The 226,754-nt window shown below is 39.7% G+C and overlaps 5 protein-coding genes across 5 annotated transcripts; 3 read left to right on the top strand and 2 right to left on the bottom strand.

The window, feature by feature from the left end:
* Positions 1 to 6,736: 6,736 nt before the first annotated feature.
* On the top strand, positions 6,737 to 114,338 carry PLEKHH2 (pleckstrin homology, MyTH4 and FERM domain containing H2). Its single transcript, XM_022573958.2, has 29 exons — positions 6,737 to 10,813; positions 38,258 to 38,320; positions 45,884 to 46,033; positions 47,142 to 47,225; positions 47,833 to 47,914; positions 50,998 to 51,183; positions 52,900 to 53,849; positions 56,623 to 56,698; positions 58,024 to 58,118; positions 58,737 to 58,881; positions 61,096 to 61,232; positions 61,331 to 61,441; positions 61,602 to 61,688; positions 63,044 to 63,202; positions 70,964 to 71,044; positions 75,026 to 75,205; positions 79,286 to 79,394; positions 80,343 to 80,455; positions 86,565 to 86,744; positions 88,629 to 88,726; positions 90,105 to 90,282; positions 91,163 to 91,318; positions 93,173 to 93,270; positions 99,528 to 99,669; positions 104,719 to 104,864; positions 105,908 to 106,037; positions 106,817 to 106,903; positions 108,973 to 109,110; positions 110,575 to 114,338. The coding sequence occupies exons 1-29, from the start codon at positions 10,691 to 10,693 to the stop codon at positions 110,752 to 110,754; spliced, it is 4,464 nt and encodes a 1,487-aa protein (XP_022429666.2). The 5' UTR covers positions 6,737 to 10,690; the 3' UTR covers positions 110,755 to 114,338.
* Positions 33,716 to 37,764, bottom strand: C1GALT1C1L (C1GALT1 specific chaperone 1 like). The gene is given in 5 exon segments (XM_089922364.1): positions 33,716 to 34,894; positions 34,896 to 35,040; positions 35,043 to 35,155; positions 35,157 to 35,504; positions 35,506 to 37,764. Coding segments are annotated over 5 exon segments (945 nt in total). The 5' UTR covers positions 35,607 to 37,764; the 3' UTR covers positions 33,716 to 34,656.
* Positions 114,339 to 115,996: 1,658 nt separating the features above from the next.
* DYNC2LI1 (dynein cytoplasmic 2 light intermediate chain 1) lies at positions 115,997 to 185,054 on the top strand. The gene is made up of 13 exons (XM_022573950.3): positions 115,997 to 116,121; positions 117,999 to 118,116; positions 137,730 to 137,764; positions 139,111 to 139,180; positions 141,311 to 141,399; positions 145,365 to 145,551; positions 146,476 to 146,544; positions 147,146 to 147,223; positions 150,868 to 150,944; positions 151,551 to 151,621; positions 156,811 to 156,908; positions 157,309 to 157,401; positions 160,194 to 185,054. The coding sequence occupies exons 1-13, from the start codon at positions 116,114 to 116,116 to the stop codon at positions 160,254 to 160,256; spliced, it is 1,056 nt and encodes a 351-aa protein (XP_022429658.1). The 5' UTR covers positions 115,997 to 116,113; the 3' UTR covers positions 160,257 to 185,054.
* Positions 169,202 to 204,755, bottom strand: ABCG5 (ATP binding cassette subfamily G member 5). Its single transcript, XM_022573951.3, is given in 14 exon segments — positions 169,202 to 170,721; positions 171,524 to 171,636; positions 181,388 to 181,573; positions 186,187 to 186,267; positions 186,269 to 186,323; positions 187,138 to 187,343; positions 187,426 to 187,639; positions 188,456 to 188,585; positions 189,341 to 189,480; positions 191,043 to 191,175; positions 195,310 to 195,408; positions 195,492 to 195,628; positions 202,873 to 202,994; positions 203,679 to 204,755. Coding segments are annotated over 14 exon segments (1,956 nt in total). The 5' UTR covers positions 203,825 to 204,755; the 3' UTR covers positions 169,202 to 170,527.
* On the top strand, positions 203,659 to 222,793 carry ABCG8 (ATP binding cassette subfamily G member 8). Its single transcript, XM_089922366.1, is given in 15 exon segments — positions 203,659 to 204,130; positions 204,133 to 204,174; positions 204,177 to 204,265; positions 208,847 to 208,948; positions 210,535 to 210,685; positions 214,249 to 214,487; positions 214,953 to 215,085; positions 215,176 to 215,445; positions 217,702 to 217,864; positions 217,953 to 218,036; positions 218,928 to 219,127; positions 219,554 to 219,630; positions 220,299 to 220,566; positions 221,543 to 221,670; positions 221,756 to 222,793. Coding segments are annotated over 15 exon segments (2,385 nt in total). The 5' UTR covers positions 203,659 to 203,829; the 3' UTR covers positions 221,894 to 222,793.
* The last annotated feature ends 3,961 nt before the right edge of the window (positions 222,794 to 226,754 follow it).

Genomic DNA, 226,754 nt, shown 5'->3' with positions numbered 1-226,754 from the left:
TGTCCCCCGCCCGCTCCGGGCTTGGTGTGAGGCGGGCGCAGGCTGAGAGCCGCAGGAAACCCGCACCCGACGCACCCAGGACAACGGGTGCTGCCCCCGGGGGCCAGCGCAGAGGTAGGCAGATGAGACTGGCCGGGAGCCGAAGGGCGACCCCAGAGACTCCGGTGCCCGGGGATCCCCGCCCCTTCTAGAGCGCGCCGTCCCGGGTGGGCGCGTCGCGCGGAGGATGGGGGCGGCGGGCTGATCCGGAGGGCCGGGACCCGGGGATGGAGCGGGCTGGCACCGGACTCAACTCCACGCCTCCCGCCGCAGCCTCCGCACTCCACGTCGCTCCCCTTGCTGCTAGCAGGACTGGGGTCTCGTCTGGGAGCGGTGGCCAGCGGCTCCTAGCCTACTGGTCTCCCGTGACATTTTGTTTGAAAAGTCGGGGCCCAGGTTTGTGGCGCGGCGCGGGCAGTCAGGGGGGCACACGGCGCTGCTGCGCGTCCCCGCGCTGAGTGGCCCACGCAGTTAGGGATGCTGCGGCTCGGCCTCCGCTTCTGGGAGCCCCACTGTGATCTCGGGGACGAAACTTCTCAAAACTTAAAAGAACCATTTTCTACACCTCGGGTTGCCAGAATGTCAAAGTGCCCTTAGGTGACCTACCATGAAACTGCGCTGTCCCTCAAGTTATTCGACCACTTTTTAAAAGATGGAACATTTCAGCCAAAATTTTTGACGTGCGAAACGCAGTGGAAAGAGAGGTTGAAACGTTAACGCTGGAAAAGTCCTAGTGCTGTGCTACCTGCAGGTCACTGCTTTCTTTGTGAAAATGCCAGTCGCAAGCCTCGACCACACAGCTGTGTGTGTCCCTGAGGAGCTCTGGAGTGAGGAGCACGGGTTCTGAGCAGTGCTACTGAAGGGCAGGCTTTGCCCAAGTGGTGCTGGGTGGTGGTCGGGAGGTTGCTTAAACAAGGCAAGCCTCAGTGTGGTCAAGAAAGACATCTTCTCTGCTTTAGAAACACACACACCTCTCTCTCTCTCTGTCTGTCTGTCTGTCTCTCTCTGTCTGTCTCTCTGTCTCTGTCTCTCTCTCTCTCACCGGGCCAAGTTAAGCTGTCCCTTAAGAGGAGAGAATTAAAGAATATGAGTGGCTACCTTGGGCTTCATCAGGGGAAGCCTAAGTAGATGAACTCTTTCTGTTCTTTTTCTTTCCCTTTAGGGATTTGGAAGAGAAACAGGAAGTCAAAGATTCAGAGAAAAGAGCATTCACTCCACAATCATAAACAGTTTATTTCGTGTCAGTAAATGTTTCCCAAAGTCACTGGGGTATTTGGGAAACCAAGACTTTTTCCTGTCCGCTGCAGTAAAATTAGATTACTTTCAGATTCAAAATGTAGAAATGATGTTTATTTAGCAAGTGGTATAGCTCCCAAAGCTATATCATTAGGCTCTATAAAATCAGTAGTAATGGAAAAGGATGGTGGATATTGTTCAAAATTAGAAGCTTTACTCAAGATGGTGCATTAACGCAGCAGTTACTTTATACTAACTGAAATTACAGAATGAAATGAGGAAATCAGGTGTCTAGACCTCAGGATAGACCATTAGCTAACCAACCTGTAGTTTTGAATTTTTAAAATTATGACTCTAGTAACTGGGAATGCAGACATTAAATGCCAATAATGTTCTTAAGGTTTTGCTACTTCACTGTAAAAATATGTAATTAGTATAACTATAGAAATGAATAGGTGTGTTTAACAGAATTTATTTGATGTGTCATTTTCATAGCACAGTACTCTTGGTAAAATGTATGTCTGATACTTGTCATATTTGAGATTAACAATTAACTCTAAATTGTTCGAGTTAATGGTGGAATTCTCAGCAGGGCTAACCACAAACAATAGATTATTAATATACATCCACTTAAACTGTTACTTTTTCTTCACTCATTTGTAAATATATGCTCTTTATAATTAAGGTATAATTCACAAATGAAAGTTACCTTTTTAAAGTGTACAGTGCAGTGGTTTTTGATATATTCACAAGATGGTGCAACCAACAGCACTAATTCTAGAATATCTTCATCACTTAAGAAAGAAACCCCAAACCCATTAGTAGTTGATCACCATTGCTCTCTCTTCACTGTTGTTGGCAACCACTAAGCTACTTTCTGTCTCTTGGGATTTGCCTGTTTTATATAAATGGAATCATACAGTATGTTGCCTTTTGTGTCTGGCTTCTTTCACTAGGCACTTAGGGTAATGTTTTCAAGGTTCATCCATTGTTGTAGCATGTATTAGTGCTTTATTCCTTTTTTTGTGGCTGAATAAGATTCCATTGTGTGGATATACCACATTTTGTTTATCCATTCATCTGATGATGGACACTTGGTTTGTTTCCACTTTTTGGCTGTTTGAATAATAATGCTGTTAACATTTGTGTACAAGTTTTGGTGTGGACTTAGGTATGCAGTTCTCTTGGGTATATACTTAACATTGGAGTTGCTGGGTCATATGGTAACTTTATGTTAAAACTTTTGAGGAGCTGTTAAACTACTTTCCAGAGCAGCTGTACTATTTTTACATTCTCAACAGCAGTGTATAAGAGTTCAGATTTCTCTACATCCTCACCAACGCTTGTTATTACATGTCGTTTTTGTTATAACCATCCTATTTAGTATGCAGTGGGAAGTCATTGTGGTTTTGATTTGCATTTTCCCTTATAGCTAATGATGTTGAGCATTTTTTCTTGTGCTTATTGTCCATTTGTATATCTTCTTTAAAGAAATATCTCTTTAGATCCTTTGCCTACTTTTTTTTTTTTGCGGGACGCGGGCCTCTCACTGTTGTGGCCTCTCCCGTTGCGGAGCACAGGCTCCGGACGCGCAGGCCCAGCGGCCATGGCTCACGGGCCCAGCCGCTCCGCGGCATGTGGGATCTTCCCGGACCGGGGCACGAACCCGCGTCCCCTGCATCGGCAGGCAGACTCCCAACCACTGCACCACCAGGGAAGCCCTCCTTTGCCTACTTTTTAACTGGATTTTTTATTGATGAGTTGTAAGAGTCCTTTATATAATCTGGATACAAGTCCCTTATCAGATAATGTGATTGGTTAATATTTCTTCCCATTCTGTGGGTTATCTTTTCACTTTCTTGATTGTGTCCTTTGAAGCACAAAAGTTTTTCTTTTTAGGTTAAATTTACCTATTTTTTCTTTGATTACTTATGCTTTAGATGTCATATCTAAGAAACTATTGTCTATTCAAGGTCACAAAGACTTATGCTGATTTAATCTACTATGAGTTTAGAGTTTAGGCTCTTACGTCTAGGTCTTTGATCCATTTGGGGTTAATTTTTGTATATGGTATGCAGCCAGGGTCCAAATTCATTCTTTTGCGTGTGGATATCTAGTTGTCTAGCACCATTTATTTAAAAAAAATATTCATTTCACCTTGTCAAAAATCAGTTCTCTCTAAATGTGAGGTTTTATTTCTGTACTTCTTTTAATGGATTGAATAGCTCCCCCACCCGCCACCAAAAAGGGTGTATTGCAGTCCTAACCCCTAGTATCTCAAAATATGATCTTATTTGGAAGTAGGGTTGTTACAGATTTTTTTTCCTTATTTTATTTATTTATTTATTTTTAACATCTTTATTGGGGTATAATTGCTTTACAATGGTGTGTTAGTTTCTACTTTATAACAAAGTGAATCAGTTATACATATACATATGTTCCCATATGTCTTCCCTCTTGCGTCTCCCTCCCTCCCACTCTCCCTATCCCACGCCTCCAGGCTGTCACAAAGCACTGAGCTAATATCCCTGTGCCATGCGGCTGCTTCCCACTAGCTATCTACCTTACTACGTTTGTTAGAGAGTCCATGACTCTCTCTCGCTCTGTCAAAGCTCACCCTTCCCCCTCCCCATATCCTCAAGTCCGTTCTCCAGTAGGTCTGCGTCTTTATTCCTGTCTTACCCCTAGGTTCTTCATGACATTTTTTTTTTCTTAAATTCCATATATATGTGTTAGCATACAGTATTTGTCTTTTTGTTTCGGACTTACTTCACTCTGTATGACAGACTCTAGGTCTATCCATCTCATTACAAATAGCTCAATTTCGTTTCTTTTTAAGGCTGAGTAATATTCCATTGTATATATGTGCCACATCTTCTTTATCCATTCATCCGATGATGGGCACTTAGGTTGTTTCCATCTCCGGGCTATTGTAAATAGAGCTGCAATGAACATTTTGGTACATGACTCTTTTTGAATTATGGTTTTCTCAGGGTATATGCCCAGTAGTGAGATTGCTGGGTCATATGGTACTTCTATTTGTAGTTTTTTAAGGAACCTCCATACTGTTCTCCATAGTGGCTGAACCAATTCACATTCCCACCAGCAGTGCAAGAGTGTTCCCTTTTCTCCATACCCTCTCCAGCATTTATTGTTTCTAGATTTTTTGATGATGGCCATTCTGACTGGTGTGAGATGATATCTCATTGTAGTTTTGATTTGCATTTCTCTAATGATTAATGATGTTGAGCATTCTTTCATGTGTTTGTTGGCATTCTGTATATCTTCTTTGGAGAAATGTTTATTTAGGTCTTCTGTCCATTTTTGGATTGGGTTGTTTGTCTTTTTGTTATTGAGCTGCATGAGCTGCTTGTAAATTTTGGAGATTAATCCTTTGTCATTTGCTTCATTTGCAAATATTTTCTCCCATTCTGAGGGTTGTCTTTTGGTCTTGTTGATGGTTTCCTTTGCTGTGCAAAAGCTTTGAAGTTTCATTAGGTCCCATTTGTTTATTTTTGTTTTTATTTCCATTACTCTAGGAGGTGGGTCAGAAAGGATCTTGCTGTGATTTATGTCATAGAGTGTTCTGCCTATGTTTTCCTCTAAGAGTTTGATAGTTTCTGGCCTTACATTTAGGTCTTTCATCCATTTTGAGCTTATTTTTGTGTATGGTGTTAGGGAGTGATCTAATCTCATACTTTTACATGTACCTGTCCAGTTTTCCCAGCACCATTTATTGAAGAGGCTGTCCTTTCTCCACTGTACTTTCCTGCCACCTTTATCAAAGATAAGGTGTCCATATGTGTGTGGGTTTATCTCTGGGCTTTCTATCCTGTTCCATTGATCTATCTTTCTGTTTTTGTGCCAGTACCATACTGTCTTGATTACTGTAGCTTTGTAGTATAGTCTGAAGTCAGGGAGCCTGATTCCTCCAGCTCCTTTTTTCGTTCTCAAGATTGCTTTGGCAGTTCGGGGTCTTTTGTGTTTCCATACAAATTGCGAAATTTTTTGTTCTAGTTCTGTGAAAAATGCCAGTGGTAGTTTGATAGGGATTGCATTGAATCTGTAGATTGCTTTGGGTAGTAGAGTCATTTTCACAATGTTGATTCTTCCCATCCAAGAACATGGTATATCTCTCCATCTATTTGTATCATCTTTAATTTCTTTCATCAGTGTCTTATAATTTTCTGCATACAGGTCTTTTGTCTCCTTAGGTAGGTTTATTCCTAGATATTTTATTCTTTTTGTTGCAATGGTAAATGGGAGTGTTTTCTTGATTTCACTTTCAGATTTTTCATCATTAGTATATAGGAATGCCAGAGATTTCTGTGCATTAATTTTGTATCCTGCTACTTTACCAAATTCATTGATTAGCTCTAGTAGTTTTCTGGTAGCATCTTTAGGATTCTCTATGTATAGTATCATGTCATCTGCAAACAGTGACAGCTTTACTTCTTCCTTTCCGATTTGGATTCCTTTTATTTCCTTTTCTTCTCTGATTGCTGTGGCTAAAACTTCCAAAACTATGTTGAATAAGAGTGGTGAGAGTGGGCAACCTTGTCTTGTTCCTGATCTTAGTGGAAATGCTTTCAGTTTTTCACCATTGAGGATGATGTTTGCTGTGGGCTTGTCATATATGGGCTTTATTATGTTGAGGAAAGTTCCCTCTATGCCTACTTTCTGCAGGGTTTTTATCATAAATGGGTGTTGAATTTTGTCGAAAGCTTTCTCTGCATCTATTGAGATGATCATATGGTTTTTCTCCTTCAATTTGTTAATATGGTTTATCACATTGATAGATTTGTGTATATTGAAGAATCCTTGCATTCCTGGAATAAACCCCACTTGATCATGGTGTATGATCCATTTAATGTGCTGTTGGATTCTGTTTGCTAGTATTTTGTTGAGGATTTTTGCATGTATGTTCATCAGTGATATTGGCCTGTAGTTTTCTTCCTTTGTGACATCCTTGTCTGGTTTTGGTATCAAGGTGATGGTGGCCTCGTAGAAGGAATTTGGGAGTGTTCCTGCCTCTGCTATATTTTGGAAGAGTTTGAGAAGGATAGGTGTTAGCTCTTCTCTAAACGTTTGATAGAATTCACCTGTGAAGCCATCTGGTCCTGGGCTTTTGTTTGTTGGAAGATTTTTAATCCCACTTTCAATTTCAGTGCTTGTGATTGGTCTGTTCATATTTTCTATTTCTTCCTGATTCAGTCTTGGCAGGTTGTGCATTTCTAAGAATTTGTCCATTTCTTCCAGATTGTCCATTTTATTGGCATAGAGTTGCTTGTAGTAATCTCTCATGATTTTTTTTATTTCTGCAGTGTCAGTTGTTACTTCTCCTTTTTCATTTCTAATTCTATTGATTTGAGTCTTCTCCCTTTTTTTCTTGATGAGTCTGGCTAGTGGTTTATCTATTTTGTTTATCTTCTCAAAGAACCAGCTTTTAGTTTTATTGATCTTTGCTATTGTTTCCTTCATTTCTTTTTCATTTATTTCTGATCTGATTTTTATGATTTCTTTCCTTCTGCTAGCTTTGGGGTTTTTTTGTTCTTCTTTCTCTAATTGCTTGAGGTGCAAGGTTAGGTTGTTTATTCGAGATGTTTCCTGCTTCTTAAGGTGGGCTTGTATTGCTATAAACTTCCCCCTTAGAACTGCTTTTGCTGGATCCCATAGGTTTTGGGTCGTCGTGTCTCCATTGTCATTTGTTTGTAGGTATTTTTTGATTTCCTCTTTGATTTCTTCAGTGATCACTTCATTATTAAGTAGTGTATTGTTTAGCCTCCATGTGTTTGTATTTTTTACAGATCTTTTCCTGTAATTGATATCTAGTCTCATGGCGTTGTGGTCAGAAAAGATACTTGATACAATTTCAGTTTTCTTAAATTTCCCAAGGCTTGATTTGTTACCCAAGATATGATCTATCCTGGAGAATGTTCCATGAGCACTTGAGAAAAATGTGTATTCTGTTGTTTTTGGATGGAGTGTCCTATAAATATCAATTAAGTCCATCTTGTTTAATGTATCATTTAAAGCTTGTGTTTCCTTATTTATTTTCATTTTGGATGATCTGTCCATGGGTGAAAGTGGAGTGTTAAAGTCCCCTACTATGGTTACAGATATTTTTAATTGAAATATAATTGATGTACAATGTTATGTTAATTTCAGGTATACTACATAATGATTTAATGTTTGCATACATTATGAAATGATCACCACGATAAGTCTAGTGACCATCTGTCCCCATACAAAATTAGTACATTGACCATATTCCTTATACTGTATATTACATCCCTGTGACTTATTTATTATATAATTAATATAAGAGGTTTGTACCACTGGATCCCCTTCACCTATTTTGCCCCCCATCCTTATTTCTTATTTCCTTATTTCTGTACTCGTAATTTTATTCCACTGATCTATATATATGTCTGTCTTTATGCCAGTACCACACAGTCTTGATTACTGTAGCTTCGTAGTAATTTTTGAAGTTGAGTGTGTGAGTCATAAAACTTTTTAAGATTGTTTTGGCTATTCTGGGTTCCCTGAATTTCCATATGAATTATAGGATCAGCTTGTCAGTTTCTGCAAAAAAATGCAGTTGGAATTTTGATAGGGATTGTATTAAATGTGTATATCCATTTGCAAGTGTTGCCATCCTCACAGTATTAAGTCTTTTCATCCATGAATGTGCGATATCTTCCATTTATTTAGGTCTTCTTTAAGTTCTTTCAATGATGTTTTGTAATTAATTTTTTTTCATCTTGATCAATGATGTTTTGTAGTTGTCAGAGTACAAATCTTATACTTCTTTTGTTAAATTTACTCCTAAGTATTTAATTCTTTTTGATGCTATTGTAAATGGAATATATTCTTGATTTCATTTCTGGAGTTTCCTTGCAAGTATAAAGTAAAACAATTGATTTTTGTATATTGATCTGGTTTCCTGAAACTTTGCTGAACTCAAATAGTTCTAATAGTTTTTTTTAATGGATTCCTTAGAATTTCCTATGAATAAGACCATGACATCTTAAAATAGAAATAGTTTTAGTTTTTCCTTTCCAATCTGTGCGCTTTCTATTTTATTTTCTGGCACTGGCCAGACCCTCCAGTATGACGTTGAATAGAAGTGGCGAGAGCAGACATCCTTATGTTGTTTCTGATCTTAGGCGGATCAGTCATTTACCATTAAGTGTGATATAAACTGTGGGCTTTCATGGATGCTCTTTATCAGGCTGAGGAAGTTCACTCCTATTGCTAGTTTGTTGAATGTTTTTATCATAAAAGGGTGTTAGATTTTGTTGAATGTTTTTTTCTGCGTCTGTTGAAATGATCATATGGTTTTTGTTTTTTATTCTGTTCATATGGTTCATTATATTGATTTTCATTTGTTGAAAAATATGTTTGTTATTTTTAAAACTGTAGAAATTTTACAGTAGAACATAAACAGGTTATTTTAAATGTAGTGCAAAAATTAACCAACATGAAATAGACTCTTCTTGTTGCTTAAGATAGAGGAGTGTCCCTATATTTCTGTGCAGTGATATGAATGGTTCAAGACTTAAGAATGTCCATTTCAGGACTGCTTTTTATTTTTAATATTTCATCTGTATTTTATTCCTTGTCCACTCTAAAGCTAATGAGGAAAGAAATGAAATAGCAGTAGAATTGAGAAAAAGTTTGTGACTGACAAACTACCTTATTTACTTCTAAATCATTAATAGAAAATGCTGATGTGAGTAATGAAAAAAAGGTCATTAACAAGGCTAATATCCTTAGGAAAAACTCATAAAACAGTGGGGTGGGGCTTCTGTGAAAACGAAGAAATGAAGAGAACAATTTCTAGCTCTACAATAAGTTTCCCTTAAATTATGGCTAGAATTTAGGAGCATGTGGAGGCTTTGAGATGGTTGGGGAACTCTTAATAAAGTTGTAGCCTTTGTAGAATAACTTTGCTTATATTTATTTCTAAATTATTGAGTGATAATATAAGTATTAATGTGAAAGCTGATCTAAGCACAAATCAATATTTATGCTAGGAAAATAATCTTTTGCAGATTTAAAAAACTGGTATAGATTTAAGAAGGGGTTATATTACACTAAATATTGGGAAAATAAACTTGCTTAATTTGTGAGACATGTTTTTGTAAAACAGAAGAACAGAATAATACGCTTCAACTGCAGTTCTATCCTGGGGTTCTGAGAGTTTGCTGTCACATATATTCTATGATTAGGACTTGGCTTCTCCTGAAGAGCCATTTCTAATGCAGATTTTGTCAGTTCATAGCAAGGGCAATTCAGAAATACATTATCAAGCCATTTATGAAGATGGTCTGATGAAACATTAACAGACATTTAAAACTACTTTTATGAATCCCAGAGCTAAAAATAATTGTGCTTCCAAAGCCAAGCAATAATTTTTTGCACTTTAGAATTTCAAAACCAGTTCCCCTGCCTCTTGGCTTCCCCTTAACCGTGCTTCTCCCTAGGATTAATCTCCTCCAAAAGGAAGGTTAGCATCATGGAAAACACTGATCCAGATTTACTTAATGTAGGTGATTCTAAATTTCATGTTTATATGTTTTCTCTTCTTACACCAAATAAAAGTTATCTAAACTTGTCTAGGGTCATAATACTTTGCCCAGTTAAATATGCCAAAGGATTTTTGGTTTGAAAGACAGCCTTAGGGAAGAGATATGGGGACATATGTATATGTATAACTGATTCACTTTGTTATAAAGCAGAAACTAACACACCATTGTAAAGCAATTGTACTCCGATAAAGATGAAAAAAAAAAAAAAAAGAAAGCCTGGACCTGGAAAAATATAGGGTGGTGGTAAGTAATAATTATAATATAAGTCTAAGCCATAATTGTAGCACTGATATGAAGTTTCTTTAGGTTATTCTATGATGCTACCAATTGAATCAAAACTGTCATAATTCTGTAAATTTAAGAACATGGTAAAATTATGAACTGACAGATTAAAAAAAATCTTACCTCAGCTCTTGGGCAGAGCTAAAATAATGACAATACCCTGTGTGGTGCTGTTATATTGTCCAAAGTGTTGTTAAGAACAGCAGTATTTAATTTGTTCCTTACAACCTACCCATGAGACGAATGGTTTGTTATTGCCACATTCCCCCTTTTTTCTAGATTGGATAAGCTGAAACATGGAAAGGTTAAGTTAAACAGAAAGTTTATGTAACCCAGTTGGGTCTCCAACCCTGGCCTCTTGTCTCCCCTAAGTTCTTTCCATGAGCTGTCACCAGTTCTGGAATTTATCTTAGAATTCAAAACTTACGTCTAGATATCGTTAGATGGTGATTAGAATATGTGTGTTCAATGATTTGATGAATTATCCTGAATGCTAATTGATATTATGCCATTTGAATGCTTTCTTTCCTAGAATAAATATGGCAGAGCTTTCTGAGACAGAAGGACCAGTAGATTGGAAAGAACGATGTGTAGCCCTGGAGTCCCAGCTCATGAAATTTAGAGTTCAAGCGAGCAAGATACGAGAGCTCTTAGCAGAGAAGGTAAGCTTTTCTCCCTCACCTTTGTTAGTAAACATCAGCTATTTGGGGCCAATTTCATTTATATTAAATAATCTCAGTACTTTAGGCTAGGGTAAGCATTTTAAAAATAATGAATATAATTTAATGTTTTGTCAGGGATCTGAAGCTATATTTGGCATATTCTTTTGCCGGTTTTATTTTATTTTTTTTAGATCTTTATTGAAGTATAATTGCTTCACAATACTGTTAGTTTCTGTTGTACACCAAAGTGAATCAGCCATGTGCATACATATGACCCATATCCCCTCCCTCTTGAGCCTCCCTCCCATCCTCCCTATGCCACCCCTCTAGGTCATCACAGAGCACCGAGCTGATCTCCCTGTGCTATGCAGCTGCTTCCCACTAGCTATCTATTTTACATTCGGTAGTGTATATATGTCCATGCTACTCTCACTTGGCCCCAGCTTCCACCTCCCACCCCATGTCCTCAAGCCCATTCTCTATGCCTGCATCTTTCTTCCTGCCCTGCAACTAGGTTCATCAGTACCATTTTTTTTTTTTTTTAGGATTCCATATACATACGTTAGCATACGGTATTTGTTTTTCTCTTTCTGACTTACTTCACTCTGTATGACAGACTCTAGGTCCATCCACCTCACTACAAATAACTCAATTTCGTTTCTTTTTATGGCTGAGTAATATTCCATTGTATATATGTGCCACATCTTCTTTATCCATTCATCTATTGATGGACATTTAGGTTGGTTCCATGTCCTGGCTATTGTAAATAGTGCTGCAATGAACATTGTGGTACACGCCTCTTTTTGAACTATGCTTTTCTCAGGGTATTTTGCCAGTTTTAGAATGGACTGGACATTAAGACAAAAAACACTTCTTTGCAAATAGTAGTGGGCTCTGTAAGAATTGTGTGTATTTGATGAATGTGGAGTTCATTCATTCCAGAGAGAACAGCTATAATTTACTTGATTTTACTAGAGTAGTGTGACAACATTTTGATCTACTAAATGTTTAGGAAAATCATCTTTAAAGTGATTATTGTTCATTCCCTGTTGATAGTAAAATGTGTTTATACTGTATTTGGAAGTATATACCTATTTAGGAATTTGTGTTGACTATGTATCATTAAACTATAGAATTGAATTAATATAATTCTATGCTTCTCTTAATAGTTCCAATCATGTAATTAAAATTTCATTTATGTCATAGGATTTAAAAAAAATATATGTGTATAAAACTGATAGATTAATTCATTTGTTTATTCATTCAACAAATATTCATTGAGGACTGATTTTGTGCCAGACACTGTTCTTAATGCTACAGTTACATCTGTGAATGAGACTATGCATGTTCCTATTTCCAGAGAACTTGGATTCTAGACCTGCACTGTCCAATGTGGCAGGCACTAGCCTCAAGTGGCTGGTGAACACTGGAAATTAGGCTAGTTCAAATTGAGATGTGTTGGAAATGGAAAATACACACCGGATTTCAAAGATTTAGTATGAAAAAAAGAATGCGAAATACCTAAGCAATAATTGTATATTGATTACATGTTGAAATGATAATATTTTGGATATTAGATTAAATGGAAAATAGTAAAATCAATTCTACCTTTTTTAAACTTTTAAAATATGTGTACTAGAAAATTTAAAATTATATATGCAACTCACATTATATTTCTGTTGGACAGTGCTGTCTGGATGGATGGATAAATGGTATTAATGGTCATTCAGAACTGATCAGAAGAATTTATAGGTGGTTTCTTAAACTCTAGTCTGTATAATCCTTTTACGGTGGAGAAAAATCCTTTTGGAGATTTTTAACATCTCCAAAAATTGTGTTAAATCTTACTTTCATTGCTAGCCAAGAGTCTCTTAGCACAGAAGAATTGTAATAAAATCCAGTAAAACATCATTCGGTTTAACCTTTCATATGTATCATCATAAATTTTTGTGTATTAACAGCTGTTAGATGGAAAGATTAAAGTTATCCTACTCACTTTGGGCCATAGGGTGACCCAGTAATAGCATTTGTGGAATGAATCCCCAATATCAATTTTCTTTATTTATCACTACTAGAATAAAAGTTATAACTTGAAAAAAAATCCCAGTTTGAATATCTCCAAGTTGTAGAAGCTTATCCTAACTCAAAGTTAGTGACTCATGCTTTGTCTTTTGCTCCTCTCTCTATGAAAATCATTTCCCACATCAAAACTACAATGAGGTATCACCTCACACCAGTGGGAATGGCCATCATCAAAAAATCTACAAACAATTAATGCTGGAGAGGGTGTGGAGAAAAGGGAACCCTCTTGCACTGTTGGTAGGAATGTAAATTGATATAACCACTATGGAGAACAGTATGGAGTTTCCATAAAAAATGAAAAATAGAACTACCATATGACCCAGCAATCCCACTACTGGGCATATACCCTGAGAAAACAATAATTCAAAAAGAGTCATGTACCACAATGCTCATTGCAGCACTATTTACAATAGCCAGGACATGGAAGCAACTTAAGTGTCCGTCGACAGACGAATGAATAAAAAAGATGTGGCACATATATACGATGGAATATTACTCAGCCATAAAAAGAAACGAAATTGAGTTATTTGTAGTGAGGTGGATGGACCTAGAGACTGTCATACAGAGTGAAGTAAGTCAGAAAGAGAAAAACAAATACCATATGCTGACACATATATATGGAATCTAAAAACAAAAAAGGTTCTGATGAACCTAGTGGCAGGACAGGAATAAAGCCACAGATGTAGAGTATGGACTTGAGGACATGGGGGGGGGAAGGGTAAGTTGGGATGAAGTGAGAGAGTGGCATGGACATATATACACTACCAAATGTAAAATAGATAGCTAGTGGGAAGCAGCCGCATAGCACAAGGAGATCAGCTCGGTGCTTTGTGACCACCTAGAGGGGTGGCATAGGGAGGGTGGGAGGGAGATGCAAGAGGGAGGAGATATGGGGATATATGTATATGTATAGCTGATTCACTCTGTTATAAAGCAGAAACTAAAACACCATTGTAAAGCAATTATACTCCAATAAAGATGTTAAAAAATATATATATAGATAGATAGGCACAAATCCTTAGGTTACATGATGCCTACCTCTCAATAAAGCTGTTTCATGATTTAAAAAAAAAAAAGAAGAGAAAAAAAATCATTTCCTGGGTTGTACTGTGATTTATCTGGTATTTTCCACAATCCCAATCCTGTATGCAATGATTTTGTCAATATCACCAATTATAACCTTGCCTCTAAACCTCACTGGACACTTCCTAGGTATCCCAGGTGCCTTAGCCTCTCAACAGTTGGCCCGCTGTTGACCACAGCCTCCTCAAAATTTTCTTGGTTCTGTTGACTACTTACTCTCTTGGTTTCATTATGGACATTATAAGAAGTTATGCCTATTTGGGTTCCAATTAATTGACTTTTAAATTCTTAATTTAATGCCAACATTTGTTTTGTTCTTCAGAAGGCTTATCGTAACAAATTTCTTTATGAGTGCCCATTTTGTAAATTTTAAAAGTGTCGTTTTCTTTGTGAGTAAAATTGTAAATAGTTTTTTGGTGATTAATTTATGTTATTAAATTTTCTTTTTTGTCAGTGAATGAATATTCACAGAGGAATTATAGAGGAATTCACAGGGGAATATTATTTCAGAATTGCTGTTTTATTTGTGGTTTCTTATTCTCCTTCTCCTTCTCCTCCTTCTTCTTCTTCTTTTTTGTCTTCCGTAATTTGTATCTGTCTTAAATCCTTTGACAGATCTCAGAGATGGAATGATTCAGATGTGTTTCATACAGTGGAAAGAGGATAAGCATGCCAAATTTACTCATGGTTTCCCAGTAAATAAAGTCAACACCAAAATGGGAATAACACTTTTCATGATATTTTCTGTTATTTTCCACTATGAAATATTTTTCTCTGGATTAAAAATTATTTTTTGTACCCACCCATGTTTTAATTAAAGTACCAAATATTGATTTATTATGTACTAAGCACTTTACAGATATGATTTATTTAGCTCTTATAACAATCTATGAATTAGTAAGTTTTATTGTTCCCATTTTACAGATTAGGAAAATGATGCTTACCATGTGCCAGGCAATGTTCTAAGTGCTTTATGTATATCAACTTTTTTTTTAAAATTATTTTTGGCTGTGTTGGGTTCGGTGCTGTCCGCAGGTTTTCTCTAGTTGCCTCTTCATTGCAGTGTGTGGGCTTCTCATTCTGGTGGCTTCTCTCATTGCGGAGCACAGGCTCTAGGCACGTGGGCTTCAGTAGTTGTGGCATGTGGTCTCAGTATTTGTGGCTTGGGCTCTAGAGTGCAGGCTCAGTAGGTGTGGCGCGCGGGCTTAGTTGGTCCACGGCATGTGGGATCTTCCTGGACCAGGGCTCGAACCTGTGTCCCCTGCATTGGCAGGTGGATTCTTAACCACTGCACCACCAGGGAAGCCCATATATTAACTTTTTAATCCTTATAACAACCCTATGAGGTAGCTATTAATATTATTCATATTTACACAGGAGGAAACTAAGGCACATAAAAGTTATTTATTTACCTTGCCTGAGTTCATGCTGAAATGTAAGTGGTGGAGCCAAGATTTGAAAATAGGCATTTTGTTTTTAGAGCTTGAATGCTTAGCTGTCACCCTATATGGCATCTCTAATATAGTTTTGTTACCACATTCTTTGCTTTCTCTGATATTCTTACCTACTCACCTATTCTGTCTTCTCTGTTCAGCCACACAGCATGTAACTCCATCTCTGCTTGGCAGCACACATCTGCATAAGTTAGGATGCATTTATGGATGTAGCAGTAACAGTTTACATAATATTACGTATTTTTCAAAGCAAACCCTCTTGCACTGCTTCTGCGTGCCAACACGACTTGAGTCACCTGTTGCGTTCTAGAGGATAGTCTGGTCCCATCTGTAACCTTTAGTTTTGTGTGAGAAACAGTCTGCCCCAAGGCTTCTTCCTAATAGTTCTCCTTACCTTCCCTCCAGATGGTTGCAGGCCTAAGTCTGAAGATTCTTGAGGGAATATTAATTTGATTCCTCAGCTCTTTGCCAGAAATTCTGTCCAACTTTTCCTTTCTGCTACAGTTCTTGTTCTTAGTTCTGTTTTCTTGGCACTGATTTGAGGCATCTAACACTAGGTGCTAACTATGGTTCCTAAGCCTTGACTACAACCATTAGCTAGTTTCAACCCTACAGTAACTCTATGACATAACTATTATTACCCACAATCTACAGATGCTGACATTAAGACTGAGAGCATTTGAGTAGTAGGCCCAATATTACACAGCTAGCAAATAGCAGAGTTGGCATGAAACCTTAGATCTTTCATGCTTTTTTTGTGATGCAGCTAAAAGAGTGCGTGGCACATAGAAGTAACTCATTATTATTTCCCTGTATCCTTCTGACTGGACACACTGGTTAAGTGTACAAGGAGATGACTTAAACTAATGTAATTATAGATTGGTGGGAGACATCTTTCTGAATTTTTTTAGGAAAAATGTATGAGAGGATCTCAGAGTGTTTTTATAATTCAAGATGGATTTCAATTGTATATACATTGTATAATTTTGGAGATGGATTAGGAGAATACATGGGATTTTTTTAAAACTATTTTTTTTACCTATTTGTTTTTTCCATTACAATTTCCAAGTAACTTCGAATATTGAAGCTTGTGAAGAAAAAGGCCTTATTGAAGTCTTGGGCAAGTCCTGCTGTAAGTGGGAGAGGTCTTTAGAGGAATTTAAGGAATGGTGTTGGAAATATCTCTAGTATGCCAAACATAAACTCTTTAGAGAAGCTGAGATTTAAGTAATTTTCCTACTTTGCCGTATTACTAGTTCATTTTCGGAGTCAGGGAGGGAAAGGGAAAGTTTCTTTTTCAGTTGAAGTGAATGTTATTTCCTACAGGTTAGATTTTCAGTGAAAAGGAAGAGGTGAAAAATATGAATTTTCCCTTTGGGCATCAGCATGGACCACATAGCCTAATGCTGCCTTTACCTGATACAGCATTTCTGTCTGGAAGTTCCTGCCACTTGACCTTCCTCTTGTGAATATGATTCGCCTGAGGTGGTCTAGGATTCTCGTCTAGGAATAAGGAGTATCTGGATAGCATTGTATTTGCTTTCATGTAACGGTCCAGTCACCACTGTGATTGCCCTATTTAAACCACACATGCCCTGTTACTCTTTTGCCCCACCTAATATTTCACAGTGCCCAGTGAAAATTGTACATATACTAATAATGAGATTTTTCAGGCTAATTTAAATTTCATTTTTGGGCTATTGACTGAGGATATTATTTTTAATAACAAAATTTTTAAATGGTGATAACGTCTTTCATGGGTTCTATGGGGGAAAGTCAAGAAGAGAGATACTTAATGAGGAATTTCTGTCCACATCAATGAGTTTGAAGGTTCTAAAGTATTCTGCCTGTAGTAACCAATTCATTAAATAAGTTTATCTGTATACAATGCATGGAACAATGAGATCACTGAGTGTTACATATGGTGGTGTTATGTATGTGTGTGTTTCTGTGTGTGTGTGTGTGTGTAAAATCTGGACCAGTGGCAGATTTCCCTCTGCCACTTGCTGCTGTGTTCACACTGGCTACAGAGGGCACTTTCACTGTGGTAAATCAAAGCACCAGGCTTAGAATTTGCTTCTTCATTTTATTATTGTATTAGTGGCCTGTTCATAAAAGACTTATTTTTGTCCAAAGCCTGATATGGATCATTTCAGGTTTCTTTTACTGACTTAGTATGGATTGGCTGTGGAATTGACCCAAGCTTTACATTACAGTCTACATTGTGAAAGTAAAAACTTAATGGGTATTTCCTGCATTGCTTTTTTTTCACTTTTAGTATTTTGCAAAGTTATTGCCCAATTTGAATGATTATAAAAACAATCACTCGAAAAACAAAGTATTGCTTTTCATCCTATGCTTATGTTTAAACTGATTTTTTTTAATTAATTTATTTTTGGCCGCATTGGGTTTTTGTTGCTGTGCACGGACTTTCTCGTTGCGGTGAGCGGGGGCTACTCTTTTGTTGCGGTGTGCGGGCTTCTCATTGTGGTGGCTTCTCTTGTTGTGGAGCACAGGCTCTAGGTGCGTGGGCTCAGTAGTTGTGGCTCGCAGGCTCTAGAGTGCAGGCTTAGTAGTTGTGGCACACGGGCTTAGTTGCTCTGCGGCATGTGGAATCTTCCTGGACCAGAGACTGAACCCATGGCCCCTGCATTGGCAGGCGGATTCTTAACCACTGTGCCACCAGGGAAGTCCCTAAAGTGTTCTAAACTTTATTGGATATACTTAATGTGTATTTACATTTATGCAGTGTGAAATGTTTGGTATTTATGATGTTTAACATAGATTGTGAAAATTTAGTGATTTTGTTTTATCAAAATGTATCTTTGCTTTTAAATAATTATTTGGAAAGAGTTGAAACCTTCATCCATTCATTCATTATTTTTTCCTTTCTTTTATTTGTTCAACACACATTTATTGAGTTTCTGTTATGGGGTATTCGTGATCCCTGCCACAACCAATGTTACGTAAGTAAATAATAAACCCCAAATCTGGGGAGAGACTACTTAGGTAGAATTTGGTTAGAATCTCAAATTCTAAATTTAGCCTCTCTTGGTCATACCTGTGTCCCTGTGTTTCCTTCTGCAATAGGTTTCTTGAGAACATGCAACTTAAAGTTGTTCCTATTATGAATGTTAATGATTTTAAGTTACCAATAAAAGATTCCTAGGCCAAAAGAATAGCATGCAAGGGACAAAAATAAAGACAAATGCTTTCCAGCCAAAGATTTTGTGTTTTCACGTATTTGGGACTGATCTTCATATGGTTCTGCAGAGCTATACACTGTGTGTGGAGTTTATAAATACCAAAGCTGCTGTGGTTCAACTAAAAGAGCAGTAGGGAATCTGAACGTGAAGACTCACATCCCAGCCATGTCACTGGCTGGGAGCATTAGCTTACACAAGGCAAACTCATTCGAAACACCGATTTCCCAATCTTTATAATGGGAATAATGATTTCTGTCTTATGACGTGACTGTGAAATAATGTATTTGAAAATTCCTGGTTCCTGAACACATTCTAATTTTTTAAAAGTTCTCTTCCCTGAATTATTTTTCTTTCCTCTGAGATTATTTTCCACTTTTATGTTTGTTTGTTTGTTTGTTTTCAGGTTGCAAGCTTCTCTCAAATGTCTGATGATCTTTGGTGGTCCCTTTATATTTAAGAATGAGATATCTGAAAAGCTGACCAACGATTGTGTGTAAATAGTCAGTGCTGGTCAGCCGTCAATGTTTGCTTTAGAATGAGGGGGTGGGAGGCTGCTCATTACACCATGAGCCCATAAATGCCACAGTTGTTGGACTAGAGCCCTCCAAGTAATTTATTCAGCATTATAAGAGAAGAACATTCCAGTTTTTTAACAGGAACTAAATGCTTAGCTGCTGCACATTCGGCACACGGGGATAAGTGAGAAGGTTTCAGGGAGTTAGTTGACTCTAAGGGCCACGTGTTTTCCATTAATACCCACTATTCCCAGCCCCACGCTCACTTCCCCCTGTAGGTCTTTACAGGGTTGTGCAGGGCATTCAGCTCCCAGGGGAGAAGTTCAGGACCCTCCAATCCTTATTCTAGGCTGTGGTTTCTGTCACTCTGCTTCACCAAAAACAAGAGAATTAAGTGAAATATGTATATTTAATGGTGAACTTGTCCTCCCGCTCCCAGCCTTCTTCTCCTACATGGTTCCTAAAATGCTGACAGCCAATTCTACAGGAGGAGATTGAAAGTCTCTGGGCAATCTTATCAGCCCAGGTGGAAAGAGGTAGTAATGCTGACATCAGTGGTTCTCCAACAGAAAGTCTAGCCAGATCACCTAATATTAAAGTTCATGATCAGCAAGCCCCATATATGTGTAAAAGCTTCTAGTCAGCTTTTTAGTTCCTTACCTTTAAACATCGGTGGGCACCTCATGAATGAACAGACATCTGATGAAGGCCTCTAACATGGAAGATAGAGAACAACCAATATCACCTATGCAGGGAAAAAAGAAACAAAACAAATAAAATCCTATCATTTAATATTCCCAGAGAGAAAAGGTATTGCATCCATGAAACAAGGAATATTTAGGAAATAAAAAGAACCCTCAAAAAATTAAAAATCATGATAGAAGAAATAGTCAATTTAATAAAGAGTTTGGGATATAAACTTAAGGTAAGTTCCTGGGAAGTAGAGAAAGATGTTGAAGAGATGGAACACAGGAGAGAAAAGAGAAATTTAGAGGACCAGTCCACTATGTCCAAGCTCTGGATAAAGGAAATCTAGAGGGGAGAATATCAGTGAAATGATGAATGGAGGTTTCCCAGGATTGAAGGATGCAAGATTTCAGATTGAGAGGGTCTACCAAGTGCCTTGCACAACAGATAAAAATAGTTCCACCCCAAGGCACATCATCATGAAAGTTCAGAATATATAGACCAAAGAAAAGATTCTGCAAGCTTTCCAGGAGAAAAAACATGTCACATACAAAGGATCAGGAATTAGAATGGCTTGGACTTTTCAAAAGCAACGCTAGAAGTTAGGAGATAATGAAAAAATGTATTCAAAATTCTGAAGGAAAGTGACATCAAACTCAGAATTCTGTACTGAGGCCAGTTATGAATTTTATCTGAAGGTAGAATAAAGAGATTTTTAAGACATGCAGGGTCTGGTAACCTTTCTGAGGAATCTCTGGAAGGATATGCTCCATTAAAAGGAAGAAGTAGACCAAAAAAGAGGAAGGCATAAGATATAGTAAATAGCAGATTCAATGTGGGAGGAAGTTGAAGGGCCTTCCCAAGAAGACAGCAGTGCCCAGGCAGAAAGAGGAGCCAGTCTGTATTGACACAGGTCAGAGGCTTTAGGAGCTGCTTCAGAAAGATGAAATTGGTGGAAAATTAGATGTGAATGAGCATCCTGAGAGATGATTTAGACAGTGGTGTGAATTTGGAGTTGAACTATTAAGTTCATAGAAATCTAAGTAAATAAAAGAACAAGACACTTTAGGGAAAAAAGTTATGTAGCAAAGGAAAAAGTAACCGTAGTGTACTACATGGTTCCTCTTTGACTATCATACATAGTCACAATAATACTAATGAAGAACAGCGATTTAACCAAAGGTAAGATATAAACGTATTGGAAGAACGGGAGTGTACCTGTGTTGATGGCAAGGAGATCAAAGAGCTAAATCTTCATTCTCCATGAAGGAAGTAAGTAGGAAATCACTAAACTGAAGAAGTCAACAGAAATAGAAGCCTGTTATTTAGAACACTTAAGGAAATAATAAGAGCATTGACCAAAAGAGTACAATTATTTTATTAAAAAATCTTATGAAACTGGTTGACACAATGTGTATTTATGGCTTTGATCAACATAAAAAAACAAAAATTAAATTGTGAAATAGATGGACTTATTCAGTCTTTTGGGAGGAGATCTTCTTAATAGGATGTTTCCATGGAAATCACTTTCTAAACAAAATAATTTATTTTGTGTTTTCAGAGTATATCAAAAAGAATCAAACCTTCTGGGTTATATACTTTGGGGTTTTTTTTGTTTTGTTTTGAAGTATAGTTGATTTACAATATTGTGTTAGTTGCAGGTGTACAGCAAAGTGCTTCTGTTATATATATGTGTGTGTCTGTGTATGTATATACAGAATCTATATATATATTCTTTTTCAGATTCTTTTGCATTATAGGTTATTACAAATATTGAATATTGTTCGCTGTGTCATACAGTAAATCCTTGTTGCTTATCTATTTTATATATAGTAGTGTCTATCTGTTAATCCCATAGTCCTGATTTATCTCCCCCCCATTCCCTTTCCCCTTTGGTAACCATAAGTTTGTTTTCTATGTCTGTGTGTCTGTTTCTGTTTTGTAAATAGATTCATTTGTATTATTTTTTAGATTCCACATATAAGTGATATCATAATATTTGTCTTTCTCTGACTTCACTTAGTATGATAATCTCTAGGTCCATCCATATTGCTGCAAATGGCAATATTTCATTCTTTTTTTATAGCTGAGTAATGTTCCTATATATGTGTGTGTGTGTGTATGTGTGTATACATACACACATACACACACACACACACAGCCCACATCTTCTTTATCCATTCATCTGTTGATGAACACTTAGGTTGCTTCCATATCTTGGCTATTGTAAATAGTGCTTCAGTGAACATTGGGATACATGTATCTTTTCAGATTAGAGTTTTCATCTTTTCCAGATATATGTCCAGGAGTGGGATTGCTGGATCATATGGTAGCTCTATTTTTAGTTTTTTAAGGAACCTCCATACTGTTTTCCATAGTGGTTGCACCAATTTACATTCCCATGAACAGTGTAGGAGGGTTCCCTCTTCTCTACACCCTCTCCAGCATTTATTTGTAGGGTTTTTGATGATAGCCGTTCTGACTGGTGATAACTCATTTTGGTTTTGATTTGCATTTCTCTAATAATTAGCAGTGTTGAGCATCTTTTCATGTGCCTGTTGGCCATCTGTATGTCTCCCTTGGAGAAATATCTATTTAGGTCTCTGCCCATTTTTTGATTGGGTGGTTCATTTTTTTTATATTGAATTGTATGAGCTGTGTATATTTTGGAAATTACTGGGTTATATATATATATTTTTTTTTTAACTTATTTATTTTTGGCTGCGTTGGGTCTTTGTTGCTGCATGCAGGCTCTTTCTAGCTGCAGCAAGCAAGGGTCACGCCGCGTTGTGGTGCACGTACTCTTCACTGCGGTGGCTTCTCCTGTTGTGGAGCATGGGCTTCAGGTGCGTGGGCTTCAGTAGTTGTGGCGCATGGGCTCAGTAGTTGTGGCTCGTGGGTCTAGAGGGCAGGCTCAGTAGTTATGGCACACGGGCTTAGTTGTTCTGCGGCACGTGGGATCTTCCCGGACCAGCACTCGAACCCGTGTCCCCTGCATTGGCAGGCAGACTCCCAACCACTGCACCACCAAGGAATTTCCATGATCATATGATTTTTATCCTTCATTTTGTTAATGTGGTGTATCACATGGACTGATTTGTGGATGTTGAATCATCCACGCATCCCTAGAATAAATCCCACTCGATCGTAGTGTATGATCCTTTTAATGTATTGTTGAATTTGGTTTGTTAATATTTTGTTCAGGAGTTTTGCATCTGTGTTCATCAGGGACATTGGCCTATAGTTTTCTTTTCTTGTGACATTCTTGTTTGGTTTTGGTATCAGGATAGTGCTGGCCTTGTAAAATGAGTTTGGAAGAGTTCCTTCCTCTTCTGTTTTTTAAGAGTTTGAGAAGGATTGGTATTAATTCTTTGAATGCTTGGTAGAATTCACCAGTGAAGCCACCTGGTCCTGGACTTTTGTTTGTTGGGAGAGTTTTGATTACTGATTCAGTCTCCTTACTAGTAATCCATCTGTTCAGATTTTCTTTTTCATCATAATTCAATTTTTGTAGGCTGTACGTTTCTACAAATTTATCCATTTCTTCTAGGTTGCTCTATTTTTTGGCATGTAATTTTTCAAAGTAGTTAGTCTCTTATGATTATTTGTATTTCTGTGGTATCAGTGGTAATATCTCCTCTTTCATTTCTGATTTTATTTGAGTCCTCTCTCTTGTTTTCTTGGTGAGTGTAGCTATAGGTTTGTCAGTTTTCTTTATCTTTTCAAAGAATCAACTCTTAGGTGTATTGATCTTTTCTACTGTCTTTTTAGTCTCCAATTTATTTCTCCTCTAATCTTTGTTCTTTCTTTCCTTTTATTAACTTTGGACTTTGTTTGTTCCTCTTTTTCTAGTTCCTTGAGGTGTAGGTTGTTTATTTGAGACTTTTCTTGTTTCTTGAAGTAGACATTTATTGCTGTGAACATCCCTTGTAGAATTGCTTTTGCAGCAGCCCATGGATTTTGGTATGTTACATGTCCATTTTCATTTACTCCAGGTATTTTTTTATTTCTCTTTTGATTTTTTTCTTTGGCCCATTTGGTTTTCAGTAGCATGTTGTTTAATCTCCACATATTTGTGAATTTTTTCAGTTTTCATGTAATCAATTTCTGTTTTCATATTATTGTGGTCAGAAAAGATGCTTGATGTGATTTCAACCCTCTTAAATTTATTAAGACTGATTTTCTCACCTAACATATGGCCTCTTTAAATGTATCTGAAGTCACAATAAATGTATTATTTCTATATATCATATTGATGAAGTTTTCATTATCTCCCTGTTCCCATGCTTTTTTTCCTCTCTGATGCTTTGGAAGCTATGGACTGAATTTCTGTTCTTTTAAGTGATTGTCCTTAACTCTTTTTTTAAAAAAAAGGCCAGTAAAAATACTTTATATTGTAACAATAAAACTTGAAACAGAATGTATCAAGGAAACATTAGGGAGTTGGTGATAATTACAAAAAAAAAAAACCTCTATATAAGGTGGCATTGTGGTAGGGGGTTGGTGAAGGAAAGGATGGAAACAAATAGCAATGGAGAGCTGAGCATCAAAACAGGAACTGCTGAAACTGTTAGGATGGCCAGCACTGATTTTTCTTTAGAGAGCACTCTTTAGAGAATAAGCATTTTCTAGAACTTAAAAAACAGCACTTTCAATTTAAGCTTTCAGTCAAGCTCTTGGTATTTAGGTAATTATTTAGCATTGAAGATGCTAGATGTTAAATGTGTAAGTCCAGTATAAACCATAAAATGGGAGAATGTCAGGCAACCAGAAAGACTTCAATTGCCCCATCTTTCCTAAAGAGAACTAGTGGTTTTTCCAACATAATCATGAAACTGCCTACTTTGAAAGCCTGAGGTGGTGTAGGGATACGTTGGGATAGGGTGTGATGGAATCACATTTTGGGTAGAAATATTAATACAACTGAAGGAAATCTTTCACCTTGGAGAATAATTTAGCCTAAACAACTCCTTAGTCTGCCATGGCTTTGCAACAGCAGCAGACTTTTAATTTGTAATATATATAAATGTGTTTTCATAAAAAGAAAAAATATAAGTATAAATATGTTTTAAAGGCTAGACCCAAAATGGCACAATGTCACTTCCACTGCATTCTGTGTGTTAAGGCAGGTCACAAAGCCATCACAGAGTCAAGAAAAGGGACAGGAGACCTCAGCTCTCAGTGAGAGAAGTGACATGTACTTACAGGGAGGAAAGGAATTGATGGTGGCCATTTTGGGTGGCTGTCTAACCCTAATCAGTCACTTTAATTCACTCAGACTCTTGCATTCCAACTTGTGTCCTTGCTTCCTCACATTACAGGTGAACTCACAAAAGTCACTAATGACCTCTTAACTAGCATATATTTACATATATTATTTAATCATACTACATTTCATTTACATGTGTCTTTCAGTATGTCATTTACATATTTTTAAAAACTTTTTATTAAAGAAGTTTTCAAACATACAAAAGTGAGCAGAATATTATAATGGACCCCAGGTACACATCACCCAGCTTTAATGGTTATTAACTCAGGACCAATCCTGTTTCACCTATACCCTGACCTACTTCTCCTCTCCTATGTTATGTTGAAGCAAAGCCTCAATATATTATTTAATCCATCTATGTATATTTTTAATGAATATATGGTATCTCTTTAAATATTTAGACAATCCCCTGTTTTGGGACATTCATGGCTTTTATTTTTATCATTCAAATTATAACACCACAACTGCTACCACGTATTTCTAATTAATGAAACACCAGCAGCTCTTTCACATCACTTTTACATTGTTTTTGTTTTTTATCCTCCTAACTTCCTGTTAGGTAGGTAGAATAGGTTATATTATCCCTATTTTAATAGGGAATTAAGAAGAATTTTAGAGCCCAATGCCAAATTGTTGGTAAATAGTAGAATTAGAACTAGAACCCAGTGTCTTAAATCTATAGTTAGTTCATTTTCAACTAAACCTTGCTAACTTAAAGTTATTCATAAAAGTAATACATGTGGTAGAAATACACAGCTTTAAATTTTTCTGTATAAATATTCATTGAACACCCATTAAGTATTAGATACTATGCTGGACACTTTCCTGTTTAATCGTCACATAAATAGTATGAGATAAGTGTTATCTCACTTTACAGGTAAGGAATGCAGACTCAGGAAGGTAAATGTCTTACCCAGCATTACACAGCTTAGAAGTAGTGAAATCTGGATTCTGATTTAGGCCTTCCTGCCTCCAAGTTCAGTGCTCTTTCCACTTTTCCCTATATTAATATTTCAAGGACTACCCCTTTTAAATTAAAAAAGCAAAAATACTTTTTAGACATATGCTTTTAATTAACTCACTGTATTCACATATCCATATAATTTTCACGTCCAGCAAATTCAGTTTATTTGTAACCTTATATACCAAGTCCTATGAAATGCTGTGTGTGTGTAATGCTTTTTATAATGGAAAAATCATTTTTTGTGTAAGGTTATTTCTTGCTGGCAAGCTTTTGGAATTTTACTGAGTGACTGGTATGTGCAAAGATATGGTGTTACGGAGGATATAAAGGGTACTCACACATGAAATATGTCTTCAAGCAACTTACAGTATAGTTGTGAAAATAGTACAAGGTAGAAAGTAAATGCCATAGGAACAGAAAAAAAAGTTATTTGACAGTGGTAAAAATAATGCTGCTATCCTTCATACAGGCATAGTGCTTTACAGATGTCATTTCATTCAATAATTTATAATATATTGAATACCTATTATGTATAAAGAGCTGTATTAGGGTATGTAACAGTGAGGCAGATAGACAAGGCTTCTGCCCTCACTGTTATCACTAAAAAGCAAACACTTCAGAAAGAGAAATCTGACAAGATATTTGTATAGTCCTTGTCTTAGTCCATTCAGGCTGCTATTTCAAAATGTCACAAACTGTGTGCTCATAAACAACAGAAATTTATTTCTCACAGTTCTGGAGGCTGGAAATCTGAGATCAGGGCACCAGCAACATTGGGTGAGGGTACTTTCCTGGGTTGCAGACTTATCATTATATCCTCACTTGGTAGAAGGACTCAGAGAGCTCTGTGGGATCTAGGGCACTAATCTCATTTGTGAGGGCCCCGCTCTCATGACCCAGTGACCTTCTAAAGGTCCCACCTTCTAACACCATCATTTTGGGTGTTAGAATTCCAACATGTGAAACTGGGGGGACACAAACAAAAAAAGTCTAAAGAATAAAATTTCATATAAATACCATATTTTTTAAAAATTGAAGTATAGTTGATTTATAATGTGTTAATTTCAGGTGTTACAGCAAAGTGATTCAGATATATATATATATATATACATGCACATACACAACACACACACACACACGCATATATATTCTTTTTCAGATTCTTTTCCACTATAGGTTATTACAAGATATTGAATATAGTTCCCTGTGCTATCCAGTGGGTCCTTGTTTTTTTATCTGTTTTATATATAGTAGTGTGCATCTGTTAATCTCAAACTCTTAATTCTAAATACCATCTTAATCAGATATGGGTGAGACTCAAAGTATGATTCATTCTAAGAAAATTCCCCCCTAGCTGTGATCCTGTGAAATCAAACAAATTATGTGCTTCCAAAATACAATGATGGGACAGGTATAGAACAGACATTTCATTCCAAAAGGGAGAAAGAAGGGGTAACAGGTTCCAAGCAAGTCCAAAACCCCAGAAGACAAACAACATTAAATCTTAAAGCTTGAGAACAATCTTCTTTAATTAGATGTTCTGCTCTGTGGGACAACGGTCTTACCTTCCAGACCCACCTGAGGCATGGTGTGGGGGTGGTCTTGCCCTCTGGACACACTGGGATATGCTCGCCTCCCATGGTTTTATTGGGTGTAGCCACACAGCAGCTCTCATGGGTTGCAATTGCATGCTGGTGGTTCTACCAGTCTGGGGCCCCAAGGGTGGCCTGATGGCTTCACTGGCACTGCCCTGGTAGTGGCTCCCTTCAGCGACCTTGCCCTCAAGTGACCCTCTGCTTGGGTTGTGGGCCCATGGCTCCAGGTTGCTTCATCTTTCTAAATCTAGGTGGAGGTAGCCGTGCCCCCATGGCTCTGCTGGGCAGGATAGAGCCCCCAGAGCTTTGGGCAGTACCACTTTGATTTAGGCAGAGGTCAGTCATCTGGCCTGTTGAAACCCAGGCAATAACCCCATCCATCTACCACGTTTTGAAACTGAGAAGGCCTAATGATCTCTCTCTCCTTTTTTTTTTTTTTAATTTTTATTGGAGTATAGTTGATTTATAATGCTGTGTTAGTTTCTGCTGTACAGCAAAGTGAATCAGTTATACATATACATATATCCACTCTTTTTTAGATTCTTTTCCCATATAGGTCATTACAGAGTATTGAGTAGAGTTCCCTGTGCTATACAATAGGTCCTTATTAGTTATCTATTTTATATATAGTAGTGTGTATATGTCAATCCCAATCTCCCAGTTTATCCCTCTCCCCTTTGCTCCCTGGTAACCATAAGTTTGTTTTCTACCTCTGTGACTCTTTATACTTTGTAAATTAGTTCGTTTGTACCTTTTTTAGATTCTACATATAAGTGACATCATGTGACATCATATGATATTTGTCTTTCTCTGACTTGCTTCACTTAGTATGATAATCTCTAGATCCATCCATGTTGCTGCAAATGGCATTATTTCATTCTTTTTATGGCTCGGTAATATTCCATTGTATGTACCACATCTTCTTTACCCATTCCTCTGTTGATGGACACTTTGGTTGCTTCCATGTCTTTCTTGGCTATCGTAAACAGTGCTGCAATGAACGTTGCGGTGCGTGTATCCTTTTGGATTATGGTTTTCTCCAGATGTATGCCCAATAGTGGGATTGCTGGATCATATGATAGTTCTATTTTTAGTTTTTTAAGGAACCTCCATACTGTTCTCCATAGTGGTTATATCAATTTACATTCCCACCAACAGTGCAAGAGGATTCCCTTTTCTCCACACCCTCTCCAGCATTTATTGTTTGTAGACTTTATGATGGTGGCTGTTCTGACCTATGTGAGGTGATACCTCATTGTAGTTTTGATTCGCATTTCTCTGATGATGAGTGATGTTGAGCATCTTTTAATGTGCTTTTTGGCCATCTGTATGTCTTCTTTGGAGAAATGTCTATTTAGATCTTCTGCCCATTTTTTGATTGTGGTGTTCGTTTTTTTGACATAGAGCTGCATGAGCTGTTTATATATTTTGGAGATTAATTCCTTGTCAGTTGCTTCCTTTGCAGATATTTTTTCCCATTGTATGGGTTGTCTTTTCATTTTGTTTATGGTTTCCTTTGCTGTGCAGAAGCTTTTAAGTTTACTTAGGTCGCATTTGTTTATTTTATTTTTTAAATTTATTTATTTTTGACTGTGTTGGGTCTTCATTGCTGCATGCGAGCTTTCTCTAGTTGCAGTGAGGGGAGCTACTCTTCGTTGCGGTGTGCGGGCTTCTTACTGCGGTGGCTTCTCTTGTTGCAGAGCACGGGCTCTAGGTGTGCAGGCTTCAGTAGTTGTGGCACGCGGGCTCAGTAGTTGTGGCTCACGGGCTCTAGAGCACAGGCTCAGTAGTTGTGGCACACAGGCTTAGTTGCTCCTCGGCATGTGGGATCTTCCTGGACCAGGGCTCAAAACTGTGTCCCCCGGGCTTCCCTGGTGGCACAGTGATTGAGAGTCCACCTGCCGATGCAGGGGACACGGGTTCGTGCCCCAGTCTGGGAAGATCCCACATGCCGCGGAGCGGCTAGGCCCGTGAGCCATGGCCGCTGAGCCTGCGTATCCGGAGCCTGTGCTCTGCAACGGGAGAGGCCACAACAGTGAGAGGCCTGCATACCGCAAAAACAAACAAATAACAACAACAAAAAACTGTGCATTGGCAGGTGGGTTCTTAACCACTGAGCCACCAGAGAAGTCCCTATTTTTGTTTTTATTTTCATTACTGTAGGAGGTGGATCAAAAAAGATATTGCTGTGATTAATGTCAAAGAGTGTTCTGCCTGTGTTTTCCTCTAAGAGTTTTATAGTGTCTGGCCTTACATTTAGGTCTTTGATCCATTTCGAGTTTACTTTTTCTTTTTAAATAATTAATTAATTTATTTATTTTTGGCTGCGTTGGGTCTTCATTGCTGCACTCGGGCTTTCTCTAGTTGCAGAGAGAGGGGGCTACTCTTTGTTGCGGTGCGTGGGCTTCTCATTGTGGTGGCTTCTCTTGTTACAGAGCATGGGCTCTAGGCATGTGGACTTCAGTAGTTGTAGCACGCGGGCTCAATAGTTGTGGCTCGCAGGCTCTAGAGCACAGGCTCGCAGGCTCTAGAGTGCAGGGTCAGTAATTGTGGCTCATTGAGTTTACTTTTGTGTGTGGTGTTAGAGAGTGTTCCTATTTCATTTTTTACATGTAGCTGTCCAGTTTTCCCAGCACCACTTATTGAAGAGACTGTTTTTTTCTCCATTGTACACTCTTGCTTCCTTTGTCAGAGATTAATTGACCATAGGTGCATGAGTTCATTTCTGGGCTTTCTGTCCTGTCCCATTGATCTATGTGTCTGTTTTTGTGCCAGTACCATACTGTTTTGATTACTGTAGCCTTGTAGTGTAGTCTGAAGTCAGGGAGTGTGATTCCTTCAGCTCTGTTTTTCTTTCTCAGGATTGCTTTGGCTATTCAGGGTTTTTTGTGTTTCTATATAAAGTTTAGAATTTTTGTCCTAGTTTTGTGAAAAATGCCATTGGTAATTTGATAAGGATTACATTGAATCTGTAGATTGCTTTGGGTAGTATGGTTATTTTGACAATATTGATTCTTCTAATCCAAGAACATGGCATATCCTTCCATCTGTTTGTGTCATCTCTGATTTCTTTCGTCAGCATCTTATAGTTTTCAGAGTAGAGGTCTTTTGTCTCCTTAGGTAGGTTTATTCCTAGGTATTTTATTCTTTATGATGTGATTTTCCTTGATTTCTCTTTCTGATCGTTCATTGTTAGTGTTTACAAATGCAAGAGATTTCTGTGTATTAATTTTATATCCTGCAACTTTACCGAATTCATTGATGAGCTCTGGTAGTTTTCTGGTAGCATATTTAGGATTTTTTATGTATAGTATCATGTCATCTGCAAACAGTGAAAGTTTTACTTCTTTTCCAATTTGGATTCGTTTTATTTGTTTTTCTTTTCTGATTGTCATGGCTAGGACTTCCAAAGCTATGTTGAATAAAAGTGGTGACAATGGGCATCCTTGCCTTGTTCCTGATCTTAGAGGGAATGCTTTCAGCTTTTCACCATTGAGAACGATGTTAGCTGTGGAGCCCTGATGATCTCTGAATTACGTTTATGGTCCTTCTTTCCTTGTCTTGAAGAATAGCCCATGTTCACAGCCATGTAGTCCTGTCCTGTAAAATCTAAGTCCAACAGCCTTCCTCATTCCTTCTTCAGTTCAAACGGACTGTTTTCCTGCTGGGGTGGCTGATTCATTCTGTGGTTCAAACCCATACTAATCTCTTAATCACAAGGTGGCTTGGCCACACCCTGTTCTCTCTGGAACAAGCTTTCTCATTTCTTTCAATATGGATAGGCCGAAAATTTTCCGTTTCTGCATCCTCTTTGGTTAACAATTCCATCGCTAAGTCATTCTCTCTTTTCACATTTTACTATAAGCATTCAAAAAGAACCAGGCCAATCCTGGTAGAAATTTCCTCAGCTATATATCCAATTTCATCACTCATAAGTTCTCCTTTCCACAAAACACTAGGACATGAACACAGTTCAGCAAAGCTCTTTACCACTTTATAACAAGGATCACTTTTCCTCCAGTTTCCAATGACATGTTCCTCATGTCCGTCTGAGACTTTAACAGAAGAGCCTTTACCATCTGTCATTTCTACCAACATTCTGTTCACAATCCTTAGGTACACTTTCCAAGAAGATTGAGGCTTTCTCTATAGCTTTCCTGTTCTCTTTCTGAGCTCTCACCAGAATTGCTTTTAATGGTTCGATCATGGCAATGTAGGTTTTTTCTACTATGCACCTTAGAATTCTCCCAGTCTCTATCTGTTACCCAGTTCCAAAGTTGCTTCTGCATTTTTAGATATTTGTTACAGAGGCACTGCACTCTCAGTACCAATTTTCTGTCTTAGTCTGTTCGGGTTGCTATAACAAAATACAACAGACTCTGTAGTTTACAAACAATAGAAATCTATTTTGCCCAGTTCTGGAGGCTGGAAGTCTGATACCAGGATTCCGGCAAGATCAGGTTAGGGCCCTCTTCTGAGTTGCAGACTTCCTGTATTTTCACCTGGCAGAAGGGGCTAGGAGCTCTGTGCGATCTCTATTATAAAAGCCCATTCATGAGCGGTCCACCCTCAGGATTTAATCACCATTACATTGGGCACTCCGATTCCAACGCGTGAATTTTGGAGGGACACAAACATTCAGGTCACAGTGGTCCTCTTGAGAAACTATTAAATCTTTCTAAAAATTATTATTATTAAAACTGTCTTTTTAGAGCAGCTTAGGGTTCACAGAAAAATTGGGTGGAAGATACAAATTTCTTATATAATCCCTGCCCCCACACATGTATAGCCTTCCCTATTATTAACATCCCCTACTAGAATGGTACATGTTACAAATTGTTGACCCTACATAGACACATCATTGTCTCCCCAAGTTCATAGTTTCACTCTTGCTGTTGTACATTGCATGGGCTTGGACAATGTATAATGACAGGTATCCATCACTATGGTATCATACTGAGCATTTCCACAGCCCTAAAAAGCTTCTGTGCTCTTTTTATTCATCCCTCCCCCACCCCAATCCCTGGCAACCACTGATCTCTTTATTGTCTCCATAGTTTTCCAGAATGTTATATAGTTGGAGTCATACTTTATGTAGCCTTTTTAGATTGGTTTCTTTCACTTAATAATATGTATTTAAGTTTCCTCCATGCCTTTTCATAGCTTAATAGCTTATTTCCTTTTAGCCCTAAATAATATTTCATTGTCTGGATATACAACAGTTTATCCAGTCATCTACTGAAGGAAGTCCATCTTGGTGGCTTCCAAGTTTTGGCAGTTATGAATAAAACTGCTATAAATATCTGTGTGCAAGTTTTTTTTAAAAGGTATTTTTTAAAATTAATTAATTATTTATTTTTGGCTGCATTGGGTCTCCATTGCTGCACGCGGGCTTTCTCTAGTTGAGGCAAGTGGGGGCTACTCTTCATTGGGGTGCGCGGGCTTCTCATTGCGGTGGCTTCTCTTGTTGTGGAGCATGGGCTCTAGGCGCATGGGCTTCAGTAGTTGTGGCACGTGGGCTCAGTAGTTGTGGCTTGTGGGCTCTAGAGCACAGGCTCTGTAGTTGTGGCACATGGGCTTAGTTGCTCCGTGGCATGTGGGATATTACGGACCAGGGGTCGAACCTGTGTCCCCTGTATTGGCAGGCGGATTCTTAACCACTGCACCACCAGGGATGTCCCTGTGTGCAAGTTTTTATGTGAACATAGGTTTTCAACTCCTTTGGGTAAATACCAAGGAGCACACTTGCTGGATAGTATGGTAAGAATATGTTTAATTTTATAAGAAACCATAAAAATGTCTTCCAAAGTGGCTATATCATTTTGCATTCCCATGAGCAATGAATGAGAGTTCCTGTTGCTCCACATTCTTGCTAGCATTTGGTGTTGTCAATGTCCTGGATTTTGGCCATTCTAATAGGTATGTCAGTCGTTTTTTTTTTACTAGCAAAATTTTACAGAACAGCAATCTGTTTGTGAATTTTCCTATTTTTCCTGACAATCTCAAAAATATTCAAAACTGAGGCTAAGGCTGCACAAGTGCAAAAGTTCGCCTGAAAACACAATGTAGTTGCTTTGCAGAGGTGATGATTATTAGCATATTGTCAGTAGTGAAAGAATGTGGTGTTGGCATGTGCATGCCAGCTAGTTTTTTGGATAAGGAATATCCTAGACAGGAGACACCATGCTTGTCCAACTGCTTGACATAATGCTGCAGTCTGTAACAATGGCTCAATAAAATGCTTTTAGACAGCAATATTTGCTTATTAAACATTTGAAATAGCTTCACAAAAATTAAAGGTGACATGATGTCCAGAGAATGCACTTGGGAAGTATGTATTTATATATCCAAATATTTGAAACCTCTTCCAGAATCTAGATCCCTACAGTAAACTTCCTTTTAAAAAATGCTGCCATGTGGACAGGAAGTTAAATTGACATATATGGTGATATTGGAATGTTTTACATTTTTATTATCCAATAGAAATATAAAGTAAGACACATGTAATTAACAAATTTCCTAAATAAATAAAATAAAGCTAAAAAGAAATCTTCCATTAAATAAAAGAAAGATAAAAAAAAAAATCTTCCATAGGGAATTCCCTGGCGGTCCAATGTTTAGGACTTGGCACTTTCACTGCCGGGTCCGGGTTCAATCCCTGGTCAAGGAACTAAGATCCCACAAGCCACACGGCACAGCCAAAATAAATAAATAAATAAAAGAATGCTAAAAATTTCTAATAACATGAATAAACTGTAAAAGAAACAGTTGACATTAATTTTAATGTTATATTTTATTTAATGCAACATACCCAAAATATTATCATTTCATTGTTGAGTCAGTATGAACAATTACTGAGATTTTTATACTTTTTATACTAGGTTTTCAAATAATATTATTGAATGGAGTGTGTATTTTATACTTACGCTACATGTCAATTTGGACTAGCCACATTTCAAGCACTCCTGGACAACACAGTCCTATTATTTCACAGCCCTCTGTCATTTTCTGAACCATTTGAAGGCAAGAAAATCAGTGTGTCATTGAAATAATGTCCAAATGCCCTGAGCTGGCACACACCATCCATCATTACTATCATCTTCTCGGGAGTCAGTCCATTAAAAGTAATAGCCATATCTGAACAGCAGGCTTCTGCTACTTGCTGAGGGTTACTAGACATTGTCTCTTGAATAAGACATGCAGTAGTTTTGTATTTATAGAGTTCTTCCTTCGGAATCCTCTGCATTTTCTGCAAGAACTCCTGCATATTTCAGGCAGACTGCCAGTTGCTTATCTTCAGATAACTTCCAAATCACACTTTGATCTGCACACTTTTCAGACTTATTCAGAAGTCTGTTAAGTCTTTTCATAGCTCTATACTTAAAACAATTTCTTCTCCCATAGTCACAAGTTCAAGGTCACCAGATGTTATAGTGTGGCCCAGATAGAAAGGTTGTGATGCATCCCTAGTAAACAGAAGGTACTTTATTTTCAATGACAGTAAATGTAGTGGGATGTGGAGGAAAGAACCAGTTGTCATTGTTGCCGTGCTTCCCAAAGACATATTTGTACCTTTTCCTTATCTGTGTCCACATGTCATTTTTTATCTTAAACAAACCGTCATTTTTAGTACTGTAGCGCTCTGTTTTGTCACAGTGTTTGGCCTAAGTCTCTTTCAGTACAGCCCAATAATACTCATCATTGGGTTCTACAAGGATGGTAGAGTAAATACAGATACTTTTACTGAGCTCCATGCGTTCCACTTCTGAAATGTTTAAGAAATCTTTTGTGTTAGGTGGGTGAAGGTGATGATGCTCATGGTCTTGAGTTTTATCTGTGTCGAATGGTAATTGGCCCAAACATAGTTATCAAAACAGCAAATTCTCCCAACCAATGTACCCTTAAAAAATGATACAGTACACTCATAACAGAAACCATCTTTCAGGCATTGAGAACAGAGCACACCTCAGTTGGGGTCCCTGTCACCCAGGCAGTCCAGAGAGGGCAGCTCCCTGCTGGGCCGTTGTAGCTGCAGGAGGCCGCTTCTCTGTGGTTTTCAAGAAGGGGACAGGTCTGGAGTGTCGGCTATGGGGGTGGTACCCAGGGTGCTGTGAGTTTGAGATGTTCTGGAAGTTCAGGGCTTCTGGGAATATCAGCCAACAATAAAATTGATAGAGTCTGAGCCACAGACGGCTCTAGTGTTGACCAGACTTCAATACTCAGCAAAAAATTTAGTTTTACATCCTGGTTGTGTATGATGTTAACTGCATTGGGTCCTATTTAATACTTTTGTTTATTTTACTTATAATATTCATTTTACTATTTAACTCTCCAAACTTTTTTAATTCCCCACCCTCTAAAATCTCCAAACTTTCTCTTCTCCACAGAACTTTAAAAAAATACCCAGATATTTTTCCATTCTCTGTGCTGTATGCTTTTGTGGACGTGTGTGTTTAATCAGAGTATCTTCTATACTCTTTCCATCATGATCTGTAAGAATTAAAACTCCTCAGTTGTGACATAAACATACCACCTATGGAGCTTATGAGAATACAGCACTTTCTGATATCACTGGGACTTTTTTTTTCTATATTAAGCCTGTGTCAATGTATCTTTTTTTTTTTTTTTTTTTTTTGCGGTACGCGGGGCTCTCACTGTTGTGACCCCTCCCGCTGTGGAGCACAGACTCCGGACGCGCAGGCTTAGCGGCCATGGCTCACGGGCCCAGCAGCTCCGCAGCATGTGGGATCTTCCCGGACCACGGCACGAACCCATGTCCCCTGCATTGGCAGGCGGACTCTCAACCACTGTGCCACCAGGGAAGCTCTTTTCTTCGTTTTAAAATTTTTTATTATTTATTTTTTATTGAAGTGTAGTTGGTTTACAATGTTGTGTTAGTTTCAGGTGTACAGCAAAGTGATTCCATATATATATTCTTTTTCAGATTCTTTTCCCATATAGGTTATTACAAAATATCGAGTGTAGTTCCCTGTGCTATACAGTAGGTCCTTGTTGTTTATTTTATATATAGGAATGTTTATATGCTACTCCCAAATTCCTAATTTATCCCTCCCCTGCTCACTGGGAATTTTTTTTTAGCATCTTTATTGGAGTATAATTGCTTTACAATGGTGTGTTAGTTTCTGCTTTATAACAAAGTGAATCAGCTATACATATACATATATCCCCATATCTCTTCCCTCTTGTGTCTCCCTCCCTCCCACCCTCCCTATCCCACCCCTCTAGGTGGTCACAAAGCACCGAGCTGATCTCCCTGTGCTATGCGGCTGCTTCCCACTAACTATCGGTTTTACATTTGGTAGTGTATATATGTCCATGCCACTCTCTCACTTTGTCCCAGCTTACCCTTCCCCCTCCCCATGTCCTCAAGTCCATTCTCTAGTAGGTCTGCATCTTTATTCCCATCCTGCGCCTAGGTTCTTCATGACCTTTTTTTAGATTCCATATATATGTGTTAACATACGGTATTTGTTTTTCTCTTTCTGACTTACTTTACTCTGTATGACAGACTCTAGGTCTATCCACTTCACTACAGATAACTCAATTTCGTTTCTTTTTATGGCTGAGTAATATTCCATTGTATATATGTGCCACATCTTTATCCATTTGTCTGTCGATGGGCACTTAGGTTGCTTCCATGTCCTGGCTATTGTAAATAGAGCTGCAATGAACATTGTGGTACATGACTCGTTTTGAATTATGGTTTTCTCAGGGTATATGCCCAGTAGTGGGATTGTTGGGTCGTATGGTAGTTGTGTTTTTAGTTAGTTTTTTTTCTTTGCGGTACGCGGGCCTCTCACTGTTGTGGCCTCTCCCGTTGCGGAGCACAGGCTCCGGATGCGCAGGCTCAGCGGCCATGGCTCACGGGCCCAGCCGCTCCACGGCATGTGGGATCTTCCCAGACCGGGGCACGAACACGTGTTCCCTGCATCGGCAGGCGGACTTTCAACCACTGTGCCACCAGGGAAGCCCTATTTTTAGTTTTTTAAGGAACCTCCGTACTGTTCTCCATAGTGGCTGTATCAATTTATATTCCCAGCAAGAGTGTTCCATTTTTTCCACACCCTCTCCAGCATTTATTGTTTGTAGATTTTTTGATGATGGCCATCATCTGACTGGTGTGAGATGATATCTCATTGTAGTTTTGATTTGCGCTTCTCTAATGATTAATGATGTTGAGCATTCTTTCATGTGTTTGTTGGCAATCTGTATATCTTCTTTGGAGAAATGTCTATTTTTGATCAACAAATCAAATATGACATTTGAGGTCTTACTATTCTCTTAGATTTAATTTATTGTTCTCAATATGTGCTAACCAGTGATTTCTAACATATAGTCCAATGAAGAAAATTCTATTGATGAATACTCATGTAGTATATATTACATTGTATTAAAAGTATCAAACCTTTGGTATTTAGTTTGATCCATTTTTAAATATACCCTGAAAGAGCTTTTAATGTGCTAAATTGTATGAAATCATATTCACTGAAGTACTTTAAATGTTCTTAAAGAATTCCAAAAGGGAAATATGAATTTTTCTATTTTTTTTATCTTTTCTCACTTTTCAGATGCAGCAGCTGGAGAGACAAGTTATTGATGCTGAACGTCAAGCAGAAAAAGCTTTTCAACAGGTAGGGTATAGTTTTAGTTAAAAAATTGTTTTCTGCCTCTACCAGTATAAACATTGTTTTGCCCAAAACAATCCTGAAAATAGTCTTCAGCTGTCCTCCTCATTTTATCATTTTTACTGTTCATGAGCTGGTTCCATAGAGAAAATGGAGAATCTAACTTTGTTTTGTCCCTTAATAAATTTTCAAAAGGACAAAAATGCTTCTATTTGGAAGTTTTATCTTACTTATGAAAAAAATCAAATATGACTTTTATGGTTATGCCTAACCATAATGACAGTTTATGTATAAATATGTTCATGGCAGCTTTATTTATAGTAATAAAGAGTTGGAGATAATATGAATGCCATTTTGTAGGAGAATGAATTAGAGAACTGTATCTATTCCATGAAATATTAAACAACAATTAAAAATAACTATTATGGGCTTCCCTGGTGGCGCAGTGGTTGAGAGTCCGCCTACCAATGCAGGGGACACAGGTTCGTGCCCTGGTCCGAGAAGATCCCACATGCTGCGGAGCGGCTGGGCCCGTGAGCCATGGCCGCTGAGCCTGCGCCTCCGGAGCCTGTGCTCCACAATGGGAGAGGCCACAATAGTGAGAGGCCCGCGTACAGCAAAAAAACAAAAAACTATTACGAAGAATATATGCAAATATGGAAAAATGCTTATTTATATTAGGAATAATATTTACAGATTTTTATATTTAACATGATGTTATATTTAATATTTTTATTTTTGTTTTATTTAACAACAACAACAAAAAATTTGTGTTTGTGGAATTATGGATGATTGGTTTTTTTATTCTGTATATTCATACTTTCTAGTTTTTGATTTTGGTACTACTTTTACTTTAAAAAATAATCTTTTGATAAATCACTTAACCCTTTCTGGGCCTTGACAACAGTAAAATGAGCGGTTTGGATGAGCCCACCAGCCTTAAAGTTTGTCTAAGGAGCCTAAATTGATAATTTCACATTTTATGAAAAGATCTCTGTCAGATTCAGTCAAGTCAAGAATTTCAGAAGTCTTAAATACAAAATTATTTCTTCCAAGGAGTGTATCTTCAATTTCTTATACTTGCTCTAAGTTTGTCATGTTTCTTCCTTCAGTTTGAGTATTACCAAATCTTGTTTTCACCTAAAAGATTTAATTTTACTCCGTAGATTGTTTTAGTGGCTTGACTAAGTTAACCCAATTTAACCTAATCCTTAATTTTCTTAAATTAATTATACTTGAAGATAAAATCTTAAAACTTTATTATGCAAAATTTCAACCACTACAGGAGCAGAGAACATAGTATAATGAAGCCCTGTCATCACCTTCAGCAGTTAGTTGATGCACAGCTAGTATATACCTCCACCCACTTCTTCCCTACCCCCACACTAGGTTATTTTGAAACAAGTCCCAGATATTATATCATTCCACCCAACAGTATTTCAGCAACTCATCTACAAACAAAGACTTAAAAATCATAGATACAGTACCATCACCCCACCGAAAAATTACCAATAATTTTTTAAAACCTCAAATGTAGATTTTGATACAAGTGCTAGTAGTAATGGTAAGGATGTATGATTTGCTTGTTTTTTTTTGTTTTTTTTTTGGCAGTACGCGGGCCTCTCACTGTTGTGGCCTCTCCCGTTGCGGAGCACAGGCTCCGGACGCGCAGGCCCAGCGGCCATGGCTCACGGGCCCAGCCGCTCCGCGGCATGTGGGATCTTCCCGGACCGGGGCACGAACCCGTGTCCCCTGCATCAGCAGGAGGACTCTCAACCACTGCGCCACCAGGGAAGCCCTGCTTGGTTTTTTTGTATTTTATATTCTTTAGTTGATGGGACCAAATAGTAATTACTCTACATATATCTATGAAAAGCCAATAATTAACAGTAGAGTCATTAAAGGTCACTTACATTCTAAAAGAAAGACTCTTGTGTTTATATCACTCTCTGTCACTCTACACCAAATGCCTTTTTCTGTGGTGGGCCATATATGTGCGTCCCTATTCAGCCTTCAGCCTTTTGCAGCATACGTTTGTCATTTTGTTGACCTCTCTGACTTTCATGTCTCCTTCCCTTTCTTTCCCTTTCTGACTTTGGCCTTTCCTGGTGACATCTCTCTTTATCTCTGTACCCATGGCTGTCTCTATACGTTTCTCTGTCTATTCTTTCCTAGCTTTCTTTTCCTTTCCCTTCCCTTCCCTTTTTCTCCTTTAACTGCTCGTATTATAGGAAAAAAAAAAAAGAAGGAAATTGAAGATGGTTTTGTTTTGCCTTAAGTTAAAAGTCTAAATTCATATATGCAGCAAATTTATTTAGCTCTGAAAATTAAACTAAATGAAGAACTTTTTAATTTGTGATTTTCATTCTTTTTACCCCTTTGGTTCACTGGATCTTGAAAGAAAAAAGGAATCCCCATTCTCAACTCAAGGGAAGCAAACCGTGGCAGTTTGTAGCCATCAGGGCCCAACCACTGATCTCAGTAAGCTAACAGGAAGAATATCTTATTTGAAGTTGTCCTTTGAGGATATCAAATATAAAGTTATTTAATTCTATGTGCCACATTTTTAAGCAAAATTATACAATGATTGGTTATTTTAGATATACTGCCTTAAATCAACACCCCCCCAAAAGAGTGAGAATTGAAGACCTCCCAGAGTTTCTTTATAATCTGTAGATATTTCTTTTTGTCATACACTTTAAATTTATACAGTACCTATTTTTGTTATGCTTCAGAAGAATTTTTTCTTAAATATGTCATAATGAATCTAAAAGTTAACAGGAAATATAAACAGAGCAGATGAATTCTAATGTACTGACTATATTACTTTTTTTTTTTTTGCCTTTGCAAGACTAAGTAAATATTATTAACTTAGAGTAACTGAATCCTTCACTGTCTTTAACAGTTTCCATGGGACTATGGCCTATCTGCTGTTCATGTTGCTTAAATTCATAATTTATCCTTTGTCATTGAGCCATATCCTAAGACTTAAACTGTATTTATACTAACCTAGAAAGAATGTTTCACCACTAAAAGCAGTAGTCAGCTGAAACAGCTCAGCTCTACACTTTAGCTTTGTACATTTTTCTCCTTGTTTATTAATGTGTGGGCATCACTTGTATAATCACTAAATAAGTTGCTGATAGAAAAAATAATTAAACATTCTTCCAGAGAAATCTTGGCAGTCTTTTTACTTGATGCTGTAGTACATCTTTATTGTTACTGTTCACAAATTTTGAAAGCAGTATGTGCAGTTCAACCCAGTACTACTTATGAGAACTCTTGTGAGGCAGAAAAGCAGCAAATAGCACATTTGGGAGACACTGATAAACAGGATTCCTTCTCAAGTATCTGATTAGTTAGGTATATAATACAATCTAATACACTAATTTATGCTAACCAAAGAGGGCTAGATAATTTCCCCTTAGGAGTTTGTCTTTTCAATTCTGTCCTTCTGGACTCAGTCGCTTGCGTGTATTTGATTCAGGCTTGGTAGGAGTTGGATTTAAATTTCCTTCTGACCATTCTAATATGTGGACTTATCTGCCTTTTATAAAGTTGGTTCTTAGTATCCAGGTTATTTTTGGTTCTTAGTAAATGATAACTACTCAGTCATCCTAACATCCAAGACCGTGTAATGATTTGCTTCATTACGTGGAAACCTACTTTATCCAGTGATGTTCCCTTTCACCTTCAGTGAGAATGGGCCTGGCCTTACTGCATAAATTTTGGAGCACTATGCTGAAATAACTATGTTTAAAATATGATTAGAATGATTAATTAATTTGCAATAAATTTTAATTAACTGGAAGATGGTCTGGGATTCAAAATACTCTTAACAGTTTCCTCATTGTATTTTGGAATGATTAAGTATCTTTGTCATGTCACTGCGATACTTATACAGGAATAGAAACTTACACCCCCCACTCAGAAATATAGTCACATCTTGATTACCCGTAGTGGGGGAGGGAGGGATGAAGTTAGAAATGAGAAGAAGGAAATATTGATATGGTTAGTTACAATGCGGAAAATATTTGCAGTTTCTGCTTTCTCCAGGATAGACAAGAAAATGGAAAATAGCATTGGAAGTTGTGTCAGGGTCCCCAAGACTACCCTCAGGTTTGATGATTCACCAGAAAGACTCATGAAATCCTGAAAAGCTGTTATACTCATGGTTATGGTTTATTACAGTGAAAGCATACAGATTAACATCAGCAAAGGAAAAATACACATAGGGCAGAGTCCAGGAGACACCAGGTACAAGCTTCCACTTGTCCTCTCACAGTGGAATTGCACAGGAATGCACTTGATTCTCCCATCAGTGATGTGGGACAACACATATGAAGTATTGCCAACCAAGGTTGTTCATCCGAGCCTAGGTGTCCAGGATTTTTATTGGTGGGCGGGGTGGGGAAGGGTCAGTCTTATAAGCACGAAATGCATGCATAACCCACCTTAGCTACTCAACTTCCAACCCCCCCAGAGGTCAAACTTGATACAGTGTGGCCCATGACCCAGGTAAGTAAACAAAAAAGGTATTCAGTATAAGTCACACTGTTAGCATAAACTATCTGGTGTGGCCCAGTGTATCAGCTATATAAAGACAGTCTTATCAGGCAGAATATTCCAGGGGCTCAGAGGTTATTTCCCAGCAGACAGTCAAAGGCTAGCTCTTTCTTTGGAATGTACAGGGTTTGAGCACCCCAAGTCTGCTGAATTAACCCTTCATTGCACAAAAGCTCAGAATCAACAAGACTTTCAGAAAATAGCTGAGCAGTGTGCTGAGGGGGTAGGTAGATGCAACCAGAGGCTCTCCTGGAAGTAAAGGAGAAAGGTAGCCTGAAAGTACAAAACATTCCTCACTAGAGGATATCCACATATTGGTAACTGCAAGAGTTTATCCAACAACTAATTTGAATTCATAGGTGTGTGTTACTGGCCAGTCTCCGAGTCGTTAAAATTGTATAATTCAAGTTAAATAAATGGTAAAAGATCTGACCTATGTTCTGTGTACTTGTGGTAAGATATTTTTAAAGGCTGCTTAGTTTTTCTGTAGGCCTCTTAACTTTTCTGCAGATTTCTTATTCATACTAATTGCCAAGGAAGGCTGGTGAATCCTGTGGAACTTGGTCCTAACAGGGCCAGCTGGAAGAAGGTTGCCTGTAACTGCTTTGTGATCTCTCTCCTGCAGGGATGTTGCCACCTTTGTCAATGTTTCTCTTGCCCAGGAAAGTTGTTTATCTAAAAGTAATAGTCGAATGAAACAGTTGCACAAGGCAAAGGTGCAGCCAAGGAGCTCTGACTCTAGCATTCATTCGTAAAATGAGAACACCTTTCAAGTTGAATGTGTTTTTCAGGGAAGAAGAAGGTCCTGGAAAAATAGTTTTCCAGGACCATAGGCCTTTTCTAAGCAATAATAGGACAATTTTATGTGGTAGCCCAATGTCCATAGGGTGGCTTGCTCCAGTTTAATAAAAGGAGACTGTCGATGTAGGTCCGGTAATATTTATTTTTATTAATTTTGTCTTTCTGGAGTATTATGATGTATTACTCCCTCCTTGATGGAGGACTACCATTTTGCACTTGGTCTCTGCTCTTCTTTCCCTGCTTCCACAGCTACAGAATACCCTGCATGGAACTGGCTGTACCATTTTAAGACTGACCTTTGGTATTTGCTGTCCAGCTCTCTGTCCTGCTCTGGCTTTTTTCATGACAGCATCTCTGATATAGGCCTTTGTCCTTGACCTCTTGGTCTGAAGTTCCTTCAGAAAGCCTGCTATATTATGTTTAAAAATCTAAATCTTAAAATAACTTAAAAGTATCATTTGGATAGTAGAATCTATTTTTTCTTCTATTTTTTGGATCTGCTTTTATTTTCATAGCTTCCAGCCATGTGGGTGGTATTTAAATAGGACAGTTTTGGCATTTGAGTTAAATTTACATTTATACAGTGAACCCACAGATGAAACTTTGTATTCATAGTTAAAAAAACAAAACCAAACTAACCTTAACACCCTCCTTCTAGAAACCCTCATTAATCAAGTATTTTTGAGCTTTAAGTAAGTTCCTTTTTGATTTTTCAGAGATGTTTTATAAGACTTTTCACTTTTCATCTTACCTATCATCTTTAATTTCTCAAATGCCTTTACATATTTTTCTTCTTTGCCCCCTATAATCTAAAACATTACTAAATCTAAAACATAAGATTACATTCTTACCTATTTGGAGTATATAGAATAAAAGTTTTAATATTGTATACAGTGCCCAGTACTTTATTTTCTTTCTTACTAACATTAACATCACACATATCTCTTCAAACATTTCATATGCCCAAATGTGTTTTGCAGAAGATCCAAGCAGAGCCAGTATATCTTAGATATTAAAATTGAGGCACCACAACCCCTAGCCGTACAGCGATCTATTTTATCTTGCTTTATTTTTCCTGTTACCCTTATTGCCATCTGTAACAAACTGTGTGATTTTTAGTCATTACAATATTTGTGATCTCTCTTACCCACTAGAATGTAATTTCTATGCAGGTAGAGATTTGGGGGTCTGCTTTATTCACTGATGTCTTCCCAGGACCTGGTATAAACCTGGCACTTGGCAGGTGTTCATTGAATATTTGTTGAAGTATTGAATCAATAAACCCTCACGGAATGTACTCTCCTACCTATATCTTGACTATCATACTTTTTTACTCTCTATGATTTCATCATTGGGGTTTTAAGTTTCTTTTTTGGTTTGTTTTTAATATTTATTTATTTATTTGGCTGCGGGTCTTAGTTGTGACACGCGGGATCTTCCCTGCGGCGCTTGGGTTCTTCATTGTGGAGAGCGGGCTTCTCTCTAGTTGTGGCGTGTGGGCTCCAGAGCACGTGGGCTCAGTAGTTGCAGTGCGTGGCCTCTCTATTTGTGGCACATGGGCTCCAGAGCGTGCGGGCTCAGTAGTTGCAGTGCGCAGGCTCAGTTGCCCCACGGCATGTGGGATCTTAGTTCCCCGACCAGGGATTGAACCAGCATCCCCTGCATTGGAAGGCAGATTCTTAACCACTGCACCACCAGGGAAGTCCCTTTAAGGTTCTTTTGTTTTACTTTTGCCTTCTGTTGTATATGTGTACCTTTTTCAGCTAAGTTCAGTTTTTTTTCCCAAGATGTGTTATTATACTAGGTCATCCAGTCTGAGTCTTATCTTACCACTCAATGTCTGTACTTGATATTCTTACTTTTTTATAAAATATGAAAAAATGAGAGCTGGAAGCTTTCTAATTCTATGCTCACATGAAATACTTTGCATATTATCATTGATCTAGTTAACATGTGCATTTCTTTACATGATAGCAATATTATGAGAATCTTTCATGTACCCTCAGGCACCTCAGGGGTAACATCACTTAGCAAAATAGCCTTCAGACTTTATAATTGTTAAATACATTAAAACTTGCTGTTCAGTGTTTTCCTTTTATGACGATACCTTTTAGGGATTTCATGTTAAAGTAAAATTCTGAATTTAATACTATGATAAATTAAGTACGTGCATAGTTTTAATATTTTATCCTCTGAATTTAGGTACAAGTTATGGAAGAAAAATTAAAAGCAGCTAATATTCAAACCAGTGAATCAGAGACGAGGTTGTATAAAAAGTGTCAAGATCTGGAAACCCTAATACAGGAAAAAGATGACATCATTCAAAACTTGGAACTGCAACTTGAGGAGCAGGTTAGGAAGAATTTGATCATCAAAGAGTCCTAAATATGTGCATTCATTTATGCATAATCGCAAAGATTAAAAAGAGAGTCAAAATTTCTAAATTTTGATCAGAAATCTTACTTGGTGACCCCCTAGGACTACATCACATTACTGGTGAAAGGTGCAAGTTAAATGCATTCACTTTAAATCCGGGGTGATTCCAAGGCAGTATCTACCACTTTTTGGATGTGACAATACTCCTTAAGTTGGAAACACTTGGTTATCAGCAGGTATTTATGTCTGTAAAATGTTTCCAATAAATTTTTGCTTTAGATTGTTAGGGTGTTGGAAATGTTTATAGAAGGTTAAATTTTAAACATGTGTTTGATTTGACTCTAATCCTTCTGCTTAGAAATGTGTATACTGTTTTTAAACCACTTCATTGAGATCAAGTATAGTATTTAGTTTATTTTTTTTTAATTTTTAGGAAAAAAATTGCACTAGGGTTATTTACTTAAAAGGTCATTTAGTGTCATTTAAACATGACCACTATAGAACTGTTCAATGTTTAATCATTTTTTTCATTTCTCTGGCGTCAGTGTTCCTTTAGGTCAGTGGCTTTCAGCCTCCACCCCCTAGGATTTATATGATAGTCACGCTCTCAGTAATTTTGTGACCATAACCAGATTTAAAATTTGGTGGATGTGAGCTAGAGTTTCTCAATCTCTATTTTTTCTGGACCTTCTAAAACTAGCACTTGAGGGGAAAATAAGCCATTCTCCAGAGGAGATTCTGATTCTCCTCTCCCCAACCTGGTTGAACTCTATTCCACTGTTCTAAACTTAGACTATTTCCAGAAATGGTTTATTTTGTGGATAAATTCAGTGGATTGATTTTGGTATATGATCTTTCAGAGAAAGGGAATAGCAGATGTTAAAGCTAGAAATATTTATGTACGCTTTTATTATTGTTCTGCTGGGCAGCCATTCTTATTTTTTCCTATGTTTGGTAATTTAAAGGCAGACGTCTTAACTTGGAAACAGGTTTTAAGTGGACTTACCTTTTATGTCTATGACTGTAACATTTCCAGACCAGTGAGCTTCTGTTTGAACTAAACAAACTGCTAATGTTATTTCAGAAACAAATAAGGATTCAAGAAGCTAAAATAATAGAAGAGAAAGCAGCTAAGATCAAAGAATGGGTAACAGTTAAGTTGAATGAGGTATTTATTGCCATATTTGTCTTTTCTTTACCTTTTACTTCTTTTGAATAGATAAGTCATCAGAATACCTGAATGAAACAAAATTCTGATCAGTTGGTGGTGCTGCTGGCTTTTGGCAAACGTGAGATAGGTAGCTTTCACTTTAATGACTAATGTAATTTTAAAATTAAAAATATTGATAGACCCATGGTAATCAGTGTTAAGTAGCCTCATTCTAATTAGTTGACTAGTTCTAATTAGTTAACTTTAAATAATTAGAGAATATATGTGCATATCTCATAAAATTAATATATTCAGTATCTGAGAAGTACACATTATTTAGTTTATATGGCAGATTAAATGCCAAAATAATTTGGTTTAAAATAACTTTACAGTGGAAAAGGCATGGGGTGAAAAACATTTAAAACTTTTAGCTCTGGAAACAAATATTAAAGCCATAATTATCTAGGCTGACAATCTGTGCTGATAAATTCATCTGATATTTACTTATTTCTTTTGTATTTTGCTTGTGTTTAATTAGATATTAACATTTTCTAAATGTTATAATTTACTAGTACATTTTAGAAATGTTATCCCTGTATAAAAGAAAACCATTATGTTCTTTTAGCTGGAATTGGAGAATCAGAATCTTCGTTTGATCAACCAAAACCAAACTGAAGAGATAAGAACAATACAGTCAAAATTACAAGGTATGTTCACTTTGACTAAGATAGCCTAGTTGGATTTATTTGCTAGAATTTTACTATTGAGCGCTTGAAATATGACTTGCACAGCTAAGGAACTGAATTTTACATTTTATCTAATTTGAATTCATTTAAATTTAAATAGCCACATGTCCATATTAGCACAGCTAGACAGTAGTGAATAACCCAAAGGGGGTAATTTGAACGTTTAATTTCAGGTATGTTTACTTTTAAAAAAATCAGTCTTGTTATTTTCTATTTTCATTTTGTAGCATTGTGCTCAATGGTGATTGAAATTCTTACAACCTGAATATTTTGAGCAGAATTTTATAATGCGAATAAACACTTTGCATTTTCTAATGCTTAGGGCTATTTCCTTTCTTTTTAACGTTAAAGCCAAAGGATGGGTGGTAGAGTTAATGATAGAGATTCACTTAATATGCTATTCGTATGATAGCCACTCAAGTGCACATTGAGCTGAAGAGGAGGTAAGTCAGCAGTGTATGGATAGCCTGTGCTTATTAGACCCATGGCCTAGTATCGTGCTTTTTAAACTTTTATTTAGCAGCAGAACCCTTTTTAAACAATTTTTTTTTTCCTATAGAATCTCAAGGGATAAAATAGGTAAAAAACCTGTACTGGGTGATGGGTCCAGAGTTCTGCAGACTTGGTCTCACCCATGACTCTTCTTTCATTTCTTGCATCCTCTGCAACATTTCCATAAAGCCGTGGGGTTTCCTAGAATGCATTGGAAAAATACTGGCATGGTAGAAAGAACCTGGACTTTGAAGTCAACTTTAATGCCCTATAATTTAATAGCTGTGTTTATATCTCCAATTTTTTTTTTTTTACATCAGTAAAATGGTGACTGTAATAGTGTCTTACTGGTTTCATGGGGGGTTGTTGATTATAGGACATGTGAAAGCACTTTGTCTACTGCATGTTAGTACCTATTGCTGTCCTTTTGTTAAGGGACAAAACTCCTGTTTTCCCTCTCTTAATATTTCTGACATGAGATGTGTGGACGTTTTTCCCACACCAAGCAATTCTCCAATTCTCAACAGACACCGACTGGATGTCCTATAAATTTAACTCAATTCTGACTTATCTACTTGGATAGCACCAGATCCCTCACTCCCACAAAACTACCCACCAGCACCTCCGAGCAGGCACTGGACACACACACAAACACACACTTCGGACAGAGTCACAAGTACAGGGTGGCATCCCTGCTTCTGTCCAACAGACTGTAAATCCAGGGTTCCCAAGATCCCTTCCTTGGGTTCAATAATTTGCTAGAGAGGCTCACAGAACTCAGTCAGACAGTCCACTTCCTAGATTACTGGTTTATTACAAAGGATGTAACTCAGGAACAGCCAGATGGAAGAGATGCATGGGGCAAGATACGGGAGAAGGGGCACAGAGCTTCCAGGCTCTCACTAAGTATACCTCCTTCCCAGCACCTCCACATGTTCACTATCCTGAACCCCATCCTTTTGAGTTTTTCTGGAGGTTTCACTATGTAGGCATGCATGATTGATGAAATAATTGGCCCTTGGTGATTAATTCAACCTCCAGCCCCTTTCTTCCTCACCTGAAGTCAGAGGTAGGAGGTGGAGGGTGAGGCTGAAATTTCCAACCCTCTTATGATTTGGTTGGTTCCCCTGGCAACCAGGCCCCATCCTGAGGCCATCTAGGGGCTTTCCAGAAATCACCTCATTAATACATACTCAGATGTGTTTAAAAGGGCTTGTTATGAAAACAAAAGACACTTTCATCGCTCTTAGGACATTCCAAGGGTTTTAGGAGCTGTGTGCCAGGAACCATGGATGAAGACCAAAATCTATTTCTTATATCACACATCACACATTTCCTCTACCTATATGATGAAAAAAATAGGTGTTCCTATAGTTGACCTGGAATTCCATGTTTATAATTAAAGTTTTAGGTCCTTGTGGTGTTCACCCTCTTTGAAATAGACTGGATGTATTAAGCCCCTTCACCAAATACTGTTTCCCTGATAATTCTTAACTTACAATTCTAGTCTTCACTGGCAGCCTTTTAGTCTCGGAGACTAAGGATTATTGATCCTTGGAACCTCGGATCAGAACAGACACAACATATGTAGATATAATATAATACTTTAAAAATATATATGTATATATGTGATTACTAAAATATCATGAATTAGTTCTGTGAGCAATGGCAACATGAAAATATTAAAAGATACATCTGAAGGAATACACTATATAAAGGTATTTTTCTATACTCAATTATCAGTTGCTATTTAACTTAACCCTTTGGTGCTCTCCCAGAGTTGAGAATTTAATTTCTTTGGAAACTTTTCTTACTATCACTGGGATCTCCATGCTTTTGATCTTACAAGCAGCAATGTTACAATTCCTAGAAGATGAATTAAACCCATGATTAGGTGCTCAATTAATCACTCACCTAGCTGTCTAAATTCTCAATCTAGAGACTGCCCCCTCCCCTTTTTGTTCTCTAAGGAAGTGATTAAGGCTCTCCATGCTGTGGTCACCATAGACCAAGTCCCGTCATCTGCTTTATTATGAGAAGCACACTAAAAACTAAGATAAGCAAAAGTTATTCCAGTGATCATGTGATATTTGCCCCAGTGATCATCTAAATTTTCCTGGGTTGTCTTGGCAACCAAGACCTCAGTCCCTTTTTTCTCACTATTAGTAGCAATACCAAACAATCAAATTTTACCAGTACTTGATTGGTATTTACCAATAGTTGACGTTGCAAGAAGCTATAACTTCCTAGTTGTTTATATCTGGATTTTGGTTTGTTTGTTTGAGAACTAACTACTTTTAAAGGGATTAGAAATGTTTCTCTTTGCAGTTAAAAAATAGTTTGTGCATTCAGAATATATAAACAGATTTTAAACACTGGCGTGTGATGCTAGACATTGAGGGGTCATTGTTCCTATACATAAATAAAGATGAACTTCAGGCTTTTTTTCTGGTACAAGGAGTGATTTGTCCACGTTTTTATATGCTTTAGTTCTCTGTTTAACAAATCGTTATAAAAAATTCAGATCTTCATTTTGATTAATGATCTTGCAGAAGTTCAAGGGAAGAAGTTGTCCACTGTCTCCACACCGAAGCTCACAGAAGGCCAGCGTCTGAGCAGTCTGACCTTTGGGTGCTTTTTATCCCGAGCAAGGAGTCCTCCTCAAGTTGTAAAATCTGAGGAAGCGAGCAAGATATCATCTAAAGAACCTGAGTTCACTGAAGGAAAAGACATAGAAGGTATTTATGGACTAGAGGAATTTACTTTGACATTTTTTTTAAAAAGGAAAAATGATTTGCTAAGATTAATGCAAAGATAGCTTAATTTTCCTTACTTTTTTCCTGACAACTTGATGTTTTATGAGACTATTTCTAAAGAGCAAAACAGCATTTAACTCTGTGTATCTAGTTTTCTTGTGTGTTTTTTGAGACTCTCTGCCAATGATTTATAGGAAAAACTGGTTTTCCCTTCTTGATACTTTTTCCTGCAATAGGTAGCAGTAATAGTTAAAATTTTAAAATGTACAGTCATACCTACTTGTTTTAACTGAGTTTTAGAAGTATGAACTTTCTATTCATTATTTATTTAAAATACAAAAATATTATCTAATATTCAATATGAAATTAAATGTGACACAGCAAACTTATAAAGAAAAAGAACACCAGGTGACAATTTAGTAACTGCTTTGATTTTCCCTTTATTGCCTCAAAGAGGAAAATATTTGCCAGATGTTTAAACTTTGGACCTGTGTGCAGATTTCTACCCTTCTTTTAGTCTTAAAGCCCCTCTAAATTTTGCTTAATTTTGCGGTTGCTGCTTTGCCACCACTAGTATGACTTTTCCCAAATATTTTTGAAAGACTTGAACTTGTATCTTCTCTATTTTCAGTTCCTGCTTCCTTCCTCCAAAGGAGAAAAATTATAGCCCTAAGAACTGTCTCTATGCTTGGTTATGAAACTCTGAAAACCATATAATGTTTTTCCATTCAGAAGGCTCCTTTGGTACTTGTTTTCATGCCATTACATGGATTTTTTTTTTCTTTTTTGAGAAGTCATTTTAGTTTTTTTCCCACTTTCTAATAGTTGAGTACAGCTCGGTTCAGCTGAGGTTGCCTGTACTGCGGTTCTTGCTCATTTGCAAATTTAACAAACTGCCTGATACCAAATTGTGGAGTTTATTTGTTCAGCCTCTGTATCCTTAATTATGAAGCTCCTATCTATATTTTCATGTTTTCAAAGTTTCTTTTGTATTCTTCAATCTAAATTTTTAGTTCACTGTTTATAAAGTCAATGGTTCGTTCTATTAATTATGTTATAAACAATAATAAGCCATATCTAAAGATATTTTTAAAGACTGTTATTTTTTATTGTAAAGACATATTTTGTATTTATGATTAAACCAAAAGTAGAGTGAATAAAGCTTTTCTTTGTGTATGTTTTCCTTACGGTTTTGCATATTTCATGTAGTGAAGCTTGGGAACAAAGTATTTTTTTTAAACTATAGCTTTATATTTATTATGTTTTAATTTATTTATGATAATTTTGAAGTTTAGTAGAAAGAGGGTGTCATTATCTTTGCCTCTAAAATATAATTAATGATGTTCATTTTTTTAGTGGCTGCTTTCCTTGATAGTCAGTGTTGCCTTATTTTTCATTTTGCTTCTTGTATTATCTCGCCCTAGACTATTGTCAGTTTTATTTTTCCTTCATGTTTCTTTGTAAAAAGCAGTTTCATTTTGATATTATTCTATTGAAGTGTAAGGGCTCAGTGTTTTATAGAAAGCTTGTAGTTTTCAAACTTGAGTTTAAAAAAGGCATATGACTAAAAAAGGATAATGTAAATTAATTTGACTCATGTGGAAATTCCAGTTTGTACAATGTAGTTATATAAAGCTAAACATACAAAAAGATTGTATGATTAAAGGCAGCATGCCAATATAATGTATGCTTTTCTAGAAATGGAAATATCAGAAAAGTCCGTCGATAACCAAATTCAAGAAAACAACCGAGGTCAGAGAACATTGCATCAAGTGCCTTGTGTCTCAGAGCAGAATCAGAAAACAAGGACAAGCTTTGTGACGGATGGTGGCATATCCCAGAATTCTGGGGCTCCTGGGAGTGACTGGAGTTCTGATGAGGATGACGGGGGCAAAGGAAGATCCAAGTCCAGGTATACATCCACCCTTTCGAGCCACACATCAGAGGAGGGGGTCCAGTGTAGCAGAATGGGCAGTGAGACGTATCTGACAGCCTCTGATGACAGCAGTTTTATATTTGAAGAAGAGACTTTTGGCATAAAGAGACCAGAACACAAGAAACTGTATTCTTGGCAACAGGAGGCACAGTGGAGTCCTCTCGGAAAGGGAAATTATGAATCAAGTAAAAAGGAGCACGATAGTTCCTCAGACGAACTGAATAAAAAATTTCAGTCTCAGAGACTGGATTATTCATCTTCATCGAGTGAAGCCAACACCCCAAGCCCTATTCTGACCCCAGCTTTGAGTCCAAGGCATCCTAACTCACTCACTGGAAAAGGCACAGAACTAGTGCCGCCCTCAAGCCTGCCACTTCCCAAATTAAGGGTTCCTAATGTTTTCAGCTTAAGTGTAGCTCTAGCCAAAAGACACCTAAGCCAGCCACAGTTAAGTTCCGACAGGATGTTTGGTACAAACAGAAATGCTATAAGCATGATCCGGCCACTGAGACCTCAGGAAACAGATCTTGATCTAGTTGATGGCGTCAGTACAGAAATTTTAGAGACTATGGACACTAGTTGTGATGATGGATTATTTTTCTACGGCTCCCTGGAGTCCCCGTGTTCAGACGACCAGGAAACCTGCAACTCAGCAAAGAAGGCGGCCTGTGGGAAACCTCCAACTCCTCCCCTGCACCGGTTTCCCTCTTGGGTAAATTATGTGTTGTGTGCAATGCACACACACTCGTTTTTGCTCAACGCTCATTTTCAGGTTTTACTCTACTTCTTCTTCTTTCTTTTCCAGTCCGGCTTTGTTCTGACAATTCCCAGTTTTTAGAATTCAATTTCCCCTTCTCTTTCCCGTGAACCAGTCGAGAAATAAGAGAAGGGTAAGACAAAGCAAGATCAAAATGTTACCTTTATTACTGATAAAACGGATTTTAGAGAATTGGTGGGCAAAGGAGCAAGTACTGCACCTGGGAAAAAGCTAGATTTATTCACCCAGGCCCAGGTAGCGCTTGACCAGCCACCACAGGCTGCCTCCAGTGAGGCCCAGCTTCTCTAAAGCTTACAGTCTAGAGAAAGAACAAATGGTTATTTCCTGCACACAGCTACTTCTCAATAGAAAGGAGAGGGGAAGGTGCCGGGCTTTGCATGTCCGGTTTCTCCTTCTAGGAATCACTGGCTAGAGATCAGGAATGTTCAATTTTTGGAGCTCCCTCCACATGGAAGGAAACATTGGGGTGGGGAAGAAGGGCTCTCTCTAACTGTATAATACTTGTGGGTAAATTCTGGATGAGGACATTTACTGGTCATCAAGTTCTGAACTTAAGTATTTACTTGATTGGCTTTAAGAGAAATTTAATTTTACTCTTCATGAAATTATAAATCTATTGCTTTAACCAAAAGCATCTTCCTGTATACCTAGAATAGATTGAAATTTCTTCCATTGAAACACTGACCATTAATATAATAATTAACCCATTAATTGAGTGATTCTTCTTAGGAATCTCTAGATTAAAAAAAAATTCTTCCTATATTTGAAACAAAGTGAAATTATCTGTTTTGTAGATTGAAGTTTTCCTTCACATATTGACATAATTTAACCTTTGGCCTCCAGAGAATCATCTGGGTTGTGGGATTTTTTGGTTTTCGGAGTCATGTTCTGTTATTATTTAGTGACCAATGCAATTTTAAGCAAATGAAGGCAACTGTGTTTTCCTAGTATAATTTCAGACCTTGAGATGTATCTGCTCTTATTTACTTTTAAAAGAACATTTCATTGCAAAGTCCACGTGAAACCGCCTGCAGTTTATTACTAAACTCTGGATAGCATAAAAAATGGACATTATTGGCATGTGAATCTCTGGAATTCCAACTATGTTACCCTTTAGGCAGTTAGGAGTTGAAATTTTGCTTCTTTCATTATGTTGAGATTGGCAGAGATTTAGGTTAGACGTTCACTTTCATTTTATTTGGCAAACCATTTTTACTACTTTTTTGCCTTTTTCTCTTCTTGCCTTCTGAAACTATCCAGTCCTGAAAAAGTAGTACCGCTTTGCAAAAGCCTTCTAGCAAACTGGCCAAGTTTGAGGTTTTATTTCTGCTTGTTGGGTATTTTCAAGTTTCAAGTTAAAGAGATACATTCTAGTCACCTCAATTTATGAGAGTTTAAGGATTTTTAAGAGTTTACTTTAAGGCATAGCCCATTCTTATTGAACTGGAATATCATTCCAAAATACAGTAGTCACTCTAGCAGGACGGCATGTAATGATTCAGGAGCACCTCTGATGGTCAACTCCTTAGAAAAACAGGTGATACTCACTGTCCCTGGTCCCATGGCTCAGCTTGTCCTCTCCTGTCTACAGTGACTGTCTGCTTCTCTCATGACTGCTTCTCTCATGACTGCTAACTTGTATCTCTCATGACTGCTCCTTCGCTCTCTCATGGCTTGTAAGTGCCTCACTTACCGCCTTATTTTTATGTGTCTTTTTGTTCTGTCCACTCTGTTGTTTGTCTCTCTCTGTGTATCTCACCATCACACTCTCAAAGAAGCTGTGAGAGTGATTCATTCAGTCAGCCACTCTTCAAAATAAAGTGTCTCAGATGGTTAGAGATCTCCTGCCCATTGCCTCACAGGCCCCTGTCTAGCGCAGTCCCAAAGAGGACTGCCTTAGTTGCCCACTGTGCCCCGATCTAGATAACTGTCCAGGCTAGGTGTGTTACAAAGTTCAGGACATGGTGATCTGTGCATTAGGAACAACCTAGAGTCCCTTTTCTCAGAGGGGGCAGGGCCAATAGCCTTCCAGTATCCATTTCAGAAATCTCTCTCAGAGAATAAGAGAAAGCAAAATAACAACCTACTTTTGGAACAAGATCCTATAAATTCCATTGCAGTTCTCAAATTCACTTATTATTTGATCTCAGGTATTTCTTCTACTTCATTGAAATGTACATTGAGATATGAAGGTGATAGCACTAAATGTTACTTTGTGTGTGCTTTCTGACTTCAAGTTTTGGCTTTCTCTTTTTCTTTAACCATATTCTAGAATGGTAGAATATTAAAGATAATATTTGTCTAGTCAATGATAATAAATGGTTTCTGGCTTCATGTTACAGCTATTCAGAGTTTTCCTTTTTTTTTTTTTGACCATGTTCTGAAGTGGTGGAATATTAATGGTGGTATTTATGAATAGTCAGTGATTGTGAATAAGCTTTCTCTTACTTTTTTCCTGTCTGTTCAAAAGAATTTAAAACACCAAGCAAAAATTTGGGAACAAAGATAAATAATGGAGTGACTAATGGATGGAAGAAAATTCTGCAGTGCTGTTCACAGTGGCATATTTTAGTTGGCACTGGTGACAGTTTTATAATAATTCTGTGCTCTGGTGACAGTTAAATGAAGCACAAATGAAAAACATGTGTATTGAAAGTAATTGTTTCTTTGCTTTGAATATCCAGCTTAAATCTCTCTTTTACATTAGGAAAGCAGAATTTATGCTGTAGCCAAATCAGGCATTCGAATGTCTGAGGCCTTCAATATGGAGAATGTTAATAAAAGTAAGTGATTTTGCATGCTGCAATGCAGGTGAACCTTGAGGACTTTATGCTAAGTGAAATAAGCAGTCACAAAGGACAAATACTGTATGAGTCCACTTATATGAGATATCTGACATAGTCAACCTGATAGAAACAAAGTAGAGTTGTGGTTACTAGGGGTTAGCGGGAGTAGGGGAAGCGGAGCAGTTGCTTAATGGCTATAGGGTTTCAGATTTTCAAGATAAAAAAGCTTTGGAGATCTGATTCACAACAATGTAAATATACTTAACACTAACTGAACTATGCACTTAAAAATGGTTAAGGTGGTAAATTTTATCTTATGTGTTTTTTACCACAATAAAAAATGTTTTAAAAAATAAGTGATTTTGTATTGCCATTTCATTAGCCAAGAACTTCCTAACTGTCTAAAGTCATTGGAAAAAATACAACTTTGCCAACTTCCAGAAAATGCTTTCTGAGGTTGCTGATTTATATTTTAAAATTGAAATTCATGTTATTCAGTATAGGGGCACATAGATGTTCAACTCTTATGTAGCAAGTACCTCATGTTTTTACCCAAAAGAGGCTAAAGCTAAGAAACTGGAGTTTCAGCTGTTTAAAATTGTAAAACTATTGATCTCTATGTCTTCTTTTTCCAGAGTTTAAAACACATTCCTCCTTTCTTTCTTTTTTCAAAATATTATTATAGAAACAATGCATGTTCATTATGAAAAATAAAACCAAACAACAGAGAACTGTCTGGAATAAAAAGAAAAATTTGTCTGTGGTTCCTTCTACTGGCCCCCTCCCTATCCTACCTCTGATCTGTATCTTAGAGGTGACTATTGTTGTTCTGTTCCTTTTCAGCTATCCTCTGTTCTTGCCACTCAGGAAATATATTCTAACCTTTCAATCTGAGGTTCACCTGATAAAGGTTTAAAAGTGACGATGTTTTAACACGTGTCAGTAATAGGTCTCTGAATAGTCAGAGAATATCTTCATAGGGTACTGCTCACTGAATCAGTCAGCAGGTGTTTGTACTCATTTCTGCCCATTGTGAGCTGGATGGAGATGCCAAAGAAATAAAAGCTAAGATCCTTGCTCTCAAAGAGCTTACAGTCTAGTTGGGGAACTAGCACACCTGAGGACATAATGAACCATGTAAGAGAGTGTATAATTAAAACTGTCATAAATGCCATAATTCTTCAGGTAGACTGTGTAATGAATATTGTATGTTCATCCAGTTTCTCTTTAATTGGAAGTTTTGCTAATTCACATTCATAAGAAATAGACATAAGCACTAGTTAGAAGGTTTGTTTTCTTAATCATTTTGTTTTCTGTTTCAGATTCTGTTGCAGTGCTTTCCTATACCACATCAGGACTTTATACATCACTGATATACAAGAATATGACAACCCCAGTGTACACAACTTTAAAAGGGGTAACTCATTATTGTTACTGTTAAACATGTGGGGCTCTTCATGATGAATCAGGGAAACTGTTTAGTCAAGCTCCAGATTCCATTCTTGACATTTTACATGGACTGTCCCTTTAAAGGGAGTTTTAGAAGTTCACACTAGCATATTATTAAAAGAGAAGAAATGGAAAGATCTAGAGAAGATATTTATTCTTATTGGAGTATTAGAGGTCTGATATGCTCCGTTTTTGTTATGCTACATGTGAGTCTCCACCCCCTCCATAGCTGTTAATTGTTTAAAGGAAATAGTATTAATGATGTAATGAAAACTCCTAATCTAGAAAGATCTTTGTATCACTGCCAGGGTTCCCCTCCTTTGTGTGAATTACCTAATTAAAATAAATATCAGAAAAAAAGTATCATCAGGTATTAACAGGCTTATGTTCTTAGGAATCTTTTATAATTGACAAATGCCTTGCTAATTGGAATTTGGGATTTAACAACGTGACTTTGATAATGGCAAAATATTTTCTTGTATTCCTTAAAAAATCTTATTCCATAACTTCTGGTAAAACATTCTATACCTAAAGAGAGTGGTGACTTTAAGGATGGACACAGGGAGGCTGTTTTGCTTTTCTTCAGAAGGCGACCCAGATAAGCAGCAACCCATTCCTGGATGACTCCTCTGGGTCAGAGGAAGAAAATAGTTCCAGATCCAGCTCCCGGACTTCAGAGTCAGACTCTCGCAGTCGGAGTGGGCCAGGCAGTCCCAGAGCAATGAAACGAGGTAAAGGAGAGTCTCAGGCATACAAGACAACTCCAAAAAATTCAGAATATTTAATGGGAATTTTATCTCTATAATAGGACTTAAAAAAAAAATCTGAGCTGCCTTCAACTCATAGTGAAAAGAGTATTCACCTAGGACTAAGGTGCTTATATTTTAGTCCTAATTCTCTTCTAAATTCTCTTTGTGATTCCAGACAAGACAGTGGTTTTGTTTGTTTTGTTTTGTTTTTTAACCTTATCTGTAAAAGAGAGATCACTTCGTTATAGGAATAAAGTGAGACACTTGGCTTAAATTAGGTTCTTCTTTTACAGTTACTGTGTGATTTTGGATAATTTATAGGATGGACTTATTTCAGCTAAATTTGTTGCACTGCTAAATGGCAGAAGAATATACCTAAAAATGTGGTGGTTAACCTGATATTAAGATGGAAACCAACAAAAACTTACTTCGGGCATGTCTACGAATTTTGTAGATTTTGAAGAAATTTTTGGCATACAGGTTACAGAGAGAGCCAGTCACATTAAATGACATCTGTATTTTACAAAAGCCTTTAATGCAACACAGTATGTTGGTTTTCAAACTGTGTTCCGTGGAACCCCTAGGTACTCCCAAACCCCTCAGCTTCAACAGGAGCTGTTCAGCTCTCATAGGTTTAATATTTTGGGCTTCCATCAGTCCCTTTGCTATATGACCTTGCCCCCTTGACAGCCAGAATCAGGTTATATCACACTTTTGCTCAAAACACTGCAAGGACCTCTTATAAAGACTATAACATGTTATGTGATTCTTTGATGTCTTCGACCTCAGCTCCTCCTTTCTTCTCTCTTACTCAGCTCTGGCCATCCAGACCCTTTAGCTGTTCCCGGAACATGCCATTCATTCCTTTAGTTCAGGACCCTGCACTGACCGTTTGCTCTACCTGGTATTCTTGCCCCAGATGTTCCTTTGCCTCCTCCAGTTGAGACACTGCCTTCTCAAGGAGATCTACCCAGAGCACACCATTCAAATGTAGTCCTTTGCCCTTCTCTAACTGCTAGCTCTTTTTATTCCCTTTAGTCCACTCTACATTTTATTTTTCCATGGCATTTGCTCCCTGGTTTTTGTCTGTCTCCCCCGACTAGAATCTGTATTCCATGAGGGCAGAAATTTCTTCGTTTTGTTCTCTGCTCTGTCCCTAGCACCCTGGGGCTAGGAGCCTGAGATTTGCACTCCAGCATTGCCTCTGCCTAGCTGTTTGACTTTGGACAAATCCTTTAATCTGTGGACCTTAGTCTCCTTAGAGAATGAGGGCATGAACCAGGATGATCTCTGAGGTCCTTTGTAGATCTAAATTTCTGTTACTCTTTGAAAAATAAAGATATTACTATTATCACAGCCATTACTTGTCTTAGTCAAATAAATAAGAGGAATAATATAGTGACATTGTCCTAATGTTTCCCTTAAATGTTAATAAACACTTAAAAAATTGCCACATACTGTAATGAATAATGACTTAAGTCCTTGATTTTATTTAATATTTTCAAAATCTCCAATTGTAGTGACTCTCCAAATGTGGCTTGCAACTTGTTTTCTAAAATGGCAAGTGAATTAGTGTGAAAAATGCTCCCTTGAATTTTACATTAGAGCTGCTGGCAAATGAAATAGCCTGTTTATATCTTTAAGTCTTATTGCATCTCTTTTATGAAAGATTTTTAAAATCTATAAACTAGTAGTATTGGACTTGTGTGTCTTTTTTAATGTGATGTTACTTTAAGAATGATTACATGTAAAGCAATTATACTCCAATAAAGATGTTAAAAAAATGATTACAAAAATTAAGTGCAGTAAAGTGTGATTGTACAAATCTTGATAAATTAAGGTTCAACATTTGTTTGCCTACATGCCAATATGTAAATACACATATTTTTAATCCTTAATAAAATATAATTGTTAGGCTACTGCATACATTTTATATATGTAAAAATAGCTGTGCTTATAATCATACTGAAATATTATTTATGTTCCTTTAACTTCCTTGGAGATTTGCATGATAGTCCTTACGCTTAAGTTCTGTTTTCTGCTTTAAAGGTACTTCATGGCCAAAGGTATGGACTACATCTAGTCTAGGAAGGTTTATGATTTGGGATTAGATGTATTTCTTGGGAAACCTGACAGTCAGCATTTGGACCACCCAATTATTAAATACTGACTTGATTTATTTCTTTTTTCATCTAGGTGTGTCTCTCTCTTCTGTGGCTTCTGAAAGTGATTATGCTATTCCCCCAGATGCTTACTCCACAGACGTAGAGTGCTCACAGCCAGAGCAGAAGCTCCCGAAAACTTGCTCATCTTCCAGTGATAATGGGAAAAATGTAAACACTGAATCAGTTTTTTTTTAAACATTAATGTATCTGTTAGTTTGAGCCTCCAAAGGGAAACTTAAATATTTTTTTAAAATCTCTTTAATTAGGAACCACTGGAAAAATCTGGCTACTTATTAAAAATGAGTGGTAAAGTCAAGACTTGGAAGCGGAGATGGTTTGTTCTTAAAGGTGGTGAATTACTTTACTACAAATCTCCGGTGAGTGGAAATTGCTTGTTATTTAGAACTGAATTCCTCAAACTATAAATCAGACTCCTGATTGATTTTCTTCCATGTAATGCAATTAATTAGACAAAGCATTTCTTATTATGACTATTATAGGTAATCACTTTGCATTGGTTTTCTTCCTTTCATACAGAGTGATGTAATCAGAAAACCCCAGGGCCATATTGAGCTTAGTGCATCCTGCAGCATTTTAAGAGGAGATAACAAACAAACAGTTCAGGTACTTTTTTTTTCTTTTTTTGTATCATGCAAAACTCAGTTCTCAATTATGTAAGCTAATAGAGTGGAAATTGGGTGTTCAATTGTTTGTTTATTACATTTTGGGGTCAGTCTGATGTCCCAAAAATGTGTGAAACCCTAGGACTTCTTAGTTAAAACTATAATATAACCTGACTTGAGTATATGTGAGTAACTCTCCTCTACACTTTCTTTGCCCTTGATCCTTTACACGGTTCTTTCCCCACACTAACCCTCCCAGCCATTTTCTGTTCTCAAACTGTCAAGCTATTTTAGGGGAGGGTTATTTGATAAATGAATTCCCAACAGGATATTCATAATTTAATGTACTATTAAATTCAGAAATGTTTGCAATTTAATAGAGAACCGGAAAATGGCAGTTCTATGAACTTCAGAGACTGTAAACCAAAGTGGGAAGGATATTGGTGAGCAGAGGGGCTGTCCTGGCTCCCACTGAGTCACATGGCAGAGGTAGCTGCTGACCATTTCACCCACACGTAATGCCAGTCTTGCTAGAAACCTTTGTTAAATTAAAACAAGCAAACAAAAAAAACAAGCTATCGAGACACTTTGGTATGTGTGATTTAAATTTCAGATGCTTTATTTCTGAAATGCCTTCAATAATCATTATTTTCTTATCTTGCTCCTTTGGAGGGTAGAATAGGATATTTTATCAGAAAGGTACATTATCAGTGGATAGTAGATGAGGACTGCCCAAAAATGTAGAAAGGAGAATCAGGGAAAACTTTGTCTTGGAGCATGGCAGATAAGAATCATTTGTAGGCTTCTGAAATATTTGGAATTTTTGAAATGTGGCTAATTTGAACTTGAGAAATTGTGAGTTCATAATATCTGATTACATGTTTAAGAATTCCTCTTCTGCTGTATAGGTTTTCTTATTTTATTTATAATTGATTTCTTCATTTCCATAACAAATAACTTCTCTTTTTTTGCTTAAAGTGTGTTATTTTATTACAGTCTGAAATCATTCTGCTCCTCATTTCAACAGCCAGGAACCTGTAGCACATTTAAGGGAGAAAAGGAAAATGTAATGAGTAAATGAGATAAAAAATCATGACTCCAAAGCTTAATATTATAAAGAGTTTTAAAGTAAGCAGAAGTGAAAAAAATTATTTCAGAAAAAGTTAATTGTCATTCTCACAAAGTGGTTAAAATATGCTACGTGATTTATGGAATCATTTATTTAGAACCTAGGATTCAAGGTTCAGCATGTTTGCTTCCATGTTAGGTAGTGATGTTTGAAGAATGGACAAGGAAGTGCTAATATCCTAAAATCTTCAGAGTTTCCTTTCCTATCTCTTTCTTATCCCATTCTAGTTGACCACTGAAAAACACACATACTATCTGACTGCAGATTCTCCCAATATATTGGAGGAATGGATTAAAGTGTTACAGAACGTTCTTCGGGTACAAGCTGCCAACCCGCTTTTCCTCCAACCTGAGGGCAAACCAACGGTGAAGGGATTGCTCACCAAGGTGGGAACTCTTATACATAGCAGTATCCCAGGCAACGATGGAATTAGCCCCCGATCATAAAAAGTGGGCATCAGAGAATATAAATATTGAGTATTTATGTTATCTTGGGGTGGGGAAGAGTGTTTTAAAGTATGATACCAAAGACAAAAACCATGAAGATGAAAAATGATAAATTTGACTACTCTACATAAAAAATGTAAATGTTCTTGGGAGTTCCCTGGCGTTCCAGTGGTTAGGACTCTGCTTTTCAGAACCTCTGCTGAGGGCCCAGGTTCAATCCCTGGTCGGGGAACTAAGATCCCACAAGCTGTGTGGCACAACCAAAAAAAAAAAAAGTAAATGTTCTTACCATCAGAATTTCTCTAAGCAGAATTTTTAAAAGACCGATGAGAAGCTTTGGAAAGGTATTTGAACATGAAAAACAAGCTTTTTCTAATCAGTAAGTAAAGGATAAATACCAGTGAGGGGAAGGAACAAAGGACACAATGAGAGAGAAGTAGAGATAGTAGAGAGAAGAAATACAAATGATCAATAAACATATGGGAAAACGTTCTACTATCAATAATAATTTTCTTAAAAAACAAGAAATAATGGATATTTTTAAAAAATCTGATCAAGGGAGGACCTCTTTTAAAAGTAGGAAATGCAGTATCGACACAAATTAAGAAATTTGCTAGTGAGTTTATTACTTCAGAAGGCAATTTGGCAATGTCTTGACTAAAGTGTTTACTCAATAAATATTTTTGAGTGAACAAATGAGTGAATGAATATTAAATGTTTTATGAACATATATACGTACCCTTTGATCCAGCAATCTCAGTCCAAGAAATTTATGCTTAGGAAATTATCTTAATTTGCATAAGATTTAAGTATGAGGATGTCCATCACAGCATGGTTTTTCCTTTCCTATTTAAAACAAATGAGATATAATTAACATACATTGAAGTGCAGAATTTGATGAGTTTTGACAGATATTTACTGTCACTCTCTCAAGATACAGAACATTTCCATTACTGCAGAAAGGTTACTTGCACATCATGGTTTATAATAAAGAAAAACTGGGATCAACTTAGATGTAGAGTAGAGCATAGTTTTAAATAAATATTTATGTAATCAGGTAATGCTTTACTATGCAGTCATTTTAAATGTTGTAAAAGAATGTTTAATGTTTTAGAAATAGGTTATGATGTATTGTTAGGTGATAAAATAGCGTATTACCATAAATACATAAAAATGGCTGTTATGCCATTTTTGGTAAACATGTTTGTAGAAAAATGTCTGACTAAGAAATATACTAAGGTATATTAGATATCTCTGGGTGGTTTTTACTTCATTTTTGCTTAGTTCTGCTTTCTAACATTTTTAGAATGAGGAAGTATTGATTTACGCTAAGATAAATATTATTTATAAATTTTTAAGAGTTCAATTGGTCACTTTTAGAACAATACAATAAGATATTTACATGCAAAATATTACCCACAAAAATAACCCCTACGTCATCACTCATCACTCATGTGCTTTATTTATGTAAGAGGTGAAAAATTTAGCTGTAGATGAGCTATGCTACCATGTAATTTATACTTAATATTAATGTGGGAATGTAGGTGGGTGCTCTTCAGTAATATTTACAAAGACTGGAGGAAAAAATTGGAGAAAAAAATTACCAATACATTCAACAAAGAGATGCACTATGTTTTTTTCCAAAACATTAACATTACCATGAAAATGTTTTTTCAGTTACTGATGGGCTTGAGAACTCCTTGGTATTGTGCTGATATATGTTTTCCAACGAACACAGTGCCACTTTACATCACATTCTTATTCTAATTCATAGTAACTAGGTGTCCTCCTGTTTCAAGGGCTATGTTTATCAAACCCTTAAGCTTTAATATGATCTCATGGCTAAGGGTTTGTTACTTCTTTCACAATTAGTGTTTTTGTTTTTTTGCCTATTTTTAATTGTTGGCATGGCTTGTCAATTTCCACTCCTGTTACATTTCTGCTGTTCCCTGCTTCCCATTTCACAATTGCATTTTAAATGAGTATAAGTTGATGTGATTATCAGATGACTAAACCATTAGAATTTATAGACAGGATGCTTATTAGGTTTTCTTCCTACCATTTGTGAAGGCTTGTCCACCCCCATATTTTCACCTGCAAAGCCTTATAAGAGAAAAACTCATTCTGAGTGACTTGTTCTGAGCTCACGTTCAGGCTACAATCCCAGATATGACAGAGCAGCATTTGAATACTTTGGAGGGGAGGAGGCTTTTCCAAGTTGTCACACTGTTATTATTAAGTACAGAAATATGTAGGTAGATATTAAGAACTTGATTAATTTGATTCTGGACAGTCACTCTTGCAACTTTTAATGCTTTGGAAGAACATTTCCTATATAAAAATTCATTTGTTTAAAAAAAAATGTATTGAGCAGTTACCACATGTCAGGCAATGAGCTGCAGGGTATTAAGATGAACAGGCCACTGCCCCATCCCTCAGAGAGCCTCATATCTATTGGGAAAGAAAAGGACATCTGCATATTTATAATGATATATATAAAATACTATTGTTGACATGCATCATAAGGTCACAGAGAAACCTAATTTAGACTGTGGGATCAGGAACAACTTCTCAGAGAAGATTTGCCTGTGCCAAGTCTCTAAGGAGGAATAGGAATTAATTTTGGAAACGGACAAGGAAAGGTATCCTGGGCTAGAAGACAGCACAAACAACAGACACAGTATCTCAAAGCAGTGCCACCTGTGTGAAGAGCAAGTCCTTTGGAGAAAAAATTGGAGGGTCCTGATCATGGAGGGCTTTTTTGTCTTGTTAAGGACTTTGTTCTTCATCCTGAGGGTGTTGTGGAACACTTCAGGGTTTGTAACAGGAACATGGCTATATTCATGCTGTTAACAGATTACTCTGCTGAGAGGAAGATGAATTTGTGGGAAGCAAACTGGAGGTTCTAAGAACAGTAAGTGGAAGTGGTTTTCCTCAAGAGGATGGGACTCTGAACTGGTCATGGGGAAAGACACCAGAGGGTGAACCTGAATAATGTTAGGAGGTAAAATCTTCCGTTAGACTGAATTCAGCGACCAGGAAGTGGGGGAGTTAAGGATGCTGGGTGAAAGACCGTGCCAGATAATAGAGAGCTCAGAAAACAGGAGCAGTTTAGGATGACTAAAAGGTTATTTTGGGAACTGTCAGCGTTTAGAGCTTGTGAAGACACCTGAGTTAAGAAGTCCAGCAGGCAGTGGCAACAGCAGTCTCCATCAGAGGAGAGGGCTAGGTTGGAGAGAAGGATTTGGGGAATTATCAGCATGGATATGATAGTTGAATCCACGACAGCAAGAGAAATCACCCAGGAAACTGTGTAGGGTGGGAAGAGCAGGGAACTGTTGATGGGACACTCGGGTTCCCAAAATTTGAGGGCACATAAAGGTGATGTATGAAGAGACCCTGGAGAGTGAGTCCTGGAGGCCAGGGGTGGAGTGGTTGACAGGGAGGGAGTGATCTGTAGTGTCAGATGCGGTCAAGTGCTAGGGCAGAAAGTGCCTTGTGGTATGTTGAACAGTAACCGGGTGATGAGTAAGTGCAGTATTGAGTGTGGAGGACTGTCCATACTTTCCGGCACATGAGAAAGAATCAAGCTGGGAGGGAACATGGTGTCAGGAGAGGCACTTTTTCAGATGGGAAAGGCATACCTTGAGTTTCCAAATTGAAGGGAGGAAGCTGGGAGAGAAAAGTGGGAGGTTAAGAACAAAGTCCAGGAAAAATGGGTGATTGGGCGTGGTGGGAGGGCACTGTGGAGGGGCTGGACTTGCAGAAAGGTGAGGAAGGATGAAAATCCAAGTTTGTGGGGCAATGAGTGAAATCATGTCTGATGTCCTCGGTTTTCTTTGATGAAGATTACTCCAGTGGACAGTTCCATGAGAGTGTAGGAAAGGATTGAGAATAAGGGAAGTAAGATATACCCAAGGACAGATAGAAGGATTGATTTACTGAGGGCCCACCTGACTTCAGTGATTTGAGTTCATATTGGTTATTCTTCTCTAAGATGCTCAGAAATAAGAGCAGAGGCTTTACATTGTAGTGATGTGAGGATAGTCATTTTTTTCTAACATTTTATTATGTGAATTTTCAAATACACAGAAAAGTTGGAAGAGTATTTTACAGTGAACACTCATATTCCCACCACCTAAATTCCACAACGAACATTTTACTTGCTTTATGCATATCAAGATGATGATTTTTAAATCAGTCTTTTATTATGGGCACTTTCAAACACATGTGAAAGTAGAAGGAATAGAAAGGACCTTCATATATTCATTACCCAGTTTCAACAGTTATTAACTATGGCTAATGTCATTTCTTAAGACCTCCCGTAACCTTCTTTCTCTTCCTACACGCTCCACTGGATTACTTAAAAACAAATGGAGGTGAAATTTTATTGTGTGGATTTGTTAGAAGCGTGGGAATGCAACATAATCACAGGTTTTAGAGCAAGAGTTGTTTTGTGATCAAATATCAAATCCAAGGTTGGTGGAGAAGGAAGAGAAGCCAGGAGGGAACTGATAAACTGGAATAAAATGGAAGGGTTGGAGGACTTAAAAGTTTTGAATGAGATCAAAGAATAGGAGTGGTGTGAGTCGGAGGGTGGGAGCTGGGGGAAGGTTGGGATCAGAGAGTAGAATGTAAATTTCAGAAGTGGAGCAGTTCCCAATGAAGGAAAAAGGACCAGGGTGTGGCCAAGCGGATGAATGGCAAAAATGGAAGGATAGCAAAGGTCTTTAGAAATGAAGAGAGCAAGGAACTGTGAGTTAAGATCGTAGGGAGGCAGTACAGCAAAGAGGCTAGGGCAAGAGTTCAGGGGCCAGACTGCATGGGTGCATGTCCTGCCTCTGACAGTTGCCACTTGTGTGACCTTGAATAGATTACTTAGAGACTCTGTGCCTTAGTGTCCTTTTCTGTAAAGTGGGAATAATAATAATGCCAACCTCACAGGTGCTGGGAAGATTAAATAAATTATTTAAGCATGTAAAGTGCTTTAGAACAGTGCCTGGCACATCATAAACATGCCAAAAGTGCTAGCTATTATTATCACAAGAGTTGTACCTAGATGCTGAAGTCAGCAAGACAGGTGTCAGGATTTGTGGTGGAAAAGGCTACAGGCATGAAAATATAGGAGAGGGGAGAAGACCATGGGAGCTTATGTTTTGTGTGATGACAAAGGCCAATCAGAATATGATATACTATTTGTCATCAGAGTTTCAGAGAGAACTGATATAAGTAACTTTGTCATGGATGCAAGGTAAAAAAATTTATTCTTTCAACTATTTAGTTCACCAAAGCCTTGAGGTTTGAGATTGTCTTTAAATCTTTGTGAGGATTCTTCTAGTGTAATTTGTTTCATTATGATTTTTTCAGAATAAGTCAGAATTGGAGGAAATCTTAACATAATCAGATGTACATAAAAAGATAGACTATGTTTTAAAACACAGCTTTTACTGTAAGTTGGCAGAAGTCTTCATTAATTTGTAGTTCCTCAAAGGCACACATTGTTCTCTTTAAAGATAAATCATTTCAAAAGTATACTCTCTATAGCCAGATGCATTATTCTTCAGTTTTGCTAAGACTCCTTTCTGGAGTTAGTTTAAAAGGAGAAAAAAAAAGCTGCATAACACAAGCTATTTAAAACTTCCAGGATATTTATCTGTAAATATATGTTTCTAAATTTAATTAAACCGAAACATGTCTTGCCAAATGCGACATTTTGTTTTGTTTTGTTTTTCCTCAAGCAACATTTAAATCCATCAAACTGTTAGATGGTGGAGTTATTTGTTTGCTTAAACCATAGTTTTGAAAGCCCAAAGGCTGGCTGCATTTGTGGGTTTAAACGAAACATGTGTTTTACTTCTCCTTATGCATAGTGAGGAAGGAAGCATTTATTGAGTAACTACTAGTATCCTTTATTTACATTTTCTCCTTTGGTCATCACAACAGCCCAATGAATGAGGTGTACAGTAATCCCATGTTAATGACAGAACTTGGGAGGTCAAGTCAGTTGCCTGAGGACATCATCCATCCAGTATGAGGTAGAACTGGAATTTAAGCCTTGGTCCATGTGACCTCAGAATTCAGGCCTTTTCTACTGTCGTGACTTGCTGACTGTAAAATCCGTTGTGGCAATAATTTATATTCTTCTCATTGTACAACTGTCAGAGCAGTCCGTTTAAATGTTATGTCATTACAAGGGCCCTGCAAAATATGTGTGCTCCCCACCCCTATATGCTGCCCCTTCCCCAGTGACCTCTCCCCTTCCTCGCTTAGTCTCAGACACATGGGCACACACCGTCTCAGGACCTTGGCGCTTGCTGCTTCCTTGCCCAGAGTGTTCTTCTCTCAGGTGACTGCATAGCTCATCTACCTCCTCCAAGGCTTGAATCAGTGTTGGTGATGCCTTCCTGACCGCCTTATTTTAAATTGTAAAACACGTCCCTCCTTCTCCAGGCACTTCCTTCTCCTTTCCTGCTGTAGTTTTCTCCTTCGTATTTATCACCATGGGCAAGCATGACAATGGAATGTTGGGCTTTCGTTTTACCGGCCAGCGTCTTGGTTTCCAGGTGGTGGGCCACTCCAAATTGAAGCCAACTCTAACTATTGCAGGAGAGGGTCAAGCCTCAAGGCAGAAGTTGGCAGGGCTGCCAGGGTAGTGGGATTATAGGGCAAACTCAACCAGGCTCACCACATTCTAGGTCTGGGGCAACAGAGCCTATTATCAATCTTACCCACTGATGGGAATGGGGTTCTTGGTGTTTTTCTAGGCTTGAGGGTGTAGCTGGGACTGCCTGGCAAAGATCTTCAATGCCTGTACCTGGGCAGAACTGGGGCAGAGAGGAACTCACAGTGAGGATCTTCATAAAGCTACCAAACTGTGAAAAACCTGTGGTATTCAGTACAAATTTTGGTAGAATGTCTTCCACCAGAAAAAAACCCCCAAAAAACTAGGCTTGTAAACTCCTTGTGTTCTTGATGAAGATATGTAGCACGCTGCTGGGTTAGTTGTCTGTCTTCCTCACAAGGCAGTGAGCTCCTTGAGGAAGGAGACTGTGTCTCATTCATATCCGTCCCCCCAGTATCTAGACCAGCCTCTGACTATTCAGAGTCAGGAATCAGATTCAGATTCCATCCCAATCACTTGACATAGTTCCTGACATATAGGAAGTACTCAATATGTAATAATAACTTTTAGTATTATTATTTTACAATTTTGTGTGTATCCTTCTGGAGAAGGTATCAAATGTGTTCAGTGTATTATTACTCTGGAGAAGGCATCAAATGTTTTGAATGATTGAATCTCTTACGTTTTGGAAATCACTAGAATTCTTAGGTTTCAATCTTGTTTCTAACATTAGAGTGTTAACCCAGAGAGCCCCACAGAGTTATTGGAAATCTATGTAATATAAAAACTATGAAATATACTTACTTGTGAAACTGCATCTTTGAATCCTTAGTCCTAGGCATAGTACTTGACATATAGTAAACATTCGTTAAATGTTGAATGGTGAGCACCAAAGCAAAACATACCGTGCTATTACTATAATGGGTAAATTTTAAATAGCATTTGGATAGTCTAGTTGGAATATCACTTATATCTCAAGCAAACTGGATAGCTGAAAACTTCAAATAAAGTGTATAAACTATACTTTAAGGTGTCAGAGTTCTGAGCTACATTTGTAATTCTTTGAAATATGATTTCAGGTAAAACATGGCTACTCCAAGAGAGTCTGGTGTACACTTATAGGAAAAACAGTATATTATTTTCGTAGTCAAGAAGATAAGGTATGTATGTATTTTTAATATGCTAATTAGAGGAATTTTTTGTTTGTTATGGCTTCAAGTTTTCCCTTTCACTGTTCTGTTGCTAGCTCAAACTTCAGAATTTTTGATAAGGTTGAAATTTTGCATAAAATTTATTACTAAGGTAATCATAGACCTACAGGTTTTTTTTTTTTTTTTTTTTTTTTTTGGCGGTACGCGGGCCTCTCACTGTTGTGGCCTCTCCCGTTGCGGAGCACCAGCTCAGTGGCCATGGCTCACGGGCCCAGCCGCTCCGCGGCATGTGGGATCTTCCCGGACCGGGGCACAAACCCATGTCCCCTGCATCGGCAGGCGGACTCTCAACCACTGCGCCACCAGGGAAGCCCCCTACAGGGGTTTTGATTCTTAATTATAAGCCTTAGTAACTTTTAATTAATTCTTCTTCTAAGACCTAGAAAAGTCTTCTTCTATCCCACTTTCAACCATCAATTTCTCATATTTTTCAGGTCTGACAGACTAGATAAGGTTGATTGAAGGGAACAGCAAGCTAGGAAAAAAGAGCTGGGAAGGGAAAAGAATGCAGCCCTGTCCCAGGCCCTCAAATCCCTAGATACCACTTATCTATCCATCCATCTGCATATCTATATCCCATTCGTTCATTTTTAACTAACCTCCTCCCCGCCAAAACTTGAGTTATTGCATTTTCAAAGTAAAAAGATGGGTATCTTCCAAACGTGAAATGTATACCTAATTATCATTGTGCATACCCCATGTCATCTTTGGATTACTGAAACTGTAAAAATTGAACTAACATGGACCAAGAGTATTTGCATAAAACAATGATGCCAGCTCCACAGAACAGCAGCCTGTGACTGATTACTGTGTTAATGAGACTAAACTTCTTGGTCCACTGACCATGTAGGTCAGTTAGTATTTCTCTGCTCTATTTTCATAGTCTGCACTCTCAGTTCTGACTGGCCATATTTTAAAATGCATGCCATTATTCTCAGTGTCGCTCACGGGTTGGTACTTAACACAGTACAGCCATTGAGAGTGATATCTCTGAAGTAATGTGGGAATATGCTCATAAAAATAATACAAGAATAAGCACAGTACAAAACTGCATATTCAGTATAACCCTAACTCAATTATCAGTCAGGAAAACAGAAGCCACTCTGTGTATTCCAGTTTTTAACAATTTTAATGCAGAATTAGGGACATACATAACTTTAGAAAAGTTGGGGGAGTAGAGGTCGGGGAAGCAGCTGCCACTGAAGATCTGAGAAGCCAGCACCAACGGTCTGAACACAAAGCACAGAGGCAACTGGTACTCAGCAGTTTACTGAGAAGCCTCTGTGATACATCAGCCCAGGCATCTGACTGCAGCTGTTTCAGGAGAATCATGACTCTTCTTTCACGCTTACCTTCCACAGGAAGTTTGGGATTCTGAGTTTATAATTCTCAGTCCAGCACATCTATGTAAAGATACACATAGCAGAAAAGTCAGAAAGAACTAGGCCAAAATGTTGAGTGGGAGTAGAATTATGGATGATTTTTTTCTTCCTTTTTTTTAAATAACTTTCTGTTTTTACCAAGTTTCTATATTCGTGTTTTATAAATAGAAAAATAATTTAAAATTTGCTGAGAGTAGAATTTAAATGTTCCTACTATTACTACTACTAATAATTTTGTTTTTTATTAAAAATGGATAACATTGATCACAGAAGGAACAAGTCAGAGGAATGTAGATAGCTGAACAGAAATCCATTATAATTACTGGAAAAGTGTTGAGAATGCTTGTGAATCGGTATTAGGCTTACTTCATTTTGTGCTATAGATGTTTCAGAAACAATTTGTCTTTATCTCAATCAGTGTCTTTTAAAAAATTCAGTCAAAATATTTAAAAGCACCCGGTCTATTCACTGTTTATAGAACCATGGTAAATCCTCTGGTAAAAGGAATAATCATCTTTAAATATTGGGGTGGATGGAACCTTGATTGTCATATGATTAGATATGCCTAAAGCACACAATTAGGATAGTATTGTCATGTATTATCATAGTAGAATTAGTTTTCTTTATCCTATTTTTTAAAGCTTGCTTTTTATTTATTAATGTGAATTTTCTGCCCTATTATTTTGCTTTTGTTTTACTGCCTTTTTCTGAAAGTATAGATAAGTTAATTTCACATTTTTCCTTCAGAAGTAAATTTTATTCACTCAGTCCCCAGAATGGTGCTTTGCACATAGTAACTATTTGGAAAATAACTGTAATTAATTTAATGGGAAAAAGCAACGTTTCTTGTAAAAGACAACACATTTAATCAAATGAGTTAATTTTTTACTATTAATCAGCTATTAGGCAGATAAGATATCTAGGTAAGACCTCACTGAGAAGCCGACATTTTAATTAGGTTTTGAAGGAAGTAAAAGAGGCAAGAGTATTCCAAGCCAAAGGAACAGCAAGTGCAGAGGCCTTGGCAGGAGCATGCCAGGTGTGTTTGAGGAATAGTGAGAAGGTCAGTGTGACTGGACTGGACTCCGTTAGGGAGAGGATAATAGGAGATGAGTTCAGGGAAGTAACGGGGACCAAATCGCAGGGGGCCTTATCACAGTAAGGACTTTAGCTTTTGCTCCAAGTAAGATGAGAAGCCATTTGAGGATTTTGAGCCGAGCAGTGACATGATCTGACCTGTGTCTAAAAGGAACACTCTAGCTACTGTCTGAAGGGAATTAGGAGGAGACTGGTTAGGAGACTCTTACAGTAATTCAGGTGAGAGCTGATTGTGGTTTAGTGTGGCAATGGAGGTGTGAGAAGAGACCAGATTCTGGGTATATTTTGAAAGATTTGCTGATAGGATTTGTTGACTAAAAGGGTATGGAATATGAGAGCAAGAAAAGGGGCAGTGACAATGCCAGTCTTTTTGGCCTGAACAGCTGGAAGGATCAAGTTGCGAACAACTGGGATGGGAGAGACTCAGGAGAGCAGGTGGTGGGGGAGGACTTACCAAGTGACGTTGAAATGCTATTAGACATCTAAGTAGAGTTAGTGTGAGTCAGGAGTTATAAATTTGGAAGTAGCTAATACATGCTGTTGCAAAAGCCATGAGCTTGGATGACATCACCCAGGGGAGTGAGTGTAGATGGGAAAAGAGAGTCCAAGCACTGAGCCCTGGGCCCGAGCATGGAAATGTAAGACGGTAAATGTCCTTGGAGTTACAATGAACTTTTTCAGGCTGCAATTCCAAACCTGACCGAATATTTTAGAAGTTGTACATCTGAAGCAGACTGTGTGTGTTCCTGGAATAAATGGACTTAATTAAAGAAAAGTTTTAAAACAAATATGCTAAATATTCTACACAGCAAATAATGGTTTTCATCAGTAAAAGAGTAGGTAAAATTTAATATAAATCATTTTTAGGATGTTTTTCTTACACTTAAATTAAGATGAAAGAAATCATGGCATTTTTTGTGATATATTACATGTGTAATAAATCATATATGTGTATATAGCCTCAAAACACTCCTCATTTATTGGGGTTTAGAGTGATAGTTAATCACACTTCTTCACACCAGCTGTTTAACTTTGTTACTTTTTCTATGAATAGTATTGAGACTATGTCTACCCTTGTCCTTTTGATCCAATAACTTAATCAAATTAATTCTGTGGGGAAAAAAGTCAAATGAATATTTTGACTGAATTGCTTGACTAGGTAATGTGTCATTTTGGTCCAAATGAATAATCCAGACCACTGTATGGAAGTGGCTTCTTGCTTTTTCCACAAAAGTTAAATGTCTAGTATTCAAATTGTTCTTCAGTATTACAGTTGGCATGTTGGTTGTGGTTACTACTTTTGTAACAATGTGGATAATCCAGTTAGCTTTAGGCATTCATTTTAAAAAAGGTATGCTTTATAAAGGTAAGAATGAAAAACACTATGAAAAATTTTAGCAGGAAAATATTTAGAAAGTTCCTTCCTTACAACTACTAATATTTACTTTAGTTTCCTTTAGGTCAGATCAGACTCTGGGAGGCTAAAGTTGAAGAGGTTGACAGATCCTGTGATTCAGATGAAGATTATGAAGCCAGTGGGCGAAGTCTTTTATCCACACATTACACTATTGTGATCCACCCCAAAGACCAAGGTCCGACTTACCTCCTGATTGGATCCAAGCATGAAAAGGTATGTATGGTCTAATTGGTTGATTTAGAATGGTTTAGACTAATATGATTAAGTATTGGTAATAATTTTCAAATGACCGTTAAGTACAATCAAAGATTTACGTATAGATTTGTTGGACATAGTATTTTTAAAATAATTTTATTTCTGATATATTTCAAACACAAAAAATACAACAGACACCCTTTTTTACTTAATAGATGTTAGATTTCATGGTATTTTTTTATCGGCGTGAAATTAATAACCATCTAAGGGTTCAACAATAGGAAATTGATTAAATAATGTCCATATGATAAAATATCCTGCAGCCTTATATCTTTTTTATATTAAAAATAGATAATTATAATTTCTGAATTTTACTAACATAGTATAAGCACGTCCTTAATATAATCTCAACTATGTGAAAATATAATGTACATATATATTTTAATAGAAAGAAAAAAGTCCAGTATATTTGGGGAGCAGAAAAATGGATTGTTTTCTTTCTTTCTTCCTTATATACATAATCAATGTATACAACTTGATGCTTTGGAAATAATTATGTGCTCATGAAACCATCACTGCAGTCTATGGCATAAACCTATCCATCACATCCAAAAGTTTCCTCTCAACCTCTTTTTTAATTATTATTTTTGTGTGTGTGTGATAAGAACTACATAACATAAGATCTTCCCTCTTAGTAAATTTTAAAGTATGTAATACAACATTGTTAACTATAGGCACCATGCTGTGTGATAGATCTCTAGGACTTATTCATCTTTTTTTTTTCTTTTTTTTTTCCCAGGACTTATTCATCTTGTATAACCACAACTTTGTACCCTTTGACTAATACCACCCTGTTTCCCCTTCCCCCTAGCCTCTGGCAACCACCATTCCCTCTCTGCTTCTATGAGTTTGACTATTTTAGATCCATCATATAAGTGGTATTATATGGTATTTGTCTTTCTGTGTCTGGTTTGTTAGCAGGCAACAAACCTGATTGCTAAGAAACCAGACACAGAAATGTCCTCCAGATTCATCTATGTTGTCACAAACGGCAGGATTTCCTCCTTTTTAAGGCTGAATAATATTGTATGTATATACCATATTTTCTTTACCCATTCATCCATCAATGGACATTTAGGTTGCTTCCATGTCTTTGCTATTGTAAATAGTGGTGTGATGAACATGGGGGTGCATATATCTTTTTGAGTTACTATTTTATATAAATTTATATTACAAAACTTCCTTCAGATAAATACCCAGAAGTAGAATTGCTGGATCATATAGTAGTTCTATTTTTAAATTTTTGAGGAAACTCCATACTGTTTTCCACAGTGCTGCACCAATTTACATCCCCACCAACAGTGTACAGGCTTCCTTTTCTCTACATCCTCACCAGTACTTGTTATTTCTTGTCTTTTTGGGGTTTTGTTCTGTTTTTGATAGTTGCCATTCTAAAAGGTGTAAGGTGATAACTCATTGTGGTTTTCAGTTGCATTTCCCTGATGATTAGTGATGTTGAGCTCCTTTTTGTGTACCTGTTGGCCATCTGTATGTCTTCTTGGGAAAAATGTTTTTCAGATCCTCTGCCCATTTTTTAATTGGATTGTTTGTCTTTTTGCTATTGGGTTGTATGAGTTTTATATGTATTTTAAATATTAACCCCTTATCAGAAATATGATTTGAAATATTTTCTCCCACTCAGTAGGTTATCTTTTCATTTTGTTGATGGTTTCCTTTGCTGTGCAGAAGCTTTTTAGTTTGATGTAATTCCACATGTCTATTTTTGCTTCTGTTGCCTGTGCTTTTGGTGTCATACCCAAGAAATCATTGCCAAGGCCAGTGTCCAGAAGCTTTTCCTCAATGTTTTCTTCTAGGAGTTTTATAGTTTCAGGTCTGATGTTTAAGCCTTTATTCCATTTTGAATTGACTTTGTGTACTGTGTGATATCAGGGTCCAATTTCATTTTTTTAAATATAAATTTATTTTATTTACTTATTTTTGGCTGTGTTGGGTCTTCGTTGCTGTGCATGGGCTTTCTCTAGTTGTGGCAAGCAGGGGCTACTCTCTGTTGCGGTGCATGGCCTTCTCATTGCGGTGGCTTCTCTTGTTGCGGAGCACAGGCTCTAGGGTGCATGGGCTTCAGTAATTGCAGCACGCGGGCTCAGTAGTTGTGGCTCACAGACTCTAGAGTGCAGGCTCAGTAGTTGTGGCATGCAAGCTTAGTTGCTCTGCAACATGTAGGATCTTCCGGGACCAGGTCTCAAACCTGTGTCCCCTGCATTGGCAGGCGGATTCTAAACCACTGCACCACCAGAGAAGCCCTCCAACTTCATTGTTTTGCCTATGGATATCCAGTTCTCCCAACACCATTAATTGAAGAGACAATCCTTTGCCCACTGTATTCTTGGCAACCTTGTCAAAAATCAGTTGACCATATATGCATGGTTTTACTTCTGGACTCTCTATTCTGTCCCATTGGCCTAATGAAGCAATCATTAGGCCCATTGATGGACCTAATGTCTGTTTTTATGCCAGTACCATACTATTTTGATTACTGTAGCTTTGTAATATATTTTGAATTAGGAAGTATGATCCCTCCACCTTTGTTCTTCTTGCTCAAAATTGCTTTGGTTATTTGGGGTCTGTTGTTGTTCCATGTGAATTTTAGGATTGTTTTTTCTATTCCTGTTTAAAAAAAATTGGGAATTTGATAGGGATTACTTTGAATCTCTATGGGTTGCTTTGGGTAGTATGGACATTTTAATAATATTAATTTTTCCAATCTATGACTGGATGTCTTTCCACTTATTTGTGTCTGCTTTAGTTTCTTTCATTAGTGCTTTATTGTTTTTGGTGTACAAATCTTTCACCTCCTCAGTTAAGTTTATTCCTAAGTACTTTATTCTTTTTTTTTTTTTGCTATTGTTTTGGGATTGTTTTCTTAATTTCCTTTTCGGATAATTCATTGTTAGTGTATACAAACACAACCGATTTTTAAAAATTAATTAGTTCATTTATTTTACTTTTTTTTTTGGCTGTGTTGGGTCTTCATTGCTGTGCGCGGGCTTTCTCTAGTTGTGGTGAGTGGGGGCTACTCTTCCTTGCAGTACACAGGCTTCTCCTTGAGGTGGCTTCTGTTGTTGCAGAGCACAGGCTCTAGGTGCACGGGCTTTAGTAGTTGTGGCATGTGGGCTCAGTAGTTGTGGCTCACAGACTCTCGAGCACAGGCTCAGTAGTTGTGGCGCACAGGCTTAGTTGCTCCGTGGCATATGGGATCTTCCCGGACCAGGGCTCGAACCCATGTCCCCTGCATTGGCAGGCAGATTCTTAACCACTGCACCACCAGGGAAGTCCCCATTTTTGTATGTTGATTTTGTATCCTGCAACTTTATTAAATGTATTAGTTCTAACAGTGTTTTTATGGAACCTTTAGGGTTTTCAACAAATAAGATAATGTCATCTGCAAACAGAGATAATTTTACTTCTACCTTTCCGATTTGGATGCCTTTTATTTCTTTTTCTTGCTCTGTTGCTCTGGCTAGGACTTCCAGTGGTATGGTGAATAGAAGTGGCAAGAGTGGGCATCCTTGCCTTGTTCCAGATCTTACAGGACAAGCTTTCACTTTTTCACCATTGAGTATGATATTAGCTGTGGGCTTTTCTTATAAGGCCTTTATTGTGTTGAGGTATGTTCCTTCTGGGTATTATTTCCTTCTTTAAATTTTCTGGATTTCCTAGGTATTTTATATATTCTATTTGTATGTACTAGGAGTCAGATTTTAAATTTGATAGAATTTGTTGTATTTCATAAAAGAATATTAATTGGTTGTATTTATTCTAGTCTCTTAATGTCACGTTACTTTCTTAATTTTCTTATGCTTTTCTAAATGTGAACAATGGGGAAAAGGTACTATGAGCACAATTCAAATAAGCTGGCTTCAGAACTCTTTAAGTGGCTTTTAGTTATTATTTAAAAATTAAGAGTGTTTTTTTTCCATTGTCAAAGTTTTCTACTGTTTATGCAAGTTGTTTTTTTCCTTAAGTCATCAGAAACTGTGTCTTGGTTAACATTTCTATTAATATGTTTTGATTTTTAAGGACACTTGGCTTTATCACCTGACTGTTGCAGCTGGAAGTAACAATGTAAATGTTGGATCTGAATTTGAACAACTCGTTTGCAAATTGCTAAATATAGAAGGGGAACCTTGTAAGTTTATAACGTACAAGGCTTTATGGTTTATGAAATGGGCCCTAACTCCCTTAGCCTAATAGAGTTTTCACTTTGCGAGCTCCTGTTTCCCTGAGATGTACCCATCTTCTCATAGGCTTTGCTTGTTACGGGCCAGGATTCTTATTGTGGTTCTTCGGCTCCAAGGACACCGTCATTCCTTGACATGTCCATATCCTGTCACACCTCTCTGCCTTTGCTCACATTACTCCCTCTGCCTGGAACACCCTTCTTCCTTCACATTCCCCACCAACTTGATGAAATCCTACCTACCTTAGGAGCTCCCCCAGCCAACCCATCCCAACTCAGCATCTGGCTCATAAAAGGTGCCTAATAAATGTTAAAATTATATCCCAATGCACTTTACCATTTAAAACTTTTATAGCATTTGTTACTTTGCACTGAAGTTTTTTTTATGGCTAAGGTTTCCCCATTGAGAGCCTAGATTCTAAGCTCTGCTTTACTTAGTAATAGAGATCACATTTTATTTGCAGTGTCTAGTATAGGAATTTAATAAATGTTGATTTTAGGAATGACTTCAAGTTCCTCTTTATCTTTCTGTCTCCTTCTGCTCTGGCTTCTCCTCTCTGTATCTTCCCCCAGCTCTCTCTCACGTACAGTCATCTCCCCACCTAGGTCACCAATCTTTAGCACATTTAAGCAACATGACAACGTCCTGGTAGACTTGTTTTGGCCTAGAATATTTGTACCAAACTCTTCTAGCTTTAATTTATCCAAAACAGAAATAGGAGAATCCCAATGGCCTGGAAACTGAAATAAAATAATGTTATCAGAGGTTTTTCATGACTTTTATGACTTAAATTGTGAGCCAAGCCAGAATGATGTAATTTCTAAAGGACTGATTTAATGTGAGGCCAAAATAAGTGATTCTTTCTGTTTCCTGTTCATATTTCATTCTGTGTTCAGCCTCTCAGATATGGAGACACCCTACTTTGTGTCACAGCAAAGAAGGACTCATTTCTCCTTTGACAACACTACCTTCGGAAGCTCTACAGACAGAAGCAATTAAATTATTTAAGGTAAGATTTTATATGAAGTTATATATTGTTAAAAAATTTAATAGGAAAAAATAAAACTTCAGATTATAAAGTTTCACTCTTTTCAAGAAAATTCCAAATGTGATGATGATTAAGAAAATCTACTGAAATAAAATTAGGTGAATTTAATATGCTTTCTGAGTGAGGATTTGAGACTTACTGCATTCAACTATCTATGATTTGGGCCATGTGAAACACTTAATATCAGAAGAATCATTTCCTCTTCAACCTCTCAAATGGAGAGATTTCTGACATCACTTGTACCTCAGTGTTGGGAGAGGGATCAATATCCTTCTTCTTCTCCAGTGCTACTCTCACATTCTTATTACTCAACCTCTATTAGAAATCCGTGGTGACTTGAAGCTTACCATTCAACTATGTCACTCTTAATCCTCCACCCCCATCATCTCTGTCATCAGTCACCTTCTGGTAACTCCTCAAATTTCATTAAGGATTTTGGCTCCCAACTCACATCTTTCTCTCTGCCTCAAATCTTGCCATTACCCTGAATTACTTTACTATCACTTCACTCACCAATGCCACGGCCTTAAGATTCCTGACCTTCTCAATGTCAGTAAGCTTCCTCTCTACCCTGCTTCACCTTCCAATTCTCCATGTCCACACCCTGACCTCAACATTCCTCATAAGTACACCACTTCTAAAAGCTTAAATTCTAATGTGTCTTTCATTAACCATAATCCCTTAGCCCATGAGCTCTCTAATTTTCTTTCTTCCATTTCTCATCCTCACTAAGACATTTTTTTGAGCCATTTATTTTCTTTGAGATCAAGAGAGAGCACGATAACTGCCTCTTGGCTTTTCTTCCTTCTTTATCTAGTCTGGATGACTTTCATTAATACTCATAGTTCCTTGGGACCTGTAGTTCCATGCAATCTTCAGCTGAACCCCAACCGAGATCAATGCTGCTGTCTTGCCTGCTTCCCTGTTAATCACATACATACTGCTAGAGAGCATCAAACAGCCGTATGGACTGGAGCCAATGTAAATCTGTGGTCTTCATTCCTTAGGGTCAACTGTCTCTCCTTTTGCTTGTCTTTGGTCACATCCCCTCAAATTCCCTACTTAGTAATGCTCCTCACAACAAAGTTACCTTCTAGTTCATTGGGAAAATTAGAGGGCATCAGAATTGATCACCTCGAATCTCTCTTCTCAACAGACTTTCTTTCATCTATTTTTTCCTCCATTACTCCAGTCTCAGAATATAATGTACCTTCTATGGATTCATGTCTTGACTCTGCACTGGGACCTTGGTACTTCATTTTCCCATAGTCTCTTAAAGTCTCAACTTTTGTCTCTCTTTTGGCTTTTTCTTGCCTACATTTCACCCATCTCAAAAAATTATATATTTACTAGATAATACTAAGGAATTGTTGTTAATTTGGGAAGGGGATAATGATGACATGATGGTTATGGGAAAAAAATCTTTATCAGTTGGAGAGCCCTACTGAAGTATTGGTAAAATAACATGATATACATTAGAATACTACAGAGAAAAAGTGGATGCAGGGGTTGAACGAAACAAGTGTGGCAAAATGCTTGTTGACAATTGTTGACACCAGGTGATGGGTACATTATACTGTTCTCTCTACTTTTGTTCATGTTTTTAAATTACCATAATTTTAACGTTTTTAAAAATCCACCTGTAGAATACACAAATACCCAAAGCAAGAAAGACTTTATACAAATATATTTGAAAATCTGGATGAAGTGATCAACTTTATAACAAAATATAAATGGTGAAATCCAGTTACAGAGGTGAATGAAAATTTAAACAGGGAAATTTACTAAACTTTATAAGTGTGGTTAATTTCAATGCTGTTTAAACTGTCCCAAAGCATAGGAAAGAAGGAAATTTTGCAAAATTTTTCTCTTTTACTTTTTTGGGGGTAAATCTCAAACATATATAAGAGTAGAGAGAATATTATGAAGTATAAGATACTCATCATCCAGCTCCACAGTTGTCAACATATGACCAATTTTGTTTTATTCTCCCCAACCCCACTGCTCCCCAAGATTGGATTATTTTGAAGCAATTCTCAGTCATCATGTCACCAGATTCTTTTTGTGAAGTGAGTATTACTTTGTTACCAAACCCCAGAAAATATTGTAGAAAACAGAGCATTTCATACAAAAACTAATAAAGTATTAGTAAACAGAATCCAACATCATACTAAAAGAATACTAATCATGACTAAGAGGGATTTGTTCCAGGAAATCAAGGATGGCTAAATATTAGGATGTCTATTAATATTATTGATTATTAAGTTGACAGTCATCTCTATAAATGGTGAACAGGCATTCATAAAATACTGATAGATATTTCCTTAACATGATAAAATATTCCTGCTTAGTAAAAACAAATGTCATGCTTTATGGGGAAATGCTTTAAACATTTTCATTAAAGTGAAGAACAAGACAATGATACTCACTCCCATTAATATTTTAAAAACTTCTTATTAAAGCATAATCTGTATAGAGTGTATCCCCATTATTATCAATATTATTATTATTTAGCATTCTATTAGTGGTACTAACCAGTTGCAATTAGGCAGTGAAAACAAATTAGAAGGGAACAAATTGGAAATGCAAATATTTACAGACTATATAATTGTATACCTGGGGAAAAAAACTTAAAAAACTACTACAAACAAAAAAGATAATTCAATCAGATAGTGAGGTACAAAATTAATAAGCAGAAATCAAAACTTTTTACACGTACAAACAACAACCAGTTAGAAGATAAAAGGAAGAACTTCTGCTTTTTGGCTGTGATGGAGCAACAGGAACTGGATTTACCCTACCAATGGTTTTCAGACTGTTGAATAACAGGCTGTGCAGGACAGTGATCCTCAGGAAAACAAATGAAGTAAGCTTTACAATCGTTGCAGCTTAATATCTTGGAGAGAGTTTCATGACCACAGTGCATGGAGGGACACCCAGATAGTGCTTGGCAGTCTTCCTGAGTTACCAAGACAGAGTTTAGAATTAGAGGAGGCCAAGATGGTTAGAATTCACAAAACTGAGAGGAGTGAGCAAAAGAGAGTGGGAAAGTGCTCCACAGATTCATAGAGGGTTCCTTTTGAGTTTTTAGCTGAGAACTGATAATCATGTGTGTGTGAGGAAACTACCTGAGGCTAGGGAAAGAACTACCAGAAAAGAATAGACAAAAAAAAAAAAAAATTCCTGGAGCTTACACATAGCTGAAAATAGTTTGTATTCCTATCATCCAGAATGGAAAGACCTCCTAATGCACTAAGCATCAAGTAGAGTACTCAAGACAGAAGTCACATTGATTTTTAATAACCTAACCTCAGAAATGGCATATCATCATTTCTGCCATATTCTACTGGTCACACAGACTAACTCTAGTACAATATGGAAGGGGATTGCCTCAGATATTGTCTGAATATCAAGAGATGGAGATCATTGGGGGCCATCTTGGAGACCAGCAGCCATACTTCATATATTCAAGAAGGTAGAGGACAGCATAAGCATTTTAAGAAGAGTAATGGAAGATATTTAAAAGATCCAGATTGAACTTTCAAAGATGAAAAATGTAGTGGCTAAAATGAAAAAAATACCCTGGATGAGATTAACAACAGGTAAGATAATGCAGTAGGCAAGACTAGTGAACTTAAAGACATAGCAAGAAAAATTATCCAAAATGAAACACAGAGTTTAAAAAAAATTGAATACAGTACAGTGAGCAATGGTATATTTTCAATCAGCCTAACATATATGGAATTGGAGGAAGAGGAAGGAGGGCAACAGAAAAATATTCAAGGAAATAATGGCTTAAATTTTCTTTTCCCAAATTTAATGAAAACTATAAAACTCTCAAATTTAAGAAGCTCAGTGAATCTCAAACGGAAGAAATGTGACAAAAACTGCTCTAATATACATCATAATCAATTGCTTTAGACAAGTTATAAAGAGGGTGGTGGTTTGGGAGGAATAACCTAACACATAGAGAACATAGATAAGAATGACAGCAGACTTCTTATTGAAAACTATACAAGTCATAAGATAGTGGAGTAACATCTTTAAAGTACTGCAGGGAAAAAAAATCTATCAACCTAGAATTCTATATCCAGTGAAAATATTTTTCAAAAACAAAGGTGACATAAAGGCTTTTTCAGATATATAAAACCTGAAAGAATTACTCCCCAGAAGACCAATACTACAAGAAATGTTCAGTGATGTCCTTTAGGCAGTCAGAAAATGATGCCAGATGGAAATCTGGATTTATGCAGAGGAATGAAGAGCACTAGAAATGGCAAATATGTGGGTAAATATATAAGAATTTTTCCTTATTATTTCAATCTCTCTAAAAGATAATTGACTGTTTAAAGGAAAGATAATAACATTGTATTGTGGGGTTTAAAATTATATGTAGAAATAAAATATATGACAATAATAGCACAAAGACTGAGAGAGGGGAAATGTAAGTATACTGTTATAAGGTTCTTATACTACAAGAAGTGGTATAATATTCCTTAAAGGTAGACTGTGATAAGATTAAAATATATGCTAAAACCCTAAAGCAACCACTTAACAAAAGTCAAAGAGGTTTAGCTGATAAGCCAATAAAGGACATAAAACAGAATCATAAAATATACTCTAGTAATTTTTTAAAAGGCCGAAAAAGAGGAAAACCAAAAAGAACATATGAGACAAATATAAAACAAATAGCAAGATAGAAGATTTATTCCTGATCATACTAATAATTACATTAAATTTAAATGGTCTAAACACTCCAATTACAAGGTTGAGATTGTCAGATTGTATAAAAAAGCAAGATCCAACTATATGCTGTCACAAGCAGTACTTCTTTTGTTTTCTGACATTTGTTGTAAGAAAAAAAGACTGACATTTTAAAATAGCCTGCTCAAAAGAAACTGATTTCGCTCTCAGAACTTCATTTTACTCCCAAATATCAATGTCATTAATAAGCGCAATATATTTAATTCATTGAAACAAATATATATTACACTATAACTACAAATTTATTTAATACATTATTACAATAATTTGGGGTTCAATTAGCATGCAAGTATTTTTAAGAATTCATAGATAGAACACTTTATGAGTATTGAAGTTGCTTCCCCTGCCTTTAGGCAATCCATCCTAAACTTTCTCAGGCAAGTGTACCTACTCCTCTAGTCAGGAACAAAACAAATTTTCACAGTTTTATTACAATGAACTGTTAAAATGAAGAATGATAAGTATTAATATCCTACTTTGGAAAATGTCTAGGAAAGATTATGCTATAACCTTTTACTAGTAACCTACTCCAAAATTTAATCTCTTTGGGGGAAAAAAGTATTTATCTGCATTCATTTTAAGTTATTTATTCTACTATTTCCCAAAATATTTTCCTCAGTAAACTAGTTTTTAAAGATGCCAATTGGTATTACTGGAAAAAAATAAAGATGGGAAGGGATTGTAGTCAAATAAGTTTAGAAATTCTGTGCTGTGTAGAGAATACAAAGATAAATAAGAAAGAGTCCCTGTCTTTATGAAGTTTATAGTCTGGTAGACCAGGGACTATTACTGTTCCATATGCCCTTAAAATGAATGCATATTCTGCTCTGAGGTGGAGTATTCTACAAATGAGTTCAAGTTGGTTGATAGTGTTATTCAGATTTTCTAAATCCATACTGATTTTTCTGCCTACTTGTTCTCTCAAATATTGACAGGGGATATTGAAATCTCTAACTTTAATTGTAAACTTTGTCTGTTTCTCCTTATAGTCCTATAGGTTGTTGCACCATGTATTTTGAAGCTATGTTTTTAAAACATTTAGGATTGTTATGTCCTCTAGATGAACTGACCCCTTTATCATTATAAAATGACCCTCTTTATCTCTGGCAGAATTCCTTGCCCTGAAATCTACTCTGTCTGATATTAACGTAGCCACTCTGGATTTCTTTTTATTAGTGTTATCACAATATATCCTTTTCCATCCTTTTAAACAAAAGCTATTGCTAAGAAGAGAATCAATATTTCATGCAGAATAAATCTGATCATTTCTCACCCTGAGTATATCTATTTTTTTCATTCAATTCAGACCTGCCAACTTTTTATAAATGCAGCAGTTGACTCTCCTGCAATTGATTACCACATATCTCTAGCCCAGAGTGCTTTGCAAATCTGTTTGACACATCCTGAGCTACAGAATGAAATTTGCTGTCAGCTCATTAAACAGACAAGACGGAGACAGCCACAGAATCAACCAGGACCACTGCAGGTATCTGTTGATACATATACATGCAATTTTAAATGATGTTGTTTTCCTGATTGTAAGAAAAATACATATTCAATACAGACATTTGGAAAATTACAAAAAGTATGAAATGGAAAAACAGCTATTAATATTTTTATGTATATCTTTTCAGTGTCTATATTTATATATAAATGTATATGTGTATGTCTTTATGCACTCACAGTTTTTCACATTACTAGAGCTACAGTGTACATACTACTTTTTAAAAACTATAGAACATAATCATTTCCCCTATAGCCTTCAATAGTCTACAGAACATTAATACTAGTTGTATTAATATCAATTACTATACATTTAGGTTTTTCCAATAATAAATACCACTACATTAGACATCTTTGAACCTAAATTTTGTGTGCAAGTCCAGTGAATTTCATTGAGTCCACTTCTAGAATTTTCCTATATCTTCAACAATGTTCAGTGTAATTCTTCTTTTAATTCCTTTCCAGGTAAAAAGTAGTATTTCACTATTGATTTTGGACGCATTTCCTTAATTATTAGTGCAGTTGAATTTATTTTCAGGGGGTTTTTGGTCACTTGTGTTTACTCTTCAGTGAATACCTCTTTTAATCTTTGCTTACTGACTCCCTGTCAACTACAGGATAAAATAGAAATTTCTTACCCTAGCCTGTAAGACTCTCAGGGGTGGATCCAGGTTTTGTGGGACTTGAAGCTTATGCAGCGAATACTCTCCAAGAAAAAGAGTACAAAATACATTACTTTTACACATTTTAAAAGAACGTATGACCATGTCATATGACTGGGACAGCTCATCGGGCCTGTCCCAGGGACTTGGAGGGGACCTGTGCATAGAGGGGTTCTGAAGCTTAATCTTTATGTGAATCAAGGGCCCTTCATAGTCTGGCTCCAGTGGCCTCCTCTTTCCCCACTTCATTTTATACTTCCTGCCTCCAGTGTACAGTGAATGAATAAACTCTCCCCATTCTTCAAACACACCCTGCCTTTGCATTATCCTTCACCTTGCACCTGGCATTATTCCTGTTACCTGGATCCCTCTGCTTTCTTCCTACCTGTGACTTCACCGTCCAGCCCAAGCAATATCTCTCCCATATATTCCTTCCTGACTTCCGCAACAGTAAGTCATTCCCTCCATTGGTTATACTTAAAAAATATTATTACAATGTATTAGCGATATTATATTATAAATTACTGTTTGAATATATAATGTCTTCTCCTGGACTGTAGGTTCTTCAAGGGCAGGGCCTTTCCCCCTTCTCCTTTTTTATATGACATTTAAAAAATTATTGAAGTTATACTTGCTTAATTAAAAAAATTAAGATAGAAAATAGAATATAGTCCAGAGCAAGAGAAGAATAAAAATCACATACAATTCTATTACCTAGACATACCTCTGTTAATATTTTTGTACTTGCCCCTTATTTAGGTATGTATCTATATATGGGTAGATAGTTTTTGCTTTTTGTATAAATAATTTTTTTGCTATTTTTCAATCTGCCCTTTCTCAGTGCCATTACTTATATTTCAATGAATGAGTTAATACATAAATGAACAAAAAGCAACAATTTCCCTGATCTTTGGGTGTGATATCAAAAAGGACTACCATATCACGTCTTCTGGTACCTCAGTTGTAGACAACGATATATACAACTAGATGGATTATGGTTCTGACCCAATAGGAAGCTTTTATGTTTTTATGTATTATAAACGCTCTAAGCAGATAATGTATATATGGAAAAAGCAAAAACATTGTGGGGTCAAGTAAGACTGTCATCATCCCCTTGCTCTCACAGCCTCTGTCAGTCATACTTGCCCTCACTTGGATCTCTGACGACCACATGGTGTCTGACCTGTGATGCTCTCTTTGCCCAGGGCTGGCAGCTCTTAGCGCTCTGTGTTGGGCTCTTCCTTCCCCATCATCCTTTCCTGTGGCTCCTCAGGCTCCACCTAAAGAGGAATGCAGATTCCAGGTACGCAGAATTCTAGCCAGCTAAACCATTTATGTGGCCTCTGAGTGTCTACAATAAATCAAAGGTATTTAGTAACCTGCCAGGTACATTTGTGGAAGAATGTGTGAAACAAATGTTGGTACAGGAAGCCTTTGGTTATTATTTATGTGGAGCTGGGAAAATATTTCCTTTGTTATGTTAAATCTCTTATGGAAGATTACAGTAAAAGCTTGAAAAACTGACAAAGAATATTTTAAGTGAAAAGTCTATTTCAAGTATGAATGTCTTATCATTAGTGGGTGTTCATTCAATAAAAGCAACTATTTTGTTTCCTTATTTTTCCTATTACTATTTTCTTCACATTGAATTCTTTTATGTAGAAGACTTCTCTGATGGTCTTCCCACCTTTTATAATTGTATGTATTTGAATTACTTCAGAATTTTTACTCCTTTGAAAAAGACTCATAAAATTCAGCTGTCAGAGTGGCTTTCTTACAGTGAGACCCAGGGCACCCAGCCAAGGGTTATCAGGATCATTTTGTCCAAGAGGTTCATATTAGGTTGTTTAAATAGACTCTGGGATTCAAACAAACAAACAAATGATGAATCAAAAAACAACTTGAAAGCAGTAGGAAAATATACTGCAGCTCATAATATATTTTGGAGACTCTGTCATCAAGGTCATGTGATTTCAATAGCAGTCACTGAGGACCCCCTACCCCCGCCAGACAAAGGTGACATTTTAAAGTCTAGCTAGAAGGCACTGGAATAAAGATATATTTAGAGATGTTATCAACCTGCTTTTATAAACAGAATAAAAATTATATATAACAAATGAGGGCAAATAAGACCTCTATCCAGCTTTTACTGGATTTATTTACTCCACTGGTTTTGTTTAACGTTTAACATTTTTAAAGAAGTGCATGTTTTGCAAAAAAGGAAAATATATTTTTGTTTGAAGATATTTTCTTACCTTGCTTAGCAGGAATGGCATTAACCTCTGTTCTTCAAAAGAGAACTCTCCTTATCATGCACTTCTTAAGTTATCCTGCACTAGTCTTTATACAGTTATTTTCTTCATATTTGTTAATATAATCATTGTATATTGACCATAAAATGTCTGGTAATTTTAAATTTATTTTGTGACTATAATAATACAATAACAATGAAGATTGTTTTGTGGGGAAGTCTGGTTTAGTCAGTGGCAAAAGTAAAGACACTAGAATTTGAGAAAAGTGACAGCAGTTAATATCACTCAAAAAGAAAAATTACTGTTAACGTTAGCATAATACATTGTAATATTGTACACCAAGGAAAGCTTTCGTAATGGTTTCATATATATAAAAGGTTGTCTTAATTAAATTTGTTCTTAGGCTTTATCTTAAGTTTTGTATTATAGGACAGAATTTGGAAAATATGCCATTTACTGCCAACGATGTGTAGAAAGAACGCAACAGAATGGAGATCGAGAAGCAAGACCCTCAAGAATGGAAATTCTTTCCACCCTTCTTCGAAACCCGTATCATCATTCTTTGCCCTTCAGTATCCCCGTACACTTCATGAATGGGATATATCAGGTAGATTAGACTTTCTACCCAATGAAAACATGCTTAGTCTAGAATTCTAAGTGCACTCTGTGGAACTGGGAAGTGAGACTGTCTCCCTATTTCTGTCAGCTCCTGGCAGTGATAAATATGCAAATGTATTAGACCTTCTGTCAGGACAGCTGAGTTGTGAAACAGTTTTGCTAAAAAGGATTCACACTAAAAAAATCCATAATTGAACCAAATAAGGGAGGAGTTTCACTGCCATTATAATTCTGATGGAGAAAAACAAAAAGGTTGAGGCCTTTCCCCACCTGGGTACCGGCTAGGTGAGGAAATAATTACTAACGTGTGGGATGTGTACAGGTTTAGTCTCTTTAAAGTCTCCAGATCTCAGGGATTATCTGGGAAAACTGTCCAAGCCCTCCCAACTCAGATCTAAATGCTTGCTTATTAACTCAAGCAAACATGTTCCAAAGCTAGCAATTAGTCTTTGTAGCTCTAAGCCTTTTATCACGGAATTCAGATACTTAACTGCATATTAAAGAAACAAAAATTAAATGTGTTTATTTTTTTTCCTTTGCTTAAAGATTACATATTGTACTGTAGTTCTTGGTTTGCTTCTAATGGGCAGGCATAATATCTCTGCAAGATGTTTGCAGCTGTCAAATGATCTTTCTATTTTGAATTCATGTCTGTTGGCTGAAGCCAAGATTTCTGAATTCTTACATCAAGCTAATGACTAAGATGACATTAAATTTCTCCAGCGGAGCTTTGGAAAAAAAGTGAAAACACCTAGATAAATATGTTATCATTAATCATGCATCAAGAATGCCCTGTTTCCCCCTTGAAATCTAAGTTTGAAATGTTTGTACCTTTTTATTAAGAGAACGACTTTGTTATTTCTGTTTAGGTAGTTGGATTTGATGCATCCACCACAGTGGAAGAATTTTTGAATACTTTGAACCAGGATACAGGGATGAGGAGGCCAGCACAGTCTGGATTTGCATTGTTCACAGATGATCCTTCTGGCAGGGATTTAGAGCATTGTCTTCAAGGAAACATCAAGGTAAAACCAACTCCTTTTAAGGAGGCAGACCCAGAAAACAGCAAAGAAGCTACTCTGCTATTTGCAAAAAGTTTAGCTCAAGAATTTTCCAAAAATTTAAGCAATCTAATTTTCATAATAAAAATAATATTGCAGGACTTTGTTGAAGCTGTAGAATTCTTAATACGATCTGCACACACACATACTCCATGTTAAAGAGAGGAAGAGGATTAATAATAGTAATAATACCCTAAATATTAGGGTAAAAAGAGTGGAGGTGTGGAAGGTCTAATAAAATGCCTTTCCATTTTATTCATTCACTCAGCAATATTCGTGGAACTGTTTATTGTGTCCCAGGAGCTGGTCCAGACCCTGTGGGTAATATAAAGAAGGTCGAGAAATTGTCCCTGCACACAGTGAACTTCTAATTTGCTTAGGAAAGAGTAGCCTTATACACTGATAACCTTCAATCTGAAAGTGATAAATATATAAAGAGTAAGGTGAACATTCTACAAAGGGAGAGATTAAGTTCAGATTGGAAATTAGGGAAGAGCTAAACTGGTCTTTGAGGGATTGGTAGAATATGGACCTGTGGAAATAAAGAAGAGATTCCAGACATAAGGAAAATCATGAGCAAAGACAGAGAATTGGAAGATTCTTTAAAAATGTTTTCTAGGTCATAGTAAAATAACTGTAATAAAGTTTCCATCTAGCAATGGCAACAATTAAAAATATAGAATATAGAACCATAAGGAACCTTAGAGAAATAACCCACTTATTTTGCAAATGAGGAAACTGAAGCCCAGAGTGAAAAATGATTTATGGCAAATCAAACGGCTAGAACCAGGTCTGGACCCTCTTACTTGATGTGGTCCTTGATTGCTCTTGGGAATAAGTACCTTGTTATGGAGTAAAGGTATTTCTATGATTTGGAGATTAAAGAATTGGGGCAAAGCCAGGGACACACCTATGAGTTTAGAACATATGAAATATCAGTACTTTCATCTAACTCCCAGAAGCCCAGCTCCACTTGCAGAACGATCTGTTGGGTGTCCATGGGGTTCCGCAGACTATGTTAAAGCTCATACTTAGTTCCTTAGGAGTACTGGTCAGAAGATAGGATTTCCACCTCACTCCACCCCACCCCTGCCTTATTTCTTCAGCTGCATTTTGAGACATCTAGATAAATGAATGTCTTTTTCTTCTCAGCTCCAAGTATATCCTGTTTAGATCAACAATTCCAAATGTAAATTTTTGAGACAGACATTCCTTGAGCACTGTTAATAATTAGTCAATAAGATAAGCTAGTATTTTTGGTTGGCTTGAACTGAGTAAATATTAGGGGCTTTGGTGAATAACTGCTTACTCCATAATTCTGAAAACTGTTATTTATAATTCTCAAATGACCAGTTTAAAAAAAACAAACAAACATTTATTTGGTTCCTGGAGAATTTTTGTTCTTTCCCAATCAAAAATCTTAACATTATATTTCAGATTTCTTTGGTATAACTTCAGTTATTCCAATCTTTATAAACTCAGAAGGTGGGAAGTTGCTTCTTCAGTGACTAAATCATGAAAAAATTCCTGGAATCTTCTTGTTTCCAGTCTCATGCAGTCCTTCATTAAGATTCCTTTTTGAGTAAAAAATTCATGGCCATAGTCCAAAGTTAATGTGTGTCCAAAAGGATAAGAGGACCAAAGAGTGATTTATAATTAAATTCTAAACTCAGAGCTGCAGAAGCTTAAAACAGAAAGCACCAGTCCATTTGGTTTGATCACATTAATTGAAAAATTTCAGTCTATAGACATGCTTGTCTTCAAAAAATACCCAATGTGAAAAATATTATGAATCTCCATTTTCCACTTCCCTTCTAGATTTGTGACATTATCTCTAAATGGGAACAGGCTTCCAAAGAACAGCATCCCGGGAAATGGGAAGGTACGAGAACTGTTCGTCTCACTTATAAAAACAGGTGTGTAATGCCATTGCCAAGTGCCAAAGTGGGAGTATGCGTCTATGTTCAAATCATGCACCTACAATTTAGTTTCCTATTGAATAGCCTTAAAAATTATATTCATTTATATGTTTTCTTATAAATGGTAACTGTTTCTGTAGGAAGAAGAAGAAACTGTCACATAAATTTTTTTCTCTAATTCTAGTTTGTTAATGTCATGAATAATTATATTTTATAAAAATATGCACTTGGACAAAGATTAGAAAAAAACTATAGGAAAATATAGCTGCTCTCTTAGGGTAGTTGATATAATTTTTCACTTTCAAAATTTCCTTTAACACTATTATTACATTTTTTCATAAGACTGAATACTCAAATACCCTACTGCAGACCTGTAGTAAGAAGTATTTGTTTACCCAAGTCTTTCAGAAGTGATATATTCATATCCATTCATTCTTATTCTTTCATATTCTCTCTTCCTCTGTATTTATTGAGCTTCAACTATAAGCCTGGCACTTAGATAGATGCTCTGGATAAAATGATAATAAAAACAGACACAATCCCTGATCTTTTGGAATTTACAGGCTAGTGAGGAAGACGGTTGCTAATTTTACAATGACTCTAATGAGTATATAATAACATATTAAGTTCTCTGAAAGAAAAGAGCATGGTTCTGTGAGAGCACATGGCAAGAATCCTGACCTAGCCTGGAGACTTCGGGAGGCTTCTTTAAGGAAATGATGCTTATGCCCACGTCAGAAGGGCGCTGAGAGTGGAAATGGATGGAAAAGGATGTTCAAAGCCTGTATAAGGAGGCTGTGCAGTGTTTCAGGAACTGGGAAAAAGCTGGTAGGGCTGGAGCACTCACTTTCTCAACTGATACAATTTTAAAAGACTTTGGCAAATGATCAGAAATCAGGTTTTCTTTCTTTCTTTTTTTTTTTAATATCTTCTTTTCTTCCATGTATTAGTAGAAGGTGGTATTTAATAAAGAGTGTTCACTGACCAGGTCATATTAACTGTACAACAACAGCAAAAAAACTAAAAAAAAGTATTTTCTTGTTTTATTTGACTCATATCCCATAAAGTAAGAAATCTAAAATATCAGACCAAGAGCCTGGTAGAATTATTGGTGAAGTGTTGACTTCTTTCAGAAGGCTACTTTTGGAATATGTTCATAGATCTGAAATTGGGATATGAGAAGTAAGGGTACTATGTAACATAAAGAATGTAACAGCCTTTGATCCAGTTCAGGATCTCTTTTTCTGATACTTTATTCCACAGAAATACCCGCATAAGTGGGCAAGAATATTCCAGTATGCTTTATAACAGTGAAAAATAAGTGTTGTAGGGGGTACTTAAGTTTATCAATAGGGAAACAGTTAAATAAATATTGTGCATTCGTATTGTGGATTCCTCTTACACACTCAGACATTGAAGGGTCACCACTGTTTGAACAGACTCCTTTGATCTGAATAAATGGTGGTTTTGAGCCACGAGAGCTTCTGTGTTCAGGGGTTCATGAGCTGAGGTGATTCGCAGGAGTTCTGGGTAACGAGAAGGTAACTGTCAAGCTTTGGTATCTAAGGTTTTAAAATCTCATATTCGTAGAGATAAGCAGGATTATTTAGATACTAGAAATATAATAGGCTGTACTCCCAGAGGAACCTGTCTCCACTGATGGCAGTCTTCATCTGTGGCCCTTTGGTGACTGGCAAGAACAGCAGCTGGAAGATGTGGACCTTCCAGATGATTGTTTTAGTTTTGTGATCGCTGGAGCAGTGGTTCTCAAAGTGTGGGCCCTGGATCTGCAGCTTCAGTATCACATGGAAACACGTTGAAATGCAAATTATTTGGCCGCATGTCAGGCCTACTAAGTCAGAATGTCCGGGGATAAGGCCCAGGAGTCTGTTTTAACAACTCTCCAGGTGATTCTTACTCATGCTAAGTTTTGAGAAGCACTGATCCAGAGGTCCGTGTTGCTGCCTGTGTCTTTTGTGGAAGGAAGCCAGCTCCTGGACCTGACCTGCCATATATCTTTATGCAGAAGAGGTTCAGGAATTTTCATTTGGTTTTGTTGGCACTAAGTGGAATTACGTCCATGTCTAAGACTATTCCTAACACTGCATAGCTTATGAATGCTGAATACATACTGATTTTGACTGTGATGGCCACAGTTGGAACCAAAATTAAATGGATGAAATGGAGAAAAGTGGTCTGAAAGACGTAAGAATACTGTGCCAAGTCTAGCAAACACCACCAGGGAGGACAAAGACAGTCGTGAATAACACAATGCCTTGTTAACAACAACAAAGCTTTATGACAGTATCTTTGACATCAGAGAAAAAGCAACTCGATCATAACGTTTAATTTTTAACAGAAATCTGAAATGGCTGGATAGCCACGTCTATGAGAAAGTACTGTTTCTAAATGTGGTCGTGATTTGCACATGTGTAAAATAGCTTAGACAACGAGCCCTAATTTCCAGGGACACAGTTAGGAGGGGAGCTGGCTGTGACCTACCATGCAGCTGCGGACTTGATTCTTCATCTGTCAGGCAGCGCTGTAATAAGCAAAACTAAAGCACCAGCTCTCTTTATCATGGAATTTTTGCCTATATTTAGTAAGTTATGAAATTTTAATTATTTAGATTTAGGGGTTAAGGATCTAATTAATAGGTTTTGAACTTGTTCTCATAGAAAACCATTTGGTAACCAACGTTTAAATTCTATTCATATTTAAGCCACTTATTTAATTTGGTTTCTTACTGTCTATTTGAAATTGCAAAATCAAAGCATGTTTTTAACAAAACAAAACTGGCAAGGGTCTTTCTCTACAGAGAACAACTCTTCCTTCTCCCCTCTTTGAAACGAAAGATTATTTTCAATAATTCTTTGTTATTGTTTTCTGGAACATAGTTTAACATTCCCATCTCTGCCACCTTTAGCTGACTGTAAGAGCACCTATATCCATTGGATCCTAAGCCAAGAAGCCTCTTAACAGGTCACCTAGGTTATCCCATTTCTTCCAGCTGTGTTCACACCAAAAAAAAAAAAAAAAATTCTAGTATGAAGAGACTCTTGTGATTCTAAAGACCTCCAGAGAAGGCTCATCATCATCATAATAGTAATAATAATAACTACCACCAATATTTATTGAGCACTTACCACATGCCAGGCCCTATGCTGAGCTGTTTATATGCGTCATCTCATTAAATCCTAACAACACCGCTAGGTAGGTGTTATCATTAATCTCCATCTTATAGATGAGGAAACTGAAGCTTTAGAGAGTTAACTCATTTACCCAAGGCTACAGAAGGGATTTTTCAGGGGTTTTTTTGGCAAATAGTTTCCATATGTAACAATTCTCACCACCATTCATTTATCCATTCATGCCGTAAACATGTATCCAGTGTCTGCCAGTGCCAGGCCTTGTTGAAGCCCTAGAGATTCAAAGGTGAATAGAATTTTCCTACCTTCTAGAAATCTTACAATTTATAGGGAGAGACAGACATGAATTCTTAGCAATGTGATTAATGCTGTAACAGTGACAGTATAGCAGAGTAGTGAAGAACATGGGCTCTGGAGAGAAACTGCCGGGTTAGAATCCTGGCTCCCCCACTCTGTGACCTTGAACAAGTCACTCACCATCTCTGTGCCTCAGGTCCCCTCTGCATGAAGTGGAGATGAAAACAGTACCTACCTTTAGGGTTGCCTGAGGGACTAAATGTTGGCAAATGTAAAGCACTTGGATCAGAGCCTAACACATAGTAGATACCCCAGTGATATTCGCTCTTATTGTGAATATAGCATGTCTGTTTACAAGCTGTTGTGTGAACAGAGAGGAAGGCTTCTCACAGTGGTGACTTCTGAGCACAGGACTTGTGGTAGCCATAGAGGCCGGAGGAGAACAGGGAAGGGGCGTCACAATTGCAGATTTCGTAGTGTTATTAGCAGACCATGGTGGACAGAGGAAGGAAGGAAGGTAAATGGAGAGTGAAGGCAGGCTGCTTCCTCAGTAAGTTTACATGGTGATGAGAAAGGCAACAGTAGGAAATAAATGCTCTGAGGACTGAAATATGGAGCCGGTTGGAGGCGAGCAAAAGGATTACCCAGCAGTGCCGAGAGCTCTGCTGAACTTGGAGCAGTGTGTTTGCTGATACTGGTCCACATAGTGATGTGATTTCCATCCCACAGTGTTCAGCTTCCTGGATGTCAAGTGAGGAGGTGGGCATTTGGGAATGCCCCGGCCTTCCAACGTGTGCCCTCCCTGCTGTGACAGAAGCCCCTTTCTCTGCTTCAGGCCCCTTTAGGATTGGAGAGCAGCTGGAAGCTGGTCATATTGGGAGAGACTCAAGATCATGTAACCCTGGCACCTTTCCTATTCAAGATCCGTGGATTTGATTTTCTGACTTCCTGATCATTTTTGTGACTCTTTAGTTCCTCTTCACATTCTCTCCAAATCCCTATAAAGCTGTTGGAGCCCAAACTGTTCCATTAGGGGCTTGAGCCTATGGTTCCTACAGGTTGTGTTCCTATATGTGTGTCTGGAATTGTTTTTCTCTTTTGTGCCTATAGTGCTTCATTTTCCCTTCCCAGGTGCAGTCTTATTGGCATGCCAGAAATGATAGAAAATGCACTTTAGCTCTTCTTGCCTGTAGCCATTTGAACTACAGGTTCTTTTTTCCCTCCTAGCTGTATTACTAATTCAAACTTTTACTAAGAACCTTCCAGTGGTTAACACTTAGCTAAAAAAACCCTAGTGCATTATAGTGATGAATAAGACATAGTTCTTAACTTCAAGTGGAGAAAATAAGCTAAGTACAAAAATGTTCACATGCCAGAAAGGGAGGGCTTTCATCTTAAACTTTATTCTCTTTATTTTATATCCCTTTGCTAACACCATTTTGAATTTAGAATCTATTTCTATTGCCCAGCCATATTCTCCTACCAGTTAACAATTTGCCATCATGCAGTCACAGATAATTATTTTATCAAGAAACCATTCTGGGGCTTCTCTGGTGGCGCAGTGGTTGAGAGTCTGCCTGCCGATGCAGGGGACATGGGTTCGTGCCCCGGTCCGGGAAGATCCCACGTGCCGCAGAGTGGCTGGGCCCGTGAGCCATGGCCGCTGAGCCTGCGCGTCCAGAGCCTGTGCTCTGCAGCGGGAGAGGCCACAGCAGTGAGAGGCCCGCGTACCGCAAAAAAAAAAAAAAAAAAGAAACCACTCTGAATGATGGCCCAGGCCAGTGATTCTTAAGCTGGCGTGAACGGAAAGAATAATCAGAACGTTGGGGAGGAAGAGCTTTTCAAAGTACACCCCCGCCCCCGTGCTTCCCCCAAGATTCTGACCTGCTGCCCTCTCATTCCTTGCTATTTGAGGTAATTACCACGAAAGACTCTGTGACTGATGATAGGGTGTCCTCTCCCTATCATCAAGTGGATAGGGGAAAAAAGGCTGGAAATCCAGTTATAGCTAATTGAGCACACACTTAACAAATGCCAGATCTAAATCTCTGTTTTCCTGCCACTGTGTTGTCATGACAATATTAAGGTATGTCACGGGGCTGCTTACCCACCCCACTGTCACGGCATTTACAGTGTTTACAGTGCTCTGTGCCTGCCCTGCAGCCTGGAATCAGAGCCCCGGAAGCCTCACATACCAAGAAACAGCACAGTGATTAAACACAGAGGGTCACTGAATTGAGGAAGACCTAGGCGAACAAAAGTCATGTCATGTTTCAACAAATAATAATGATAACATGTAAACTATTTTTGAGATCCTAAGGCTGTTTATCAGAATGTGGCATAAAAAAGTCAAAACATTTAAATGTGCAAATATTATCTTTTAGATTCCCAGAGAAAAGCCCCACTTGACCATTCGATGTTGATTTTGAATTGAAACCTTCATTTTCTATTCCCTGGTGTGTCCAAGGTGTTTAGGAAAGATCATGGGTGTTTTGAAAACTGGGTTTATACAGCCCACTGGTGTCTGAGGTCCTTCCTCAGTAACATCTAAGGTATTAAGGTATTTCAGGGCATAAAGGTAGCATAGAAGCATCCATCAGCCTCAACTTCAAAGCAGTTTTTCCTCAGTTTGCTGATAAATGTTATAAAGAACAGAAATAGAGGTCATTAACCGATAGTAATGGTCTAAGTTTGTATCATTGAGAGAACTATTGTTAGAGCAACCCCATATCAGTCCTCTGGATTTCTCTTTACTTTTTTCCTTTGTAAGTAGATCATTTAATGAAAAATTTCCTCTTTTTTTTACAGACTGTATTTCTCAATGCAAGCTCGTGGAGAGACTGATAGAGAAAAGCTGCTGTTAATGTATCAGACAAATGATCAAATAGTAAATGGACTTTTTCCTCTGAACAGGGACCTGGCGTTAGAAATGGCAGCTCTTTTAGCTCAGGTAACTTCCATGGTATATAGAGCGATGTTTTATAATGATAAAATACTAATTTCTCCACTGAATTAAATGTAGTAAAACAATATACCTTTCGTAATTCTTTAAATTCAGTTTGCTGTGATTAACACCTTAAAAATTACAGGCATTATAATTGCAGCCTGACTCCCATTGCTGACAATTGCGGTGATGTAGAATGAGACAATATTCCATAAAGGGAACCTAGTTTCTTAATCTCTTGAAAATATCCCACTAGGCTTTGCATTTAATAAAGGAGTTTGAGTGTCGAGCTGTGGGGTTGTGGTTGCCATGCTAAAATCGTTCAGTAGTCAAATAGGATCAGTCTTCTAAAAAGCTAAAGCACTTTCTTTTATTTACCTATTGGATCAGTTAAGTTCAGTTGGCTGTAAACCACACACGCATGCAAATTAATAATGACAGTTAAAATGGAAGTGTTATTTGTCTCTCATATGGAGAGTGTTGGGGCCCAGGGCAGTGTGCCCCCAAATATGCCTCAGTGGCATATTGATTATTTTTAATTAAAGTTACTTGAGAAACAGCTGGTGAAAAAAAATGATATATATTTAAAAAACACTCTGACCTCCCTCTTTTCCCTTAAAAGCAGGAAATAAATCTTCCCATGTGAATGTATCCTCCCTCTACCAGAAGGATAAAAAGCATCCTTGTCAACAGAGTTAGGGAATTCAAGGCTAAGAAAGCTGTATAAACAAACTTTGTTGCTTCTTCACTAATCTGCTATCCCAAGCACAAACCCCTTTGTTTTGTTAAATCTTCATAAATAATTGTTTCTTTGTCTAAAAATGATGTATAAACAGCCTGCTTTGGTCATTTCAGGGGTCCCATTTCTATGAGACCTCTGTGCGTTCAATTGGTTTTTTCTCTCCTGTTAATCTGTCTTGTGTCAGTTTCATTATTAGACCAGCTAAGAGAACTCTAGAGGGATGTGGGGTGGGGGGAATCTGCCCCTCCCCAGCGAGAGATAGGCATGCTGGCGCCTCTACAGGCATTAGGGGCATAGGCTTTATCCTGCCCTCCATTCTGCTGTCATCTTCACGGTCCTGGAGGTCTGCCAGAGCTCCAGCCATTACATCAATGTTCCAGGCATCATAATGGAGGAAGGACTGAAGAAGGGCATGCCCTCCTGCTTTTGAGAAACTTCCCAGCAGTTACACAGAACACTTCTATTTATGTTTCTCTGTCAAAACTTAAGTCACACAACCTTGCCAGCCTACAAGAGAGACTGGAGAATGTGGTCTTAGCTGGGCAGCAGTGAGCCCAGCTAAATTCAAGGTTTTTATTATTCAGAAAGAAGGAGAGAATGGTCATAAGAGACAACCCACGGTTTCTACCCCATCTGGGTCTTTGCACAGGTTAATTAAGGGAAAATGATGTGTCGTTGGCTTAGATTCCCCAGGGTTTTCAGCCTTCTCACTCTACATACCATCCCAGGACATCTTACTCGTTCTCTTAATTTTATCTACCACCTGTGCTGACGATTCCCAAATCTTTTCTCTCCAGCTCATATTTCTTTCAGGGGCTCCTTAAATTCGACATATCGGGAACTAATCATCTCCCCTTCTTTTCCTTCACATTTTGCGTATTCACTGCCTCCATTCAGTCCGCCAAGCAAGCTTCAAATCCAGGAATCATCACTGACTCTGCCCTCCCTCTCTCCCTTGCCCCCAGTTAAAATGTGCCCTGCCCATTTTAACTCTGTTCCCTCCTCTCCATGCTGACCACCATTGCTATGGTTCAGACCATCATCACATCCTGCCTGCTCTCCTGCATCAGGCTTCTAACGTGTTTTTCTCTGGTCTGGTCCCACACACACTTCTATCCTCCATGCAGAATCTAGAGAGATTGTTCCAATTACCTATTGCTGCATGGCAAATGACTCCAAGACTCGGTTCAAAAGGACAATTTGGGCAGGGATGTATAAGGGCAGCTTGTCTCTGCTTCATATGGCATCAACTGGCATAGCTTGTAGACTGGTTGTGACTCTACAGCTGAGGGCTGGAATCGTCTGAAGGCTCATTCACTCACACGTCTTGGGGCTGATGCCAGCTCTTCCTTGGAACTTCGGCTGGGGAATGTCAGCCGGAAGACCTACTCGTGGCCTCTTAAAGTGGTTGCTTGTGCTTCCTCACAGAATGGTGGTGGGGTGGCAAGAGCTGTCCTGGAAGAGACACGATGTGGAAGCTGCCATTTTCTAAGGTCTGGGCCTAGAAACTGCCGTGGTGGTTTGTCAGGCAGCAGTAATATACAGTAACTGGAATGGAGATACAGCAAAAATGTGAATCTAGCTGTGTCATTCTCTTTACACGGAGGGACTGTCATGATCTAAACTCTGCCTGCCTCTCCAGCCTTATCTTTTAATACTCTCTACCTTGAACTTTATGGTCCTGAGTTGTATATGATTCACTTATTCTCACCTCTTAAACTTTACTTGTCTCCTCTGCTTGGAACACCTCTACTCCCATGCCTCTACCTGTGAACTTCAGCTTACCCTTTAATTTTCATCTTAGGGGTCACTCATTCCAGGAAAACCTTCTTGAATTCTGCCTGGTTGGGTTAAATGTTCCTCTTGGGGCTTCTGTAATGCCCTGCACGTATCTATTACTGTCCTGACCCCAGTGGTTTATTATTAGTTATTTGTTTCTGCTTTGCACCACTGACTGGGGCCTTCCTGAGAGCAAGGGCTCTCTCTGTTCATGTTTGTATCTAGCACAGTGCCTTACACACAGTCCATTCTCCATAAATGTTCTTGGATGAATGACTAGTTGATAATTTAGTTTACTTTCATAACAATTTTATGGTCATCCAGACTTTAAAGCGTTCAGTGCTACACTGAGTGTTCCCTTTTTGCAAGTGATAAAAAGCTGAAGAAATGAGAACTAGGTCACATTTTTTCTTGGTGATAGAATTAGGAATGATTTCCTATCACATGCCATTCTAGGCTTTGGTTCTCTAAAGGCACAGATGCTCTGTTAAAATCACTCTTATTTTTGCTAAAATTTAAGTTCATCTTCTTTTTAATTTTCTGGGGAAAGCTTCTCCAAGAAAAATTATCATATCCTTTGGAGATACACACTTCTAATATTTTTTAGATGAATTTTCGGAAGGGGTAGAAAGGTAAAACCATACACCTATAAAATTCTGAGCATATTACTAACTAAAAAGTATAATTTCTCCATCTACAAAAGGAAAATTAAATAATACCTCTGGTCTCTTCCTCAGAGTATTTTTTGTGAAGATAAATGAAATATGCTAAGGTAATCTGAGGTCTGTAGAAGAAAATAGTCATTTCTGTTGTAGATTTGCATATCTATAGGTCCTTGTTGATATTCTCTGTCTTAATCAGGAAATTCTTGGAGCTGATGTTCTGATTGCTGTACATGGTGTCTGGTAAGGGGTCATGTTGATGTGAGGCATATTGGGGATTATCTGAGTTGATTCTTCAAACATTTATTGTGCTCATTCTGTGCCACACAGTATGCCAGGAGCCAGAGAGGGAGACCCTGAGCTTGAATATCCCACTACAGGGTTCCCTAACAGCCAAGCTTGCCTTAAGTGGCCTCTATGTTTGTAACTGTTGTTTGTCCAACTGCCATATCCTTAGAGGTTAAATCCTGGTCTAAGGCTTCACAGCTAGCTGTGCTGAGTACTGCCTGGTGATAGGTGGGGACAATGAAAAGCTTGCTCTGGGGGAAGGATTTCGATGTATTTGAAGAGCAGGTGGACAACTTTTATTTGGTGTGAGGAAATTAAGATGATACCTGACTAGATAGGAGATGAGGGTGAAAAAACTGAACAGCAAAGCCAAGCCAAGAAACCGTCAAGTAAGGGACCAGGTCAAGGAAACTAGAAAGTCATAAGAATAGACTGTAAGGGCAAAGCTCAGCTGAGGAATTTAGACAGTAGCTGGTCAGTTTAAGAACTAGATAAGGGAGGTCACAGGGGTCAGAATCTCAGAGGCTGGTTGTGCTAACAGCTTACTTGAAGGCAGAGGGCCCTTTTGAGATGGAGACCCAGGGCTTTCTGTAAGACCATCCCAGTCTTGATGGAACCCTCCATCTGCTTGCTGGGGAGTACTCTAGGTAAGGATGTGGATGTTCAGTATGTCCCCCACCCCATCTCACTTGTTGAGCCCTCTTTGGTACCCTATACAAAGCATTTAACACAGATTATCACAAGTATTTATTTATTCTTCAGTCTCCCCTACTAGACAGTAAACTCTTTGAGGATAGGAACTATGTTCAGCTTTTTTCTTTCTCATATAAATTAGCACAGTGCCTGGCATATAACAGGGACTCAGTATAGGTTTGGGTGAATGAATGAGTGGGAGAGTAGATGGAGAGATGGATGGGTGAGTGGTTGGATGGGTTGGTAGAGGATGGCATCTGTGTAGCCTGTTAATGGAAGTAAGGATTGAACATTGTTTCATTCAGGGAAAAGGGGGAATGAAGGGCTTTATTTCCAGAAATGACAGAATAATAGATTGAGGGGATGAATACAGTAACATTTATGGAGAAAATCTAGGAAGAAAGTAATGAGAAAATAGTACTTGCTCCCATGATGTTCGGTAGAGATCCTGAAAAAGTCCAAGTAATACTATTTAAAGATTTTTCATAGCTTTATAAGTTTTTAATTTTTCACTTCTAAGTTCTATTTTGCCTTACTATCATCAACCAAAATGGTACCTTAAACATGAAAACTTATCTGGTGCTGTTACAGGAATGGCAGAGTAAGTGACCTTTAGCAAAAACACTACCAGACATTAACCTAGAGTGATTAATGTAGAAATGAAACTGGAATGTTTAAATTATAGATTTTTTTCATAATTAGACTTCAAATGAAATTTAAATTTAAATAATAGTATTTATATATGATTATAAATTCCATAATCACACAATCATGACAAATAGATTTATATATTGTATGTTATAAAGAATGTTTAGAAAAAAGAAACTCATTTTCTTTCTTAAAATTCTTTTTTAATATCCTGTATTTTCTCTTTTTTGGGTTTCCACTTAGGTGGAGATTGGAGACTTTGAAAGACCTTTTTCTACTCCAGCAGGGCATGTTACTAATCAGTGCAAAGCAAATCAAACTATAAAACAACTCATAGAGAAATTTTATCCTAAAAGGTATAGAGATGGCTCTTCTGAAGAACAGTTAAGGTAAAGAACTATTTGTAACTCTTGAAAAGGCAGATGCACACTAGTTTTTCAGTGACATTTTTCTGTTCAAATTTTAAAGATGAAAAAAATTGTACATAACAATTTTCTCAGGATTTTTTAAGTACTGTTGAATACCAGGAGTTTATAGTTCTTTTTATTTAAGATGTGCCTAGAAACTGTAGTATCTAGATTTAAACTTTTTTTAATGAGAAAAAAATCTACCTTAATTTAGAAGATCTACTTTTCATTTGACCTTATTCATTCTTGTCCAAATTAATCGTGCTAATAAAGAAAAGGAAAAAATTGGCTAATAAGATGTTTAATTTTATTAAGTGTTTACCAAAAAATTTTTATCTCTTAGGGTATTCCATTATAAACAAAGTGGAATAAAAATAAACTATCTTCTTACAAAGATTTTTTATTATAATATAAAATTTTAATTAAACAACTAATTTGAATTTTTGATTTTTGAGACCATATAAAGAAAAGCTGTAGATTCAAAAATAGAGGCAAATCCAATTCACCATGAATTTTTCCAAAACAGAAACATTTGAGATCAGTCTGTTGTCTGTGTAGAATAAGTGGCTGCCTTCGTACTTTTGTTTAAGAGGTTTCCCCTGCAGCTAGCATCTCTCCAAACCAGGAGTGGTAGCACCTAAAATTCCACTGTTGGGGATTCATTCTTCAGTCTTGACTTCTTGTACTTTTCTTTAAAAATGAAAGTTATTCCCTTTTAAACTAATTTATGCGGTTTGATGTTAGCTTATCAGATTTTAAAATTTTACCTAAAGGGGGTGGGGAGCGGGGAACTTAGGTCATACATACTGAGAGCACTAACCGTACGAGACTTTGGTGGAAGGAATGCTACAAAAAGGACAAGGGGTAGACAGTGGTGAGATGGGACTCACAAAACAACAGCTTCACCTAGGTTGTGAGTATGTCTCCCAGGGGTGCTTAGGATCGGCTCAAGGAGAGCTTTATCTTGGGCGGATCATACACTATTTATGTGTTTTTCTTTTGTGTTTGTTCTTTTCTTTTTTTAGGCAGCTTTGCCAGCGACTGTCAACCAGATGGATGGCCCTCCGGGGACACAGTGCTGCTGATTGTGTGCGAATCTATTTGACAGTAGCCAGGAAGTGGCCTTTCTTTGGTGCCAAATTGTTTCTTGCAAAAGTAAGAAAGAATGGGAGGTTATTCAGTTCAGTAAAATATAAAGTGATAACCTGAGTAACCCCAGGTTTATTACATTTGGCTTTTTAAAAGAAAATAAGGACATTTCTAACAATTTAAAGAAAACCATGAAGGGACACTAAGGAAAGGGAAGGAAAGCCATTAGCGTCTCTGTCTTTTCCCTTCCGTTACACTTCCCCATACCGTAAATCATTTCTTACACTCAGTAGGCTTAATCATTAGACTGAAGACAACAGCTGAACTCTGCTTTCTTCTTTTTATTCATTCATCCATTCACTCATTTACTCTCTCACTCATTTGCTCATTCATTTAGTATTTATGAATTCTGTTTGCCAAACATTGAGCTAAGCTCTAGGGATACATATGCCCATGGTTTCAGATAGGTTGTACTCACACTTCCAGGAACTCACAACCAGTATTGCAATAGGCCTGGAAACAACTACTGTGTGGAGAATATGGTTAAGGGTGACATGAACAGAGTGATGCAGGAACACTGAAGAAGGAGAGATGAAACCTGCTGGGGGTTAGCTTAAGAGACCTGTCCAAATGCACACGTTAATAAATGGCAGATCTGGGTCCCAAACCCAGGTCTGCTAATTCACTCCTCTTTCCATTATACCACACTGCCTGCTCCCCAGGTGAGATTTTTAATAACAAGGTGTTGTTGTGTTATTGCAAATGCTGCATTGCATTTACACTGAAAATTATTTCTGTAATTTTGCTTAGCATTTATTATGTAGTGTATTTTCACCTCTTCATAGCCCATAACCCCATCATCACTTGGAAGTACTTTCATGTGGCTGGCTATACATGAGGATGGTTTAAGCATCTTAGAATACAACTCCATGGTAAGATTAAATCCTTAAGTTCTGCATTGAGTCAGCTATTTCCATTGCTCAGTGTACTGTAAACAGAAGGTAATGATATCTTTATCTGACTTTTCTTATACACAGAAAACACTCTGCCTAATACTATATAATGAATAGTCATTTTACAAATATAACTATGGTTACAATTTAATCTTTTAAATCAAGATTAGACAGGTTATATATTGTATATGAGAAAAATATTAAGATACCATGACTAAATTGCAATCATGGTTGTATTTGTAAAATGACTGTTCATTTATTGTGTTCGGAAGATTGCTTCCTGTGTAAAATGCAACTGTTGAAGATAACATTTAGGTAGAAACTTTAGTTACCAAAGTTTTAAGTTCAGTTTCACGAAGCCTTCTATAACAATTTCTATACTATCCCATAATATCAATTACCAGTTCATTTGTACGTAGACAGTATCTTAGAGCTTTTTACATGATTAAATATAAAGTCAAACTGTGATTTCTATTTACTCATTTATTTATCTGAAATTTATTTTCTATCATATCTTATATGTATCAGAGTACTTTTAAAATTTTTGTTCTTTTTTTTTTTTTTTTTTTTTTCTTTTAACCTGGTAGGCAAGGATTGCTAAATTCACCTGGTAGGTGTAGTGGGCTCTCCTACTTGTGGCTATAGTCAGGATCACTGAGAATTTCTTGGAAACGAGGTTATCCTTTAGTGTTACAGTAACTGTTTCTCCTTATAATTGCTGCAAAACTTTTTTGAAGGCGTTTATGTTTCCTTTTAGTTCTTTTAGTTCTTGAATAGATAATCTGAAGATAGATTATAAAGTCAGTGACTTAAAGTCAACAGAAATAGTACACAAGTATTGAGTTACCTTAGCTAAGTAAACCAGTTCCTAGATCCCGGGAGATGGACATACAGGTCAGGAAGTAGACATTGCCAGCCTGCAGCACTAGAGGTGTTCACTGCTGGGATGGTCTGCTCAGAATCTTGCAAGCTAATCATTAGATACGCAGATTCCTTTCCTTTTAGGCTGTACATCTTTGACTTATATTATTTAAGTTGTTTTAGTAACACATTGGGAAAAAATATTTGCTGCATGTATGATGAAGGGTTGGTATCCTTTATGAATGTGGATGTTTTTTCAAACAGTAAGGAAATGATGAACACACCAATAGACAAATGGGCTGAGGCAATTCACAGAAGAAATACTAATGTTCAATAAATGTATTTTTAAATGTTAATCTCACCATCAAGCAAATAAGTTCAGTTTAATACAGTGAGATTCTACTTTTCACCAATCAGATTGGCAGAGCTTCAAAAGAATGATGATATCCTGTGTTAGCAAGACTGTAATGCTGGGAATGTAAATGGGTATAACCTTTTTGAGTTTGGAAAGATTTACTTTTTTGAGATAGCAATTTTAGCTGTTGAGGTTTATAACCAAAGAAATAATTAGGCTATGTGTATTATGAAATATGTCCCAAAATATTCATTGGAATATTGTTTAAGATAGTAACAAATAAAAAAACTTAAATATTCCTCAATAGGAGATTAGTTAAATAATGTCTATGTGTCTATAAAATCCAAATAAATGTCTATAAAATCATTTAAAATGTTATACAAGTACATTTGTTGTCATGGAAGGATGTTCATAACATGTTAAGTTAAAAGAAGCAGAATGTTAAAAAAGAAGTAGTATGCATGATACCGTTTATGTTTACACATATCAAAGTTTATATATCAGGGTGAACTATGTGGATTTGCCAATATTTGACCTTTTTTTACCTTAAAAAGAATCAGTTTCATATGGTTCAACCAGATAGATAGATAGATAGATAGACAGATAGAAATCTTAAGGACAAATACAGTGTAAATGCTATGTAAATAGTTGCTGGTGCATGGCAAGTTCAAGTTTTGCTTTTTGGAACTTTATGGAATTTTTAAAACATATTTTCCATCTGCAGTGGTTGACCACATCATCATTTTAATGGAGATACATGTTATTAATCATCTCTCATCTTTCTTTGAAAATAAAGATTGTATAACATACTTACTTTTATTTCTCTTTGAAGAGGTTAATAATCAGCTATGTGTACAAGAGTCTAATGACCTTTGGAGGTTATCAAGATGATTTTATGATAGTCATTAACAATGCACATTCAAAGGACAAACCAACAGAGAAATTACTTTTTGCCATGGCAAAACCCAAGGTGAGTAGAAGGCTTTATGCTAACTTTTTTTTTTTTTTTTTTTGCGGTACGCGGGCCTCTCACTGTTGTGGCCTCTCCCGTTGCGGAGCACAGGCCCTGGACATGCAGGATCAGCGGCCATGGCTCATGGGCCCAGCCGCTCCGCGGCATGTGGGATCTTCCCAGACCGGGTCACGAACCCGTGTCCACTGCATCGGCAGGCGGACTCTCAACCACTGCACCACCTGGGAAGCCCTATGCTAACTTTTTTATGCTAGTTTTTTTCATACTAAAACATATATTGTACAAAGAATAAGTTCCTCATGGGAAAACAGACTCTACTTACAATCAAACAACCATAGGTCCAAATTCTGGCTTACCTTATCTTTCTAAACCTTGGTTTCTTCATCTAAAAAATGGTATGATGCTATGATGCTATCTTTTTTTTTTCCTGGATTAAGAATAAAATGAAGGAATTGTAAAGTATTTATAGCCCAGTGCCTGGTATACAGAAAGTTCAAAATAAGTGGTCCTGGCATAAGTTGTTATTGTCAGGTACTTTATGTACTTGTAGTAATTCACTTTATAGACTCATTATTGAGAAGAGTGAGGTTTTAAAATTAAGGCATACTTGTTTCTTTACTATTTTTAGCAAACTATGTAGTTTTAATGTCTCTAAGTAAAAGCAGTAAATAAAAGGGCTGCATTCTAATATGTAACTCTGATTTTAGGAAAAAGAATGAGAAATTAATTTTTCGAAGACTTTGTCTTAAAATTCTCAACTAAAAGAGACTACTGTTTTAGAATTTGAAACTTTAAAAAATGACATATATGTTTCTTAATTAAATCTATACTTAAGTGAAGTCTGTAAGTGTAGAAGATCATGGTACACTCAGTGCTTTAGTTTAAAGAGTTGATATAATACACTGAATTTCTTATTCATGTATTCACAAATGTGGCTTTAGGATAACTGGTAGAATTGTACTACTGTCACATTTCCTAATGTTGCCACTAAATTTGATTTTTTTTTTTAAAGTATCACTTTCTGCTGGTTTAAGTAATGGGAAAATAGGTCAGTGCCTTGATGGTGCTGAACATGTAAGTACAGTTGACTCTTGAACAACATGGGTATGAACTGCACGGGTCCACTTACACGTGGATTTTTTTTCAGTAGTAAATACTACATTACTACACAATCCATGGTTGGTTGAATCCATGGATGTAGAACTGTGGATACAGAGGAACCGTGGCTACAGAGGGGCACTGTAAAGTTATGCATGGATTTTTGACTGCTTAGAGTGTTGGGGCCCCTGACCCCTGTGTTGTTCAAGGATCAACTGTACTGCACTGCTTGACCTGGTTAAAAGGGAAATCTGGTAGCCTGGGTACTTGCAGATGGAGACCACCCATGGCCAACCCTTCACTCTCTTTTGGAAGTGATGAGAACTTCTCAGGAGAATAACAATTCCATTTTTCTTGTTTTAGATTCTTGAAATCACTCTTTTGATCGCCAGCTACATAAACAACTTCTATCAGCAGAAGGCGGTTCACCACCTCTCTGCTCCAGCGCTGCTCTCAGCTCGGACCCAGGGTCCTCAAGCCAGGGTGATGGGAAGCCAGCCCCTTCTGTCAAGCAGACCAACCAAAGGCCCCACTTTACTCTGAAAGCTCAGGGGCCTGAACATTCACTCCCTGTCCTCTAACCAATGGCTGCATCGGCTCCAAATAAGTTCATTTACATCCTGGCAGCATGGCACACACACAGTAGTAGTCCATTCTTTAAAAATAATGAGGGTTACTCTCTTTCATTTGATTCATAAATATTCAAATGAATGCTAGTAATAAGACCTAAACACAGATTTTCCCACGTGCTGATTTTCTCTTAGCTTAACTGGGTTAGAATTTGTCATTTTTTTCCATCACCTTCTCCTTTGCCATCAGACACATCAAGGCTTTTTTCTCTTTTTTAAAAAAATATTCTAACAATCTTTAGAAAATGAGATTCAAGGGAGTTTTTCCAAACTCTCATTTGGCAAACCAGTTGATTATTTGGCAATGCTCATTGCCAAAAAATTAAGTACTGTAATTAAATGTGCTTTTAATTAATGATATGGTGTTTAGAAAGAAGTAGAGTATACAGTTTAAGAAACAGCTGCAGGGTGGTGTTGAAGGGTAAATTTTAGAGCAAGTGCAGTAAGTCTTCTGGCCCTATGAATCATTGTGTGAGAAAACAGCAGCTAGGTAACTAGAACCTCCTATGTGGTTTTAGAAAGTGTACCCTGTCACTTTTTCAGATCACTGGAGTGTAAAACTTAAAATGAGACAGTGATTCCTGACATTCTTTGGCTGTCAACATAACCCAAGTTCACTGGAATATTGCCCACATTTCATTGCATTGGTGCTGGGTCATCTTGACCTTGCTTTGTTAAATAATAATATCTATGAAAACAAAGACCATTCTTAAAGCTTTTCCTCATACAGTCCTTTTTAATTATAGTTTAAAAATAAATTCCCAAAAATATTTTTTAAAAGGAAAGAGAAAGTAAGTCTTCTGTCAAAGGAGGTAAAGTTTTAGGTGAAAGGGTCTAGAAACGTATTACTTTACTAGGTTACATAAGTGGTCAGTACATTCCGGTTTGTGTCAAAATAAAGTACTTATTATTCATGATAAAAATGAAACTGTGATAAGACATGAAAATTATATTGCAAAAATGTTTAATTGAAATAGTAATCATGAGTATACTTAATTTTATTTATGTGTAGAATATTTTATATTTATATTTTGGACGTATATTTATCACTCTGTGTATGGTATTTTTTTTAACCAATTGGGAAAAAAAAGTTAGCTGCTGAATTAATTTGTTGGCAGAGCCTTCATGTTTTCTTTTTTGCTGCTTTCTCCCTACGGCAATGTACTGTTCCCACAATAAGCCTTTTAAAAATGTTCCATCCCATGTTAGCATCCTTCAAAAGGACAGAGCCAAGAAGTATACTGATCAAGTAAGATTTTGCTTTATTGGTAATGACAAAGGTAAAAAAAAACCCCATAGAAATAGATTGCCATTTACTATTTCTCCTAAATCTTTTGAACCACAACCACTCACTGGGTAAGCAAATTAATTTCTGAGAATAAATAAATGGGTTACCAGTTTGAGATGACTCTCAGGAGCCTTTTGGCTGGGATACAGTAGTTTCTGAGTTCCCAGAAAACCATTTAATAATCATTAGTTGGTGAACCACAGGCTTGGCAGAGGTGTTACATATGTGTGAGGACTTTATTCTCAGGCAATAGTTAGTTCACCATCTGGTAAGCCCCCCCAAAATCTAATTTAAACAAGTAGTGAAGACTTAGCTTAAATGGTAGTACCCTAGACTTGGCATTTATTTTTGATAGAGCAGAGATAAAATATTTTGATGGAAAGAAATCAATTTTCTGTAACTGATGATGTGAAAATTTTATTTTCTGGGAAATTACTTTTATATAGCCATTTAAAAAATTCAAAGTATGTTATTATGATTGGTTACAAGAGAATAATGTTACATGTTTAATTGTAATATTTGTCTCCTATCATTTTCTTCCCTTTCAATCATAATAAATGATTTACAAAACCCATTTCAAGCATTATCTTTTGAATAATCTTCAAGAAATACCTAATGTTTTCATTGTCAAAGCTGAGGTGTACTACCAGTGAAAATGGTAGTTATTACCTCCTTCTCTTGCACTCATGCTTTGTCTTCTGTGTTGCTTTGTTTTATCCATATAAAAGGAAGCTGTTTTGGCAAATTGTAAGTTTCATATGTATGTACGCATATTGACACATATACAACATGTATAAGTCATGGGGTTCTCCCATGATTTCATAATAAGCTCTTTATAGGTAAGGTGATTGGACTGTGCCTAAAATTTTATTTTAAATGCTCTAGATTTCTGTGTCCTTAAAGTCAAATACTGCCATAGCTTAGGAATGAATTTAACTCTCAATTTACAAGAAAAGTTAGTCACAACTTATAAAGTATTTGCTTGAAAAATGTGTTTATCAGTGGTTGTTTGGACATTTTTTCCATAGGAAAAAAATACATGGTAGTCAGGTTACTGTAACAATACTTGTAACCCATAATTGTACTGAAGTATAATCCTGAGGAATTAACCACCATGGATAACCATATTTCTCTAGGAAAAGGCTTTAAGTAGTCCTGAGATGCCGAGAACACATTTCACCCATCCACCCACCTCCTAACTGTCATGGAATTTGGACTTCACTGCAGAGTCTCTTGGCTGATTCCAGGGGAGCAAAGGCTTTGGGAAGGTGGGGAGTGAGGAAGCAAAAGTGAGTAGCAGGACTAATAAGGTGGAGAAGCTTTTCTGCTAACTGGTTCATGCAGGGACCGCATCTCCTCTCACATTTCCCCCTATTCTCTTTTTCCTAAAGGAAAAAAGGGATTTTGTTTCCACAAGAGTAGTTCATTTAGCAGGAAATATGCCAATTTCCTCCAGAGAAGGAATGACTTGATTCTCCTAATTCTTGTTTGAAAATTTCCAGAAAAGGACTCTGACTGGCCCAACTCATGTTAGGTGTTTAACCTCAAACACTCATATTAGGAGAATGCTTAAGTAAATTATTAAAAATCTATATAGTGGAACCTTATGTAGCCATCAAAGCTATGTTTATTATGGGTTTTTTAAAAATTGATATGGGAAAATACATGTTAAAATCAGAATGTTAACAAACTTTACAGTAAAATCTCAATTCTGTGAGAAAAAAGATTGGAATAAAATACATCAAAATGTTTAATAGTTGTTACTCCTGGTATTTGCTTATTATATACCCTCTTAGTTTTTTCTGTATACTATTTTTTTCTACAATAAGCTCATGTAACTTTGAAAACAAGGAAAAAATATAAAAACTCTCACTTTCTGGGCTATTGTTAATAGCCTCCGTATGGACTTCTAGACTCCAAAGCATCCCTCACATAGCTGCAGAAAATTATCTCATTGAAACTTAGGTCTAGTCATGGCACACCCCTACTTGAAATCTTATTTGGTTTCTCATCGCCAACACAGTAAAATCCAGACTGCAAGATCCTTCACTGTAGCTCAATCTACCTGTCCAGTTTGCTCTCCCACCTTAGCCCCACCAGGCACTTTATATGCTTCCACCCCAAACTATTCACAGGTCCCCAAATATACTCTGCACACACCTTTATCCTTTTGCACTGTTGTTCGTTTCATCCAGGAAGCAGCATGAAACTGTCTCCTCCTCCATCACCACCATTGAAATCTGTGAGTCTTCTTGGGCTGATTCAGAAGAGGAGCTCAAATCTTTGTATATTTTACCTTGAGAACAATTTTCATCTACCCAGGAAAGTCACTTTCTTCGTCCAATTATGAAGCCTCAGGAGGCATAAGGGTGGAAAAGAGAACTCACCTGCTTAATCAGATCAAGGTGAATCAACTGAATCACTCCTGAATCAGTGCTGGTGATTAGGACCCAGGCAGATAACCTTCACCCTCCTGGTTACCAGGCTCCCTCCTTCAACCACGTATCCCAGTTACCCAAATCATTATACTTTAAAATGCTAGTACTGTGCCTAGTCCACAGAAAACACCTGGCAAAATGTTAGCTGCCATTATTGTCCATATCAATAGGGCTTCCCAACTAACATGCAAAGGGATTCTAAAGTTCCAGAACCCAAATCATTGCAATTCATTACAATTTGTCCCACATCAGTTTGTGAGTTTATAGGCAATGCTGATTCAATGATGGATGTATCAGCCTCACTTGCTACCATCCTTTCTCCATTGAAGTCCATTACTTCCCTTCCTATGTGCAACTGTAGTCTTCTGTGTCTCCAAAATGCGCCTACGTGTTGGGAGAATTTTGTCCCCAGAGATTTTATCTGAAGTGAATGCCTTTTATTTCCTATGAACCATCTGCTTCATTTCCTTGTGTTTCTTTCTTCAAAGTTGCTGATCAGCAGCTTACCTCACCATAATAACAAGTATCAAGCACTTATAATGTTTCAGACACACATAAGTTATGTTTTACATGTATTTATCTCATTTAAAACTCATAATTTTCCCCTGCTTTACAGGATCGGACACTAAGGCTCAGAGAAATTGACTTATTTTCCATTGTGGCAATGTGGCAACTTAGCTAGTTTGACTGAGTCCCGACTTCGATCTAAGTTTGTCTTATTCCAAAGCCCACATTCTTGAACATTACAACATAGAGACTAAGCCAAATGGCAGAACAGTAGAGGAACAGTTTCTCCTTCAGTCAATCAAAACAGATCAAATACTGTCACTGCCATGAATGTTTCACCAACTCCTTGAGGCATAATTAGTCACTTGTTCTAATATAAATTGTTTGTACCTCTCTGCAATAGCTTATATCTCTGGCTTCCTTTGGGTTATTATAATTAGTTGTGTATGTCATATAGTAATAATGTTTTTTATTGATTTGGAGATAAAGTAAATGAAGTATTATGGAGATGCATTTGCTTTATTAACTTATTAATAAATGATGTGCTATTGCATAAAACCTGAAACAACCAAACAAGCAGAAAGTTGGAAAATACTAAAATCGTAAATATTCTTTGCCTCTAGTAAATCACTAGAAAACAGCTCAGGAGATTGTTTCGTTCTCCATTCTCAATTCACTGCTATTGGGGAGAGAAAAGTAATTGAAGAGAGAGAGACCCCTGGCATATAAATAGTCGGTACTCAGTAGAATACTTTTAAAATAAAAGAACACTTCCAGCCCAGAGTTTTTAGGTCCCAGATTTATTACCACTTGTCGCCTCTCTCTCGCACCCTAACAGATGAAGCTGAGAGGCTCGAAAAGAACGCCGAAAACTACATTTCCCATGATGCCCCTCTTCTATACGCAACCTTTACTGGTGACGTCGCTACCATAGCAACCCACGAGCCAGCACTAAGCCGGCCTCGCGCATAGCTCGCGGTCCCGCTGATTCTAGGCTGGACCCTACGCGGAGACCACGGCAGTGGGGCGGCCGAGCCACGATGCCCAGGTATCTCTGTAACCCTGCTTGCGCCTGGCTTATGCTCCCCTCGAGAGCCTCCCTTCTTTCCCAGCCCAGCCAGGAAGGGGTGGAGATGGGGGAGGGGTGGAGGGAGAGGCCGCTGCGGGTGTATTTGGGGAGAGGAGATCCTCGCGGGACCCGTTGGTGGAAGAAAATTGAGTTCGTCCTCTTTGCAGTTCCTGTCTTGTTGGTCAAGGATCCGTAGGCACTATCCTTGAGAGTGTGGATTCTGCCGAAAGCAAGTAGAAAAGTTCCCCAGGTGGAAAAGTTAAGAGATTTTGAAAGATCATTCAACTCCAATTATTCACTTTTTCAATAAGAGTTTCTCGAGGGTTAGGGAATGTTCTAGGAACAGTTTCAGGCGGTGAACCAGACCACAAGCCACTTCCTCAGGGACCTCGGCTCCGGGTGCAGGAGTTCACGACAACAATAAATGAGCCTAACTTGTGAAGGCACTGTGAAGAATGTAAGGTCATATATAAACGGGCAGCAGGGGTGGGGGTGGGATTTTAATCACCTATCAAATACATTTTAGCTCTTCAGTTCTATGATGTCTGTTTTAGTTGCTTGTTCTCAAGGTCATACCTAAACCTTCTCTAAACGACTTATAAGGACATCGGGAGAGATGAGTCCTGGAGTCCATCACAGAGCAGGAAAGTCTGTTTTTCTCACATGGTGGATGGGCGGTGTGACCTCTGTTGAGTTTATGAACCTTAAGCTTCCCATCACGGTTTAATTGGTTACAACACCTCCTCTCTTTTCTGCTGGGAACTTGGAAAGAAGATAATTACAATAATGAAGAAATAGTGTGTAATTGAAGAGCAAACAGGCCCGGACTGAGTTCTTAGGGGCTCACCTGTGAAATAAATGTGTGAATTTTAGTGCAGACATTTAGGGACACCTGTTTTGATCTTTTCTAACCCCTTTTTTTTCATTCCTGGTTCTTGAATAATAATGATTATAAACACTCACTGATTTTAGGTGATTATGTATAGGCCAGGCCCTAACCTAAATGAATTATCACATTTGAACAGTCATGGCAATCCTATGATGTTGGTATTCTTTTTTATCAGCATTTTAGAGGTGAAGAGACAGATAAGCCTGGGGACTAGCACAGCAGCTTTCATATATTAGGCGCTCAAGAAATACTTGTTGACTTAATAAAGCAATGAAGGATCCAGAGAGATTAGGTAATTTGCTTAAGTTGGCATACTCTATGTAGAAAGTAGTAGATTCGAGCTTGTAACACATCAGATCTTTCTCATGTATTTTTAGTTCAATACTCCATAGTTCATTTAGGCTTTACTTTAAAAAAAAGATATAATCTTATTTGTATAAAATTATATGAGTGTGTAGAGAGGTAAATGAAAAGATGATTTTCAAAAGTGATTTTAGGTGATTTTCCCCTTTTTATATTTTAAGAAAGGAATCTTGAGCCAAAAAATATATAATTTAAAAAACAAAGCCAAAAACTTTCAGGGGACAAAGATTATGTGGTACACTGGCTTTACACATTCCCCCTTTTCCTAGATGTTGGTGGTTTTCAAGTTGTGCGTTTCCAAAAGTCATTGTACATTCATGTGTGTCTGAGACGCTAACACACACAGCTTTCAGCCTTGCCCGGAAGCCCCCAAATCAGACAACCTCAAATCCTGGCAATAAAGACTCTGCTTATCATTTTCTGCTTCAATCTAGTACAAAGAGAATGACTAATCCTCCGAAGTTTTACCAGTAAATTGTCCCCCCCCAAATGATGTTGATTTGTTTTATAAATCTGACTGAAATAAATTTTCTTTGGGCTGGAAAGAAATTTTTGAAAGGATTCTTTTTTGTTTCTCTGAATTTTGGTTTTCTGCCTCATATAGTGAAACTCTCTGGGAAATCGCAACAGCTGAAGTGGAAAAACGGGGAAGTAATGGAAGTGAAGGCAATGGAGTTGAAACTGGAGAAAAGTCTGTTTTCTTCATTGGCAGTAAAAACGGGGTAATGCATTTTTTCCTACTTTTTTTTTTCCCAAGTATTGTAATGATTTAACAACCAGTGGTAAAATTTATTGTAATACTTTGATAAAAATTTAGGTACTTCAACCCTTTAACCAGATGACCAATCTCCGGCCTGCTGGTTACATTGGATCTGGTTGGGCCCTGCTCACAGGTGGGTAGGGACTAACACCCAGCCTTTCTCTTCTTGTCAAGCGGTGTGTCCTGACCTGGGCCACAGCAGCCCAGAGGAAGGGGCATGTGTTTCTGACTAGACAGCCCAGGGGAGTTATCTTTTCCCAGTTTGCACAAAGTCACCATAAATATTGATACTATTCTGATGGTCATATTTATAGGTAACTTGTACAGCTGAAACAAGCATATAGATAATAAAAACATGAACCATATAGAGTATAATACATTTAACTTTCACTGTCTTAAACTAGTGACACAGAAATAGAAGGAACCTTGAAAATATCTACTCTTCTTTTTTTTTTGGTGGTACGCGGGCCTCTTACTGTTGTGGCCTCTCCCGTTGCGGAGCACAGGCTCCGGACGCGCAGGCTCAGCGGCCATGGCTCACAGGCCCAGCCGCTCCGCAGCATGTGGGATCTTCCCAGACCGGGGCACGAACCCTTGTCCCCTGCATCGGCAGGTGGACTGTCAACCACTGCGCCACCAGGGAAGCCCTACTCTTCTTTTTTTTTTTAAGGCGATATACTGTTTTTTTTAAAATAAATTTATTTATTTTATTTTTGGCTGCGTTGGGTCTTTGTTGCTGTGTGCAAGCTTTCTTTAGTTGCGGTGAGTGGGGACTACTCTTCGTTGTGGTGCACGGGCTTCTCTTTGTAGTGCATGGGCTTCCCACTGCAGTGGCTTCTCTTGTTGTGGATCATGGGGCTATAGAGCACAGGCTCAGTAGTTGTGGCGCACAGGCTCAGTAGTTGTGGCGCACGGGCTTAACTGCTCCGCGGCATGTGGGATCTTCCCGGACCAGGGCTCAAACCCATGTCCCCTGCATTGGCAGGCGGATTCTTAACCACTGTGCCACCAGGGGAGCCCTAGTCTACTCTTCTGCAATAGGGATTCTTACTCTGGGATCCATGGAGGCACTTCTTGGGGTCTGTGAACTCCCTAGAAATGTATGCAGAATTGTGTGTGATTGTGCACTGGTGCTTTTTTTTTAATGAGAAATTAGATTCCCCCAGGGTTCTAGTCACTGTAAACCGTGGTTGTATGGTCTAGGTTTGAATATTTCCAACAATGGGGATGTTCTCTTTTACAAGGCAGGCTGTTTCCGTTTTTGTTTCTAGAAAATCCTAGTTACAAAGCCTAGTTGCTGGAAAATTGCAGTCTGTTTCATTGTAACATCCACCCCTTGGTTTGAATTCTGACCTGTAAAAGTATGAGAGTAAGTCTAATTTTACTCTTCTACTTGTTAAACCTTCAGATATTTAAAAATTGCCCTTCTAATAGTTCTGGCAACCACCTTGTCTCCCTGAGTCTTTCTGTTTTGGCTTTAACGTTTCTTTCAGCCATGCTCTGTGTCAGGGACTCTATATCAGTCAGTCATGGATTGTCTTATCTGCGGTGATTCTAATGTGTATTTCTCAGGATGGAACAGAATTTTTGAGGTTTTCCATAACAACTGTAAAAGGTTTAGACACTGTCCGTGTCATGGACTCTACACGTCATGGATTATCTATCTGTCATAATCCTAGTAACTCAACTGGAATTATTCTAATGTGAAATTCTCAGGATAAAACAGAATTTTTCAGGTTTTGCTTACCTACTGTCAACTAGAGCAGGTCTGCCAGCTTCTCTGTTGCCAGATGCCGTGTTCCTGTTACTGAACAGAAAAATATTAGTAATCACATAACCCTGCTCACTAAGTTTGAGCTTGGGGTCTGCAAGCCTTTTTCATTTATGATGTTGTTTTGTCCTTAGTTTTATTAGATTGGATCTTTTGTTACAGTCTGTTTTTATTGTTATCTTAAATTACTTTTATTAAAGTAATTCATGTATGTGGTTTAAGAACTTAAAGACTATCAAAAGATAAACAAACTTACTTACAAAACAGAAATAGACTCACAGACATAGAAAACAAACTTGTGCAGACTTCCCTGGCTGTCCAGTGTTTAAGACTTCTCCTTCCAGGGCAGGGGGTGCCGGTTCGATCCCTAATCCGGAGCTAAGATCCCACATGCCTCGCGGCCAAAAAACCAAAACATAAAACAGAAGCAATATTGTAAAAAATTCAATAAAGACTTTAAAAATGGTCCACATCAAAAAAATCTTTAAAGAAAAACGAAAACAGGGCTTCCCTGGTGGCGCAGTGGTTGAGAGTCCGCCTGCCGATGCAGGGGACATGGGTTCGTGCCCCGGTCCGGGAAGATCCCACATGCCGCAGAGCGGCTGGGCCCGTGAGCCATGGCCGCTGAGCCTGCGTGTCCGGAGCCTGTGCTCCGCAACGGGAGAGGCCACAACAGTGAGAGGCCCGCGTACCGCAAAAAAAATAAAAAAGAAAAAGAAAAGAAAAGAAAAACTTATGGTTACTAAAGTGGATAGCAGAAGGAGGGATAAATTAGGAGTTTAGGATTAACATACACGTGCTACTGTATATAAAATAGATAACCAAGGACCTATTGTATAGCACAGGGAACTATACTCAATATCTTATAATAACCTATAATGGAAAAGAATCTGGAATAAAGACATGATTTTCTTCTTTCCTTGATATTTTAATACTGCATTAATTTGTCATAATCAAAAAAATCATTTGGTCATCTCAGTAGATTAGAAAAGCATTCAATAAAATTCAACACCTGGGGCAACTAACTTACTTTTAGCAAACTAGGAATAGAAAAGAAACTTCTTAATCTGATATAGACTATTATTAAAATACCTCCATCAAATGATGTACCATAATTGATTTAACACAGTTTGCCTACTTTTGGATATTTGGACTCCCTCCTCTGTTTTATTCAACAATTATAATTTATGCTATGATGAACATCTTTGTGTATGTTGATCAAGTTGCTTAATCTCTCTGTGTCTGTTTCCTCATGTATAAGATGAAAATAAAATACACCTACCTTAAAAAAAAAAAAAGATTACCAAAGGTACATAAAGTAAAATAACAAATCTCTCCACATCATTCAGAATCTCTCCTCAAAGCCACCATTTTCATATCTTTTATGTTTCTTCTGTAATTTACTTCTGTATTTCTGAATAATGTGCTTATGGGCTGTTTCCAGACTTTCAATATTATACACTATCTGTTGAATTTCTGATAATAGTAGAAAAGTGTTTACTTCCCCATCTCTCTCAAACTCCCACTTCTAGTAATATCATTGCTATTATCATGTTGGGCTGAATGCTATTATCATGTTGGGCTGAATCAATATTCAGTGTTAGTTTATTTTATTATAAGTGTCTAAATCATTTTTGCTGGTGTGCCAAGTGCAGAACGGTGATTATATTTCCTTTCTCAAGTAACTTTTTCCTGAAGTTTAAAACTTCTTTGTTTTTTATTTGCCTAGTTTTTATATGTACCTTAGTTTTTACATGCATTAGTTATCTATTGCTACATAATAAATTACCTCAAAACTTATCAGCTTTTAAAACGACAATCATTATCTCACCCAGTTTCTGAGGGTCTGGACTCTGAGAGCACCTTAGTTGGGTGGTTCTGCTTAAGAATTTTCATAAGGTTGTAGTCAAGATGTCATCTGGGACTAAAGTTATTTCTCGCCTCGACTGAACTGGAGAATCAGTTTCCAGGCTCCTCAACATGATTGCTGGCAAGAGGCATCAGTTTCTTGCTGGCTCTTGGCCAGAGGCTTTAGTTCTTTGCCATGTGGACCTCTCAACAAGGCTGTATACAGCATGGCAGCTTGCTTCCTCCAGAGTGAGAGATCGAAAGTGAGAGGTTACCTGAGACAGAGGCTACAGTCTTTTATAACCTAATTTTGGAAGAGGCATGCCATCACTTCTGCCATATGCTGTTGGTCAAAAAGAGCAGTGCAGTGTGTGAGGGACTACAGATGGGTGTGAATACCAGGAGGTGGGGCTCATTTGGGACCATCCCTTTTAAAAAATTTTTATTTTATATTGGAGTATAGTTGATTTACAATGTTGTGTTAGTTTCAGGTGTACAGCGAAGTGATTCAGTTGTACATATACATACATCCATTCTTTTTCAGATTCTTTTCCCACATAGGTTATTACAGAATATTGAGTAGAGGTACCTGTGCTATACAGTAAGTCCTTGTTGATTATCTATTTTAAATATAGTAGTGTGTTTATGTTAATCCCAAACTCCTAATTTATCCCTCCTGTCACCTTTCCCCTTTGGTAACAATAAGTTTGTTTTTGAAAACTGTGAATCTGTTTCTGTTTTGTAAATAAGTTCATTTGTATCGTTTTTTTAGATTCCACACATAAATTATAGCATATGATATTTGTCTTTGTCTGACTTACTTCACTTAGTTGAATAATCTCCAGGTCCATCCATGTTGCTGCAAATGGCATTATTTCATTCTTTTTTTATGGCTGAGTAATAGTCCATTGTGTATATATATATATATATATATATATATATATATACATACACACCACATCTTCTTTATCCATTCCTCTGTTGATGGACATTTAGGTTGCTTCCATGTCTTGGCATGAACATCATAAATAGTGCTGCATGAACATCAGGTTGCATGTATCTTTCCAAATTATGGTTTTCTTCAGATATATGCCCAGGAGTGGGATTGCTAGACTGTATGGTAGCTCTATTTTAGTTTGTTAAGGAACCTCCATACTGTTCTCCATAGTGGTTGTACCAATTTATATTCCCACCAAGGTGTAGGACAGTTCCCTTTTCTCCACACCCTCTCCAGCACTTATTGTTTGTAGACTTTTTGATGATGGCCATTCTGACCAGAGTGAGGTGATACCTCATTGTAGTTTTGGTTTGCATTTCTCTAATAATTACTGATGTTGAGCATCTTTTTATGTGCTTTTGGCCATTTGTATGCCTTCTTTGGTGAAATATCTATTTAGGTCTTCTGTCCATTTTTTGATTGGGTTTGTTTGGTTTTTTTTGATATTGAGCTATTTGTATATTTTGGAGATTCATTCCTTGTCAGTCACATCATTTGCAAATATTTTCTCCCATTCTGAGAGTTGCCTTTGTATTTTCTTTAAAGTTTACTTTGCTGTGCAAAAGCTTTTAAGTTTATTTAGTTCCCATTTGTTATTTTCATTACTCTAGGAGGTGGATCTAGAAGTGTTTTGCCTATGTTTCCCTCTAAGAGTTTTATAGTATCTGGCCTTACATTTAGGTCTTTAATCCATTTTTAGTTTATTTTTGGTGTGGTGTTAGAGAATGTTCTAATTTCCTTCTTTTATGTATAGCTGTCCAGTTTTCCCAGCACCACTTACTGAAGAGACTGTCTTTTCTTCATTGTATGTTCTTGCCTCCTTTGTTGTAGATTAATTGACCATAGGTGCATGGGTTTGTTTCTGGACTTTCTATCCTGTTCTATTGATCTATATTTCTATAGGAGCCTTATTCCTCCAGCTCTTTTTTTCTTTCTCAGGATTGCTTTGGCTATTCGGGTCTTTTTTGTTTCCATACAAATTTTAATTTTTTTTTGTTCTATTTCTGTGAAAAATGCCATTGGTAATTTGATAGGGATTATATTGAGTCTGTAGATTGCCCTGGGTAGTAAAGTCATTTTGACAGTATTGATTCTTCTAGTCCAAGAACATGGTATAATCTCTCCATCTGTTTGTGTCATCTTCAATTTCTTTCATCAGCATCTTACACTTTTCAGAGTACAGGTCTTTTGCCTTCTTAGGTAGGTTTATTCCTAAGTATTTTATTCTTCTTGATGTGATGGTAAATGGGATTGTTTCTTTAATTTCTGTTTCTGATATTTCATTGTTAGTGTATAGAAATGCAACAGATTTCTGTGTATTAATTTTGTATTCTGCAACTTTACTGAATTCATTGATGAGCTCTAGTAGTTTTCTGGTAGCATCTTTAGGATTTTCTACATGTAGTATCATGTCATCTGCAAACAGTGACAGTTTTACTTCTTTTCCAGTTTGGATTCCTTTTATTTCTTTTTCTTCTCTGATTGTCATGGCTAGGACTTCCAGAACTATGTTGAATAAAAGTGGTGAGAGTAGACATCCTTGTCTAGTTCCTGATCTTAGAGGAAATGCTTTCAGCTTTTCACAGTTGAGTACGATGTTAGCTGTGGGTTTGTCATGTATGACCTTTATTATGTTGAGGTAGGTTCCCTCTGTGCCCACTCTCTGGAGAGTTTTTATCATAAATCGGTGATGATTTTTATCAAAAGCTTTTTCTGCATCTATTAAGATGATCATATGGTTTTTATTCTTCAATTTGTTAATTTGGTGTATCACACTGACCAATTTGTGGGTGTTGAAAAATCATTGCATCCCTGGGTTAAATCCTACTTTCATGATCATGGTGTATGATTCTTTTAATGTATTGTTGGGTTTGGTTTGCAAGTATTTTGTTGCAGATTTTTGCATCTATGTTCATCAGTGATATTGGCCTGTAATTTTCTTTTTTGTGTGGTCTGGTTTTGGTATCAGGGTGATGGTGGGCTTGTAGAATGAGTTTAGGAGTTTTCCTTCCTCTGCAATTTTTGGAAGAGTTTCAGAAGGATAGTTGTTAACTCTCCTGTAAATGTTTGTTAGAATTTGCCTGTGAAGCCATCTGGTCCTGGACTTCTGTTTGTTGGTAGTTTTTTAAATCACAGTTTCAATTTCAGTACTTGTGATTGGTCTCTTCCTATTTTCTATTTCTTCCTGGTTCAGTCTTGGAAGATTGTACCTTTCTAATAATTTGTCCATTTCTTCTAGGTTGTCCATTTTATTGGCATATAGTTGCTTGTGGTAGTCTCTTATGATCCTTTGTGGTGTCATTTGTAACTTCTCCTTTTTCATTTCTTATTTTCTTGATTTGAGCCCTCTCCCTTTTTTTCTTGATAAGTCTGGCTAAAGGTTTATCAATTTGTTTATCTTTTCAAAGAACCAACTTTTAGTTTTATTGATCTTTTTTATTGTTTTCATCTCTATTTCATTTATTTCTGCTCTGACCTTTATGATTTCTTTCCTTCTACTGACTTTGGGTTTTGTTTGTTCTTCTTTCTTTAGTTGCTTTAGGTATAAGGTTAGGTTGTTTGAGAGTTTTCTTGTTCCTGAGGTAAGATTGTATTGCTATAAACTTCCCTCTTAGAACTGCTTTTGCTGCGTCCCATAGATTTTGGGTTTTGTTTGTTTCTTTGTTTTAATTTTATTAATTTTTTACACAGCAGGTCATTATTAGTCATCAGTTTTATACACAACAGTGTATACATGTCAATCCCAATCGCCCAATTCATCACACCCCCACCCCCACCCCCCCGCCGCTTTCCCCCCTTCGTGTCCATATGTTTGTTCTCTACTTCTGTGTCTCAATTTCTGCTCTGCAAACTGGTTCATCTGTACCATTTTCTAGGTTCCACATATATGTGTTAATATACAATATTTGTTTTTCTCCTTCTGACTTGCTTCACTCTGTATGACAGTATCTAGATGCATCCACGTCTCTACAAATGGCCCAATTCCATTCTTTTTTATGGCTGAGTAATATTCCATTGTATATATGTACCACATCTTCTCTATCCATTCATCTGTCGATGGGCATTTAGGTTGCTTTCATGACCTGGCTGTTGTAAATAGTGCTGCAGTGAACATTGGGGTGCATGTGTCTTTTTGAATTATGGTTTTCTCTGGTTATATGCCCAGTAGTGGGATTGCTGGATCATATGGTAATTCTATTTTTAGTTTTTTAAGGAACCTCCATACTCTTCTCCATAGTGGCTGTATCAATTTACATTCCTACCAACAGTGCAGGAGGGTTCCCTTTTCTCCACACCCTCTCCAGCATTTGTTCTTTGTAGATTTTCTGATGGTACCCATTCTAACTGATGTGAGGTGATAACTCAATTTAGTTTTGATTTGCATTTCTCTAACAATTAGTGATGTTGAGCAGCTTTTCTTGTGCCTCTTGGCCATCTGTATGTCTTCTTTGGAGAAATGTCTATTTAGGTCTTCTGCCCATTTTTGGATTGGGTTGTTTGTTTTTTTAATATTGAACTGCATGAGCTGTTTATATGTTTTGGAGATTAATCCTTTGTACGTTGACTCATTTGCAAATATTTTCTCCCGTTCTGAGGGTTGTCTTTTCATCTTGTTTATGGTTTCCTTTGCTTTGCAAAAGCTTTTAAGTTTCATTAGGTCCCATTTGTTTATTTTTGGTTTTAGTTCCATTACTCTAGGAGGTGTATCAAAAAAGATCTTGCTGTGATTTATGTCAAAGAGTGTTCTTCCTATGCTTTCCTCTAAGAGTTTTATAGTGTCCAGTCTTACATTTAGGTCTCTAATCCATGTTGAGTTTATTTTTGTGTATGGTTTTAGGGAGTGTTCTAATTTCATTCTTTTACATGTAGCTGTCCAGTTTTCCCAGCACCACTTATTGAAGAGACTGTCTTTACTCCATTGTATATCCTTGCCTCCTTTGTCATAGATTAGTTGACCATAGGTGCGTGGGTTTATCTCTGGGCTTTCTATCCTGTTCCACTGATCTATAATTCTGTTTTTGTGTCAGTACCATACTGTCTTGATTACTGTAGCTTTGTAGTATAGTCTGAAGTCAGGGAGTCTGATTCCTCCAGCTCTGTTTTTTCCCCTCAAGACTGCTTTGGCTATTCGGGGTCCTTTGTGTCTCCATACAAATTTTGAGATTTTTTGTTCTAGTTCTGTAAAAAATGCCATTGGTAATTTGATAGGGATTGCATTGAATCTGTAGATTGCTTTGGGTAGTATAGTCATTTTTCACAATATTGATTCTTTCAATCCAAGAACATGGTATATCTCTCCATCTGTTGGTATCATCTTTAATTTCTTTCATCAGTGTCTTATAGTTTTCTGCATACAGGTCTTTTGTCTCCCTAGGTAGGTTTATTCCTAGGTATTTTACTCTTTTTGTTGCAGTGGTAAATGGGAGTGTTTCCTTAATTTCTCTTTTAAATTTTTCATCATTAGTGTATAGGAATTTGCAAGAGATGCAAGAGATTTCTGTGCATTAATTTTGTATCCTGCAACTTTACCAGATTCATTGATTAGCTCCAGTAGTTTTCTGGTAGCATCTTTAGGATTCTCTATGTATAGTATCATGTCATCTGCAAACAGTGACAGTTTTACTTCTTCTTTTCCAGTTTGGATTCCTTTTATTTCTTTTTCTTCTCTGATTGCTGTGGCTAGGACTTCCATAACTATGTTGAATAATAGTGGTGAGAGTGGACATCCTTGTCTTGTTCCTGATCTTAGAGGAAATGCTTTCAGTTTTTCACCATTGAGAATGAAGTTTGCTGTGGCAAACTTCATATATGGCCTTTATTATGTCATACATGGCCTTTATTATGTTGAGGTAGGTTCCCTCTATGCCCACTTGCTGGAGAGTTTTTATCATAAATGGGTGTGGAATTTTGTCAAAAGCTTTTTCTGCATCTATTGAGATAATCATATGGTTTTTATTCAGTTAATATGGTGTATCACATTGATTTGTGTATATTGAAGAATCCTTGCATCCGTGGGATAAATCCCACTTGATCATGGTGTATGATCCTTTTAATGTGTTGTTGGATTCTGTTTGCTAGTATTTTGTTGAGGATTTTTACATCTATATTCATCAGTTATATTGGTCTATAATTTTCTTTTTTTGTAGTAGCTTTGTCTGGTTTTGGTATCAGGGTGATGGTGGCCTCATAGAATGAGTTTGGGGGTTTTCTTTCCTCTGCAATTTTTTGGAAGAGTTTGAGAAGGATGGGTGTTAGCTCTTCTCTAAATGTTTGATAGAATTCACCTGTGAAGCCATCTGGTCCTGCACTTTTGTTTGTTGGAAGATTTTTTTTCCATAGCTTTTTAATATGCTTTTTTTAATTAATTAATTTAATTTATTTATTTTTGGCTGCGTTGGGTCTTCCTTGCTGTGTGCGTGCTTTCTCTAGTTGTGGCGAGTGGGGGCTACTTTTCATTGCCATGCGCGGGCTTCTCATTGCGGTGGATTCTCTTGTTACAGAGCACGGGCTCTAGTCACACGAGCTTCAGTAGTTGTGGCTCGCGGGCTCTAGAGCACAGGCTCAGTAGTTGTGGCGCCTGGGCTTCGTTGCTCCGTGGCATGTGGGAACTTCCCAGACCAGGGCTTGAACCTGGTTCCCTGCATTGGCAGGTGGATTCTTAACCACTGCACCACCAGGGAAGCCCTTGTTGGAAGCATTTTAATCACAGTTTCAATTTCATTACTTGTGATTGGTCTGTTCATATTTTCTATTTCTTCCTCGTTCAGTCTTTGAAGGTTATACCTTTCTAAGAATTTGTCCATTTCTTCCAGGTTGTCCATTTTATTAACATAGAGTTGCTTGTAGTAGTCTCTTAGGATGCTTTGTATTTCTGTGGTGTCTGTTGTAACTTCTCCTTTTTCATTTCTAATTTTATTGATTTGAGTCTTCTCCCTCTTTTTCTTGGTGAGTCTGGCTAATGGTTTATCCATTTTGTTTGTCTTCTCAAAGAACCAGCTTTTAGTTTTATTGACCTTTGTTATTGTTTTCTTTGTTTCTATTTTCTTTGTTTCTTTGTTTCTATTTCATTTATTTCTGCTCTGATCCTGATGATTTCTTTCCTTCTGCTAACTTTGGGTTTTGTTTTTTCTTCTTTCTCTAGTTCCTTTAGGTGTAACATTAGATTGTTTATTTGAGATTTTTCTTGTTTCTTGAGGTAGGCTTGTATGGCTGTAAACTTCCCTTTTAGAACTGCTTTTGCTGCATCCCATAGGTTTTGGATTGTCATGTTTTCATTGTCATTTGTCTCTAGGTATTTTTTGATTTTCTCTTTGATTTCTTCAGTGATCTCTTGGTTATTTAGTAACATATTGTTTAGCCTCCATGTGTTTGTGTTTTTTACGTTTTTTTTCCCTATAATTGATTTCTAATCTCATAGCATTGTGGTCAGAAAAGATGCTTGATATGATTTCTATTGTCTTAAATTTACTGAGGCTTGATTTGTGACCCAGGATGTGCTCTATCCTGGAGAGTGTTCCGTGCACACTTGAGAAGAAAGTGTAATCTGCTGTTTTTGGATGGAATGTCCTATAAATATCAATTAAATCTATTTGGTCTATTGTGTCATTTAAAGCTTGTTTCCTTATTTATTTTCATTTTGGATGATCTGTCCATTGGTGTAAGTGAGGTTTTAAAGTTCCCCACTATTATTGTGTTACTGTCATTTTCCTGTTTTACAGCTGTTAGCAGTTGCCTTATGTATTGAGGTGCTCCTATGTTGGGTGCATATATATTTATAATTGTTATATCTTCTTTTTTGGATTGATCCCTTGATCATTATGTAGTATCCTTTCTTGTCTCTTGTAACATTCTTTATTTTAAAGTCTATTTTATCTGATATGAGTATTGCTACTCCAGCTTTCTTTTGATTTCCATTTGCATGGAATATCTTTTTCCATCCCCTCACTTTCAGTCTGTATGTGTCCCTAGGTCTGAAGTGGGTCTCTTGTAGACAGCATATAGATGGGTCTTGTTTTATCCATTCAGCAAGCCTGTGTCTTTTGGTTGAAGCATTTAATCCATTCACGTTTAAGGTAATTATCGATATGTATGTTCCTATGACCATTTTCCTAATTGTTTTGGGTTTGTTTTTGTAGGTCCTTTTCTTCTCTTGTGTTTCCCACTTAGAGAAGTTCCTTTAGCATTTGTTGTAGAGCTGGTTTGGTGGTGCTGAATTCTCTTAGCTTTTGCTTGTCTGTAAGGCTTCTGATTTCTCCATCGAATGAATGAGATGCTTGCTGGGTAGAGTAATCTTGGGTGTAGGTTCTTCCCTTTCATCACTTTAAGTATATCGTGCCACTCCCTTCTGGCTTGTAGAGTGTCTGCTGAGAAATCAGCTGTTAACCTTATGGGAGTTCCCTTGTATGTTATTTGTCGTTTTCCCCTTGCTGCTTTCAGTAATTTTTCTTTGTCTTTAATTTTTGTCAGTTTGATTAATATGTGTCTTGGCATGTTCCTCCTTGGGTTTATCCTGTATGGGACTCTCTGTGCTTCCTGGACTTGGGTGGCTATTTCCTTTCCCATGTTAGGGAAGTTTTCTGCTATTATCTCTTCAAATATCTTTTCAGGCCCTTTCTCTCTTCTCTTTCTAGGACCCCTATAATGTGAATGTTGGTGCATTTAATGTTGTCCCAGAGGTCTCTTAGACTGTCCTCTTTTTTTTCATACTTTTTTTCTTTTTTCTCTTCTGCAGCAGTGATTTCCACCCATCTGTCTTCCAGCTCACTTATTCATTCTTCTGCCTCATTTATTCTGCTATTGATTCCTTATAGTGTATTTTTCATTCCAGTTATTGTATTGTTCATCTCTGTTCTTTAAATCTTCTAGCTCTTTGTTAAACATTTCATGTATCTTCTTGGTCTGTGCCTCCATTCTTTTTCCAAGATCTCGGATCATCTTTACTATGGTTACTCTGAATTCTTTTTCAGGAAGATTGCCTATCTCCAATTCACTTGTTGTTCTTCTGGAGTTTTATCTTGTTCATTCATCTGGAACATATTTCTCTACTGTCTCATTTTGTCTAACTTTCTATGTTTATGGCCTCTGTTCCTCAGGCTGCAGGATTGTAGCTCCTCTCACTTCTGGTGTCTGCCCCCAAGTGGGTGAGGTTGGTCCAGGGGCTTATGCAGGCTTCCTGGTGGGAAGGACTGGTGCCTGCCCACTGGTGGATGGAGCTGGGTCTTGTCCCTCTGGTGGGTAGGGCCATGTTAAAGGGTGTGTTTAGAGATGGCTGTGAGATCAGGATGACTTTAGGTAGCCTGTCTGCGGATGGGTGGTGCTGGGTTCCCACCCTGTTGGTTGTTTGGCCTAAGGTGTCCCAGCACTGGAGCCTGCAGGCTGTTGGGTGGGGCCGGGTCTCAGTGCCAAAGTGGTGACCTCCAGGAGAGCTCACGCCAATGAATATTCGCTGGGGCCTCTGCCACCAGTGTTGTTGCCCCCACAGTGAGCCACAGCTGACCTCCGCCTCCCCAGGAAATCCTCCAGGACCTTCCAGTAGGTCTGGCCCAGGCTCCTATGGAGTCACTGCTTTGCCCTGGATCCCAGTGTACGTGAAACCTTGTGTGCGCCCTCCAAGAGTGGAGTCTCTGTTTCCCCCAGTCCTGTGGAGCTCCTGCACTCAAGCCCCACTGGCCTTCAAAGCCAAATGTGCTTGGGGCTCCTCCTCCTGAACCTCCTGAAGCCAGACACCCCCAAGCTGGGGAGCCTGACATGGGGCTCAGAACTCTCATTCCTGTGGGAGAACCTCTGAGATATAATTATTTTCCAGTTTGTGGGTCATCCACCCAGCGGGCGTGGGATTTGATTATATTGTGAAAGTGCCCCTCCTACCATCTTCTTCTTTGTCTTTGTATGTAGAATATCTTTTTTGGTAGGTTTGAGTCTTTTTTTGTTGATGGTTGTTCAGCAGTTAGTTGTGATTTTGATGTTTTCATGGGAGGAGGTGAGCTCAAGTCCTTCTCCTCTGCCATCTTGTCTCTGCCTCTCACTGTTGGACCAAAAGAAGATAAAAAGTCATTCCAGGGTGAGGTCTCAGGGGAAGAGGGAACTATCAGTATATCTCAGTGTCCTGGTGCAGCGTTCCACTGGTGGGACTTGAAATTTAATTGGTTTTCCAGTTGGGGAACCATCCTTGAAGCTGGCTCCCCATGTACCTATTGCTAATTTTTTCCACAATCCCCAACAGATGGTCAATGCAAATCTTCATGTGGTCAATTGTATCAAATTATCTGAAAGTACCCCTCTCCAGCCAGAGTCCTCCCATCTTTGAACCTTCTGTGCAGTCTGTACTGGTTATTCCTGGGGGGCAGCTGCATAGCTATTGTCCCTCCCCAACATCTTGGGGACTCCCTTTGCATCTTTCTTGTGTTGGAGCTTCAGTTTCCTGGATCCTGTGTCTTCCGTTTTCTTGATTTACTCACTTATCTTTGTGGAGCACATTCTTTTGTAGTTTCCTGGGAAAGTATACATGGGTAGTAAAATTTTTGAGACCTTGCATATCTAAAAGGTCTTTATTTTACCCTCACTCTGGATTGAAAGTTTATCTAGGTATAGAATTCTAGGTTGGAACGAGTCACTTAACCTCTCTTTGACCCTAGTTTCTGTGTGAGTCTGGATTATTTCCTTTGGGAGTGACAGAAAACTCAATTCAAACTGACTTAGACACTGTCTTGAATAGATGTTATCCCCTACACTATTATACTTTGCCTGTATTCCTCTTGTGATGTGTGTCATGAGATATCCTATGTATTATTCATTTCATATGGTCAGGCTACAGTCTCTAGTATACATCCATGAGATTACATGCGTTCTGTTCATTTCTTTTTTTAAAAATATTTATTTATTTATTTTTTGGCTGTGTTGGGTCTTCATTGCTGTGCGTAGGCTTCATCCAGCTGCAGCAAGCGGGGGCTACTCCCTGCCACAGTGTGTGGACCTCTCATCTCAGCGGACTCCCTTGTTGCAGAGCACGGGCTCTAGGCGCACAGGCTTCAGTAGTTGTGGCACGTGGGCTTCAGTAGTTGTGGCTTGCAGGCTCTAGAGCACAGGCTCAGTAGTTGTGGTGCACGGGCTTAGTTGCTTCATGGCATGTGGGATTCACCCTGACCTGGGCTCAAACCCGTTTCCCCTGCATTGGCAGGCAGACTCTCAACCACTGTGCCACCAGGGAAGTCCCTGTTTATTTATTTTCATGCAAATGTATTTGTTTATGCTGCCACCATCTGCATGTTTGTAAGTTTCCATACAGATACACAAAGTGTGCTGCATTTTTCCTCCTCTTTTGTCTCTTTTTATTCTTCACATTGATATTGCACTCACTCATGCCACAGGTTTTGGTAATATATATGAGGTCATTTTGTTTTCCTGTGATAATACTGAACTTATTACTTGTAGTTTTGCATCTGTGGCTTTAATATATTATTCTAAGGCATTGTCTCAGCAGTTTTGTCATATGAATTACATGGACCCTCTTCCATCATTCTCTTTAAAAATTTTTCTTAATATCATACCTAATGACATCTCAATTTATCCAGACCTTTCTCTCTTGTTTTCTCTGCTCTCATTTGATTGTCAAGTTTCTAGGCATGGTCTTCTGATCCACTTGACATATGTTTCCTCTCTTTTCAAGGGATAATCATTCTATGTAAACTATTAAATACAGAGTGGATAAACAACAAGGTTTTACTGTATAGCTGAGGAACTATATTCAATATCCTGTAATAAACCATAATGGAAAAGGAAAAAAATAAAGCTTGCAGAAAAAAATTTTTTAAGGGTTAATCATTCTAGTATTCCTAGAGTGTGGCCCAGAAAACTTTGTCATTGACTAGTCTTTCACTTCCCAGACCTTACTTTCTCACCCTAAACCTGAATCTCTAGGTGGTAGAAAAGTGGGAAGGAAGCTGTCTAGACCTCTACATTTTTACTTTTCCAGTTTCCCATAGTCTAAGATCTGGTTGTCAGAAGGTGCTTTCCAGGGTCCCTTAAAGGATAGCAAACACTAGGCACACATCTTCCACACACATCTTATCAATCGTGGTGCCTTTTTCTGCTGAGCCTGAACATGACATCTGATCCACAGCATTCTAGGAAAGTGCTGGCGGTTGAGATACAACAATCTGCTTGTCATTTCTGACCCTAGTAATGTCATTTATCTCCACACAGATTAGCAGAAGTCAGCCAGAATCCATGGGTTGATAGGTGCACAGGTATAGCATACCCTTTAGATCAACAGAGAGCTAATTTCACATAGAATAATCATTTAAGTGTTGTGTACCATAAGGGGGCAGTTAATTAAGAAATAATATTGATGACAGTATTAACATTCTCACTAAGACATGATTGAAAAATACCCAGATGAAAGAATTTTACATATGAAATGAATTATTTTATTTTTTATCACCTAATATTAGAATAATTACATTTTGAAAACAATATTTAGACATTTTGTGCAAATTCATGGTCATGGAACTATTGAGCTTGAAGATAATGAACTAATTTTATACTTAGCTAATACCATATTTAGTGTGAGTTAAAAAGTACTTATATTGATCTAGGAAAAATTAGTAAATATAATTTTAAATACTTTAACTTTTTTATTTCATAATTTGAAAATATTAAGGTCTTCTACCTCAGTTGAGTATAAAAGCCAGGATCCATTTAAATATCTAAGTCAGCATCTAAGTCAATATCTTAAATAATACTCATATTTTATATTCAGTTAGTTCACTTTTAGGAATCTCATTTAAGGAATAATTGAATTGTGCCAATGATGTTTGTCAAAGGGCTGTTTATTGTTGTGAAAAGGACAGCATATCCTTTGGAACACTTTAGTAGCAAGAGACCCCTCCCCACTGACTGTAAGTTTCCCTTGTTTAGCCAAGGATAAAAAAGGTTTTGGAAGTGGCCGTACAGAGCAGGAACAGACGCATCCTATCTTCATGCAGCTTTGCTTGGCCCACAGAGTTTCTGCCAGAGACGTAGAACTGCTGGTGACACTGTCTAAAAAAGGTTGAGGCTTGCAGATGCTGAAATTCATCTTATTTGGGGTTTATATGACAGACCTTCCTCAACTTACAATGGGGTTACATCCCAGTAAGCCTATCATAAGTTGAAAATACCGTCAGTCGAAAATGCATTTAATACCTCTAACCTAACCTACATCATAGCTTAGCCTAACCTACCTTAAATGTGCTCAAAACACTTATATTAGCTTACAGTTGAGCAGAGTTATCTAACACAAAGCCTATTTTATAATAAGGTGTTGAATATCTCATGTAACTTATTGAATACTGTATTGAAAGTGAAAAACAGAATGGTTGTGTGCATACAGAATGGTTGTAAGTGTATTGGTTGTTTACCCTCGTGATCGAGGGGCTGACTGGGAGCTGCAGCCCACCATCATGAGAGAGTATATTAGTGCATATCATTAGCCCGGGAAAAGGTCAAAATTTAAAATTCAAAGTGTAGTTTCTACTGAGTCTATATCAATTTCACATCGTCATAAAGTCAAAAAATCATAAGTGGAACTGTCCTAAGTTGGGGACTGTCTATTTTATGATATTTTATATATATATATAGTGTATATAATACTACTTTATTTCTGTGCTTCATGCTTCTACATGTTAACAGACATGAGGCTTTCAGGAACTAACTTCTGCATCAGTGAAGCTACATCTTTACCGGGCAGCGTCAGTGCCCAGGTAGCCTGAGCACCCCTCTGTTTCCAGCTGTGTCCCAGAAGGGTGGATGGACTTTGGAGGCCTCTCACTAAAGCTAAAGAGTTATTCCTGTGGGGATTCCTAAAACAGTGGTTAGAGAATGTGTTGTTTGTGTGATTTTGGAAGTGGTACAATTTCCAGTAGTGAAATGGTTCAAAATAGAACCTTGAAAGTGACATGTAGCAGAAGTAGAGTGAAGGAAAAAGTCTCTTGAGGAGGCAAAGGGGACTGAGAGGTCAGGGTCTTAGGTGGGTTGCCCATGCCCATGTGGGTGTGAAGTTAACAAGACTAATGACAGTAGCTGAGAGGGAGAGGGAGACTGTAAGCCAGAAGAGATGGCACCCATGAGGGTAGACTGATACAAGCCTCTAAGATTCTTGCCAGAGAGGAGAAGTAGAGTAATTGTTTACTCTACTGCTGTGATTGAAGTAATAGAAGGGAAGATGGGATTCATTTTGATAGTCTCTAAATGAACTTGTACTGTGTCAGTGCTTCTTGGACTAGGAAACCCGGGGGTCTATGGATGCATTCTCAGAGCGCAACAGTTTACTAGTGAATTTTTAAAATTTGGATCATTATTTTAATGGTAATTTAAAAGTTGACTTCAGTGCCCAGAGTTGGGTTTATTTGGAATTCCACCAAGTAGCCTTATACATTTAAATGAAATTATAATAAAAATAATTTAAATCAACACTATGGGATCATGAGAACTTGAGAAAATTGGCTAGATATTATCTAAGATTCCTTCCAATTCTAAAATACGGTAATTCTGTATACTTTCTTGTACATAGAATATATTAATTTTTAGGTATTATAGTCCTCATTTATTTAAAACTTTAAAAATATTCTACATGTACACATTCGGTAAGGGAAATTAGAAGATCTTTATTTTCTTAAAAAAATTAATCACCTACAAAGTTATCACCTGGAAACATTCACTGTTAACATGTGATGTCTCTCTGGATTCATTTTTGTATTTTTTTCTCTCTCTCTGTATCTATGCATATTATGTATGTATGTGCATCTCAAAGAAGTAGGAAAAGAGGCTTTTTAACTGAAAACAGGGTCATGCATAATCTATTATGCATGTCTTACCATGTCAGTATGTATATTCCTACGTCATCATTCCTGTTAGCTGCATGTTATTCCATTATACGGATTGCCGTTATTAATATAGCCAATCAGTTCCCTATTTGGGACATTTAGATTGTTTCTAGTTTTTCACTCTACACCTACCAATAAATATCCTTCAATAATATATATTTTTAGTACTATTCCAATTATTTATATATCTCATTACCAAAAAAAGTCATTCAATTTGATCATAGCCCAGATATAATCTGGAGTCATTTATTTATGATTATCTTTTTTTTTTTTGGTAAATATTATAGCTTTCTTGGCTTAAAAAAACACATGTATAATAAAATAATCTGTGTGTTTGGTAGAGTCCACAGTTTTCCAAACTGCTTTCTTTGGATCCTAAAGGTTTCCTTCGGTAGAGCTTTCCCCTCTGCTTCTCTTTTGTCTATTTTCTTGTAAGAGATTGTTTGTTTAAAAAAAATAGTTTTAAGAAAACAAACACAATGATTTAAACCACTGAGCCAGTCCCTGGTTAAGATGTGAAGTTAAGTTTCATGATTAGTGGCAGAGATGGGATATCCTATATGCCATCCTATATATCCTTACTCCTAAAAAGAAATTTAGAATAAATACATCTCCTAGAAATAAAACAAACCCAAAAAAGTACTCTAACCTGGTATCTGGATTGCTTACTTGGAACATATTTTCAACATGTCCTTTATTTGTATGTTATCTTTTTTTATTTCCACTTCAACAAATTGGAATTAAAACATGTTAGAAGACACTGATCATCAGCTTAACCAGTAATTAGCATTGATGAGTAGAGAGAAAATTTAAGACAGCTGCCAAGTTGACCACTAAGATGAGGTTTGATTTGCTAGTATTTGTCATCTGCGGGACTTTATAATTATAATAATAGCAGTGTAGTTGCACTCTGATGGAAAGTTGACAGTTAACTTTTTCTACTCATCAAACTTAGGAATAATTCTGAAAGTTTCTAGTTTCCAGGTAATTTATCATTCAAGTGATTAAAAGCTATTTTGGGCCACAATTATGAACAATAATAAAATTTTACATGTGGATGACATTAACACAGTATTTCTTTCTTTTTGAATTTCCAGGGAAAGACTACTATTATTCTAAGGTGTCTTGACAGGTAAGTGTTATGTTAACCTCTAGACTACATTTGCTTTTTCTTGTTGTGTAGGGCAAGTTAGAATCTAAAAGACACATGGAAAGAGAATAATTTTGAGGCTGAAACAAAATATTTTAATTCTTAGTGAATCCTTATTATGGCTTTTACAATCTCCTTTAAAGATAAAACCAACAACAAGCAAAAAGAAATTGTACAGGATTAATATTGGATTTCCTTATTTGGGGGGAGAAATTAACATAATTACTCAGCCTACCATAGTACTTGCTTATTTTGGCTCTGCTACTCTGATATTTAAACTTTTTAGTTCTATCTAGTTCATGACTGTTTGAACATTAATTACAATCTTCGAATTGCTCGTGGGTATACTTTTTTTTTTAATTTATTTTTATTTTTGGCTGCATTGGGTCTTCGTTGCTGCGCGTGGGCTTTCTCTAGTTGCGAGCGAGGGCTGCTCTTCTTTGCAGTGTGTGAGCTTCTCATTGCAGTGGCTTCTCTTGTTGTGGAGCACGGCCTCTAGGCATGTGGGCTTCAGTGGTTGTGTGGCTCTCGGGCTCTAGAGCGCAGGCTCAGTAGTTGTGGCGCACGGGCTTAGTTGCTCCGCAGTATGTGGGATCTTCCCAGACCAGGGCTTGAACCCATGTCCCTTGCATTGGCAGACGGATTCTTAACCACTGCACCACCAGGGAAGCCCTCTCGTGGGTTTACTTTTGAAGCACATTATTGGTCTTTAAACTGTGCGTGTTACCATTTGTTTTCTGTACTTCCTAATCTTCTATACCATAGAAGCATGCCACCAGATTAAGACTTAGGATTATGATTGGTAGGTGTTGCAGGAAGTTGATAAGGAAAGTCTTGTTTGTTTGTAGCTCTCATTAGCTAAATGATGCCTACGTTTGAACCGTGATTTCAGATTGAGAACTGTATAAAAATCTTTCATTGATGTTGCCGTTAAATTGATAGTCATTAGGTTTCCAGCTCCCCACATCAAGGCTGAGCACAAACCTGCTGTCAGTGCTTCCCACGTGGCCTGGATGCAGAGAGCTTGTGCCCTAACATGGCCACCAACACTGCCAGCTCCTTCTCTACTCCCCCAGCAGTGTTGCTAGGCACTGCCACTACATGCAGGTGCCATTATTCTCTGCAGTTGCTACTAAAGATGGTATTTTGAAGGCTTATTTAATTTTTGTATAAATTCTTAATCATTTTTATCTCAATGTGTTATACAAGGTGTAACTTCCCTACTAATCAAAGTTTTTGAGAGGAAGCAAAAATAAATCAGGTAAGATGATAGCGTAAGAAAATAATTCCACCCATGATGGTAATACTACCTGTCTTTTATTGTGCAGGGATGAGCCACCAAAACCAACCTTAGCCTTGGAATATACATATGGAAGGAGAGCAAAAGGACATAACATCGTGAGTGTCTTTTTGGTGATGCTGCACTACACATACATGGAGAAGTGAGGATACTGACGTTGTTTTATATTTTCCATCTTACCTACAATCGTTGCACATATCCAGCTGTACACTTCATAGCTATGTACTTTTTAACCCAAATGCAACTCAGCACATATGAAGCCAACCTAACTGTGGGGAAGTATTTTGGCCTTCTCATTTGTTATGTCTTAAAATGCTTGAATTGGATTCCTTTGTAACTTTATTGTACAGTTTTTTGGCATATTTTCTTCTTTCAAATGAGAATAACATCGTGAGTTATCTTCTGTCTCCAAAAAATCTGCTAAGAATATGAATTTGACCTGTGGAATATTTATGAAAAAATACTGGTCAAAATCCAGATTATTAGCATCTTGAAGTTGGTAATGCTATTTGAGACCACAGGCCCTAATTGGCTATAATCCTGTTTTCACTTATGTTAGTGTATCTACAGAGGAAAATTAGACATTGTTCAGGGTACAGGGAGAACTTATAGTGTATGTTAGAGGAATAAAAATTCCTAAATGGAATTCTCTTTTGGAGTTCTCATATGAAAAAGAGGTCTTTTAAAAATAAAATTAGATGTACGGAAGAACAATCTAGAATACAGTAGAAGGTCCCATATCTCCCATAACACAGGCAAATTTTTATAGATTGATCCAGTCCAAGTGTTTGATTATTAGACAATGTATATAAACAGTTAAAATGGGCTGTTGCTGCTTCCTGGATTCACCAATGCCAAGCTGGTTATTAAAACTGTGAAATTAAAAAGAGAAAAGAAAAAAAGTAATATATTGAGATGGGGGAGGACTTTATTTTTGTGACTCACATGAATTTTGCATGAGTGATAAGCCTAGAAATGGAATTATCCTTTTCATGGGAAACTCTGAGACAACTTTCATAAGCTTAACTTTTAAGAGCTCTAAAAACTTTTCTTCATCCAGTTGTGAATCAAGGGAGATTTTCCAATGCAAACTTATTTCCCCCACAAACATTAATGATTCAAATAGCAACCGCAAAACAATTTTAATGGTTGAGATAACTTGTCAAAAATGCAAAATATATATATTCATCTAAAACTGCTTTAATGACCACCTGCCTCTTCCAAGTTCATGGTATTAGACACATAAAAACTCATGTGATTCTTTTTCACCTGTTTGTTTCTGTTAAACTTTGTGCCATCAAGTTGGGCTTTTCCATATTCATTCAAAGATGGGCTTCACATCTTTCTCAGATTTAATGTCTCCTAAAAGTTCTGAGTGGAAGAGCTTTATCAGCTCCTCACACAATCTTGGTGTCCTGAAGGTTCCTTAGTATCTGGCCAGAGGCAGAGATGCCATCAGCTAGCCGGTGGTGTAGGAGAGCTGTCATGGAACAGATGGTCTTATTTCCAAGCTACCCAGCCCTTTGGCTGCCCAGCCCTTTCAATCCCCTAGTGTTGGAGTCCTCTAAAAAGGGAAACAGTTGTTGAGTCTCTCCTTGTTCCCCCACCTACCGCTTGTATGGCCAGTGCCAACCGGTCACATTCCCCAGGGAAGTCAGGCACAGACCAGCTGCTTATATACTATTGCCGGGGAAATCCCAGTCTGCAGCCCGGACTGCCACCTGTTCTTCCTGTTTCCTCATGTCTTGTCTGTGTGTCTGATTTATTTTGTGAGCTTCTGCCTCCCTCAATTAGGATGTTTTCCTGTTCAACTGTTTTATTGCTATCTAAAATTATAACTGTTTTCAAAAAGATAATTCCAAATGTGTTCAATTTGTTAATTTTATTTCTGATTTGAGTGAGTGTCTGCTACATGTGATATTTACAGAATTGGGGCACTGTTTAATGTCTTCTATTAGGTTAGGGTAGAATTAGGGCATTTAGTACGCATGTACATTCTTAATGTTTCATTTTTGTTCTTTGAAATAGAGGTTTTGGTGCATTTTGAGGGATGGAATAGAGAAAGGAAAAAATTTCCTTTCCTTTCAAAAAATTGCCAAGAAATGGTCTTGAGGACTATAATATCTTGTATCCATAATTATTACTGGCTGGTACTAATGAAATATAAGAACTATTTAACATGTAAAAACACCAAAGAACATTAATATGAAAAAACCCTGTTTTTTCAGCCAAAAGATATTGCTCATTTTTGGGAACTAGGTGGAGGAACCTCTTTACTGGACTTAATCAGCGTCCCAATCACAAGTGACACCTTACGGTAAGTGTGGCCACAGCTCCAGGAACAGTTGTTAGTAAGTATCCAGTGGAGACCACAGGATGGATATGAGTAGGCTTTTGTGAACCAGAATTTGCAGGGACGGTTTTATGTTGCTTACAGTTCACCTTCTTTCTATGTGCTTAAACTGTAATGCTGTCAGAGATTTTAAAAGAACCAAGGTTCTGGCCTGTGCTGAAGTGAAATAGTTGGCATTCCAACGAGTAACATATTTTGCAAGCCTGCAAACAAACAAAATACGTCAAATAACACTTGGGCAATGAATTCACTTGGCAAAAATAAATTTGAAAACAATTATTTCTAACACCCATCCAAGCGTGAGCTAATTCAGCCCTGAGTTTTTCCTGCAGCTGGACATTATGTCTACTTTGAATTTAACGCTAATTAATACCATTGAAGCTTCATCCAGGGGACGTCTATGAGTTAGAGGAGGAAGAAAGTCTCTATTTGCTAACCTAAAAGAAACAGAACCTGGGGGAAAACCTCAAACTCTTTGGTGGTGTTTTCCTAACAATGACTCCCACACGTGGCCAAATCAGATGTGGAAAACTGTCATCTTAGCCAAGGAAAACAAAATTTTAAAATCTGAAATATCTTACTCCTGTCAGAGTTTAACACAAACCGTTGCTGCTGCCTGGGCCAAATACAAAGGGCTTGACAATTATTTGTTAAATTTCAGCCATTAAGATCTTTAGAGTATGGAATTATTTCTTGTTAACAGGATAATTGTTTTTCTATAACTAGCCGGTAATGTTGGCTTTATTTGTCCAGTGATTTTTTTTTCTTTTAAAGAAATATGATTTACTGTCCTTTACTTATTACAAACGTGATGTATGCTCATATGGAAAACTTGGAAAAATACTGAAAGGTACATAGAAAGTAAAAGCATCCTCAATCACATGAAAAAGAACTATCAACATATTGAGATATTTCTTTCAGTGTTTTCAGTGTTCATAAATATACTTTGTACAGGTATGGGATATTGTATGTATATAGATTTAGATCTTGCTTTTTCACTTATAACCACTGTTTTCCCCTGACATTACTTTTCAGGATCATGGGATTTTACAGCTGTATAGTTTTCATTTGTCCTCCTTTAACAGAGACAAATAATCGAAGCTGCCTGGGAATTCGGGCAGCTCACGGTGGTGTGGTTGTGAAGAGATGGCGTGGACGGGGAGGAGCTGAAGGACCCAGAGCTGCCAGCCAGCCTGGCCTGAGGCTGGCAGGACTGAAAAGGCCGGGAGCAGCTCTTACCTGGCCCTGACTTGCACTTCACCTTGCCATATTACCTCACTTCCCTTCTCTAGACCTCACGGGCTTGTAGAAATTCTGGTTTCTGCAGGAAGCCAGACCTCTCCAGTTTCTTTAATGCCTCACTTTGTGAGTCCTTGGTCTTCTTTCCCTGGAACCCCAGGGCAGCTGGAGCCTGCTTTAGGAGAGAAGAGGGGTCAGGGTTATGATGAACAGAGGGCAGGGGCTCCATAGGCCTGGGTCCAGAGTAGCTTGCTGAGTGATGGAAGAATTCATGGAAAGCATTTCACTCCTCATGTAGCTGCAAATCTCAGAGTGTTTTGTAGCTGGAATTAATTTGACATATAATTTCCTTATGTTGGACGAAGCCCAGCGACCTTAGCAGCCGTACCAGTGCTCTTAGATACTGTTTATCTTTAAGATGCCTGTTCATAGAATAATTATAGATGCACTGAACATTTCCACAGACCTTAGATAATTTGTAACAGAGCATTTCCTGTGGTCCACTTCCCTGTTTTAAAAGGTCGTGTTTAAAAAAAAATGTTTTTAGCTGTCATTTGCTATGAAGGTAAAAGTAACACAGATATTTCCAGTGCACTGGAAACATAAATCTTAATCTTAGAAAAAAGTTGAATAATCCATTTCTCCTTTGCTTAAAACAAAGTTATTTTCATTTGGAAAAAATGATAAATTTTATGTTATATATATTTTACCACAGTTAAAAAAAGTTCAACCATAGTCCTCTCTTTTTTAAACATTAACCATACTAAAACTCTGAAAATATAGTATCCTCGCTTATGTATATATATTCTGTTACAATTAAGCAAAACTGGTTCTGAGCTTATTAAAATGACATAGATGTAGTTGGCTAGAGAATTTAATGGCTCAATAATTTTATAGAAAATCTTGCTAATTAATGTCTAAAAAGACTACTTTCTGGATTTAGACCTATAGTATAGAATTTAGCTACTGTTCTGCTTTAATTACACAACACAGCTGATTTGCTCAAACTAAGCAAAATAACTTGACTATATTATAACTAGCACGTATTGTAATTCCTTGCTATATCTACTAGCAGAATGTTTGCCCTGTTGATCAAAAATATATTGGCCCATGATTATGGTTCTACATACTTATTATGACCATTTTCTGAAATACTCCTATATTTGTTTGTTTGTTTTTTATTGTAAACTATCATAACATAAAATTCACAGTTTTAGCCATTTTTAAATGTACAGTTTAGTAGCATTAAGTATATTCACGTTGCTGTGCAGCCATCACCACCATCCATCTCCAGAACATTTCATCTGCCCAAACTGAAACTGTACCCAATAAATAATAACTCCCTATTTCTCCCTTCTCCAACCCCTGGCAACCACCATTCTAGTTTCTGTCTCTATGATTTGACTACTCTAGGTACCTTATGTAAATGAAATCATATAATACTTGTCCTTTTGAGTCTAGCTTATTTCACTTAGCATAATGTCTTTAAGATGCATCCGTGTTGTAGCATGTATCAGAATTCCCTTCCTTTTTAAGGCTGAATAATAGTTCATTGTATGTATATACCATGTTTTGTTCATCTCTTAACCCACTGATGGGCCCCTGGGTCATTTCCCCCCTTTGGCAGTTGTTAGTAATGCTGCTATGGACATTGGTATACAAATATCTATTTGAGTCCCTGATTTCAAAACACCCAGAAGTGGAATTGCAGGATCCTCTAATTTTTTGAGGAACCACTGTACTGCTTTCCACAGTGTCTGCTGTACTATTTTATATTCCCACTGGCAATGCACCAGGGTTCCAATTTCTCTATATCCTTACCAACACTCGTTATTTTCTGGGGGGTTTTGTTTATTTTTACTTTTATGTATCATAGCTATCCTAATGGGTGTGAAGTGGTATCTCATTGTGGTTTTGATTTGGGTTTCTCTAATGATTAGTGATATTGGGCCTCTTTTCATATGTTTATTGGCCATATGTATACCTTTAAATAGAGAAATGTGTATTTGAGTTCTTTGCCCTTTTTAAATTGGGTTGTTTTTGCTTAGGTTAGATTTACATGAACATGAGCACACGTGCATGTGGTCACAGTGGTGGTGTGTGTGGTGGCCAGGGGTGTGCTTTCAGAGAGGCAGCAAGGTACAGCAGAAAGGCACGTGGCTCTGGATGTAAATAGCAGCTCTACAATTTACTAGTTATATGAATCTGTGCCTCAGATTTCTAATCCATAAAATGGCTGTCATAACATCTTCTAGGAAGTGTTGTTGTTAAGAGTAAATAAGGTAGGTAGTCCTCCTAGCAAGGACCATCAGTAAATCTGTTTTCTTCTCCTTCACCAGGTTGTTGCATTGTTGCTGCTGCTGTGATTATTATTTTTGCTTCCCTTCTTTGGAGCACACAGCAAAAGTGGATCTAAATATGGCATTGTTGGACCCAATTACTTGCCGATTATTTGAACTGGATTATTACTAGTTCAAACAAAAACTTCAGTTGTGACACTTAAATATCACTAGGGAAAAGCACTAGAATAAATAAGGCTATAATTTTGGCATTTTTTTCTTAGAACATTGCTGGGTTTTTTTTTCTTAAACTATAGTGTTATTTTTAGAAAATAAATTTCGGTATAGTATGGCTTCAAATGGTAATTATTTTGACTCTTTTTTTTTTGAAACATGTTTTTATTTCTTTAGGACATTTTCTATTGTTCTTGTTTTGGACCTTTCGAAACCTAATGACCTTTGGCCCACCATGGAAAATCTGTTGCAAGCCACAAAACTTCATGTAGATAAAGTGATGATGAAACTGGGGAAGAAAAATGCTAAAGCAGTTTCTGAAATGAGACAGAAGATATGGAGCAATATGCAGAAGGACCATCCAGTGAGTTACTGTTGGGATTATCCCTAGAATTCTTAGCCCCATATATAGTTAAAGATAACATCACAAACAACTTCTTTAGATTTTTATGCATGAGTTGAAATTCATTTCATGTAGATGAACCTGTTCACTGGAAAATTATAGCAATTTAATAAAACCTCAGTAAGGGCAAAACAAGGAGAAAGATTTCATATGTCTTGTTAGACATCTACTGTGACTGTTATGGCATATTACACCAATCAAAAAGAATAGAGTTTTAAAGTAGTAGTTTGATACTGATTTTATAATCTCTGTAAAATGAAGATAAAAAACCAGGTTGTACAAATGTCACCTGGCAAAGGCTAGATAAGACTACAATTTTAAGCAAGGAATAGAATTTTAACAGCCTTTACCGTCACTATACTTTACGCTCATTTAGTGTCTGTCACATAATCAGTATCTTTTTATCATCTGATAATTAAACTATAAACTTGCAATATGATAATACAAGTAAGTCCTTTATATACAATCATGAATGTCATCTTCTAGAAAACCAAGAGCAGTATTTTATATTGCCCAGAGCTTATGTGAGTGCGTTTTACAAAGGTAATATCAGAACAGAACTGATAGTTTATGGTTCCCATGTATAAATGTTACTGTAACAAACAGTTAATACGAAATAATAATTAAAAAAAAACAGGAAGGTGACATATTTAAGAAAATAAAAGGACACAACATGAAGAATAAATATCATAGTTTAGGGAATTATCGTTTCTAGTTTTATGCTTGAGAAATGTATTGATAGTTTAAGAAATTCAATATTGAAACAACCTCTGTCAAGCAAACAATGTCAACATTATGGGAAGATTTAAAATGATATAAGTGGAAATTAATGAATACATAGTAATAAACAATTATAATGAATCAGTGAAATATGTTTGTTAACAGGATTGTGAATTAATTGACCCATTTCCAATTCCTCTGGTCATAATTGGAAGTAAATACGATATTTTTCAGGTAAGCTCTTCCACTTCTTCTAGTTGAGCTTGTTGTACATGCATGCCTAGGCTTTACAGGAGAGGAACAAAAGTAATAATGAAATGAGAAAAATGACTCTGGGAGGGAGAGGTCAAGGGGTCACACATCTTAAAGATTTTGGAAAAGAGGATATAGTTGGGAAAGAGAAAATAGGTAAGGAACAGTAAATACAGTGGAATGGGGATATGGCAGAAGATTTAGAAACTGGATCCAGTCCAGTCACCAAGGGACAGGGCTTATGTCCCAACTTTTAAATCTAAGAAAGTAGAAAATTGGTTTCTTCTTATCTTTGCTTGTCAGAGAATCCTTGGGGTATTCCGCACTAGAAAATGTGTGCTTATATCTAAATTCTATTGAGCTAAGTGTTTAAACAAGGAAAGATCTGGTAGCTGCAGCTCTAGAAGGCTGCAGCTACTGTTCAGCTCTCTATAGAAACAAATGCCAAGGTAATGGAATCCTACTCAAGGTATGTTCCAAAAAATAAATAAGAAGATCTATTTCTGTATTGAATAATTTGCACCTTTCTGCTACAGACACTAGTTGTCTCAACTTTTTTCTTTTTAATAACATATTTCTTCAGGATTTTGACTCTGAGAAGAGGAAGGTAATATGCAAGACACTTCGATTTGTTGCACATTATTACGGAGCATCATTAATGGTTTGTACGTTTCCTATCCTTTGGGTTTGAACGGACAGTAACAAATTTGGAAAGATTAACAGCTTGGTGCACAGTTATGAATGCTAATGCTTTTACTAATGCATGTCATTCTCTCCTTTCCCGTTGCCTCAAAACCCTCTTGTTACAGAGTGTTTATAATGTATTTCTAGAATGCACTCTGCTAGATGGCCTACCATTTCTTTGAAGCAAAAGTTCTAAATTTCTAATAGCCATAAACCCCCATCAATCTCAAAGAGATAAATTGGTTGTTTATTTATGTTTTAGTTTCCCCTTAAAAATTAGAATCTATGTTCTCTTAAAAGAAAAGAGAAAAAGACTAACAATTTTTTTAAAACTTAAATGCTGTTTGTTGTAGAGGTTAAAAATATGAACTTGGGAGTCATGCTGCCTGGGCAACCATTTACTAGATATGTGGTCTCAGACAAGTCACTTAATCTCACTGAAGCCTCAGTCTCCTGGTAAAATGGACAAAACAATACCTTCTTTATAGGGTTGTTGTGAGGATTCATAGCCTGAGTACTGTGAAATGCTTAGCACAGGGTCTGACACAAAGTTCAGTAAAGGCTGGTTCTTTGTTTTTGTTTTTGCGGTACGCGGGCCTCTCACTGCTGTGGCCTCTCCTGCCGCGGAGCACAGGCTCTGGACGCGCAGGCCCAGCGGGCACGGCTCACGGGCCCAGCCGCTCCGCAGCATGCGGGATCCTCCCGGACCGGGGCACGAACCCGCATCCTCTGCATTGGCAGGCGGACTCTCAACCACTGCGCCACCAGGGGAGCCCAAGGCGGGTTCTTATAATTACTGTTACATCATCTTCCACAGCAGGACCAAATGTTGCTGGATATCCTCTAACACAAGAAAACATAAACGCATTTTTTATTAAAAAAAAAAAAGGAAAAACTTTCTTCCCATTTGAATGGTCTCTTTTTCCCTCTAAATCAGAGTGCTCAGAGGAACCTGTAGAAAACATGGCCTAGTCCCCAGCCTTCATGGCTAGTATATTAAGATGAAAAGTAATAAATATGATCTGTATTTAAAATTTTTATACTTTTCAGAATGCTCCAAATATATTTTATTATGTATTTTCTTAAAAATCATTACCTTTTATGTTTGTACTGTATCTGCTTACGTATTAGGTTGACAGAGTACTTTGGAAATATTCTTTTTTTTAAATTCTTTTTCATATTCTTTTCCATTATGGTTTATTATGGGATATTGAATATAGTTCCCTGTGCTGTACAGTAGGACTTTGTTGTTTATCCATTCTGTATATTATAGTTTGCCTCTGCTAATCCCGAACTCCCAATCCAACCTTCCCTCACCAACCCCCCCTTGGCAACCACAAAAATATTCTTTATTGTTTTGAAAAAGATATGATGAATTTAAAGTAAATTACTCATTCAGAGTACAGAAGCAAAGACCATGGATCTTGTCGTTTCCTACTTTCACCACTAGATAAGGCCCCATACTTACTTCTGGTTAGTTCGCTGAGGGAAATACCTATCTTTCTTTAGGAACAGATCACATTTGATGATCCATCAGGGCCAGTCTGGTCTTACGGATACAAATTTAGGTGAAGTCAGGTCAACCCAGGCCACAGCAGGCCTGCAGTTAACCATGGTTCAAAAGACCCTAGAAGGTCAGGGACTAGGGAAAGGATTTGAGACTCCTTCATCTCAGCTTTCAGTAAGCCATAGGGTTCAGAGGTTGGGGTTATAAGAGCACTCTGGACCACCAGGGGAACCATAAAGCTTTACTAGCTTTCCACACCAAGAAGAAAGCAGCCAGAGTTATCAAAGCCCCACCTTTCAGTTTCACTTCCACTCTTACCCTACAGCCCAGACTTGGGTACTGCTTTACAAGGTTCAGTGATACTCAGCAGTCTTTTGTTTTTTAACACTATAGTTTATCCTTTATAATTCAGTCAAGAATACTGGTTCGATAGTATGAGCAATCTAATCAAGTTAACAAAAACAAACAAACAAACAAAAACATTGGTAAGTAGAACCAGATTCAGTGGAGAGCCAACAGGATGTTAGGGGACTTAGAATTATGATGTATGAGGAACAGTATAAAATTATATTCTGGCATCGGGATTGTGATAACACTCTTTAAACATTCGAAGGACTGATCCACGGAAAAGGGATTAAATATATTCTTTGCTTTCTTAGAGTCAATAACAAGGAATCAATAGAGTTTAGTTCAAATTAAGAAAGAAATTTCTAGTACTACCATTATCTGAAAATGGAATGAGTTGCTTTTGGAGATTATGAGTTCCCAGGCATTGAGTTCATAAGTAAAAGCTCTACAGCTGTTTCTGGAGGATGTTTTCAAGGCAGTTGATGCAGTAGATGGGGGTGGGGTTGAGTTAGAAAACTTCCCACATCCTATGAAAGACATTTGTGACGAGGTTTTTTTCCTCACCATATAGGGAACATAATAGATAATATAATAATGAAGATGATGAAAACTTGTGTTTTTAAAATTCAACTAAAGTTTTCATATTAGAAAATTGTCTCAGTAGAAGCCTAAAATTTTTCAGTTTTTAAAAATAAATGTATCAGGGGCTTCCCTGGTGGCGCAGTGGTTGAGAGTCCGCCTGCCGATGCAGGGGACGCGGGTTTGTGCCCCGGTCGGGGAAGATCCCACATGCCGTGGAGCGGCTGGGCCCGTGAGCCATGGCCACTGAGCCTGCACGTCCGGAGCCTGTGCTCCGCAACGGGAGAGGCCACAACAGTGAGAGGCCCGCGTACCGCATGCATGCATGCATGCATGAATGAATAAATAAATAAATAAATAAATAAAATCTTATATATTCACATGAGTGTTCTCCATTGAATGTTTTCCCTGGAGCCTCTTCTTAATCCAGAATGAATATTATCCTGAAACTTGATCTCTGTACATTATAATTACATCTCATTTTGGTTCAAGATTGTTTTTCCCACTTTCATACATCTTGGTCTGGGTGACTTTGGTATTTGCAAAAATCAAATTAGTCTTAAAAGATTTGTAGGGTAACCGTATGTCCTAGTTTCACCTGATTTCTCAGATTAATGATTAATAGTACCCACCCCGTTTCGTTCTCTAAAATGTTCTGGTTATGATCATTCTAGTTATAGACCACCACTGAGAATATTCAGTAGCTTATTTTGCAGGTTCCAAAGGCAATTCAGAAGTGAAGTTAAAAAATGGTTTGAGTGAGTATCAGTATCTGTCGGACTAATCTGCAACTCCCACATTAACTGCTTTGAAGACAGTCATATGCCCTTAGATGGAAAAGTATTTATGATGCATACCTCCTACTTTTTTAACCAACCAGATTGCATTTTGGCAATGATTACGATCCATTTGTGGGAGTAGCGGAAATGATCAGTGCATAAAAACAAGTCCATTCAATATCCTGCACTCAGGAAGTTTGAAGAGTAAGTTAAAACAAATTTACTGAGATTTTTCTTTCCCTTTATTCAAAGGTTTTGTTTTGCTTACTGAAACACAAGTATTGTTGGACAAATAGGTAGTATTTCTCTCTGCAATCTGTACTTGTTCAAAGCCGTATTTATTTTACCTGTTTCTGTGATTTGAAAGCAGAGCCTGTAATTTATTCTCCTGATTTATTTTCTTTCCAGTTTACCAGTAAATCAGAAGCTCTATTACTAAAAATACGTGGAGTTATTAACCAGTTGGCATTTGGCATTGACAAAAGGTACTGTTAAAATATTTTTTAAATATCTTTTTATCTTTTTTTTTTGCTGTTGTTATTGTCTCATCTTATTATTGTTCTCACAAGTCTTTTGCTTCTTGACCAGGAAAGTGCCTCAGATGACTGTTCTTAGAGATAATTTCATATTGTCTCCTGCTTCTTATATTGTTTAAATATTTATCAAATTTTACAGCTAAAATGTTATATAATACTTAGTTTGAGACTAGACAAAACAATGATACTATTATACTTGTTTCCCTGATTTCTTTTACTTCTTTTCCCTCATTTCAGTAGCCTTCCCGCTATTATCACTTTTTTATATTGATTAGAAGTGGAATCCATCATTTTAGTGTGTATTTTTCTTAACCTTGCTACTTTCCTTGGTTTTGATTTGAGGTAATTTGGGTCTGTCATTTTTTTTCTCCTATAATACATTTATTAGTGCTCTACTTTAATTTTTGGAATCATATTAATATTCATTCATTCATTTTGAGCAATGCTGTCACCAGTGGCTAGATATAAAACTTGGCTCTTGTATTTACAGTAGAGAGTGGCAGGATATTTGATTGCTAAACTAAATTGGATTCTTTTTTCTTCTTATCCATGTAGCAAATCAACGTGTGTGGATCAGAATAAACCACTGTTTGTCACAGCAGGATTGGATTCTTTAAGTCAAATAGGTTGGTGAACTTATTAAGATTGTTCAATGGTTTTTTAATTGCTTATTGATTTTGTCCTACTCCCTGTTCACTTCATCTCCAACATCTCCTAACTGTAACCATCATTTCCAGTTTCATTATTGTTGCTGTTATTCTTTGTATACACAGTATTGATGCAAAATGCATCACATTGACATATTTGTGATGGAAGGGATGTTGTCACATAAGAGACTGATTTCTAATCTATATTCCACTATATCTATATATATCTATATAGAAATCTATATATAGATTTCTAATCTATATTCCACTAAAAATTTTGCATGTATTTTCTTTCCCTCACTGATTTCCAGATACTTTTAAATTTTAGCTCCTTGCGTTTAGAAGAAAACCAGAAGCATAGAGTGGTCAGGAAATTCAAAGCTATATATTATGGGCAATGATGAAAAATCTGAGATTCAAGTGTTGGAATAAATCAAAAAGAACACAGTTGTACTAACTAGGTATGCCTTAATTTTTCATTATGAAAAATTGCCTCTCATCCAATGGGATGTGTTTCCTAAACTTACAGATGTCCTAGACTCATGAAGCAAAAGAAATTTCAAAAGCGTTTATATAGGCAAACTCCTTATCTTCTCACAGAAGCTATTTTCATTGTGGAGATTCTCAGGCCTAGCAACTCTGTATGCTGGGGTTGGCATAGTTTGGTTTTAACACTCTAATGGACAATAATTTTCTTTTTTATTTCCCATCCCCCGTTACTCTTACAAGCTAAAGTTGACTTGACTTCAGATGTAGAGATCTTTGTCATGAGATTGTAGATTGAATTGGAATGAAAAGAATAGAGGTATTAATGAGTGATTATAAATACTGATTTTTATAATACTTATTATTACCAACTTAATTTCATTAGCAGTGAGAATCACTGTAATGATAGATAATGCTGATGGAAATCTTTTGCCCATGTAAGTAGTTGGAGGTCAGAAAAGGGTTGAAAAATACTGAATTTAAAAAATCATGGAGGGACTTCCCTGGTGGCACAGTGGTTAAGACTCCACGCTCCCAATGCAGGGGGCCAGGGTTCGATCCCTGGTCAGGGAACTAGATCCCACATGCATGCAGCAACTAAGAGTTCACATACCAGAACTAAGGAGCCCGCCTGCTGCAACTAAGACCCAGTGCTATCAAATAAATACAATAAATTTTTTAAAAATCATGGAGCTTGGACCCCATCAAAATTAAAAACTTTTGCTCTTAAAAGCCCATGTGATGCCGCGGAGCGGCTAGGCCCGTGAGCCATGGCCGCTGAGCCTGCGCGTCCAGAGCCTGTGCTCCGCAATGTGAGAGGCCACAACAGTGACAGGCCCGTGTACCGCAAAAAAAAAAAAAAAAGCCCATGTGAAAAGGATAAAAAGACATGCTACAATCTGGGAGAAAATATTTTCAAACTACATATTTTACAAAGGACTAGTATCTAGAATATATAAATAACAGTAAAAAAAAATCCAATTAGAAAATATGCAAAAGAGGACTTCCCCAGTGGGGAAGACTCCACGCTCCCAATGCAGGGGGCCCAGGTTCAATCCCTGGTCAGGGAACTAGATCCTGCATGCATGCATCAACTAAGAGTTCACATGCTGCAAGTAAGAAGTCCACATGGGGCTTCCCTGGTGGGGCAGTGGTTAAGAATCCTCCTGCCAGTGCCGGGAACACGGGTTCGAGCCCTGGTCTGGGAAGATTCCACATGCTGCGGAGCAACTAAGGCCATGCGCCACAACTACTGAGCCTGCACTCTAGAGCCCGTGAGCCACAAGTACTGAGCCCATGTACCTAGAGCCCGTGCTCTGCAACAAGAGAAGCCACCACAATGAGAAGCCCATGCACCACAACGAAGAGTAGCCCCCGCTCGATGCAACTAGAGAAAGCTCATGCGCAGCAATGAAGACCCAATGCAGCCAAAAAAATAAAATAAAATAAGTCCACACGGTGCAACTAAGAAGTCTGCCTGCCACAACTAAAGATCCCATGTTCCACAATTAAGACTTGGTGCAGCCTAGATAGATAGATAGAAAGAAAATATGCAAAAGACATGGCCAGATATTTCACTAAAAAGGATATACAAATGGCAAATAAGCACATGAAAAGATGTTTAATATCATTAATCATTAAGGAAATGCAAATGAGATATCACCACACACTTAATAGAATAGGTAAAATAAAATATAGTGATAACACCAGATGCTTGTGAGGGGATGTGAGGAAACTGGATCACTCATACATTGCTGGTGGGGATGTAAAATGGTACAGCCACTCTTGAAAACAGTTTGATGGTTTCTTATAAAACTAAACTTGCAGCTACCAAATGACCTAGATATTGCAGTGTTGGGCATTTATGTGAGAGAAATGAAAACTTATGTTCACATAAAAATCTGTACACAAATGTTCATGACAGCTTTATTTGTAATAGCCCAAAAGTGGAAACAACCCAGATATCATTCAACAGGTAAGTGGATAAACTGTGGTATATCCCTACCATGGAACACTACTCAGCAATAAAAAAGAACAAACTATTGATACATACAGCAGCTTGGGTGAATCTCCAGGGAATTATACTAAATTATAAAAGCCAATGAGAAAAGGTTACGTACAATATAATTCTATTTATATAAAATTTTGGAATGAAAAAATTTTAGAAATGGAGGAAAGATTAATGGTTGTCAGAGGTTAGGGACAGAACTGTAGGTAGGGAGGTGGGGGAGGAATCAAGGAGGTAGGTGTGGTTATAAAAGGGCAACACAAGGGATCCTTCTGGGAATGGAATTGTTCAGTATCTTGACTGTGGTAGTGGATATATGAACCTACAAAGGTGATAAAATTCTGTACAATACACACACACACAAATGAGGACAAGGAAGAGACTTGGGAAATCTAAATAAGATCGGTGGGTTATATCAGTGTCTTACTCACCAAAGTGGTAAGGAGGCCCTGAAAGATCAAGAGTGAAACAGTCTTAGTGAACAATGTAGATGCTAAAACAGAAAGAATGACAAATCTCAGACTGTGGGTTGAAAATTGCCAAGAAGTGGCAGCATATTTTCAAAATTTTCATATTAATTTTTTTAAACACTGTAATTTTATTTTTCAGGTTCATTTTGAAAGGCAGTATTCATTAGGGTGTATATTTTGGCAGTTTTTAAGAGGGACTTTTTAAAAATTTATGTATATTTATTTTTGGCTGTGTTGGGCCTTCGTTTCTGTGCAAGGGCTTTCTCTAGTTGTGGCAGGTGGGGGCCACTCTTCATCACAGTATGCGGGCCTCTCACTGTCGCGGCCTCTCTGGTTGTGGAGCACAGGCTCCAGACGCGCAGGCTCAGTAGTTGTGGCTCACGGGCCTAGTTGCTCCACGGCATGTGGGATCTTCCTGGACCGGGGCTCGAACCCGTGTCCCCTGCATCGGCAGGCGGATTCTCAACCACTGCGCCACCAGGGAAGCCCTAACTTAATTTTAAATTAACTTAAATTATACGAGCAATACCTAAAGACATTCTCCATATAAAATCTTGAAATAGTATATATTAGGATCAAGTTTAATATTCCAGACCATTTTCTATATATGTGAATGTGGTATAGAAAAAACTTTTTGTTTTTTAATGTAATTTTTATTTTACATTGGAGTATAGTTGATTTACAATGTTGTGTTAGTTTCAGGTATACAGCAAAGTGATTCAGTTATAGATATACATATATCCATTCTTTTTTCAGATTCTTTTCCCATATAGGTTATTACAGAATATTGAGTAGAGTTCCCTGTGCTATACAGTAGGTCCTTGTTGATTGTCTATTTTATATATAGTAGTGTGTATATGTTAATCCCAAACTCCAAATTTATCCCTCCCCCACCTTACCCCTTTGGTAATCCTAAGTTTGTTTTTGAAGTCTGTGAGTCTATTTCTGTGTTGTAAATAAGTTCATTTGCCTCATTTTTTTAGATTCCACATATGATATCGTATGATATTTGTCTTTCTCTGACTGACTTACTTCACTTAGTATGATAATCTCTAGGTCCATCCACATTGCTGCAGATGGCATTATTTCACTCTTTTTTATGGCTGAGTAATATTCCATTGTATATATGTACCATATCTTTTTTTTTATTGGAATATAATTGCTTTACCATGTTGTGTTAGTTTCTGCTGTAGAACAAAGTGAATCAGCTATATGTATACATATATCCCTTCCCTCTTGAGCCTCCCTCCCACCCGCCCCCATCCCATGTGATGACCCCATGCTCTAGGTCATCACAGAGCCAAGCTGAGCTCCCTGTGCTATACAGCAGCTTCCCACTAGCGATCTATTTTACACATGGTAGTGTGTATATATCCGTGCTACTCTCTCAATTCATCCCACACTCCCCTTTCCCCACTGCGTCCACAAGCCCATTCTCTACGTCTGCATCTCCTTTCCTGCCCTGCAAATAGGTTCATCAGTACCATTAGAAAAAACTATTTGTTTTAATATAATTGTATCATTCTATATCATTTTGAAGTTTTCCTTTTTTACTCAATACACCTTAGTGATTTTTCCATATTAATGCCACATGTAAGTCTATTTGGTACTTTGACTACTGGGTAGTGTTGTAGAGCATGGCTGTGTGCATAGTAATTTAGTTCACTATACCTCTATTGATGGACATTTCGGTTGTGGCCAATTTTTCACTAATACAAGTGATGCAGCCATGTGAAATCCTTAATGCATGTATGCAGGTACTTCTAGGGTAAACACCCAAAACTGGAATTGCTGGTTAATAGAGTGTGACCTTTTTTAGTATTTTCATAGTATTCACTAGTGCCTTATTACCCTCTGATTTAGCTGCCCCAATTTGCATTCTGCTCATTAGCACATAAGAATAACTGTTTCCTTACACATTCATGAACACATGAGAATATCAAACTTTATATTTTTGCCAAGCAGCAATTTAAATGTGGGGAAAGAGAATTATAGTTTACTCATTACTCTATCTCCTCTTCCTCTGGTACTAGAATCTGCCCCAGTGGCCTTGCTACACTGGGTTGGGGTAAATTTTAATAGTGACTATAGGAAAGGAGAAATGAGTGATCTAAGATTTATATTTTTATAAGTATCTGTTTTATTGGTAGAGTTTGTAATGTTTTAGTCAATGCAGTCATTTGGAGTAAAACTTCCAATTTTAGGATCTCCTCCTGTTCCTGACAATGACTTTGGAAAGCTTCATGCCCATTCACCAATGGAATTGTGGAAAAAAGTGTATGAAAAGCTCTTTCCACCAAAGGTATATATTTCTAATTCTTTTAAAGCAAGAATTTTCAGCACTATTCAACAGTTATTGGGAAATGTTTCAGCAGGCCTATTATAGTAACTTTGTTTTCTACTCACATGCTCAAATATCAATTAAACATTTGCTAAAAATCTGTATATGAGGCACTGTGGGGTTTAAAAGATGCATAGGACACAGTTCTCACTCTGCTTCCAAACAGAGCTCTCGCTGGTTGTTAGAGAAGGGAGAGGCAACATCTGAAAGACGAGGGAGAGAGGACCTGGGGGAATTTGAACTGACCCTCAGCAGCGATGGCCAGCTGAGGAACGAGAACTTGGCTTGCACGGTAGTTGATACCCCGCATTGAAGGTTTTGGGCTATGGGCATGAAATGATTTGAAGAATTGTGATTTCAGAGTATCAACACATTAAAAGATGTCAAGGACCCTGCAAGAGACCCTCAGTATGCTGAAAGCGAAGTTGATGAAATGAGAATTCAGAAGGATCAGGTATTATCCTAAACATTTATTTTATTTCATCTTAAGTTTTATCACAGAAATATCCTTAGAATTCCATAAATTTTTCTCAAGTTATTTAATTTTTTACTTTTAAAATTATTTAAATAGTACATCTTCACTATATATTAAAAAGTTTTTTGATATGCATCAAGAAGGAACTAAAAATCACCTATCATTCTACCACCCAGAGATGACTTGGTGTTCACATATCCTTTCTGGACTTTCCAGTTTATGTTGAAGATGGGTAGTGATTCTTACCTCACTGTTGGGGAGACACTTCCATAATATTCTTTTGTTTGTGGGATTATTTAAAAGGTTTTGTTTTTTATTAGGACATTTAGATGTATCCATACTTTTCTTGTATCAGAAAAATTAAGGACTGAAAGCACACAAACGCAGTTGACAAAACCCAGAGTCTCTCAGGAAAGTGATTAAAAGTGGAGACTGCTTTCCATATATGCCAGATAGCACCATTTGTGATACACAGTCTAACGTAAGAATGCAAAAGTTGGTAAACTCATCATGGTCCAATATTTAGATTTTCCCAGATCTCCTTTTAGTTTGATAAAATGAGACACTGTACAGGACACGCCCTTACTATAAACACAGTAAATTGAATGCCCTGACCACCTCTCAGGTGGGATTTATAGAGCTGTGTAACTTGGGCAGTCACTTTGTTGCAAGGATAACCTGAAAGCAACCACCCACTGCAAGCGGGGACCAGCGTCTTTTTCTCAGCACTAGCCTTTCACCTTCAGGGGCTCTAGAATAAGTGAGCAAAACATTTAAGTACAGAAGACTTTTGAAAAATATGTCATGAATATTTAGAGGGTGTTTTAGCTGTAGCAAAGCAAGAGGCATGTTGTAGGGACACTAAAATGACCTCATGTAACCCTTATTATGTGTGCAGGTTGGCTATAGAGATTAGTTGGAAGTCATCTCTGAATTAATATTTATCTAGGAGTTAATGACTAACTGCCATTGTTGATAAGAGTATCTGTTTATATTAGATAGTGAGCCCTTTTTTTTACACACACACACATATATTGTTAAAGCACTAGAGTATTTCTGAGCATCATGAGTTTTCACATTCAGATACATCTTCCCTAACTGACCTAAAACCATATGAATTTTGAGTGGAACTGGAAAGCAGCCCCACAATATCTTTCTTTACTCAACCCTTGTACCTCACTAATTCTACATTCTCTTGACTGAGATTTTTTTTTAACTCACCTGCAAAGTTATAATATCCTAATTTTGCCTCTTTCATAGTATTTTATTCATGATATTTTAGTAGATGAATTGATTTTAGTTTGCACATGTAGTACCTTAACATAATTGTATGCTTCTGCTTTAAAAGTCATGCTAATGATTACCAGTTGATGCTCAGTTATTTTATTGATGTCCATTTCCAAATTTTGACATTCTAATATCCAAAACTTTAAATTTATATCTTCTCTCAGTTTACTGTCTGTAGAAGAGAGAAACTACTAGCACAGAATCTCAAAGCAATGCCCTCACCATTAGCATTGGTAAAAATAATTCAATTAAAGAAAGTTTGTGATAACTGATTACTGTTTATTCTTTATGAGCTAACAATCTTTGAAACCATAAGTTACTGGTAAGATAACTGGTGAACTGAGCTAACTTCATTAGAAGAAATAAATGAAGCTATAAAGACTACTTCAGAGTTAATACTATAAAAAATCCTTCTGAAGTCTTTATACAGTTTTGAAACTTTCAACACTTAAATTTTAATAACTTAGAGTATAGGTATGAAAGAGACAATCTGCAATTTTTTTCTGAAAATGAGAATCTAATTTTCTTTTCCTAGCAAAAATGAACTTGTTATGTTAGCCAAAGGGCAGTGATTGCCTTATCTTGCAGAGTAACCACTTTTTGCTTATCTGAAATAATAATATACTTTGTACACTTAGACATTGAACAACATGTAAGAGGCCAGGAGGCAATCCCCTTAGATGATCCCTTTTGCAGGTCAGTCATCTCATGCAGGATATTCACCCCCACTAAAAGTTATCTCTGTTTTATGAATTGTGAAAGGAACATATACTCATTGTGAAAAAAATCAAGACATGGAAGTATATAACAGAAAATGGAAGTGTCCTGCCCTCTCTCCACCGATTTGCCTTTTCTTGGGGCACATAAGACCACTGTTGTTTTTGCTGGCTGCCTATGAAGTCAAGTGTGAATGAGCACTGATGTATTTAATCAGTCCTTACTGGGAGATGTCTAAGCCATTTCCAATTGTGTGCCAATATACACAGCTCAGTGAATATCCTTCTATTGCTATTCTTCTGCTCTTCTCTATTATACTTATTGATAAAATTCTAAAGGTACAATCACTGGGTCAAACGATATGTACATTTTAAACATTGATACTTTGCTGACTTCAACCACAATTTGACAAGAGTTGAACAGCAAATATTTAAAAATAAGATCACTTTTATATACTTAAAGTATGCCAAATGCTTAATTTTGTTAGTTGAAAAACAACTTGTATATACTATATAGTGTATATTTTGTCTGAAACTTTAATAAATTCATCTCCAAGTGCTGCTTTGGTGACACAGAAACTCTGAAGACTGCATTTCTAGAAAATAAATCCTAAGTATAATTATTTATAAAACAGTTGGCAAGAAATTTGGAGAATGATGATGTTATAAAGGATACACTGTTATACCCAAAAAAATGCTAAGGCAGTTTTAAGGTGCCTAGTTTTAAAATTTTAAGTTTTTTGCAAGTAATACATATTTTTGTTTTAGGAACTGGAACAGTACAAAAGAAGTTCTTCCAAGTCTTGGAAACAAATTGAGCTTGATTCCTGAACCTAATGCAACTATAGGGTATTTATTTCTTCTTTTCCAAATACAAGTAAGATTATTTTATTACTTAATATTATATTAATAAGTGAGGAAAGTCTAGATGTGTAATTTGTTAAAGGAAAAGTGGAATTTCTTGTATTAGTGCAACTCCCTGCATACTTTTAACTCTCTTAAAAGGGAAAAATTTGTATAATTACATGCAATATTTTTTAAAAAATAAAAAGAATCTTGCAGGACCTACCTTTAACATGTTTAAGTAGTGTATACTTGGTTCAGCATCTGTAAGTTTCTGCTTATGTTTTCAGGAATATGAAAGCAAGAGCATTTAGTAACAGTTGTGAGTATAAGGTTAAGCATTTATATTAGACACATTCCTTCTCTAAGGAGTTCTCAGCTGTGTCTGGTAAGAAAAGTAGAATTGGGGTCACTTTCACAGGTGTCATCATTTTACTCTAATTAATGGTAAGGCACAAGAAGCATCCGAAGTACTTTTTTTAAATGCACATTTCTGAGCAGCAATCAAGATGGTGGAATAGCAGGAAGTGAAGCTCACCTTCTCCCACAAATACATCAAAAATACATCTACATGTGGAACGATTCTCACAGAATATCTACTGAACACCGGCAGAAGACCTCAGACTGCTGAAAGGGCAAGAAAATCTCCAGGTAGGAAAAAATAAAATGAGAAAGGAATCAAGATGGGACCTGCACCCCTGGGAGGGAGCTATGAAAGAGGAAAGGTTCCTGCACCCGGGAAAGCCCCTTCACTGGTGGGGAGATCTGCTGGGACAGAAGGGGAGCTTCAGAGACTCAGAGGAGAATGCAGCAGCCGGTTTGTGGCAGCCAGAGCAGAGGGAAAACTGCACAGATGGTCTGTGCAGTGCTGCCGCCCTGCACTCACCAGCCTGAGATGCAGGTCCACAGGTGCGGGTGGGGACTGGGTGCCAGAACTCGGGCTTTGGAGATCAGACCCAGGGTGAGGACTGGGGTTGGCTGTGCAGAAACAGCCTGGGGCGGCTGGAATCTAGTGCGACTGCAACTGATGGTGTATGGGGAGGAAGCCTGGGCTGCCTTAGAGGCCAGGCGCCATTGTTTGGGGGTGCACGAGGGAAGGGGTGGGACTGCCATTGTAGCCTTTTTCTCTGTGTGCACTCACAGAGGGCAGGACACCACATGCACGGGCTCCAGGAGCCGCCTGGAGGGAGGCAAGCCACTGCCTCCGTCACAGACTCTAGGAGCAGTCTCCAGCCACCTCTGCTCCTGTCACATGCTCTGGGGGCACACCAGAGCCACCACTGCTGCCAAGAACCCCAAGACCAGGCACCAGCCGCCGCATCTGCACACCCCTGTCAATCAAGGGGATAACAACCAGCACACACTGAGGAAAGAGTCAACAGGCATCCATAATAAAAACAGGCCTTGCACCCAATATATTAAACTCACACAAGCTACACAGGACATCCCCACATATAAATAGCTCTCCAAGATCACAGTAGATAATTGTTTCTCCTAAACTCACAGAGTAAGAGAAATATAAGTAAAATGAAGAAGCAGAGGAACCACTCCCAGTTAAAAGACCAAGAGAATTCCCCTGAAAGAACAAATAATGAAACAGACCTCTTTAGTCTAATAGACATCAATTTCAAGAAGGAGATAATGAAAATAAATACTGAAGGAATTAAGAAAGGCTATCAACAGAAATGCAGAGTACTGTAAAAAGGAACTAGAAACTATAAAAAGGAACCCAGAAAAATTAGAAAACTCATTTGCAGAGATGAAAGCTGAGCTAAAGGCAATGAATAGCAAAATGAATAATGCAGAAGAATGAATAAGTGATCTGGAAGATAGATAGAATAATGGAAATCACCCAATCAGGGCAGCAGACAAAGCCAAATGAAAAAAAAAAAAGCAATATGAGAGACCTATAGGATAATATAAAGCATGCCAATCAATGCATAATAGGGATTCCAGAAGGGGAAGACAGAGAAAAGGGGATCGAAAATGTATTTGAAGAAATTATGGCTGAAAATTTCCCAAACATAAAGAAGGAAACAGATATCCAGGTACAGGAAGCACAGAGGGTCCCAAACAAGATAAACCCAAACAGACCTACACCAAGACATATTATAATAAAAATGGCAAAAGTTAAAGAGAGGATTCTAAAAGCAGCAAGAGAAAAACTAAAGAGTTAATTACAAGGGAACCCCCATAAGGCTGTTACCACCTGGCCTCTACAGAAACGTTTGCAGGCCAGAAGGGAGTGGCAAGATACATTCAGAGTCCTGAAAGGAAAAACTCTGCAACCTAGGATACTCTACCCAGCAAGATTATTATTTAGAATAGAAGGAGAAATAAAGAATTTCTCAGACAAGCAAAAACTCAAAGAATACAGCGATACTAAACAATATATCCTAAAGGAAATATTGAAAGGTCTTCTCTAAGTAGAAAAAAAGAATCTATAGGAAAGAGAAAATTACAATTGAAAAGTAAATCACTTAAGTAAGCCAGTACACAGATTTAAAAAAACATCAAAAAATTTCTGTGAAAGTGATGATAACCACAATGAACAGCAAAAGGATAGAGATGTAAGAGGACATCAAAATCATAAAATGTGGAGGAGGAGAGTAAGAAAATGTAGGGGTTTTTTTCTTTCCCCTAGAAAGTGTTTGAGCCTATGTGACTACCAGTCTAAGGCAAACAGATATAGGAAGGGGTTAACATACTTGAAAAACAGGGTAACCACAAACCAAAAACATACAACAGACTCACAAAAACCAAAAAGAAGAGAACATAAGTATAATACAAAAGAAAGTCATCAAACCACAGAAGGAAAAAAAGGGACAAAGAAGAAACATAAAATTAATGAGAAAACGAGTTTTAAAATGGCAATAAATACATATCTATCAATAATTACCTTAAATGTCAATGGAGTAAATACTCCAGTCCAAAGACAGAGTGGCAGATTGGATAAAAAAACACAAGCCTACGATATGCTGCCTACAAGACACCCACTTTAGGGCAAAGGACACACAAAGACTGAACGTGAGGGGACGGAAAAAGATATTTCATGCAAACGGAAATGACAAGAGAGCAGGGGTCGCAATACTCAGACAAAATAGACTTTAAAACAAAGGCCACAAAGAAAGATAAAGAGGGATACTATACAATGATAAAAGGTTCAATACAAGAGGAGGATTTTACACTCATCAACATATATGCACCTAATATAGGAGCACCCAAATACATAAAACAAATACTGACCTAAAGGGAGAAATAGACAGGAATACAGTAATAATAGGAGATTTTAACACGCATTCACATCAATGGACAGATCTTCTAAGACAGAGAGTAAGGCAACAGAGATCCTAAATGATACAATAGAACAGTTAGACTTAATTGATGTTTTCAGGACATTACATCCAAAAAACCTAGAATACACCTTCTTTTCAAGTGCACATGGAACATTCTCTAGGATTAACCACATACTAGGGCACAAGACAAGCCTCAACAAATTTAAGAGTATAGAAATTATTTCAAGCATCTTTTCTGACCACAACAGCATAAACCTAGAAAGTATCCACAGAAAAAGTGAGAAAAAATGATTACATGGAGATTAAACAACATGCTTCTAAAAAACAGATGGGTCATCGATGAAATCTAAGAGGAAATTTTAAAAATACCTTGAGACAGGGCTTCCCTGGTGGCGCAGTGGTTGAGAGTCCACCTGCCGATGCAGGGGACGCGGGTTCGTGCCCCAGTCTGGGAGGATCCCACATGCCGCGGAGTCCGGAGCCTGTGCTCCGCAGCAGGAAAGGCCACGGCAGTGAGAGGCCCGTGTACCACCAAAAAAAAAAACAAAAAAACCTTGAGACAAATGACAATGAAAACACAACCATACAAAATCTATGGGATGCAGCAAAAGCAATTCTTAGAGGGACGTTCAGAGCAATACAGGCCTTCCTCAAAAAAAAACAAGAAAAATCTCAAACAACCCCACCTACCACTTAAAAAAATCAGAAAAAGGAGAACAAACAAAACCTAAAGTCAGCAGAAGGAAAGAAATAATAAAGATCAGAGAGGAAATAAAAGATATTTAAAAAAATAGAAAAAAATCAATAAAACCAAGAGCTGGTTCTTTGAAAGAATAAACAAGATTGACAAACTTCTGGCCAGGCTCACCAAGAAGAAAAGAGAAAGAACCCAAATAAATAAGATATGAAAAAGGATACATAACAACTGATACTGCAAAAATACAAAAAACCATAAGGTAATACTATGAACAATTATATGCCAACAAATTCAACAACCTAGAAGAAATGGACAAGTTTCTAGAAACATACAGCCCACCAAAATTAAATCAAGAAGAAATAGATAATGTGAACAACTGATCACAAGAAGTGAAATAGAATCTGTAATTTTAAAGCTCCCTACAGGGACTTCCTTGGTGGTCCAGTGGTCAAGAATCCACCTTCCAATGCAGGGGATGTGGGTTCGATCCCTGGTCAGGGAACTATGATCCCATATGCCGTGGGGCAACTAAGCTTGTGCACTCTAGAGCCCGTGAGCCACACCTAGAGAGCCCACATGCCACAACTACTGAGCCTGTGTGCTCTGGAGCCCATGCACAACTAGAAAACCCTGCATGCCACAATGACTGAGCCCATGCACTCTAGTGCCCGTGCACCACAACTAGAGAAGCCCACGTACCGCAACAAAGAACCCAAGTGCTGCAAAGAAAGATCCTGCATGTCACAACTAAGACCCAACGCAGCCAAATAAATATAATTTAAAATAAAAATAAAAGCTCCCTACAAACAGAAGTCCAGGACCAAATGGCTTCACAGTCCAATTCTACCAAACATACAAATAAGAACTTGTACCGATCCTTCTCAAACTCTTCCAAAAAATTGAAGAGGAACACTCCAAAATACATTCTGTGAAGCCACCATCACCCTGATACCAAAACCAAAGACACCACCAAAAGAGAAAATTAAGGCCAATATAGATGAAAAAACCTCAACAAATATTAGCAAACCGAATCCTACAACGCATTAAAAAAGATCATATACCACGACCAAGTGGGATTCATCCCAAGTTCACAAGGATGGCTCAACATATGCAAATCAACCAATGTGATACACCACATAAATGAAAGAAAAGACAAAAACTACATGATTATCTCAGTAGACGCAGAAAAAACATTTGACAAAATTCAACATCCATTCACGATAAAAACTGTTACCAAAGTGGGTATAGAGGGAACATAATCTCAACATAATAAAAACCATTTATGATAAACACACAGCCAATATAATACTCAATGGTGAAAAGCTGAAAGCCTTCCCACTAAAATCTGGAGCAAGACAAGGATGCCCACTCTCACCTCTTCTATTCAATACAGTACTGGAAGTCCTAGCCACAGCAATCAGACAAGAAAAAGAAATAAAAGTTATCCAAATTGGAAGGGAAAAGGTAAAATTGTCATTTTATGCAGATGATATGATGCTATACATAGAAAACCCTAAAGACTCCACACAAAAATGACTAGAACTGATAAACAAATTCAGCATGTAGCAGGATACAAGATTGACCTACATAAATTGGTTGCATTTCTTTACACCAACAATGAAATATCAGAAAGGGAATGTAAAAAAAAAAAATAGCTTTTAAAATTGCACCCCCCAAAATAAAATGCTTAGGAATAAACCTGACCAAAGAGGTAAAAGACTTATATGCTGAGAACTATAAAGCATTAATAAAGAAGCCTGAAGATGATTCAAAGAAAGGTAAAGATATCCCATGCTCTTGGATTGAAATAATATTGTTAAAATGGCCATACTACCCAAAGCAATCTACAGATTTAATGTAATCCCTATCAAATTACCCATGACATTTTTCACAGAACTAGAATAATCCTAAAATTCATATGGAACCATAAAAGACCCAGAATTGCCAAAGCAATCCGGATGAAAAAGGACAAAGCAGGAAACATAACCCACCCAGCCTTCAGACAATACTACAAAGCTACAGTAATTGAAACAGCATGGTACTGGCACAGAAACAGACATATGGATCAATGGAACAGAATAGAGAGCCCAGAAACAAACCCACACACCTATGGTCAATCAGTCTTCAACAAAGGAGGCAAGAACACACAGTGGGTAAAAGTCTCTTCAGCAAGTGGTGCTGGTAAAGTTGGACAGCCACATGTAACTCAATGAAGTTAGAACACACCCTCTCACCATACACAAAAATAAACTCAAAATGACTTAAAGACTTAAACATAAGACATGACGCCATAAAACTCCTAGAAGAGATCATAGGCAAAACATTCTCTGATACAAATTGTACCAATGTTTTCTTAGGTCAGTCTCCCAAGGCAGTAAAAACAAAAATAAACAAATGGGACCTAATCAAACTTACAAGCTTTTGCACAGCAAAGGAAACCATAAACAAAACAAAAAGACAACCTACGGAATGGGAGAAAAATTTGCAAACAACATGACCAACAAGGGCTAAATTTCCAAAATATACAAACAACTCATACAACTGACCAACAAAAAAAACGAAACAACCCAATTGAAAAATGGGCAGAAGACCTAAATAGACATTTCTCCAAAGAAGAAATACAGATGACCAACAGGCACATGAAAAGATGCTCAACATCGCTAATTTTTAAAGATATGCAAATCAAAACTACAATGAAATACCACCTCACACTGGTCAGAATGGCCATCATTTAAAAGTCTACAAATAACAAATGCTGGAGAGTGGGTGGAAAAAAGAGAACCCTCCTACACTGTTGGTGAGAATGTAAATTGGTGCAGCCACTGTGGAAAACAGTATGGAGGTCCCTCAGAAAACTGAAAATAGAATTACCATATGATCCAGCAATCCCACTCCTGGGCATATATCCAGACAAAACTATAATTCAAAAAGATACATGCACCCATATGTTCATAGCAGCACTGTTCACAATAGCCAAGACATGGGGACAACCTAAATGTCCATCAACAGATGAATTGATAAAGATGTGGTACATATATACAGTGGAATACTACTCAGCCATAAAAAAGAATGAAATAATACCATTTGCAGAGATTATCATACTAAGTGAAGTCAGAAAGAGAAAGACAAATATCATATGATATCCTATATATGTAGAATCTAAAATATGACACAAATGAACCTATCTATGAAATAGAAACAGAATCAGGGACCTAGAGAATAGACTGGTGGTTGCCAAGGAGGAGGGGCTGGGAGAGGGTTGGATTGGAAGTTTGGGATTAGCAGATGAAAACTGGTATATACAAAACGGATAAACAACAAGGTCCTACTGTATAGCACAGGGAACTATATTCAATATCCTGTGATAAACCATAATGGAAAAGGATATGAAAAAGAATGTATATATATATATGTATAACTGAGTCACTTTGCTATACAGCAGTAGTTAACACAACATTGTAATTCAACTATACTTCAATAAAAAATAAATTAAAAAAAATAAAATATGACACAAATGAACCTATCTATGAAATAGAAAGAGAATCACAGACAGAGGGCACTGGTGGTTGCCAAGGGGTAGGGGTTGGGGAGGGATGGAGTGGGAAGTTGGGGTTAGCAGATGTAAGCTTTTATATACAGAATGGATAAACAACAAGGTTCTACTGTATAGCACAGAGAACTATATTCAGTATCTGTGATAAACCATAATGGAAAAGAATATAAAAAAGAATGTATATATATGTATAACTGAATCACTTCGCTGTACAGCAGAAGTTAACACAACACTGTAAATCAACTATATTTCAATTTTTAAAAAAAGAAAAAAAAGAAAATGCACATTCCTGAGTCCCCACACCCAGAGATCCTGAATCAGTGGGTCTGGAATGGGGCTCAGTAATCTGCATTTTTCATCAGCACCTCTGGTGATTCTGACATACTTACTTTGAGTATAACTTTTTGAAGAACAGGCAAATTTAAGGAAATAGACTATCAACAAGCAGGCCAAGACTGCATGAGTTAGTAATAACTAAGATCATTTCCAAGGTGGAATAGCTTTTAAGAAGCCTTCAGACTCCTGGAGACTTGTGTATCTGCTAGCCAAGTTCAGTTGGAGTAAGCATAATTGCTGTCATTAAACAGGAAGGTAATTTATTCTCTGTTCTTCCATTTCCACTATAAAATATGTTGACTCTAATATGCCATGCATCCAGCTTCAAATAAGCACACTTACTAATCTCAAGAACACCAAGTTTGATGAGTGGTATCCAAGTGGATAGCAAACTACCTGGTTATTGTAGTGAAATCCGACTTCCTAAACTAGTTACAATGCATGTGGTTCCAGCACTCTGGAAAACAATTTCACCATGTCTACAAGAGGAGCAGACAGGCACCCTGCTTGAGTGCTGTGGAGAAAGAGCTCCCTTTAAATCAACAGGGAACGTTTTGATCTCAGAAGTATCACTGACTTGGTGGGAATAGGAATTTTTATTATATATTTTGATTTTCTTATACATCACTGTCCTTTTTTTTTCTTTTTTTGCGGTACGCGGGCCTCTCACTGTTGTGGCCGCTCCCGTTGCGGAGCACGGGCTCCGAACGCGCAGGCTCAGTGGCCATGGCTCACGGGCCCAGCCGCTCCGCGGCATGTGGGATCTTCCCGGACCGGGGCACGAACCCGTGTCCCCTGCATCGGCAGGCAGACTCTCAACCACTGCGCCACCAGGAAAGCCCCACTGTCCATTTTTGACTGAGACAAACTGTCACATGTTGAAAGTCATTGTGTTTTTCTAAGATTACAGTATCACTAACATTTAATAGCTTGAAGTCACGTGCTATGTCAATTTTCCAAATGTTTCTGAGCTAGAATGAAATTCATCTGCATATGAATAGTAGAAAGTGTTTCCACTTACATTGTACACCCATATCTTTAGTAAGTTGAAATCAGTGATTTCAAAAGAGGTTCCTGTGGGACTCTCTTTGAACTACTTTAATAGATTATCATCTCCAGAATTGTCTATAACTGATGTGACATATATAATCTGTAAGACATTATGTAACTATTATACCATAATCAGTGTCAAAGACCTTTCATAAAAATTGACAATACTGTTCTGGTACTTTACCAATGTCTGCAGATCCTTAAATACTGTTCTAAGAAATAGGATTTTACTGTGGTTTCCTTAATGAAATGATCTTTCCCACTATAATGTGAGATCTTTCAAATACTATAATTTATCATTCATTACACGTTAGGTCACAGTAACTGAACAAGTTCATGTATTATCTAAGATAGTCTCACTCAAAGTTACCATGGTAACATGAAGACAGTTTCACTTCAGACGTGTACATGAATTACTTGAAGATCAGAAAGATCATTTAGTCCAGAACCCACTTTTAATAATCTGTATACATCATTTAATCCCTAAAAATATATAAGTATCAGCATTCCTTCTCTTTACAATTCAAGAACATGAATTCCTAGTGTGTGATTCTGTTCTTAGTGTAAATGTTGTGTCAATTGAGCATCTTTTCTATGTGGACTTTAAATAACAGCTGCTCTCCAACCTTAAAAATGTCATTTCTCAGTGCGTATACTTTAGTAACATTTACTTTTAATTTTATAAGTAAACTAAGCAGAAAGTGAAAACTAGCAAACTAACCTTTTTGTCTAGTGTGCTGTTCTCAGTTCAGCCCACTTCTGCCATTTTTCATTTTAACCATCAGTAAAATGAGCGGATGCTCTGTGTCAGGGGTCTTTATCCAACATCTGTCCAACATCCTTTCCATGTGATCAGTTAACTTATGTAGACATGTGCACGTAAATAGTGTTTTTAAATGAAAATGAAAGCATTCTTACCCAATTCTGCGTGATGCTTTGCTTCAATCAAACCACAACTTTTTCTGTTACTTACAATCATTCAAATGTTTTCTTTTTTACCAAAGCCTTTATCAAATGTAAGCATAAGCTTTAACTGACCTATTTTTCTGTGTCTAGAACAAAGAAAACAAATAGCCACATTAGTCTCCCATAACTTTATGAATTATTATGAACATCTTTGGACCAGCTCAGTCACAATTTCCAAATACCACATGTCCCTCCTGGAATAGCATTCAAGGCCTGCATGGATCCAAGGGGCACAGGGAGTCTTAATGGTTAAAAGTCTTACGAGGTACTACTAAGAATCACGTGACATTCTTATTTCAGAAATTCAAAGCAGTCATGTACATCTAGGAGCTTAAGCTCCATTTCGCAGCAATGTTCTTTACTATCTGCTAATGAGATAATCCCTGATTTTAAAAACAATTATTCCTAGGATGACAAGAACTGGGATAAATGAATACAAAATCAGAAAGTTGGCTGTGAATCTGGACGTTGCACCTGGGCAGGTTCTCTCAATGAACTGAATTCCTTGACTGAAGGCACACATTGGATTAGTTGACATAGAACCATTTGAGTTGCCTGCCAGGGAAAAGATTGACAATGTCAAATATGGTACTTGCAAGGTAATTTAATCAACACGTATTTATCAGATGCCCACTAAATGCTCAGCATTCTGCTAAGTACTCGTCTTCGTGAAGATACAGGAAATTTTAGAGAGCCCAGAATTTATTATTAGATGAAGCAATAGTGAGTGTTGGGGGCCTTGAAGATGGAAATGGGTTTGTTTCCATTTTGGGTATATATTCAGTACCATAGTACTGATAAAAATTATGATCACTTAGCACTGAATTTCCCAAGGTTACTAATGTTATCACCTAAAGATAGATAAAACAACTACTAAATTCTGCCCTGTTCTTTAGGTGTCTTCACAGAGTGGCCTGGGATTTCCAATGGCCAGGAGGGCCTTGCTGTGCTCCCACTGCCCTCTTGTGGGATTAGGGAACAGATTTTTGCCAAAAATGGCTTCACTCAGCTACATACTCTGTACATTTGGGGGAAGAAGAAGCCACTGCAGCCTGCTTCAACCTGTTCGGTAGGTACAGGAACTGATCCATCCAGAATATACTAGAGTTTACCTTAGTATACATTAAGTCTATCATTTTCTAAAAACATCGGAGTGCCCTTAAGCTACTGACCTTTGACAAGTGACTAGCTTGACTACTGCTTATTATTTTAAAAATCAGAGAAAATGTTAGACTCTTCAAAACAAAGTTTTAAATCTCTTTTACAATATAGCATTTACTTAAAAAATACATTTCCCTCAAGGAATTGTTTTTTTCAAACTAATATGTAAAAATAAATTCCAAAATTGAATACTTACCACAAGTGAAATTCTGTCCATAGAACTCATTGACTACAAGAATCTCAGAGCAATATTTTTGGAATGTAAAATAACTGAAGATTTTAAAAGGAAGGGGCATTTCTTCTGTGTTTCTTAAGAAAAAGCAAAAAGAAAGAAAGATGAACTTCAATAGGCTCTGGTAGCAGTCCTACCAAATGAAAAGAAAGGCAACCCTTATGTTTCCCAACAGGAATATACATAGTTTTTCATCTCTCATTATAAAAATATGTTCACTAGAAAAACTTCAAACTACACTGAGAAGTATAAAGAAATACCACTGCCCAGAAATAACTATCGTTAACATTTTGGTGATATATGTAATGTGTATTTATAACATTTTACATAAATGGAATTAAACTCCTCATCCTCTTTCCTAACCTGCTTTTTCAAACAAACGTATACCTCAGACATCCTTTCAAGTCAGTAAGCATAACACACCATCATTTTTAATCACAACTTGGTGATCCATTATAGTAGGAACCTTAATTTAACACACCCCTAATGATGGTGTCTAATTTTATTGGTAAGCACCATTGATATAAAAGAAAACAAATAACACACCACATTAGAGGAGGATGTTTGTGATTAAACAGATTTGAGGTGCTAATGTATGAAGTGAGAACTAAACTATAATACAAGGGGAAAAGGATGGTGAGAAAAGCAGACATTCGTTGTGAAACCTGTTTCAGGAGAAACGTCATGCTGACCCTGTGGCCTTCTTAGTTCACTCAATAGCTTTTATCAACCCACAAATATGTATTACATTCTTTCTGTTTGCGAGGCACTAGTTCTAGGTGCTTACGGAATTCGAAAGAAGTATCCTACCCCTAAAGACTCATAATGTAGTTGGGAGATATAAACTATACATTCTCAAGGCTACAAAAATACAGTGGTGAACAATTTGTGCTTAGAAAGTACAGAAAACCAGTACTACATGTCCGTGACATTCTTGTATTTAGTATTTATGGTTTCACCAAGTGATCCCCAAACTCCATGACTTTCAGTTATTGGCAATTTTCTGAGGCACAAAATTGAATTACCCACATTGAGAGGCTGCTAAGTGGAAAGGACAGATCGGAGTCTGGGGAGGATGTAGGGGCAGAGGAAGGACACTAGGAAGGCAGAATGGTATGAGCACAGGCATGTGGGACTGGATGGACTAGAAAGGCAGAGGATCCGAAGTGGGAGCGGTGGGAGGTGAGTTTGGAATGGTCGCCATGAACCGGCTACTTCAGGGCCTTGCAGGCAGTTGACATTGAAGGACCATGATAGAAGTCACATTGCAACCAATGATTTAAGAAAATTAAAGTGGCACCAGCAAGTAGGATGGACAAGAATAAGAGTAGAGTAGGAACAGCAAAAAAGAGAGCAGGCTACAGCAGAAGTTCAAGGATGAGATGACAAAGGCTTGTAAGAGGATGATGGCCATGAGAAGATGGCTGCCCAGATGGCTAGAGTGTGAGGTGGGAACCATGTGTCTTCATCTTGTACCATACCACACAAGGCAAACTCAAAAGCTCCACGTGCATCTGTGATTTGACATCAGAGAAGAAAACCAACGTGATTTGGTGACTGATCCAGTGTGTAGGCAGTCCAAGAAGAGAGAGTAGTCATTCATTTATTCACTCAATCCAAATATTTTTGGCAAACCTAATAGGTTAAAGGCCTTGGGCCAGCCACTGAGAAGAGCTATAATGATGAATGAGACACAGCTGCTGCCCTCAAGAGGCTGACTGCAACTGAGCAGCATGTGATGGGCTGTGAGACCCAACAAAGGGGGCTTTCAGAGAGAGCTCGCCCTGCCAAGGGAACAACAGCCAGGCTTCGTGCAGGCGGCAGAGGGGGGACAAATGGATCTGTGAAAGACACAGGAGGAGAGCTAGGCTGTGTCACAGCAATCCTTGCAGTACATCCGAGCGGGAGGAACCACAGATCTAAATTTACTGATGTGGGACCATCTACATTATATTGTTAAAAGGGGGGAAAAGCATGCATACCTTACTCCTTCACAATAGTATGAGCTCATTTTAATTAAAGATTATATAAAAGTCTAGCAAAATACACAACAAAATTTAACTCTGGGTTGTGATACTTCAGGTAACTTTTACTTAACTTCCTCATATGTTTCTGTATTGTGTGCATTTCTCCCCTTAAGAACTTGCATTATTTTGTAAGCAGAAAGAACAAGAAAGCTATTTCCACTTGTGTTTAAAGGAAGAGACAGCCACAAGTGCACATGTGGCAGGCACTCAGTCAGGGAAGATGATGACTTGAGGGAAAATACATAAACTCAATGACTAGGAGGTTGATGTGGGGCCTTCAGGAGCGCAGTTTCACCCCAGTGATGGAGTGGAACCCAGGTGAAGCCTTGGGATGTTGAGATCTTGCAAAGAACCCAACAGCATTTTGATAATGTTGGCCACTGCCCCCCTCTCAAGAATAATCAGTCCCCTTTCCTATAAACCAAATACGTGAAATAGTGCCAGACTGATTGGAGCACATGATGTTTCAAGTATGAAAGAGGAGATGCTGCTGAAGATTGGGTCTGTAATTTGCTGGCTTGATCCCATGCCATTGGGGTGATCTTATCTGTGCATTTTTCATAGATGCTAACAAGCCAACTAAGCAACATAGACAAATACAATGTAATGGTGTCACTGTAAAAAAATATCCTCCCTGACTGTTCAAAACCGAACTCACTTGGCTTTATACTACACTCACTACAGTTCATGAAGTGTTTCCACGTTGCTGATCTCATTCCAGTCTCATGATCCCTTGAGGCAGGTGGGGCTGAGATCATTATCTCCATTTTATAAATGAGGAAGCTAATTTAGGTAGAAAAGTAACTTGCCAGTGGTCACTTGGCAACTAAGTGGTAGGAGAAAGACTCTGACTCCAGGGTCGGTGCTGTCTCCAGGGAGCCACATGCCTCCCCGGAGAGTCTTCACAGCGTGTGATCAGAACAAAGTCAAGTCTGAGCTTAGTTTTCTTAACTGAACGTGGATTGCTCTGAGAGTTAATTAAACAAATATGATTACATACAATAGCTGCTCAATAGCTTTTTTCTTTGATTTTTTAAACATCTTTATTGGAGTATAATTGCTTTACAATGGTGGGTTAGTTTCTGCTGTATAACAAAGTGAATCAGCTATACATGTACATATAACCCCATATCTCCTCCCTCTTGCGTCTCCCTCCCACCCTCCCTATCCCACCCCTCTAGGTGGTCACAAAGGACCAAGCTGATCTCTCTGTGCTATGCAGCTGCTTCCCATTAGCTATCGGTTTTACATTTGGTAGTATATATATGTCCATGCCACTCTCTCACTTCGTCCCAGCTTACCCTTCCCCCTCCCCACGTCCTCAAGTCCATTCTCTATGTATGCGTCTTTATTCCTGTCCTGCCCTTAGGTTCTTCAGAACCTTTCTCTTTTTTTTTTTTAGATTCCATATATATGTGTTAGCATACGGTATTTGTTTTTCTCTTTCTGAATTACTTCACTCTGTATGACAAGACTCTAGGTCCATCCACCTCACTACAAATAACTCATTTTTGTTTCTTTTTATGGCTGAGTAATATTCCATTGTGTGTACGTGCCACATCTTTATCCATTCATCTGTCGATGGACACTTAGGTTGCTTCCATGTCCTGGCTATTGTAAACAGAGCTGCAGTGAACATTGTGGTACATGACTCTTTTTGAATTATGGTTTTCTCAGGGTATGTGCCCAGTAGTGGGATTGCTGGGTCCTATGGTAATTCTATTTTTAGTTTTTTAAGGAACTTCCCTACTGTTCTCCATAGTGATTGTATAAATTTATATTCCCACCAACAGTGCAAGAGGGTTCCCTTTTCTCCACACCCTCTCCTGCATTTATTGTTTGTAGGTTTTTTGATGGTGGCCATTCTGACTGGTGTGAGGTGATACCTCATTATAGTTTTGATTTGCATTTCTCTAATGATTAGTGATGTTGAGCATCCTTTAATGTGTTTGTTGGCAATCTGTATATCTTTGGAGAAATGTCTAGGTCTTTTGCCCGTTTATGGATTTGTTTGTTTGTTTTTTTATTATTGAGCTGCATGAGCTGCTTGTAAAATTTGGAGATTAATCCTTTGTCCGTTGATTCATTTGCAAATATTTTCTCTCATTCTGAGGGTTGTCTTTTCGTCTTCTTTATGGTTTCCTTTGCTGTGCAAAAGCTTTTAAGTTTCATTAGGTCCCATTTGTTTATTTTTGTTTTTATTTCCATTCTCTAGGAGGTGGGTCAAAAAGGATCTTGCTGAGGGCTTCCCTGGTGGCGCAGTGGTTGAGAGTCCGCCTGCCAATGCAGGGGACGCGGGTTCGTGCCCCGGTCTGGGAGGATCCCACATGCCGCGGAGCGGCTGGGCCCGTGAGCCATGGCCACAGAGCCTGCTCGTCCGGAGCCTGTGCTCCGCAACGGGAGAGGCCACAACAGTGAGAGGCCTGCGTACCGCAAAAAAAAAAAAAAAAAAGATCTTGCTGGGATTTATGTCATAGAGTGTTCCGCCTATGTTTTCCTCTAAGAGTTTGATAGCGTCTGGCCTTACATTTAGGTCTTTAATCCACTTTGAGTTTATTTTTGTGTATGGTGTTAGGGAGTGTTCTAATTTCGTTCTTTTACATGGAGCTGTCCAGTTTCCCAGCAGCACTTATTGAAGAGGCTGTCTTTTCTGCATTGTATATTCTTGCCTCCTTTATCAAAAATAAGGTAACCATATGTGCGTGGGTTTATCTCTGGGCTTTCTATGCTGTTCCATTGATATATTTTTTTTTTTTTCCACCAGTACCATACTGTCTTGATTACTGTAGCTTTGTAGTATAGTCTGAAGTCCAGGATCCTGATTCCTCCAGCTCCGTTTTTTTCCCTCAAGACTGCTTTGGCTATTCGGGGTCTTTTCTGTTCCCATACAAAGTATGAAATTTTTTATTCTAGTTCTGTGAAAAATGCCATTGGCAATTTGATACGGATTTCATTGAATCTGTAGATTGCTTTGGGTAGTATAGTCATTTTCACAATATTGATTCTTTCGATCCAAGAACATGGTATATCTCTCCATCTGTTGGTACCATCTTTAATTTCTTTCATCAGTGTCTTATAGTTTTCTGCATACAGGTCTTTTGTCTTCTTAGGTAGGTTTATTCCTAGGTATTTTATTCTTTCCATTGCAGCAGTAAATGGAACTGTTTCCTTAAATTCTCTTTCAGATATTTCATCATTAGTGTATAGGAATGCAAGAGATTTCTGTGCATTAATTTTGTATCCTGCTACTTTACCAAATTCATTGATTAGCTCTAGTAGTTTTCTGGTAGCATCTTTAGGATTCTCTATGTATAGTATCATGTCATCTGCAAACAGTGACACCTATACTTCTTCTTTTCCTATTTGGATTCCTTTCATTTCTTTTTCTTCTCTGATTACTGTGGCTAAAACTTCCAAAACTATGTTGAATAATAGTGGTGAGAGTGGACAACCTTGTCTTGTTCCTGATCTTAGAGGAAATGGTTTCAGTTTTTCACCATTGAGAACTATGTTGGCTGTGGGTTTGTCAAATATGGCCTTTATTATGTTGAGGTAAGTTCCCTCTGTGCCTACTTTCTGGAGGATTTTTATCATAAATGGGTGTTGAATTTTGTCAAAAGCTTTTTCTGCATCTATTGAGATGATGGTTTTTCTCCTTCAGTTTGTCAGTATGGTTTATCACATTGATTTATTTGCGTATATTGAAGAATCTTTGCATTCCTGGGATAAACCCCACTTGATCATGGTGCATGATCCTTTTAATGTGCTGTTGGAGCCTGTTTGCTAGTATTTTGTTGAGGATTTTTGCATCTATGTTCATCTGTGTGATATTGGCCTGTAGTTTTCTTTCTTTGTGACACCTTTGTCTGGTTTTGGTATCAGGGTGATGATGGCCTCGTAGAATGTTGGCCTCGTTTGGGAGTGTTCCTCCTTCTGCCACATTTTGGAAGAGTTTGAGAAGGATAGGTGTTAGCTCTTCTCTAAATGTTTGATAGAATTCGCCTGTGAAGCCATCTGGTCCTGGGCTTTTGTTTGTTGGAATATTTTAAATCACAGTTTCGATTTCAGTGCTTGTGATTGGTCTGTTTATATTTTCTATTTCTTCCTGGTTCAGTCTCGGGAGGTTGTGCTTTTCTAAGAATTTGTCCATTTCTTCCAGGTTGTCCATTTTATTGGCATAGAGTTGCTTGTAGTAATCTCTCATGATCCTTTGTATTTCTGCAGTGTCAGGTGTTACTTCTCCTTTTTCATTTCTAATTCTGTTGATTTCAGTCTTCTCCCTTTTTTTCTTGATGAGTCTGGCTAATGGTTTATCAATTTTGTTTATCTTCTCAAAGAACCAGCTTTTAGTTTTATTGATCTTTGCTATCGTTTCCTTCATTTGTTTTCCATTTATTTCTGATCCGATCTTTATGATTTCTTTCCTTCTGCTAACTTTGGGGTTTTCTTGTTCTTCTTTCTCTAATTGCTTTAGTTGTAAGGTTAGGTTGTTTATTTGAGAGTTTCTTGTTTCTTGAGGTAGGATTGTATTGCTATCAACTTCCCTCTTAGAACTGCTTTTGCTGCATTCCCATAGGTTTTGGGTTGTCGTGTTTTCATTGTCATTTGTTTCTAGGTATTTTCTGATTTCCTCTTTGATTTCTTCAGTGATCTCTTGGCTATTTAGTAGCGTATTGTTTAGCCTCCATATGTTTGTATTTTTACAGTTTTTTTCCTGTAATTGATATCTAGTCTCATAGCGTTGTGGTCAGAAAAGATACTTGATACGATTTCAAATTTCTTAAATTTACCAAGGCTTGATTTGTGACCCAAGATATGATGTATCCTGGAGAATGTTCCATGAGCACTTGAGAAGAAAGTGTATTCTGTTGTTTTTGGATGGAATGTCCTATAAATATCAATTAAGTCCATCTTGTTTAATGTATCATTTAAAGCTTGTGTTTCCGTGTTTATTTTCATTTTGGATGATCTGTCCATTGGTGAAGGTGGGGTGTGTTTGTGTTACTGTTGATTTCCCCTTTTATGGCTGTTAGCATTTGCCTTATTTACTGAGGTGCTCCTATGATGGGTGTGTAAATATTTACAATTGTTATATCTTCTTCTTGGATTGATCCCTTGATCATTATGTAGTGTCCTTCTTTGTCTCTTGTAATAGTCTTTATTTTAAAGTCTATTTTGTCTGATATGAGAATTGCTACTCCAGCTTTCTTCTGATTTCCGTTTGTACGGAATATCTTTTTCCATCCCCTCACTTTCAGTCTGTATGTGTCCCTAGGTCTGAAGTGCGTCTCTTGTAGACAGCATATATACGGGTCTTGTTTTTGTATCCATTCAGCCAGTCTGTGTCTTTTGGTGGGAGCATTTAATCCATTTACATTTAAGGTCGTTATTTATATGTATGTTCCTATTACCATTTTCTTAATTGTTTTGGGTTTGTTATTGTAAGTCTTTTCCTTCTCTTGTGTTTCCTGCATAGAGAAGTTCCCTTAGCATTTGTTGTAGAGCTGGTTTGGTGGTGCTGAATTCTCTTAGCTTTTGCTTGTCTGTGAAGGTTTTAATCTCTCCATTGAATCTGAGTGAGATCCTTGCTGGGTAGAGTATTCTTGGTTGTAGGTTTTTCCCTTTCATCACTTTATATATGTCCTGCCACTCCCTTCTGGCTTTCAGAGTTTCTGCTGAAAGATCAGCTGTTAACCTTACGGGGATTCCCTTGTATGTTATTTGTTGCTTCTCCCTTGCTGCTTTTAATATTTTTTCTTTGTATTGAATTTTTGATAGTTTGATTAATATTTGTCGTGGTGTGCTTCTCCATGGATTTATCCTGTATGGGACTCTCTGCACTTCCTGGACTTGACTATTTCCTTTCCCATATTAGGGAAGTTTTCAACTATAATCTCTTCAAATATTTTCTCAGACCCTTTCTTTTTCTCTTCTTCTGGGACCCCTATAATTCGAATGTTGGTGTGTTTAATGTTGTCCCAGAGGTCCCTGAGACTGTCCTCAGTTCTTTTCATTGTTTTTTCTTTATTCTGCTCTGCAGTAGTTATTTCCACTATTTTATCTTCCAGGTCACTTATCCATTCTTCTGCCTCAGTTATTCTGCTATTGATTCCTTCTTGAGAATTTTTAATTTCATTTATTGTGTTGTTCACCATTGTTCGTTTGCTCTTTAGTTCTTCTAGGTCCTTGTTAAACGTTTCTTGTATTTTCTCCATTCTATTTCCAAGACTTTGGATCATCTTTACTATCATTACTCTGAATTCTTTTTCAGGTAGACTGCCTATTTCCTCCTCATTTGTTAGGTCTGGTGGGTTTTTGTCTTGCTCCTTCATCTGCTGTGTGTTTCTCTGTCTTCTCATTTTGCTTAACTTACTGTGTTTGGGGTCTCCTTTTCACAGGCTGCAGGCTGCAGCTTTGTAGTTCCCGTTGTTTTTGGTGTCTGCCCCCAGTGAGTAAGGTTGGTTCAGTGGGCTGTGTAGGCTTCCTGGTGGGGGGGACTGGTGCCTGTGTTCCGGTGGATGAGGATCGTCTTTCTGGTGGGCAGGAACGTGTCCAGTGGTGTGTTTTGGGGTGTCTGTGACATTATCATGATTTTAGGCAGCCTCTCTGCTAATGGGTGGGGTTGTATTCCTGTCTTGCTAGTTGTTTGGCATAGGGTGTCCAACACTGTAGCTTGCTGGTCATTGAGTGGAGCTGGGTCTTAGCACTGAGATGGAGATCTCTGGGAGAGCTTTCACCATTTGACATTACGTGGAGCCGGGAGGTTTCTGGTGGACCAGTGTCCTGAACTCGGCTCTCCCACCTCAGAGGCACAGGCCTGACACCTGGCCAGAGCACCAAGACCCTGTCAGCCACATGGCCAGGTACGTGGGGAGTTCCTTGCCTTTTGGGAAGTCTGAGGTCTCCTGCCAGCATTCAATAGGTGTTCTGTAGGAGTTGTTCCACATGTAGATGTATTTCTGATGTATTTGTGGGGAGGAGGGTGATCTCCACGTCCTACTCCTCTGCCATCTTGAAGGTCTCCGGGCCCTTTTCTTTGATTTTTAAGTCAAAGAAACAGAGCTGTCTTCACATTTTCTCAGGGACCCATAGTTTACTTACTGGATCCCACTCACATCACCCACCTGAAACCACTTTCACCCTTCTAAAATTTTCTGCCCTTCCTGCTACTTCTAAAAAATATACAATATGTATGTATGTGTACATATATTTTTTCTTGGTTATAAAGTAATGCTTGTCCATTATAGAAAATTCACAAAATATAGGAAAATATGAAGAAAATTAAAATAAGTATCACCCAGAGATAACTACTGTTTACATTTGGTGTGTGTCCTAGTCCTGATGCTTTCTTGAGCAGTCTTTCATCCTGCAGCCTCTTTTCTTATCTGACTATTCTTACTTTCTTAAAGTAACTGAGAATTGAGAGCTGGAATAGAAACTCAACAGTGCCGGGGAAGAAATGAACCAAATGCATGCTATTTAGCCTGTAATAGGCTGTGAGTATTTCTGGAGGACAGCTTGGTTTTCCTCCTCTTGTTATAATGGCTTATGACATGTGATAACATGCTTCAATCATCATTTCCTGATTCTCATTCTGAAGACGTTTTATTTAACAAATAATGAACAGTTCAAAGTCTAAGCAATACTGACTAGAAAGCACTATAAATACTCTGGACTGTAAGGTGATAGAGGATCACAGTATCACACAGCGCTTCTCTGTAATGCCTTACAATGATCATTATGAGGTGATCATTAACATCAAATCATACCAGTCTAAATCATTTGAATTATTAGATCTTACCTCAGGAATCCAGAGCCCACAAGCACCCCAGCAATGCAGAGCAGGGCCACCATGCTGTTGACCACATTTGGGTTTTGGATCACACCAAGTAGCACAAGAGTTAGAAATTCACCAATTAAGTGGGGGGCCAAGATAGCAGCAGAGAAATATCCAAATCTGGCAGCCTCAGGGTATAAGGCCAGAGTCCTAGAAAAACATAAGGTCTTTAGTTCCTCTCCAAGGGTTATCATTTAAGAAAAATTCCACACTTGACTTCTGTGGATAAATCCATGGTGGTTAAGTGGGTGGGGAGAGTCTGCAGGACAGGCCAAACTCCCCTTTGAAAGGCCTTTTCGGAACAGGGCCAACATTTGAGGCCACTTAGTCCCTCAAATTGTTTCTGTTGGCCCCGAGTCAATGGAGCCACCTTTTCCTTTTTACAGCCCCTCAGCTCTCACAGAAAAATACTAATACTCAGAGGATGGTCACAACCAACTGTAGTAAGTAGGGCTGAACTGTCCAGGCTTCTCCATAAGCAACCACATTCTGCCTGGCTGGCACTGCTCCCACCCTAGCTAGCCTACTACCCTAATGCTAAGGACTCACCCAACCAGCTTCTCAGCCCCTCCTTCCCTGAACCTCATCCTTGTTACATGGGGTTACTGCCAGCGTGAAAACCCTTCACTGCTTTCATCCTCCAACGGATTAGCCCTCCCCAGGCCTGTTCCATTCCATTCTTGTCTTTTATTCTACCAACCCCTTCCACTGATTTGACCTTCATGTTCTTGTAAACAAGCTACTCTATATCCATGCCCCTTAACCTCTTACATTCCTTTCACCAAATAACATTTCCCTGGTGATAGCACGTCCTCAACAACCCTTAGACATGGCTACTCTTTCTTCCATTTGTAGAGTAAGAGGAGTTGGCATGTCTTACGCTCACCCCTCCCTACCACTCTTCAAGGCCATCTGCCTTTCCCCCTATACAAATCAGGAAGTTGGCTTCTACTACTAATTCTCTGCCTCAAGGCAGTCCTGTGACTTTTAAGACATTCTCTCACCTTTGATGATTTTGTAGCTTTTAGACCAGGGTCAGTTTTGCACTCCTGTCCACCATCATTATCCTCAAGGTTTTTAACCTTGATAATCCATCAACACCAGTGCCTCCTAATTAGGTAACCTGATCAATTCCAGTGGCTCCACCCACCTAATCTTGATCACTCACTACGTCTTGGATTTAAATGTTACTTGTTACTCTAAACTGTTCCACGTCCAAGATTTCACATTCTGAAAATGCCCCTTCTGCATAGCCTCCTCCCGTCTCCCATTTCCCCAAAGCCCTCAATGCCTCAGATCCTCATCCCTTCTGCTATTCTTTGCCTTACCAATTCCCCACCTGGGGACCTTGCTCTCTTAATTAAGCTGTGCTAATTGGATCCATTCTGCCACTTTGCCTCAGCTGATTCCTGGACCCCTAATTCTTCCTCACTGCTTATTGGGTTCTAATGTCATGTCCCATCATGGCTAATAAAAGCTTCTACTTTAAACTACGCTCTCTTCCCAGGGAATTTCAAACTCTCTCCCCAGTGCTCAGCAGATGGATTTACCTCCCATTTTGTGAATTTCTATCTTTATCTTCCCTACTTTGCATCTCCTCTCTTTCTCCCTGTCTCTATCTCTTACCCCATCTTTGCCAAGCTTTATCCTGTCTACTTGCATCCTTGGTACTATGTTAATCTGATTTTCCTATTTCTGCCTTGGTCTAATCTGGAAACTTGATCTGCGAATTACCCAATTTTTCTGTAGTTTCATCTACTCTCAATCTAATGGTTTTCCCTAATGGTCTTACTTACCGTATTGTAAAATAACCGCTCCTTGAGTCTGGTAACCTTTTAAGCAACTGCCCCCTCTTCATCCTCCCCTGTACCACCAAGCTTCTCAAACAGCACCTGCTTCTCCCATCTCACTCCTTGTTCCCTGGTAAACCTGACTGGCACCCCCACCACTCTACTGAACCTCTTTTATGGAAGAGCACCAGTGACCTCCTAAACCTATGCCTCACCTCCTTGAACCTCTGCAGTACTGAACGGGTTCACTACACCTTCGTGAAACTCCCTCCTCTCTTGCCTTCTCTGACGCTGCCCGATCCTGCTTCTCTTTCCACCACTCTAACCACCTCTCTGCCCTGACTCTCCAGTCTGAGACGAAAGTGATGCCAGCCTCGCCCCCCAGAGTCCAACACAGATGGGTCACTCCCTGGGGATCAAAATCCTCTACTATGCACCGGTATCTAATCCACTTCAGCCCCTTAGCCTGGCATTCAGCACCTCACCCATCAGGCTCCAAGGCTGTCAGTCATATTTTCCATTATTCCTTCCAATCCTCCTTTCCCCACAGCACAACTGAACTTTTTCTCTGGAAAGGTCTTGTGTGTTTTTGCTTCTGAACCTATGCTCCTTCTCTTTCTTCCCCTGAAATGCCCTTGCTCCTCTTCCATCTATTCAAATGTTGCTCATCTCTCAAGTTCTCCTTTATAAAGCCTCCAAGACTCCCTCTCCCCATCCAGCCAAATGGACCCTTGGTCTCCTTTGTAATTCACTGTGATAATGAATGTGAGATGGGGAAGAGACATTCCCCATCGGTGCCTCAGTTTCCTCGTCTTCAAACAAGGATAATTAATAATGCCACCTTTACAGAATGGTGCCAAGGATTCCATGAATTGATATATTTAAACCTTTTAGTGCCTGACATAAAAGCAAGTGCTCATGTGTGTCAGCCATCATTGTTATATTCCTCAGCACCGTGTTTGTGCTTCTTTATAATATTAATCTTACACTTCCTTGAATTAAAGTCATCTGGAGATTTATGTCCACAATCCATCATCTGAAATACTTTAGGGCCAGATGTGTTTTGGAATGTGGCAATTTATAGATTTGGGAAAGACTTAATTCACACTGTGTAGACCATACTTGCTGCAGTGGGGTCTGGGACTCCACCTGTAACATATCTACTAAACAGGAATGTTGCTGTGGGAAAAGTACAATGAACCTCACGTTGGTTCAGATCGGATTTTGCTACTGAGTGAGTTCAAGTCTGATGTGCTGCTAAGAGTCAGAAAACACTCCGGCTTTCAGGGCCGTCTCAGTTCAGAACTGCAAGCTTGAGGGCAGCCCCTTCAGTTTACTCCCCTTTGAATCCGCAGCTGCACCTGGCACTGTGCCTGGCACCTAGTAGGCATTCAGCAAACTTTTCTATCATTGAATCAAAGTATTTGCTACATTGCTAACAGCTGTGCTGCCACCACTAGACATGATTATGCTTTTGTCAAAAAGAGTCATGACAATACTGAACCTAGTTTAAAACCGCCCTGTTTTCTAAAATCGTACAGAACTCTTTCTCATGGGCAGTTTTACAAATATCATATGGTCTTCAAAATCAGTGCTTTGCGAATTTTAAAGTGCATATAAATCACCTGGGGGATCATGTAAAATGTGGAATCCAATTCAGCAGGGCTGGGCATGAGATTTTGCAGGTTAAACAAGCCCCAAGGTAACACTGGCACCGTGCTTCGTGGGCCACATTGAGGAGCAAGGTTCTAAATTAACAAGGTTCTCAATTTCCAACCAACCTTGGCTTACTCAAAAATGGTCACTTTAAAAAAATCTGCTCCTGGATCATTTAGCCTAAACTAGAGGGGCCTGTGGTTTATTTACATCACAGATCAGAGATTCAGCATGTTCCTGAGTGTCAGAGGATAAGGAGGCTTCATCAAGGCCAGCAAGGAGGGCCATGTGGTCCCTGCCATCGCCCTTGGTTGCGAGAGTCCGCCCTCTTGCTAACCAGAGCGAGCAGCTTTGCCTTTGTCACTCCCCAGGGTGACAACAACATCTAAGAGTCTGCACAATAAGACCTCCTAACTCTTCATCTTGGAGCTCAAACCAGGCCCTCACTTATCTTCTACTTGTATTTCACTTGATCCATAATAATTATTCACATCGCATACCATGGGGTCTTTATACTGGTTATGGGGAGAAGCACCTACACATGAATCCAGTGCCCTGAAGAAAGACAGTGTCTCCAGAACCGCCTGAAGTCCTCTCTTGGAACGACAAGCTGGGCACCTTTCACTACTGGAATCACAGAATGCCGGATGATTCCCCCCATCGTTTCTTAAGGGAAAGCCAGAGGGATTAGGGAAGATACACCTCCCTATGACAACAAATCAACAAATAACTCTACACATTTTCAGATTTGCATCTGTAAAAAGTTCTATGAAATAAAAAGCACTGTCTACAAACCATCAATCAAAACCCAGCATCAGGGATGCTTCATGGTTCTCCAAAGCCCTCTTCCCATAGTCACTCTTGATTCCTCCACCCCCCGTCACCCCAGCCCAACCACGATGCCCCAGGTCGGTCAAATGAAACCTCAGGCAGCGTTGCTGCTCCAGCTCACAGCAGCCTGGGAGCCACGCTGAGCTGGGTGGACAGCCTCGCTGCCTCTGCACCTGGTCCCAGCTACTCCAGAGCCCTCCCCTCAGGCCAGGCCCCGCAGTGAATGCGGGACAGGTTATTCCCTGGTGCGTGTCGTCTTGCTGGTCTGCTCTCAGGTCCCGTGTGGCCCACAGTGGGGGCTCCTCTCTTTGTCCTGAAGGACAGGACACTGTACTGGACATTGGTGGGCAAAGACAGACCCTCCAGAGCAGGGAGCTGTTTACCCTGGGGCTCTCCCTCGACAGGTCCCACTGGCCATCTGGGACCCCACCATCTGGGAAGCATGGCCCGGGAAAACTGAAGGCCTCTGGACACCCCCTTCCTTACCAGTAGCACACGCTGCAGAAGATCATGGTGGCAATGACACTGAAGGGGAGCACGTGCAGCACGTAGGCTAGCAGCATCTCACTTCTGGTACAGGCCATCCTCGCTCTCCTGATCGCTGACGGCTCGCAACACAGGAACTGGGCATGGGAGGCAGGTTGCAAAACAGCCGGTCACCACACAGCTGGAGGAGGTGGGGTGCTAGCCCAGGCTGAACTTGAGATCTATCAGCACTGGATGGTGAGGACCAGCTGGGGCCCCCTAGTCATGGAGAAAAGGAACCTGACATCCATAGAACTATAAATACCCCCACCCCAGAAATCCACACTCTACCTGAATTACAATAGGATTACAAAAGCTGTCACAATTCATTTCCGTCTCTCTAAAGTGGGGGGGAGGGGTGTCACCAATTCAAGAACACACACGCAAAAGGGACACAAATGAGTGACGTGAGGCACTCTGTCCTCTTTTCTTGCAGGGTGTTGGCACAGAACATCAGGCAACTAGGTATTGCTTCTGGACTCCCACTGAGTTTGAAAACCAGGTGTTGGCTGTCCTAAAATAGGCTCCAAAAAGAACGTTAACAGTGCAAAGTTGGCCAGGCATCCGGGCCCCCATGGGCTGTGCCTCCTAATGGATAAGAGAAGATACCAGGGCTGATCTTCTAAAAACCCTGCCCAAACTCTGCTGCATCGTCTCCTCATAACTTCATGCTTCCCGGGATCCTCAGAGACGCTCAGGGAGATCCACTTGGTGAGCTAATTCCCACTAAGGTGTTACTAATTCACGAGTTACCTTGTCCCAGAGAGAGAACCTGGAGGGGGCCAGGTTGAGCTCAGAGAAATACCCCTATAATGGTGGAGTCTTGCAAGGTGTTGGCTGGAGAAAGGAGATATTCAGGGAGAGAGAAGCTCCCCCGACCCCGGGGGCCCACCTCCTGGGCAGGGCACTCACACAAGTTCACAGCGTTGAGCATGCCTGTGTACGGGATGGCACCCACAAACTGGTACAGGAGACCCACACGGTCCTGGATGGCACCCTTTAGCACGTCGTTCTGGACCCGTAGAAGGAAGAAAACGATGAACAAACCCACGATCAGATTCTGAGTGAGACGCATAGTCACCGCCAGCTTATTTCTCATTAAGTTTCTCGTCACTCTCCTGAAAGCCAAACAACCCCGTTTTAATTGCTTTATTTTAATGGGTGGATGTCTACCTATCTAAAATGGGGTGAGGCTCTTACCTCAAGAGAACACACAGTTTAGAAAGGGCTCCAGGAGAATCTTTGGTTTTGAAAGGAATCACTGGTAATGTTTTCAGGTGTTTTGTTCTTTCAATATCCTCCAAGGTTTTACGATACATTGCTGATTCTTTGTAGGCAGATTCAATCATCTGGACTCTCTTGTAGGTTTCTATTTCCCGTTCTTTGTTTTGGGTATCCACTGATGTCAGGTCCACTGAAATTTTTTTCCCACAAAAAAATGACCCATGTGTTTTTAAATGCACATACATACACAGTGACTAATATATGTTCCATCATTGATTTAGGAGTGCTAACCATAATACCTCATCTCATCAAAATAATACCTGTTGTTAATCCCCACCTATAAAATCAGAATATTTTAAAGCTACCACAGCAGGGCCATGAAGATCCTGATAGGCCTGTCTGGGAGAATTCAGAAGTTCAGCTAATTTTTCTTTGACAAATTAGAAGTGCACCATTTCAAGAGAGATCCCCAGGACTTTCCTTGTGGCACAATGGTTATGAATCCACCTGCCAGTGCAGGGGACACGGGTTCAAGGCCTAGTCCAGGAAGATCCCACATGCCGCAGAGCAACTAAACCTGTGCACCACAACTACTGAGCCCGCGTGCCACAACTACTGAAGCCCATGTGCCTAGAGCCTGTGCTCCACAACAAGAGAAGCCACTGCAATGAGAAGCGCACGCACCGCAACTAGGGAAAGCCCGCGCACAGCAACTAAGACCCAACGCAGCCAAAAATAAATAAATAAAATAAATAAATTTATTTTTTTTTAAAGTGAAGAATAGTGGTAAAATGTTTAAAAAAAAAAAAAAAGAGATCCCCCACCTCATTCTGATAGGTCATCTATGGCAAGTTAATTGGCTCGGCCAAATTAATTTTTTGAAGAGTAAAAACACCAAAACAAAAGGAGAAATAAAACCCACTTGTGCTGGTGTCATCTAGGCAGAAATCTGAGATGATAAAGTTTAAAAAACATATATGATGGGGACTATAAAAGAAAAACTTACCATAAAAATCAAAAGGGTTTGAATGTTCGGGACAAGGGTAACTGCAGCCACTGAAGAAATCAAGCATTTCCACCGGTGTCCCGCAGAAAACCAGCTCTCCGCAGCTCAGAATGGCAATTTTATCAAAGAGCTGATTGAACGACAGACAGTGTTAGTGTCTGTCCTTTTCCATCCTTATGGAAAAGAAGTCTCAAGTAGTCAGTCCTTTGACTGTCTCAGCCATACATCAGTACTCTTACTGCGGCCATCAGAACCTCTCAAAATGCGTCCCTCTTCATTCCAGCCTGGGTTGCCACTGTGGGTCCTGCTGCCTCCCAGCCTGCACCCAGCATCATGTCTAGGATAGAGGACAGCTCATGGAACTGGTCAGAGGACCTATAGGTTTGAGGCCCCGCTGTGCCCCGGAATGAGTGACCTTGGACCGAAAAAATTTTTTCAAATCTCAGATCCTCATCTATAAAAGGCAAATAATAGCTCCCTAAAAGGATCCTAGGAGATTAAGGTGAGATTTTTGGGGAAGGAAACCTATATGATTTGGTGGAAAAACACAGACTTGAAAGCCAACTGGAATATGAATGCCAATTCCAGCTTTTTATTAACTGTGACATTGGCTCAATTTTGGATCATTTCTAAGTCTCACTCTTCCCCTCTGTAAAGTGAAAATGCTGGTACCCACCTCATAGGGTTGTTGTGTGGATTAAAAGAGCTAGTGTATAGAAGGTGTTTGGTACATGATAGGTGCTAAAAGAACTGAGTTTCCATCCTTGGCCCTTCCCATCAGGATTGCTCTGGTTTAAGTACTAATCTCTACTCCGAGATCCCAAGCCTGGCACACCTATACCCACCCTGGATGAGCTGAGCTGGAACAACAGACATCCCCCTCACCTGGAAGAGCTTGGAGCGGGGCTGGTGGATAGTAAGGATCACGATGCGGCCCCTGCGAGCCAGCTTTGCTATGAGGACAACGATCTGATTTGCAGTCACGCAGTCCAGGCCTGTGGTTGGCTCATCAAAAAGCATGACCTCTGCGGCAAAGGAAGGTCAGACATCTGAGTCACTGCCGAGCCTGGGCTCTGTGCTCTAGCCTCAGAAATTTGAACAGTTCCTTGTTGAGCTGTCTTATCCCATCCAAACAGTGTGCAGTGAGCAGTACTTTAGCCTGAGCCCAGGAGAAAGCACCTGACCTGGAAGGGCCCAACTCCCAGCTCCAGAGCACATCCCAGCCTGAATCCTTGAAGGGACAAGGCAGCAACCACGTCAGGCCTCTCGTGTGGCACTATAGACTGTTTGGGCTCCATCCAGGGGACCCTAACAGGGAACGAGGGCTGGCAGGCTGGCACCCAGGCTGAGAGGAGGCTGGTTAAAAAGGCAAAATCTCACAACATGGATAGACCTAGAGATTATCACAGTAAGAGAAGTAAGTCCAACAGAGAAAGACAAATATGATATCACTTATATGTGGAATCTAAAATATGACATAAATGAACTTATCTACGAAACAGACTCACAGACATAGAGAACAGACTCGTGGTTGTCAAGGGAGAGGGGGAGTAGGGGAGGGTGGATCGGGAATTTGGGATTAGCAGGTGCAAACTATTATACATAGGATGGATAAACAACAAGGTCCTACTGTAGAGCACAGGGAACCATATTCAGTATCCTGTGATAAACCCTAACGGAAAAGAATGTGAAAAACAATGTGTATATATGTGTGTGTGTGTGTACATATAACTGAATCACTTTGCTGTATAGCAGAAATTAACACAACATTGTAAATCAACTATACTTGAATAAATTTTTTAAAAAGACATAATGTCACTTCATGTCTAGCACTTTCCAATACCAACCGCGTCTTTGCACTGCAGAAAACTCTGACCTGTGAAACAAAGTCCGAGATGGGACAGGCATTTGGATTCTTTAGAGGGTTTAACTGTAGCTTATTTCTACCCAAAAGGTACAGGGTACTTTTTGTACCCTGTTCTTAAGAACATCCCTCTTATTTGTTCTGAAGAGCAGGCAGTCTTGGTCTACCCCAATGTGAAGAAAGTATCCAAATGTATCATGTCCTCTTCCAAGTGTATGTAAGTGGCAAGGTTTCCCCAGACAGTGGGGAGAATGAAGCCAGGCAGGAGAGGCAGGTGACTGGCTACCCCATCTTGATAGCCCCTCCTTCCAATATATATATACTTTCTCATGTATCACTTAAAATCCTATTTTAATTCCTGCCGTTTCATAAATACTTCTAGTCACAGCAGAACTCACTGGCTTTCCAGAGTAGACACGGTGGTGCTGCTCTAGTAAGAAGTAAGGAGGGACAGGGCATTCATGGAAGACCCTAACTGAACCTTAACACAAACGCAGTGCTTCCAAGTCCAACAGCTCTTTTGTACATGGGTGATGGAATCGCATCAGGAACTACTTAGATTTCCAAAGAAACTGGGTCCCCAGTTTGAGAAACCTCAGTGACTTCAGTTCCCAACCAACCAAGCCCTTTCCAAATGGAGACTGTGAAGAAAGGGCTGAAAATGTCTGCAGACACATGGAAGATGACAGGCAGCAGCCAGTAGCAGTTCTGGGTCCCACTTACTGGGATCCTGGAGGAGCTGGGCTGCGATGGAGACCCGGCGCCTCTCACCATGGGAAATTCCCCCAAAGCTGTAGTTGCCAATCAGTCGATCTGCCACGTGGCTCAGACTCAGCTCTGCCATGACTGCCTCCACCTGTAAGAGACACAATGTCCAGGAAGGCTGGTCACTGCTGGGCTGTGTCCCAATTCATGGGCTGAGGATGGCAGGGGAGAGGCAACACACTTCCCTTGAGTGCTTGGGCCACTTCCAGACTCACCACATCCTAGGGAAAGCACGCCTATTACAAGAGAATCCAATTTGGTTTAAATCACAATATATGTATCAGATTAAAATAAATAATATTGACATAAATTTTTTTTTCAGAAGTTCTTACAGCAACAAAAAACTGCTTCAACTTGCTTCAGGGAAAGTCAGCAGGAAACGATGCAGAATTTGTTGGACTCCTGTTTTAAGATGCTACAGTCAGTCCAGCCCATAGAGAAACCCCCCCCCAAGGCATAGTTACGATATAGCTTATTTTTTTAGTCTTTGGTTTTTGAAACTTTATTATAATAAATGTTTTACATGTAAAAAAAATCAATTTGGTTTGAACTAAACCTGGCTTCCCCTATGTAACCCAAATAAGTCCTGGAGTCCCATGTGGCCCAATCTCACTGTGGTTTTGCATCAAATATAATCCAGCTATCAAAAGTAATTAAAAATAAAGCCAATCTTTATTGGAATCTCTTTAAGGACTTTAAAAGGAACCCAGTTTATAACTTACACACTTTTAAAAATTTCCTTTTCCCTAATTCTCCTCACTCTGCTTATCTTATACCCTTCAGCTCCCTGAAATCCTCTGCTTACTACTCAACTCCCCAAAACAATCAGCACTAAAAAAAAATTCTTTACTGACTCTCTAATCAAGAAGTTGGCCTTTTCCCTCCCTCTCCCTCTTTCCTTCCTTAGCTTATCTCCCCACCAGAGGCCCTTTCAAAAATCTCTATTTCTGGTCCTCCCCTGACTGAGTACCCCTATCTGCATTAGGCCCTGGGGAAAGCAGAGAGAAAGAGACTGGGAATACTTATATATATGATAATGAGTTTTGTTCCCATACATCTCTAATGAGATTGTGTTTCTTTTATAATGAAAAAAAGAGGACTTCCCTGGTGGTGCAGTGGTTAAGAATCCGCCTGCCAATGCAGGGGACACGGGTTCGATCCCTGGTCCGGGAAGATCCCACATGCCGCGGAGCAACTAAGCCCGTGCACTACAACTGCTGAGCCTGTGCTCTAGAGCCCGCGAGCCACAACTACTGAGCCTGCGAGCCACAACTACTGAAGCCCGTGCCCCTAGAGCCCGTGGTCCACAAGAGAAGCCACCACAATGAGAAGCCCGCGCACCACAACAAAGAGTAGCCCCCGCTCACCGCAACTAGAGAAAGCCCACGTGCAGCAACGAAGACCCAATGCAGCCAAAAATAAATAAATAAATAATTTTTAAAAAATACCCTATTAAAAAATAACAACAACAGCAAACTAAACTGGAGTAAAGGAGGGGATGATTTATGGAACAAAGTTCCAGAGGAGACAGGGAGTGGGATCAATAGATGATGCTTTTGACCAAAAGAAAGGGATACACCTGAAATAGATACAAAGGAATAAGGAGGAGGTTAGAAATGCATATGTAAACCAATATGACTGATTGTCTCTTCTTGCCATCAGAGTGGAAGGATTCTGGAATTGAGCTTCACTTGACATGGCAAGGTTTATGTGTTCACCAGCCAGGGTAGATTCCTGAGTGTCCCTTTCATCTGCTCTGCAACAGCAAGAAAGGAGTAAACTTGCCCCTCCTGGCTCAGAAGCAATGGACAGGGGAGACATTTACTTCATCTGTTTCAGATGTCTCTGGCTAGAAGCCTCTCCCATGTTTTGCAAACACTGCTGGGAATAGAATTCACAGAGTCTTGGAAGGGACCACTGGGATCATCAATCCTCTCCATGCTATGTGATTTCACATAAACGGATTCATTCCTCACATCAGCTCCAGGAGAGATGCATTATTACTCTATCTATTATAGAACAGAAAACAGACCCTCAGACAGGTTCATAGATTACCCAAGGTCACACCATTAGCAAATGGCAGAGCTGGGACTGAGAGTAAACTGTGTGGGTTCTCGAGTGGTCCAAGAAGCACAAGGGAGGACAAAGCCTGCCACATCAATCATGGCTTTATGTTCAGGTTCGCAGAGGACAAAAGCAGATCTGCTGCACTCTCTGCTCTGTTATCACAGGCACTTCCTTCTCCCTAAACTACTTTGTCGGGATTTTACATCCTGTGGACTGGATTTGCTCAGAAAGTACTCTCAAGCAGGGAGAGCTTTATGATAGGAAACTTTGCAGGACACTTAGGGGCTGCCAGTGCCAGGGAGAGGGACCATTCACATGGGGAAAATTTGCCATCAACCAACTTCAGGTACCTTGAATTTTCTAAATATTTGTGCAAATATGTGCATTTTCAGGGGAAAAGGTTCGGTGGCTTTCTCAGATTCTCTCCCTGGGGTATGGGATGTAAATGGATCACTACCTCAAAAGAATCTGCTTATGACTTCATTTCTCCAACCCAAATACCAATGAGATCCTCTCCTACCCATTTTAGACACAAAAATACTAAAGCAGGCAGACAGGAAGCCTACATAGGGGCTCACCTGTCACTCACTGTCAGGGCAGCTAAGTCATGTGAAGATGCCTGTGCCTCCCCGTGGGCCAAATTCCGACCTCTGTCTTCTCAGACCACAGTGAGGCCCAGGGAGGCATGATGGAGCCAGAGCACCTGGGTCCATGTCCCAGCTCTGCCAGTCTGAGGTGTGGGATCTTGATATCCTTGGGGGTCAGTTTCTTGATCTGAAAGTTGGAGATAACGCCTCCCTCATAGAGCTGATGCCAGAATGAAATGAGATGTGTGTGAACAAGGCCTGATGGATGCCAGCCACATACAAGAGCCCAGAGAATAAGCTGGTAGAATAGCAAGAACCTCGCAATGTCTTCTGAGCACTCTAAGGTAACCTCTAGGTAGGAACAGGGCTAGTCCTCACTCTGTGGGGCTAATGGTCTTTCTTGAAGTTTCCTCTGGAGTGAAAGCTATGCTCCAACACGTCCAGGACTCTGAAACAGAAGAATGCCCTTTCCTGACTTGGCATGACAACAAACAAGCCTGCTGGTACTCTGGACACAGTTCAGACCTGGCTGCACTGGCCAAGCCCTGTCTGAGAGTCCAGCACCAGGGACAAAGAGGAGTAACTCCCTGGTGACAGGCTCTGAGGTGCCTGATAAAAAGGGAGTAACCTACTGCCCCTTCAGCTGAGATGGAGGATTCCCTTGGAGCCTCAATGGCATTAAAGGAAGGCTAGCTTTGGAGCCTGAAGTGCAGATGTAATTTGTGTGCCCAGGAGGAACCTTCACTGAGGCCTCAGAGTGGTGAAGCCTCTGAGGCAGATGTCACCAGTGATCTCCGGCACCTCTGAGAGCCAGTTTCCCAGAGAACTGTGCCTGCTTCGCAGGTGGCACGTTGACCTGTCCTTGGTTGTATGTTTCCAGCCCAGACAGAAACGGGGCAATGTTTCCAGGTAAGGCCCCTGTGAGTTTACTCGCAGCCTCTTCCAAATCAGGTCCACTTAAAGAAACAGATTGGAACTTAGAGTTGACAATTCAATAGTTCCTCCTTCCCCAACTGAATCCAGTTTGGATGAGGCACATTCAAGTCGCCTCAAAGAAAGTTGAGAAAAATCTCAACAGGGCTGCAGGGCAACGCACAGTGAGGAAAATAGCCATATCTGTTCAAACACAGAGCTCTCAGGACAGCGCCACCCAACAGAAATATCACGCAAGCCACATTTAGAATCGAAATATTTCAGTGGCCACATTTTAGAGAGTGGAAAGAAACAGATGAAATGAATTTTAGTGGTATAATTTCTTTAACCCAATACAACCAAAATATTTCCATTTTGACCAACAATCAATATCTTAAAAGTTGTTAATGAGATATTTCACATTCTGTGGTTCCAGACTAAGTTCCTGAAATCTGGTGTGTATTTTACACTCACAGCACATCTCAAGTAGGTCTAGTCAGTTTCAAGTGCCCCAAAGCCACCTGTGACTAGCGGCTGCCAGCGCAGCCCTTGACTCTTAAAGGGTGAAGAGCGAAGGGGAGGAAGGGGCAAGCGGAGGGACGAGGGGGTGCAAAGCCACAGCGGGGTGATCCCTTGGGTGGCCCCGGGGCGGTACCCACCTTTTTCTGGAAGAAGACCTGGGAGCCGCCGTGGATGGCCAGCAGCGCCGTGTAGCACAGCGTCTCGAGGACCGTGAGGCTGCTCAGCAGAGTGTCGCTCTGCAGGGGAGGGATGTGTCAGCAGCCCCCTCGCTGGCTGCGGGGCCAGCGGGCAGCCGGGCAGGGGCCGGGGACGCGCGCACCTGCAGGATGTAGGAGAAGCAGTCCTGGAACTGCTCCCTGCGCAGCGCCCGGCCGTTCAGGAACACGTACCCGAGCAGGGTCCCCGTGCGCCGCCGCCTCCCGGACATGGCGTCCAGCAGGGTGGTTTTCCCCGAGCCTGGGAGGCGACAAGAGAAGGTCCTGGAGGAGGCCCTGCACAAGGCCTCGCGGGAACTTCCCGAGACCCTCGGTGAACCCGCGGTCCAGCCCTGACTTGTTCTCTCTTTGGCCTCATGGGACAAGCTCATGGCTGGAATGAGTCCTTCCAGCTTGTCTCCTCAATGAGAGGGGACAAGCTGTTTCTCTCCTCCACGTCAGCGCTGGAGGAGCTTTGTCCTCCTGTTTGTTTGTTTTTAAAGCTGCTTGAGGCTGAAAAAGAAAATACAGGATCAGAATAAAAGGAAAACCAGGGTTCTTGGAAACTTTTGGATCCTAGGACATCTGAATTTGTTTCTGTGACCCCCTGGGATCCTCTGGTGGTTCCTGAATGTAGGCGACACCGTCCAGAGCCTCGCTGACTTAATCAAGTGTGGTCTGAGGCCGAACAGCCTCAGCTCCACCTGAGAGCTTTTGCTAGAAATGCAGCCTCTCAGGCCCCAACTCCTAACCCGGATTCTGCTTTTTACAAGATCCCTGGGTAGTTCTCATGCATATTAGAGTTTGAGAAGCACTAGCTTAGCGAGTCCTTTGGTTAAAACCAAGTTGGCCTCAGCCTACGCTGAGAGCTTTGGCATAATAACCCAGCTGGCTGTCGCTAAGAACTTGCCCACAGAGGAGATGGGATTAACTAACTGCCCTGTGCTGAGGTGACTGGAGGGTGAGGTTTCTCCTGGTTTGCTTTTTCTAGGGTTAGAGAGATCCTTCAGGGCAGGACACCAGCTGGCCCTTCCCAGACACAAGCTTACATGGGCCCAGAGAGTTAATGGAGGCAGGAACAGGAGTCACCAGGCCTTTCCTGACCAAGGCTTCTAAGCAGTTAGAATGAGTAACAGGAAACAGGCAGGAGGCTCTGGGCTGTCTGAGAAGATGGCAATAGAATTCTACTGAGGATGTGATGACTTGTGCAAAACCAAAGAAAAGATCTTTTGTTCAAATATTTTAAAGAAACCGCTGGTTGCTCTGAGGGGTGCAAAGATGTATAAGCCAAGCTCCTGGAGCAGTGGTTTTCTTATCTAACCCATGACTGACACAGCTCAGAGTCAGCCCCACGATGTTCAGGTAGAGGTCAGCGTGGGGAAGGGAGCAGAGTTTTTGTAAAGAAACAAAATGTGACTTCACTGGGGTTGTCTTTCAAAATGTGCTCTGCAGTGTCCCAGTCATGATATTAAGCCTTGTCTGTGGTTCTTCTAACTTCTAACGTAGCCTCCCTAGCCTTACATTTCTGGGGTCCAATCGCAACTCTGACAGACCTTCCAAAGAGCCTGTAACCTGGATTCCAGTTCCACCACTATCTCAAAACTAGCCTCCTTCTTTGTTGCCAAATCCAGTAGATGCTTCTCTGTATGTTGTTTGACTTCCCAGCAGCAGTTGATACTGTTGCTTGCCCTTCTCTGTAAATCTCTCTCCCTTGGCCTTGATGCCACCTCATCCTCTTGGTTTAATCCTGCTGGTCTGGCTGCTCCTTCTCAGCCTCTTGTGGGTGACCCTCAGGGTTCCTCTCATGTCACACATCCTCACTGCGCAACAGTGAGCACCAACTTGCTAGACAGCATGTGAGGGAGCCACTTTGGAAGTAGCTTCTCCAGCCCCATTCAAGCCTTCAGATGACTGCAGCCCCAGCTGACATCTGACTACCACCTCATGAGGGACCCCAAACAGAAGCATCCAACCAAGGCACTTCCAAATTTCTGACTTGTAGAAACTCTGAGAGATAATTAATGATTTTTATTAAGTCACTTAGTTTGGGGATCCTTTTTTAAACATAGAAAAAGGTAACTAATATTATCCTTTTTTGAACATGTGTCAAATACCTATTAACTCATTAATGAGGGTACCAGCAGGTTGACCAAAAAGGATTCATATCCTCATTCAAAAAAGGATATAAGGGACTTCCCTAGTGGCGCAGTGGTTAAGAATCCACCTGCCATTGCAGGGGACATGGGTTCAATCCCTGATCCTGGAAGATCCCACATGCCGTGGAGCAACTAAGCCCGTGTGCCACAACTACTGAGCCCACACACTGCAACTACTGAAGCCCACACGCTCTAGGGCCCGCATGCTACAACTACTGAGCCTGCATGCCTAGAGCCTGTGCTCTACAACAAGAGAAGCCACTGCAATGAGTAGCCCGCTCACCACAGCAAAGAGTAGCCCCCGCTTGCCGCAAGTAGAGAAAGCCCATGTGCAGCAACAAAGATCCAATGCAGCCAGAAAAAAAAAAAAAAGGATATAAGAAACTAGTATGTACAAGTAGTGGAGAAAAGAAGATTGGAATAAGTGGCAAAGTTAGATGCAAAAATGGTTAATGCCCTAGGATGTGACACCAAAGGGACGGGTAACAAAAGAAAAAGTAGAGAAACTGGACTTCATGAAAATTTTAAACTTATGTTTTTCAACCAAAGACACTATCCACAGTACAAAAAGGCAGCCCACAGAATGAGAGGAAAATATTTGCAAACCTTATATCTGATAAAGGATTAATATCCAGAATATATAGAGAGAACTTCTAAAACTCAACAATGACAACAACAACAGAAAACAAACAAGCCAGTTCAAGATTGGTTAAAGGACTTGAATAGACATTTCTCCAAAGAAGATACACAGATGGCCAATGAGCACATGAAAAAATGTTCAACATTACTAATCATTAGGGAAATATAAATGAAAACTACAATGAGATACTACCTCATACCCAACAGCTACAATTAAAAAAATAGAAAATAACAAGTGTTGGTTAGGATGCGGAAAAACTGGAACCTTTGTGCACTATTGCTGGGAATATAAAATAGTATAGCCACTGTGGAAAAGAGTATAGAGGTTCTAAATAAATTAAAAATAGAATTACCATATGATCCAGCAATTCCACTTCTGGATATATACTCCAAAGAACTGAAAACAAGGTCTTGAAGATATTTGTACACCCTTGTTCATAGCAGCGTTACTCACAATAACTAAAATGTGGAAGCAATCAAAGTGTCCATTAATGGATGAATGGATAAGCAAACTATGTCTCTACATACAATGGAATATTACTCAGCCTTAAAAATGAAGGAAATTTTGCAATATGCTGCAACATGGGTGAACAATGAAGACATTATAAGTGAAATAAGCCAGTTAAAAAAGATAAATACTGTATGATTCCATGTATATGAGGTACTTTGAGTAGTCAAAATCATAAAAGCACAAAGTGTAATGGTGGTTGCCAGGGGCTGAGAAAATGACAGAAGGGGAGTTATTATTTAATAAGAATAGTTTCGGGACTTCCTTGGCGGCACAGTGGTTAAGAATCTGCCTACCAGTGCAGGGGACACGGGTTGGATCCCTGGCCCGGGAAGATCCCACATGCCGCAGGGCAGCTGAGCCCGTGCACCACAGCTACTGAGCCTGCACTCTAGAGCCCACAAGCCACAACTACTGAGCCCATACACCACAACTACTGAAGCCTGTGCACTCTAGGCCCCGCATGCTGCAACTACTGAAGCCCACGCGCCTACAGCCCGTGCTCCACAACAAGAGAAGCCACTGCAATGAGAAGCCCACGTGCCGCAACAAAGAGTAGCCCCCGCTCACCACAACTAGAGAAAGCCCACACGCAGCAACAAGTATCCAATGCAGCCAAAAAAAAGAACGCTTTTAGTTTTACAAGATGAAAGGCTGTGGGGATGGATGGTGGTGATGGTTGCACAACTGCGTGAATGTACTTAATACCACTGAACTGTACAGTTTAAAACGGTTAAGAAGGTACACAAAAATATACTCAAAATAGCTTAAAGCCTTAAACACAAGACAAGACACCATAAAACTCCTAGAAGAGAACACAGGTAAAACGTTCTCTGACATAAATCGCAGCAATGTTTTCTTAGGTCAGTCTCCCAAGGCAAAAGAAGTAAAAGCAAAAGTAAACAAATGGAGCCTCATCAAACTTATAAGCTTTTGCACAGCAAAGGAAACCATCAACAAAACAAAAAGACAACCTACAGACTGGGAGAGAATATTTGCAAACGATTCAACCAACAAGAGCTTAATTTCCAATATATACAAACAGCTCATACAGCTCAATATCAAAAAAACAAACAACAATCAAAAAATGGGCAGAAGACCTAAACAGACATTTCTCCAAAGAAGACAAACAGATGGCCAACAGGCACATGAAAAGATGCTCAACACGGCTAATTTTTAGAGAAATGCAAATCAGAACTACAATGAGGTATTGCCTCATGCCAGTCAGAATGGCCATCATTAAAAAGCCTACAGATAACAAATGCTGCAGAGGGTGTGGAGAAAGGGAACCCTCCGACACTGCTGATGGGAATGTAAATTGGTGCAACCACTATGGAAAACAGTATGGAGGTTCCTTAAAAAACTAAAAATAGACAACCTAAGTGTCCATCAACAGATGAATGGATAAAGATGTGAGAGATATATATATATAAATAATATAAATATAAAAATACACATACACACACACACACACACACACACACACACGACATAATGGAATATTACTCAGCCATAAAAAAGAGTGAAATAATGCCATTTGCAGCAACATGGACAGACCTCGAGACTATCATACTAAGTGAAGTAGGACAGAGAAAGACAAAAATCGTATGATACCACATATGTGGAATCTAAAAGATGACACAAATGAACTTATTTACAAAACAGAAACAGACTCACAGACATAGAAACAAACATGGTTTCCAAAGGGGAAAGGGGAAAGGGGGCAGGGAGAGGGTTAAATTAGGAACTTGGGATTAACAGATACACACCACTATATATAAAATAAACAACAAGGGGACTTCCCTGGCGGTCCAGTGGTTAAGACTCCACGCTTCCACTGCAGGGGGTACAGGGTCGAACCCTGATCGGCTAACTAAGACTCCGCATGCCTCATGGCGTGGCCAAAAAAAATAATAAAGTAGATAATATAAACAACAAGGACCTACTGTATAGCACAGGGAACTATATTCAATATCTTATAATAACCTATAATGAAAAAGAATCTGAAAAAGAACATATATATAACTGAATCACTTTGCTGTACACTTGAAACTAACACGTTATAAATAAACTATACTTCAATAAAAAATAAAAATAAATTAAATGGTTAAGATGGCAAATTTTACGTTATGTATATTTTACCTCAATTTAAAAAAAAAAGAAAAAAAGGGTTAATGCCCTACAGGGCCATAAAACTGTGACCTTTGGGTTTATCCTCTCTAAATGGACAGAAATCACCTGTAACTAAATAGTCTTCTGCAAGGGAGCATGCAGCCTAGAGTCTAGGTCCTAAATGATCAAAAATAATGAGTCAAATAAAATTACCTTCCCCTGGAGTGTTGGTTGACCGTAGGCAGGCTTGCATTATGCAGACCATTCTCTAGCGAGACTTTGAACACCTAAGTCATCTTTTGCCTCACTAGTAAAGATTTGATAAACAATACTGCTTTAGATGAGACACCAATGAAATCATGTTATTTTTCTGAAAAACTAAGAGTAATTCATACAATTAATTCATTTGCTTAATCATTTATTCAGCAAATACTTATTAAGCACCAACGATGTGGCCAGCCCTCTCCTAACTGTTGAGGATACAGCAGGAAAAAAAAAAAAAAAGACCAAGCTCCCACCCTCAGGGAACTTGCAGTCTACCTTGAATTCACGTTCAGTATAAAAGGATGGACAGTCATAAAAGCATGATAAGGTATCATCAGACACCAGCCCATGAGCCCCTAGAACAGGGGGCTCCACCCACTGTTCTGCTGAGATGTGCATGAAGATGTACATCGGCCTGTGGGACACACTTCCGAGAAGTGGGTTCAATTCCTTGTTGTGCTGCATGCCACCCTTTTTTATCCTACACAAGGAAGGAAACAAGTGACACATTATTATAGGAATAACTCAGCTTTTCTTTTTAAAGAAGTATAATTATCAAAAGGAAAATTAGGATGACCCTGGATGTTATGGTACATGCATACAATCAGAAATGGTTAAAAATTGTAAAAAGAAAATAAAAGGAGGGACTTCCCTGGCTGTCCAGTGGTTAGGACTGCCAAGGGCCCAGGTTCAATCCCTGATCAGGGAACTAAGATCCCGCAAGCCGCGTGGCGTAGCCAAAATAGGAAAAAAAAAAAAAAAAAAGGAAATCTCAGGGAAGTGCAACCATTCTCGCCGGTGAATTCCTTTTCATTTCATCTTAACAACACTACTGTTACCATCCAGCTGTCCCCCCGCTGCAGCAGGGGAGTGGCTGTGGATTTAACTCCCCAGGTCGAAAGAGGCTAACCATGCTTAACTTTTTTCACAGACTTATATTGCTCACCTCTATTAAAGAGAGCAATGCAAGTGAAGACTGGCAGGAAGTGTCAACAATTTGCAAGCAAGATCTCCATCAAGAGGCTCCTGGAAAGCCAATTTGTCCGAATCTTTCAACCTTAAAATATGCAGGATAACCTAGTGTAGTGGACCCTGTGATGTGCCACAAAGATTCCCTCTTCAGGGCCAACGCACGCATCCCCCCATAGCTGTGCATCCTCAGCTGTGACCTTCACAGGGCATTGCCCCAGCCTCAAGGGGCTGCCTCCCCGGAGGCTCCACCCTCCCCAGCAATGACTTGCTGATGCAGGGAAACAGGAGGGGAAGAATGAGGTGGGGAAAGGCACATAGATAGCCTCAGTGGAATCTGTGATATTTAACTCCTTTAGAAAAACAAAAAAGGATCTTAAGTAAATACGGTATAATGTTAAGATTTGATAAAGCAGAGGTTAAGACACGAACATTCCTTATTTACTCTCTATCTTGCCTGTGTGTTTGAAACACATCATAATTTTTAAAAGACCAATGAATATGGGGGATAAATGGGCATCTTTGTGCTTATTTAATTCCTTTTCCCATCTCCAGGCAGGAAAATTGTGTTTACTGAGCACCCCTATATGCCAGGCACTGTGTTAGGTGCTTTCCAAACTGAAATATGAATTAACTTACATGTTAGGCAGGACTTCGTTTTTTTCAAGGATCTTCCCAAAGATTACACGTTAGCACCAGGTTCTACTCACAGTCACACAGGTCATCAGATTTCATTCTAATATCAGACCTGTGGCCTCCTTGGTACAACGTGAACCTGTTTCCTCAATGTGGTGTTCAAATCAAGACACAGACTCTTTCGAGTCCTCGTGGAGGATTTAGGGGACCCCCCCAGCTTACCTGAGCTCCCCAAGATGCACACGATCTGCCCACTCTCGACGTACAAGGAGACATCCTTGAGGAGCTGCCTGGTCCACTTCTGTCGGCGAGGCGCGATGTCCCACCAGGGCCCCACGCAGTGGCTTTAAAGGAAACCCCGCGAGGGAAAGGCAGCATGGGGCTCTGGAAGGGTCCAGCCCCTCGTCCCCCAGCACCGATCCCAGCTCTGCCCAGCCTGAGTTGTCTCTGGACAGGCTCCTAAGTGTGTTTTAGCCTCAGTGTCCTCCTCTGTAGACCCTGGCAGGTAGTGACAGAAGATCATCTCTATAAAGCACCTGTCCAGCAGCTGCTCTGAATACCAGCTCTCTCTGGCTGGCTGGCAGATGGCAAACAGGACACTGTTAATTCCTTCGGTTGACCCTGCGTTCCTTCACCCGGTTTCATTACACCTCATGTTCCCAGCACCCCCATTCCCCAAGCGCTCGCCATCCAAATAGGGAAGGCCATCGACAAGGGAGACACGGGGGGAAGGGGCATAAAGCAGGGAAAGGGGGCAGAGCACAGCTGCTGCATCTGTCATTTGTCATAGCTTCCAGTCCTGCTGTGGGCAGAGGGGCCGTTCACCATGGCCCCTCACTTCCCTCTGGCAGCCCTTCCCCTCTCCTCTCTCCACCTCCACCCACTAGAGAAGGAGCCCAAGCCTCCATGCATGCCCCCCCTTAGTGAGGAAAGCCAGCAGAGGGCAGGCAGGCCCACTCACCTCAGGCCATGCCTGTCCCTGACCACAGCTCAAAGCTCCCAGCAGATGAAAGAGGCACTGGCCTTACCTGACACTGTAGGAGGCAGGGAGAATGCCCAGGCTGTGTCGAGGCTTAGAAGCAGCTGCAGGAACCTCCTCTAGGGAGCATTGAGAGCTTCTGTTTACCTGGAGTTCCGAGGACCCCGCAGGGGTCAAAAAGTGGAGTTCACTCATGGCCAATGGGCCGCAAAGACAGGGGAATTTTCTCGCCTGACCCTCCCTTCGGCGGCCTCAGCCAAGGAGCCAGAGGCAGACAGTCCCGCCTGCCCCTCACCTGGCCCTGGAGCCCCTCCTCAGGCCTTCCCAGTGGCGGGCCTGGGGTTTGGCCGTGGATGCCATTATCTGATGTACCTTTAGCCAGAGTGTGTCTGCGTGTTATCTCGGCAGCGGGCAGAGCACACAGCCCGTGTTTGTGGCAGGGCTGACCAGAGAGGAATGCTGGGAGCCAGACCAGAGGTTGCCTAGCTCTGGGAGACAGAGAACGTGGCCCTGGCCGGCAGTGGTTAAGTCCAAAGGAAGCTGCAGAGACAGGCGCAGATACCACTGGGCCCCACGGCCGAGGAGGCTCCACAGGAGACAGGGCTGGGGGACAGGGCTGCTCCCCAGGATGACTCGGTGAGTGATGGGGAGTCACCACAGTCCTGGTGGGAGGGGGGCGCATTGGACCTTTCTCTCCCTCAGGAACTTTCGGTCCTAACTCACCAGCAGGACCACAAGCAGAGCAAGGACATGACAGCAGCACTCCACTTCCTGGGCATCAGAGGGCTGAGGGGAGCGGACTCAGGGGCCAGGGGTTGGTGGGGGGCCTCTGAGGTCACTTCCTGTCCTAAGCCGTGCTCCTACAGGGAAATGATGTTCTTGTTTGCGACCTGAGCTGATCTGGCTTCTTTCCAAATGAGGCTCCATCACGGAAATGCACTCACACCTCCCGGGGATGTTGCAGTGTCTCCTCTGTCCGTGTGGCTGTCAAGTTCAGAGCCTCAGTGGCAGCAAACTGATGAGACAGGATGGCAGAGGACTCTGTGGGAACATCAGAATTTATGCTCCAAATACAGCAGGTGGTCGTAAGATCCCAGAGAGAGCTGGAAGGAATACACGACACGAGGGGGCCAAGAGGTACAGGGTCTCCGCCATCATTTTACATGAGAAATGTTTGCCTGAAAAATGCCCTTTGACTGAAGTCAGGATGTGGGTGGGGTTTGAAGCAAGAAGTGAAATCAGAAGACAGAAAGGAAGCAGATGCCCACCCTCCACACCCACCTCATGCCACTGTCCCATCTGTCTTCTCTGGCTGTGAGTGGGCTGAGGGGTGGGGACAGAAAGACGTGAAGGGCTGAGGGCTCCACACCACAGGAAGGGCCACAGGCCACCTGGACTGGCCTTGAGTGGCTAGGACCTGACTTCAGCCAGGGCTCAGGAACCCACCACTCCCAGTCAGCTCTGCAGCCACAGCAGGTGACCAGCTGTGCTCTGGGAATACCCCACGGGGCCGACCCCTGCCGGGAAAGGATTCCTAGGAGCCGTGACTGCAGTGCTTGCTCTCAGCCTGAACAGGAGACAAAGTCCCCCGTGGCTTTGGGGACACTTTCTAGAAGGTCTGACAGTTCAGCCACCACCGCTTGGGATGCAAAGAACTGCCCGAATCTGACATCCAGGAATGTGTGCAGGCCCTGCCATTTCCAATTGCCTTTTCTCCACTCCCGTTATTCAAGGTGCCAAGCGACAGTTTGCCCCTAACCTTTATGGAGCCTGGAACAAGAGGCTGAGGGCTATGTACCCTATGTCTAGATATTTAAAAGTTATCAGTCAAGTTAAAAGCTATTAAATAAAATAGTTTTTATCCCCTTAGCTTGACATACCTTCTTCACAATGTGGAAGGCCAGGTGTAAATTGAAAAATTCTAGGATTTGTGGCTTCCAGCCCAAGCCACAGCCTGTCTCCCTTATCTGCCAACACCCAACGCTACACATGACCACACACACCCCTACGTGGTCGTCCCATCCTGCCCACCCGCATTCCATCCATACCCTCCACAAACAAATGCCCCTCTGGCCTGGGGTGCCCAGGAGGATAGGCCTGGGATGAAGTTCATGCAGCCCTGGGAGTGGGCTTGTGGTCACCTGCACAGGGAATTCTGGGGTCGTGGGTATGCAGAGTGGCAGGTGCCCTCGGCCCACAGCCTCCTCAGTCTGTGGGCAAAAGCCTGGCTAGAGGAGGACAAGAGGGACCCAGGCCTCAGTGTGGAGTCCGCAGCATGACACTACTTTTCCAGGGCACGGGTTCCTCATCTTAGAGCGAGGAACTTGGGTTCTGCGCTCCCCAAGTTTCCTTCTCCTCTATGCTTCTGACTCAGGAATCTGATCAGAAGTTAATACAAGGAGAAATTACAATGTAGCCCAGCAGCAGCCGAGCTGGTTACCTACAAATAAACCTGCTTTTGCTTTTTTGGGTGTCACCTGTCAGAAATTCAAGTGACGTTCTGACAGTCATACTGATTAAGATGTCAGCTGAACAGATATTGAAACATACAGAGAGTTTGTCAAAACCTCAGGAAGCCTCTAACAAATCCTTCCTGGGAGCCAAGGAAAATATTTCAAAATGGAACAGAGGTGGTCCCCAGCCTAGACATGAATTCTCTTCTTCTGAAAGTTGAGCCGTCTACACAGCTCTGGATGGCACAGGCCCTTGATGGTGGCTGGGGGCCCTGGCTGGCCTGCGCCTGCCGACTTAGCCCAGGAGCAGGGAGCATGCACCTCCCTCCTTCCTTTCATCTGTCTTCCCATCTGACACCTCTTTCCCCAGGGCCCCAGCACCCTCCACCTCCTCCAAGCTCCCACCTGGAGAGTGGAAGCCTCTAGGCTTAAGGTCACCGCCACACACTGCTCCAGACTCCAAAGTGTCCAGCCCTCCTTTCTCAGCAGCACCTCCACCTCCAAATCTAACCTGGGGAGATTCTGGCCCAGCTGTTTGTTGCAGAAGCAAATTCTGAGCTAACTCATACCTTCTACAATTGACTCATGTTCCTCCTGCAGGTATTTACCTTTTAAGAACAAACAAGCAGGATGCATGTTAGCCCAAACGAGTCTCTCAGCAATGGACAGACTTTCTGATGGTTTAACCAAATACAATAGGAAAACTAGGCAGTGGGAATGCCCGTTGTGCAGGTGGTGACTGAGGGGCAGGGCTGCAGGGCCGACCCGCTGGAATCCAGAGCTGTCCATGACCTCTCCACCAGCTTCATTCTCCATCTCTGAGGGCGTGACCCTCTCGCCTCCTGCAGCTGGGGGTCGAGGTGAGAGCGGAACTCTGGACTTCTCCTCACGGACACACTCTCTCAACTTGACAACATATTTTGAAATATTTCAGACAAAGCAGTTTAAAGAATGGTGAACTAGGGCTTCCCTGGTGGCGCAGTGATTGAGAGTCCGCCTGCCGATGCAGGGGACACGGGTTCGTGCCCTGGTCCGGGAAGATCCCACATGCCGTGGAGCGGCTGGGCCCGTGAGCCATGGCCGCTGAGCCTGCACGTCCGGAGCCTGTGCTCCGCAACGGGAGAGGCCACAACAGTGAGAGGCCCATGTACCGCCAAAAAACAAAAACAAGAATGGTGAACTCCCATACCCATCACAAATTACCAATAGCTTTGAAGCCCATCCACTCCCCCTACCCACCATGGACCTTTCACTCCTGTAACCCTTCCTATACCCCAAAAACAGTCCTTCTGCTGACTTAGCTGTTGATCGTTCCTATGTTTTTCTATATAATATACGATCTTTACTGTACTAGTTTAAACATTAAACAAGGTAAGTAGCTATGGTCTGCTGTTTCCACACTCTCCCAGAACTCTGGGGGTACTCACAGTGAGCCTGCAGCAGACTGTCCCCCGGATTTACTTCCCTCCACTTCCACTGGTCTCAATGTCCTTTTTAAGGACCTTTTACCTCCAACATTGCAGGGATGCTGTGACGAAGACTGCTGGATGTTATTTTCACAGAAGTCACAAGCCATGTTGTTTCCACATAAAGCACACCCGGACGCTGTGGAGACAGTGAAAGTATAGCCTGATTGGGTGCTCAAGGTCAGCCTGCCTCTACGTCTGCCTGTCTTGCTCCATCCTCATCACCTGTCTCATCCACTGAAATCTAAGCTTCTCAAAGACTGTCCTTTTCACAGTCACACCCCAAACTCCAGACTAAAGCATGATGTTGGCCCCCACAAGTATTTGTTGGATGCTTGATTGATTGGTTGAAGGAACACATCAGTGGGGGAATGGCAGCTCTGAGGGGAGATCGGAATCAACAGGAACTTGTTATCAACAGGAACTTATTAATGAATGTGTACTTTCCCCTGCACTACTGCAATGAAAGAAAAATTGAATATGTTAAAAAAAAATAACAGAAATCTTATGAGGCAGGTTCTTCCTTGCTTGGGCCTCAGTGATTTAAATGATTGAATTGATAAAACAGAAGGAGCTCAGATCTGCCGATGGTTAATATCATTCGAAGTTATCAGCTGATACCATGAAGCACTGCTTCGTTTGATGTACGTCCAAATAAAGCAGCACTCCAAAAACAGCAACGAGATGGTGAGGAGGAGGAGGAGGATGACAACGAGGGTGATGACAGGGACCTCCTCTAAAATCTCCCAACAGCATTTTGAAGAGCTTTGTTGTGAAAGATCCTTACCAAGATAAGATGCAACTCCTCTAATGGTAGTGTCTTCACAAGTACTGAGCACTAGCTTGTTGACAGCGGTCTTCCTCTCACATGCAAAGTCTGTTTGGCGTCAGGAGATACTAAGCCAGATGCAGGGAAGAGAAAGTTAAAGGCCAGCCCCCAGCCCAGGTCTTCTCCAAGCACAGAGGCTCACAAAGCTCTCTCCAGTCCAGGGTCTGGGTCTCTTCCAAGAGAGATCTGCGTTCAGCTTCCAGCAGCCTGTGGTTGAGCTTCTCTGGGGCCTAGAGGCTGTGCTGGAGGGAAGCCCCAAAGCTCTCTCTGCAGGGAAGCGGAGCCCTGACCTCATGGATGCTCCTGTTTTCTCAGAGCCCTTGGGTTCCTCCTGCAAATCCATCTCTTGTCCACTCAGGATCTCACCCACGCTAGCTCCTGCTCTCACCTCTCTGGGTCTCCTCTCTCTGTTTTCTCCTATGTCCTCCTCCTTCGGAAGGAGCCCCTCACCTGTCATGTCTCCCGGCAGGGCCTCCAGGACAGCATGTTCTCCTCTGAAAGTGACAACAGCCTGTACTTCACCTACAGTGGCCAGTCCAATACCTTGGAGGTCCGAGATCTCAGCTACCAGGTAGAGGCACACCTGAGTGCAGGTGGGAGGAGCAGGCAGGGAGGGCCAAACAATTCCCCAAGTGGAAGGGAAGGGTTAACCCAGCTGGGGGCCCTCTGCCCTAAGGACGGAGTCCAGGCCACAGTGATACCTCACGTTTTGGCTACAAGCACCACGGAGGCGTCCGTCCACTACACATATTGGAGCTGGAGGTTGACAGACATGAAAAAGAGAATGAGACCTTTATTAAAACATAAAGCCAACCATGTGAACCCGTGGGAAAAAAATCTCTAAAACTCATTTTTAACTTTATATTTTGAAATAATTTTAGACTTTTGAAGAAGTTGCAAAAATAGTGCAGAGTTCCCATATACACTTTGCCCACCCTCCCCTAATTTTAACATCTTGCTTACCCATAGCAGTGATCAAAACAGAAATTAACCGTGATATAATACGATTAACCAAACCACAGACTTTATTCAGATCTCATCCGTTTTACATACATATATATACACATATATGTGTGTGTGTGTGTATATATATATTTTTTTTTTCTTTTTGTAAAATGTACTTCCCTGGAGCTAATAAAATATCAGAGTGCAAGGACTGCTGCCCTTTGAGAGGCTGTCAGGAATCTCCTGGTCAGATTCTAGGACCCCTATTTCCCACGCCTCCCCAGGGCCAGATACGAGGTGGCCCAGGCAGAACATGCTGAGACCTGGGATGGTAAACCTCAGAGGCCCAAGTCTGGCTTCCTGGGGAAGTGAGTTAGAACAAGCTGACAAGCCCCACCATAACCTTTCTCTGCTCTGCCACTTACTAGCTGTGTGAACTTGAGCAAGCTGCTTCACTGCTCTGAGCCTCATGTGTAAACAGGGATTATAACAGTACATACGTTATAGTAGGTTTGCAACGAGGACTGAATGATAATGGATATAATAAGCAGATGAATACAACGCCTTGCACACAGTAAATGCCCGGTAAGTTATTAGTAAATTACTATTAAATAAAAACATTGTTTTGCTCCACGTTGTGTTTTTTTTTAAATTTTTTTATGTTGTGTATTTTTTTTTTAGGCTGCATTGGGTCTTTGTTGCTGCACGCAGGCTTTCTCTAGTTGCGGCGAGCAGGGGCTACTCTTTGTTGTGGTGCGCGGGCTTCTCACTGCGGTGGCTTTTCTTGTTGCAGCGCATGGGCTCTAGGTGTGCTGGCTTCAGTAGTTGTGGCTTGCGGGCTCTAGAATGCAGGCTCAGTAGTTGTGGCTCACAGGCTTTGCTGCTCTGCGGCATGTGGGATCTTCCCAGACCAGGGATCGAACCCATGTCCCCTGCATTGGCAGGAGGATTCTTAACCACTGGGCCACCAAGGAAGTCCCTCCATGTTTGTATTTATTTCTGTTCTGCTATTACACATGCTTCCCAAGTCTTCTCTTTCAGACTTGGAAATGGCAGCTTCAGGTCCTCAGCATGGTGGGGTCCACCTCCATGTTTGGTAGAACCTGAGTGGGGGACCCCTCAGTCCTGTTTTGTATCAGCAGGAGGATGTCTCCTGGAGGGAGCTGAACAGAAGTGAAGCTCTCTGAGGAACCTTTTCATGTCTCCCCACAGGTGGACATAGCCTCCCAGGTGCCTTGGTTTAAGCAGTTGTCTCACTTCAGGATGCCCTGGACATCTCACAAGGACTCTTGTGAGCTAGGCATTCAGAATCTGAGCTTCAAAGTGAGGAGTGGACAGATGCTGGCCGTCATAGGGAGCTCAGGTACCAATAAGGGCAAATAGCTGGGCAATGGGTTCTCTCTCTCCTGGGATGCAGAGTGGTCCCTCAAACAAAGAGATGCTCTTTACAGAACGCTTTGCTGACCAGTAGAATAATATAGCAGAGTGATAAGAGCACAAGTTCTGGGTCTGACAGCTGGGTTCAAATCTCAGCTCCTCCATTTACTTGCTCTCAGGCAGTCACTGCCCTTATGAATCATGAGTGGGCCTCTTACAGCTACAGTCAGAGTTTTGGTCCTTCATTAATATCAAGGTAAGGCCTTTCCAAAAGCATCATGCAGCTTTGGAATTGAATATTCTTTCCAGGGTACTCCTCCACCACAGGAAGCACTCATTGATTGCTCCCCCTGAATCAGATTCCTGTTTTGGTCAAACAGTGGGTAGGCACAGCCCCTGCCACAATTCACTTCTCAGATACCCCAAGTCTTGGCTCAACCTTCAACCATCTGCAAAGATCCAGATTTTTGGAGTGCTTCAAAAAGTCACTTCTGGGCTTCCCTGGTGGCGCAGTGGTTGAGAGTCTGCCTGCCGATGCAGGGGACACGGGTTCGTGCCCCAGTCCGGGAAGATCCCACATGCCGCGGAGCAGCTAGGCCTGTGAGCCATGGCCGCTGAGCCTGCGCATCCGGAGCCTGTGCTCCACAACGGGAGAGGCCACAACAGTGAGAGGCCTGCGTACCGCAAAAAAGAAAAAAAAGAAGTCACTTCTGCAGGCCAAACTTAAAAGTGTAGAATGCCAGAACTGGAAGGGGGCTTGGAGAACAGAGTTCATTCCCTTCCACTATATTCTATCTTTCTTTCTCCTGACCAGCCTGGAAGCATCTTTAGAGGAGGGTTTTCAAACTGCCTAGTTCTCAGTATTGCTAGAGTATCTTCCTGCCCCATACCACTCCCCCTTCATCTGACAGATGAGAAGACCAAAGTTTAGAAAAAAGGAATGATGTCTAAGGACATACATTTAATGCAGAGCAAGAACTAGAACTCTGGTCTCCTGGTTCTCAGATGATGAAACAAATCCAACTGATTAAATTTTAAAGATCTTACTGACTTTATTCAACGAGTCATGAATTGGGCAGCAATCCAACTGGCAGACAGAAAGTAGCACTGGAGAGCTGTACAAAATGAAAGACTTTTATAAGCAGAAGGAGGGAGGACAAGGAAGTTATTCTAGCAAAGGGCTGATTGTTTTAGGCAAGGTCACCTTCCTTTGGGGGACAGTAGGGGTCTATCAGTGCTTACCAGGTAATGTCAGATGGGCTGGTTTAAGATTCCACTCCCGGGAGAGATTGAAACTGTAATTAAGTTAGGTATTAAGTCTCAGTCCGGTGGTGTGGGGCTTAGGACAAGTGACTCCATTTGGGGTTTGCTGTTTCTTTCTTTCTTTCTTTTTAAACACAGATCAAGGAATTTCTCCCTTACACAGTGTTAGAGGGAGCACTTTATACCTCTAAATAAATGATTTACCTCTATATAAATGATTAATTCAATTAATCATTTCCAGGAGTAGAGATTACTCAACTTTTTGAACATTTTAGTCTTTAGTCTTCTGATGCGGAAAAGTTCTGTTTATTGTCTAACCGAAGATCAAATGCGACGATGTGTGCAAATGCACTTTGTAACTGAAATAACTCCCACAAATCAAGTCCCGCCAACTTCTGGTCCTGTCCCTGCAATTCGGATCTAAACAAGAAAAATGTGGAAACTTCACAGGCCAATTTTGTTTTCGTCTGTAACACCTGGTGGCTTTTCTGGTTATACCTGCTTTTTCTCATGAACTGAGAGTCGAGGAGGCATATGGGCCTCACTAGGCACTTCCACAAAGCTGAGAGTCATGATTGTTAATCCTGGCCACACACAGTCCTGCAGCTGTTAGCAACCCTGATTTGCCGCTGAAGAGAAGGGAAGTCGGGAGAGGCCAAGCGGGAATCACACTGAGCATCGCCAGAACTTCCGACTCTAGGCTCAGTGTTGTTTAGCTGCAGGTTTACTTGGCTGAAATTATTTAAATGATTTCTTAGAAAGGTTTACCAATTATACCACCTGTGATCTATACTCTGCTCACCAAAATTATAACAGTAAAGTGAAATTAATTAAAACAGCCCCCCAGGCATTTTAGCTTCTTCTATAGAATCAGCAGTAGTGCCAAAGGTGAATTAATTTACTGATTTGGAGATTCCAGCCATTTTATAAGGGTCTTGAATGCCTGTGGGTGTTTTCTCCTGGTTCACGGAGAATCTCCCCAAATATACTTGGCAACCTCCCCTAGAAAGGCTGCCCACACCTCCCACGGTTTTGTTTAGGAAATGTAGTCACCCTGCTCCCTGACTGGGAATCCTAAGGTCCCTGTAAATGTTAGCAAAGTCCCCTGCGCTCTCAGAGCCTGGATCCTATGATGTCCGAGGCTGAGCCGGGAGCAGGGCCAGAGCCCTCCCCTCTGGTTTCTCTCCTGGCTATTTTGTGCCACCTAAGTTCTCAGGGACCTTGAATGAGGTACACCCAGGAGGCAGTGTACAGGTCCCCTTCCATCCTGAGAACCTCCGGTAGGTAAGCAGCCGGATCACCGGGAAGGCCTCTGGAACTTTGTTTGTTGCACTGGGGGCAGGGGGCTGCCTGCGGAAGGCCTGGACTTGTGGTAAGGAAGTGCTGTTACACTGTGTATTGGAGTTTTCCCTGTTTAAAACTACTTGAAAAATTCACCCTCCAAAAGGAGTTTGCAATAAGGAAACCAAAACCCCACCTGGGGGAATTGGACTGAGCTATTCCCAGCACCTTTGCAAGAAGGCCTTCTCAGAGCCTGAACCCTCTTTGCATTTACAGTTCAAATGGCTGCCAAAGAAAGAGTCTCATGGAATCTCATGGAAGCTGATCCAATCTGATACTTACTTCCCCAAATTGATAGCAATCGCTATGTCATTCAGAAGTGGATGGTGTTAATTTGCGTGTCATGGATCCTTTTTTTTTTAAGAGTGGAAGGTACTACTGAGAAAAATGAGTGCAGAGGGTGTAGAGAAATTCAGAACCCATATGCACACTGTACTGTAGTTTTAAAATCATTTCCACATTTATTACTTCTGTTTTTCTCCCTTTCTGAAAATACGTTCCAATTTTGCATTTTTAAAAGACACCCTATTAATTCTCCAAAATTAGTTCTTCCCACAATGCCAGCTTCTGAGCCAAATGATGTTTGAATGATGAAATGTTGCCGGCATGTTTGCCAGGCAAAAATAGTTAAGCTTCACAGTGCAATTAACACCAGCCTTGCTTGGAGGAGGGGGCGGGCATCGCTCCAGGCATAGGCAGTCATGCGGCAACTAGGACTCCAGCCTTCTGTCACGCAGCCACAGGCCGACGTGGCCTGAACACCCCGCATCCCCCAGGATGCTCAAGTTGGCTGCCCCAGGCAGGTCTGAGAGCTGTGCCACCTTCCCTGAGGGCTGGTTACATCTGCAAGGACAGAGCAGTCTGGAGAGCGCACAGGCAGCAGTGGCTTCCAGGCTGGCCCCCGCAGAAGCTCCGCTCTCAGGGATACTTCTGGTGGCTTCTCAGGCTGTGGGAGAGCCTCTTTGCTGGATGTGATCACCGGGCGAGGCCACGGCGGCAAGATTAAGTCAGGCCAAATCTGGATCAACGGGCAGCACAGCACGCCCCAGCTGGTCAGGAAGTGCGTGGCCCACGTGCGCCAGCACGATCAGCTGCTCCCCAACTTGACCGTCCGCGAGACCCTGGCTTTTGTTGCCCAGCTGCGCCTGCCCAGAGACTTCTCCCAGGCCCAGCGTGACACAAGGGTAACTAACAGACCCCAGTGATCCCCAAAGAGCCAAAACACCCTTCCCCTCCCCGTCCCTCACTTCCTGCCTCAGGGTCCGGCCACAGGTCAAGTTTGAGCAACCCAGCTCACCATCTGTCCGTCCGAAAACGTCCACCGTGCGCTCAGCCCTGCCCCTCCATCCCCCGTTTTCCTTTAAAGTCCCATCTCAGCCCCAAATGTGTAATGAATATTTGCTCACTTGTTTTCCGGTTCTCCGTGCGGGCAGAAAGCCAGGGCATGGCCACGTTCCCAGTAAGTGGTTCCGTGCTCGGCACGTGGGAGCTGCTCTGGATGTGTGGAAAGAATCAGGGAACAAACGTTGAATCGGGGAAATGAAGGCTGGCGCCGTAAACCCAGGCGTCTTTCCACTGTGGGTCGCCACAGGCCAGGCTGCGAGCAGGCCGGCGCAGCCCTCCTATATCCGCAGGCCCCTGCCTCCCAGGTGGCCGACGTGATCGCGGAGCTGCGGCTGCGCCAATGCGCCAACACGCTCATAGGCAACTCCTACGTGCGGGGCGTGTCCGGGGGCGAGCGGCGCAGAGTCAGCATCGCAGTGCAGCTGCTGTGGAGCCCAGGTGAGGCAGGAGGGGGCTGCACCGCCCGCCTGGCTTAATCCGGTCCGGCCGGAGCCCTGCCCCTTAACCAGGCTTCTCTTTGGTGGGAAGGAATCCTCATCCTGGATTAACCCACCTCTGGGCTCGACAGCTTCACGGCCCACAACCTGGTGAAAACCCTGTCCAGGCTGGCCAAAGGCAACAGGCTGGTGCTCATCTCCATCCACCAGCCTCGCTCCGATATCTTCAGGCTGTTTGATTTGGTCCTCCTGATGACGTTTGGCACCACCATCTACTTGGGGGCAGCCCAGCACATGGTCCAGTATTTCACGGCAGCCGGCCACCCCTGTCCCCGCTACAGCAACCCTGCCGACTACTATGGTGAGCCAGCCAGGCCAGAGGCAAAGAACAGGGCTCCCCTACACCCCGAGCCCCGCCAGGAGAGAAACTCTCAGAAGCTTCAGGAGAACAGGACCGAGCATGGAGACAGGGGGGCAGATGGGGTGTATTACAGGCTTCAGTTTGCCAAGCATCAAATGCTAGGAATGGGGGCCTGAAGAAAGCAGCTTCTGACATAGCCACCCTTGTGTGCATGACAGATAAGAACCTTCTGAGAGCTCCAAACCGGAGGAGATATAATCCAAGAGAGTTTGGATCCATTTCTGGAACTGTGGTCTTCATTCAGATTCTGTAGGGAAACGGGATATTAGAGGTCGGAAACCACCAGGAAATCTTAAAGCCGTGCCCTGGTTCCCCCACAAAGGCAGGGAGCCCAGAGGCTCTGGGTGGTGGAGGGGGACCCAGGGCCCAGGCCAGCTCAGGGCTTTTTGGTGGTCTTGGCCAATGAATCTCTAGGTATGAAAATTGCGGTCAGCACCAGAGATGCCTTTCTGCTTGGGGTCCTGAGGCCTCAGCGTATGGCCCTCAATTCTTGTGGGGACAGTTGCCTTTCCAGGTGCCCACCCTGAAAGCAGGTGCCTGGATCCTGAGTGCTGAGGAATGCTGTGGCTGCTGGACAGGCTGCGTGGTTGTACCAGGGCTGGGGAAGCAGCAGCTGTGGCTTGTCCCAAACATAGGTCACCTGGAGCCCAGCCTGCCTCCCAGGATGGCCTGGTGTAGCAAGGGCCTCCCCAGTAAACATGATGACAAGGACCAGCTCCTTGAGGGCAGACACTGTGCCCACAGGTGCCAAGCACCAGAGGGTGTCCCTTTGACCCTCACAGCCCTGCCAGGCCACGGTCATCTTCGTCCTTATAGATGAGAAAACTGGAGTCCTTATAGTCAGGCGGCAGAACTGGGCCTCCCACCTCCCAGCCCAGCCCCTCCCAGACTCCAGGCCCTGCTGCCCACACCTTCCTCCCGGCATCTACCCTCCAACTCTCCCCTAGGACGACAGGCCACTCTCTCTGGCCCACCAGCCCTCGCCCTCTGAACTCACTGCCACTGTGTGAACTCACCTAGAGGTCACCCTCCCTCCCTGTGCCCACGTGCCAGTTTGGCTTCCTGCCAGTGTGTCATCCTCTGGCCAGTCACCCCCAGATAAGGGGGCAGAGGGCACCTGCCAGCCTGGCCATTGGGAACAATACGCTGTAGCCCTAGAGAGAAGTTGCCAGAAGTCAGGTGCCCAGATCTGAAAAAACAAATTTTCTTTTTCTTAATTTTATATTATTATCATTTTTGGGTGGCGGGGGGAGCTCTTGCCCACAAACCCCGGGGCAGATGGCCCTCACGGATCCGGGCCACACGGTCTGGCAGAGAATCTGGCGTTTGAAGCTAGGGCCCCGCACACTGAAGGGACCTTTCATGGTTTACAAGGCCTCTCCGAGACGTTATCCCGCCTTGAGATGTGTCATGAAAATGGGAGGAGGGAAGGGGCAGAGAGGTTAAGAGGCATCCCCTGCCCAAGGGAGGGATGGAGGGAGGAGAGGCCTAGGAAGGCCCTGGCTGTGGCTGGCGGGTGTGCCCTTCTGGCATTTCAGGGGCCCCGGGAGAGGAGGGCTGTGGTCTGGGGCTACCAGGTGCTGCCAGTGGGGGTGACATGGAGGTGCGTGCGGCCCAGCCTGTTCTCCAGCTGGTCGTGCTGGCTCCCTCCTCCCGGGGCACTGAGAATTATACTTAATATTTGGCCAGACCCTGGCACCCTCCAGCCAAAACATTCTTCCCTTTTGGGCAGGCTGCTTGGGAAGCCAAAATGACTAATTCACATTGAGAACTAGAGCTGCCGGGAGCCAGACTGCTCAGCCTCCCGTGGCCGGCCCGCCTTCTCCCCGTGGTGGGCACGCCCGGGAGGCTGAGTCCTCATCACAAGCTTCTTGGACAGCTGGAGTTAGAGCCAGGGCATAACTGTGCTGTGGCCTTGGGCTCCAAAAGCCCAAAGCTTCCTTCTCTGTCCTGGGGATGTCCCCATAATAAGCCTGCTTGGTGGGACCAGTGCCAGTGTTCACTGGCCCTTCTCCCGAGGAAGGCTCTCTGTAGACATCGGGGACAGTCCTGGGCGTCTCTCTGCCTCTCTCTGCTCTGACCGTCACTTCATGGTCCACTCTCAGAAGGTGGGGAGCATGTCCCGGGGGTCCCGGGGGCTGACCAGTGTCATGGGCTGTGAGCACCTGCGGGGCCCGGGTCGCTCTCTGCTTACAGTGGACTTGACCAGCATCGACAGGCGAAGCCAAGAGCAGGAAGTGGCCACCAGGGAGAAGGCTCAGTCCCTTGCAGCCTTGTTTCAAGAAAGAATACGTGGCTTCGATGACTTTCTGTGGACAGTGGAGTCAAGGGAGCAGGGTGTGGGCACTTACGTGCAGAGGTAAGGCAGCCAGGTGGCCCTGCGTGTAGAGCGCCCTGCAAAAGGTGGCAGCCCCCAAGCCCCCATGACACTCTCTGTCTCCTGACAGCCCGGCTTCCCCGAGGGACACCAACCCCTTACAGCCTCCCACTAAGCTGCCTGGCCCCCTACAGCAGTTTGACACGCTGATCCGGTAATTGCCATTTCATCACACACACACACACACACACACACACACACACACACACACTCCCCAAAAGTCTTTGTTGTATCAAATTAAGCCCTTTGGATCTAAAGTGAATTTGAAAGAGGAATTTGAATTTGAAGAGGCAGAATCATTTGAAAAAACCCAGCACCAGCCCTCCATGTGCTACAGAGCATTCCTCTTACTTTGATTATTTAAACAAAATCAAAATTTCCTTGATAGCCAGATGCTCGTAGAAATCACCCAGAATGACTATGAAAAATTCAGTTGATACAGGAGACCCTCAAGTAGAAAGGGAAGGTTCCTTGATCCACCGGCCCTCAGAGAAAACCAGACCTGAGTGTTTGGTGTGAGTCTAAGATGTTTCCATGCACATAACCATTTTAATACATAAATGGGATCATACGTGTTGTTCCATAACCTTTCTTCCCCCCCGCCTTAGAATAGCTCCTCTGCCTCTCATCTGGTTAGGTCTTCCTCAGGGTTTCCAAATCTAGCCATAATTCATTTACCCATTAAGTCCATATTGATGGTCAGATTACCTTCAGTCATTTGCTATTACAAGTAACTCTATGACAAACATCCTTGTACATACACCTTTACGCTCTTGATTGGTTATTTCCTCAGGATAACTCTTTAAATAAAATACCAAGGTGATACAGTGGTGATAAAAGTCATAATCATTGACTGAGTACCTACTGTGAGACAGATGCATTCATCGATTTTCTCGTTTGATCCCTCACAGTAACTGTGAGGTGGGCACTGCCCTCCCCATTGTACAGAGGAGAAAAATGAGCCTTACAGAGATTCAAGGACATTGCCAAGGTCACAGTGCTGGTGCCTATTGTCCCTTGGCACATCTTTATTCTGTTTTTTAAGTCGTCAGATTTCCAACGACTTCCGAGACCTGCCAGCCCTCCTCATCCACGGGGCAGAGGCCTGCTTGATGTCCCTGATCATCGGGTTCCTCTACTATGGCCATGGAGCCGTCAAGCTCTCCTTCATGGACACGGTGGCCGTCTTGTTCATGATCGGAGCTCTCGTCCCTTTCAACGTGATCCTGGATGTCATTGCCAAATGTGAGTGTGGCCTGCTCTCCATGACCCACATGTGGAGCAGCATCGGCCATGCAATGAGCTGGTCCAGGGCCGGCCTGAGTTCCTCTGAGCTCCTGGAGAAGACGGGTTTACTGAATAATTTCACCGTGACTGTGAAATAAAAGATGATGGTTGTTTTTCAAGTTCGAACATTAGTATTAGTATGCAAATGAGAACAAATTACCAAGGAGTCTGAGGCATTCCTGTCCTAGCAGGAGTTATACTGACAGCAATGCAGAACTCACAGAATTACAAACATCTAAATTAGGATCTAAAATTGCCTGTTTTTTAAAAAAAATACATGACATTGAGGCAATAAAACTATTTTTAATTGTACTAAGAGAGACTCAGAAACAGAGACACTAAATTAATTTCACTTTTTCATTCTCCTTTTCTCCCCTTTCTAAGGTCACTCGGAGAGGGCGCTGCTTTACTATGAACTAGAAGATGGGCTGTACACTGCGGAGCTGTATTTCTTTGCCAAGGTGACTGGTCAGGCCTGAGAGTGAGTGGCCACCCTGGGTAGGAGGAGGAGCAGAAAAAGCTGCTCCACGTTGTACAGAAGTTACAGGGAAGCGTTTTGCTGAACTGTGGGGCCATGCATCATCTGTGGTTACAAATGCCACGTTGCTCTGGGGAGTTTCAGAGACTTGATATTGTTTAAACATTTACTACAAGGCCAGGACTATGGACCAGGAATGACGTTTTTCTGGTCATCAGAAACCTAACAAAGAAGAGGTGGGAAACACCTAGCATACTTCACCTCTCCAGTCTCACCATGTCCCTGGGAAGTGGGTCAAGCAGGTGTGACTGTCCTCATTTCAAGGAAGCGGAGGCTCAGAGAGGTTATGTGGCTGTCTCAAGGCCACACAGCTACCAGGTCTGGGCAGGCAGGGTGGGGACTTGAAACCAGGTCTTAGGAGCTCTGAACTGCCCCAGAGGGAGCACATGACATCTGCAGGGGGAAGCCAGCAGTGAGCTCATGCTTGAGTGTCCCACACACCCACGCCCACCAGCCCTCCGTGCTGCAACCCCGATCAAACCACCAGGAGGGAAGGTTGGTGTCACTGGGGGCTGCTGCTTTTGAACATTTAAAGAACAGTAGCAGATGAAGGCATTGGCTCCACATCCTTGCAAGGTCTGTCCTTCGCAGATCCTAGGGGAGCTTCCCGAGCACTGTATCTATATCATCATCTATGGGATGCCTACCTACTGGCTGGCCAACCTGCGCCCGGGCCCCGAGCCCTTCCTGCTGCACGTCCTGCTGGTGTGGCTGGTGGTCTTCTGCTGCAGAACCATGGCCCTGGCCACCGCCGCCCTGTTCCCCACCTTCCACATGTCCTCCTTCTTCGGCAACGCTCTCTACAACTCCTTCTACCTCACTGGGGGCTTCATGATAAGCTTGGACAACCTGTGGACAGGTGAGGCCTGCTCCCCTCACCTGGTCAAGCTTTTTGAGGCCTTCTGTGGCTGGATTGGCCTGCTTTACCCTGGAGATGAGAGCTCAACCCTTAGGTCCAACTTCTGGGAGCAGGTGCCAAGGGAGTGGCTCTACACAGGGGGAGTGGGGCGTGGTGCAGATGGCACCTTCTCATGCAGCCCGGCTGACACCCAGGGCCCACCCTTGACTCTCCCTCACCCTCCACGTCACCAGTGAGCCAAGTCAGTTCTGCCTCCTGTGTCTTTCTGAAGTGTCCTCTTGCCTTACCCCCCCCACCCTGGCCCCTATCAGCCCATCGTGGGCCACTGTGATAGGCCGGTATCTGTGACCCTGGTTCCTCCATGTCCCCTCTCAACCCTCATCCATGCAGCGCGAGCTTCCTAAGGTGCAGATCCAGCCACTGCTTTCCTCAAGTGTTCCTGGGGCTGCTCATTCCCTGCTGCCTCATCCAGCTCTTCTGAAGCCCCCAAGACACTCCATGCTCTCACAATGGAGCCTGTGCATCCCTTCTCTACAGGAACGCCACCCGCTACCATCCACAGGCCTTTCCTGTCCTGTGCGATCAGGGTTCGTTCCTTCCTCCTCCTCCCTGAACCATGATGCCTCCGCAGGGTCAGGGTACAGACTCAGTAATCTCTGGCTTGGGGCTGCTGAGTCTCCCCAGTCCGTAAGCTATGTGAAGCTGAGCACATGCTGGACACCTGATGAAATTACTCTCTGGGGTTATTATGGGTCAAACGTGCGGTGATCCTGCAGCCACTAGGTCCCTCTGCCCCAGTCCATGTCCCGAGCTTCCCCTCTGCCTGTTCACCCTTTTGTTCTCACCCCCACCCCTCCTTGCTCCCTCAGGGGACTTGCTGTCCTTGGGTCAGAGCCACCATGGCCACCCTCCAGGCTCACTTCCCAGGGAGCAGATCATTAGACTGTGTGAGTAATGTGACTCTCACCGCCTCCAGTGCCCACGTGGATTTCCAAGATGTCCTTCCTCCGATGGTGTTTTGAAGGGCTGATGCAGATCCAGTTTGGTGGGCACACGTATCACCTGGCAGCTGGCAACATCACCATCCCTATCCCGGGAGACATGGTAAGGAGCCAAGGCTTTGGACGCTAAAGAGATGGCAGCCGTCTGAGCGTGTTCTTAATGAGCTCACTGATGTCTCTGTCCCCAGATCCTCAACGCCATGGGCCTGGGCTCATACCCTCTCTACGCCATCTACCTCTTCATCATAGGCATCAGTGGTGGCTTCATGGTCCTGTACTATATGTCCTTAAAGTTCATCAAACAGAAGTCAAGTCAGGACTGGTGATTCATGCCCAGGCTCCGGCCCGCCGGTGGGGGGCTCGAGAAGGCCCTTCCACTGCACTCCCTCCCAAGGAGACCCTTCCCAGGCACAAGGAGGACTGGGAGAACACAAAGCTCAGCTACATCCTGTCCACAGTGCTGCAGTGGCACAGGCTGGCCACAGGATGGCAGTAGAATAAAGACAGTCGAAAGATATTTCTGATCCCCAGCCAGAGCTTGCGATTTACTGGGAATGTGAAAACCATACTTGGGGACACCTACAGTGTCGCTAATTTATTTCCTTTTGATATGTATTTGCATAGGCAACTAATACAAGACAGGAGCAAATTAGGTATGAGTCGAGTAGTTAGGCTATGCGGAAACAACAACATAATAGTTAGTGGAATATTTGGCTTCATCTTCCAGGGTCCTCAAACTCTGTTGAGCCATTCTCAGTACAGAAAAGGACCTAAAACATACCAGCGAGGTGCCATCCCTTCTTTTTGGGTGAGGTAATGGGCTCCAAAAGCCAAACTGAACAATTAAATATTTACTGAGCAATTGCTCCACACCAGGTTCAGGGCAAAACACTTTATTTATTTGGATCACGTCATTAATTTCTCTGTTAAAACAACCCTTTGTGGTGGACAGTATCCTGTTTTATAGATGAAGAAAGAGAGGCACAGAGTAACTGTTTGCTAAGTAAGGTCACAGGGCTACTATGTGGTGGAGTCATGTGGGGTCAGAAAGGCCTTCGAGGCCTTTAGGAGTTAGTGGGCAGAAGGCAAGTCTGAGCCACTGTGAGGCTTGGAAGCCAAGGAAGGCTCCAGAAGATAAAGAGGTTTATAGACACTGTGCCAGCTCAGCCAGGACTCTTACAGTTGCATCTCACTGGCCCTGGCTGAGTCTCAGAACCAACCTGGAACCTTCCACGGTGGCTCAGTATGGGATGGAGCAGGCCCAGGTCACATGCTTCATGCCTGAGCCTTGAGGACAAGCTGACCCAAAACAGGTGCACAGAAAGCAGGCAGGGAATGATCCCCAAAGGAAAACCAGAGTCTGGAACCAAAAGAAGGGGGAAGGTGGATGTTTAAGAGGCAAAGAGTGAATGTTCTCCATGGGTTTCCTAGGCCCTTGCTACTTTGAGTGCGGTCGCTGGGCCAGCAGCATGGGTGTCGCCTGGGAGCTAGTTAGACTGACAGAATCTCAGGCCCCACTGAGACCCACTGAATCAGAATCTGCATTTTAAAAAGATCCCCAGGAGATTTGAATATACATTCAGACTTGAAGAGCAGTGCTAGCACACTTCCCTTATACAATACAACCATCAAACTTGGGATATTCATGTGGTGAAACTGTAACACTGCACATGTGTCACTTTTATATCGCCACCATCCAAAGGGCAGACATCATTCAAGACTCACTTACTTTGGCTGTTTTGGCTATTGTGAGTATTGTATGTGCAGTGTTACAGTGCCAAAGCAATCTTGAAAAAGAAAAACAGAGCTGGAGGAATCAGGCTCCCTGACTTCAAACTATACTACAAAGCTACAGTAATCAAGACAGTATAGTACCGGCACAAAAACAGAAATATAGATCAATGGTTCAGGATAGAAAGCCCAGAGATAAACGCACACATATATAGTCACCTAATTTATGACAAAGGAGGCAAGAACATACAATGGAAAAAAGACAGCCTCTTCAGTAAGTGGTGCTGGGAAAACTGGACAGCTACATGTAAAAGAATGAAATTAGAACACTCCCTAACAGCATACACAAAAATAAACTCCAAATGGATGAAAGACCTAAATGTAAGATCAGACACTGTAAAACTCTTAGAGGAAAACATAGGAAAAACACTCTTTGACATAAACCACAGCAAGATCTTTTTTGACCCACCTCCTAGAGTAATGAAAATAAAAACAAAAATAAACAAACGGGACCTAATGAAACGTAAAAGCTTTTGCACAGCAAAGGAAACCATAAATGAGACAAAAAACCCTCAGAATGGGAGAAAATATTTGCAAATGAAACAACAGACAAAGGATTAATCTCCAAAATATACAAACAGCTCATGGAGCTCAATATCAAAAAATAAACAACCCAGCTAAAAAATGGGCTGAAGACCTAAATAGACATCTCACCAAAGAAGACATACAGATGGCCAAGAAGCACATGGAAAGATGCTCAACATCATGAATTATTAGAGAAATGCAAATCAAAACTACAGTAAGGGGGGCTTCCCTGGTGGCGCAGTGGTTGAGAGTCCGCCTGCCAATGCAGGGGACGCGGGTTTGTGCCCCAGTCCGGGAGGATCCCGCGTGCCGCGGAGCGGTTGGGCCCGTGAGCCATGGCCGCTGAGCCTGCGCGTCCGGAGCCTGTGTTCCGCAGCGGGAGATGCCGCGACGGTGAGAGGCCCGCGTACCACACACACAAAAAAAACTACAGTGAGTTATCACCTCACACCAGTCAGAATGGCCACCATCAAAAAATCTACAAACAAACACCTGGAGAGGGTGTGGAGAAAAGGGAACCCTCTTGCACTGTTGGTGGGAATGTAAATTGATACAGCCACTATGGAGAACAGTATGGAAGTTCCTTAAAAAACTAAAAATAGAACTACCATATGACCCAGCGATCCCACTACTGGGCATACACCCTGAGAAAACCGTAATTCAAAAAGAGACATGTACCACAGTGTTCATTGCAACACTGTTTATGATAGCCAAGACATGGAAGCAACCTAAGTGTCCACCAACAGATGAATGGATAAAGAAGATGTGGCAATATATACAATGGACTATTAGCCATAAAAAGAAACGAAATGGAGTTATTTGTAGTGAGGTGGATGGACCTAGAGTCTGTCATACAGAGTGAAGTAAGTCAGGAAGAGAAAAACAAATACCGTACGCGAACACATATATGTGGAATCTAAAAAAAATTAAAAAGGTACTGATGAGCCTAGGGGCAGGGCAGGAGTAAAGACACAGACATAGAGAACAGAGTTGAGGACATGGTGGGGAGGGGGAAGCTGGAGCAAAGTGAGAATAGCATCGACATATATACACTACCAAATGTAAAATGGCTAGTGGGAAGCAGCGACAGCACAGGGACATCAGCTCAGTGCTTTGCAATGACCTAGAGGGGTGGGAGAGGGAGGGTGAGAGGGAGGCTCAAGGGGGAGGGGACATGGGGATATATGTATGCATACGGCTGATTCACTTTGTTGTACAACAGAAAGTAACACAGTATTGTGAAGCAATTATACTCCAATCAAGATGTATTAAAAAAAAAAAAAAAAAAAAAAGACTCACTATTCTGACAATGTCCTTCACAGCAAAAGGATCCAGATCAGGATCAAGCATTGGATCTAGTCATCAATTCTCTTTGGTCTCTTTTAGTTTAGAATAATCATGAGCTTTCCTTAACTCCCATGACCTTTGACACATGAAGATTTTGTAGACTATATCTAGACTTGGTTTGTCTGATATATTTTCATGATTAACTTCAGGTCACGCACCTTTGGCAGGGATATCACGGAAGAGATGTGCTTTTCTCATTACATCCTATCAGTGGCGCATGATTTCGATTTGTCCCAAACTGCTGTTGTTCACTTTGATCACTTGATCAAAGGAGTAGTTGCCAGGCTTCACCACAGCCAACCACTTCCCCTCCTTTTGTAATTAATAAGCATTTGTAGGCAGGTATTTAGAAACTGTGTAAACGGCCTATTCATCACTTTCCATTAATTCATTTTTAAATTTATATCAATATCAACTTGTGGTTTCCTGGTTTATTCAATGCTTGTAATCTCTTACCATCATTATTAACTTGGATGTTCAGATTGTCCCTGATGTGGCAATGGGAGCCCATTCAAGCTGGCTTCTGCCTCCTTTGACAGGTCCCCATCATTCTCTGAACACTTTCACAACAAAGTGTTTCAGCCTCATCATGTACTTTCCCAACCCCTAGTCATGGAAGCAGACATTCCTCTAAAGAATCTTGGTTCCTTTCAGTGGAAAATGGTATTTAGAAGCCAATATCTGAGTGATAAGTATGCTCATTGGTACTGGGGCATTACTGTTCCCAGGCCCTCTCAGTGGACAAAGCTAGGGGCTATATGTATGCATATATATGTTTATGTGTATACATGTGTATGTATGTGTGTACATACACACACAGACACATCTGTCCAAATTTTTATATATATATTTTTCCCCACATCGATACATCCAATTCCAATCTACCACCACAGAGTTGAGTCTAGTTTTTGTCCCTTTTTGCAATTATAACTCCCTCCTCCAATTGTAAGAAACCTGGCTTCCACTAGCCTTAATATTTTCACTCATTTAATTAACCTCCAATACATAACCAATCTCCCAACTCCACTGCATGTCTTCCCCTGTGTGGACACCTTCCTAAGGCCCTAACTCCCAAATCAAGTTGTCCCTAAGTCTGCAGAGGTGTCCTTCTCACCCTACTCTGGCCCACCACAGTTCTCCCACCCCAACTCACACCCCACAGCCACTCCCAACCACAGTGTGGTCAGCTAGTGGCTTTAGGCCTGAATGGAGAATGGAGAAGGAGGAAGAAGACTGGGTTTTTTCTTTAACTCTCCAGTGATTCCAGAGTGAAGTGAGGGTTGACAGCCACTGAGGTACATCATGTGACGTCATGAGTGTTAGAACCATTCAGTCTTTTCTTCCTTTCTTTCTTTGTCTCTCCCTCTCTCCCTCCCTCTCTCTCTTTTTTCCCTAGAGCAGTGGTTCTCTACCTTGGAGCTTTAACAGATGCCTCCCTCTCTTTTTTCCCTAGAGCAGTGGTTCTCTACCTTGGAGCTTTAACAGATGCCAATATGGACCCACCCCCCGAGATTGGTTCCACTG

Source organism: Delphinapterus leucas, chromosome 13, assembly GCF_059928025.1.
Source record: "Delphinapterus leucas isolate spDelLeu-1000000601 "Yukka" chromosome 13, BTC_Dleu_Yukka2, whole genome shotgun sequence".
In the NCBI taxonomy this organism is placed as follows: domain Eukaryota; kingdom Metazoa; phylum Chordata; class Mammalia; order Artiodactyla; family Monodontidae; genus Delphinapterus; species Delphinapterus leucas.
Note: the sequence above shows the minus strand (reverse complement) of the source record. Positions and strands in the feature narration are given on the sequence as shown.

What these genes read in the sequence shown, in the direction of transcription:
- PLEKHH2 (XM_022573958.2), top strand. Translation starts at nt 10,691, where the DNA reads ATGGCAGAGCTTTCTGAGACAGAAGGACCAGTAGATTGGAAAGAACGA. An exon ending in CAGAAAAAGCTTTTCAACAG is followed by an intron (nt 38,321 to 45,883) that starts GTAGGGTATAGT and finishes CTCTGAATTTAG; the next exon opens with GTACAAGTTATGGAAGAAAA. An exon ending in GTCTTCAAGGAAACATCAAG is followed by an intron (nt 91,319 to 93,172) that starts GTAAAACCAACT and finishes CTTCCCTTCTAG; the next exon opens with ATTTGTGACATTATCTCTAA.
- DYNC2LI1 (XM_022573950.3), top strand. An exon ending in ATCACAAGTGACACCTTACG is followed by an intron (nt 141,400 to 145,364) that starts GTAAGTGTGGCC and finishes TTATTTCTTTAG; the next exon opens with GACATTTTCTATTGTTCTTG. An exon ending in ATTACGGAGCATCATTAATG is followed by an intron (nt 147,224 to 150,867) that starts GTTTGTACGTTT and finishes TTTTCTTTCCAG; the next exon opens with TTTACCAGTAAATCAGAAGC.